The 288,358-nt window shown below is 40.3% G+C and overlaps 8 protein-coding genes across 14 annotated transcripts in view; 5 read left to right on the top strand and 3 right to left on the bottom strand.

Annotated features, from left to right (window-relative positions):
- The window catches only part of traf3ip1 (TNF receptor-associated factor 3 interacting protein 1), a 20,205-nt gene extending 12,059 nt beyond the window's left edge, over positions 1-8,146 (top strand). For all 4 annotated transcript variants that reach the window (XM_065962246.1, XM_065962248.1, XM_065962247.1 and 1 more), the window contains 2 exons: positions 5,012-5,229; positions 5,502-8,146. In XM_065962246.1, the coding sequence (XP_065818318.1) occupies positions 5,012-5,229; positions 5,502-5,667 (384 nt within the window). In that variant the 3' untranslated portion in view covers positions 5,668-8,146. The remainder of the gene's footprint in view (positions 1-5,011; positions 5,230-5,501) is intronic.
- A 1,566-nt stretch (positions 8,147-9,712) lies between these two features.
- On the top strand, positions 9,713-16,022 carry asb1 (ankyrin repeat and SOCS box containing 1). Its single transcript, XM_020644750.3, has 5 exons — positions 9,713-9,980; positions 10,757-10,895; positions 12,523-12,825; positions 13,725-14,107; positions 14,833-16,022. Exons 1-5 carry the CDS (start codon positions 9,884-9,886, stop codon positions 14,961-14,963), a joined length of 1,053 nt encoding a protein of 350 aa, XP_020500406.1. The 5' UTR covers positions 9,713-9,883; the 3' UTR covers positions 14,964-16,022.
- Positions 16,023-53,776: 37,754 nt separating this feature from the next.
- Positions 53,777-57,205, top strand: LOC109992237 (fer3-like protein). Its single transcript, XM_020644764.2, has 2 exons — positions 53,777-55,400; positions 56,337-57,205. The coding sequence occupies exons 1-2, from the start codon at positions 54,821-54,823 to the stop codon at positions 56,372-56,374; spliced, it is 618 nt and encodes a 205-aa protein (XP_020500420.1). The 5' UTR covers positions 53,777-54,820; the 3' UTR covers positions 56,375-57,205.
- A 10,715-nt stretch (positions 57,206-67,920) lies between these two features.
- Positions 67,921-71,332, top strand: twist2. Its single transcript, XM_020644771.3, has 2 exons — positions 67,921-68,662; positions 70,822-71,332. The coding sequence occupies exon 1, from the start codon at positions 68,135-68,137 to the stop codon at positions 68,627-68,629; it is 495 nt and encodes a 164-aa protein (XP_020500427.1). The 5' UTR covers positions 67,921-68,134; the 3' UTR covers positions 68,630-68,662; positions 70,822-71,332.
- An 8,829-nt stretch (positions 71,333-80,161) lies between these two features.
- hdac4 (histone deacetylase 4) lies at positions 80,162-210,527 on the bottom strand. Of its 3 annotated transcripts, XM_065961952.1 has the most exons (29): positions 210,440-210,527; positions 195,372-195,642; positions 161,147-161,209; positions 154,876-154,933; positions 136,327-136,518; positions 136,052-136,197; positions 135,781-135,931; positions 133,047-133,167; positions 131,478-131,596; positions 124,776-124,904; positions 124,335-124,441; positions 123,985-124,104; positions 123,422-123,635; positions 122,515-122,732; positions 116,250-116,522; positions 114,523-114,709; positions 113,881-114,014; positions 112,720-112,822; positions 110,815-110,861; positions 107,920-108,027; positions 105,940-105,995; positions 105,742-105,829; positions 104,223-104,342; positions 104,028-104,125; positions 96,502-96,620; positions 95,670-95,803; positions 87,708-87,792; positions 87,414-87,555; positions 80,162-85,536 (listed from the first exon to the last, which is right to left on the bottom strand). In XM_065961952.1, exons 4-29 carry the CDS (start codon positions 154,928-154,930, stop codon positions 85,497-85,499), a joined length of 3,306 nt encoding a protein of 1,101 aa, XP_065818024.1. In that variant the 5' UTR covers positions 154,931-154,933; positions 161,147-161,209; positions 195,372-195,642; positions 210,440-210,527; the 3' UTR covers positions 80,162-85,496. The 3 variants fall into 3 exon arrangements, with proteins under 3 accessions (XP_065818024.1, XP_065818023.1, XP_020500415.1); XM_065961951.1 differs by lacking the exon at positions 154,876-154,933; XM_020644759.3 differs by lacking the exons at positions 154,876-154,933; positions 161,147-161,209; positions 195,372-195,642; positions 210,440-210,527 and adding an exon at positions 143,982-144,792.
- Positions 210,528-233,710: 23,183 nt separating this feature from the next.
- On the bottom strand, positions 233,711-243,969 carry LOC109992216 (lactase/phlorizin hydrolase). Its single transcript, XM_020644742.3, has 17 exons — positions 243,342-243,969; positions 242,149-242,213; positions 241,940-242,023; positions 241,707-241,800; positions 241,417-241,495; positions 240,309-240,975; positions 239,570-240,218; positions 237,776-239,329; positions 237,343-237,611; positions 236,885-237,175; positions 236,459-236,657; positions 235,775-235,965; positions 235,497-235,603; positions 235,081-235,212; positions 234,697-234,920; positions 234,333-234,569; positions 233,711-234,114 (listed from the first exon to the last, which is right to left on the bottom strand). The coding sequence occupies exons 1-17, from the start codon at positions 243,952-243,954 to the stop codon at positions 233,873-233,875; spliced, it is 5,697 nt and encodes a 1,898-aa protein (XP_020500398.3). The 5' UTR covers positions 243,955-243,969; the 3' UTR covers positions 233,711-233,872.
- Positions 243,970-245,624: 1,655 nt separating this feature from the next.
- LOC109992233 (lactase/phlorizin hydrolase) lies at positions 245,625-258,265 on the top strand. Of its 2 annotated transcripts, XM_020644760.3 has the most exons (17): positions 245,628-246,249; positions 247,044-247,114; positions 248,658-248,735; positions 248,817-248,910; positions 249,743-249,824; positions 249,924-250,593; positions 250,684-251,299; positions 251,388-252,938; positions 253,036-253,304; positions 253,416-253,706; positions 253,790-253,988; positions 254,198-254,400; positions 254,558-254,664; positions 254,755-254,886; positions 255,024-255,247; positions 255,421-255,648; positions 257,635-258,265. In XM_020644760.3, the coding sequence occupies exons 1-17, from the start codon at positions 245,652-245,654 to the stop codon at positions 257,841-257,843; spliced, it is 5,622 nt and encodes a 1,873-aa protein (XP_020500416.1). In that variant the 5' UTR covers positions 245,628-245,651; the 3' UTR covers positions 257,844-258,265. The 2 variants fall into 2 exon arrangements, with proteins under 2 accessions (XP_065818126.1, XP_020500416.1); XM_065962054.1 differs by lacking the exon at positions 257,635-258,265 and having other exon boundaries at positions 245,625-246,249; positions 255,024-255,237.
- A 735-nt stretch (positions 258,266-259,000) lies between these two features.
- gjc4b (gap junction protein gamma 4b) lies at positions 259,001-267,732 on the bottom strand. The gene is made up of 3 exons (XM_020644762.3): positions 267,516-267,732; positions 261,144-262,320; positions 259,001-260,496 (listed from the first exon to the last, which is right to left on the bottom strand). The coding sequence occupies exons 2-3, from the start codon at positions 262,285-262,287 to the stop codon at positions 260,483-260,485; spliced, it is 1,158 nt and encodes a 385-aa protein (XP_020500418.1). The 5' UTR covers positions 262,288-262,320; positions 267,516-267,732; the 3' UTR covers positions 259,001-260,482.
- Positions 267,733-288,358: the final 20,626 nt, after the last annotated feature.

A 288,358-nucleotide genomic window follows, 5' to 3' on the forward strand; every position in this document is an offset into this window, starting at 1 on the left:
TCTTTCATTCTTCTATTGTTTTTTTTCAAGATTTAAGCTTTATTTAAGCCACAATAAGGCATCTTTTTCAAGGTGACTCATTGCTCATCTATTCCCTGTGGTCAGCTTATTTATCGGCCAGAGAGAGAGAGAGAGAGAGAGAGAGAGAGCCGTCTTTCATCATTTGTTGCAGTGTGAATCAGTGTGAAGCTTACAGTTTGGTCTGTACTCCTTGGTGTGAGGTAGCACACTGTCTGCTTTGGGTGGTCCTCTGCACTGAAGCATGCTCTCCCAGCATCCCTTCCTCGCTGACCACCCTGACTCTGATGGATGAACTGTTTTGGGCTGTCACTCGTGCAGAAAGGCCCCTGATCCATCCCCTCCTATACTGCAGCCTCAGTCATCATCCCTTGTAACGCACACCTGAAGTTCAGTCAGTGTAGCCACCAAAAAAAAAAGATTTTGCTTGACAGGGATTTAACGAAGTGTGTGTATAAAGTCATTTTTACTTACCTCTACTGATGTTGTCAAAACTTAACAAACTTAGTAATTTGTAATTTAAAGCAAGAATGACCAAATAGTGGGTGCCTCGGACTTGTGTGTTTTTTTTTATGTTATCGAAAAAAGGGTATCAACATCATGTGAATTTTACTAGAATCTTAACAAAGTTTAATCTAGTATAGTAACAACCCTAAAGTCTACTCATTAACCCTTTCCATAGAAATACACACCAGGCAAAACATCCAAAAGAGTTGAGCTCTTTCAGTAATGTGAGCACAGCCTTGTGGAGTCAATGGTAATTATCTTAACCCAGCCTTCTCAGTTATCAAGGGGTTCAAACCTTCATTTCAGGGTATCCTGTATGGTCTTCACAGGAAACTCAAATGCAGGTATGCCTGCACATAGGACCTGTTCCGTCCAGCCCCCCATCATTATTGGCCTTGCCTCGTCAGCTGTATAAAGAACTATAATGACTTCCTTCCAGACATGAAAGGGTGGAGAGGTCAGCTTAATGGACTCGTTTTTTTCTCCTTGTAATCACGGCAAAACACGCAGGGTCAAAAATGTAAATATTGAGCTTCCTCATTCTATGTGGTATGACAGGTTTGAAATTTCAGCTGCCGCGATTCATTTTCTAAAACACTAAAGTTTATCAAAACATTGTGTCTGAATGCGTCACACACGTCCCTGATATAAGACACAAAATCATGTTCAGTTCTAAAACACTGGCCTTTGTACAACTTTGTTTATTTTTATTAAAATACTGTTATCCATGATTTTAATTTATGTTCTTTAGCATTTCTAAATACATTTGTGCTATTGTTAATACCAGTGCTCAGCTTCCCCTCTGCTGCACTGATATAAATAAGAGCAATTCTCAAACTGTTCAATGATTGTATTTTGCCATGTCCCTCCACAGTGTGTGTGTCTGAAGAATTTGCCGTATATTTATGGGGATGACCTTCCTCATGACCCCTCGGCTGTATTGTATATTATTCCAAGATACTTCTCTTTTTATTTAGACAGGATCTGCCCCTTGCAGCAGCTGCGTTTTCATAAGATTTTTTGTGTACTCTTTTCCCCCCTTTTCTTTACCCCCATCAAATTAGCCTTGATGAAGGCTTGTAATGTATAAATAAACCCTGTGGCATACAAATGGATGGCTGTTGAGTGAGAGTCACGGAGGAGAAGGGCCAGAATACTCTCTGCAGAATTGTCAAGAAAATAAATACTCTTCTCTGCAGACCTCTGTGTCTTCATAAACATCCAGCGCTTTTTGTAGAAACACAAGGAAATGGCCCTGTGGCATTCCATTAGTCATATCACTTTTGTGGAGGTCATATTGACTTGTTGGAGGAATTTGGTCAGGCTTATAAAGAGTGCCCACCCAAAGCACCCACAATGTGTTATCAAACCCCACCCCAACCTTTTTTTTTTCAACAGTTTGACTTTAAGTCACATCAATTAACAGATTTGAGTTGCCTCTCTTTGAGAACCTTTGGATAATAACTATTTATTAAATGCTTTTTCCTTTCAGCTACTAAAGCAAAGCCAGTGGTCTTTTATGAAGTTTCCTTCCAGTTCCCCCTGTAGTACAAGGTCGTGATCTCACTTGTCTCCCAAAGGGGCAACAGAGACCTTAAAACAACATCCTGTAACCTCATCGGCCGTAGGCTTTTCTCTCCACCTCACTGACTCCGAGTTATTTTTATGATCTAGCTTTACTTTAAAATGGCCTTTTACGAAAAATGGCAATGGAAGTTCATGAACAATTTCCAGAGCCAATTCTCATCCTATGCTCCACTTCCTGGCTCACCTCTCAGATCTTCTGAAAGGGACACATTGTTAAAACCATCAGGAAGTGCACCAGTGTCCTCAAATGGACACCAGTAGCCGGTAGAAAGGCTTGTCAGAAATCTTATAACAGTTCTTCAATGATCTACACAGCCTCTGCCAAATCCTATTTCCTTTTTTTTGCATTTTTATGATGAAACCTCTGAAGCTCATACAGACTAAAGGTCTGTAGTTGCGGAAGGTTTGGCTTGCTGTGCAACAACCTGCGGTAACCACTTTAGCTTTAACTTGAATAGATTCATCTTGATTCTGGGTGAAGCAGTTTTAACAAAGTTTTGTATATTTGTCTCTCATCCTTCTATTTTGACCAAAGGAAATCTAATTATTGCACAGTAATGAGCAAATAAATGAATGAAGCTGAAGCAAATTTCTTGCCATCAACTAGTCAACTAGTTTCTAAATTAATATTTTCCCAGCTAATGATACCCTGGAGGTTTGTCCGCAGCTGACAGGTTCTCTGCATGCACCCCATTTTTCATGTCAGAGGATACTTTGAAGAATGTTTTCCTCTTGCCTCAGAAAATCCTAATAAACAGTCCATAAATCACATTTTGCACGCATTTCCTAATTAAGTTGATTAGGCAGGAGATGACTGGATGAATAAAACATTGTGGTGTGCCCTGCAGTGTCTGAAAAAAAGTCAATGAGAACTTCATCCTGTTGTCTCCTCATTGAAGGAATTGGCAGAAAATGTGTAGTCAAAATGAAAGATTTCAACTCTACTGTGGTTGCTATCCAACAAAAATAAAAAGCTGGTGCAAATAAGATTAAGGTCTTTATTAATGTAATTCTACCAGATCAAGACTTCTCAGTACAGCAGGGAACTGTAGGTCTTTTAGTCCACCTGCCCTTTCGATCACTAGCTTGAGGCTGTGTCTTCCCCATCACCCCAGTCTTTCATTATTGTTTGAGATAATAGGAAAACCTCCCTTTCTTTCTCCGCTCTCCCCTCCTCCTCCTCTTTGGTCACCACGTCTAAATATTGCTCTGTGATCTGGGTGAGAAAAAGGAAAACTAGGAGCACACGGGTCTCGTAGACCACGACAGAGACCTCCATAAAGCTGTGATTTATATCCTCCCGGCAGAGTGCACACGAACCAAGGGTCATGTTTTCACGCCAAGGTTTTTTTATTTTCCAACAGAGGAGGAGGGGGGCGGGGGCTGAGGTAGCAAAGTAGACGGCAAATAGACTGAAGCCATGGGTCCTGTCTGGGCTGTGCAGACCAAACCACAGCAAGGCAGGCCGAATGAGCCGTAGAGTGTTTGTCTAGCTGCAGGGTTCACAGCGCCCAGTGGAAAGCCACCCACCTTGTCAGGGGACCGCTGCTCCAAGGCATCTCCTGCCCTCACACTCCTAAATCACCACAAATAAGTAACAAAAAGGGAAGTTGTCAAAAATGTGTACTTGCTTCCTGTAAAGAAATGATGGCGGATAATGATATGTGTTGTCATTTCTGCTGTGGGGTCTTGTCTTGTCAAGCTTCCTTTTTTCAAATTGTAATTACTTCACTGTTTGGTTTGTTTTCAGAGATGTCTCGATAAGGCAAATGTTATATGCACCAGCTGTGCCAAGCATATGTGGCCGGCTACACAAGCAGGCTTTCTGACAGATTGTGTGTTTTGAAGAGGAAGCTGTCATTTGGTTTACACACCGTCACAAATATGATCCCCGCTGCCTCGTGAAGGCAGGTGCTCCCATCTGTGGAGCCAAACAGAATAAATTGGGCTAAGAGTTGAACTTGAAAGGAGGAATAAGTGTAGTAGTTGTTACTCAATACTGTAGAAAAATAACCCCACTGCCACAGCCTGTTACTAAAATAAACAAGAGCAAGAAGGCGGGTGGGGGCTGTGTGTGTCAACTGTATGCTTCTCTGAACCTCTGCTTAGCTCTTGTGTGTGTGTGTGTGTGTGTGTGTGTGTGTGTGTGTGTGTGTGTGTGTGTGTGTGTGTGTGTGTGTGTGTGTGTGTGTGTGTGTGTGTGTGTGTGTGTGTGTGTGTGTGTGTGTGTGTGTGTGTGTGTGTGTGTGTGTGTGTGTGTGTGTGTGTGTGTGTGTGTGTGTGTGTGTGTGTGTGTGTGTGTGTGTGTGTGTGTGGTGCTTTGCATTACACACACTCAGGGGCCTTGCGTGGCCCAGCTGAGCAAACATCCTTGGGTTTGCTCCCTGCCAAGGAAGGTCCTTCCCTGATACCTTCCCCTCCTTTTCACCATCACGAGTCTGAGTGTAATGTGGATATGCTAACCCCCCTCTAACCACACACTGGAGCCTTCATCAACCAGTCCCCCTACTTTGGCCAACACAATTCAGCCGCATGTTTGATCTTTATATATACAGCTAGGTCGGTAGAATTCCTGCCTAACATTTTTAGCCTTGAAATCCTAAACCGCTAAATGCAGCCTTGCTCTGGTTCTGGCCATTTGAGACTTTGCTGGCAAAGGTAGAATTCCTAAGGAGGGTTTATTATGGTTTGATCTCGGGACACACAAGTGATTGTTGTGTGTGTTCATACAGCTGTTTGACACCATGTGTAGTTTGAATCAAGCAAATTATATGAAAAGATGCAAGTCTATTTCCGTGCCAAATTCTCCAAATATATTTCTAAATATTTCTTTGTATTTTTTATAAAGTGGTGGCTAGAGCTTTTTTAACCCCCAAATCTCCCCTATTATTTTCTTCAGAACGTGGTGTCCGAAGCAGCACAGAAGAAGGAGCGGGACATGGTGACACGAGAGATAGAGCGGCTCCGCTCATCCATCCAGACGGTGTGTCGCAGCACCCTGCCTTTAGGTAAGATCATGGACTACATCCAGGAGGACATGGACGCCATGCAGGCTGAGCTGAACACCTGGCGGAAGGAGAACAAAGAACATGCACAGGCCTTGCTGCAGGAGCAGAGGTGGGTTTGGAACATGAACAAAATGTTTGAAGTTATATGTTGTTTAATATTTTTTATTGAAGGCACTAGTTCATATCCATATACGTTTGATATTCCTGGGCAACTGCGATGTGACTATGTGACTGTTTCATTTAAATATCTGTAAAGGTATTTGTATTGCAGGTCCCTGTGGACATTTTCTCATGTTTTCTTTTATTATGCTGTTGTATGGAATTGATCATCCCTTCTGTGGTTTTGTAAGTGTGTGCTTTGTACGTGTGTTTCTGCTGCAGAGCCACAGACAGGGCAGTGGAGCCTCTTAAGGTAGAACTAACAGAGCTCGAGCAGTTGATCAAGGACCAGCAGGACAAGATTTGTGCTTTAAGATCCAACATACTAAAGAATGAAGACAAGATTCAGAAAATGGTGACTGGAATCAACTTCGCCTCCAAATCCTGAAGTGAGGAACAAGGTCTCTGATATTAGATTTTTGTTTTGTTTTAAATGCACTGAAGGTTTAGGGGTGAACAATTTCTTGTTCATAAGGATGGAAAGACCATTTTTTTCTTGGAGCTAGTGGGACCAAAACACTGCACTTTTAGGGGTTTTGTAAAAGATGGACCCAAATGCATATCAAACATAATCAGTCAGGTAAAGTGAGTAAGTAAAAGCTTTTACTTTTCCCAATCTAACATCTGCCATGACTGAAAGTAAAAAAAAAACAAAAAAAAAAAAAACCTTCCTTCTCCGCACACTTACCTTACCCCGTCTTTCTCCCTCTTACTGTAACAGTGCCTTTGTGGAAGGAGCTGGTGCACAGCCTGCAACTTGAATGTTAGACTAGACTAGATAGAACTATTTAATACTGGGTCACTTCATAAAGTTCATATCATCCAAATATATACAGTAATAACATGACAGTCTGTTTTTGCTGTACACACAGCGATCACTGGACCACAATTTTAAAGCTAAATGTTTGTTTTATTAATGATCATTGTGGGAAAAGGTTATCTAATGTGTGGCACTTCTTTTAATTGCCTCACTTCTTATGTCGCCAGGTCGTACAGACTATGGAATAAGTCGTTACTGAACAAAAGGGTACAAAGCGGGCTTTACTGTTGGGGTGATCAATGCATGTGCTTTAATGCTATTGGACTAGCTACAACACCATTATTCAACTCTCGCACATGCTAACAATGTGATATTTAGCTGGTTGATTAGAGCAGGAAAGTGGCTTCATGGATGGAAATGTAAACTTTATAATTGGGGCTTGCATTCTTCCTGAAACCTTTTTCATTTCATCTTTTCTTTTTCTTCCAAAGGCGCTTACACATGATCAGCAGTCAAACAACTCTGTGCTTGCTGTTAAGTCATTTTCCTTTGGGGATACTAGTGACACCCAGGTAGATGGTTGTACTTGGTGTGGCAAAGCACTAGTGATAGTAACAGATGATATGTTTATGTCTTAAACCTCCTATCTTATTAAATAAAACACACATATATCATATGGTATGGTACTTTTAAGGAGAAGTAAGTGTATGTCCCCTCACTTACAGAACAGCCACCATTATGAAGATCTCCACACAATGTTTGTTCTGCAGGATATGCCACTCTGTTTTTGTTTTTGTTTGTTCATTTGGGTTGGGGGGATTAAGGAAACTTTCTGTCGGAAGATGACTCTTTGTGAGTAACCCCAACTCTTTATAGATGTAGACAAAAAAGAACATTATTATATTAGCTTATTTTTGGATTATAAGAATTTGCTTAACAGATGTAGCTTGTATGAAAATATGAAGCAATACTTGATGGATAACTTCAGTGAATGATTGGAGTTGGAAAAGTGAGTCTGAAAGTCACAGTTTTCTTCACAATCCCAATAACTCCATCATACTGTTGTGAATGAATTCTAAAGAACACAAGCGAAACTTGTCAGTGTCGTTGTGGCCCTTCTCACCTTCTTGAAAATGCAGTCCCCGTTGTTTAGTTGTTAGTCTAAAATCTACTTTAACGTCTGTGAGTACTTTAAAACTGCAGTTGCTACCTCTTTCAGTTCCTCTGCAGATTTGTGTCCCATGAGATGATGACTGCCGTTGTTTACAGGGAATTATTCACAAACACTTGCCATGACATCCAGGTTGGATTGATGAATGTAATCCAGGACTTTCCAAAATGTTTTTATTTTTAAATGTAATGGAAAGTTGTGACTAAAGTAGTTAAAATTCTCTGAATGTGATATTCAAAGTCACACATTTTGTACACAAATATGGTTTTCCACTTGCATGGCACTGTGTTTTTCTCCTTTTGATACATTTATTGGATGATTTATTTAAAACCATAGGCAGGAGCGTTAGATAACACAGGTTACAATATGTGAGGAAGCTGCATGGCTGGTGAATTTCATGAACACAATGTAGAATGAGGAAAAGTTCTGCACCCCAAAGTGTAAACACTTACACTACATTTTAAGAACAACTGGTAATGTAATCAAACAGACAACCAGTGGTTACCAGTAGGCAGACTTTTGTAGCGTCGGACTTTTTATTAAGAGGAGCTCTGTTATAGACTTGTTAAATAAAATGCTCTCAGTTTTGTTAGATATTTACTATCTCAGTTCAACAGTCAAACTGTACTCTTCTTTAGTCTGACTTTACTCCATTTTCACGTCAGTATTATATTTAGTCCATCAAATATAAACATGAACAGTTTCCAACCCTATATGTTCAATTTTGAGAATCTTAAAAGAAAACTCCTGGAAAGGTGAGAACTTGTATGTTTAATGTGTCTGATATAAAAGCACTATTTACACTGTAAACAATTTGTATCATATCCTCTGTTTGTCTTTAAAGTGTACATAATGTATATGTGAAGACTGTATCATAGCTAAATGATTCTATAATTTTGTAGTGGAGTGAAATAAATGGTTACATTTCAATAATCATCTGTCTCTTTTCTTTCTACAGTCTAAAGCCTCATAATGAAAACTTAACAAGAGGTCTGTGTTGCTGCCTTCATAATATTTGCAGGATGACGATTGTTCCTTTTGATATTCTTTTCTTTTTTAGGTTTTTATTCGAACTCCCTGTGACATCTGGCATGGTGAAGTCACACTCCCAAAGAGTTTCACTTCTTTTAAAGCCAATGTGACATGACAGAAGGTAAACATTTAACTGTATTCTTTAGACCCTCAAGTCATATTAGCAGAAACCTTTTCTCTGGCAAGCAGCTGAAAGCCACACAAAGTGTATTAGGAAGCAGCATCAACATTTGTCATGCAGGTTAGAGATTTAGCCGAAGGCTCCTTGCAGAAGGCACAGACACCTGCTTCAGCAAAGAACTGGCCCCAGACTCAACAGGTGGATTAAAAATCAGCACGGTCCATGGAAAGGACGGCTCCATTGACCCCTCTTTTCTCTTCAAACTCAGAGGTACTTCAAAGTGAAAGTGACTTAAACCATGATTGCCTCTTTAAAAAAGCCTATGTTGATTTTTTCCTTTTGATTTTAACAATTGATCATGCTGCTAATGAGAGACTGAACTTTTCCTCATGTTAGGCCAAATAAGAGGGCCAATGACTTCAATATTGAGCATTAACTACACGTGGGCTGACTTTTGATTGGTCAAAAATCCCTCTATAATCTCACTCGTTTACAATCAGCTCTAATACAGAACCTTTGTAATGGTTACTGAGTGTTGTTATTAGTTGGATGAGCTTCCTACCATGTTTCCAGGTCGATTAAAAGTTTGAATTTGAAGTTCACAAAATATGAGATATATATTCAGTACTGAAGAAGCAGAGGATTATCTGGCACAACTTTGCCAACTACCAAGGTGCATGAAGAGTGAAAGGCTTGAAGAGGTCAAAAAGATCCAGCAACACTTTTAGTACAAAGATCAACTTCAGTAACACATATATAGATATACTCAGTACAACATACATGCAACCAGCCGCTGAACAGAATCCATAATAGGACTACTTGTATAGATTACATGGAGATAGCCTAACCTACAGTCTGTTGGAGTTTATCATTTCTGAAGTTCAGTCTCTTTTACTTAGATTATGAGTAAGAATACACATCAGACATCATGATAAACCTCAGATTTAGATATAACTGACTTATCTTGAGTACATGTTCCTTTCTGTTTCTGAAGTATATAAAAACCATAAAAATACTTTTAAGGAAGTTAAAAATCGACAAATTGAAAAAAAAAAAGTAATTTATTGCAAAGCTGCAAAACAAATAATATCGAATCTAACAGTTTTAGTTAAAGTTTCTCCCAAACTTTATTTTGACTCTGACTTCAGAAGGACTTTGTCTATATTATGAAAATGTCTGTTTTAATATAAGAGAACAGTTTTTTTTTTTTTTTTTTTGGTCATGTTTTCATTTTATTTAAAATATCTGTAAGGTCATTTATTATTAGTCACAGTACACGGTGCTTCCGCTGTCTGACGCTCATGTTTAAAGGGACATTTCCCCTTTAAATCCCTCCAGCTGAGCGCAGACAGGAAGTAACGCAGAGGACTGTGCGGTAGCCGTCATCAACACAGTCACGTTTGTTTATGTTTATATCTCTGCCCTGAGTTAGATTGTACGAAGTGTCGTTCTTACATAAATCAGTGTCAATCTAATTTGAAAGCACTGTTTTCAGTCGGACGTCGTGACATTTCAAGACTATGGCGGACGGTCAAGAGGCTGATGTCGACGACCCGCCCAGTATCAATTTCCCACCGCTCATCACTGTGTCTGATCTGCCACATGCCACTGCTGCAGGTAACAATGATTCATCAAAGCTGTAAAGGGGAGCATGTAGCCTCCATGTGGAAGAGTGTCAGATCAGAGGACAGTGGGTACAAAAACACGCTGAGTTCATGAGCATGGCAACAATAGTAGATGTTGTGTTATTGAGGCTGATTCATGTAATAAGGTGTGGCTCATTATGGTTAATGTGAGTGTGTTAAAATATGTCTGGACTTGCAGAGGTATGCATACGAAGCAGTGGCCCACACTGCATCTGTATTATTATTATAGCTTATTAATGGTGTAGGTGTAATAGATTGATAATTAGAGCTTCTAAATAACATCAACTCCTGATCAATAACATTCAGCTACGCCACAGCCTGGCATTCATTACATTTTGGTGTGGTGTGTTAAATGCCTATGTCAGAGGGTCTCAGATAAGCTGTATGGTGTTCTTGTAACCATGGAACAACTCCAACTCATTTGTGGGTTTCATAAGCTCACCAGAAACAGAAGAATTTATTATATATTATATATACAGTTTCCTCCCACTATCAGTCACCCTTGTAGACCTGTAGCCTAATGTGAGGATATGAAGTGAGTGGAGCATCTCTCGAATGCAGGATTCTCATATTTCATATTAGAATATGAAAACACTCTGGCATCAGTGCTGGGGGAGCTGACAAAACAAATATGCATAAACGAGTTTATAGTATGCATCAGCTCTTTATAGATAAACTGTAATAATCATCTCTCAGTAGCACAGCAAGCCGTGGTCTGACAGTTAAGTTTCTGTGTGCCCTTATTAGGTCGTAATCTGAAAGAATGGCTCCAGGAGCAGTTTTGCGACAAACCTCTGGAGCAGGATGACATGCGGCTCCACAACGCAGCCTACGTCGGAGATCTGGACACCCTGAGGAACCTGCTGCAGGAAGACAGCTTCAGACGGTGGGAGGGAGTAAATGATGATCTTTTTGATAAGGTTTTATTTGTGTCACACTTATAATAAATGAAGCCTTCCAGATATATATATAGCCTGGCCTACATGATCTGCCTTTATGGATCTGTTTCGGTTTGTTAGAATAGAATAGAATTACTTTATTGATCCCAAACTGGGAAATTGTGGCGTTGTTATGCCCCAATATGAAAGTAGCAGCATGGTTTTCAATATCCTTACACTGTCTGAACCCCTTACATTAACAGCATTACAGCTGAGCAGATTGAAATATTCTTAATTTAAGTTATTTGTTTAAAACAGCCTTTTGAGTATCTCTACATAGTTATATGGTTGTAAATCTGCACAAAGTCAAAAAGGTCTATTTTCATTCCAGTGCAACAATTCACTAGCTTTCATATCTGTAATCGGCAGTTCCCCTGACTTATGTATTGGTGTCAAAAATCCCAATTCAGTCATATTCAGGTATATTAACAAAGAGTGTGTGTCAGACAATATGGGGGTTATAAAATTAGGTATTGTAATGCATTTCATGCAACTGTTTGTTTTGTTGTTGTAGAATTATAGCATATTCTTCGTACTTGGTTGGTCCACAGTGCTCTTGTGTGGCAGTAAGTGGTCTGTGGTTTCAGTGTCGAGTGGGTTTGTGCGGTGGGTTTGCTGAGTGACAGCCTGAGAGAGAGACATGCTGTGGAGAATGTGTCCTTCCACTTCTCTACCACTTAACAGTGTTGTACAACGTAACACACTCCACATGCTGGGTACTTTATCCTCTTGAACGTACAGTGCTATAACCACCATACTCCTATGCCGCTGGGGGCGCTGGTTCATTGTTAATTGAGACCGATGTGCACTGACATCTGGTTGTTTGCATACTGTCAATACAGGTACTGATCATTAGAGGTGGGGAAAATAGTTTTATGTGAAAATCGAGATTCTTATCTTCTGAGATTTGAAGTAGATTCATAACTTCCAATTTTTTTTTCATCAGCCACTCCCTGCTAAGTGCTAATGCTAGCTCTTTAACCCAGTAGAATGCCAAATAGAGCAACAAGAAATTCAGCCAGCCTCACGGATGACTGGAGTAGATCCTGAAGATCCAGAGTAGATGTACTAATTCAAAAATAGACTTTGAATCCATGAATCAATGAATCCAGAATCGTTTTGAATCGAAAATAGATTCTGAATCGAATCGTGACCCCAAGAATCAGAATCGAATCCCAAAGAAAGATTCCCAGCCCTACTGATAATGAACCCATGTGTCATAGCCTGACAGGAGCATGGAAGAGAAGTCAGCACTCTACAACTCCCATCCCTCAGTGGTTGTTCAGTATGCACCTCACAATCTCTACATCCAGCCAAACCATTATTACTGTCTTGGTCAATTCCACATAGTTATTCATATAAACTACTACTTCAATGAGTTTGCCCTGACCTGTGTATTCCAACTGGGCTTGGTCACTTGTGTTTAGAGCAGTATATTTTAGCAGGTATCTGTGTAAATATTTACCTGCTTTTACACAACACTTCTTAAAAAAACGTTCTAAAATTCAACCAAGACAATCCCACATCTTGTATTTTAGGTAACAATTAACAACCACTCCCTTCTCTCCCTTCCAGGCGTATCAATGAGAAGTCGGTGTGGTGTTGTGGCTGTCTGCCCTGTACCCCTCTGCGGATCGCCGCCACAGCGGGACACGCCGCCTCTGTGGCCTATCTGATCTCACAGGGAGCCGAAGTGGACCTGGTTGATGTGAAAGGTCAAACGGCCCTCTATGTAGCTGTGGTTAATGGTCACCTGGACTGCGTCAGGATCCTCCTCGAAGCTGGAGCTGATCCAAATGGAAGTCGCCACCACCGCAGCACCCCACTGTATCATGCAGCACGGGTGGGAGGGGTGGACATACTGCAGGAGCTCATCAGGTTAGGGCAGGAGAGGGTCACGCTGATGTCCCGGTCCTTCCACTTATCACACATTTAACCTACCGTAAAATGGCCCATATGCCTCAGGTCAGCACAGTCCATAGCAGAACAGATTCCTGTGTTGCCTTGAAGCAGACACTCACAGTTAAGGAAAGTTTAATGACTATTTCCTTCCTTCCTTCCATTCTTCTGACTGTTCCTCCTCTACTCTGCTGATCCAGTAGACACTGAACCAAAGGAACCGCATTTGTCAACAGAGCTGTCAATCAATGCATTAAACCCCTTTTAATAGCATCAAATAAATAGTTACAAGTAAACATCTCAATAAAATGAACACTCAGACATACATCAGCATCATGAGAACAATTTATAATAACAGCAACCGTGTTTGACCTGTATTTTCATTTTATAGTCTGACTCATGTTGCATCTGTAAACATCAAGGAGCCGGGTTTTATGTCATATACTGCAGTCAGTCAGTAGGGGGAGCTCCAAAGGTTGTGGCTTTGCTTTTGGGTCATGTCGTCTGTTGTTTAAACCGGTCTACACCTTGTTTTTTGGTTTTTGACAATTTTTGTTGTATTTATTTGTTTATACAGTGTGTTGTCCCCAGGTTAGCATTTTAAACTACTGATAGCTGTGTGATACAGTGTAACAGTACTAGTCTCTCCTAAGTTGCTCCCAGAAAACACAAAAACAAATGATTCCATTATATCAGCAACACATGATGAAGGATTTTGCAAGAAAAAAAAAAACATTTGGAAAGATGGAAAGTCAAAGTTTCTGACCTAGACACATATCATGTTTGTATACTTCTTTTTCTGTGAAATTAAAACAATGATGTATGTATTTTTAAGGTTTCATAAAAACTCAGCTGTACCTATGTTTCCTTCTGTCCAGGTTCCATGCTGATGTAGACATGGACCACCAGCTGGGACCCCGACTCCTCTTAAGCGCCCGCACACTCAACACCCTGGTGGTTTGTCCACTTTACATCAGTGCCGCGTACCACCACCTCTCCTGTTTCCGGCTGCTGTTGCAGGCTGGAGCTCAGCCTGATTTCAACTACACAGGGCCCGTCTGCCATGAGGCTCTGACCCGCGGCCTGGCTTCCTGCCTGCTCGATGCTGTGCTGAGACACGGATGTGAGGAGGCCTTCGTCCACCTGCTGCTGGACCACGGGGCCAACCCGGCCTTCGTGCCCTGGGACGAGGTGGAACTGGAGGCTCCTAATCGGAGGAAGGTGGATCAAAAGGCACTTAAGGTCTTCTTGGAGGCAAGGAGTAAGTACAATCTTTGAATATAGAGGCATTGATGAAAATTATCTTTTAAAAAAGGGTCTCTAAAGTAAAAAGTATGTTTAAAGTAGAAATTTAAGTAGGTGGACACCGGTAGCCTAGTGGTTAGCGCACACCTCATGTCGGAGGCTATAGTCCTCAAAACGGATGGCCCAGGTTTAAATCCAATCTGTGGCTCCTTTCCCATATGTCTTTCCTGACTCCCTCTCCCCCGTAATCTGACTCTACCCACTTTCCTGTCCCTTAAACAAAGGCATAAAAAGCCCCAAAATAAATCTTTAAAAATCATATTTTTAATAGGGATATTATTATGTATTTATTTACTTCACTGGCTTCATATATAGTTTTGGTTTGTTGTTATTTTCTCATGATTGCAACAGACTAATTCCTGTTTTCTTCCAAAAAGTAACATCTCAATTGGTCTGCCATCTTGGATTTCCCTTCAGAACTCTTCATAGTGAATTATTTTTTCTTAGGTTGAAACATAACTGAACGTACATCATTACAATAATATACATGTTAAAGGTCTGTTCATGCTTCTACATCATTTCTATGTTTAGACCATAAAAGTGAGGGACAAAACAAAACGAATTAAAAACTGTCAGGGAACAAAGATGCTTGGACTGTACCATGTTATTATCATGGGAAACCTGACACTCTAATAAACTTCTTCTTCTAATAGGATCAACTTTTGCTTTTTCCCTTCTCAGAAAGCCCGCGTAGGCTCACACACCTGTGTCGCATCAGGATCCGCAGAACGCTGGGCAAAAGTCGTTTTAACCAGATAACCTCATTACCACTACCACAGCCCATCAAGAACTTCCTTCTTCACCAGAACTGAAAACCATCCGCCTCCTTCTACAAAGCTCTCCAACCCAAACCTTCAAAAACACCCGAGGCTAGAGCATTTTTTATTATTTTCTGAAAGTTGATGATTATTTTGAAGAGTTTGAAGTTTGAACCAATTGGAGAAGCCTTAGAAAGTCCTTACTCATGGAAACTAGATGTACTTCTAAATGTTTGCCTTGTAACTTCCTAAATCACCAAGATGTGTTCTGCTCGTAGCACTTTTCAGCTAAAAAGCCATTTTGTGAACGACATTTATTTTGAAGCAAAACTTAAACAGGTCATGTATAAAATATCCTCTTCTAAAGCAGAGAAACAACAAGTCAAATCTGACTCAAATCTGATTTTAGGCCTTTTACCATCTCCCAAGTTGACTAAATGTGCAGCAACCAAATGTTAGATTAGATAAGGAAACTTTATTCATCCCTAACAGGGAAACTCATTTCCTCCTTTTTGCCAAATGTTCTCAAGTTCCCAGAAAAAGATAAGAGTCTCCGATAGATTTAATTTAATCTGTAATGTAATTTTGCTTCTTCTGATGCATCAAGCACTTTCAATTAATAGGAAGAAAAAAATGCTGAAACGTGGGTTAGCAAACACTGGCGGTCTGTGTTCACAGTTGTCCAAGGTGGTTGTAGATCTTTTTTTAGCCGTATGCCTTAACAGTGAGATTAGGAAAATGGCCTCATAGATTGGTCAAACCTGAAATTATTGATAAAGGTCTGAATGTATTGAAGCAGAAACGCTTCCAGTTTGAGAGAAGTTTACATGGTTGTACTAATGTACGTCGACCTATGAAGGAGACTTTGTAGAAAACATGTACCGCCTACTTGTATTTAAGACAACTTCCTGTTATTGAAACATATTTAAAATGATAATGCTACATGATGTATTTATGATCTATTTAGAGTATATTGCACCAAAGTCTTCTGTGCATGTCTGTTGCAGAGCTTTGCTACTTTGCCTACATTTTATAGGTCAACACGACATGTCAGTGTGTTTGGCCTTATATATCTCCTCTTCCTTTGCAAACAGTAAATGTGCAATAACTCTACATACTCTGCTGCCTTTTTTAAAAAATCTTCTCACACTACGCGGGAAAGCTTCCACACCACCAGAAAGCACAGTGACTCTTCAAAAGTGAGATCCCTGTCCACGCTTCCTGTTCTGTGAGTGACCACAAGAGGATGATATCTTTTCCTCTGCTTGCATCCTCTTCCAAGATTCTAGTCCAGATCATCTGAGCCAATATCTGACAGTCTCTGTAGTTTAGGTTTGGTTAAATTTCATGAAAGAAAATCAACACATTTCAATATCCAGGCCATGGGACCTACATAAGATGTGGGGATTTTGATCATACAAAGTGTCAGCTCATTATTACTAGAAAACCTTGGGGGAAATTCTAGTTTAATATGTATCCGTCGTACAAGTTCCAAGTCTGGGACAGTTAACAGATTTTCTTCCCCTACAGGTTATGGAGTCTTGGGTTATGGATTAAATCCCACTATAGCTTCTTTTCTGTTTCCAAAATGGGTTCTTAAATATCTTAATTAAACAGTGAAGAGGAGCAGGCTTCAATCAGGAGAGACTTAAGTAAGAGTTTACCAGGATTTATTTGACAATTTAGGAAAAAATAAATATGAAATGTCTGTGGCGATTAGACTCCGTCATGACGAGGGGTAGGATAGGATAGGATACCCCCCCTCTGGAGTCCTGGTGGTGGTGGTGGGTGATGGAGGTATGTGATGAGGAGTGGGTTTCTGAGGCTGGATCTGGACTCTACTGAGCTGGAGTGGAGGTAACTGAGGCGGAGGGAGGTCGCAGCGATCCCACTGAAATGACAAACTGACTGCGGAAGAGAGAGGACAGATTTTAAAATTTGACAGCAGCAGGATAATTGGTTGAGAGAGGTTGTGGCAGAATCTGGTTGGATTATTACTTATGATAATCAGCTGATCAGAACATTGTTTAAAGAGGACTACTGTCTGCTCAATGACAGAAAAAAATAATAATGTGGAAACTGAAGAGGCATGATTGTCCAATAGGTTTTTTTTTAAACCAGTTGATACACAAGCTTGTGCACAGTCATAATAACTGATCTCTGAAATTACTAATTTCTCTCTCTCTCTCTTGATGCTTTACTTTATTACTTTTCTCGATGTCTAGCTCTCCTTGTTGTCTTGTAAACGTGATGTCCTAGAAGAGAAAACATTACTGTTTAATACAATAGGGATAGAGCCTTTCTATAGGGTCATTTATTAATGTTAGGATGTTGATAAATGAGTCAAGATGTCATGAGATTGAAGAAAAGCCACAATTTGGTAAAAACCCAACTGGCCCCCGTGGATAAAGGAGGGCATGGGAACCCGAGTGGAAGCAGCAGGGAGCATGAGGGGCTGAGGGAGAGGAGGGCTCTGACTCCAAGAAGGTCTGTGCAAAGACTCCATAAAATCTACTAACAATGAATGTTGTTCATGGTAAAAATATTGGGTGTGTTTCCAGATTTCATGCAAACATACTGTATTTCAAAGAATTCTCTTTTAGGAATAGAAAAGCCTTTGAACATGATATAGGCTCTCATGGGGCAGTTTTATTCTAATGTATTGAAACCTTATTATTCGTTTGTTTAAGATGTTATTTAATAGCAACCTGTGCATGACAGTGACTAGTTTATGTGCATGCTTGAGTACAGCAATGCACAGCTGTCACACCAGGTCTCTAGATGGCACTGTCTTCCTTTCAAGCATAGCAGACACCTCAATGTCTTCCAATATCTCTCCATTCCTTCCTCTCTTTTTCTCTTCTTCTCCACAATCTCTGCCTTTGTCTCTCATTCATCCTTTTCCTTTATATTTCCTTTTTTCTTTTCTCCATGTCGCTACATTTCTCTTCGGTCGGCCTCTTCTAAGTTTACTACCGAGGTTTCAGCTGTAGGCCTCAGCATGTGTCCTCGGGAGCCTCATCCTTTCAGAACTCATTAAAGCGAGTCTTTCATTAACAGAACTCACACACAGTCGCAGAACGGGCCCATTTGCATCAGTGCAGAGTGAAGCAGGGCTTGGACAGCTCGGTAAACCACTATCTTCCTGTGGGGAGTTTCCATTGCAAAAGACTTGCTCTTTCAAGTCACACTTATTTTATTTGACAATTTATTCAAGAAGAAACCCCACTATGTTCTCCATGGGCAGATCCATTAAAGGGTTATAATAAATATCGCATTGAACAAGTTTTATTCATCAATGAGATACCACTGCTGAGAGGAGTCGTGATAATGAGGACACATTACACGCACTCCTCTTTTGAATGCTCAACAGGAAATTCTATTTTAATGGTCAAAGCTTTGTCCATTAAACTTCAAGTCATGATCAGCATTAGCAGAATTTAAATGTGTTTTTTCCTCCGCAACAAAAGAGAAACAGAGATGGTTAAAGGTTTATTTCTTCACTGAGAGTCTGGAAAAGCTGAATGGTGTTGTTCATTCCAGAGTTTTATTTGCACCACAAACTGCAATCAAATCTCAGCTGCCTTTGCTAATATTACCACAGTGTTCCGCTTCAATCGGGGACAAGCGTGCAAAGGGATGTAAAATGCAGTGCAGCTCTCTTCATGAGGCAACCGCAGCTTTCAGGCGAGGATTTAAAGGTTGTTTCCATGGATTTGGTGGTTTTTTTTTCTTCTTCTATAAAACACTGTGGGGAGTGTGCGTGCTTACGAATACGTTAGTAGACCCTGTTTGTGTAAAAGAGAGTCAAATTTATGTTTGTTTATGTGAAGAGTCACCTGTAAGTTGTTAAGTAGTTCACTTTGTGTCTGACTCTTTATCAGGCGGCCTGCTCTCCTGCACTTGCACCATTTGGTAATTGCCACGCACTTTAATTTGAATGAGCTCACTCCTCAGGCGTTCCGGAACTCTTCGTTTTCTCCAATGACCACATCACAGCGTGTTTACTGCCGCCACACACACACACACACACACACACACACACACACACACACTAACACAGCCCCATACACACACACACACAGAATCAGGTATTCTAACCAAGTGCAATTCCAGATTAATCACGCCTAAACTCCTTTTTTTTCTACCACACAGAACGAGCAAAGGATTCTTTTTAAACAGAATTACGTTTTATATGACTCACAGAAATTACATGAAACTTTGAGTTTTGGCATTTGGCCGTCCAAGAAAAGCAGCCTTTCCCATCAGAGCTCATGTCAGATCAGTTGAACAGGAAATCCATGGGTGTAGAAGAAGGTGTTTAAAGAATACTGATCATTTTTTATCTTTGTGTCACACTCTTAGCCGGCACATGTGGATCACTACTGCACGTCCGGAAGCACTTTGCCTCCATCAAGGTCCTCTTGCTCTATAAACCACTGAATCGGTATTCAGTGCAACACCCATGTAGGGACTTCCTTCAGCTTTATTCATATACTTAGGTGGTATATGGTTGGAAATATTTGAAGAATTCCACTTATAAACGTGTGTCTTAATTAAAAACCTCAGATGGGCTTAATGAGTCTTAATTTGGCTGTTTTCCAAAAGAGCCGGTAGTTGTGAAATGTGGCCAAGGAGCAGGAAGGATGTGAAGTGATTGCTTCTGTAATTACTGTCACAGTCTGTAACTTGGCTCCCACAACACGCTTAATTAGTTCCCTCTCATTTGAGATATGTTTCGCTATTGCGTGTGTTCAACTTTTGCTGCAAGGTCTGACTTTCTCGAACAAAGAGGCCTTTTGAAACCAGGAGGAGAATTTGTAGTCAGAAAAAAACACTTCACTCATAAGCATGATGATGGCAAATAGAGATCAGCCCTACTATGATTTTCTCTCTGCCCTGTTCTAATGATTGACTGAAGGTGCTAACTAGGCGTTCCTGAAGCATCATCAGCTGAGAAATATTCCCTGTAATAAGAAATGGATGAAAAATGTAGTTGTTCAGCACCTTATCATGCCACTTGCGTATTTGTAACATGACGCTAAAATATTTGCTGTTTGAAAAGACTCTGCGCTTCTATAGTTAAGCATATAGCTGTATGGCTCAGGGGAAGGCAAAGTTGGTCTGGTAATCAGTCATCTGCTACAATGAAGGTGCAGACTGACAGCTGTTGGCTTGAGTGCCATGAAAATATAAGCAGCTATCCTTGTTACCTTGGAATAACATATCATTTAAGTGATCCCTGACTTTTCATTAAGCTTTCTTAAAAATATCCCTCTTTTTAAAACTTTGCTTTGACATAAAAAACCTGCAAAAGTAATTACATTCTTATCAGCAATACTGCAATACTGCAATACTGGATTTAATGCTAGTTAGTAACAAGCGGTCAAACTAAAAGGGTCAACATTTAAAAAACCTTCACCTAGTAGACATTTGCTAATTACCATCAAAATGTTAACATGCTAGCATGCTGAAATTAGCTCTGCTGTTTAAGGTGCAGCCTCACAGACCTGCTAGAATGGTTGAAGACACTGACTGCAAAGTGTCAGTGCAGGTGTCTTTCCTTCATTCCACCTGACCCAGTTGTCATCTTCACCTGGTGTAAACGTGTAAAGCAATCAGGACTCTGAATTCTCTCCCTGTGCGAGATGCACCTGGTTCTTCAAGGGAATGAGATGTGACACAGGAAGTGGTTTGATTATTACACCCAAAGCACGCCTATGTATAAAAAAAGGGACTTGATCCAACCTCTCTGCACCTGCACCTAGCTTAATGCCCAGATTGTGTGCCGCTTAACTACAACAAAATGTGGTTGGACACGCCCCAAATCACCACATATTTATGGGCCTAGATTGTCAAAATAAAACAGGCAATACGTTAGTGTATGCTAGTCTTTACTATTTAACCTAGTCTTAAAACTGACAAGAACACCATGATCCTCCACAAGAAAAAATACACAGATGTAGTTAAACTGCTAACAAGCTCTGTGATTAGGTTAAATTAACACATTAATCTGACTGTTTTTTGCTCAACTGCTGGTCAAAAACAGACATTTATTAACAAGCAGTCTCATTTTCCTCATCAGTACTGACTTTTTGTTGTGTATCTGAGTTTGTGAGCCTGGGGATCAGTAAATGGCAGCATGACAATGTCCATTACACCAAACTACCCATGTTTAATTACTTCCTTAGAGCTGAACTGCTCATGGGAAGGATTTTCCGCCACAGAGAGGATCCCGTGGTTAGGAGTGGGAGGGGGTGTCTTGGATGGGGAACAAAGCTGTGGAGCTGTCGTGGACTTTGGGGTTGGAGGGATTGCGGGCCCCCCCCCCCCCCTCCTTCTCTTTCTTCTTCTCATACCCCTCACAGAACGGACCAGGAACCATCGGGCAGCTTCCCAAACCGCTGCCTGACAAACAACATGGGTAGAAAAGAAACCCCAGTCAAAGAGAAGAGGGGAGAAGAGGAAAAGAGCCATTCAGTGGCCACCACTGTGGGAATGTTGTAAACTGTGCTTTCTTGAGGCCTTGGGAATCCCACACCAGAGCTGGAACCTGCGGGCATGGAAAACGGGCCTGGCCTGCCTCCCCCAAGAGACAAGATGTCAGATGCAGAACAACATCACTTGATCACTTGGTGTGGGGGGAGCTGGCAGTGACGCACTTTCTCTTCTTTGCAACAGGGGGCCAGTCGGTCTGAAAAACGTCCACATATTACACAACAGAGGTTCGTTGCATGAGCTACAGACACCTGGAACAGAGGACGTCGTTTTTTAAATCAGTTAAATCTAGATAAACCATTTCATTGGAATACTGTCCTTTTCAAAGAATACATGCAACAAAGGAGAATCATTTTATTGACAGAAAAATGTCAGCTACAGTAGATGGTGATGTGCCTCCTCTCAGCTAGTTACTACTGGACCTTCTTCTGGTTGACCTTGCTATCGAGTTAGCAAGCTAACAAACAGCAAAGTGGTGGTTGTAGACTGAATGGTGAAACATCTTTACAGCCCTGTTCATTGCAACATACTCTATGTACTCTTGGTTCAAATGCGATAGACTATCCCTCTATCTTAGAGGTTGATAACTGAAAGAAGATGACGCGACTTCATTTCAACACCTGGTGTGTGGATTGTGGAGCGTTCGCAGAACTCTTACAGTTTGGGTCTGATTAAGGTGAATACATTCAAGAGTAAATCCCCATCTGCATTCAATGTCAATTCAACTTCAAGAAGTTCAAATTGGTACCGTTTCAGCCACTTACATGTTTATGTGCATTTTAAAAGTCCAGTTTTAGTCGGACAAATATATTAAATTGACTTTTTCTAACTGCATGTAGGCCTACTGGGTTTTTCAGAGGTTTTAATACAGTTGTAATGTTGGCATTGAACATGAAATTAAATTCTTACTACTCATAAAAAGTTTTGTGTTTTCCCCTAAATGAATGAATTGGAAAGCCTTGCTTCACAGCCACTTTGTGGCTCATTCCCACCGCCTACTCAACCTCCCTCCTAGAACGGTTTGTTCTCAGTGGATCTTTGTGATCTCAAGGTGATGAATCATACACTGATGATAATGGCAAGCACTCTCAGGCAGTCTTTCCTCAAAAGTATTCATGTTTCATGTGGTTGTGCACGTTAAAAGAGACAAACGTAGTTGTGTGAAGCCTAAAGGGGTCATGGAACAACAGTGGCCATAGTTTTATGAATGGGAAAATATGCATTATTATTATTATTATTATTATTCAAAGATATATACATACAAAATGTTTCACTGGATAGTATGATTTTGTCAGAGTTTTGAGATTTCAGTCCTTAGTTTTGGACACATTCAGAAGTATGTCTTTGCTCATAAATACTCCAAATTGACTGTGAGGGGTCCCTGTGGGATTTAGGGCTGTTGGACACTTTTCTCTCTTTCTTAGGTCTCTGACAGGAACAAGACAGTATCTATAAGAGAGGCTGTTACACCTTCAGGCCTGGTCAGTTTCTGTATATTTTTTCATAAAGTTTCATTACTTGTTGTGTTTGAGTCAGTCATAAAAGGGGGTTCCAGATACTGTTATAATAGCCTATGAATCTGGCTTTTACTTTGAAACATCAACAGGATCAAATCCCAGCGAGAACCTTCTTAGCACACATGCTGTCACATCTCTCTCTCTCTGTCTCTACCTCTCACGTCTTTTAAGATCTGCTGTCACCAGTTTTTCTTCAACCACAAACTCAAAATAATTTTCTACTGATTAAGCCCAATAATTAGCTGACATGAAGCGAGAAACCACAGTTTTGTTAAACACAACTCACCCTTTAGATGAACTCCTGTCACTTTATTTGATTCAATGAATTTCACTGCCCCTGGTGGAATCAATTAGTACTCACAGGAGCTGTATGTAGGTCTGGAAATAAATTGTTAAACCCCATTTTAAAAAAAAGAAAGAGTTCAATTTTTATGATCTGAAAATAATATTTGACATGTTGATGCCTGGAGAGAAGCCTTCTTAAATCAAAATATGTTCATGCTTGTTGACTGTTGATTTGGAACACCAAATCAAATCGACCATTTCCTCCGCAGATAAGCAGCTTCCCAGATCTGCCAGAGCGAGCAAGAGGAGTTAAAAAAGACATTCAGGGAAATGGTTTTGGCAACCGAAAAGCTGGGCTCTACACACTGCAGGAAAAAAACAACAACTTTGTTCTGTTGCTGAAACATGAAATCTGGTTTTACTCAAATGAGTGAAACATTCTTCATATGGTATGAGACGATCACTTGTTTCCAGCACATGCATCAGTGTTTTGCAAACTGTCCTCAGGCAACTGAAAGACTGTCAAGAAATCTCAGACATCTGACATCTCAGAGCACCTTCAACAACAATGTAAATGATTTTAAGGGGGTTTGTTTCTTTGTGAATTAACTAAAAGAGCCGTATGGTGTATATCTGCTTTGTTTGTGTATGTGCATGGGGGTGTGTGTGTGTGTGTGTGTGTGTGTGTGTGTGTGTGTGTGTGTGTGTGTGTGTGTGTGTGTGTGTGTGTGTGTGTGTGTGTGTGTGTGTGTGTGTGTGTGTGTGTGTGTGTGTGTGTGTGTGTGTGTGTGTGTGTGTGTGTGTGTGTGTGTGCGTGTGCGTGTGCGTGTGTGTGTGTAAATTGCAATCTGCAAAACAAAGAGTAGAACACAGGTCCAAACACACACAAATTTATTCAGCATCATACAACTCTCTAGAAACATTCATTAACGGTGTATTTTGCATATTTTTACTAACATTTTACCCAAATCTCTCTCTTGATATTGCAGAATAATATAGGACATCTCAGAGGCATCTCATTGCATTTACAAAGTACAATAAGATGTGAAATTGTTTCGACCGGACTACAATTCTGCAAATCTAACGATCTCGTCCTTTCTTATGATGCAGAGTGCAGTAATGAGGTCTTGATCCTTTGTGGCACTTGATAAATCTACATGCTGATATAATGTGCGGTGGGAATAAAGCGTGTATAGGCTGGGGTAAGAGCAGCAGCATTGCGTGACCGTGAAGCCAACATCCTGTCCTCACTGAATTCCATGGAGGAGTGTGTGCAGCTCCTTTGGTTTCCGATGCTTTTTCTAGAGTCCCAGTAAACGGGGGGAATGTGTGTGTGTGTGTGTGTGTGTGTGTGTGTAGAGAGGAGAGTGACTTGATTTACGTTTCTAAAAGTCATCTTTTGCACTGTGACATTCCACTGAGACTAAAGTGAGAGGATATGTTAAAGAGAATGCATAGGCAGCTTTTTTATTGATAAACAGATAAAAGTCTCCTCGCTGCATTTCAACCAGGATTTGTCTCCATTGATGTCTGATTGTTAACATATAGCAGTGTTGAAATCTGCCAGAGAAAAAAAAAAACCTGTCCCACATCAGATATTTCTAAATGTTTTCGTAGTGAAAAAGTGCAGGTGTAAGTAATAAAGTATCAAAGGCTCACTTCCATTTACCTGCTGCGGTTATTTTCACAGAAACATTCAACTTACCATCACATGACAAGTACAATACTGCCAACCATAAACGTTAATCAGGAAGGAAAATGGCGGAGGGTGACGGTGGAGGTGCAGCAGCACTAAGTAAATCTCGGATTAAACCAGAGATATACACGGCTACTGATGGTAAACATATAGTGGAAGATGAACTCTTGGACTCCCTCTTCCTCGTTGTTAAACTTAAGACTCTAAGCCCGGATGATATTGTTTTACTGGCTGTGAACCACTTTGGATCCGAGTGGATTGAGAGTTCCAAAAAAGTGCTGTTTGAACTCTGCCCCAGCTTGGCTCAACGATTCGCAGCACATAAAGGTCAACAGAAAGACATAAATAACATGAAGAGTTGTCTAAAACTGCTTAACGAGATGGGCGAAAACATCCCTCGTTTTGTGTCTCATCACTTAGATGAACTTCCGCCAGTGACTTTTAACAGCATTGAAATCGAGCGGCTGAGCACTGAGATATCTGCCATGAAACAGGCCATGTGTGCACAGACAAATATCTGTGAGGATCTATGAACAGTGACTTCGGATATAAACAAATGCTTGTGTGTGACTGAGCAGCCCGATCTGTGTAGACGAGGTGCGCCCTTTCCGACGGGCCAGCGTGGAGACCCTGAGCCAGGGAGCGGAGAGATCAACTCAGGCTTCCGGAGCCACAGATCACGAACAAACTGACTCAGACGGGGTTAAAGTGTCCATTCCCCGGTGCAGCGAAAAGAGAGCCGGGAAATGAAGAGTATTATGCCAGAGCGTGAACCCACTGTTCACTCTATATAACCCTTGTCACACATACAGAAATCTCCTAAAAAACTCTGGAGATTTGGCTACCCGGGGGTTCTTTAGGGTATGTGTGAACGCAAACAGCCGCATTTTTCGCGCGGACTTTACCCGGAGTTTATCCGGCCAGACCCCTAGTATTTTCTCCGCTGAAAGTCAGAGTGAGCTGATGTCTGAACGCGGCCGCATATACTCCAGAGATTTCAACTCGAGCCAATGGGAAGAGAATGACGGTTATATACAGTGACTGCCTAAAGTGTCTGCAGGCGACCACTATGATCTCTGTGCACATAATTGAACGGCTGCATTATGTTTTCTGTTGGTCAGTATGTTGTTCTCCACTCTTTTGTGGATGTTTTCATTCCATTGGACAACACATAGCATTGATATAAAGGCAAATATTCTCATTATAACGTCGTGTAGCGGACTCTGTTGCTTCGGCCGCTTCTTCCGCGTTTTTTATTTACGTCACGTCTTACCTCAGGAAATCCCCCGCGGTCCCTCCCCTCTGACAGAGATAGTCCCTCGCTGTGAGGAGCATATGTGAACGGCTAGTTTGGGAGAATCTCCGGAGCGGTCCTCCTGTAATTATCTAGATATTTTTCGGAGTGCACATGTGAAAACGGCTTATGTTAGTCCTGGGATTGACGGGCAGGTCAGGGTGTACCCTGCTTCGTGCCCAATGACAGCTGGGATCGGCTCCAGGCCCCACAACCCTGAACGGGTATAGTGGTATAGAAAATATATGGATGCATTTGCAGGTTGGGAGGCCTGCCCTGAAATTAAAAAGTCTGATTCATTGCATACTTTAAAGTCATTAATCTGAAAGAACCAAGCTGCCCGCCTTGTGTAAAGTTTTGATTCAGTCGGTTTTTAGGTTTTTAGCTCTTTAGCTCTGAGGGGAGAACAGATGGCAGAAGGAGAGGACATCTTTGTCCTAAATACCACTGTCAACGGCAGGCTTATGTGCACTCAGACTACTTTTGCTTTTGTTAGTTTTTATTGATCCAAAATAATCAGAAAGGAAATTACACAGTGACTAGGATGAATTTAGCTTGGCACGTTTTTTCAGTGTTTGCCTCTGTTTTGGGACTTTGGGAATAGCTACTATTTTACTAGTTCATAATTATTTAGACAAGAAATATATTCCTTATTTTATTACAATTGTGTGTGTTTTCTCTTTCTATCACTCCTGCTGCTCTGCAGGTTGGTGCTCTCCCTACTACAGCTGGTGATTGAGCTCCCCTGATACCAACCATAGACTGTAAAAATATACCAACTTGCAATCAGGAGAACAGGAGAGTGGATAGCAGTGGCCAGTGGGTCATTAAGTGATCATGTGGAAGCTGAGCTGATCTTACTTCTTCAGTGGAAGAAGGGGTTTTCTCATGGTTGCATTTATAATTAAATGCACATTGTAGTTAATGCTTAATTTGTAATAGAATATTTTTTAGTTTTTATTGACTGAACAGGAATCCATATCTGGTCTCAGTAGACTTAAAATATGTCTCCCGCTCTGCTCCGCTGCAGGCTGTCTTATCTGTTCTGTGTCCTCTCCTGCGGTCTGAAGCCAGGCAGTGATTAGCACAATCCATCTCTTTAATCAGGCCACCGTAGGAGGCACCGAAGGACGCTCTGTTGACCGCAGTATGCCTCCTCTCTTATTTTCTCACCCACCGGCACGCCCGCTCTGTGGGTGAGTCCTGAGGTTAGTTGAAGCCTCAGTGAGTCAGTGACAGGTGGACAGGTGGCCGTTCAAGAGCACAAGACAGAGCCTCTGGGCCTCATGGCGGCTGTGCAACTAAAAATATGAGGAGCCACCATCATACAGCAAACTAAAAAGCGTGCATTGAAGCTAACACTCAAAGGATAGAAATGTAAACGTGCTGCAACCATGGGACTAAACGACACTTGCAAACATGATCCAAACCGTGCAACATTTTCTTTCAACAGTATTTACTCTTTCTTTTTTCATATTCCTGGTGTCTATTTCTTTTTCAGATTATTTACTCTTGTTACAGACTAAAATATGATGCTCTACGGGAACAACAACAAATCTGACAAAAACACAAGAAAGAAAAATGCACAGCATCACAACCTTTCCATAATTACCCTGTGTCCCCACATAATGTTGGAGATGTTTTCATTGTTTCTCCAAACTACCCTGCAGCCTTAAATTAGAGACAAAAGTCTGTCTCAGAAGATACTTCTTCTAATCATATGTTAGCACATGTTTAGATGAAGAAAAGTATCTGCAAAGTAGTAAGAAACAAAACAGACTTTCCTCTGTTGTAGCTCTGTCCTTGAACAAACACAAACAGGAGAACACTGAGGTTATAATGACGACCCTTTGATAAGACATTTAATGCACCAACATATACTCCAACATGTCACTGCATTAACTTGATGTTTTAGTAGGAGATATGATGCACATGGAGATTACTATTCTAGTCTGATGGTTGTTTTTTTTTTGGTATAGACTGTTTTGTCAATTTGACACTTTTGGAATAAATTCAAGTAAATGTCATGTACCTGGTCTCAACTGGCAGTTTCATTTCATCTGAGAATATGTTTAGCTAGAACCGAAGGATGTAAAATCCATCCTGACTGCAGCATGTCAGCAAAGACAAAGCTTGAGTTCCATACATCATCTTTACATGAACATGGACTCATGGGGCCGTATTCATGAAGCCTCCTAAGCACTAAGAAAAAAAAGAATGTTTGTGAATACAGGCCCTGGTCTCAGGACCAAGACATTAGCTTTTCGGACCAAATGTATTTCTTGAACCAGGCTATAAACCTGTTTATGTCTGCTGTAAAATAGGGCATTTTTGAATGGATGTGTAAGTGACTTATGGGGCTCTTGGAGCCACCCTCAAATTCAAGGAACTGAAGGTTTTAACACATCAGTGATGGCTTCATTTGTCAACAGTGGATGTTGACGCTTGGTTCCATTACTAGACTTGATACTTAAAAAATGTTTGAAACCATGATTAACTTAAGTTCCACTGAAAGATAACAGTGATTTCTTTTTAAAATCAAAGCTGAGTTAAAAAGATTGCAGCACAGGCAATAGACCTACAAATGGAAATTAAGTTGTCCAAAAATAGTCCACAACTAAGCTATGTCAAAAAGAAAACAAAGTAAGGTGACCTGCTAACTACAGGGGATGCGTTTAAATCGCAGTGGTCGTCGGGCGCGGTTCAAGTCCAACTCTCCAACCTATGATTTTTTTAAAAGGTGCTCTTCATCTTTACTAGAAGGAAGTGTAGAAAACAAGAGCAGTACCTAGTTTACAGCTTAACTGATTTAGTTCAGACAAATGTATGAAACACTTTATAAGGGATTTATCCGCTCAGAACATTGAGATTTTTTCTCATTTATGGGTCTGCTGCAGGTGTTCAGATGTGTGTTTATGTGTGTGGGTCTGAGTGCGTGCATGTCCAATAATCAGCCTCACAAGTTGCTGCTTATTTTTGTGTATTTAATTTGGTCTTTGTTGGAAGAGGGAGGTAGGAAACAGGCCTGCTCTGGTTTCTCTTTATAACACCCCACATAAACATTTCAGATTGTGATCCTGTTTTATTTATCACAGCTCACTTCCACATCCTATGGTAATGGTCGCCACATTTCTGGGATGAAAGGGTACGATGTGTTTGCCTGTGCCAGGAAGTTGCTGATAGGCTGAATGTGTGTATGTAGCCCATATATACAAATGTAAATTTGAAGTGGTTCAGTTGGAGTGTGAGTGCAGTCCGCCTACATCAGTAGTGTAATGTGTGTCTTTGTCTGTGTGTGGGATGCAATGCAGTGACTTCTTTCCCTGACAGTGTTTGATGGACAGTAGCCCTGCCAAGCGTGTGTGTGTGTGTGTGTGTGTTTATGTGTACTTTTGTGTGTTTAATCTGTTTAATGTGTCCCACATGTGGGTGCAGGTTTAAATCCATATACACGTCCCTTTTCCTTCAATAATCCCTGCAACAACATCACTTGTGTGAACTAATGTTTCCCATATTCATTTTCAGATCATTGGAATTCACAGGTGCACAAGATACAATACGATATGATACGATACTTTTTGATATGATGCGATACGATACAATATTTTTTTTTTCCATATAATGTGACAACTACACCCAAGTAAAAGTGTGTTTGCAGTAATTACTTTTTTATACATATATTTTTTTTCATACGTGTATAAAATGAGATACAATTAAATACCATATGATAACACGACAAAACTCAACACAATAGGTTAAAAATTATAAGACAGGACAAGATAAGATAAAAAAAAGATTGGATTAGATATGATACAATAAATACAATACGACAAGATCCGACATATGGTACAAAACATGATCCTTTATTTGTCCCACAGTAGGGTCATTTGCAAAATTCTGCAGCAATATTACAATAAGTTATTTATTATGGCGTGTAGGGAAGCAAAGTGGGTTTTTTTCTGGATGCAGTGTTGATACTCTCTATTGGTTTGACTTCTTATTTCATTTCAAAAACTTAATTTAAAATAAAAAGAAGATCCATGAAATTTATATTCTGATTAGACAATTAAATTTGTTCTTTTTTATGCCTTTTTTTATCTTGATTGCATAGGAAGGCTTGTGAGAGCATATTCAAACATTTAGTATTGAAAATAATGATACTAATGGATGATATCTCAATGTTATACTCTGTTGTTTGAAGTTAAAACAAATGTCTTTTTATTGCGCTGTTACTATTGAGTTCTAAGCCTTCTTAAATTCTTCATGAAAATAATGTATCTTCTCTTGAAAAATGCTCTCTTTCAACAGACCCCAAACACCAACGAAGAACTTTGTGTGTCTTAGTTTTCCATTGCCAGTCTCCCAGAGTATAACTTGGGGTGCTGGATAGTTTTGTTGCGACTTCAGCCTTTTGCGTTATCAAAGGTCTCCCTGGCAGCCTTTGCCTTTTGTTTTGTGTTTTCTGGGTCTCCTGTACAGTTTTGGTTTTGAGTCGGCTGCTTGGCAGCCGAGGTTTAGTTAATGATTTTCGGTGCATTACTTAGTTTAGGAAGCTTGTTGTGGCTCTATACAGTTTTGCTATTTTATTCTATCTCTCCAATCTATCACTTGGTATTTTGTGGTTATCCTTTTGGGATAGCTTTGAGACACCCCTGGGTCCAAACCTGCGTCCCAATCCCCCCACCCCCACCCCAACACAATAGGTGTTTTCGGACCAAACAGTTCTGGGGATATTTTGAAGAGGAACTATAAACAAGGGAGTTCCCTGAGAAGTACACATTATAGGGACTTTTTTTCTGTCTGCATTCACACCGCCATGTTTAAAAAAAAAAAAGATTTTAAGAGCTTTTACCGACTTATGTTTACTGTTATTTGTTAATGTTTGCATTGGGATTTTAAAATGGCTGTTGGTGGTACTGGACTGGCGCTTGTGCTTGACCAATCATCTTACACTGACGTATGGACCAGTCACCATGCAGGTAAAGTCCCATTTGTGCTCAACAACAACTATGAAAAAGTTCCCTCTGTCCGGAAACGCTTATTGTTATCCCAAATGTTGTTCTTGTCAGAACACATTTTATTTATCTTTGAGTTTAAATATTATTTACATTTAATTCAGTTCAACAGTAATACGACTGTATCACTGAATTAGCATTTTTTTTTTTTATGAAGTTGAAGCTACTGTGATGAAGTTTCTATTTTTCTGTCAGTCTTGGCGACTCCTGTGGACAAAGTGCTGGTGCCCATCTTTTGCTGACTTATTCACGCTTAAATTATTTTTTGTACCCAAAGAGTCAAACATATCACTTACTGTGAATCATCTGGATGATGAAATTTCCTGACTAAATATAAATCACTGTGTCTGACATCCACCCGGTAGCAGCTGCAACAGGAAATACTTAAGAAGTTATGATGAAGAATAGTCACTCTTTTTGCTTATGGTGTGGTTTGCTTTTGACAGAAGCATCAGTGTTCATTTCATGCTGTTGAACCAAAGGAGTTGTACAAGAAACATAATTAAATATAATTTTATGGATCTGAACTTACAAGTACTGCCTTGAGTTTTAGGGAAATTAAATTGATATTAACTGAATAGAAAATGTGGTTAAACTTGATGAAATAATGACAGCTAACAAAAAGAGGCAGAACATTATTTGGACTGCTTGAGGTCAACTCACCTCATCTCCATTCCAGGTCATACAAGGACCATCAGGTCTCATCCCTAGGATTAAATGTGAGCATCACTTACCCCTTACCCCCCTACTTCCTCCCTATCCTCTCTTACCATCCCGTCCTCCAGTTTAATTCAAAGCATCTTGTGAGCTGACTTCAGCAAGAGAGAAGGATGTGGCTGAGGCAAAAGAAAGAATCATAACAACAGGATCAAAGCAGTCCAGCCAAATCTATTCCTTCTGGTTGTGGCGGCTTTTTGCATGAAACAAAGAACGTCAAAGACAAGACAGACAGCACAACGAGGAAAGAGAGGGATGGAAGGAGAGTAAAGGGAAGGGAAGGTAAGAGTCATGAAGTCTGTATCTCACGAAGATGGCCATCTTGATTGATGCCCTCCATTCTTTAGGTCTCTCACTCTTCCATTTGTTCACCACAAACACATCGTCTTTCAGCACTTATGATCAGAGAGTCAGGACTTATTGAGTACTCTGAATATTCATGCTGACTTTTAGAATCTGACCTCAAAGGTCAATTTACTGTTTTGTGGTAAATTAGTTGAAAATATGAGTGCTGAACAAATCATTTAGCTGGAATTGCCAGAAGATCTGTTCATCTACTATTTAGCATTAAATATCAGCGCTTATTTTCAAGTTTGTTTCACTAAAGCCGCATGAGTTTAGTTCCACTCATTAGCTTTCAAAATTTTACAGATATATCAGCTTTTGTCTGTTACTATATTTAGTTTAACTTGTCAGGAATGCCAAGTACAAAATATTTAGTCTCAATTAATGAGAGGAGATGCATTGCACCAGATTTAGCTGATTAGCTTGTTTCCATCTGCTGTCCCTGAGCATATTCTTTATACTTTCCTTATTTCCTGCACAAACCAAGCTACAAGTCTAATTGTACTTAATGTATATACTAAATAAAGAATAAAACTGCTAGACCGTAATCCTAAAAAGTTTTGCCAGTGTTTAGTGATAATCCATCGTCTTTCATATCAAACATTTCAAGGTTAAAATAAGTATTTTCAAATGAAAAGCAGATAAATGAAACAACTAAAACTATGATACATTAATTTATCTAGTCAAGTGATTTAAAAATGGAAGTCTTTTTCTATTGTTATTTCATGAGAGTTTTTAAGCATGTGCACGATGGTTTGGAAGATATTGCTTTGTTTTGACCATAAACATTTAACTGCTGTTAGTTATTCTTCAGATTTGATCACATAAAGCTAAAAAAAAAAATGTTTCCAGGACAGTCCTCAACAGCAGAATCAGAATAAATGAATATAAATAAGGTTTTTATTACTTCCCTGTGGTAATTATTTTTTTTGCACCTGTTGTACAAATGTAACACATTTAGCAAGACTATCCAGACCATGATAAGTAGAAAGAGGGTTCTTTTTCACCTTCTCTACTTATACTTTTAACATAATGTTCCTTTGGTAGTTGTTTTATTTTGAATGTCTTTGCTCTCTGCCGGTAGGAGCCTTTGGGCTTTCTGAAAAGCATCACTGCCAGGCCTTAAATAAGATTCATATTTAAGAACTCCCCCAGAAAAGTTCTGCATTTGATCATTCTATTAGTAAGAATCTCAAATGTTATGGTAAATGACCCCATCACAGCTATTCTTTCCCTGTGCTCCTCCCTTTTTCATCTCCTGCAAGCTGGAAGAAAAATGTCTGAATAAAACAACCAGAACAGACTCAATCTGCACTCTGCACGAACTGCATATTTAGATCATGATGCATTGAACCTCATGATTCACATGGTTCAGTCATTTTACACTCAATTTACAATATCTTACAGTTCGGGAATCCTCAGCACATTTTCTAGGACATAAAAAGAGTAACTCAATTATGAAAAGACAAAATCAAACCAGCGTAGCTATTCAGAGTGGGTACTGACACTTGGACTGTGCACTTAGTTTTCGAAACACATCAAAGAAAATCCGGATTTTGCCCAAAAAACCACAACATGACTCCCCCTGCCCTCCCGGCCTCTCAGTTCCCAGGAGGAAAGGAAAATGTGGATTCTCAGAAGCAATATTCCACAGAAATAAACACACTATGAACCAGAGTGAGAAATACATACTCCAGATCCACCAGTGAAACCCAAAAGTTTAGATCCAAGCCTTTTTGTTTGACCCTGATGAGATGCCAGGGGGTCCACAGGGATTGGCAGGTTTACAGTTGAGGGAGGTAAATGGGGCTGTTGGGAGATCGGGGTGTTTGCTTTGTTAAGAGCCACCTCCTGAAAGTCTTTCTGAAACAAAGAAGTCGCTGTGTGACAGTTTAGTGGAGGCTTCCCAGTCACTGTATGGGCCTTTGTAATCACCACAAAAGAACATACCAACAGAGTTAGTCCATAACTCATCCACACAAACAAGCTCTGATGTCGGTAAAGAGGGTGAGACTTGGCGTTTGCGGTGCAGTTTGATGAAGGCAAACAACGCAGCTGTTTGCTGACGAGAGGACTGAGCAGGAGACTGCGAAGTTGCAAAATGTTCAATCTGAGTTGAAGCTTACCATTAACTGTCCAAAGATGACAAATGTCTGCATGAATATGTTTTATAGTAAATGTTACTGTCATTACCCCTTTGTCCTTCAGGGCATTTGTACAGTCACTTTGGTGTAACTCAACAGTGATGGCACAAGTTTGGGATGACTGTTTTTTTATTTTATTTATTGGTATGCCTATATTATGGAGAAAGGACAGAGTCTGAAATCAGGGAGTGAGAGAGTGACATGCGATAAAGTAGCCATGGGTCGAATTAGACCTGGACTGCTCGCTTTTAGCCTCAGCCTGTACATGGGGCAAACAAACTAACCACTAAGCCACCGGCACCCATTGAGGTGACTGTTTGATCTACATTTCTAATTACTTTGCCTCATTATAAAAGGGCCATTGAAACAATTGAATTAAATTCAAAACTGGCATATGTTTACTTGCCAAACAAAAGTGAAAATAAAATAAAAAATTACATCATTATTAGCCATTGAAAGATTCATCTGGCCTCTGGAAATTTTGGCTTATATCGTTAAAATGCAAATATCAAAATTGAGTTGTTCTCACTTTGGAGCCTGGTGTTCAGTCGAGGGTGCAGAGGGTGTTTAGCTCAGCAATTACCGTGATGCTACAAAGCTAACATTTAGCATTAACAAACCTGAAGTTGCATCCGTATGCTAAGGCTACATATTTTATAAAACAAAGTTAGAAGGCCATCATAGTTTGGGATTTCCAGTGACTTTAACAACCACAGTCTTTAATCTCTGGAGAAAAATGATTAGGTATCCAAAAAATCAGAAAGTAAGTTATCAGTATGAGTTGTTGCACAATAATGAGTCTTAAACAGACTCGATCCATGTCTCTGTGTCACTTACGGACTTACGTTTTCTTAGTGACTCACCCCTAAGTTACTGGCAACAGCGCTTGGGTGGTCGACATCAGGCCTCAGATGAATCTTTATGCTGAAGTTGTGAAAATCCCTCAGTGGGGAGACCCCTGTTTTCGGTCTAAACTTATCAGTTGAGGGTTTGACGTCGCTGCCAGAGACCTCACAGACTGCACTTGTTACAACTGAGAAACACAGAGGTCTCAGGAAAAACCTCGGCCAAGGCCATCCATGACAGCTGGCACACCACACGGCTTAAAACAATACACAATGTGTCCCTCCTGACGGCCATCAGTACACACTCGTACAGTCACGGCATGGGGAAGAACACATGCTCGCCCTGACATCTCCAGACAGCGAAAAATAAACGGACAGATGGAAAGAAAGAAGATGCATAATGAAAACCAGTGGTCTGGGAGAAAGGAAAACTGATCTTCTTCTCCATCATAAAGAGCGATGTCTACACAACGGGTGTCACTGTGCAATAAAGATCTTTCAAGCCCCTTTTCACTCGAGACCCTTCCACATGCAGGCTCCCTAAGTGTCATTGGAGAGTAAACGCCGGGACCATGAAAGCACTAGCTGCAGGTCATTAAAATACCTTTGAGAATATGGGATGCTTATCAAATAATATGAACCACATTGCTCCACTTTCCCCCTGTCTAAACGGGGAACGGTTGTGAGTTTGGGGTAGATATCTCTACCTTTTCAAGTCCTCTTTGAAGTCTGGGCACTAAGAAAACAAGCGCCTGGGAAAGTTGAAAACTTACTACACAAGTACAGCAGAGAGCAAGCTTGTGTAAAGGTCATGACCTGGCTGTGACTTCACGTCTCTGGTCTTCAAATGCCAATGCGGATTCAACTTATGAGTATGTGTGTGTCTGTTAGAAATCAGATGTAAAAATATTTAGCTGTTTTATCCGAAACAACAGATAGTTTTAGGCCCAGATGATACCAATGAAATAAAAAACACCATCAGATGCCCTGTAAAAATACCAATCATCGCTTCTTCTGAAAATAAAGGAATGGGCAGTCAAAGGGAGGAGGATTTTCCATCAAGGTCGTTTTTTCCGAACATCAAATGTCCGGCTGATTTAACAAGAGGGGAATGCCAAAACAGTCCATCACTGTGGAATCTGTCAAATCGACTTAGTCTAACTCTTGCCGTGGCAGAGTCAAGCTAGATAAAACACACAACTGTAATTTGGATATTTTCCTTTTGTTACTTGATGTCAAAATATGTATCTTTCTATAGATTTATGACATATAGTCCTTTGAAACCTATGGAAAATAGAGACACAGCAGTTTGTTTGAAACATTTAGCAGCAGACCCAAATCTGCTGTCTGAATGTATCCAGCTGGGATAATAGTGGTGGCACAAAGTAGGGGGATATCTTTTTGTGGGGTTACACTTTTCATGGGTACCATACCTACGAAATGTGCATTTTCATACCCTTAGGGTGCTTGTTTTGTGAATAATGATAACTGCTTTTATTTCTCAAGTTTTACTTCAAGCATATCAGTGGCTGATGGCACTTGTTCCTTTATTCTCTCCTGGTATAGCTTAATTTATCAATGCTGTTAAAACACAAGTTTTTTAACCATCTATTGTCTTTCTGTAAGGGATGTTTCAAACCCTTCACCTAATGATGCCTCTGAATCTTCTTGATATCATAACCACATATAAAGTAAGGAATTAAGTTTTTTTTTGAATGAAAAATAAAATGGGTTGCAATTTAATGTAAATTGGATTTAACCCATCACTTTGAAAATTACTGGAAAAATAAAGCTACAATCATCATGTCTGTCACCCTTTCAAAGCTAAATGAACAAAGAAAAATTTAAATTTTCATGTGCCATGTAAATGTTATAACTGTATTTTAGGCTTTTTTCAACCAAAGTTTATCATTTAATCCCATCTCGTCCTCACTGGGTAAAATTGAGGTGATTGACCAGCTCACTCAGAAAAATCCTCAATAATACAATACGATCTGGTCAGAGCTAACTCTATGTTGTCTTGACGTCTTTTAAATTGTCAACTTCTTGTGAGAGGTTTCTGTCATTGACTACAGGATATCAGGGCAATGATAGATCTCTCAAACCGATGACCATTTCACCTTCTGGTTGTCGAGTTTTTTTTTTTTTTACATCCCTAGAAAGTGTTCCCTTGAAGAGCATTTATCATACCATGAATATAATTTACTGCAGTGGTCAAATAGAAAAAATGAAGGGTTTCTGTTACATCCCAAAAGGGCGTTTTAAAATTCCTCCACTTGACACTTCTGCACTGCTCATTAGTGACCTAACGCCTGCTGTCTGACTCATGCTCCACTCTGGATGTTCGATTCCTTCACAGTGCAGTTTGATCAGGTATCGAGTAAACAGGTCTGGGGTGGAGCAGCCTGACGCCGCTGTCTGTCTTTGACATTTCCCCTCTGACGCTCTCAGTCACCCCGCCTTGGAATTCTTCCTGCATGGCTCACACTCTTCAGCTTTGGGCCCAGCTGGATCCCCCGAGGCCCATCTCTGGGAGGAAATTATTTTTCATTGCCCACAAAACACTGCGACTCTCTTCCAGTTTGGCCGGGTCCCCGTCTTTCTAGTCTCCAGGTTGTAAGGCTGAGCTCCCTCCTGCCCATAAGGGGGCGGCTGTGAGGTCAAACCTTCAAGAAAAGCAGGTCACAACCCCGGTGCTTAAGTCCTCCGCCACCCTGTGGTTCCTGTGCCTTTGTTCTCTCCTTAGAACAAGTCCGGGTTGTATATTATCTTAAATGTACTAACCTGGCTTCTCTAAAACAGCAGGAGCATCTCATCCATCTTCTCTGGGTCCCTGTAGGAGCTCTTGTCAAGCGTCTTACTTTCGTTACATTTTAAGCAGGAGTCACAGTGGTTTTATTGTCAAACCAGGGTTTCATGTTGTATTATAAAACTTTGTGTTCCCAGTGTTTATCTTTAGGGACTGGGAAAGCCTTACCAAAAATATTTCACTTCAAATTGCCTGAAGTGACTGAAAATACATATTTTGTTCTTGAGGTTTCCCCTTTGAGCCACACAGAACACTAAAAACGTTTGTGTTTGACCATTTTTGCTGCAGCTGAATTATGATCTGTCTGATGTAAATCCAATAATTGGGAGGCTTGGGTAGCCACTTTAATTCACCGTGTGACATGTCATGACTTTTGCTTCAAGAATTCAGTGACTCACACGCTGGCTAGATGGCTCCAGTGTTTCAGGTGACTCAGCAGGATTTCCACTGACAGCATGATCACAGTGGCTTTTTTTTTATTCCAAAATGTTTTCTTCAATTCCAAAAGACACTCAGAACAACGTTTCTCCCACAAGACAGAAGCTCAGAGAAGATAAATAAATAAGGGGAGAGAAGGAGGAGACAAGGGGCTGAATGGAGCTTCTGTCACTGCTATAATACATGAAGCAGAATGGTATACTAGCAAGACACATTGCAGACTTTGAAAGATTGAGTCCCATCCCATATGGGTTGTTACAACACCAAAATCATAAACTTCAATCTTATACTGGTAACAAAATCAATACCTGTTTCAGTACCACAGCAACCAATTAGAAGTCTTATGGACCCAATATAGATAGATAGAATCTTTATTATCATTGTATACAAGGACAGAACAAAACTTCGTTAGCAGCAATCCTAAACAGCAGCGTTTACAAAAACAACAACAAAAATACATATATTTGTGGTGATATGACAGAGAAGTATGTAAAAAGTGGCCAGAGCAATTGCTGTTCAGTGAATCTACACTGAATATTGGGTGACTTCTTGTTTTTGATCACCAAAAAATTGCTCCTAGTAACAAAATTCTGAGAAAATTCTTAGAATCAGGACATTTTCTAAGAATTTCCCCTCAAAGTTAGGACTAGATCCTTGTAAAGATGAAAGTTATTCACAATGTGTCTTAGCCCTTTAGAGAGCTCATAAAGTGTAAAACAGGATGAAGAGTTTCTCAAGCTGAGGAGTAAAATGGGAAAATGTTCTCCAAACACTACATGGAGAGTATTTTTGACTCATAGTTGGTGAGAACAGAGAAAAATTATTTCTGCAGACATTTCAATCCATCTATGACTTTTTTCAGTAAGTGAGACATGCATGTTGAGTTTGTCTACATGTGGTTACCTCCACAGGTGTATCCAATCACTAATTAAGGCTCTTTTCCTGCTGATGTAATGATCAGCATGTTGCACAAGTGAGCATGTGATTTCAAACATCTTGTAGGCTATATACTAAAAGTGTGTCTTACAAATTATCACACAGATGCTGATTTCAAAGTGTTCATAATTTCACAATATCTGACTAGATTTGATGTTTGCCTTTTTTTCTCAATTTTTTTGGATTAACCAATCACAGCTTCTGAAAAAAATGTGAGCTAAGTTAGGAGCCCTCTGAGAGGATTCCCAGAATGTTTGTGAATACGGGCCCTGGTGTTTCAACACAAGATGAGGTGGAAAGCTTGACCTGTTGTGCTGGGATTGTGGTCGAGATGAAGCAGTGGTGGTAACTCAGAGAATGAAAAGAAAAAGATTATGTTGAGGCCAAGACAGAAGCTCCTGCAGTATCTGGCAGAGCAGAAACCTTGTGGTCTGGGATGTCTTTCATGATTGCTCTTTTTTAAATATATGTTTGGTTCCTTTTTGTGTCTTCTTGTCTCTCTCTTAACTTTATTTGTTCACTTCTTCATTCATTTTTTCCTCTTTCTTCCCACTCCTCTATTCCTCATCCAACTGTGGCAGGAGAAACACAATGAATCATTGATACTCATTTTTCTCTCATGGATGCATTTTCTAGCTCCTGGGAATCTAATTTCCTGTTTCTGCTCCTGTCAACTGATTGGTGTTTATGCTTAGCAATCTGTTTCTTATAACCTGTCTGTTTTCCAGTCTTTACTCCTTCTCCTCTACACCCTACCTCTCTCCGTGTCTTCTTTGCTGTTGTCTATGAAATGTTCCAAGATTAGGCCATTTCAAGGATAAGCAGTTTAAGTCCTTGGCAGCAGTTTAATCAATTTGACGATGGGAACACCTACAGCATGAGCCTTTTAATGCAATTCAAACAACATATTGAGGATAGGGTGTGCATGTGTCTGAGGTGGGGTTCTCTCAAAGGAAAGGGAACATTACTCCTGGATGAAGTCAACCACTTCTATCAATCCTCAAACTAGTAGATGGTAAGGTTAAGAAGATGACTTGGTGTTATTTCAGATTATGCAAAATCCCAGCTCAGTGTCAGCTCCACCTGAAACTGAAACAAAGGTGTCAAAACATGGAACAGGAATCTTCTTTGAAAACAACAATGAGGCACAAAACAGTCAAATCAAATCTTGACTCTTGGTGTTCTGCAGTTTAAAATATGAGCATCATGCAACAGGCAATAAAAGTTTAATTACGATTATGAAACATTCTCTTTGGGAGGTTTTTCCTTGTTCTGCTTAGTGAGATGAGGCTTTTAGTGTCAAAACCATAAATTCAGAAGAAATTTGGATCTGCACCATAGTCCAATTAAACCATGACAAGGGCAAAAATGTCATTACATTGATTAAGAGCAGATGTGTTGATAGACTGATTTTGCTCATTTTCAGTAATGCTTCATATTTTTAAACTTAAGATGTTCCCACCTGGGAGTTGTCCAGCACTACCACAGATTATTTCTGCTCCACTTGAGAAACTGTAGGTTCAGTAATTTGCTCAGATGACCCCTGATGTTGGTAGTTATGGAAAATATGATGTGAATTAATTCAATTATAACTAACAGATTTTAAATACACTGGGACAGAGCCAAGAAAATCTTCAAAACCTGAAGCCCACAAATATTAAACAACCTTTATATCTACTAAATGATGTAGATGTATAATTGGCAGCTTCAAACGCATCTTTTTAAAGCGATATCAAATTAAAACAATGGTTTGACATTTTGGGAAAGCCAAGAGGTGTTCAGCTGAACTCATTAGGGGGAAACAGCTAGGTTTGTTCCATCCAGTGTAAAATAATCAACTTATCACCACCCCATAAGCTCACTGATTCACTTACCAGCAGCCAGCTGTTGCTTCATATTTATCTTATGGACATTGAATTGGTAATGAGCTCTTCATCAGACTCAGCAATACATTAAATGTAAAACAACTCCATTGTACATGAACCAAAGAAAATAATGGACACTGCATTTCAGCATCAAAGTACAAGCATCTAGATTGTACCAGTTGTCAAAATGTCATTCTTATGTGTCATTTTGGAAAGGGGTCTTTGAGGGGGCAACATAGGGGAGGGAGCAGTCATAACTGCTTGCGTAGTGCCATTCACATCTGCGAATGGATTGTAACATGCTGTGTTGCTGTTTTTATGTTCAATGTTGTTTTCTCTGATTTTGTGATGCACAATGGTTCAGACCTCATTTCTAATGTGTGTTGTCTGGTAGGATGAGTCAGTACAGGCAGCAGGGCAACCCGGGTGGAGGGAGGAGGAGAGCTCCCCCCCTGCATCTGTCAACTTGCAAATCAGTCTCTCATGGAAACCAGACGTTTAATTGTTGTCAGATGTTGAAGCTTTTGGTGTGACTTTGCTCTGCTCTAAGGTTGGATTAATTCTCTGACGTTGATTAAAAATGCTTGCGTGCCTCAAAGGCTTGAAGTTTGAATGAATGAAGGGGCAGAGCGGGCCAAGGTCAAATATTCCAGAACAAAGATAGGAAAGAATTACTCAGGATTGTTTGTAACTATGAGAGGCAAACAGATGCGTTGGTCTCACTGTTTGATTATCTGTCAATCACACAAAAATAAACTTAATGGACTGTCCAATATTTGCATGCAATTGCGAGACAAATTCAAACTCATCTGCTCATCTGGATGAAAGAAACCTTCATCAGAACTTGGCAATGACTGCAGCCCATTCTCAGTTATATTTTGCCGGAGTGTCTGTGAAGAACAAGCAGCAAATTAAGAATTTCATTCCAATTTGTAAAATCACCAGTCTTAAAATAGCCAATATTTCAAAACGTCCAAACCTCTAGCTAGTTTTTCTTTTCTTAAGGTTTTCACACTGGATCCCCAATAGCAAGTTAGAAACACAAACCATAGGACAGCTGCATAGATGTTGCTGTTCAGTTTTTGTGTTACGGCTCTAGGGTTGGTCTCTCTACTTTTTTGTTATTCCCCTTCGCTGGCTTTGTTTTCCTTGCTGCAGGTAGATGGAGTCTGAGAGGACTCAGCACACCTGAGCAGGCTGGTTTCAGGAAGATATAAAGCAGACCTGCTCTATCTTCTCACTCTCTCTAACCTGTTTGTTTATTTTGTGTTGTAGACTCACAATCATTCATCTGCACTCACACAAAAAATGTGTATAAAAGCATTGGCTTTCTTTGTTGACTATTTGTGTTCTCCCTCTTGTTTCATACAGGTTGTGACATTGAGAAAAGGACACTTTTAACTTAATGATCGTTTGGTTTGTGTTGATTTTTGCGCTCCCCTTGGACAAAGTGGTACCTCTTATTTCTTTGCTGATTTCCATCACTCATTAAAAAAATCTGTGCTCATAAAATGTTAACAAAGGCTGTTTCTGCATTGGGCTATCAATCACTTCTGAAACCCAGCCTGTTTAAGGGATTTCAGGCATCAGAAATAACTAGATGGAAATAATGAATCTTTATGCCGATGGTCTCTTTTGCAGCTCATAAAGAGGAATCAATATTTCAGTCTTTCTTAAAAAAAACCTTACAAGATGCAGATGGCCTAGCGGTTGGAGTGTGCCCCATTTACAGATGTGTAGTCCTCCAAGTGGACAGTCTGGGTTAAGGTCCGACCTGCGGCTCCTTTCTCAGATGTCATTCCTCACTCCCAATTTCCTGCTCTGTCCACTGTCCTATCTAAAATAAAGACGAAAGCCTAAAAATAATCAATCTTGAAAGAAAAGAAAAACTAACAAGGGCTTTGACATCATTGTTTTACATTCATTTGCCAAGTTAAGGTGTGATTCTATGAAATACATCTCTATAAAATTCCCTCTCATATTGAAAGTCAATGCAGATTATGTGAGCTTTAGCTGTATGTAGCAACACTCTGAAATGATGGATGAGAATCATTCATGAGCATTATATCAGGAAACCCCATCAGCCCTCTTTCTTTCTAGCATTCGGTGGATGATTCAAAAAGTGAGTCAATCATTTCTTGATTGTTCCCAAGTCAGCTTCTAGTTTTACGTCCAAGCTCGTCCAATCAGATCAACCTGCTGCTGCTGCTTCTAATGTTTCAAGATCTGACAATTGAACAGCCAGTTTTAGTCTCCAGAGGTTCAGTTGTGATTCCTGTCTGTTTGCAGATATTGGAGGAATATTAGAGCCATCATTATTCTATCAGATGGGACCTGTTTGAAATAGCTCTCTATACGTTTAACAGCCTGACCTTCCTCCTGAACACACCCACTCTCTTCCTCTCTCCATATCCCTGACAAGTCCTCCTGGTTGAGATGTTTTTTTCATATGTCAGTAGAGTTATGCATAATCTAACCATATGCCTCTAAAGGTAATAAAACGACATCCCCTGCCTTTATATATCTCTTTGAAGTATTTCTGGATTGTTTGCCGTGATGTAAATATTAAATAGTAAACAACATGTTGCTGTCCAACACATGGTAGCATATTATGTTGGAGGAAAATTTACTCCCAAGCCTCAGTCATTTATCAGTTAATTCATTAGTTTTTTTTTATCACTTTTTCAATGGTCTTACATTAATTCTTACATGGTTTCAACTGGACATGCTGGTTTTGCTGCACACAAAGGCAACCCCAAAAGAATATAAATGGGTATACAATTCACAATTTATTTATTGTGTATACAATTTAGACAGCGACCTCGGGCTACATTTGAACTATGATCCTGTATGGAGCACTTCAAGGGCCCTATCTACCAATCTAACCCATCTGGGACCTCCATGACAACTGACAAATTTCCCTTGGCCTCAGTTGGGTATCCCATTTGGGCCCTACATGGATGATCTTTCATGGTTAATTTGGCATCACCACATTCTGCGATTATTGTGGTTTTGCAATCATACACTTTTGGTTGGATAATATCAACACTAAGGGTATAGGATCTGAATTGAAAGCTTGGCCTTCAGTCTTCACTCGTGTAGATTGTTAACCATTTGAATGTGGCTCTGCTTTAGTTCCTCAGTGCTGTCAGTGTAAGATGATTGATGGATGTATGTCATGATTTACTCTTGTTGTATATTTTGTATTTTCAGAGTTTAGATTTATTTCATCTTATTTTAGCAGTCCTGGGGCCTGTTTCTGAAAGAAGGTTTTGTGCAAACTCTGAGTCAGTTAACCCTGAAATGAGGGAAACTCTGGGTATTCTGTTTCAGAAGAGGAGGTCACTCAAACTCGAGCCAGAGGGGTAATTCCAGCCCGTTTCAGAGGGCGAGGTTACTTTACCTCTGAGTCAGTTACTATGGTAACTGAGTCTGTAAATCTAACCTGGTCGGGAGCAGGTTTTCTTCAATGAAACCCGAGTTTCTCTCGGTCTCCTCCCTCTTTCAGAGCCAGAAACGCTGTTTCATTTCTTAATTCTTTCATTCAGTCCATATCACACGCGTGTTAGTGAAGATTCACCGGTTGTTTTAATATGATATGTTAGGTATGATGGCAATAGCCTACTACAGCGTATACAGCAAACTATTTTATCGAACATGGCATGTCTTTAAGTCGGTACGAAGGGGCTGCATGAGGCTACTCCGCAGGGAATTAGAGCCTAGGCTGCATTAACGTCGGGAGATGTTAATTTAATTATTAAGCTAAACGGGATAAAGGTGAGAGATAATTTAGCCTATGTGTATGAATACAGCTTTATGTTCAGGATAAAGGTAATGCACATTCAAATAAACTCTGAATGAAGTTAACTTTAAATCTAGGCTATATGAGCCTACTATGTTCTTAGGCTAGGTTTCATTTTGAGCTGTTTTAAAGTCACTTTTCTTCTGCTTGATTACATTTTACTGAAAATGAATTGTATAGGTTTAATAGCCTACCATTCACTATTACCACCTGCAATATTATAATTCTGATTAAATATTAAATTAGGCCTAATAGACTTTACGCGCTGACGCGAACAGCTGTTTTCTCTTACACCACTTTTCTCTCCTTTGCTGCTGCACTGCAGTAGTGTCACTTTTTTTTTCCTTCTTAAAAACCTGTTTATATTCTCCGTAGCCTATGGCCACATAGAAGATATTGATGTATTCCGAGATGGTTAAAGTAGGAGGATCTCTTTTTTTTGTTACCTGTTGCCATGTACTAACGTAATGATGATGGTTTCGATACCATTAATGATGATGATGGTTGTCACGATTGTTTTTGTTTGATAATGACGACTTATAAGATGGTTTCTATACTGATTAGAGCTCTCAAGAACTGCCGTCAATGTTGTGCTTTGCCTCTGGTCACTTCCTGTCAGCACCTGTGTGTCCAATCAGACTCAAAGCTGATCGTTTGCTATTACTGACATTTTTCCTTTTTCTAGATCCTTGCTTGTATTGTACTTACTCTCTGATGTACGTCGCTTTGGATAAAAGCGTCTGCTAAGTGAATTGTAGAATTGTAGATGGTGAATCGTAGTATCGGGGCTCCATTCATGTTGGCTTTTTATCGTCATGGTGCACACGCTGAACACCGAGTGAACCTACTCAGAGTTGATTTAACTAATTCAAATCTGCTAATCTGGAACCAAAAACTCAGAGTTTCCCATCTGAGAGCAAATCAACTCAGAGCTCAGGGTTAGATTAAGGCTTGTTCTGGCAGGCAGTCAACCAACGATCTTGAGCTCAAGAGCTCTCAGGAAAGTAGGTGGTTAGTGACTGAAATTTACAGATAGATACATGCAGTAATATGATGTACTGTATATGCACAGAGAGAGAGCAAGAGAGAGAGGAGCTCAAGGTGCCAGTTCCCCCAGTAGTCTAAGCCTATAGCAGCATAACTAAGAGCTGGTCTACACCAGCACTAACTATAAGATTTATCAAAAAGGAAAGTTTTAAGTCTATTCTTAAAAATACAGACTGTGTCTGCCTCCTGGACCCCGGCTGGAAGGCGGTTCCAGAGGAGAGGAGCCTGATAACTGAAGGCTTTACACCCCATAGTACACTTAGAGACTGTAGGTACCACCAGCAGGCCTGCACTCCGGGACCGCAACGCTCTCGAGGGACAGTATGGCACTGGTAGCTCCTTAAGATAGGATGGTGCCTGGCCATTTAGAGCTTTGTAGGTGAGAAGAAGGATCTTGAATTCTATTCTAGACTGTATAGGGAGCCAGTGCAGAGAAGCCAGGACAGGAGTGATGTGGTCCCATTTCCTGGTTCTGGTCAGTACACAAGCTGCAGTGTTCTGGACCAGTTGAAGAGTCTTTAGAGACTTGCCAGAGCACCCTGACAAAAGAGAGTTACAATAATCCAGTCTGGAGGTAACAAATGCATGAACTAGTTTTTTTGCATCATTTTGCGACAGGATATTCCTGATCTTGGATATATTACGAAGGTGAAAATAAGCTGTTCTTGAAACTTGTCTGATGTGAGAACTAAAAGACATATCTTGATCAAATAGAACTCCTAGATTCCTAACAGTGGTGCTAGATGTCAGTCTGATGTCACTAAGGACAGTCAAATCACTAGAAAAAGTCTCTCTGAGGTTATTAGGGCCTAGCACAATAACTTCAGTCTTGTCTGAGTTAAGTAGCAAAAAATTTCTGGTCATCCAGGTCCTAACGTCCTTAAGGCACGTTTCTAGCTGACATAACTGACTGGTGCCATCGGGCTTCATTGATACATACAGCTGAGTATCATCTGCATAACAATGAAACTGTATGGAGTGTTTCCTCATAATATTTCCCAGAGGAAGCATATATAATGTAAAGAGAATTGGTCCAAGCACTGAACCTTGTGGGATTCCATGGCAAACTTAGTGTGCATAGAGGACTCATCATTAACATGTACAAACTGAGATCGGTCTGATAAGTAGGATTCAAACCAACTTAAAGCAGTCCCTGTAATTCCAAGCAAATGCTCCAGTCTGTACAACAGGATCCGATGGTCAATGGTGTCAAAGGCAGCACTAAGATCTAACAAGACGAGCACAGACAGAAGTCCCCTGTCTGAAGCTAGAAGTAGATCTGAAAGCAGTAGAGCTGAAAGCAGTCCTACATATAATTTCCTTTAAAACTACAATGAATTGTTCAATTGTATGGCATAAACAAATTAGTCAGTATGTATTATGTCTTAGAGCTTTAGAGGTGCTGGTTGGTAGATTGTTAGCTTTGGACGGAGCCAGACAAGCTTTTTGCCCTCATTTCAAGTCTCACTGTAATTTGTTAGAATACTTTCTCAAAACAGTTCATATATCTGACAAAATCTGATTGATATTTCAAAGTGAAATTAAAGTGCAGTAAAGATTAAAGAAAGGGGAATTCAAATTATTAGTTGTGTGGATAGAGAGTGTTCCAATACTCCATTTGGGTACCATTACCATTATTTTTGCATCAAAGCCTCATTTAGTACACATTCACATTTAAATATAAAGGCAAATAGTTAAGGAAGTTTTTACTTTTACTTTTTTTCTCTTCTTTAATGAGGGGAGGGATCAGTCCCTCCATACACATAAAGCATCTATCCCCAGAGGAAAACATTCATGTGAACAGAAGAAATAAAGACATAATTGGATTATCAGATAATCACCCAGTTCACTAAAGAGTGACATTAGAGATGCTCCCTGTTTGCATTCTTTGTTTTGTCTCTCTGGTCTCTAAGCATTCAACAGGATATTCACCCTCTTTGTCTGATGTGCTCTATCCCCAATTTAGCAATGGCTATTCTTTGCTTTGGACGCCATTTCCCATCCACCACTCAACCAGTGAAAACAGAGGATTGTCCCGAGTGTGAATGTCCTAAGAGTGGCACGTTTCTTTCCAGCTCTAATCAAAAATCCAGAGCCAGAGTCCGCTCAAACTCTGAACAGAATAAAAGCTTCTTTCATTTTGTCTAAATCAAAATGGGAAAACATGCGACACCTCGCTGACCTGGACAACAGAGTCAGGACAAAAGAGACGCTCGGACAAGTGAGGCACAACAAAGCTAGCAGCTGGTCTTTCGGGGCCGAGTGTCCACAGGCATGTCTCTGCAGTGACCTAAGACGCCCCCGTGCCTGTTAAGACTATCTCCTGAGTATCAGGCCTATGTGTGTGTGTGTGTGTGTGTGTGTGTGTGTGTGTGTGTGTGTGTGTGTGTGTGTGTGTGTGTGTGTCCGTCCCAATAGACCTGATAGTGTTTTGTTCCAAGGAAGTGGAGTTGCAGAAGGAGCGTTTTCACATCTGGTTTCAGCGAGAGTGTCCTGATAAATGATACCTTCACGTTACACAACCAAATCATCACAGCTAAACATCATCCATATGTCACTTTATTCCTGTCAGAGTTACATATTCATATATATATTCATTTTGTAAAGGTCAAGCAGCACAACGGGACAAATAACACAGCTGCAGGCGCATCTTTGGGATGGTGTGTTGCAGCATTGCCTTTAGTTTAGTTTAGTTTAGTTGAGTTTGTTATGTTCTTATTTTTGTTTTGAGTGATTCTAACTTACTTAGGTGATTCAGTTATTTAACAAGTTTGTTTTATGTAAGTCAATTTATTTTATTTCATGTTTGTATTCACCTTTGTTCAACCAGGAGAAAAAAAACTCACTGAGATCTCTTTTTCAAGAGCGTCCTGGCCAAGAGGCAGGAAGCAGCACAGCTAACAAAGTTTCCAATAACAACTGCCATATTTACAAAAATAATATAAGACACGTGAAAGATATGAAATAACGAGTAAAACAGCAAATGTTTGTTAAGCTGGACTACAATCATATACATATTTCTGCCTCCAAGTCGTTTAACATCCTCTTAAAGGGATCCAATAAAAGCAGCTTGTTAAGTTCAAGGTCATTAATTACTTGATGTTTAAAAAAAAAAATGGATCACACATAAAAACAGCTATGGAATGATTAAATGTATCCTAAGTTTGATGATATATATTTTTAAAAAATTTATTAAGCTCAGGCTCAGTGTGTGTTTTAATTAGTGTGTTTTGGGGGTTTTCTTGTAAGTTTTCTCGTCTTTTCTTGTTTATGTCAGAATGTTTACAGCAACAGTGTTCAATTGAGCCTGCCTCTGGCTCTTGATCAATAGTTTATCGCACGTTAATGGACTCTGCTCATGACCGGCCATCCATTTAACATCAACCAGGTCCGCTTACTCACAGGGCTGCTTTCAGCCAGAGCCAGCACAGGTATCCCTCCTCCCTATAACGACGTATCTCTTGAGTTACTTCGGGGAAATAAGAGAGTTTTACCTGTTTGACTGAATTTTCATTCTAAGTGTCTTCCTCCACTTACATGTTCAAAAGGGCACTCCTAATTTTTCACATGAAGTTGAGTCAACTTGTTCTAAGTGTCCGTATGTGAAAACAGATGTTTAATTTCTCCACTTTCTTTTGAGAAGCTTTCTTAGGCGATGATGCTTCAAGCATCTAACTATAGGTTTGAGGTTAAAGGACGTCACACTTACAACATTGTCTGTTGTAAGTGTAACGTTTAAAGTTACAAAGTTTATCTTCACCGCTCTACCACTTATCTGACATTTCTGCTATGTTAAGTGTTTACAATGTTGCTCTGCCAGTATCATTTATGGACCACATGTACCAAACATTATTGTCTCTCTTCCAATCAGACTATACCTCTAACTCAGTCATCAACCAGGGCTCTTCACAAACAGAAATCTGACAAACTTGAACCCTTTGACTTTCATAATCATCAACTGACTGATCTTCCTGGCTCTTGTTTGCTTCACATTGTACAACTTTCAGATGTAAAAGCATGGTGGTATGCATTTGTCAAACTATACTATGATGTGTTTACATATTTATCATTCTTTATTTTTATGTAAAATGCACTATGTATGATATTCATCATAAATGTTGACATTTGATGCATTTCACCAGCGTTAACCTAATGCACATGTTGATCAGCAGTGTCTTGGCAGATCAAAGTTAACAAAAGGAAACATATTAATCAAACAGCATTGATTAATATTTTTTATCTCATTGCACCTTAAAGTTAAAATTACCTTTTTATGGGCTGAATGAGTTTCAGTCCTTGAGCTTAGGAAATACATTAACAAGATTATGCTCTGTAGGTCCAACAAAATGAGAATCCTATCTGACATGAGCGCTGTATTTTTTGGTCAGGTGACATCTGGAATTGTGCAGGTGTCACCATTGATGATTGCAGTGCACACATCCCTACAGATCAGTCTTCTCTCAGAGGCTCTGTGGGCCTCAACACATCCCAAAGAGACACACCAAAAGTCTCAAAACAACTGCGCTAATTGGGATTCATGAATGAAATACTAGAGTAAAGGGGAGGCTTATGATATGTTGTGCACACGTGCACTCATATAAAGTCGTATTATCTAAATACCACCTGTTGTCATTTAGTATACACACCCATACTGCAAAACTGATGTGTTTTTTATCAAGCTAAGGGGCTTGTGTCCAGTTTCAGGCTCTTGCCGGTCCAGGGAGAGGGGTGGTGCCGCTGAGGGGTGTTTGCTTAAGGCCCATTTTACGACCATGATGCTTTTTCCAGACCAGAAGTGGGACTGAACTGCAGACGGAGTGGGCGCTGAGCCAGTACGCTGCTACTTAACTTTAAGGATCAGAATTAGATTCAATTCTGTGGCAAATGTTGTAGACCTGAGTTTGTCCGATACGTTGTTTTGGTGTCACACATCACTCAGATAACTGCAGATCACACATCCAGCATTTGCCCCAAAGTTGCAATATCAGTTTAGACGAAGTGAGTGTGAGCCCCAGGTCCACACATACTTCAAGTGCATGCACTCAGGCATTTCCTGCATTATTTTCATTCAGCTGACTGTCGTGCCCTTTGAAGCAGAGCACATATTACTGTAATGTTGATTGTACCCTACCGTTAAAGGTAAGGGCCTTAGGCTATCTGGATCCTTAATCTGCGGTCAAGGCTAAGTTCTGCTGTGAGCTATCTCTTCAATGTGCCGTGACACTCTAATGGCCCAGTCCCAGTGCGGATCAAAGAGCTGTTTGTGGCCAACGCTGAAGATTACACTTGGCTGCAATGCCATTCTCTCATAGCAGCCAAGACTGATCCCAGAGGCCCTCAGAACCGAGATGTTTATCAGAGCTATACCCAAACAAACAAGATGTGCGTCACTGTGCAGAACCCTGAGATGTTCATTGTTATGTTTCACTTTATTTGCTGTATTCATGGCTTTTAGACTGTCTCATGTCTGCTTATACTGTGTGGCTTTGTGTGTGTGTGTGTGTGTGTGTGTGTGTGTGTGTGTGTGTGTGTGAGAGAGAGGAAAAAAGAGGTGGGAGAAAAAGAGAAAGAAAGACAGGGAAGCTATAGAAAGTAGAGAAAGGGAAAGTTCAGAGTAGTAGAGAGAGAGAGAGAGAGAAAGTAAAAAAGAAACAAAGGAATATGAAAGAGGAAAGCTGCATTTGGCTCTGATTCTGAAGTTTTTAACCCAGCTTTATACTCTGAAGGAAATGACACAAGCCCTGTGTGAGCTAACATTGTCCACTCCAATCCCCTAAATATGTCCCTGATTAAAAATCACAATATTATGTCATGATATAAAGGACATGAAAGAGCAGGTGGGGATCAAATCTGATTTGATTTTGATTCGCAGCTTCATTAACTTCCCTGTTTTCCACGACCTAACACCCACATGCAGGTGGGGAACAGCTTCAAACTGCAGTCTTAATTATGAGCATGTGGCCGCGCAAAGCGTCCAAGGCGCACTTTACGCACGGTCCGGTCCCTATGGCTTGATTATACAGCACGCGCCTCTATTGAAAACAAATAAATCACCACACACAATGACTCAAGGTTTTAATTTGTGTGTAATAAAACCTCAAAATGACGATTTATGGAAAGCCCCACTCTCCCATGTTTAGCAACAAACGAAATGACTCAGTGGCGTTTGTCCTCGTTACTTTAAAAAAAATAATGTATTTCACATTTTCTGAACGGTTGCTATCGTTTGTTTATTTGAAGCACTTCAGTCCTCCTGAATTGTTGTAAAAACAATTAGGCGGCTTTGAATCGGACAGGCGCGTCTCTTGAGTCCTGCTCAAACCAAACCTGGACCGTCAGCTGGAGGAGAGATGGGGCTGACAGGCTGGCAGAAGGTCCTGGCAGGGAGGGTCCGCACCTCTCAACACAAGCTGTCTGCTCTTCCTCTGTCATTGAGAGGCCTAGGCCTATATAACAAACAGAGTGCGTAGCCTAGTGCTGATCCGATCAGAATTTGTTTCGTGATGAGTTGAAAACGTGTCTGAATTAACAAACTGATGGGTCTATAAAGAAGATCCCGAGTCTTAAAACTTGTGTTTACAAAATTAGATCTGTTCCTTAGCATGATGTGAAAATAATTTTAAAAATGAAATATTTTTACTCTTCCATGGCAGGTGTTTATGTCCCACAATTAGGACACGGTATGACTAAGAAGTCATTTATTTTACGCAGAGCTTTAACTTAGAAAGTGTGAGTTGAATATTAAAATGTAGGTTTTTGTCACACATTCATTTTAAAAAAGAGAACAATTTCAAAAGACGCCCTGAACTCGTTTTTAAAGTTGTCAATTATGTTCCCATCAATATAAAAACGCATCTAACTAATTGAGGACATGCTGGGTCAACTGAACTTGATGACGCGTTACTGCATACTTATTTTATCGTCCTGCCCGATACAATAAACTGTTCTGTTGGCTAAGAGTTGAAACAAGAATGACTCGTTAACAATGGACCTATTATTCAGGATTTTGTTCTTTAATATTTTTTCATTGTTTCTGTCACATGGGTTAATGGAACCGATGGCTGGTTGGCACTACAGTGTAAGTTCATTAGCCTAACTGTTTTCAAAAGAACAGCAGCATCTTTGATGTGTTTCCTCCAACTAATAAGATCCCTGCAGGGAAATCAAACTCACTGAAGAAGAAAGCAGACAGCTTTGTGGCCTTTTCGTATTTCACATTCAGAATATGCAAACAACTTGTCTTTGATCCAACTTCAGCTTTAAAAACCCCCAAAACGAATTCAATAGAAAATCACATCTGCAATAATTTAGGATGAATAATTTATTCAAATGCCTTTTTTGCATTTGTCCAGGAAAGGAGCATGCCTCGTGGGACTTTTTTAATTGCGATCCTTGTGATCTAAAATCAAGTACAATAATATCTTCTGAACTGAGCACAGAGAAATCTTTCGACGCTCTTCAGAATGAATTAAATACAGTAAGGTTATCCCAAACACCTGTGAGGCTTAGAGTTTTGTTTCTGCCTCTAACTGTTAGTCCCAAGCTTCACCTGTCTCAGTGTTAGTCCTCCGGATCATTCTGGTTAAATCAGCTGCTGCAGCGAAGGGCCTCCTACCAGCCTGTGTTTACTGCAACAAACAGATTCCCTTTAAATTAACATCCTGAAGGACTTTGACAAATCGAAAGCACGTGTTAGCAAACACACAGCCTTCTTGAATTAAAGTTCATCCCCGAGCTGCCCCCCATCCAACCTCCAAGAAAGAGAGCGCGCTTATTTGATTAACCCCAGAGTAATTACAACGTGCGTCCTCTCCATGGTTTTCCAGTTAGTCGGTCATATCATTTGCAAATTAGGATTGGTATTAATGTGGCTGCTATACCCAAATTTTGTGGGGATGCTGCTGGAATATTTTTGCATTTTGTAGGTCTATTTGGTATAGCATCAGTGCTTAGAAATACGTCTAGGCCAGAATAAACCCAAAGGCAAGACATAAAAAATGCCTCTTTTCTATTAACACCTCGTTACATTTTGTACTGACAAAGAGCTTTCATGTGTTTCTGACAGCGTTTGTTTTCAGTTGTGCTTTAACAGATAAAACAATCCCATTCAGAGGCCATCGGGTTTACACGGCCTGCTGCGCCATAATGCTGGGCGCGAGCCCTCCAATGATTGCTGAACATTGAGTGTTTTTTGTCAATATTAGCTCGACTACTTGTGGGGAAGTTTCTAATTGGACACGTGTTTCTGTCGCTTTTTGTCGTCTGGGATCAACTGATTTCTTTGTAATGCGTTTTTAAAGCATTGAGCCTTCCATAAGGAGAGTTAAAGTGTTCTTAAGAGCTCCCTTTCAGCCTTTAGAAAAGGCCGGGGCGACCCGTCGAGAAACATGGAGGCCCTGGAAGTATTTAATCCAGGAGATGTGCCTGTGAGGCTGTCACACAGCAGAGAGATTCAGAGATTCAGGCACATGTAGGTTGGCAGTTACAGGTTATTAACGGAAACCAGCCTTCCGTTATGCCCAAAGAACCCTTGGTTCATCTCATCTTAAATTTAAATCTTCCTGCCTGAAACCAAAGTAAAACTTTGTTTTCATTGCACCTGTAAAGATATATTTTAAAAAAAGAAAAAGGCAACAAACTCATTTTGCATTTTAAACTATGGAGGAAATGCTGTTTGACTTCGACCAGGATGGCACCACTGATTTTGCATTTTGGGGACAGATGGACCAAAACATCCAGTTTCAAACCCAGATGGACACCTTCCTCCTGGACTACAACGCGGCATCGGGCCAGCTCTCGCCCTGGTCCTCTTTCGGGAGCCAGTCCATGTTCTCGGACGCACAGCTGACCTTCACAGACCTGGACGAGGGCTCCCCGGGGTCGGGCATCTGCGCTGAGGGAGAGGGATCCTCTGTGGATGAACCCCTGGAGATGGCCAAGCGCAGGGCGCGGCGGCTGGCGACCCATCAGCCCTACAAGGTGCAGCGACACGCCGCCAACATCCGGGAGAGGAAGAGGATGCTGAGCATCAATTCTGCCTTCGAGGAGCTGCGCTGCCACGTGCCAACATTTCCCTACGAGAAGCGGCTTTCCAAGATAGACACACTGAGGCTGGCCATAGCGTACATCGCCCTGCTGAGAGAGATCCTCGTGTCAGGCTGCGACCCCAAATCCTACGTGGATGAGTGCATGAAGAGCGGTTACAAGAACCGGACCAACGCCATCTGGAACACAAGTGGTGAGCTAAACCTACAAGAAGTCCTTAATAAAACTGTTAAGCTGTGGTCAATTATATTTGACCTCTATTTCAATTAACCTCATCCAGGTTTTTGCAAATATTTCCGATATTTTTTTAAGAAATTGGATAGTTATACTTCATTCAGTAAATCATTGAAACTGGCATTTGTTTTCTCTTGTTCTCTATGAGAAAAAGTACCAAAAGAAAACCAAAATATGAAAAAATCTGATATTTAAAACTTAAATTTCTGATAAAACAAATAATCCATTTGATCACATTATGACAGAGAACATAATGACATCTGACACTGGCCTCTATTTATCTTTCCTTTATTTATTAACTCAGCAACAATTCACAACAAAAGTTATGTTATCTAACTAAGAGCAGTTCTAGACTCTTTGCAAGATTATTCAGAAAGACCCGGATTTAATCCAACATGAGCAAACTCTACATCAGTGGCGAGGAAAAACATCCTTTAACAGGCAGAAACCTCAGGCAGAACCGGACTCACAGGTGAACCGCCATCTGCTATGGGCAGAGTAAACCCTTGTACCATGAACACAGACTCCACTATTATTCTGCATCTTTGTTACATTGTGAAGACATAAAGAGAGGCTTTGAATGTTTCATTTAAATCAAATTAATAGACATAGAATTAATAAACAGCCTTCTGTGTGTTCCCTACACACTTTTATCCCAGGTGTGTTTTCCTTCTGAATATACTCTGAAATGAGCCTCATATTACCAAAACACAAGTGTTCTGCATCCTTGAATTCTGTGGGAATCTGCTGTGAAGCCTCTTTATGGGGCTTTTCAGCATTGACTATACCCCCATTCTGAAGCCCCCAGACTTAGAACTTGTTAAACAGTCATTAAAATGTATTAAAACTTATGAGTTTGTCCTGCTTTTGTCTCCTTCTGCGCCCCCCTCCCCAGATCTGACAGCTCGTCTCTCTTGGATAAAGTGGGATTAAGTGAGGATCATGGGGCACCTCAATTGTGGAGAATGGCTTGGCGAGGCAGCTCAGGCTTTTTCCTCCCTCTTCGCTCTCTCTCTCTAGATGTCTTTGACATCTAGAGAGGCTAGCGGGCATGTCAGAGCCGAGCGATCGACATCTGCAGACTTCTCACCGGGTCACACACCTCAGGCTTTCTCAATCCCTCCACTCCTGCATCCTCCGTGGCTTTTAATATTGTAATTTATTGTTGACTGGTAATGGAAAGCCATTGTTTTTAGGGCCAAGGAGGGAGAGAGGGTTGGCATTGTTTGCCCACATGGATAGCACTTGTCACAGAGAGAGAGGGGCACACTGGCACAGGACTGAATGGACTTCCTAAGGGCTCATACTTCTGCATGCAGCACTGAAGTGTTTTCTAGACTGGCGCTCATTAGCCTGCGAGTCGATGTGTTAAAAAGAACCTTAATCATGTAAATGAGACAGTGGGACAGTGTCTTTAAACATGTCAGCTGCTGCTGCTGCCAAACATGGGACTACAGCTTTAAGTGTAGGCTGCTGTTAGTTTCATGTGCAGTATAATTTATCTATTTATTCATTTATTTATTTTAAATATTTCTTATTTATGAAAACATGATTTCTTGGACATGTATTTGTACAAACTGATTATTTAATTTTCGAAAATTCTACTGTTACTGTTGTGTTTTATTTTTGATGGATTGCACATAAAAGCTGCTGACTCATCACCACAGAGAAGCTCGCACAGTAGATGTCTAATTTACTTTCATGAATTTGTTTACAATGTTCTCTACTCATGATGATAAAAAGACACCTTTCCTTCATCCTCCATACTGGTTTAGTGCTTGATTATTTCATGTCTGTTTGTACGTCTTTCATTTGGACCAATCCTCTGTAAGCTCTGCAGAGGACTCAAAGTCAGACTTTATTTGGCTGCTCAAGATCATTATTTAAAAAAATAAACATGAAATATTATTTAGAAGTGAATTTTAGTCAATTGTCCACATCTTTAGAAGAAGTGTTATAAGCCACTCGACTGTAAGTGGTAGCAAGCGTCTCATTTTTAGTGGACCTTCTGGCCCTCTGAGACTCGTTGACCCCTGGATCCCCCTAGTGGCAATGACTGGCTAGACCTCGTTTGAGATTTAATTGTATATTAGTTTGTTGTTTTGTGTCTGCATCAATAGTTTGAGTGATTGTGTAGCTACGAAAGAATATCATTTTCATTTTTTTTACTGTCTGTGGTCTGTGGTATTCTGATTTAGATTCAATCTAAAATTGTTACAGGAAAAAAAACTGAAAACTGATGCATAAAAAAAAGTAAAGTAAAATAACTAAAATGTAAATTATAAAGAAAATGAATCACTGATCCGTGGCTCACTGAGAAGTACTTTACTGTATCTTTAAAATGCAGCAACTGCTGGGGGCTTGTCAGTGTGACACATTTGAGCACAATATGAAATATACACCTGTAAGTATGAGTGCTTTGGTGTTGCTGAGTTAGAAAAATAGGTCGTTACTTATGTCAAAATGACCAAGATTGCAATGCTAATTCTGTAAGCCTGTTACTGGTTATTTCCTTTGTGTGTTAGCACGTGTTCAGTTGTTATGGATGCAGCAGTTAAGCTACCAGCACTATTAGTTTGATCAATGTTTACACTGTAATCTTGCTTTAAAATGCCTGTGTCACTTTGACACTTTTGTAGATTAATTTTCTGTGATATATTGATTTTTGTATTTTTGTATTTTTATTATTCAGCATCTTTAAAAAATAACCACCTTAATTTGTAAGACACCGTTTCTCATTTTTATTGAAGATTTATTCATTTATTTATCTTCTGCCAAACTTCAGGGATTCTTTTGATGTTGAAGGCCTATGTCTGAAAACGGCTGCAAAACCAATCTTTAATATGAAAGGCTTTTTTTCAACCAAAAATGGTTTTGAATTCATCATTCAGTTAATGATTAACAGAATCAAGTTGTGACACAATCATTAACTCAGTATGAAGTACATGGGGGCATCCCAGTAGAAATCAATGGCCATTAGTGTATTGATAAATGGATGCAGATTCATGTATTACTCACTATGTTAGTCATATAACTGATGATCAATACAGGACCTTCATGAGTCATACACTAACTCGTGGTTATCTGGGCATTAATTCAGCATTAATACATACAGATGAGCTACGTACCAATATTTCCCTATTTATCATGGAGCAGCATGGATACTCTTTATATGACCACCTACACGAGCTCAGGACCCATCAGCTCCATCCAAAGCAGCTCTGAATACCATTCAGATGACATATGGTTCAGCTGAGGGGAAATTTTGGGGCCAGAATGAGTAAGATCCTCCCGGTCTGTGGGCTGCATCAGGCTTCTTTTTTGTGTTGGGGTAGTTTATTGATTTAACATCCAACAGATTTACACTGACAAACACTATGAGGCTGTTTAGCCATCGGCCGGCAGGTGTGTTTATCATGTTAGGGTAACTCTGGAGTCTGGGCCATGCACTTGTAAATATCATTAGTGCATCACATCCTGTCGAAACAATGTAGCTGTACGGACAGAGGAGATCTGAAACAGCCCTGATTAAAGGGGGAAAATGACCAAGTCCAAAAAGATTTCAACTTTGCTAAATATTAGTCAGACAGTCAGTAGATCCTATGTCACTTAACTCTTTGATTAAAGGTTTATACTTACATGTATTTAATTAGTGTCAGTGTAATCAGTGTCTTGAGATAATCAATCATTTGTTATGAATTTGTTATGAACACAAATAAAGATGGTCTGACTGCCTGATTGATGATTTCCTCAAATCACAGCATTCAGCTGCCAGTGTCATACATACTGACTTACATGCACGAGACAAGACACATTCAAACTGTGTGTAAAATTCCCTATTATGTTTCTTTTAATTTAGTCAATGTTCATCCTTATCTCTGTAAAAAATCAAGTCAGTTAGTGTGGAAAACACAACCTACTGTTGTTGTCACTGTTTTTTGTTTATTTCAGGCGCAGTTGCAAATCTGCTTTTCTCTGGTAGCCACCATTTGATGTAGTTACTGTCCCAAAAGATTTGCGGTTGTTACAAGTCTTTTACAATTTGAGCTGATTCATGGTCCTTCAACCAGATTAACATGAATTTACATCTAATCTTTTGTTCACTTGAAAGAGAAAACCCCACAGAACAGTACTATAGGATTATCACTTTGCAGTTATATAATATGAGCACAGTACAGCCACATGTACCTGTCTGTATTAACATGCATTTGCAGAAGCTGCCTGTACCTGAGGTAGTTGTAGAAAACTGCTTGAAAAATGTGTTAATAAAAGCAGTGACAGTTTTGTTAATCCACAAAACAGACATACCAAAATGACTCGCATAAACAAACATCCACCACAAACAACAAAAATGCTGACTCCCCAGAAGCCTCACACCCTGCACTCATCACCATGGTAACCGGGTGTGTTGGCACTTTAATAGCTGTGAAAGTCTTGTTAAAAAGCTCACCTGTTTTTCTCATTACAGCTCCTCTTCAGAAGACAGCGCCGTTAGCCTCGGTGCTAATAACTCAGATCAGAGTGTTGTGTGAGGGAGAAATGCAGTGTCGTCTTTACAATGTGTCCCAGGGGGTCGCCCCTCGTAGGGTCCTGAACAGTGGGGGGAGGCCAAGCTTTTGAAGCCTTCTCAGATGAGCACAGGAACATTCAATGACTTCCTTCTTGGATTAGAGGTACAGCCCTCCTGGCGACCAGAGCAAACACCCTAAACAGAGTCATCTTTGTGACATTTGTTAATGTTATTTATTTGGATGCTATTATAAAGTTGCAACTGAAGATTGCGGTCGTGCATCGTGCAGGATATAAAAGTCATATAAGTGTCCCCCTTCACTTGCTTGAAGTAAATTTTCCTGAATATTTCCTGCTGCTTTCTCATATCCTGCTCACCCCAACTGAAAGTTTGCTTTCACACATGCATGTTTCCTGAGAGTAACGTTATAATTCTTCTAGAAACCAGAGAAAAGTCATCGTCCCTCAACTTGAGACTAAACTAACAGTCCAGTCTGTGGCAGGGCTCAGGGTGCTGTTAGTGACACAGGTGACATTGAGGGGAGTGACAGTGGACTGTAAATGCCACCCCTCTGTTGACATCCGTTGATCTTCACCCCACTGGTCTCTGTCCAATTAGCAGAACACACAGCAGCACTGTTTGCCCAGCCTTCCTGCACTGCCCCCTTCATTCTGCCTGAGCCGAGTCTAACCTCACTGTAGCCCCGCCTTCGTCGGGCCACCTGGGTGACATGACGCACCGTGAACCTGGGCTTGCCGTCATGCTAACCTTGGCACTAGGGTCGCAAGTGCAGCACTAATTACTCTTTGTTGTTTGTGCAGGAGGCTACCCTATCAGCACTCGAGTGCACAGTCTCTCTGTCATTTGTTCAGCAAATTTACTCTGACGCTATCAACAAGACCAGCACCCTCCCCTCCCCCTCTCCCTCCCCCTCCTCCTCTTGTTAGGACTGGTTAAAGTTCAGATTCTGGAAGTAGTACATGCATAATGAATGTAATTGTGGTATAGCCAACATAATTGATCTGGAAACACTGTTTTTTGTAACTGTCAAGTCAATGAAGTGCATTTGAGTTGAGCACAGGTTGGTTCGAGGTTTGTTACTCTATCTGAGAGACTGAAACGGATAAAATAAACATCACACCAATCTGCACCCTTCACAACTAATCAGTGTGTGTATACACGTGTAAATATGTAGCTCAGGTGGTAGTGCACGTCAGACATTAATCAAAGTGGTTCATGGTCTGATCCAAATAAACCATCCTGTATTTGGAAGTAACAAAGTAGGAATATTTAGTTTCTGTACCTAGGCAGATTTTTTGGTATCTTTTCATGTATTTAATGTTGTTTTATTTTAAAAAGTGATTATTTTTATTTTACATGACGGAGCACTGCCTTCCAAACATCAAGACAGGTTTCACCCTGAATACACACGGCAAAGGAAAAGCTTTTTTTCACATCCATCACACATTTCATGAAAGACTGAGATATCATATCATAAAAGAAACATTAAGAAATAAGAGTATGAAACTCAGCCACTAGTGACTGACAGTTAGAAGGTGTTGTCACATAATAGGGGGAAAAGGTGAACCAGCCAATGGGCAGATGCAGAGGAACAAGACATTCTCCATGTGACTGATTTGTGAATTTGAGTAGTTATCATTTTCAGATTAGCTTCATTTTTGTAATTTATTAAAGGGGACATATTAAGAAATTGTGTATAAAAACAGTGTTCTTGAACATATATTTGGGTAACCTGAGTGTCTACTGACCCCAAAAATGTGAAATAAACCCCCCTTTGTTTGTGGTCTGCATAAGTCTTACAACACAGAGAAAAATGCTCTGTTTCAAATTTGCTCAACTTGTGATGTCACAGTGGGATTCTGGTAAAAAAAAAAATCCTCTCCTTTGGTATCTCCACCCATGGACTCCACCCCCAGCCTAGAACAAATCTTTTGTGCAGGTCTGCCATTTTTATTGTCATTACAAAGGATTGATGTCTACCAGGAAAACTTGGGGGGGGGTTATTGCATTTAAAGAGACACACACACCAAAACAGAGCGTTCTGAGAGAGCTGGTTTATACAGGGTCACAAACCTCCTCTGGTGCTTGATTCATGTTATATTTTGACCAAAGCACAGCACAGATGTTTCACTTAGACCACATGGGACTGTTTGAGAAGGTGGAGAAGGGCTATAATATGTCTTCTTAAAGCAAAAATGATCAAAGTGTCCCTAATATTACATAGATGTAGTTAGAGAGAAACAGCTTGTAGAAATGTTGTTCAGAGGGCGTCAGTAAAGAGGACACATCAGTACTTTTACTTTCATACAGACTTTGACTTAAGTATATGAGGATACCACCTCCTCATACATGTCTAAGTGTCTAAGTGTCCAACAGTTGCAGACTGAACCTGAAATGATTTTAGTTTCAGAGTAAAGAGAAGAAAACGTGTAAGCCGCTTTCTTCAAAGGCTTTTTTAAAGTGCATATACAGTGATATATATCTTTTCAAATGATCTTGATATGTATTCATATTTTTCAGCTTTATTATGATGAAAAGTTAAGTGTTTTGGAACCAAGTCGCCTTACCTAACAGATACAGCATGTGTCTAAAAAGGACTGAGTACTGTATATCAAGATTTCTTTTCTCCAAGCACATCTCCCAAAGCCTCAGAGAGCTTCACTTCACTTCAAAGCCCGCCTGGTTCACTGCATGGCCATAACTCTACTGGACAGCAGCAGGGCTGAGGCAGCAGGTATGGAGCGTACAGGTTTGGGATGGGGATGGGTGTGTGTGTTTGGGGGGAGGGGGGGAGGGGGGCTTATTCTGCCCTATTTCCCCCTCCACCTCCACCTCCAGATATCAAAGCCGACTCTGACAGTGGGGATCTCTGGCATCCCGGGCCCCTTTCCACACAGGAGACAAAGCATGGAGCGGCGAGTCTGCATCGTATTAAACAAAACCTAAATGCTTCAAGCTGTTACACACTCCCCAATGAAACCTTTATGAAAGGGCCCCTAATGCGATTTCAGAAACACCTTGTCATCAGCCCTGAAGCTGCAGTATGGAGAAGTGTGGATGTATGAATGAATGGGCTCTTGGCGTTACTCATAGTTACTGAAGAATGACTCTATGAGTGGAGGTGCCTATGGTTTTATGGCCCAATATGTAGCTCTTACTGATATCGCCTGTTGTTTCATTCACTGTAGAGGCCTCTGCTGTTCACACTCTCATATTAGAAACACAGACCGATAATGAAAAGAGCTTGTTTTGCTAATGCATGAAACGACTTTAGAGAGACTGGAACAGCTGAAGAAGAACTCAAACAACATGAACTATTTTTAGAAAGAAAACAAAGTTTAATATGTTTTCATTGATTCCATTGTTCTTTTGAAGTCGTGAATCTGTGTCTTTTTACGCAAGGGGCTGTAATGTTTTTCATAAAATTATTTTATTAATTCAGAGCTAAATTCATGTCTCCATCGAGTCTGACGTGTAAATTCTTCTTCAAGACCGACATGTGAGTCACATTTTTTAACAACTTACTGGAAAAGAATGGCGCAATAAAACAGACATAGCTTTTGTTGTTCTCAAACAGGGAACAAACCTATTTTCTCAGAAAGAGACCAAGCGTTCAGAGTGACAAAACATTTTTTTTCCCTTCAGTTTTACACTTTTATAATACCAAGAAAGGATTAAAAGGTTAAAAAAAAAGAAAGAAGAAGAAGCAGTGGCTGAGCCGAATCGTTCATGTTGTGTTTGACATGGTGGAGTCACATCATCTTTGGATTTTATTCTTGTCTATTTTTTGCTCCTTTTTCTGCTTTTCAAAGGTAATGATGACTTTTTTAGGTTCACCTCAAAAGGAAACTATGCATCATTCTAGTCTAATTTTATTTGTAATATAACCTTCATGAACTCTCTAGATTTCCATTTAAAATGAGCTGAACATTCCTTTGCTGTTGTATTTTTAATGCAATCTGTTATGTACATGTCATCGGATGTTAATGTTGTCAGAATTTATGATACTTCATTAACACATTAAAAATACTACAGAACCTTTAAAAAAACAAACAGATCTTAAGTCAGTTTTTAAACATATGGATGGCAGGTGCCCCCTGTACTGCCTGTTTTACAGGCCGTCCCTGCCTGGGACTGGTATTGAAACAGGTATTGACACAGTTTGATTTCAACGTAATTATCACCATATTGAAGATTAAGACTGGTAACGTTACAACCCTATCAGGTGTTCCTTGGCAAAGTGTTTGCTGCAGAGCTAGTTAGCAGTGCAGATATGTAAATGGTTGCTCTAATGGAAACACTGGGTCTATAAGTGGCTTTGAAAGCGATGGCATTGCTGCTAACAGATACTGTGTACTGTACAATGAGAACCAGCCGGGTCTTTCCTCTGCAGAACTACTTAGGTTCATCTTGAATCACTTTTCCATACACACAGGCACACACACACACACACACAGGCACACACACACACACACACACACACACACAGGCACACACACATACAGGTGCATGGATAGAAGGGCAGATTTAGCTTCACTGATGCACGAGTGATCAGGTGACAACGCATACAGTGCATGAGTTGAAAGCATATACAGAAACACACATGCCCAAGCAGACACATGCATTATGCTCACACGCAGTCTGTTTCTTTAGATCCTCTTGCCAAGATCATTTGGGGTGAGCTTCACAAGTGTTTGGGGGGGTTCGAGTCAAAGGTAACCAATCCTGGCAGGCACATGGACAGTAAAATTCCACTCATCGCAGCCTCTAACAAATCATCTCTTCATAACTTCCCTCACACATCCACAGGCCTCTGTGTCAGATCAAAGACTAGTGAATCATCACACATCCATACATTTGGCCTCGCTCCTCTGTTTTTCTCTTTTTCTTCCTTTCCTTTTCTCTCTCATCTGTGTTTTCTCTCTCATCACCTTTCCATCTCACTTCTTTCCCCGCGATCGATTGTTTTATGCACTAGGTGGATGTAAAAGCAGAAGGACATGCACGTGACAAGGATGTTATTTCACTGGTGTGACAGCAAACAGGATCAGGGCTCAGGAAGGCCGCGCCCTCCGTCCATGTGGAGCTGGTTTTAAAGGTGTCAGACAAGACAGAGGTACGTCATTCTGCTCCGCTGAGTTACGACCCCAAGCTCATCTTTGATCTCAAATGCAGGTCATCCCTCTCTCCCTGCTCTGTCTCTCTGCTTTCACTTCATTTTGCTGTCATTGCCTCTCTTTTATTCTGTCTCAGGGGGTTCTTCAGTAAGCCACAGAGACCGAAATGGGTCTCCCTTCATGGGGAGGCTAGTTGTGATTTACATGCTGACATCCACCAGGGATTAAAGAGCAGATGAGCAAGTAACTTCTTCTCTTTTAGTATGAGGGTCTATATTTCCTGATCAAAACATTTCACAGACCTTGTTGAAGAACCTAATGATCCAATGCTCCAAATGAGAAACTTAAATTCTCACAGGTTTTATACCCCAAAACTTATATTTGATTAACAAGAAATAATGTCAATTTTCTGTAAAAATGTATGTTTAATGATCAGATTGTTTTCCTTACATTTCAAAATTCCTTTTGGGCATAATATGTAGTGGAATTAGAACAATATTTTATTTAAACCTTGCAGCTCTTTGGAAAGCTGTTATCCTCATTATTTGCTGCATGTTTGCAAATTTGAATATTTGCTGGCTTATCATTGCCCAGAGCGTACACAGAGGATGGAAAAGTGCCGGCCAGGGGCCTCTCTGTTCTTCTTTTTCTTCTTGTGAAGTGTGTATATGTGGAGCCTGCAGCTCACAGACACTGTGCAGGATCAGCCTCCCACTCTGCAAGTCAGAACCTTGTCCCCTGGGCGCAGAGGCCTCCTGCAGCTGAGCTGGGGAGCACGAGGTCAGAGGGCATAATCAGGGAAAGTGTGTGTGAGTTTGCCTGTGTGTGTGTGTGTGTGTGTGTGTGTGTGTGTGTGTGTGTTCCTGCAAGTGTGTGTTCTCTCTTTAATGCAATGCAATTTGAGCGTTACTTTCATATTTGCATGTGTGAAACATTACCTTCTTTATATTAGAGAGGGTGTATGAATGAGGCCAGTAAAATGTAACCACATTAGACCTGTGCTGAAGCCTGCCAGGGTCTCAGTTAAGAGCTCTGGCTAGGAGTAAAAGTAGTGTGACAGTCACTATTACTAAAGGAGCCCAAACACAAAGCAGAGCAGGGTTTCCTGTGGGCCAGGGGGGCTTTCAAGGGAAAACCAGGATATGTCCCAATACCAAGTAAGTGCCCTTGGGTTTAAACAATGTTGTGCAACTTTCAGGAGGTTCTGCCCCATTTACACCGACTAGTCTCCCAGGATGTGTAGAACACTGAAAACATGGGCATATGCACCAATGATTCTGCTGTGTGATTATTTTCTCAGTCAACTAAGGTGTACGCTATAGTGTAAATGGGCAAAATTGCCTCCTAATAAGAGGCAATTATTCAGTACAATTTGATTAATGGCAGGCTCACAAACAGTTGAAGCCTTGTTTCAGTAATAATTTAATTAAATGTTATGTCATTTGGTGGTAAGTTAGCCAACCAAAGGCCTCTTTCATGAAAATAAGCAAAAGTCATGCATTACATGATTATTTCAATATTGTTAGTTAAGCCTCATTTCCTTTAAATAAGACACAATTAAGAAGATCACTTATATATTGTCAGGAAATGTTTAATTATCAATAACCGAGGCAATAGGCTATTTTGTCTTTGGTTAAATAACTGTAAATGAAAACTACAATAATATGTGGAATATTATTTCTGCACTTAATGGGAGTAATTGAAACAACGCTGACTATTCTGCCAAAATCAGAGGTCAGTCAGCTGATTTTCTGCTTTATTTCCCTGTTAATTGTTTAGCACCAATACACCAAGTCAAATTCCTTGTATGTGTAAATGTACTTGGCAATAAACCCCGATTCTGATTCTGATTCTGATTCTGATTCGGACAAACTGTGCATTCTGGCAGAGGATAGATTCAGCTCTATAATGTGAGCCACCTGTGCGCCTCTCCATGCAGGAGAACATGACATGACAGATGAAGAGGTGGACCGCTGACAAAACGCATGGAGGGACCGTCCACTGTAGGTATCCGCAGAAACCGGAGAGCTCCTCGGTTAGTTTAAGCCTCCTTCCTGTTTGACTTCCACATTATAGGAGCTGTGAGAGTGTACACACTTGATTCGATTAAAGATCAAGAAGAAAGATTTCCTCAAGGCCGATGAATCTGTGCGTAAATCGGCCTCCTCTGAGCAGGAACTCTACATTGAAGTGTTCAACATTGTATTTATTGTTTATGGTTGGTTGACTAAAAAGGCCCTGCAGAAAGAGGCTGAGCCATGCTCTAATATTAATCCCAGAATAAATTAATATTTTTACAGCACTTTAAGTTTTTAAGTATTATTGAGCTGCGTGGCTCAGGCTCAGTTTTATTTAGATACAGAAATATATATATATATTTTTATTTATTATAAAGAAACAGCTATATGACATTGTATTTTAAAAAAATAAATTAGCCCATACTTAGAAGACAAAAAATGATAGATTACGATTATAGATTGTTTTCATTATTGTAAAATAAATTAAATAATCACGATAAAAGCTTAACAAACGTTTAATTAGGACTATTAGAATTATTTCAACCCTTATTCATAAACAGATTGATGTGGTTCAGTTCCAACATTTTGATGTCAGAAAAACAGAGATAATTCGTTGGTGCATAAAGAAGAAAAATCATCGAATTCCCATCGCTTTAGACACTCAAAATAAAAGTGCCTTGTGACAGTCATATTCCGACACATGAAACCATGACTGGTCCCTCCTGCTTATTAGCGGACCAGGGCGCACACTAGCTCCCCCTCCACTCTCCAAAACCCTCCCCTTCCACTCTCAAAACTATTTAGCATCTGCAACTGGGATAAAGTTTCCAAAAAAAGTTAAGCAAAAAACTTCCTGCGTGAGGAGAAGCGTGCCAACCTCTAGTTTTTAACCAGTTTGACTCGCAGAGAGCGAGACATCTTCAAATAGTTCTCCTCATCTTAAGGATATCTACACATTTTGGTAACCACGGCTTCAAAGGTGGACAACGTTTTCTCCGCTCTATCCCTGCATTTCTTCAAGAAAGAAATGGAAGAGGGCTCCAGTTCTCCAGTCTCCCCTGTGGATAGTCTGGTGACCAGCGAGGAGGAGCTGGACAGGCAGCAGAAGCGCTTCGTGAGGAAGAGGAGTCACAGTAAAAAGTCCTGCGATGACAGCAGCGGCAGCAGCCCGGGGACGGTGAAACGGGGGAAGAAACCGAGTCCGAGCAGCACTCAGTCTTACGAGGAGCTGCAGAACCAACGCGTCCTGGCTAACGTCCGGGAGAGGCAACGGACTCAGTCTCTGAACGAGGCCTTCTCGTCTTTGCGTAAAATTATCCCCACGCTGCCTTCGGACAAACTGAGTAAGATACAGACGCTGAAGCTGGCCTCCAGATACATTGACTTTCTCTATCAGGTGCTGCAGAGCGACGAGATGGACAACAAGATGTCCAGCTGCAGCTACGTCGCGCACGAAAGACTCAGTTACGCGTTCTCCGTGTGGAGGATGGAGGGTGCCTGGTCTATGTCAGCATCTCACTAGAACCCAGAGAGATTCACTTAAAATGCCAAAGCGGTGGGTATCACATTCTGAAGCTCACATATCTACAAGCTTAATGAGTAGGATTCAAAGTAGCAGAAAATAACGGGTTTGTTTATGATTGGATGAATTGGAAATAAATGCGTTCATTGAAAATAAACAAGTTTTAAGCCATTAAAAAAACAGTTATTAAATGCAAGCTGACACAGATTTTTAAATAAGGGTCATGATTTGCCTCCAGTGAATTTTCCTTCCAAATTCAGAATCCCTTTGCTGGCTTTTATTCTGCAGAATGTGAACAGTTGTTTGGTGGTGTTTTGGCCACATGTCTTTGACATGAAGGATGAAACTCATAGCCACATATTTAGACGCTCATAATGTACTGTACAGAACAAGTAATTACGCTTCGACCACACGAGGAAAAGTTTAACATAAAGTCCATGTGCTGAGCGCGCTTGTTACTGTTTGTGTGTCACATTTCACACCGAGGCCTCAGCATCTCTCCAACTCCGGACTGTGCGTCCGCATCTGGATACAACTATGCGCGAGGACTCGCTGGTCATCAGTTTAATTGTAAAAAAACATGCAAAAGTAGTGAATTATCCAGTCACATCCGAAGGCCTGAGTTCAGCTCAGGATGTGGAAAAAGAAACATTGTCTTTATTTTAAGAGAAAGGGATCAGGCGCAGGAAAGGAGGCGGATTAACACAATAATAGTTTTGGAACGTTTTCACACGCCAGGCCTTATAAGAATATGCCTCGTTAACCAAAACTCACAAGTCTGTTCTATTTTTGATCAAAAAAAACAGTTGTGACTCTCGCAGTTAGTTTTTTATTCAGTCCCTTTTAACAACACTTCTTAATGAGTGGGGTAAGAAATAAACCAGTACAGGGCCGCCACCAAAACGCAGCTGTAATGCCACCATGGGTAATTTATATCCACAATAGAGAGCTTTCCTGTGCGCAGACCGCAGGAATGGGCAGCTCGGCTGGACATGAAAAAGTTTAGGCAAGCCCATGACAATAAAATACAGAGGCCGGTATTAACGAGCGGGCAGGATTTGGTCACGTTATTTTGCAGATTCGTAGCTCATGGTTTGTTCGGGCTCGTGAAGAGGAAATCAAGTGAGAGATTCGCTATAAGAGAGGTTTTGGCCCCTGACAGCTGACAGAACACTTTTCTTAGAGCTGATGTTTTATTTCTTCCTGGGGCAGTTTTAGAGGGACAAAAATCACTATTTGGCAAAAGGTGATACAAAGCTTCCTTTTGACACCATGACCAAATCATTATTTTTGGAGTATTACACGTCATTTTAAGCCAGTTTGATTGGCTTTTGTGCATTTGGCACATTCTCGTATGTCTTATAATATTAAAACGCCATTATATATACAAAGTTGACCAGTTAAAGAACACAAATAAGCAGAACCAGGGGTTTTCAGCTCTCGTAGGCCTCACATGCTTCATTACAGTGACTTGTGTAAGCACTGTTAATTTGATGTTGTTGTTTTTTTCTTTCTTAATAATTCAGTCTACTTGACCGCCACAGAATGACAAGACTTACAAAGCATTAAAGTGTAGCTTTTTTAACACGCGTTTCCTTAGAACAAACATTAGTTTTTAGAATTAATTCAAATAATAGCAACGTAATGTGCTGTTATTCAACAGGGCTGTAACATTTTATTCATGAATTGAAACCTAAGTGACTCCATACTTTAATAATGAGTCTGGGTTTAATGCTGCTCTGAGGAATTAGATTTTTATTGTTTTAGGACCATACACTAATCCTCAGCCAAATGAAAACGCGGGAATTTACTCAGGTGCTCCAAAACGAAAGCTCAAGAAAAACTGGGATTTTTTCTCCTTCAGGATTTCACTGCAGCAGCTGCAGAATTACATTCACATACACACAACGTTCGTACATTTTCTCTCGCCATATGGTTTCACTCAGCTCAGTGGCTAATAATTGATTCATTAATGACTTCCCACATGCTAAGTGAGCCAGTGAATGTTTAAAAAACATCACATGTACCGACACAGAAGAAGCCATGATCTATATGCGTCATGCGTAAATCAATATGCGTCATGCGTAAAGCTAAAGCCACTTATCTGCTTGTGCCCACATTTTCTATAACGATGTTTATGTGCATCTCTCTCTCTCTCTCTCTCTCTCTCTCTCTCCATCTCTCCATTACAGACTGTTTACTTCTACAAAGTATGAAGACCAAAGGAATTATTGGAGAACCCATCGACCTCAAAGGCATGGCGAAGAGACGTAATGTGACCCACAGCTACAAACTCTGAGGAAGTATGTGTGTGGATGCAGATTCACTGCATCTGGCTGTCCGGGGCTGTCTGTGGCAGAGAGAGAGAGGGGGGGGGGGGGGGAGAGAGAGACAGACCTGTAAAGTACAAAGGTGAACAGCTCGGCCATAGCCTAACCTAAATAGAAGGAGATATATTTTGTTTGAGAAAATACTTTAAGCCAAAGTATAAATAAATATATATATAATGAATGCATATTGTACAGACCTGTGTAAGTGCGCCCATAGCCTGTAAAGGGACCAATGCAATTTACAGATATTTGCTGCATGGATCTATTTCACCGACTTTCTTTAGCAAGTCTCCAAACTCCGTCCTATGTACATTTTGGTTTTTGTTTATTTATTAAAGCACATATTTTTGAACGAAATTTTGTTGTTTGTTTTTTTTTCAATTTTACTAAGCAGTAGATGTCGAGCCATTAAAGCATGCACTTCAGCTGAGTTAATTTCAATCAGATCAGCCGGATTCATGCAAGTTCCCGGTGCATTCCAATCTAATAAGATGTTAATGAAAAGGCAATTATTCAGGCCAGTTTTAAAAAATGTGGTTCGCTTGTTCTGGTTCCCTAGGTGCCTTACAAGAAATACCCACAGCATTTCTTTTTCTTCTGGGTGTGAGAATGTGCCCCCCTTGTTTCCCCTACTCTTGTTATGTATAGAATACTTTAAAAAAAACGATCATAAAAAATTACAGCTTCATTAACAGTGCAGGAAATTCGAGCCAGTTTCAAGCTCAGCCATATAAAATTCGTGTCCACTTAAATAACGAGTAATCATTTCAAATGACGATGCCTTCAGGCTCTTTAACGAGCAGGGAGCCTCAACAGGCGCAGATAAGGACTTATATCCCTCCGCCTGCAGCTTTCTAAAAAAATCTAGACCACTGAAGAAAATCTTTTGAAGCTTTCCCTCTCGCTCTTTAAACATTAAAAATGTTTACATCTCGTTTTCCCAGACGTGGTTAGATGCAATCTAAACACTGAATGGAGCTCTTTGTTAACGAGGGGCTACTGACTCCCTCCCTGCAGGTCTGCTGTTTGAATCTGCATGCTCAAGCTACACTTATGAACAGCTTTATCATCTCACCATCAGAAAAAACAAACAGCACGCTTTTACTTTCTCTGCAACAAAAAAATGTGTGGGACATTTTCAGGTGGATGGAGGCCAGAAAATGTCACACTTTAAAGACATTAAGACATTCCAGAGAGGAACACTTTACAACAGAAAAACACACAGCATGAAATAAATGTGAGAAGGCATGTTAAACGGTAGAAATCTTGCAATTGTTTTCCCAGAGATAGAAGCTACATTTGAGAAGAAATGTTACAGTTTTTACCAGATTCATAGTGTTGCCGGGTTTTCTCAAGGTCAGCTTGGTTGGAAACACCTGCGACCGGGCTCTATTCTGCTGGGAAACACCAAACCCACACAATGCATTTATTATTAGAGTTAACACACACACGTTATGTGGCTTTAATGTCTTCATGGCAAAGAGAGCGTCCAGGCTGTGTCGATGCCTTAGTCATGTTGACATATTCTCATCTAGTTTTGAAATGAATCTAAGGGCAGGTCTTGGCTTTTTAACTTAATGTTATGATCTGGCTGCACTAGAAGAACCTAAAGGACAATTATATTTATACTTAGAATATTTAAATGGAGTGATTTATCTGCCACATACGACTGTGCAACACTATGATCTCTGTGACTGATTTTGATACAGCTGCTTAAGGACACATGAAGCCCAACAGGGACAAATCAGGACTCTTGAGTGAATTTACACCTGATCTGCAAACAGGCCTGGGACTATTCAGAAAATGAATAGACATAACATTTCTGTAATTAGACATAAAATCTTTCATAAAAACATGTGAGAGTGGAATAAGGCTTGACTTTTGCCATGGTGGTCTCAGATGCCGCTGGACACAACTTCCTCCCCACGCCGGCTTATCCAAAGGAGCCCGTTTGATACCTGCTCATTATCCCGGGCCCTCACAGCTGAGCAGAGCACAATCACCCGGGGGCCACTTCTCCAGCGTTGCGAGAGATCCAGATGTTTCCCGTAAAATCAGACGGAAAAAGCTACAAAACTTTAATTTGCAGTAAAAAGGGAATAAAGTAAAGGTTTACACTCTGTGCGCCTCAAACGGTATTCTGTGTTTGTCTGGTTCAGTAAATCTGAAGGTTAGCTTGTACCACTTTGGAGGCTGATGTCGGCATGTGTGTGTGTGCGTGCAAGCATGTGTGCATCTGTGTGTGTGAGAGAGAGAGAGAGATAGAGAGATTGTGTTGGCAAAGCTAAAAGTCAGCTGTGTCTCCTGCAATGATGACAATAGAGCAGAGCATTACTCAGGCTTCAAAAAGACACATCAAGAAGTGATTCCTCTCCGTTCTGGTGAAACACTTTGTGAAAACTCTTGCTTTCATGGTTCAAATTTTTCCTTTTTTACTCAGAAGTTGTTGACATTTCATGAAATATCAAATTCAAGCAGCGGACATCACATTTGTTTAATAAAACATGTAAAAAAAATAAATAAAGGAAATTACTTTCTTTATAAAACAAACTGCTGTAAGTTGTTTTGAAATTGGGCTAATAATCATCTTTTATCGACTAAACTGATTTTTTAAATTACTTAAAACAGTTCAAAGTTGCACCTTCTGGATGACAGAGTCATTTCAACTCTATGTTTTGGAATTATTTTATTGTATTTAGCAGAACTAGGAGCTAAATGCACAATGTACTTATTTAGAACGTAATAAAACATACACGTTACTCTGAAGCACCGCACAGTGCTTTAGTCCCCTCTTTACTTCATTATCTATTCAGCTTTTTCTGATGAATCAACGATGGAGTTTGGTTGTCCAGATGTTTTGGTATTGACAGCTGAACTATAAAACAACAATCTGCATGCATAACAAAACCAAACAGTGAAGAAAGAGTGCAATGACTTGTGTATTTGAGAGGAATCTGGCCTTCACAGAGGTTCTGATCTTTTTCTTCTGTCTCTTCATGCCTTTCCTTTATTCCATAATTTCATCAGAGTCCAATAGACTTTGATCCTGCAAAGGAGGCCATCAGCCACATTATCATCAGGCCTCAGGGCTCGTGCTTTTTTATCTCTGGAGAGGATGAAGACGTACATTTAGAGAGCATGAGTAGCTCAAAATAAATTAAACTGATCGGATGATTTAAATCAATCCATCCAAGTCACAAACATCTTTGCTCAGTCTGACACGATTTCTCCAAAAGATATTGGCAGATAAAACTATACAGCCTTTGAGAGGTATTTACATATAATGCAGACAATGTGATATTTTCTTTTGCTGAACACTGAGAGGCTGTCAAACTGAGAAGGAGGACAGCTTATCTTCCAAACACCTGTTCAACAATCCATATGAGAGCACAGCTTGACCGCTCTCTGCTAACACTGAGAAACTCTGTAGTGGGAAGATGTGATACCACGCTGTGGAGGGTCTGCCCACGGAAGGACAGAATCTGCTATTCTCTTATTCCTAACAGTCCTTTGATGTCTCTGACGACCCCTGCTTCATTAAATAACTGAATGCTACTGTAGAAGTAAAAATCCCCTCCTTCTCTAACGGCTCATCGGGGGTTTCTGCTGAAGCTGTGGGAGTAAAAACTGGACAGGAAAATAGTTGTAAAAGTAGTCCTGCTAGGATTATGTGGGATGCTGACATACCCTTCCCGAGTGATGCAGATAACTCATTCAGAAAAACAAACAAAAAAATACTTTGTTTTATTGTGTTATTTTATGTCTTCAATCGGGTGCTGTTGCCAAGTGAACAGTCATAGTTGTCATGTTGTTTTTGTAGGCCTATCTCTCTGTATGAGATCAGTGTTGTAAAACCATGAAGGACAATCATTCAAAACTGCTGGCATGCAGAGAGATTGAGGCAGTGAAAAATGTGCAGATCCTGTAAATCCTCTGCAGAAATATGGAATGTAAATTTGGTGCGTTTCACCGAATGTCAAAACATGAAAGTGTTTCTTTATGTTTCAACTGATGTTGGGTGTGTGTTCAAAAATGAAGCATTAAGGCAAATGAAAGCAATGAACCTAATAAGTGAAAATTGTAAATACAGAGCTTAATAAATACTGCAACGTGAACATACGGAGACACTAAATTAGCAGGTTCAGGAGAAATGCATAACATTGTGTCTGTGCTGTATAAATCTCAAAAAGTGTTTGTGTGGAGACTTGGCCCTTCGATCTGATTCTTATAGCATATCTTCTCTTCTGGCATTGTCTTATGTCCATCTGGTTTCATCTTACACACACACACACACACACACACACACACACACACACACACACACACACACACACACACACACACACACACACACACACACACACACACACACACACACACACACACACACACACACACACACACACACACACACACACACACAAAGTGCAGACCAACTGCTCTGGACAATAACAAAACTATATGAAATGCTTCATTCTCTGTTTCCTGAATAAATCAGCCTTCACCAGCTGATGGGTTTTCGCCCGCTGGCATTATTTGGGGGGTTTAAGAAGGACGTCGACTGGAAAGATGTTAGCAGCGATTATTACGTCTCAGTGTCCACAAAGCTGGAAAATATCTAACTTTAGCCTGGGTGATGTTCGCCAAACAATAATTACAGCTTTCCTTTGCTGGTTCAGTTGAAGGGCACGCTGGGAGATGTCATTGAACATGTTCAAGGCATCACTGTTTACCATATTTATACACAAACAAAATCCAGTCACAGTAATTATACGTTGTTTCATCTCTCAAATACATGCTTCATCTATTGCTTCCGAAAAACTAAAAGTGGGTCAGGCCAGATAAAAAAAATAAAAAAAACACATCTTTTTTTAATTTCTTCCCTTAACCACCGGGAGAGCACAGTTTCATTATAAAAATATAAAGTGACCTCACTCATGGCGGTGAGCCAATCATGGGGCAGGATTATGTGGCAACACCTAAACTTCCTTGACATGCTCTTCTATGTTTTTCTTATTTACATCCCAGAGTCAGAAAACAACCTCAGTGTCCTTCTCACCTTCAGCTGTGAAACCTGATCAGTCTGCAGTGAGCGGAGGAGACGGGTGGGGGGTGGCTCCTGGGTATGTTTGTGGGGTGACATGCCAGCCTTTCCCATCCTGCTTTGCTCTTCATTAGCAGCATTGATGACCGCCAGGGTCAGCAAAGATCAGGAGGTCACACTTGTTCAGGAGCCAACTCTTATTTACTCACCCTTGTTTTCACTCTTACTTGCACTTCTGAGAGGGGGAGAACTTGTTAGGATGAACGAGTACCTCAATGTTATTAATTAATCAATCAATCGATCAAACAGAATAAGATAACTTCTGTTACTTCATTTCACTGAGAAAACAACAAGATTGTTTTTTCATTTAAAAAAAAAAGTTTCTCCAATTAAGTTTGTCATGAAATCTTGATGAAAAAAACTTCTCCTCAAGATTGAATGAATCATGTAGTGGACATACACAGGTACAGCAGCAGACTCGATGTGTATTATTGTATCTGGACAGTTTGAGCGGACGTGCATTATTGAAACACAGTTTACATAATGTAGTTCCGGATGTTTGATGAATCCCTAGTGGCAGGTTTCCAAACAAACAAACAAACAAACAAACAAAAGTCATGTCCAAAAAACTGAAGAGATTTCATGCCAAATCTAAATGTCAACCTCATCTTTAGTCTGAAAACATTCTCTGGTGTTACAGCATTATGGATAGCAACAGAACAAACAAAAAGTTATATCAGTTCAATTCTATGTACTTCTTTGACTACTTTTTTAACCATTATAGTTCTTTGTAATGTGGCTCATTCCCCAACCTGCGGTGTAAAAGCCCTTTGAGTATTCAGAAGACTAGAAAAGCGCTATACAGGCTCAATTCCATGTACCATTTCTTTTTGGACCTACATTTTTTAACTTTTTTTTTTCTAGAGCTTATTGGAATTAAGCCTCATATCTGAGAAACCACATGTCCTGCTGACCGCATGATGGATTCATCTTTATACATGATGGGATGTGAAGACCAGGAAGAAAAACTTTTTGAGAAAAACTAAAAAAAAAAAAGAGATGCAAACATAGATTATACATTTAAATATATTTCTAAGCTCTACAAATAGACAATATATATTTGCTTTAGCAGAATGGCTTGGACTTTAAAGGAATCAGTGCCGGTGTCTTTCTTATCTTTAGGTCAAGCATCATTATGATAAAGGCAACTGTATACATTCAATAATCAATCAATCTGTATTTGTATAGCACCAATTTAACTAAAATGTTATCTTAAGGCACTTTACAAAAAGAGCAGGTCTAGACCATATTCCCAACATGAATCCACCATGAGCAAAACACTTAGCAAAGTAACAGTGGCAAGAAAAAAAACGTCCTATTTACAGGCAGAAACCTCGAACAGAACCAGACTCATGTTGAACAGCCATCTGCTGCGACTGTGCTGTTTGTCTTTCATTTTGAAGATAAAGCAAAAGATTTATGGTGGTTAGTGAATTGTACCGAGCTGACAGTGTCGTTATGTTTGCATCAGCTCTTCATAGCGTCCTCAACCTTTTACGGTGCCAACGCACTGAACACCAGACTAAACACATACAGTAGAAAGACAAGCAAACGCAGCACAGCTTTTCAAATACACAATGAAAATCCAAAATCCAAACTTGCCCTATGGAGCATCAGATGGAAAGAGCAGCAAAGGGTCACAGACTCTCTCCAGAGCTTGTCTATTGTTTCAAAGTCGGCAAAGAATAAAATAAATCAGAGCAAAGCAATGATTCAATACTGAATTTGTTTAACATTTTGTCACCTAGAACCAGCTCATGTTAAGAACTAGCCAAACAATTTCCAACAAGTGTCATAGATTTGACTTTTCAGAATCACCTCTATGACCCCCTCTACGTTTATGCCGCAGATATTTTACAAACCATGTTTCTATGCGTATGTAAGCTGATGATCTACAACTGATTCTAATGACTATCATCTGTAATTAGCTCCTGTTTGTCATCTCAGCAGCTGGCTAAAGCCTCATTGCCATTTCGAGTCAGTCAAACCTGCAATTAAAAAGTGTGGTGATGAGCACGCAGCTGGGAGGATGAGGCCTCTTTTCACGTATAGCGGTGGCCGGGTAATGACAGAGCAAACTGACAACGGCCGACTCTGCAAGAGGATGAGCACGACAAGAGAGCCGCCACACACCAGAATGTCACTGCGGGGAAACGAGAGGGGAAAATATGAAAGGGGTTTTCCCAGATTGCCATCCTTGCTGTCATTTCAGTCCTTTGTTGTGGAGAAGAGGCAGCCATCTTGTTGGCTGGGGGGGCGGGGGTGGGGGAAGTTCAACAAGCAGGGCTCCACCTCTCCTCTGACCCGACCTCACCGAGGGGTCACAGGGGTTGTGACGAGATGACGAACGCATTGACGCCTTCGGTAAGCTAAAGGTGAGACGGGCAGTCTGCGTGTCATGAGCGCGGTCGTTAGTGTCCCCAGCCACTGAGGAACCATGAAGAGGTCGCATTCCCAGCTTTTACGTCCTCCTTTTCTGCTCCTGGGAGCCTTCAGAGCTCTTTTCAGCATCTGCATGATGGTAAATATTGTCCCTTATGTCAGTGTTTAACTTTATACCAGGGATGTTCTCCTATGTTTGGCTTTGTCGCTTCATAGTGTCTCAAACCTCCATGATTTACAGAGATTGTGACGAGCCTACAAAGCCTTAGGCCAACGTCAGTATTTACACTGTTACTCTCTAAATTAAGAGTCTGACAGAAAAGCAAAGAAATGTGTGTTTATTTGAGGGGAGGTGAGGCAGGATTGGCTTTGTTTCCTCTGGTCTGTTGTCTTAGCGTTAGTTCCACCACCAACAGGGATTCACTGCTGTTTATTTGGACACTGGCTCAGACCTTTGACATCTCCAAATGGATGGCTAATCCCAGTCACAGCTACTGTGGGGCCCTCTGAGGCCATTCCAGCAATGCTGCCTCCCTCTGGACTTAAAGGAGAACTCCTTCAATTTTACACATCAAGTCTTAGGAAGTACTTCTGCACAGAGAGACTTTTTGTAGATCAAGAGGCTGCATCCCAATGTGTGAAAAACCTCTTCAAGTTAGGGCTTAAGACTCAACATCTTCTGTTAGAATGAAGTTAGTTCACCAGAACTTCAAAGCCGGCTCCTCATTTCTGACAGAAGCTTTTGGCTAGCATAGAAAAACAGCCTGTCAGCTGTTTCATTGGATGAAATAAGAGTCACAAAAACCTACGATGTGCATGTGCACAGACTTTTAATATGCATTTTTTACAGTGCTGTTTTTATTGCGTGTAAGTCAGATTATTTTTTAGTCCAATTGGATTTGGATGTTCAGTTTGAGTCTCCTGTTTCACATCGGTAAGTTTTCTATATGCACAAACCTCCTGAACAATTCAAATCATGCCACTATTATTTTTAACTGTTTGCACTCACTTATTTAAGTCAGTATTACGTTTGAAAACAGAGAACAAACTGAGCTAAACTAGAAGCTACATTAGCAGTCCAAGGAGCCGAGAATAGGGGATCTGAAAGAGTCTGATTTTTAATGTATAACTGCTTTAGTCAGTGTTTAAACCACTTTTAATAACCAGATATGTTAGGAGGAGACAGATCCATCAACAGTTATTTCGCTCCCAGTAAAACCCATTTGAATGGAACAAAAAAATAAAGCTTTACCTTAAACCATCCATCCATCCATCATCTATACCGCTTTTCCTGTCTGGGGTCGCAGAGGGGCTGGTGCCGATACCAGCTGTTATCGGGCGAGAGGCGGGGTTACACCCTGGACTGGTAGCCAGTCAATCACAGGGCTGACATATAGAGACAGACAACCATCCACACCATAGACTCACATTCACACCTACGGGAAATTTAGAATCAATAATTAATTTATCGAGCATGTCTTTGGACTGTGGGAAGAAGCCGGAGTACTTGGAGAGAGCCCACGCATGCATGGGGAGAGCATGTAAACTCTACACACAGAGAGGCTCAGATGGGGATTCAAACCAGGAATGTCCTTGCTGTGAGGCAACAGCGCTAACCACTGCACCACTGAGCAGCCCTACCTTAAACCAGTGGTTCTGCAGCCCCCAAATCAAAACCAGCAACTAACATTCTCAACATAATGAACAGACATTGCAGTTTTTCCAAAACAATACTTTATATTGTAGATGTCAAAGACAACATGTTAGAGCAAAGGTTCCCCAGAAAAATGAACTATTTCTGTAACAATGGTGGAACAAGTCAAAAACATAACCAATAATAAAAAAAAAAGAATATGCATTTTATACATATATGTAAACCTAGAACTGTTTGATTTGAACCACAGTGGTCATAGCATTAACTGGCTTATTTTTTTTCAAAAGTGGAATGGACAACTGTAGCAACGACCAGGCGTCTAGATGGAGCCCTTTGATAAGTCCAGATGTGACAGTGAAGAAAAAAAGTTTTCCAAACAGTCCACAAGGTCACATCTTGCCTGGTGTAAAGAGAAACGTTTGTCCATTCTGTTGTCGCAGTTTACGAAGCGTCCCCCGAAAACAACCTTTCGACATAAATACATAAAATATATTGTCTGTGTTACAAGCCCTAGATATGTATTTCACATCACTGTAAAAATTCAACCTCCAGGTTTGATGATGTCATATCCTACAGGTAGAAGAACAACATGAAAGCCCCCAGCAGAGACAAAAAAAAAAGCAGAAAAAGAGAGAAGACAGTTTGGATACAGTAAAAATAACTAACGTCCTTCAGTGCTTGATCCCTTGTGCTGTTTGTGGTATGGGACAGACAGACAGACAGGTAGGCAGTACATGCGGACACAGATCATGCAGAGAGAAAAGAGGAATGGAGTGGAGTCAGACCAGGCCACCTACATAAACAGACAGTTCTCGGACCTGGCTGGAACGAACTCTGAGAGCTCAAACAAAGAGATATGCCCTCTGCTAATAAATGGAAATTATAACTTAATGGAATATTTTTTTGTTGCTGGACATTGTGTTAAGACTAACAGTGAAGACAGACAGCCAGAGGAGTCAGACAGTGCTATTGTTGGCTGCTTTCGAGAAACCAAAGCAGTCAGAAGTTGAAGCCCCATGACTGGCACGGCTTTGCAAAGGGTTCTGGGAATGTTCTGGGCTCGGTTACTGAAAAGCATCTCATCAAGTGTGTTTACATGCACAGAAAATGTCAGCGTATCCAAGTAAAGGTAAGAGTCAGGATAGCCTGACTGTATACATGTTCATATTTCCAACCGCAAATACCTCTGTATGCCTGGAAACAGATCTTTTGAAAAGTACAGAACATACAGGAGAACGTGCCCACTTTGTAGGTGTGTGATGGAATGGGAATGAGAAAAATATCTAACTACATGGCTAAACCAAAGAGAGACCAAATAGATTATGCTAAACATTGCCCTTTTATCAAAGGTTAGACCTTCATTATCTCTCTAAAGTTTACTTTACGGCATATCATTTTACTGAAAGCACCAAATTCACATCCACACCTTCCATTCTTCCTGTGAATCTGCTACGTGGCAGGTGATCCAAGCATGAATTTGAACTCTGACCATGTGTAAAAGCCATGGAAAATAATGTAATGAATGATCCAGGGACATGTGACATTAGAAGAGCATCTGCAGTGTCACTCTGCAAGTGAAGGCCAGATACAATATAACTCCAGTTAGGAACTTTGGGCTTGTGTTGATCTTGACGCCCCCTGTGGACAAAGTGGCCCCTTTTATTTTTTGCTGATTTTCTCATGTACATGTGTAATGTTTTTTTTTTTTTTAACAAAAAGATATCCTCCTGCTTTCTTGTAACAGTCAGATAAATCCCATATCGACAATCTTTGCCGTGGAAAATGTAACATAAATTGTCTGTTTCAGCAGGTAGCTGTTACTGGTCTTGTCTGACACCTACAGCCATTAAAAAAACAAACAATTTTATAGATAATCAAAGTTGTTGCTGATTGAGAATGCATGTAAAGCTCATTAAGAGACCTCATTATTAACTTCAGTCTATTTCAAAACCACCTAAAAACTCCTCACAGGAGTTTTAAGTCAAAATGAAAAAAACGATGACTTTAAAAGTCTGATTAAGATTTTCAGCATATGACACTGTAATCTTTCTTTTCTTCTCACGTATGATTGATAAAGAATATGTCACCCATGCCAGATATGTATTAATGATATTGAGTGTTGATACCTGTCTCCTCCTGGATACAGGGCAGTCTTACTAAAAACAGGCCACCATGAAGCCCAGAGGCAGCTCTTAGTTGATGAAGGATATTACAAATGTGAGCTGGATTTATTGAAGGAATGTTGATTTTAATTAAAACTAAGAACATTTGGCTAGATGAGGAAATAAGTGATGATCCTGTGAAATCATGAGCAGCGCCAATATGAGTGATTTAATATAGGGCAATGTTTCTATTCAAATCTACCCCTCCCCTTTTTGTTGTTTTAGGAGAATGAACTTGCAAACCCTGTAAGGAAAAACAACGGATCTCCACTTTGGTTGTATTTGAGCCTTACATTTCTTACAATTTTAAATGTGTCTGCTTAAATGTGTGTTTTCCCTCAACAAAATCTAATAACTTGTCAAAAATAAAAAGTCTGGAATGTATAAATGCACACATGAATAAATGAGTCTGAGCGGAGAACAATGGCACACCTACAGTAACAGTGTTATGATAATGGGGATAAAATCCTAAAGCCAGCCATCAGTGTTGAAGAGAAAAAGACAGCCATTGAAATGCTACTGTACACGTAACTAACTCGAACCAAGAACAGCGCACGGTGCCTTCAGTGACACCCTAACAAGTGAAGACTGTATGTAAGACCCATGAAAAGTATCAATATCAACTTCAAAAACAAGATCATAATATCTCATTATGTATAGATATATATATAATATACTCATTTCTTTTCATATATAAATCTACTATGAACATACAGTAAATACACAAATGTCCATCAATATACAAAGTAAAAACATTGGCATCCCAACCCTCCCACACTAACCCTGAACCCAGAAAACAAAGGGATGTATTGTTCACTAAAAACTGAATTTGAGCCCTCACCTGTGGTGAAGTATGTCAGCTTTACAAAGTAACAGAAGAGGGCAATGTGGAGAAAAACAACACATTTCAAATGTACAAATAGAAGTCACCGGAGTCCACCGACACAGCGACAGAATGAGAGAAAAAGGAATGAAGAGAAGAGTAGTCATTGACAAAAGTGTGGCAGGAATACTCTGGAGACTGTCCTATATACAGTAAACAACAGTAAACATCCTGACACTCTGCTCGCTGTTTACTGAAAAAGACATGAAGTATGATACATCAATGCGGGAGAAGGTAGTTGCCCAGGGGACAATCTCAAATTGGAAGGATGGTATCAGAAAGGAGATTAAAATCAGCATTTTGTGACTGTTCTGTCATGTGTGCTCATATTTAAATTTACTTCTCAAGTCCTCTTAAATATTACTTTTATAACTGATTTGAAGAGGAATCAGACTCGTCATGTCGGTACAAAAGCTGAATCTGAGCTACATGTGCTATTAGAACTTCCAAGGATAACCAGACATGGGTTTATTCCAACGGCAGTATGACTTTGTCAGGAGCAAAGGATGATTAAAAATGAACAATAACTATAAAAATATGTGTATACTCTTGAATATTTATAAAGGGCAGCTTGTGCTCCACTGTTTGAGAGCAGATGTGCACACACCTGCCCCGCAGCACCTTACATTTGGGCAGCAGATGTGCTTAACAAGAGGCTAAAGATGTTAAAACAGCTGCGAGAGACTGTGCGGCCCTGGAACACTCCTCTGGAAAATCCCAGGTGGTATGGTCATCGTTACCACGGAGACACAATTGTCCTTAAGAGAGGGGCTGGTTCAACAAATTGGCCCACATGTGGTTCATTTCTGTCTATGCCTCGTTACTCTGCAAAACAAGATACCGATTCCCACAGAGACATTCAGTGGTCGGACTGAAACGTTTTACTGATTTAATTACAACATAAAGTGACAATATCACTTTATCAGAGGTCCTGTAGTTTTAGTAAAACGTGTGCTTCTTTACTCTGCACCTAAGGAAAGCTGCTGACTATTTAATCAGGCCTGTAGCCAAGGTGGGGCATGTGGATGCAATGTTTGCAACCCGAACCTCTGGCCCGAACCCTGTCAGCTGTGTTACCTTTTGTTTGAAATACTGAGGTGCGCTGGTTTACCATATGACTTTTAAAACAATATTTTGTCTCGTGTCCTGTAGTTATTTGTGTGGATCTGTAATGGCAGGAAGGTTTGGACCGGGTTCAAATGGACTCTCTAAAACAAACTGCAGCAATGCTTTAAAATGTGTGAGTTGACCCTTTGTTGTTAGTGCAGTTTGTAGTCAGTATGCTGATGAAAGCACATTATCTAAACCCTGCTGTTATGGTAAAGATATGTGTTTTACAACCAAATGTTCAAGTGTGCTGTAAAGACTTGATTCACAAAGTTGCAAGACTTTTTTTTTGCATAAAAATTGCAAAAATGTCCAACTTTTAACTTCCTTTTAAAACGAACCACCTCTTGTGTCAGGGCACTGCCTTCTAAAGTGAGAGAATTAAAAATGAGTGTGAAAAGGAAAGATGGAGGTACAGGGAGAGACAGAGAGTTATAGGTAAACATGCCAAGGTCCTCCAGTGTATGTGCCAACAACATGCAGGCATTGGATGTCTTGCCAGGGTAGAAATGTTTTAGGGGTTGGGGAGAAGAGGCTTCGTTCCCAAACCTGTTTTTTTTTTTTTTTAAGGCAAAAGCTCTTGAAAAAGAGTTCAACAGAATCCACCAGGTTTGAAAAAAAAAAAAGGCACACTCAGTCTTTCACTGTCAATCATTTTAGGATCAGAACACCCGATGATCTGTCTCTTCAGTTATCTTCAACAATGCTTGAAAACTGCAAGATATACAATCCCTTAGTCCCGTTCATCATGATGTCTCAAAAGAGCAGAAAAAAAGTAATCCGTAGTGCAGAGTCACAATCACATTAGCTCTGGTGCTTTTTGATGAACGTGAAAGCACAGACAGAACAGGCTAACAAGAAATAAAGGTGAATACAGATAGTCTGTGTATCATTCCCACTGGCTTTGAAAAACTACATATCGTCTATTGTTTGAAAAGCACTGGCACTCAAGGCTGTCACTGATGAATGGTCGAGTCCTCTTCTACGGGAGTTGTCAAAGAAACACAATGAACTTGATCAGTCTGTGCACCGCTGATCAGTGAGTGTCTCTTCAGTGTTCCATTTCCATTGTGCGTCACTTTAGCCAGCTTGAGCTGCCTGATCTCACCCCACAGCAAGATGCCAGCTTGGTTTGGCAGGGTGAGACTTTCTGCAGGGGTGTCATTGAAATTGACCCTAAGTGGATGAGGACACTGTCAGAATGAAGACGCGTCAGAGAGGTCAGAGGCTCGGGGGATGTTTCTTTTACATGGTAGCATCCTCTTCCATTGGTTCCTCTTCAGCCCTAGAGAAAAGATCATACCTATGTTGTTAGATTATTCATTTACAGTACCATAGCTGTAGGTACTGTGCATGCTTAGACAAAGAAAGAGATAACATACAAGTAGAGAAACCTAAGGGGAACTGTCAAAGCCAACTAGGCCTCGAGAGGGAGGACATTTTATTTCTAAAAAGTCTTATGATAAGTTCTTGTTTTTTCCAATTCATAGTTTGACAATCAACATATACACAAAATATTTCTGAGGAAATAAAGCCTTCTTTCATTTAGCCCCGAAGAGTTAAACGAAAGAAGCCTAATTGTCAACCTATCAGAATTTTTCCTCCATCTGCTGTTGCTAGGCAAAAAATAAAACTATAAATTAGAGACAGATAATTGTAATTCAACGAGAGTATAATTTCTAATGACAGTAAACTAGATCAATCCCATCTTCCCTCTAAATGGGTGTGGTTCTGTAAAATTGGGAATGTTCTGCTCAGGGGTCACACAGGTCACAAGCTTGATTACAGTTTGTCAGACTAGGGAGCCAGCGAGCCTTTTCCTATGATGAAAGCTGAATGTAACATTACAATCAGAGGGCCAACGTTTAAGAGTCACCTGCCTGCTCCTGACAGACACCATTGTTGGCCATGTGTACCAAATGATTGTTGATGTGTCATGGAACAAAATGTCTAGGCCATTTACGGCTGGATATTTAGCATGACTGATGATGCTAGGCAGGTGGCAGGGCTCCAGAGCCACCACATGGAGCTGATCAGACTGCAGTGCGCAACGCTGAAGGAGAAATTCAAGTCTGTTGGTTTGGAAACATTTTATAATGCCTACTACTAAAATACCAGAAGATGACTTCGGTCTTTGCATCAAAGACACTCTGTGTGTTTGTGACAACTTATTCATGTGAGCAGGTTTTATCTGTAATGAACCTTAACGAGTGCAAACTGTGCTGTGGCCTGACACACACAGATCTAAAGACTCTCTCTCTCTCTCTCTCTCTCTCTCTCTCTCTCTCTAGTAATGCACTGATCCCAAGGCTGGTAGAATAACCTGTGTCAAAGTTTCTATAACCTTGAACAGCAATATTAAAACATAATATAAACAAAAACAAAACATAATTGATGTTTTCTTCTGTAATGTGGTACATTTAAATATTTCCATGTGCCAACATGCAGTTTGCAATGACAGAGTTAAGCCCTCTGCTTAATGTACTTTAAGATTTTATACATTAACATGCAGTTTTCTATACAAGTACCTTTTTTTAATCATACATTAGCCTCTATATCCATGTGTTGAGTTATAGTGATGTCTGCAAAATTAGTCCGGCCCACTTGAGGTCTTATTTGAACAAATTCCGGCCCCCGACCCAATAGGACTTTGACACCCCTGCTCTACACCTTATTCTTGTTTAAAAATCATTCACATTATCTGAAAGTTATGGAGAGCGATAAAAAGGTGATCTTATGGTGCAATGAAAAATTTGGGTGTACCTAAATTTTGTGCTGGTGCACCTAAAAGAAAAAAGTTAGGCGCACCAGTGCAACCAATGCAAAAGTTAGTCTGGAGCCCTGGGTGGTGTAAGGTTTTTGTTTTTTTAATAATAAAACTTACTGCAAATGAAAGGTCTTTTTTCAGTGGGCTAATGACTGATGATTCTTTATTTTGTGTCATTTAACAAAAGAAAAAAAACGCCCCTTGAACTCCACGGTTAGATACCGTTAAAATAGCATGTGCACGGGGAAGCTGATCACTTCAAGGAGTCAAATAAGATTTGTCATGGTGACAAATCTTATTAGGGTTGTTCTCAGAGAGTTGAGCTATTCCTTTAATTGTTTTCTTCAAGTTTCGGCAATTCTTGAAAGATACCACAAACAGACAAAAGCCTGTACCTCTTTCCAATGTGCTTGTTGGCAACAGACAGTGACGCCATAGCGGAGACGGTCTCAGCTTCCTCTGCGTCACGCCGGAGGGCTTCACTCAACGAGCAACCAAGTGTGGAGGCGGAGCGTTGCAGTGAGCGCCAATATTTACCTACAAAAGGAAAGAAAAAAACAGAACTAAGTAGAGTCTTGATAGAAATGTTTCTATGCAAATTAGGCCATGGGCCATCAAAATATCATTGAGTTTTGTTCATCACATAGATGTGTATGCATGCTGTGTTTGAGTTTGTCTAAACTTTTTACCTTGGACTTCAATTACTTTCTCCATCGAGTGGACAGCGTTGGCATTGGGTCTCTGCTGCAGCACCTCATCAGGTATGGGGTCCAACTGGAACAAAGAGAAAATAACATCACAACACTTTTCCTGCTTCACTTTTCTACCCAAAAAGAAACACATGTAACACAATGCACTCCCACAAGCTGCATCTTTAAGATTATTTAAGACACTTGTGCTTAAATGTAACCGCTGTTTGGCGGGCATGGGGCACTGGCACAGAACCTATGCCTACTGGGAACAGCAGCTAAGTGCATTAACTGTTGCATGCCATATTTGAATAAAGTGGGTAGGAATGGATATGTATTTCTATGTGACTGACAGGTGTTCAAGAACGCAGCTTCAAAACATGGCAGAAAGACCACTTGAACTAATGCGGTTCCCTCCTGGTTTAAAGGATCACTTTTGAATGTGGACCACATCCCAGAGTTGAATCATTCCAAGAGGTGGGGAACAAGCTGGAGCTGCTGACACAAAAGAAAATAATTCTGCAGATGCAAACCTCCTCCCACTCACCGACAGCTTTGCTACTCTTTGACACAAAATACAATATGCGCTTTGTACTGGGAAACATAGTAGTATACACAGATGCACATGAAAACTGCTTGCTAACACAAACCCACATACACACACACTCCAAAACATACCCATACACACACACGCACACACCTTCCTCGGGGAGCTCAGCTAAGCCTATGAAACTGTCCAAGCCACAACTCAGAGGAAACAGGGCTATTCCCTGACGAGCCTTCCCAACCCGGAATGATTCAATTTCCCCCTTGGCCGACTGCACATAGGACAATTTCTCATCCCATTTTGTCAAACAGACTCATTCAGCTCTACATTCCTACACAGTACACATGCATCCCTTAGCTGCAAAATCTAAACCCCAGTGGAATAAAGGACCGACTGAGAAACATGTAAAGAGAAAAAAGAAAAAGGTTTGGCTGGAGATTTGAGAGGAGGATGCCAGAGCAAAGGGGGGAAAAAAATCATTGTCGGTCGGCCTTGCTTAGCCAAGGCTAGAAGTTTTCTTTTAATTAAAACAAATAGAGTGTGGGAGGGGTCCACGGGGGCCGAGGGAAGAGGCAGTCTAGGGAGAGGGATACTTTAATCCTGCTGTGGCACGACAGGCTACATCATGCACACTGTGATGGACAGAGGTGTGTTTGCAAAGACATTTATAAACAGAGAGTTTGTCCATGAATAATTAACATTGGGTTACTTTCTGTTTGGCTGACATTCTCATCCAGAGTTACTTACACAGGAGAGGAGGCTTACTTTCCTTACACTGCTGGAAATACTCGCCAGGCAACTTGAAGATTCTGTTATGTAACTTTGCTTCATTACCTCAAGAGTCCAAAAGACTATCCATGTAATCACTCAAAATAACCTTTTTGTATTCACAGTGCAACGGCTCAGAACACAACTGCTCTGCTTTTGACATCGAAGATATATGCTGCCCCAACAAAAAGGTCTGCCTTGCTAAAAACATTGGAATGTAACACAACAAGATGTCAGATCATTGAATGTAGAATGACATTCAAGCTGGTTTTCAGAAGACTCCCTCTGCTTTTGTCTTTTTCTGTTATTCTGAAGTCTGAAATATGACAAAGTACTTGCCTTGTATAGTGAAATCTGTTATTTGGTAAAAGTTTTAAAATTCTCAGAAGCCTCAGGCAAAAAGAGGCAGGGTCTGTGTTGGTTTGCAATCCAAAAGTGTTTCCTTTGAAACGTTTTCCTTGTTGCTGAGATGAAGGACGTAGGCGGGACATGTCCTTAAAGATCACAGAACTCTAAAGGCCAATTTCAATCAGAGTGAGTCAAGAGCAAATCTTGCAGAATGTCCGGATCGTCATTTATATTTAATTGCACTGTGGAAATTCTTTTTTTGGCCTATTCTGTGTGATTGCCTAATAAAGACACAAAAGTAACATCATACAACACACCCACACAAACACAGCCCCTTGAGTATTTTAATGCTAGACCTCAACTGAGGGGGAGACAGAAGTACTTATTTATCCCTCCCATCCCAAATATGTCACTCCGGGGACCCCAAACTATTAATTTTACTTCTCAATCCTTCTGGCTACAGCTGCCAACTCTTTCGCCATAACCATAGCCAATCCCTGCTCAGCGCTGCCCAGCCCTTTCTAACACAGCTCCCTGTCAGAGCAGGGTCAGGGGTTCTCTGGGGTTTCCTGGGGTTCACCTAAGAGCAGGATTGGACGGGGGCAGCCTGTCAACTTGACTGACAGCTGGGCCTCACGCTTATAAACTTTAATGGCTCTTGTCAGGGTGCTCCAGGGGGCCCCACCTGGCAGGTATGGCAAACACAGAAACACGCACACACACACACACACTCGCACGCAAGCTCGCACGCAAGCTCGCACGCACGCACACACAGGCAGGCTTGCAAGTGCACATCAACCATTGCGACGTCTCTGTTTATTTAAGTTTGCGGTCCTGGCTGCGCCTGAACTTCTGCGTTTTTGTACCATCAGATGTGCTTCAGTCTTAAAGAGAGAAAGTTTGTTAGGTAGGGATGGTCTGATGATTTCCTGTGACCATGTGGATGGATGTTTGATTCTCTATGTGACACAGCTGTCCAATTCACTAGGTCCCGGCCAAAAAAACTGACACACCATGGAAAGCTATGATCCGAGAGCGAGGAATGTGCCCCGGTAAAAACATTCCTGAGGGAGTCTGAAACCAAAACAGTGGAAAGACAAGGAAATGCACTTGTTCAGCAAAAAAAAAAAAAAAAAGTGCACAAGGCATCCATTGTTTACTGTTGTGTCCATGTGCAGATGCTGGCGGTCAATAAAACCGGCTGATTATGTTATGCTAACTGAACAAGGTAATGATGTTCACTGCGCAAAGCATTTAAACTTTTCAGAACAGGGTGTAAGTTTGCCTTGTAGTTGGAGGTGGTTGCAAACAGACAGACCCGAGGGGGGACAGGTGAAGTCGAGCGTCTTACTGTAACTGGAGTATAAACATACCAAATAACCTCATTTACAGCTGCTAACAATTAGCATATTAGCCTGTTGTTTATCATATAATTGCTAACAACCATGGTCTGTAGTGGGCCAACATCTGTTTGCGAGCAATCTTCAATTAGTCCCAAGTTCAGAGTTGACTAGTGTAGTCACAAATGCATCATTCATGAGCTATTTAACCAAAAAGACTTCACCATTACGTTCTACACTGGTGGGAGTGAATTAAAAGAACCAGCAAAGTCCATTCAGCTATCTTCCTCCCTCTCTTTTCCCCAGCTAATCATAGCTGCTTTCAAAAGAAATGTAATGCTCATTATTGCAAAGCTTGTCTTAACCAGTGGATAAAAACACAGATACATTTCTCACACTAGCGAGCAGTAAAATACTGGAAGTAAAAGCTTGACAGGAGCTGAAGAAGATAAAGGGAACATCTTTAGGATGGTTTGACTTCCAAAATCTGCCTTTTTAGACCAACACAAAAAAGAGTAGTAACACACCAAAGAAAAGCAGGTATGAGTGATTTCTTTAAAATGTATATTTATATTTACAGAATATAAGATCTGTAGGATTTTTTATAACTCTGTTGTTACAAACTTGTAGAATAAACTGTAAGACTTGTTTCCATATGCAATCATTGGACATGCACTGTCTTGTTACATTTACAGTGTACTATTGTTGGATGGTTTTGGTGACGTTTTGGGCTTTGGATACTTCCAGACAATACAAAGCTTCAGGCAGTTTGAAGCTTCGTAAACAAAAGCACAGCTGACCAGCTAATCCAGCTGTGGTCCCTCGTCTGAGCCTACTCACTCGCTCCATTCACATTCAGCCAAAACACATGCATAACCAAAATAATTCCTCCAGAAATAACCCACTCAGTGGTCAGGTTTTAACCAGTGCAACATTAATCTGACAATAGACTACTTTTTGTCCAGATTTTTTCCTTGCTGCCCAACCTAACCTGGGAAGTTACAGAGCATTTGATTTTAATTTTATTAAGTCTTCAACTTCTTTGTCTCCTTTCAAGCGATATACTGTAAGAAGCTGTTGCTGGACTTCTTGGGCCAAAGAAAAAAAACAAAGAACTGCAAAACGCCAGGCCTTTTATCTAGCTCTCAATCCCTCACTGACGTTCTCCAGCCACATTCCAGGTCCATTACAGAGTCCTTTGCTGAGATTCTGATAAAAACACTTGCTTCCTGACGTTTTGATCTGATCAGGGACATTTTTGCCTCTCTTTTTTTCTTTGCTATCAGTTATCAAAGCTCAACACAACTGAATGATCTCTCTTTGTTCAAACAGCTGACATCACTTGATGCCAAAAAGAAAATTGTTGGAAGTCATGAGAACTCTACGTCTATACTTAACAGTCAAGAGCATCTAAGTTTGTGTTGTTCATGGTTTTATCAAGGATATCTTTTGCTAATGAGGCCTCCTGTTCAACTCAGGCTCCTGTCATGTTGTCTTTTAATGTGTCTTTGCAGGGTTTTAAGAGGAAAAGCTTGAACTTTTCAAGTAACATTATAAGAGACTGATTTCTTGTAAAAAAAAAAAAAAAAAAGAAGAGAATCCTGCTTAGTTGCCTTTCGAGACTTTGGACTTAGTTATTGTACTAGCTAAAGCTCTTTTAAAACAACAGTTTATCCGCTCCACTTCAAATGATTTCTGCATTTCCTTTTATTATCTGATCCCTAGAAGAGCTGGAAGAGGTGTGAGGGTAACCATTCTCAGATGTCAGACAGCGATGGGGCCCCGAGCGAGAGGCTGTGAAGGGTCTCCTGCAGGGTTGAGGCAATTGACGCTACCTGCCTCCTGCCTATTTTCAAATTTTCAGCTCCCACTGGCACCCATCCACTGACCTCCTCCAAACCCCTGCTGAGGCCGGTGCTCTGAAGGCTGCTGAAACCTAAGAAGCAAACCCCCTGATCCAATTCAGTATTTTTGCAGCAGGGTGGTGTTGTTGTGAGTAACGAGAGCGTCCTTCAAACTCAGAGTCCTGGGTCCAAACTGTGTGATAGCCAAAAGCATCCGCCCTGCTGAAGTGTCCTTGAATTCCTGAATTCTTACCAGCTGTATCGGCAGCTACAGAAGACACCTTTGAGTCATGGGCACAGTGTATGCTAGCAAAGTTTTATTATTAAGTTAAGCCAGTAGTTTGTGTGTTTCCCACTTTTGAAGAACTTTCCTCCAAAGGATCTGTTGTTTCCTGATCTGTGGACACATAGAAGTGCTGTCCTCTGAAGACAACACATTAACTTGTTTCTCAGTGCTTCAACTACAGTATACATCTGTGTATTCATTATCATGTGCCTGTATGGATCATCCGTCTGCGTTGTTCAATGTCTACGCATTCCACGACGATGGGCTAGTTGGTTGCAGTTTTATTAATGTGATCCTGTGTTATTGTTCTGTTTGTTCTGCTCGGACTCCAACATCCACATGGAACAAAGCCATGTGGGTTGTTTTACGATTCCAAGAACTCATTTATGGTTCACGCTGTCTGCAGGGCTGGAATGAGAGGCTGCGGGATGAGCTGTTACCACTGTCAACAAAGCGCATACAGATTCAGAGATCAACAATGAAGCATCAACCTTTTCAGTAATTCTTTTCAAAACAAGATAAGCTAAGGACTGGATTATAATTATTATTTTTCACTGGATAAATGTGACTGATCATAAGAATTGTTTTATATGATCTCAATAACACTAACTTCTGAAGCTGTGTAACATGACCTATTTTGAACACTGATACTTGCCGTACTTAAATGAAAACAACGGCAACACAAAACTAACCTTCACATGTTTTATGTCAATCACAACAGTACATTGCTACACTTGGTTAAAATGATTTCATGCAGTCAGCAACTAGTCCCCCTACATGCTCTGTAAGGTTCTGTATCACATGCTAACAGTGGAGACATTTATTAAAATAACTGTCTGATGAGCCTGAAGATAATGGCTTTAGCAGGTGCAGTGGCCATTCCAATGGCAACCACCACCTACAGTAGGGCTTCCTTGTGGCTACTTCTGCAGTAACGCTTGAGGGTGGCAATCATTTCTTAAATAAACTAAGTGCATGACAGAGTGTCAGTCTGGATATTTATTCACAACGTGTGCTTACTTACTTGATGTATTTGGTTTTGTTAGTTCCGTTCCAGTTTTTATTTAGCTAGTAACGCTTGGATGAATCACAGTTGGTAGAACTCCTCCACAATGCTCAATCTTTGTCTGTTAAATTTGCATTTATCAATGCATTGAAACGAACTAACCGTACTGAATATACACATTGATCTTCCTCCCACGTTGTGTACACGTTTCTGGGACACAAAAAGGTATCTTGTGCAATCAGAAGTAGACAGCTCAGATATGTTAGTGAATGTGGACAAAGCACACTGAGGATACAAACATATCCAACAACTCAAGCTGCAGCAAGACGTCACAACATGTGAAACATAAAACCTTAAAGTGAGGAACCAAACAACATCAACAACAACCATCTCAGTTCACCCTGTCAAATAGGGTGTGAACGATTCAGCAACAGATTATGAGTTCACTTAAGAGACACACTCCAGACATGAACTCCAATCTGTTTGAGTTGGCTCGATACACAGCCCAGAGAAACAGGATCTGGATGAAACACTCCTGAGCAACGGTCACACAAGTTTGCTTTTGCTAATTTTCCGACAAAAACACAACAAGTCACACCCTGTTCTCTTCCCGTAAAGCTCTACAATCTCAGTTCTCTATCAAAATTCAGTAGTCCCTTAAAATACAAAAGCACTGCGATATCTTGGATGCATAATCTAGGAGGAGAAAATGAGACTGAGCAGCACGTCCAAAAAAGCACTCCATGCTCTCCATTAGTTGGAAGAAAAGAGTGGGCGGCCGTTGAGGAGTCGCTATTCTGCTGTGCACCATGAATCACAGAGCACCGATGTTTATTCAGTCCCACGACCCAACCTACTCACTCCCACAATTAACCTTCTGCCTGGAAATCCTCTGCCTCTGACGTGCTTGTGCGTGTGAGTGAGTGTGAAGTTGACCTCCTCTCTCTGAGCGGTAGAAAGCAATAAAAAAAAACAGTAGAAAGAGGGTTTTGCCACAGATAAAATAGTACTGTACAAGGTGAAAGATTGGCCTGTATTCTTAATATGATGTATCAATGTAACAGGGCTACAGACCTCATACTGTAGTTCTGCAGCTTTACTGTGTTTGTAAGCACTTACATTTAATGCTCCTTGCCAAAACAAATGGATATAATCATGGACCTGGAAGATGAAAAGGCCTGACATATAATCAAATAATCAGGGCAAAAGGTGTCCAGGCATCTAAGCTTCAGGAGACACAAAGTTGTTAAAATCTTGTGCTAAATTATTTTTAGAATGTAATTCAAATTAAGGAAAATTCCTGCATTTAACTGAGAAATACAAATGTCAGAGCAAGTCAAGTGCAACTGCATTCAGAACATTTCATGCTGACAAACTAAATAACTAAGACAGTCCTCATCTGCATAAAGTCTAAAATGTTCATGTCTACGCAATTAAGCATAAATTATGTTCTTACAAAGCTTTTAATAGATTAATTTAAAATAAACAGGCTTTTAAATCACATGGTCTTCGTACATCATATTGCTGACATAATGCATTAAATAAAGAAAGAATTCTGAAAAAAATTGAAACATCTATATACGAAACCGTAATATGACAGGTTTTACAGCTTGGATGAACTAGATTCAGTTTTCTAAATGGGGTATTTGTGGTATCTGCTATTACCCTCACTGCATATTTAATCCCACTCTAGCCATAGATTAAATCCATGATTCAAAATGTATCATTGAATCCTGGTGCCCTGCTCAAGGTAATTTGAAAAAGTCATTTACGAGGATATTTTGGCAGTAATTTATCCCTCCTCCTGCAGGCTCTCATCTTACCTCATTGCCGAGCAGAGCGGAGACGCAGGCTTCAGAGGCATCGCATATGGCAGTGAGGTCGTGACCCCCCTCCAGGGCAAGCACCAACCGACCGCCTGCCAGAGCCATCAGCTGCCGAGTCAGGTAGCCAAAGCCTGGACACACAGGAAATGACAGCAGAGAGAGGGCAGGGAGAAAAAGAATGAGATGGGAGGAAGTATGGTGTTCAAGCTCTAACTTCCTTTTTGGATATTGATCAAAGAAAAAGAGGCAGAAAAAGGGGGTTTGAGCATGCATTAGAGAAGGGATGACTGCATCAGAGAGAGAAAGAGAGGAAGAGAGTGCACTCTGGATTTACTTGGGGCTAAAAAATAAGCCCTAATATGAGCCAGGTTTAATTTCAATAAATGCAGCTTTGCATTTAAGCTTGGTCACAGTCTTTGATCTTTTTCTGTCAGAAGAGGGAAGTTTGAATGCGTTCAGCGTAATACTTTTTCTCCCCTAAATTCTAACCATATCTCCTCATCCTGCAATCCTCTCTAAACCACCCATAGCACCCCCTTTTACAAGCAGGACCCCTACTCTTATTTGAGATCAGCAGGCTGGTTTAAGAAAAGCTCTTTGCTGGCACGCCAAGTTCTTGATCTGAATACACAAGTCAGAGGCACAAAGTATACACAAAAAGTGTGTTTGGTGTGTCTGTGTGCCTGCCAGTCTTTCCTGCTCTCAAAAATGGTATTGTATTGCATAGGAGAAAAACACAAATGACTTGTGTGCGAGTGTGAAACGCATGCATTCTTTTTTTGATAAATTGTATCTCTGGTTTAAGTTGGTAGCTGTGGCCTTCACTTACATTTAGCTTTCAGTTTGTATCCTCCCAGAGGTGAAGCATGTCCGTCAACTGCATCAAAGCCTGAAGATACCAGAACAACGTCTGGGGCAAACTCATTGGCGATAGGCATGACCACCGTCCTAGAGTAACCAGAGGGAGAAAATAATGACAACAAAATAATGTATGAATGGTTAAGTTAAAAGTTAAAGAAGCAGCCTATCTCTGAAAAGAAGAACTGTGTCATTACACTGGAGGAAAGGTCAAAATTAAGATGTACGTAGATTCAGCAAATGTCCATGGCATGTTAAACAAAAATAATGTGAAATTCAAAACCATACAGTATATAGTGTGAAATAAAAGAGGTCCAAGAACTGAAGCACTTCGTTCACTATCGCATGTGTAGTTGACAAACTTTAGAATTTAAGTCCCATATTCAGATAAACAACAGGTAAGCTGGATTTATAATAACCAAGAAATTCTATGGTTTTCAACAGACAATCTAAACATATAATGAACTCTGTCACCTCAGAAAGCTAGAAGACAACTAATGAGGAGTTCATGGGACTGAACTAAATTAAAATATGTTTATGGCTAACAAATAAATAATTGTCCTGATTACAAAGTTCATTGTGAAGAAAAGGCAGTCTAAATTGAAAGTTTGAGGCACTCTGATGCAGCTTTACAATCCTTTGTAAAGTAAAGAAATAAGAAAAATGTCATCAGAGTGCCTCTGACTTTCAGATTGCCTTTTCTTCACAATGAACTTTGTTTGTAATAAGTTCAGGACTGTCATTTATTTATTAGCTATTTGACCTCAGTCCCCTATCCTTGTAGAGCACATGTTTCTTCTAAATTTTTGGACCCAGTGCAGCACTCGCTTCAACCTTTATGAACCTTCTATAAAATGTGTTTTTGCTTTAAGAGGACTTTGGTATTTGGTGTTACCAGCCTGAGATGCTGCCACACTTTTGGTTGTGTATGAGTTTCACTTCTTTCATGGCCTTGTTTTTTGTAATGAGTTAGTGTAAACATTCTGTGTGTGGCAGAGGAAATGTCCATATACTCCTTTGAAGTAAAGTAAAGGTTGAAAATTTGGAGGAAGCACCACACTATAACATCCTTAAAGGGATACTTCACCCATTTGCATTAAGCATTGTTTCAGTCGTAAACTGGTAGTATTTTTGAATGGTCCTGCATCCAGCCCTCATTTCCCCCTGAGACTGGAAAGTTCTGTATTTCTAAGTCTGAAAAGGAGCTTCCAGTGACGCAAATATCATCATATTGCGTCACTGGAAGCTGTTACAGTTAGCGGTGTGAAACTACAACGCTGGTTCCTCATATTTTGGACCACTGAAGCTACAGACCTATCACAGATCAGTGGGTGGGAACTCACTCCCAGAATCGAAACTTAACGTCCGCCACATTGCTTGGAAGCTATGCTAACAGGCTCTATGGAGAAAGCTGATAATGGCGAAAAAATATAAATATAGTGACGAGATGGCTGCTGCCGACAGGCTGGTCTTGTGTCTTGGCTGCTGCAGCCGCATAGACTGGCACGACACAAGACCGGCCTGTCGGCAGCAGCCATCAACCGTCTGGCGGCTATATCGCTGGACGCCGCCGGCCACTGCCAGCTCAGCAGCTGTGACATAAGGCCTGCCTGTCGGCGGCGGTGAGGACGAGGAGCCCAGTCCGGCTCGAGCTGGGGCGGACTGGTAGTCTCGGTGCTCTCACTGTTTGCCTATGGACACAGACATAGAGTCTGTTTTCTGCCAGGAATTTCCAAGATCAATTCTGGAAGAAATCTCGGAATCTGTTGAGGAAATGTCCCTCAAAGTAAATATGTCTGTAAATGTTTTTATTACTATATTTCTACTGCTATATTATATATTTTGGAGAAACTATAACGATCGAATTTCCCTCTGGGATTAATAAAGTATTTCTGATTCTGATTCTGAAATCGAGGACCTTAGTGGGAGTGGCCTGCGGTGCTGTGCATTCTGGGATTTGGTGTCTTTCATCCACATGAGCCAAAAAGACACTTTCTGCCTTTTCTCAGCCAAAAAGGCACCAACTTCAAAATGTATTTCACATTTCTACTACATATATGACCCAATGTCAATAAAGAGTCATGTTTCAACGGGTGAAGTATCCCTTTAAGTAAAAAGGAGAAATTAAAAGACAACTTAAGATTGCATGTGTGTATGTTTTTGAAATAGGCAGGATCATTTGAACACTGAATGGGTGTGGTGAATGAGGGCTGTTTGTTTACAACCTCCATCTAACACACAGCTGGCAGGGAGGGAGTTCTTGTGCGCATTGTGTCATACATCCATAAATCTAATCAACAGCAGGGTACTGTGCTATGATTCACAGAAAGTTGTGGCTGGAAAATCCAGTCCGGTTTTATATGGTGACCCGTTTGATAAAAACAACATGAAGTGTATGCATGTAGCACCTACAGAGTTTGGCACAAGAACATTGGACCACATAAAACTGGACTATTCTGAATTTATAAGCTTCACTTATTTGTTCAAGTACTGAACCCAACTTTTTATTTGAAAAAAATATTCAAGTCATAAACAATGGAATTTATATTTTGCTTAAAAACACAATAATTCAGCAGTTAATTTACTAACTTCTCTGTCTTTTTAAGGATAGCTGCAAATAAGGCATCAGTTATACAGAATACGGACTATTCTTTTATACTGGGGTTGGCACACTAGAGGGCTCAGCTGTATAAAAGTATGTGTCAAAGTTTTCTGGTTAATATGATTTAGGATGGGACTTCCCAGAGTCAAAACAATGGTTTCCTCTGGCTAGCTCAGTTTCTGTAGGGGGGTCTTGGATATATGGGCAAGCAGTTTTTTGTGAGGGCTGCAAGTGACGAAGTACCACAGGGTTCTGTCATAGGTTCTCTGTACTTTGCTGACCTCAGGAACACAGTGCTGGTTTGCTGGCTGCGGGCAAGCAGCGTGCCCTGAACTCCGGAGGCCAACAGTTTTTCCATCTCATGCTCACCACCAAATTATAACCCTTAACTGTGCACACCACACCCCCCACCACAACACAACACTCATACGTACACACAGCTGTCTGAGGGAGAGGCGGGAGGTAGTATTAGAAACTTTTGGGAGTCCCAGACAGCAAGGATGCACTGATTGTGTGCGTCACTGTGTGCTAGCATGCATCTGGCAACATTTCAGAGGAAAACGTCATGTAAGAAGACTATGGAGAAGGATGGAAAAACAAGCTTAAGTAAGAGAGATAAAGACACAGGGATACATTTAAGAGGGCAAGGCCTTCACAAGAGGCTTTGGTGAGAAAAAATTAAATGCTTTTTATCAAATGGCATTCAACAAAAGAAGCAACATTTTTGGAAACCAATAAGGATTTTGTAAAAATATGGTAAATGTATCAAGTTTGTCATTTCTTTGTATTTTTCAGGCTTTGTTTACAACTTTTCCTACCGAACAAAAACTAACATTCAGCCACAGGTTTGGTTCATCAACATTTTGGACATACTGTATACTGTAAGACCCCACACTAAAGGGTGTAGGCCAGAGGCCTGCGTATGGGCTGACACAGTACATTGAGAAACATTTACTGCAGAGGAACCTACTGAGGGGTCCCATGCCCCCCCTCCTCAAGCCCTGAACGCAGACCGCTTCAGCTCTCGTCATTATGATAAAAAATGCTCATGTCGACAGTTCCAGCCCCCATCCCCTTCAATTTTATCCAGAGATTTAAGGGATAAAACCCCTTAGCAATCAATTAGCAGACTGGCACAAAGGGAAACCAGTGGTTTGGGGATGACCAATTATCCCTGAATCAGAGGCTTCGTATGTGGAGATGAAAAAGCCTTTCTGTTAATTGATGGAGGGGAGAGTTTAAGACGCTGTGAGCTACAGGACATCCTGCATGAAGACGTTGCAATCCTAACCACTGCTGCCTGTCTCACGGCTACATTAAAGGGTGAGGGGAATCATTGGGGTAAGCACCAGTTGAAAAGTTGTTTAGCAATGTTTGATTTACCTAGCAACAGGTGCACATGTAAAAAGTTAAGTATCAGCCGAGGAACGCTGGGTGTGGGCTTGTGATTGTTTGACTGAAAAAGTGGGACTCGAGTGTGATTGTTAAAATCCATTCATTTAGTTCTGTGGAATTTTACAACTTATTTGTTTTTATTATATTAAGCCTCAGAGTTATTCCTGGGTTTGCATAATAAGGGGAATGGCTGAGTTGACCGATAGGTGAGTGAGTTGTACCTGTTTGCCAACAGGCTTAAGGCCTGCCTCAAATACACCTTTGTGCTTGTAACTAGATTGATCGACAATAAGGTTGAGACAGGATTTCCCACATGGTGACCGCCATTTTTGGGCTTCAGAATGCCTCTTCAGAAACCAATGGATGATGTCACAGAAACTACGTCCATGTTTTATACAGTGTATGGACACGGCACATGAATAATTGATCTCCCTGATGAATCACAACACCATATCCTCCAATGCCCATCAAACCCTCCACACATAGACTGTATTCTATAGACTTCTATCCTCACTTAGCTAAGCCTCACAAAAAAGGCCCTGTTTCCCTTTTTTTTTTTTTACTCGGACTAATTACCCCCCTTTAATCCTGATGAGCACATTGTGTTTTTGGCAATTATCTTCCAACATGATTTCAAGAGTACACAAATGTACTCAGGTTAATTCAGTAGTAGATCTTGGCATGGCTGTGATTTTCTGAGCCAAGGAAAACTTCCTCTCTGGGGACTACTCATCTTTGTGTAATTACTCTGGCCCATAATTTCGGCTTTTCCACATCTTGATTATGCCTTCTAATCCAGTGTACTCAAGGTTTCAAACATGGAGGGAAGAAATGTGGCATTGGGTGGTGGACCACAGGCTGTATATATGGGATTTACTGGTAATATTTCAAAGTAAATATCAGATTTAAAATTTAAGTTCCAAAAGTTTGTTTTGTGTATATGCAATACAATAAACTAGGGATCTTTGCAAAACAGTTTATTTTTCTGACACAGATATAACCTGATAAGGTCTTTGAAGGGTTTATAGAAATAAACACGATTACATCTGCCAATATCTAGCAAAAATAACTTAAAATAGCAGATTATTCCTGCGCTTTTATTTATAATTCTTGATAGGCAAGGGAATCTATGAGCCAGGAGTAATTACCGTTCAGCATCACCAGTGCATTTTGGTGCAGGTGACTAAGGTAAGGCCCCTTTAAGAAGAAAACGCAAACTCTGTCCTTAGCAGGGAGCAGTGTTTATCAAACCAGTCAACAAATGGTTAAACTGCCGAGCTCAAGGCTTTCCTCCTCCGTTCATAAAAAAAGAAGGGGAGAGCTGGAGAGGAGAGAGAGAATAAGAGCGAAAAACTCACACACGCACACTTACACTTCAAAGCCCTGTCATCTGGCGCTGCGGAAAGCTGGTTTGAATTAACTTTAATTCTCCTCCTCTCTCGTCTTTCCAAGTTCATGGCAGAAGAGGGAGTGAAAGAAGGAGGGGAGAGAGAGAGCTAGAGAAAGAGAGAGAGAGACGGTGCCTCTGGTTTTCATTAGGGCCAATTTTCTTATCTTTTTTCTGTGTGCTTTCTAGAGACTTAGATTTGATCCCCTGCAAATGCAACGTGGCACAGGCCAGCAGAGGAATGGGAAGGTGCCGACTGCAAGGCACGCATCCCTTCCCGAAGACTGAGCAGAAAGGACCACAACACACAGATAATCAATGATGCTGAAAGCCAGAGAGAGAGAGAGAGAGAGAGAGAGAGAGGGACTGTGTGTATCAGGTGTCTATGAACATGTATCTGGAGGTGGTTGTTAATGGTAGGCAAGCTGATGTAAAAAATGCAGGTGTAAGCTATTTTTTGGTCTGCTTCTCCCTGTTTTTGTGGATATTCATGCACCATCATGTATGTTACGGCCAAAGCATGTTGCACCTCTGTGTGTATATGTGTGGTAAATGCTTATGTGTGTGTGTAGTTAATCTATGAGCTGTGAGACAGGTCTGCTGTTGTCCTGTGGGACCTATGAATTTTGCAATGCTGCTACAGCCTCAGGGGATTAATGGCGCCAAGGTCTGAGGTGATACCCACCCAAACCTCTGGTTCGCCTTCACTTTTTATCTTTAGATCTGTTCCATAATGCCAAGAACTCTGATTTAATAGCCTACAATTACATAAACAGAACACACAAACACACTACAACCCTCTCCACATGCATGTTCACTCATATGGATGCATGCTCTCCTGAACAAACATACACGCACCCAAATGACTGTATAATAAAGTGGTTTCTTCTTTTTGCACAGTGCAATTTGAATTTGTATTTGCTGGTTTAACTGTAGCATGGTGCAATACTGATTAGATTAAATGTGTACCGATCAGCTCGATTACAGTGGAAATATCTTCATCGATGTCTTAAAAAGAATAAAAGGGGAACTTAACCAGGTTCAACATGTCAACTTTATGAATGTTACATTTTTAAATGCTGGAGTAATGCCCAAAGAAGATAGACTGAGTTTGTTTTTATACCAGATAACTGCAAACTAATGGAAACTTGGGAAGGCCAATCTTCAACACCGACCTAAGTCTATATCACTTGAATAAATTGTTGAAAAAATTGCGGGGAAATAATCCAAATTGTAAAAATATATATTTTTTGTCTGTGTTTTGGGCTTTTCTTGTATCCTTCAGTCATACCTTAACAGAAAACCCTGAATTACAGCATGTAAGAGCTTGACCAGAAATGTATTTTAACAGGGGAAAAAGTGAGAGAGTTTGGACCTCTCGCTTTTTCATGGTTAATACTCTGGTTGATACAATCAGTGTATCCTTGTTGTTTCTATTCTTATGTTACTATAATCAGAAAAAGGTAGTTTTACAAATGTGTGTGAGGCTTACTGTGTTATAATAGTGATGCATCACAAAAACTGTCTGTAGGATGATATCCATAGACTGTCAACAGTGTATAAGCATACAAGCATAGAAAGAGGAGGATAAGATGGGAAAAACAAACTCCAGAGAAGTATAGTTAAAACGCAGGGGTCTGGGGTGCATTAATGGGAAAAGGTGTGCTTCCGGGGGTTTGCGTGCCAGAAGCTGCCAAAGGACAGTGGCCTGTCAGTTTGATGGGTTTGGCCCAGGCCAGATGGACACACGGACTCAAATGTGAGTTCATCTTCAAAGAGCACTGGAACCAATCCAGCCCTGCTCCTCACCAGCTGTGTGATCCAAATATGTGTGTGAGACATGCTCATGTCCGTGGTGAGTCCATGCCTATACACTTGTAGGTCTTTCAAGCTGTGTGTGTCTGGGCAACAGGTTAAAAATAGCCAGATAAAGTGCACCTAATTGGAATCAGGCATGGCATGAGGAGTAGCTCCCTACCTAGTGAACAGCCCCCTATAGATCATTGTCGAACTCTGCACTGCTTTTCCTCCAAGACACTTTCCAATGAAACCTACAGTACAACCATTCAAACATAAATGAACTATAAAGAAGCAGGTGTTATCACTGTCTTACCTGAATGCAGCCAGGTACTCTGCATCACCCATGGGTGGCTCCAGTCCTCCAGTAAAGGCCATGTTCACATTGAATCCTACACCTGCTCCAGTGCCCACCTACAACACACACAAAGACACACACCTAGGTTACTTTATCTGCAGACATTAAGATGAATAGATAAGCATGTAGGAAGAGAGATCAACTACTGCCAACCTCATCAGGAGCTCCACTGCCAGGAAAGAAGTTCCCATCGTCATAGCGATGCAGTGACAGGTAGAGGACACTGGGGTCGCTGTAGAAGGCCTGCTGGGTGCCATTTCCGTGGTGAACATCCTAGAAACATGACAAAGGAGAGGTTAGGGAGACTGAACATTACACACACAGTGTAACACAAGTCGAGTCTAGTCAACCAAAAGACATCAGATGATTTTGGATGAAAGACAAGCTGAATGATGCTGAGAAACTGTAATACTTCCAGACACTCAAATCTGTCTCTCAGCTGTACTCTGCTTTGATGACAAAAAGGGATGGTCAGCAGGATTCAATAAAGCATTGAACTTCAATTGTTGCTCACATTTGTCAACAACACGACATCAATTAAATGACCTCATTGTCTGTGTCCCAAGAATGCTTTAATACACTCATCCTAAAAATGTCCCTGTCGGCTGGAGGCTGAGTGGCATGACAATGAGCTCGCTGGCTGCACTAAATGTCCCCCTGTGACAGACAGAGAGGAAATGAAAAGGCCCTTCAAAGGCTTTAAGGAATGGCCATGACCAGTCCAGTGCTCCTAGACATGGACCAGGCTTTGTCATACCTTCTTATAGATTACTCTGTCTCGCTTTTGAAAAAAGGACAGTGTCTGACCTGAATAGCCAATATTTGAAGCCCTATTATTCATCTCAAAACCAGAGCAGTGTACAGGTCCAGTCTGTTGCTCTGTTTTTAATAGTCTGAACTTGTGTGACCTTACAGAAACATACATGTATTCTTGGGTTTGAATATGCTTTCTTTTACACATTATCCTGCCTACCCTGTTCTTCACTCCTCACATTGCAAAAACAGAGAGCAGAAGGGACAACACACGGTTGATTTTAAATTCTCATAGCGCCTGATTGTCTTTTATCCTTACAATCAGAAAATGTAAAGGCCCTAAAGGTCATGAGATGCCTTGTGCACAGTGTTACTTAAAGATATATTGGTATGGAAGTCACCAAGTCCAGCTGTTATTTTTTGTAGGAACAAAGTTTGTATGTGATTTATTATTCGTTGGAGTTATTTCCATAGCTGAAGAGACAATGACATTCCCCATGGGGGATCTTTATTCATTTGTTCTTTGCATTACTTCCTATTTATATTCTGGATCTTTTAAATTAAAAACATGTGCAAAAAGATTTATCAATAGTCAATGTAATCCCTCCCTTTAGTTGTAAGCAGAAGAAGATATTTTACATCTGATAGTGTGACAGCAGCTGTCCTCTCTTCAGATTCTTCTGTTAAAATCTATTCTTTGAGGTGATCAAAAGGATCCCTCTTCAATGTTGCATCAATACCTCAAGTCCATGTTTTCAAGGCTTTTATGCTAGGTTGTAATCTATCTTTATTTGTATCAAGCCAATTCAAAACAAATTCTACCTCAAGACTCTTTTCATGAAGAGCAGGTCAAGACCACAGTTTTTGTTTTGTTATTTACAAAGGTGTGAATTTAAGCACGGGTGTCAGAGGAACTCACCCAGTCCACGATGAGGATTTTGCTGACATTGAGCCTCTGCTGCAGCAGCTTGACAGCTATGGCGACGGAGTTGAAGTAACAGAACCCCCTGAAAATGGTCAGAGAGCGGTAAAATAAGACAATGTATGAAACGAGGAAAAACTGCATAAGAAAATAAAGACATTGAGAAACTTCTGATAAATTTGCTTTTATACTTACATGGGCGTGCTCTCCTCTGCATGGTGTCCTGGTGGTCGAACTACAGCAAAACCATTCTGACAGGAAAAAAACATTTGATACACAGCATGATTCAAACAGTGGTTAATAAACAGACCTAAACCCTCTACTGATAATATGTTTCCCTTATCTAAGACTGAGGTATTGGATAATGCTGATACATCTCCCTTGCTTTTTCTTATCATCCGGTCCTCTTAGTGTCAGGATGGTGTTGATGCACAAAGCAAAACAACATAACTACATCATTTAAAGGAGAAATAATTCACCAGCAAACCTGTTTCCCTCATAACTATTTTCCTAAAAATGTCACAACCTAAGTTAAATATCTGTTTCTCAGTGGAGGAGTAATGCCGAAGTGTGCATGTACACACACAGAAACAGATGCTAACATCGGGTCAGCTAAGGGGAGCTTTCTTAAGGCAGAGACCAGCGGGACTCCCAGCAACTGCTTTTTGGGTCTCCGGCTACTACGTGGGGACTTTAGATAGATGTTCAGGCTGATGTAGAGCGAAGCAGGCTGGGCTAATGATGTTGAGTCAGCTGCTGTGGATTAGCAGCCGGCCGGGAGTTTATTGTAGAGACAACTGCCTCAGCTGGTTTGAAGACGCTCCGTTAAGGCTGGCTGCATGTTACAGTGTGTAAGAAGGTGTATGAGAGACAAAGAGAAGGTGCAGTTCTTTCTCTATGCAGAGGAAAAATAACAATGGATCAAAATAGACGTGTGGAGGGAGGGAGAGAGAGAGAGAGAGAGAGAGAGAGAGAGAGAGAGAGAGAGAGAGAGAGAGAGAGAGAGAGAGAGAGAGAAGCAGATGGAGTAACAGACGTGTGAGTGTGAGTGTGGAGTAGATTTATGGCATTCTGTGGAGTTCAGAGAGTTGCTGGTGCAGGTGGAATTTGGTCATTTTGCTGTGGAGGATCCTCAAAGGACCATCTGTATGTGTAAGCATGTGCAGGAGCATGTGTGTGTGTGTCTGCAAGAGTGTGTGTACGAATGTGTAGATAGAGTGAGTAAGTGTTAAGATCTGGTTAAGCTGAGGGCAAGTCAATACCTGTGAACTTTGACCTACAGTAAGTTTCAGAGTGTTTTCCCTCCTGTGTGTTTGATCCATTATGTTTTCCCATTAAGCTCAGATATTCCTAATCAAACGTTCTGTATCAAACAAAAGATGACACCATTTTAACTTCATAGTAACAATTCAAACATGTAGAAGAGGTTATAAACACTGGAACACAAATCTAAAATCCATGTGTGTTTTTCCGATTTATGTGGTACTGTCACGCAGAGTACCGTCATTAGTCTGTGGTGTGCTGGTGCTAAGCTAACGCAAAGTGCGACTGCTGCTCTGCAGGTGGTTGTGGTGTAATGCCAATAAAGCAGGCCTGTTAGCGGGGTCTGTTGGCGTTTGCGGTGCCCGTGCGCCGGGCCTCCCTGCTGGGTTCAAACAGTAAGCTGCTTTTGCCACAGACACAGGAAGGCTGGCTGGTGGGCAAGGCATGACGGGGGAGGGGACTTGTGTCTGGAAGGTGCTAACGAGACTTTGGTATGGATGTTTCTGGAAGGAAAGTAACTTTACTTTTTTCTTGAGATTTTTTGGGGGAGAGGATGGATAGTTCAGCACTTTAGGATATTGCTTCCATTTACTAGTGATATATAGTTAATGCATTTTGAATATTTGGATTAACACAACAAGAAAAAGGTATATAATAGTGCATGTTCAAAGAGCGTTAACTTTGTGTTGAAATTTATCAGAAGACAGTAAAAAGAAACTCAAAAGATCTAGTTGCAGATTTCTTTTGAATGGATCTGAGCTTTTTTCATGTTGGCTCCTTCTTAAAGGTTGTTAAACACATAAATGGCAAATAATAGGTTGAAACAAACAACATCCTTTTGTAATCTCAATACCAAACAAACAGCTGGGACTTTTGCTGCTCAAATGGTCTCCACACAGTATCCCAGCTTACCTTCAGTTCTCCAGATGCTACTTTGAAGACCAGCTCCACCACGGAGCCGACGGCCAGTCGAGCTGCACTGGATGAATGGACCTCATTCCAAATAGTGTCACTGTCCACCTGCAAGACACAAACACACACATATTGTTAATGTCATATTTAAAAAAAAAAAGGCAGATAAAGTCTGTTACCTTGTTCTGTTTTCCATTTATTTAAGGATGTTTGATGGTTTGGTTTATGTGAGTGTGACAGCAACTGTAAAACTTTGAGAACGTTTGCTATTATTTGGCTTGTGTCATTTCTCTGAGTCAAAGTCTTTGAAAGTGGCAATTTAGAGACTGCTGGAACATGTTTCCACTGACATGAACAGAAAACAATAGAAAGAGAATCTGTGAGGCAGTAACACATATTTAGAAGCTTACTCATACAGGCAAATGGTCAAAACATCATCCACTAAGGGTGACTAAAATAGAATAACGACGTATCGATCGAGTAAATTAGTAAAAAAAATGGATGATGGCAATTTAAGATTATCATTGTTTGTCATGAATAAGGTTTTAGAACTGACTGAATGTATTTGAGTTTGTTTCGAGTAAGCCCTACATTTACTGGTCAAGCCTGATTAATGCTGAGTCATGCTTGGCCCTCTGCCCCAAACACAACAGTACATACACATGCATGCATTACAAACCCAAGGAACCAAAAAATTCTATGGGATTGATTTTAAGCAGGGGCATGCACAGGATAATATACACACCCTCTGTCAGGCATGTCAGTTACTGCAGGCAGATGGAAGATATGATAAACACTGAGAGAAGACGCTGGCAGAGGAAAAGAAGAAAAGGAAGGTCCGTGTGTCAGTGTGTTTGAACTGTACACACATGTGTGGAGGGGCTGATTCCAGAGATGTAGAGAAAACACTGGACTTCTTCAAGTTTGAATATATTCACTTTAACCTGCCAGTCAGCCTGCTCTGTCAGGCAGCCGGCCTTTACATCCACACCGACCGCCTTTTGGACCGTTAACTGGCCATGCTGTGCACTAACCAAGTCCCATTCCTTCAACCTAGTAAGCTTGTTAAGTGACTTAACAGCTTTTCAGACATCCAGCCTCTTGTCTCCAGTGACGGGAGTGATCAAGGCTGGAGGAGTCCTCCATAATAACATCCACACGGAAGAAAAAAGTCTCTTTTTAAGCTGAGCCAAGAAGGACTTTGTCATGAAATAAAACTGTGCCGAATTTGCCAGAGACTTAAAGCTAAAAAGGGGGTAGAGAGTGTGCTTGTTGAGTGATAGATGGTGCTGAGTGTAGCGAGAGAAACCGAGGATAGGAAGACACTACGTAGAAGTCCAGTCAGTGATTGAGTGAGGAAACAAATAAAGAGCCAAGTGAGTGAAATGGGAAACTGAATCATACATACAAGTCAGGTAAATGAGCACAAACTGATGCTGTTCTAAAGCAGCATGAGGAGACTGAGTGGTTTATTATTTCCCATGTTAATGCATTTTGCCTTAAGCCAGGAGTGGCACAAAAGCAAGTCAGGAAAAAGTGAAAGGGAAGAATTGTTTGTCTTTGTTTGTGCGCATGAGTGTGTGTGTCAGAGGTAAGAAAAAGAGCGGGAACGTGCTGGTATGAGGGAATGACGGCTCTCCGCAGGCTGACAGCCTAATTTCAGCCCCCTTCCTCTGTAAATGTGTGTGTGGGTGACTTGTGAGTGTGTGTATGACAGGAAGACAACAATTTAGACCTATTTGCTGTTAGAGCAGAACAGAGCGGCAAGGAGCCCCAGAGTCGTCTTGTTCCCACCAAGGCAGCAGCAGTGTGGGAGGGAAACGAAGGGAAAAGAAAGAAAAAGAGGGCTGGGAGGAATGGATGGCATGTAATAAAGTTAGAGATGCAGAAAGAGCAAGTAAAAGGTGAAGAAGGTGAAGGTGGGTGGGAGGCTTGGAGCTGCACTAGTTCTTTGGGGGGGGAGGGGGAGGCAACAACAAAACCCAAACAACGATGCAGAAACAGACACATACAGACAGGTGTGAGACATATCCGTTTCAAAAGGCATCGCTTCCAACTCTGACTAACCATCTAAATGATTGCATTAGCACACAAACACCCTAAAACACAGTGCTTTGCACACAAACAAAAACATACCCCCCACCAAATCAATGCACACACACACGCACACACACACACACACACACATACACAGCTCGTATGCCTGAAAACATCTGGATATAATTACAAACGCGGAGGAAAGGCAAGCAACCGCTTTTGTTGCCTCTGGTCCTCGAAGGGCGGTGTTTGTGTGTGCGCGAGCTTGTATGTGTATGCGAGTGTGTTACATCTGTGTGTGCGTGTTTTCTAGAGTGTTACATCTGTGTGTGAGTGTTTGTGTGTGTATGCGAGTGTGTTACATCTGTGTGTGCGTGTTTGTGTGTGTGTATGCGAGTGTGTTACATCTGTGTGTGCGTGTTTGTGTGTGTGTATGCGAGTGTGTTACATCTGTGTGTGCGTGTTTGTGTGTGTGTATGCGAGTGTGTTACATCTGTGTGTGCGTGTTTGTTTGGTGAAACAGGAAAAAATGGGATCATTATTTCGGCAGGGGGCAAAGAGCGAGTGAGCAAAGGGACACACAGATATTGTACCAGTACTTGATGATTCTGAAACTATGCCTGTTTGTTTTGCAGAGTTAGAGGGAGCAATGCCAGCTGGGTATTGATTAGATTAGCACAATGCTGTAAAAACCTAATAGTCTATTACAACAATTTTCCACTGAATAAACAATCTTGAGTAACACAGACGATTTCCAAGTAATGTATCAGAAACACAAATTACCAATACCTCATTACAGAGAGAATATTTGTGAGATGACTAGAGCATGATTTTGTGAATGGAAAACAAGCAACTCACCCCAATTCCTCCGCATGGTAACCTCACAAACATGGGATTCACTGAACCTGGGACAGAAAGAACATTGAGAATTAGAAAGTCTGATCGGGAAATAGAGACAGAAAGAAAGAGCAAAAGTTAACCAGGTGAAGAGGTAACCTTCTGAACTCACAGCCACAATCAGGGGCATGACCCCCAAAAATGCACATTTGACTTTCTGACCTAATTGAACAGCACTAGTACACAGGGGCACGCTTTAATTGGGCGAGGTGAAGAAGAAGAAAAGTATCATATTTCCCTGATAATCAAATCCTCTCCTCTCTTATTCAAGGTTTCAGGTCGACAGGATCTGTTTCTTTAAAAGAAACTGGAAAACGGATGGACTTGACTTTTCTTACAGGTGAGCAAATAAATCCAGCTCATCTGGAAATAAAAATCAACTCTGTGTTACATGGCTGACAGCATGAGACCTCACTCCTTTTTGATTTGTTCTTCTGTAGTTAATCACCTGATCAACCTCACCGGCTTTACCCAGCAACTGAATGATCAGCACCTGAGATCTGGTTAAGTTTTGTTGAGTTTCTTTGTTTGGCACATCCACTTTGTCCAATCCTCACCCCCACCTTGTTCACTAAATTCATTGGTTGTCTCTGCTGTTACCAGGGACGTAAAATCTGCATGACTTCACCTTTATTTTTATTGTTTGTTTTAGCAGCAAACAAAACTTTTATGTCAAACAGTTTTTATCTGCGCAGATGTTGGAATCTGAAGCTTTACCCATTCAATGCGTTTTCTAAGAAATGTTTTTAAGCAGAAACTGCCCCCAGAAAAGTTCAGAACATCAAACTAATGTCTATCCAGTGTTGACAAGTGGATTAGTGTAAAGTTTCATGAGCACAACAGCAGAGTCTAAAGTAAACAGGACAGAGCATGATGCTCTTAATGCAAAGGTTAGAGGTCCAAGTCTCATTCAGCCACCTGCTGCAGAAAAAGAAACAAACCCTAACCACACATTTAATACCGTGTCTATGATTATGTTAATCCTTGACTAGTTGCCACCTTACTGGGTTTCATGTTTTCATTTCACCTGCTTTCTCCCACCACCTGTACACTCAACATTACACAGGAGTATCTGGTAATCCTCTGGTGGAAGCAGTAAAAATAAGAGGAATTTATGTCTCCACTGGAATGAAAGCTAAGATGACCACTGGGGTTTGCCCTCTCAGATTTTTGCACATGCGCTGAAGCACACACACACACACACACACACACACACACACACACACACACACACACACACACACACACACACACACACACACACACACACACACACACACACACACACACACACACACACACACACACACACACACACACACACACACACACACACACAGGGAGAGAGAGAGAGACTGTGTTGGCTACACCTGCACTTTAAGCCACAAAGCTCAAAGCTAAGTGACTAAGCAGCCTGTGTGACTTCAAGTTAACAAGCGTCAACAGGTCCTCACCTTAACGTTACACCTCCAGGGCTTTATTAGATTGGACCTTTTGTTGCGACGCGGTTTAAGCATTAAAACAGATTCTTTAAACAGACGCTCCTCACTCTGTTTGCAATGCTGTCGGCTCATTACTTTATAAATACATGTATGCAAGTCAATTGAAATGTCAAGTGTCATATCCTTTATGAAGTAATACTGTGTGCTAATCTTTAGCTCTTTGTTTAAGTACCGTGAGAAATCTGTTGTATCATTTATCTCAACACACCTGCTAAAATGTGACTTTAAAGGAATAAGATGAGCCAGGTATACAACCACATGACTTGCAGGAAGCCTCCGCATCAAAACTGTGGCTGCTATGTTGGATAAAATATAAGAGGCTTTGTTTGTGAATTGGTGTGCGTCTCCATCAATGGATGCTTACAATCTAGTTTTTGCCTCAGAGGGTTGGTTCCATACAGCAGGACATGGGCTTCGGAGTGGACCATCTGCAGTTCTTCCAGCGAGGCCTTCCTCCCTCGGATACACTGGTCACAGAGCAGGACGAAGGAGAAGACATGGATGGAAAAGGAGAAGACGGTGTGAGACAAATTATGTATTTTGGTTAAATCTTCATTTTCACCATTCAGCTGTCAGAGACACACAACAAGATGACAATGTTTGGCATAGAAGGTGAAATAAAGAGAGGAAAATTGCATAGAAAATATACATTTAGAAGTTTAACCTCCAATAAATGTTTTTTAAATGGTAAAACCAGGTCTTAGACAAATGGCCACACACTGCCCCCCTCTGGTCATCAATAAAAATACACTTCAGAGTTTTACAATTTGGCTCTTGAACTGTATTTTATTTTTAACAGAGAGACACAAACAATAGCTTTACATGTTAAATATTTAAATACAGCTTCTGCTTTTCAAACTTGTCTCAAACATATCTTTACAGACATGCCTTTTGCCTCACAGCTTTTTGCTTGTTTCCATATATTTGATATTAATTTCCTTTTTTTTGTTTATAAGGTGGTTGAAGTGAGTGATTTGTTTGCTTAATGATTGTTTTTATGCTTTCTTTGAAAGCATTTTGTGCTCTTAACTTGAAAAAGATGACTGTTCAAGTAAATGAAAAAAACAATAATGTCAATGTGTTAGAAACCAAATAATTTTCTTTTATGGCATTGACATGAACACCATTAAATATAATAAGTATGCTGTGTGTTTTTCAATCAATCACTCAGCAGATCTTTATTTGTAAAGTGCCTATCGATAAAAAATGTTATCTCAAGACACTTTACAAACAGAGCATGTCTAGAACGTACCCTTTATTATTTCTTTTTACAAAGACCAAACATGAATCCATCTTGAGCACCAAACAACATTTAGCAAAGTTACAGTGGGGAGAAAACAACATGCATTCAAAGAAGGTAAAGTAATGTAAATTTCATTTTTTTTTATCTCGCAGTTTTATCCGTCTGAGGACTTTTTTTTATACTATTCATGGGACATTCTTTAATCTTTCCAACACACTGTTCAGCTCCATTTTTAAAGTCATGGGTCCATTAATCTGTGTTCAGGTGTAGCTGTGGCCTTACCTCACAGTGAGCCCTGAGGCCTGTTTCCTGCAGTCTGGACCAGATACTCTGGATACGTCCAGCATGTTCTGGGTGGCTGGTGGTGTTACCGCACATACACTGGTGCTTCTGCATCAATGAGTCATACACCAGACCTGAAAAATACACACGGCAATCACACATAGTGATTAGTTTGAGAGTAATTGTGTACTTTTGACAACAAGAGAATAAACACTTGTCAAAACAAGATTCCTATAATCCCAAAGGAATCTCATGGTGTGATTGTTGGTTATGATATGGATCTGTCTCATTATGAACTAAAGGTCATATAAGGAGCTTCTAAAGAGATGAGGTGATTCTGTGCAGTAAATTACACTTGTAGCGTTCTATATTGTCAGGGGGCACAGAATACCTAGCAACAGCCCCGTGGATACACACAACCTCTGTATGCTGGCTCATCATGCTGTGCAGTTCTAGGAAATGGTTTCCTCTAACCTGCAATCAGCAGGATGAAAGTGTTTGTCTAGATTGTTGTTTACAACTCTACTTTATGACAGATCTCTGTGGGAGAGCAGTGCAAACACCAATAAAGAGTACCATATTCAACAGTGTGTATGCAGGAGGCCTATCTTTTTTTTTTTTTTTTTTTATTTCTTTGCAAACCTGTGGTGAAGCGAGGCTTGGCAGGCGGATCCTGAACTACCAGAGGGAAGGAGGCGGAGGCTGGAGACGACTGAGCCCGGGAGAGGGGGCGGTGTCCTGCAAAGCTCACTGACAACCCGGCTGCTTCCATAGACGCTTGGTAGTTCCTCAACTGGTGGATCCGTTGCTGCTCTAACAGCAGGGCCTGCTTCTCACACACAAACACAAACAGAGTGGAATTAACTATGCTGGACTGCAGTTACAATCTCCGGCCAGTAGATGGCATTAGATTCTTGCAAATACATAGCAGCTGAAATTACGCACATTCTTTTGTTGAGTTGATATTGTGTTACACAGTCAGTCACCACTTTTCTGTACCCCAGTGTTCACATGACAACTGTAGATAATTAAAGCAGTAAGGTAAGGGGATCTGTCTGATATTCATATGACAGATTACTAACTTAGAGGTGAATTTTTTTGCAAGTCTTCCATTGAGAAAACTAAAACATAAGCTGTCTTTTGACAAGGATAATGGATGCTATTAATTTAAAACTACTGCGTGACTTCACAAGATGATTACTCTTTTCTGTTTTAAAGGAGAAGCCTAAAACACCTGACAAATAAAAATCTATCGAAATGATTTCATATAGCAAGTTAAGAGAAAAATCATTTTTTTAAGTGTGATTCATTATTTTAATTGAAAGTATCTTCCACAGGCAATTAGAAACTTCACCCTTTCATCTTTAAGTACTTGAGTAAAAAGATTAAGGGTCATCTTTCCGAGTTTAACAGAGAAATCCTGTTCAATTCCGATGGGCGTGTCTGCTTACACTACGGGCACCATGGCGACAGTGAGAGGAGCGCCTGATTGAATTTGGCTGAGCGGACAGAAGGGATGGGCTTGACAGATGAGGACATGGTGTCCTGACTCTTTACTGTTTTTTTGTATGAGTGTGTGTTTGTGGCCACAGAACGAGTGCGAGCAATATGCAGATACAGAATGTAGGTTTTATGTGTCCATGGACTAGTTGCATAACTGGGTACTGAGTGTGCAACAGAGGGTTTTTGTGTGGGTGTACAGTGATTTTTTTTAAAAGCAGGAGGATGTGATGGTCCATATGGAGTTGTGCTAGGTAGTAGTGTGGAGGAGGAACACATGCCCCAAGCCATTCATAGAAAACTCACCACTCTGCTTTAGTAGAACATGTGTAACGTGTGTTTATACCTTTTGCGTGACTCAAGGAAAACATGTAAATACATCTTTATGTTATTCTGGAGAGTGGGCTGCACAGATAAGTCTGGAAGAAAGGCAGATCGAATGTGGAGTGTAGTATTACAGTCACTCACTACAAGCTCCATCTGTCACTGCTGTCGGATATTTCTCATCCTTTTTCATTTGAAAAGATTCGACAGAACTATGAGGTGATCATTCACTGGCTCCTCCATAGTGTCTTGTTGTAGCCACTATGAACCCAATAGCATTTAGATGATGAAATAATGATGAAGAAATGGGAATTGTATCCAATGGATACTTTCAAGCAAATCACTTTAATCTTTTTATCTTTGCATTATTTTTCTCTGAAAAGCAGATTGATTGTGTGGATTCTGCATTTTAACTGACTCCAATTTCATGCCCAGTAAATCTGGAGTTGTCCTCCTAACCTTTATCTTGATACGGCTGTTCCTGTTCCTTGATTTTATCTCCAAGTATAACCATCATTCATATCTTACTAAGACCGCCTGCTTACCTGTCTGAACAGGAAGTCCTGCTCAGCCTGTCTCTCCCTCTGCTCCCTGTCTTCATGCTCTTGGGGGTCTGGGGGCTCCTGCTTGATGACCAGCCCCCGCAGAGGACCAGTCTCAGGCACGGACGTAGAGGACGACGACGAAGGCGAGGTGGAGAGCCCCTGGTGCTCCCTGAGTTCCTCTTCTGTCTCCTCAGGGTGACTCTGGTGCTGCCGGGCGGGTCCTGAGGGGCCGGAGGATGCGACTGAGACCTGATCACCAGGCTTGGACATAATCTAGGAGGGAATAGGGAAGTTCAGGGGAAATGGTCTACAGAGAATTGCTCCCATTTTTTACTGATTCTGGTACTGTGCATGCTTAAAATGAACCGTAGGACTGTATCAACCAGGGGGAAAAATAACAATAAGGTAATGAGATATTACAGCCCAGAGTTTTGTCTGCAGCCATCACATGAGTCTGCATACAACCACAACAACCTTAATCAATAACATGAGCAAATGAAGTTTTTCCCGAAACAGTATCATCTATTCCATCCCTACTGCACTGTGATTGGCTAAAAGCAAGGTACTGTCATTGGGTGGGAAAGCCAAGAGGTCAAACAGCACTTTACGTAAAGGCGACACCTACACATGAAACCAACTATCATCCACTGACTTAATATTTTAAACATAACAATGAGTGCTTCCTAATTAAAAACACATTCAGGTCATCACTTGGTACGTGGTTAGAATTGTGAAACTCTGGCACTTTTGTGTGGTTGAGGTCCAACACTACTGGAAAGAAATCTGTGTTTTGGGCTTAAACTTCACTTTACTTGAACAGAAGGCACTTGCTGTACCGGGTGGAAAAAAAGGCTTCAAGGGTAGAAAGCTGACAGGTAAACATTGAGGCAACACATTCCAGTCAATCTCTGCATAGTAGGATGGGATGAGTCAAGGTATTGAAGGGAAAACATCAAGGTAGGGTAGCTGCACCTAATTTTTGCATTCAGGTTATTATGATTATATACATTAGATACGTTTTGGAAAAAGTCATAAAACAAGGAGTCAGAATCCATCAGGACAAAAAGGGAAACATTTGTTTGAACAACATGAGAAAAGGGGGTTGAGAAGACGGAGAGAGGATCGAGGCGAACATCAGGGACAAAAATGTTTTAGAAAACGGGCTCAACATAAACAAGTGGTAGTCTGGTGCATATCTGATTGAGTCCAAAAACAGCTGACTGATCTGCTCAGCACAATGTAGAAGAGCCAAAGTTTAAGCAAACGAAAGCTAACATTAGCCATGCACCTGTACCTTTTGTACACACAGAGATAAACTGAACCTGTAATCTGAACTCTAATAGCGTATTTGTTTATTTAAGATACTTGTCATTGAATCCCAGTAACTATCTTTTAAATAAAGGCAGGCAATTTTTTTTTTTTTTTTTGGCCCGGGCATGAACAAGGGGAGAAAACCATTTAAAAAGACCTGAGAGAGAAAGAGAGGAAGAATTGCAGAGGGGCGATTGTGGGAATCTTGTTGTGGCAGCTGTCCCTGTCGTCAAAGACCTCAACCTTGATGTGTAGGTCACGATTGGAGTGGACCACTGTTTGTGTACGGAACACACACACACACACACACACACACACACACACACACACACACACACACACACACACACACACACACACACACACACACACACACACACACACACACACACACACACACACACACACACACACACACACACACACACACACACGGCTGGCAAATTGCCCAGGGAACAGTCCATTGACGTCAGAGACGAGCTCTTGCCTCATCCCTGTCCCTCTTCTCCAAACAAACTCAAAACATTCATCCACTCCTGCTGCACTGACTCTCACTCTTCCTTTCTCTTGTGTTGTTTCTCTCCTTTTCTCCCTCCTTCCAGCCCTCCTCTTTAACAGAGGAAATAGTTGCTGGGATATGAACCATGAGGAAGGGGGGGGGGGGGAGGGGGGACACACACACGCTACATAAGCCTGTTGAATCAGTTGAGAGACAGAGAGCAGGAGGTGGAGACGAGAGGGTGATAGTATACATATACACTTGACAATAATTGACTCTCGTCACTATTTGTCTTTACTTTGTACTCCCTTTAACAAAAATAAGGACGTGTATGACCTTATTGTCTAAGCTGTCTCAGGTAACTAATAGTGGAGCTACGCTTGGAACTGTTTCAAGATTCTGTCATTCCTTTCTTTGCTGCCAACATTTCCAACTGTTGAAGCCAACGTGTAAGGTAGCAGGAAGGCCCCTTTATAGTGCCGACTTATCTAAGAATATGCAAATGTCAACCAGGAAAGAAGGGATGTGGATGATTCATTTATGACAAAGTGATGGATGTCCTTTGGTGAATAAATTAAAAGAAAACACCACGGGTACATTTGTAAAGATTGGTTTGTGGTTTTTTTTTTTTTACTTATCCGTATTTACCTTTATTAAAGCTCCTGTGAGGAGTTTATTTCGCTGGTTAGTAAACAGACTGGAAGTGATACCGATGTCCTTGATGAGCTACAAAAGCAAACAAGAACATCAGTGAGAGTACAGTGTTTCCCCTACCATTATATTAGGGGGGCGGCCCGCCCCCCCCAACGGCCCACCCCCGCCACCCTTGACGGTCAAGTAAAAAAAATGTTTTTTGTTTTTTTTTAAGATTTATTTTTGGGCCTTTATTGTAGAGATAGGATAGTGGATAGAGTCAGAAATCGGGGAAAGAAGTCATTTAAGGATATCTTTCCGATAGAAATGGACAGCTGTCATTAAAAGTAACGCATGAACACCAAGATTCCTTCAGGTGTTTGTGTCCGCGTGTCCGTGTGTTCCCCCCCCATCCAATGCTGTAAACCTAGGGGAAACACTGGAGTATTGATTATTTCTATGAAGTTATTTTGAATACCTTTAACTGGAGCTGCGAGGTAGTTGGCAGGCAGAAACAGCATTTGTTTACATTTTTCACAGTGAGTGCATCACTGTTTTACTGGTAAAAGGAAGCAGGATGAGATTGTTGTTAGATAACAATAAAGAGTTAAGACATACTCATTTACTCCACAGGGGGTGCAAAAACACACCCAAAAAACCTCACAGGAGTTTTAAAATAGGACTGACTCTTATACCTGGGCAAGAATTGCAAAAACAAATACTTACAACAATAATCAGTAAAAACCACATACTGTCGGTAAAAGTAACATTATTGTTTAAGATAAAACATTTACACACAGAGATCCTGGGCTCAAAACCTTTCACCAAATACTCAAATTCCTTCAGGGAATCTAAGTTTTGAAGTCTTAACATTTTATGTCATTTAAGTGCAACTCTGATTTTACTGATGTTGCCATTAAAAAACTGGAATTCAGGGGTTCTGGTGGCGCAGTGGTTAGTGCGCACGCCCCATTTATGGAGGCTGTAGTCCTTCAAGCGGGCAGCCCCGGTTCAAATCTGACCTGAGGCTCCTTTCCCGCAAGTCTCTCCCTAATTTCTAACTCTATCCACTGTCCTATATCTCCAATAAAGGCACAAAACGCTCAAAAATTCATCTAGAAAAGAAAAATGCATTGCCTCATGTTAAATAGAAAATGAACTTTCAATGTTTTCCTCCTGAGAACCTGACTTTTTTCAGCAATCAAACATATTTCTGGTTGTTACTTCCTCATTTCCCATCATGCTTTGTTGTTCAAAAAAGAATTAAAGAGTTAAATCAAAGCAACATGGACATGTAATTTAATCACAGTTATTGTATGTAAGAAATTGGACTTATGTAAATCATCCTTCATGACTGAGGAGCAGAATAATAATTTTAGAAAGACACACAATACATGTCAAAGAAAGTCAATTGGATTTCGCTACAGGGGAGGATAAACTGACATGTATTTGAGACAGCTGCATTTGGGCGACTGTCAGAACCCGTTTAGCAGCTGTTGCTCTTTTTACTGTAAGTGCACGCCACAAATAGCTGCATTAATTGGAGATTGGCAAGTTACGGTGCAAATACTTTGGCTGTGCATCATCTGTGCTGCTATGATGCAACACAACCATGCCAGCTTATACTTGAGTAATCACATTTTTGTGCTTTAACACAGGAACACAAAAGTGCTGGATTAGTGCTCTCAAACTGCATAGTACAAGATTACACTGCCAAAATGATCTCTTAAATGAGTTCTTTGGGTATTCTGGGTGGAATATAAAGCAGGTATATTGAGAGTGATACTCCTATATTAAAAGACAAGTTACAGCACTGTTTAATGATGCTGCTCATTGAATCCAAATGACCTTTTGAAGCTCGACAGAAATGTGCAACAACCACAATCCGTTCTGTCTCTTCACAGCTACAGCTTTTTTAGTGATGTTAAGTGAACATTTACAAATTGTTAAAAGCAGGATTGCTGCCTTTAATTAAAAAAGGGAGACGTGGGGATAATGACACGAACTGACGCATCAACGTAAAAGCTTTAAATGCAACTTAAAGTAGTTACAAAAGTATTAAACAAAAAATAGGGCACAGGCAGAGGAAGAGCCTTGTAAACTCATTGTGTAGGGAAAAAAAAAGTATTCCCACCTATAGGCATTCTGAGAGGAATCAAAGCAGGAGCAGGAGGAAACCATACTAACAGAGAGAGAGAGTCCTCAGCTGGTCGACAGACTCAAACCTGGTTCATTTATGTAAAGACAAAGGGCTTCCCATTGATGCCACTATATGCCACACAGCAGATATCCTCAATGATTTATAACAATATTAAACAACACCTTCGATTCAGAGTCGTGATGCAACTTGTGAACCTTGCATATTTTAAGTGTAATGTTTAAATGAGGATGATCCAGTCTTTTATTTTAGCAACCTCTGATGCATTCCAGTTGATATTTTATTACTAATTGTTTGAGGGAAGTGCCAAAGTTTTGCCCCTTGTTATCTGTGAACACGTCTTTTGCCCGTGAAATATTGGCCTTGCTGTCACTGTCTGTAAGCCACTCTTCTCTGTGCCCAGATTTTATTGGATGATTTTCTAAATTGAAGAGGAATACAATTCAAGCAGGCAGCAGGCAAACATTACTTGTAATTTATAAGCCAATATTACATTTGTGGAATCTCTGCATTTCATTTCTCCAGATTTGCGTCGAGCATTTATGTATTAAGTGGCTGATATCCAAGTAGAATGTCCGCCAGAAAATAATGAATTAACATGGATTCATCATGAGTGGTCTACAGTATGATTATGGTACACTGAATTGAATGAGGATTCCTGTTTTACATACACATTGAATTTAAAAAAAAAGAGGCCATATCATGCACACAATAATTGGAGGTATTCCTTAACGGTTAACAGGGTTTACTGCATTTTCACTTAAGATACAGGATGTTTGTTTTATGTGCATCCAAAAACTAAAGCAATGAAAAGTACTGAAGTAAGCTTCCTTTCTTAAATATTAGAATATAAAAATACTAATAGTTTTGGTTACAGCACAGATTCTTATTTCAATTCACAATGCAAACACATTATTGTGACATTGAGCAGCCTGCTTAAGACCCTTAACACAAATGAATGTAACACTTTAATAACCTGGTATTACACCAAAGCTTGACTTAATCAGTTGAAGTCACAACAGCCTGAAGTGTCAAAGAACAAGCAGTCACTTACAACCCGACAGCACAAAGTAATGGAGCTAAATCCAACAGGAATTTCAACGACACACACATACAGGGATGAACAACACACAGACAACACAAACAACCATCTCCCTCTCTGCAATGACCTTATAATGCTGCAAATCCCCTCATCACCTTGTACACGCGCACGCACACACACTTTCACACACACTCGTAACGATGCAGTGAGTCACATTTCCTGTGTGGCCATATATGGAGGCAGCTTCCTCTTGAGCACAGTTGCCAGGGTGACCGAGAGAAGTAGGGAACACACACAAGAAAGACTTGCTAGAAGACTTGCTGATTGCAGGCTGATTCATCCAGCTTTTGGTGCAAAGACAGGATTCACAGACATTAAGCAAATCAGTGTCGTGTCGATGGACAAATACTCCTACACACACACACACACACACACACACACACACACGCTGCTGAATACATTTGCATGCATGCATACAGTAAAGTCAGCTCCTCTAGCTCACTAAATGATGATGATTAGATCCTATTCTTGTCACATGCACACAAACACACCTGTACTTATGGCTCCAACACACACACACACACACACACACACACACACACACACACACACTTTGAGCTACCTTGTTGATGATGTGTTGCTGTTGCTGCTGTTGGAACTGTTGTTTGTGTTTCTCCAGGAACTGCTGGTGCTGCTGCTGAACCACCAGCTGCTGCAGGGCCTGGGCTTGCCCACACTGCTGCTGGGGCAGGGGGGCTGACTGGGTTCTTCCCAGGGGACGGTGGCCCCGCACAAGTTTGGAGACAGCAGGTGACGGTATCGGAAGGCCACCCAGGCCAACTATGGTAAAAGCAGAGAGTACAAAGGGGAGCAATTTTAAATAAGTTAGGCATTGATTCTTTAGTTTTGAAACAAGGAGGCCAATGCAAACTTTCACCTTTTGGTACTCTTCACCACCTAAATCATATCAACAAATGCGTCTTCATCACAACAAGGTTCTTCAAAAACCTACAGATTTCAAAAGTTTTGCAGATGCTTTTTTAGCACTTTTACACAGTAAGCCATTCAAGCTAAATTACACTGCCATCTTACCAAGGTTAATTTATGAACATGCATTCATTATGTCAAATTAGGGAAATGTGGATTTCCAATGGTCCCGCTGAGAGCAAAAACACAAAGTACTCGATAATAAAATGGCATGAAATTGTTTTTGTGATCCGCATGTCCACAAGCATTTAATCAGACACCAGCTAATAACAGCGGTAAGTAAATGGTAAATGGACTTGAGCTTGTAAAGCACTTTTCTAATACTCTGAGAACTTACATTCACACACTCATGACAAAGGCTGCTATGTAAAGTGTCCATCAGTAATAGCCAACCACACATGCTACCGACTGGAGCAACTTTGGTTTAAGTGTCTTGGACATGTGGCTGCAGGAGCTGGGGATCAAACCCCCGACCTTCCGGTCGAGAGACGACTAAGCTACAGCCGCCTGTACAGAAAATAAATGTTGCAGTGCATACTGACCCATTGCATTGTGGCCCTGCTCCAGCAGCACCATGTGTTGGAGAAGTGGGTTGTGACCAGCCGTGCCCCCTCCTGCCCCCTCCCTATCCAGAGCTGTCGTTGTCAAGTAAGGTGGCAGGTGGGCAGTGGGCAGGAACGGAGCAGTCAGAGAAATGCCCTGCTGTAATGCAGGCAACTGCAGGCGACCCTCGCCATCTTGGTGCCCTGAGACCAACTAGGAGAAGAGAACGAGATATTAAGACACAAAGAAAGAGACGAAATGAAACAGAATGAAAGCGAGATGGAGCGAGACCGAAACACAGAGAAAAATGACATGTCAAAAGGATTCACAACTTTTTTTTGTTTGTTTTATACCTGGCTCTTAAAAACTCTGAAATTGCAGTACATAAAAGTCTGCAGTAAACAAACCAATCAGTAAAAATACTGATAGCGTATGTCTTTAGAATTTCACTACTTTAAAAGATTCAAGGGAACATTTAGTGTTTCTCATACAGAACATTTTTTGCTGTGATTATTGATGCTATGCCATACAAATTAGAATAAAATCTATTGAGTGTACTCACAGTGCTAGCAGGGCCTGTGGCTGGCAGTCCCAGGGTGATGTTGGGCAGAGAAGGGGAGGTGTAGAGCGAGAGATGGCTGAGGGAGCCTTCCCTTGCAGCCAACCTGTGAAGCAGCGACGCCTGAAATCACGAACCAGAACAGTATTACAGTAAATACCCGCTGAGTTCAGACACAAAGTAAAAACAGTGACACACACAAAAATACATGACAGAGGTTGAGCCTTTCAATTAAAATACAGTAGAGAGACATTGCCAATGTCCTTCTGAGGTCCCCTGGTAATCTGCCTAATACACACATGCAATGGTACACCAGCCATACACATGCTGACACTAGCTGCAATGCTGGTTACCTCTCCTGGGCTGCTGGAGATGGTGATTCCATTCTCACTGGGGATGTTAGTGGAGCTGTTGTTTGGGGAGCTGGGACCTGAGCCCGGAGCACTGTTGCATGCTGACTCTATAACACGCACAACACAGAAATAAGATTTTAATTAGAACACAGTGTCCCGGGTCAATCAACCTTCTGAAATGAAATATAACTCTGTAAGCCTTGTCCTTGTTTCGTTATAATCCTTCTACAGTTTAGGAACACAGCAGTAAATGGATGTGACTCTGTTTTGCATTCAAACCCTTCCTTAAGTCGATGATGATAGCATTTATGTAGTTATTTGACTTAAATATTTTAGAAACCAAAAATAATGTAGCTGGACTAAATTAATTCTTTAGTATTTAAAATATTGTGAACAACAGATATATCAAACCACAAGAAATCCAGAGACAAGGGTGCTCACCAGCCACGTCTAAGGAACGCTTCTTGGCAGTAGTGATGGGACTGTCTTTTCTTCGGAGCAGAGGGCTGCTGCGGCGCTCTGTCACCTTTTGCTTTAGGCGGGAACGAAGCTTCAAGTTGGGCTCAGAGGCTGAAGAGGCAGAAGAGAGAAACAGGGAAAAGATGGAAGATTAACTAGAAAGTTGATGAAGTTTCACACATGAGCTAAACAGCATTGAAAGTTAAAAAACAAAAACGGTTGTCAGCCTTTTTTTGTTTTTTTTTACTTCAAATGGAGCTTATCTGAACCCATTTGACAAATATGTAGCAGATATAGCAAAACATATGGCAGGGTTAATACATGTGATTTTCCAACTGGGCCACCCTTTCTAAAAATGTGTATGTGTTATACTCCAAATTAGCCCCATTCATTTGAAAATTACAGATTCTATCTGATCTGTCACTCTGGTACTTAGCATTATAGTAGATTGCTGAGCCGCACAAGTGGGAGCTTGTTCACGGACATGTAGTGGGGCTAATGAGCTTGTCCCTATAGGCTACACTGTATGTGTTGGCTGACAGATCAGGGAGCTGAGGTTTGCCATCACTGTGTGACAGTGGGAAGCGCTGCAGTGAATGCTGAAGCGGCCAACTGGCAGCTTTCTTGACCTTGTGCTTAATGATGCTGCCTCCACCATGCTCTGCTAATGAACACTGTTTATTATCAGACACTTTCATTTACAATAAAAAAGCCAGCTGCTGTCATGTGCATTTGAAATGGATATATGTTTGTCTTGTTTCTCATCGTAGGGCTCTAAACACATGCCCCCTTAATGGATTTGACGCAGAGCTGTATAAGCTCTCGACAGTGCAGGGAGGAGAAGAGGCGAGCATTCAATGTGTTCTAGGAATCTCATCAGGTCAGGGATAGGACCTGACCTTCTCTGGCCAATCACGCTTCAGTGTCTCACTGCCAGACACAGGCAGCTTTATTCTCTCCTCCACTGGCTTCCTTCCGTTCAATTATTTGAAGCTGGATGGTTGACCAATGGTTGACCCTTTGCTCATTCCACGACCTTTTATAAAACAGACCAACGCTAGCTTCATAAGCCTCATTAACTAATTCCACTTTGTGTACTGAATAGATTTATTGTTAGAAGATGTATTCATAAAATGAGAATACACATAGAATATAATGAACATATTCATAAGAAATGGCAACCTGACATTTCCTTTTTTGTTTTACCTTCTGAATGAGAAAACAAGGTGGTTACTATTCATATAGCTAGTCTGCTGTCTTCTTATATGTCCCACTTATATGGATATTGTGACAGGAAGATGGCTGAACTATAAATGTTCACTGAGCTGATTATCAAGCCTTCACAGGTGGATTTTAATTGGTTTATAGGTTATATCTTGTTTCTTTTGAGGCTCCTTTTTTAACTTGTTTTGTGTAATTTGGAGGAAAAAATGGAAATACTTGATCTTTTAATCTTGTATGCGACACTATAAACTTAAATAAAGAACACATAAAAAAGATTTCTTTAATGTCATTACAAAGCCACAGGCCCTTGCTTCCTTTAGCCTTGACTGCAAATCAAGGTGATAAAGATACACAAAGATATAGTGTACTTCAGAAAGCATCAAGGAGGAACTATACTGTACATACCTTCTGGTCATCTATCTATCTATAATGTCTGAGTACTTTCAATGCTATTTCAAAAATAATAATAATAAGGGAAATATGCTGCTGATCTTATGAAAACTCAATTATTTAAAAAGGAGCTTCCTCTAAATGGAGGGCACTGTTTCAAAGACTATGTTAAGAAGATGGGATGGATGGGTCAGGATAAGAAATGCATTAGCTGAATATGAGAAGACAGGAAGACAATGAAGGCCTTTTTGAGAAGGAACAAAAGCCATTCAAGTTCTATTTTAGTCCATTGAACTGGGAATTATAGTAGATCTTTTGAGGCAATCAGTGACATAAAGCTATCATTAAATCAAAGACTTCACTGTCTCTCTCTTTAGGGTTATTTAAGTCAAAGACATCACATGAATGTTGGAAATGCTGATAAGGTTTAAAGAAAGTGCACACAAGTATTCAGTTTGCCTCTCAGGAAGCAGGACAAGACGTAAAAAGGCGACAAAGAAATGGCGGAAATAGCAAAAGAGGTTGAACATAAAATTTCACTTTCAGGCTGGCAACAATAATTCTGGCTGGAGTTGGTGTGAAAAATATGAACAATTTTGGGATATTTTCAGGAGTTTTGTGCGTGTGTAAAAACACCTGATTGATTGTGCCTTAATCCTCCTTAAGGTAAACCAATCATTTTGTTTGTGTTAAGAACAGTTAACAAAGCTAAGAACTGAGAACTGGCTGAAATTAGATTAAATACCACCATGTTTTTTTTTGTTTTTGTTTAACAAAACACTTCAATAATGGTCAATGATGTTAAAATAGCTATCGTCAAGTTTGAAAAGACAGATTTCCTGCCATGCATGTTTTGTTAAGCTTTCAAAACATTTCCGAGGTGTCACAGGAAACACTTTTTGGCTCCACTGTGATGATGTATTGAGAGTGGGCTGCAGCCTTTGGACTAATCTGATGGGCTGCATGTGGAGGAGAGACAAGGCACACAATGGTGGAATGAAGGAGGGGGTGGTCAAGGTTGTTTTGCTGCATCCTGAGTCATTACGAAATGGACAGATCAACAGATCAAAGGAGAAGTGAGAGAGAAGCGCGATGGAAGGATGAACGGAAGGTTACATCGAGGCGAGGAGGAGAGGAAAGGAGACAGAGGAGGCGGCTGGAGTAGGAGGGTGTGTTTGTGGGCACAGGCCGCCACGGGGGTGTTCACCTCCGGACGCAGTGACTTTGAAGGGTGTTAATGCCGACTGGGCAAAAGCACACCAGTGTGCACACGTGCGAACACACTCACTGCAGAGGGCCCAGACTGGTTTAACTGCTGAGGCTGGCATTTTACTGAAACCCTCTCTCCCTGCTTCACCTCCAACCATCCCCTCCGCTCTCTCTCTCCCTCAACTCCAACATTAGTGCCTCTCTCCTTCACTGTTGAGCTTTTCTCTGTATTTTGTTTAATTATTGAACATTCTGTCTTGTTAAACCAAACATCAATGTCCTCCTTCCGCATGGCACAAAAAAGAAAAAATCACTTTTATTCAGACTTTGTGATCGATTCTGAGCTTAATTCATTGCAGAGGAAGAAAATTACCTGGGTCTTTACAGGCCACAGTCCTGTCATCATAAAAGCAACATTAAAAAAGATATTTCCACATAAACCCCGAGTGGCTGGAAAGGCTTTTGAGGCGAGGAAGTGAAAACCCCCAACAGGACTCCTGAATCAACTTGTCGTGATCCTCGCACACACTTCAAAGAAGCCACTAGAACCGTAGAAATGTCCTCACCCATGTTCTGATATATCAATATCATATTAAACGTCTCTATAAGTGGGGCTTAATCTTTCAATAGGTGGTGCAAGAGGAAACTGGCTCTCTGATACAAAACATATTGATCAGTTGCTCATCTGTTTTGTCTGATGGGAGTCCTGAGCTCTCTGCTGGGGGATGCCGGGCCGTTCTTCTGAGTAAGCGCAAAGACGGGGGGGGGGAAGATTTACGGAAATGGACAGAGTAGTTTTCTGAAACTCATCAGGGGAGCTTCCCAGAAATATCATATATGACAGTACATTAGAGCGGCAAGTTGGAAGGACACGCTGCAGAGAAGGAGAAGGTAAGTAACACAGAAGAAGAGACAGACCTGTCTCATTAACATATTCAGATGTGAGTGCAAATAAAACAAATCCTTTTGATTAATTTGTCACTCTCTTTTCTGCAAGGTTATTGATCAAGCATGGTGTTTTCAAGTATATATATTTCCTAATAGCCCTTTTCCAAATATAAATAAATAAATAAATATGTTAGTAAAATCGTGATGACCATCAATACACCTGAGTAGGATGCAAACATATTTTTCTATGTAAAATTAAGATTCTACAAAAATCCTATAGTGGAAAGGCATATAAGCCAGGCTGCCACAGCTTTCTTGCTCCCTCTCTCTCCCTCTGGACAGCCAAGACTGACAAACTTCTGCCATGGTCTTTTTGGTTTTGTATGAAATAAAATATACTTTGAATGCAAGTTTACTGTGTGGACATCCATTGTCTGTTATAGCCTAGACGAGCTGGTCATAACAGTGCCTTGGATTGTGACTTTTTAAGACAGTTGTTTGCATTTTTTGCAATGACCCCCTCACAAGATGAAGAATAAAATCATTTCGATGTACTGACTATCATTTCCCCATTAATTGACTTTAAGCTTTCCTCACACAGGTGATTTAGAATTGGAACAAACTGAAGTATTCAATACAGCTGTGCTGTGAATGGCAATATCATCATTATGGAGATATGAACATTCAATATACACATCATATATATATATATATATATACCAATATGTTCTAGTGTCTTTGAAAGAGACATTAATCTATAATCTCAGACACTGTCCTCTGAGCTGAATAGGAGTGCTAAAATGTAATGCAAGAACAAAGAAGTGCTATGCTGTATGTGGAAATCCTGCAGGATTTCAATGTTCAGTGCACAGTGTAGAATGACAAAGTATGTGTATGTGCTAGTTATTGAAAGAGGGGTCAGCATGACAAGTCTGCGTCTGTCATGAAGGCCTGACAGACTTCCTGCCGCAGCATTCAAAGTGACCCTCTGTGTTCTAAGAGTCATTATCACAGAGTTTCTCAGACGTGGACAATGAGCCCCTGTTCTTATAAACTGTGAGCTTGGCCTGGGTAGACAGAAAAAGAATTATTTAGGCACATCTATAATTTACACGCATACATTACTGAAATGGGTCATCACAGGCAAAAAACGTCAGTATGACGCCCTCCAGTCGTCAGAGCCACACACAACTGAGGTGACTACTGTCACTCACTTCCCTCTGAGAACAGTTCATCTCCCTGTCTGACAGTCTGATTTGATCTCTGCCTGCTCACTGTTGACACAAGAGCTCCTCAGCAGGCTTGCCTTTTGTGTGCACACATCAGTGTTTCCTCTGGCTCCCCCTCGATAGCAGGCAGAAAAAAACTCTGCCCTCAATGTCAAACTCCATTGTTCTTGAAATTGGAAATTTTCTTTAAATATGTGCGAGGATTTGTCCGTGCTATAGTGCCAGTTGTACTTTGTGGGAGTATGAAATGTGAAGCTGTATGTTGCAAATATTTCTCAGCACAACTGGCACCCCAAGAAATGTCTGAATTACATTTGAGTGTCTGTGAAAGTTGAAACTGGTTGTCTCAGGTTGTTTGCCAGGATAAATCGTTCCTGCCTCCAGGTCACTGCAGGTGGGCAGGAGTGCAGAGTACACAGAGCTCGGTCTCCAGCTGTGAAAGCAGGCAGCGATACTGCCAAAGCAGCTGCTGACACTAAGTGAACAATCACAGCTTGGATGGACTAGACATGGACAGAAGGATGGAAAAACAGCAGTCTAACGCCGCCAAAAGACAGGAACTGTGATTTTTCTGAGCTTTCTAGGTTGCTTCTCAGAGCAGACGAGGGTTGTTTGCATCAACTGCATAATCTATGACGTCTATAAAGGACTATTACTGCATGGATTGGTTAAGGTCTGAGAGAATTAGTCGGCTAAAGGAGAACAGGCAACTTATTTTTATTCAAATGTAAATCATGATAGTGATGCAAAAGGGTGAAATGAAGTAAGTAATTTCAGGCTCCAGACAATGCTAACACCACTGACTGTTACACCTCGAAACCAGGAGAAATTAACTTTCTACACTAGCCTCACATTAAACTCATTTAAAGCTATTTCACTAAAGCAGACACATTCCGCATTTCATCAATGATGGCTGATGTTGGAGTTTAGGCAAGCTCCAATCCTCTTAATCCATTGGTTTAAGAGTCTACTTTGAATCTTTCACCTCTCAATGGGTCAATAAAATCAAAGACGTTTCATTTCATTGGATGCTTAATGTCTCGGTATGTAAATAATGACACACAAGACCAGCAGTAGAGAGCCCTTCCAACAGCAAACAGAAGGTATAAAAGTGAGTAGAAAGTTAGCATTAAGAGGACTCAGGGGCGTGAAGAAATCGTGTTCTTGTAAAGATTTAAAAAACAAGATCAAAAATGTAATTACGAAGCTCAAAAATTCCTGTTTTTAGGATTTAAGACAAAAAACATGCTAGCTGTTGTCTTCTATTTCTGGTCTTTAAGCTAAGCTAAGCTAACAGACTGATGGTGAAGCTATGTTTACCACACAGACGTGACAGTTCTAAATACTGTATGACTGACTAACTAACACACATATTTCCCTAAATGTGAAACTGTTCCTTTCCAGTTTGATTCAGAGTTTTTGGTTTTTAATTGAGAGTGGTTCCACTCTCCATCCATCTGCAACCATTTGCATAATTACAGTTTAAAAAAAAGACAGCTTTAAATAACCTTTGATATTTCTCCTTTTAAATATATTTTAGGGGCTCCTTTTAATCCTCCAGTGGCTGACTCTTGGTTCATGTGCCAGATTTGGAAACCCCATAAGCCATTTCAGTTGCTAATGCAGGGAAAAGGAAGATTAGGGCTCCCTTCAAGACATGAAAGGGTTGATTTATTTAAAAAAAAAAAGGTGGAAGGACGCGGACATTAGAAAGTAACAGTTCCTCAGCAAAAAATCTTTTTACCTGTTTTCCGAAGAGGAAAGTCGTCTTTTGAGTCGTATGTGCCCAGCATCGGATGGTTGTACGCTGACAAAGCTGTTTGAGGAGGAGAGCTCTGGTCCAATGAACTGTGCTGGGTTTTTCTACAAAGAAAAATGATCAATAGTTACTGAAAATATTCATCTCAAATCAGCTTTGGCTCAGCGATGCTAACCAAGCTTTTTTCCCTATACATTCAATAGACAGAAAAGGTTTAGAGACAAAAGAAAACTTCCATCGACCATCCCAAGGTCATATTTGAAAGACAGAGAAAATGTACAACAGTGTGGCTAGAATGGAGAAAGAGATTTCGGATAGAGAGACAATAACTGACAGCCTCCTCTGCTTGTCTTTAATACATCATGACAGCAAAGAAGCTGAGGTCTGTTTCCTCCTAAACGTGGGTGAAAAAGGCACAGACAGAGATGGAGAAGCTGTGAGACACAGAATCAATGGAGGAATGAGACCAAAGGAGGGGAAAGATGTATTGAAGATCTGAGGAGAAAGCAAACAGGTAGAAGAGGTTTTTTTTTTTTTCTTGTTAATGGAAGAGTGATGGTTATGACGCTGATAGAGAGACATTTTTTCCTCTCTGTTTGGATTCTTCTTTCATCTCCTGCCTTGGCAGAAATGCTTGGCTGCTTAAAGCCTCTTCAAATATTTAAAGCGCAGGAGTGATGCCATTGTTTTTTCTTCCTCCTCTGCCCACTTCAAACACATCACACACACAAACACACACACACAAACCTCAAAGACAACCAGCTGTCAATCAAGGACTACAAACATTGACTGAAAATGCTTCATTCCTTCAACATTTTCTCTTTAGTTTCCCTCAAAGGCAACTGGTGAGGACTCTCACAGAGGCTGACGTCTTAACTCTTACAGAGACAACCAAAGCACAGGAGTTGAAGATACCATAGTTAGTCATGTTTTTAAAGTCCTGGTAAAAAGGGACCTTGGTGTCACCTAACCTTTGAGAATAACATGTTCCAAGTTTGACAACATTTTAGTTCAACATAAAGGTTGATGAATATAACAAAAAACAAAAGCTAATATGTGACTGTTAAGAAATTATCTAAAAGAAATACTTTCTAAACTCTCTAGTTGTCCCCCTATGCAAATTAATGGAAACATTTGAGGTTACTTAAAGGTTAGGGTACAAAACGCAGGATGTTGTCTGCTTTATTTCTAAGGCAGCTTTTTTTAAGATTGTATAGAAATGTAAATGTACTGTATGCGTTCTATTTTTCTTAAATGTACCATGAAAAATTCATGCTTTTTTTTACCTTGTAATAGATATTAATAATTTGAAGCAGTTAAGGTTGAACAATAAGTGAGTTGCACGTGTAGTGCAGGAAAGCCCACCTCTCATTGGGCTCATTCTTTCACATCACATACACCATATTTTAATTTAAACACAATTCTACACAAAGGATATGCACGTTTATGTGCTTTCTTTTTTTAATATAAGATGGTAGAAAAACCCTTATTGGTGTTCAAGCGGTCACATCTCAAGCAGTACGTTGTTCTGAAGGGGTGGGCTGTGACACTCACCCATACCAGTAGCGTGGGTCGCTGGGCAGACAGTGGTTTAGATTTCGATGAGCCAGCGCTTTCTTCTTGTTCAGGACAAACTCCTGCAGTCGCATCTTAACCTCTGTGCTGGCGACTGCACCTGACAGAAACAGAGACACAGAGACACACAGGGAGGTCAGAAACAAAATGTTTGTATACTATTCCATGTACTGCTCACCTGTTTCAAACCCTTCACATAAAAATACTTTCTTTTCTTGTATTCATGAAAATGTTACAGCTTCAGTTTCTCTACTGCACTACCTGACAAATTGGCCCTAACCTGATGATTATATCGTCATCCATTCATTCTTTGTTAGACAATGATTTTCTTTTCCCTAAAGGCAGAGCGCACATTTTGCCTCAGAGTTGCACTAGATTTCCCCAGAGATAACAGTCGAGCTATTTAACTCTAATCTTTAGCGAATGTTCCTCTCATACCAGTGTCTTCTGAATCACCGCCTTTATTTTGTGACTACAAACTGATCATCCAGGGAGAGAGACGGGGATGTGTGGCAGTGTGTGAGGGGGAAAAAAAAATGTTTTAAAGATGCAGAGGAAAAAAAACAAAACATTCCAGGTGTGTTTTTCTAAAAATATGACTAACAGGTGATGTGTCAAGTATGAGAAACGAAGTGATGAGTACAGTATGAGAAAGTCACACGAGCTAATATGTGCTCTCTAAATCATGCTGCAACTGGAAGTGCTGACATCCCAATATGTCTGCTTTGCCACTGGAGCAAATTGGCTTTTTATGAGACTGCCTTTCACGCAATTTATAGCAGTGCTTTAACAAAGCTTCCTCTGTTTACGACTCAATGGACTTTCCATGGACGTCAAACTGTAAGCTCATGTTGCCCAGCAGACCACGTTTTAGGAACGAGACATTACTAGCATAAAATCATGATTTCCAATTGGTGTCCATCATTAACAACATTAAATAGAATGTGTGATGAAAAACCACGTCACAGATAGTTGTGTTTTCTGATGAAAAGTCTCATTCTACTTACTTTTAACAGTCGAATGCATCACTCACAGTGAATCTTTGCCATGAAATAATTTCACAAAAGCTGCTTCTGCAATATGCTGTAACTTAAGTTGCCTGGCACCTATGACACGGCAATGGTTACACGTCTTGAAACATTTGTAAACAGAAATCGAGATTTTTAAACGCAGTCTTAAAACTCATTTATTCAGTCTGGCTTTTATATAGTGTTTTATATCAATTCAAATCTTAACATTACTGTATTGTCTTTTTATCCTACTACAATTTTAAATATTTTCCTCTTATGTATTTATTTTAATATTTTGTTGCTTTTATGTGTCGTATTTTATCATATTGTATGTTTAATTCTTATTGGTGTGCATTGGTCTCTCAATGATTTTATAAACTACTTTTCTTCAATAACTTTTCTGCACTCTTGTTAAGCACTTTGAACTGCAATTTAATTTGTCTGAAAGGTGCTATATAAATAAAGTTTTATTGATTGATTGAAATGATCTATCTTGTTGCTCATGGTCTGGTTTGCTTTAGTAGGTTATATAGAGGCATCACTATGATTTTCAGTCTGTTCCATAACCAGCTAAAAACTCCTCACAGGACCTTTAAAAAGGAAAAAATAAATATATTTAGGAGGTAGGAGAAGGTTGAATTCATTGCTGCCATTTTGCTTCTCCAACAAAATGACACCACGAATCCAGAAGTCGTTGGGAAAAAGGGTCATGTTTTCCAATAGAACCTCTTTCCCCCCCTCTCATAGTCTTTAAGTCCTTGAGGTAGAGGTGTGAGGTCAGGCCGTTCTGACTGATGGGTCACAACGATTGGTGCTGTGACAGAGGGTCTGCAGGGGGCCACGTCTCTCTGACACCTGCTGATATAATGAGGCTCAGCAGATTGTTGGGGACAAGTTGTATGACTGATGTTGGCAGCACTGACGGGGATGTGAGGTGAAGCGATATGAGGTCAAACCTGACAGCTTACTTAGAGCCAGTTTACGTCACTACTACTAAACCCCTGAAATGCTGACCCAATCCTGTTCAGAGATCATAAACGATCACTCACTTTTATTCAGTTAAAATTACTCCGGGCATACTAATGTGCTTTTGTAAATCACCATGATTTCATTGACTCACAAAATTGTTAGATGCGATTTAAAATGATGCCATTACATTATTGCCAGGTATTGAATTGTATTCTTTAACCCTTATAAAACAAACATCCTGTCAGGTTTTTATTTCACATAACACTTTCAATGGTCACACACAAAAAGCTGAGCCTTGATGATGTCATTTGATTCCCATATGTACCATTAGCCTAGGAGATTGTTGTGTGCATAATCTTGTTTAAATTGATGGAAATTAAAAACCACAGTACCCGGAGCATTCAGCAATCCCTTACCAACAGAAAACTAAAGCTTCTATCTTTTACATCATCTAGTTTGAATTATACTATTTTTGCATTTTTGTTAACAATAGAATTCTGAATTGTTTTAGATCGATATGTTCTGTTTTTCTCGTGACATAAACTTGACAGGTTCTAGTACTCTGAGTGATAAAGGGGCATTTCATGATACCCCAAGAATTGACATAATAAAGAATGAATGTAAGCACTTGATGGAGTTTTTTTTTACCTACAGCTTCACATCATCGTCCCAGTACTACAGGGTTTGGTTACTTTCTCAAAAGACAATAATGCACAGTAGCAATGTCTACTTACTTTCCTGTCCCCTGTCCTTGTTTTTCAGCTGTTGCAGTTTGAATTCCCGCTGCTGCTTCTCCAGCTCCTGCTCATGATGCTGCTGCTCCATCTTCCTCTGGTGCTCCAACAGCTCCTGTTGGTGCTTGAGCGCCAGTAAATCCTGTTGGTGCTGGTTGAGGGAGAGAGAAGCAATACATTCTTTTGAAATAGTGCAGAAATAGCTTACTCTTAAGTACGGGGGAGCTGAAAGTGAGGAGAGGCGAGGAGAGGAGAGGAGAGGAGAGCTCACCTGGATATGTTCCTTCAGCTGGACTTCATGTTGTCTGGACAGCTGTTCATGCTGCCTCTGAAACTCAGCGATCAGTATCTGCCTCTGGAGTTGCTGCTTGTGTTTGAGAACCACCAGCTCCTGCTGCAGCTTCTGTTGCTGGTGGTCTGAACGACATTTTCATGACTTTATCATAAAGAGTGACCCAAATTTACATTTATGTTATATATGGTAAGGATTCTGGCTTCTAATCCCAAGGCATGATAATTTCATTTCATGACGATCTGATAACTTACTTATGACTGGCCCGCGGCCTGGCTCCGCATTACAAGGTGTGGAGGTGGGCGGTGTAGGATGGGGTTGGGGAACCAGGCCGAAGGGGGGCTGCTGGTGGTGGTGATGGTGGTCCACTACGCGCAGGTCCATGGGAAGGATGGCTGTGGTTGTTGGGGGCACCTGCATGGGCAGTGCTGCCGAGCTCACGTCCACTGGAGGAGGACAGGGCCAGAAAGGGAGCGAGAGGGAGAGAGAGAGGAGAGATAGAATGGAAGAGAGGAGGAAACAAAAACATAAAGAGTTCGTTTAGGACGTGCAGCAATAAAGTATTTACAGCGGAGACTTCAAGAACCAAATATGTTGTAAGAAGTTTCAAATAACAGGCTAAACTTTCACTGCAAAAGGAATCACAAACATACTCCACCAGCTGAAACCATGACCAATCACAACATGCAAATCTTATTTATTATGCAAATCATTTTGTATAATAAATATTTGAGCAAAAATATGCAAACTTCTGCTCTGTCAAACACGGTACAAACTGTGCCTCTATGAATAACAAGTTTCTATGATCCAAACAGTTCTCTCTTAAGGTTTTGAAAAGGGAAATTTGATGGGAAAATTTGGAATTCTAACTCCAGCGTTGAGCTGAAGATCCTTAGACCTGCTAAAAGACATTTAGGGGTTTTATGAAAAAAATGATAATAATAATAATCATGAACTCATTCATTCCACCAAGATTTTTTTTTTTTTTTTTTTTATAGTTGAACCCTGTAAGGGCAATGGCAACACACTTAAAATAAAAAAATGAATGTGTGTATGATTTTTAGAAGATCATATATATCAGAGATCAACGGTGACATTTTCTGACTGATGTCTTCAGGGTACTGTTTACACACATCTATAGAAATACCTTCTACATAGTACTTTACACAGTTTCTGGACACAAATGACAAGATAGGAAAGCACGCACACATAAACTCACGCAAGCACACACAAGTACACATGCACGTACACACGCGAGTAGAATGATGAAACATGGCAGTGGAGAGCAAAAACAATCCCCTGAAACATGAGTTTTTCAGCAGGGATTTGCTGACACGCATAAAGGCTTACTGTGTGTGTGTGTGTGTGTGTGTGTGTGTGTGTGTGTGTGTGTGTGTGTGTGTGTGTGTGTGCTTTCACTGTGACTGTATATAGAAGAACAGTGACCACGTTTTGCATATAGTGTATTGCTTGAAGTGTAGCCTACTGTACACCACGGTCAAGTTGTCTCTCATGTCGGACAGGATGGATTTCCAAATGTGAGAAAAACATGACGAAATATGACAAAATCCACACTACAGTGGTCAAAAATAAATCTACAGACAATGCACAAAAGCACATGGTTACACCCAACAATGAAACACAAGAAAGGTAACAAATATGAGCACTGAAATGTCAAAACATTTCAGCAGGAGAGGCACACTTGCATGAAGTATCAAAGAGACAACAAATATGTATACATTATGGTGTATGGAAGAATACTTCTTATATATTCTGTATAATGTATTCTGCTTCATCTGATAATCCGGAGAAGTAGAGGCCTGTAGTGCTGCTGTAAGATGGACACTAAGTGCAAACACAGGAAAAGTAATATCCTGACCTCAGCATGGTTGACATGCAAAAACCAGAGTATTAGTGAAATCAGATTATTTCTCCAAAACAAGCAAACAACACAGAGGCTTATCCGCAAACTGTAGTAGAACACAACTTCACAACACTGAAACGGGAAGAAAAAAAGAAAGCAAACTAAATATTTGCCAACTTGAAGGCAGTGATGTAACTGGAAAATTGCATGCTGGGATCAAACATCTTGTTTGTTTTTTTTTTCAAATACTGACAGGCTTACATTTTGAGTTTCGAACGGGGTGGTGTAATACGAGCTGGTATGCAGCATGAGCTTAAATAGTTTAATTTGAGCTATTTTAAGATAAACCAGATCGAATCAAATTCATGCAACCAGATAATATTTCAATTTGTGCTTGTGATCTAAACCTCCAGTGCATCTTTCAGTCTATCTGGTCGATTTCTGTTCCGTAGAGACCCACCTTGCACCATGCCAAGCCCTCTGCCAGTTACCAATACCCCTCAAACCAGTGGAGAGCCTACTCTGACCTATCAGGGCTGTCCTGTCGCTCTCCAGTGACCAATGAGGTTTGTGATGGAGTTGGAGTTGCTTGCTGAGATAGCCAATGACATCTTTGGTACCAGGCAGGTTTTCAGTGCAGGAGGAAACTTAACACCACCCAATGGGACAGCAGGGAGGAGAGAAAGGGTGTGGTCGGACCAGACATGCTGGTGCTTTACTGATGCTTGTGTGTGTGTGTGCACGTGTGTTACGTGTATCACCACACTTGTGAGGACCGGTCTGACAGCTGGACAATAAGAAATTACTACTTTTTCTTTGATGGCTTCGTTTTGAGAAGATGAAATGTATCTATTTATTTATCTGTTTAGCTTTAATTATGTGGTTTAATCAATGTAATATTTTATACTCAGGCATGTACAGATGAGGTCTCTGTGTGTACATGTGCGTGTTTAAACGACTCCTGGACCTCTGACCAACAAACTTGTTTGTTTGTTTGTCACTTCCACATAAACAAGCATATAGAAAGACGGTCACATTAGAGGATGTCAAAGTTTGCCATTCTCACTCTGAACCGTGTGCCAATCATCCCCCGTTATCCAAACAAAGCCACTGAACCATGGTAAACTCTCCCAACACCAGTCTCTCACATTCGCTGTACATATACATACACATGCCTGTCAACTGTTTACTCACATATTTAATGGCCAGTTAACATCAAGGTCACACAAACAAAACCTTTTGTTCGGTAGGGCCCCGGCCCCAGCTATTCCAGCACCACGATGCCAAAACATGCATGAAGTATCCCTTCAATTAACGCCTTTTTTCCACTGCACCCATGTGGGCGGGTCCACAGACCCGCCATCCCAGTTTGTTCTTAATAGGGCTCCGGCTGGCCTCTGTGCTAGCCTATAGAACCCACTCTCACACTATTTATATAAGCATGCCACAGGCTGCACAAAGGCTGTTTGTTTGCACAGACATATGGGGCTTCAACCCACACATATACAAAATAAAAAAATGCTTTCCCAATCAGCTGCAAGATCCATACAGCACTTCTGGGAAAACTAGTAACAAATGTCATAAGAATCCTATAGCATCTCACAAATTTATCTGCAATCTATTTTTGGTCCTTTTTTGGGGGTAAGAAGAGATCAGTGCGCTAGTTCAAAGAAATATATCAAACACAGACATTACACCGTATTCTTATGCATGAGACAAAAAGGTTGAAAACACTCGATACACTATCGTGTCTGTGACAGGTTGCGCCCTGAACCAATGGAAATGAGGGACAGAACCCCAAAGCCAAAATGCTCACCAAAACTGTGTCGCCCTAATCTGAATAATGTTTCAACAACTGCTCCAAGCTGTTCGACTGGAGCCACGAATTAACAGTACAACCGTCAAACACGACAACAAGCACAGGAAGAATGCTTGCACAAACAATCAGCATCTTTGTTTAAACAATGTTGTGTACTTTTGTATCGTGTCATTTTTTGTTTCAACGTGCAGCATGTGTGTACACTCTGTATTGTGTTTTATTATGTAATCTGGGTGTAAGAATGTTGTAAGTGTATGGAGGTTATAGCAACCGGGCCAAACAAAGTTTCTCCTTGAACAACAATAAAGTTAAATCAAGTTTTATTTTCCTGCAAACACTGCCGGTCCCTCACAGACCGGTGATCAATGGCCACACTGCCGGGCTAAAGCAGGGTGACTAATTACAGCCACTTATCCTCAAGCTGAGGGGCTGCAAGTACAGGTGGCACAGAGGGAGAGAGATGGAGAGGAAGAGGGAGGTGGTGTAATCACTCTCCAGACCAGCTACTCACAGGCTAACCACACATGCTGCCACTTTAACATTTATGTCCATAAGCATCTGCAGGTTGAGATGTTGGCTAAACTCAAAGGTCTTTAGGAACCTTTTTGATAAATCGACGTGTTTATTTGTGAACACTGAAGCCTTCATGCTTTTCTTCAAAGTCATTTCAGTGCCTACAGAGTCAAATATTTTACTTCTACTTAGTAAAGTTTTAAAATGATACGATGAAGAAGAAGCCCTTGGATCAAACCTTCTTGGATGTAGAGATGTTTCAGAACACTGATTCTTTAAACTCAACATTAAACCATTGTTGAGATTTGATTATGTGTTCTTTGTGATTCTAAATGTGGCTGTTGTATTATTCTCCAGAGAGAGGCAACATTAAATGCGGAATTATCATTAATGAGCTTACAGAATTTACATCATAATCGCAGTAATCTAACTTAAGACACCATCCATTTAACTTTACAATAATACGTACAATGGATTGTTTCTTAAGTCAGTGTTGAACTATTTTAAAGACACAGTTCTGTCATTTGTAAAAACAAAAAAAAGTGGTTGGACTATGCGCTGAAATAATTATCCCAAAAGATCTGCAAACCATGACACCTGTCACCAGGAACATGATGCTACAGGTGTGCTGTAAAATATTTCCTGTTTTTCTTTAGCTATTAGGTTTGGTTTCTTCTCCAGGTTCCACCAATATTTCTAAAATAATTAATACAAGTTTATTAATAATTAATAAGAAAGGGATGAGAGCTTACTGCTTGCCCATTCATATCAGCTGTTCCTGTGTAAGTGTATTCGATTGTAAACAGCACAAGACTGTTTTCAATGAGTAAGATTCTGCTCTGGATAGTTTTTAAAGATTTATAAATTGCAGTTTAATGCTTTAATAGCAAATAGGAAACAAATCTGTTTCAAGTCCCACTGACAGTTCCACAGAACAATATACCGTTTCATTTGAACCATGTCAGAAGCTCTCTGCATAACATCCCCTCTGAAGCATGTTTACAGTAAACAAAGCTTTGTGAACGTCAGCAGGTAAACAGGGCGACATGCAGCACCCAGCAGGGTGAAGGAAACCTGTGAAGTAATGAGCACAGCTTACAAGGATAGAATGCTTTAAAATGTGGTGTGAGATAATGATGCTGAGCCAACCGGAGGAGATGTGGATTTCCAAAGCTGACTGTAAATGACAACATAATGATTGCTGCTGCATGTATGTGCCAGCAGGTGAGAATTCAGGCTGAATTTAAAGTTATACAATTGATTTCTGCTCAAGCACAACTTCTAAAGAGTCATCAAAATTGGTTAAAAACACGTCATTTCATATTTAAACTGATAAGTAATAAACAATGACCAATTCAAGTCTAAAATGTCTGTTTAAAATCATGTTGTGTTTCATTAATGTATACAGTATGAGTCATAAATCTGCAGCTCTGTAAGGACAATGGTGCTACAGTTTTTCTGTTGAACTGTTGATTTTCAAAAGGAAATTGTGTTTACTTTGCGAAAACCCCTTTAGTTGCAGTGGGAGGTTTCCTATAGCGGCCAGGATGCAGTGAAATCTGGCTGAACTAATTAAAAACTAACACAAATGCAGCTGGTGAAATGTCTCCTCTCCTGTCCCTCATCTATTCATCCATCATCCTCTCACTCGGCCCCTCCCTCGCTCGCTCCCTCCTCTCATCCCCCCCCCCCTCTGCCCCCTGCTCAGCCTAAGATCATGGATCAGAGGGGAGAGGCAGTTATTTATAGAACAGGATTCCCAAGGGAGCTCCTGGCCCCTCCGGGCATCTATGCACTCAGCCAAAAACCCCTGTGCATGTTTAAATCACAGTTAAAGAGGATCAGAGGGAGCGCGCTCGTTTAACATTCACAAATAATCAGCAAATGTCAACTCAGTGTGATAAAAACAAAGCTAAGCACAGAAAACAGTGACAGCAGCGTAATGCTAAGAGATTAAGAATAAATTGTATTCGCAACACACACACACACACACACACACACACACAGACACAGACACAGACACACACAGACAGGCACAAACACAGACACACAGACATTCCAGGTGCTGCAAGAGAAGGGAGGCAAACGCCATGGCGACCGGTGGGATAGTGGCCAGCGGTTCGTCGGACAGGGGAGTAGGGGCGGGGCTACACATGAAGGATGGACCAATCATGTTATGGGGCTAATTCAACACATGGCCTGCATGTGCACTGAGCTCAAGGCTTCACTGTCAGGTCTGGGATGGGTGTGTTCGCATGTTGATGTATGCCACCGCTTGTCCCTGGAGCATGGTAGCTGGTTGTTTTGTGTGTCACCACCTCTTTGTTTTCTTCATCTCTCTTTCTTATTTATCTCTTCCTCTGAGGGCAGCTTGTCAAGACTCACAGACTGAACTCACCGGGTTGAATCACTCTAAAAGCAACTTACCATCTCATTGAAAACATTTATGGGCGATGTGTTCTAAGGAGTGTATATGGAGATAAAAATCAGCATAACTGGCATTTTTTTAGATTTGCTTCTCTACTGGATTCATTTTTTTTTGATTTTTTTTTTTTAAAGCTTTACTGACAGTGCTGAAGAAAACTGAGATGCACAGATACAGCTCAGACATAAACCAAGGCAGAGAGCCATGCATGGAGCCACATGGTCACACTGCATGCCCTGGACACCAACCAGAATAAGAACAAAAACCTAGTTATTTAATTATGCAAAAGTATCAAATGTAATCAAACCAAAAAACAATGAAGACAAAGTAAGAGAGCTCAGATTTCTTCTATTAGGGTCAATGGCTTGCAACTGATGATTATTTGTAGTTATGGATTCATCATGCCCAATATTTTTCAAAGTTAATGGATTGATCATTGAGTCCATAAAATGACAGATGACTCATTCACATTCTTCCTGAGCTCTTATAGGCGTCTTTAAATTTAGTTTTTGGGTTCAGGAAAGAAGGACGAAAAATCATCGTTTAGAAAAGAGGATTCTGCAAACAGACAGTTTAAATCAATTACCAGAATATTGGAGCTACCACTTCCGTTCTGTTAATTACTTGATCATTTGCTGCTTCATATACAGGTTTTTCATGTCTTCTTCTACAGTGAAGGCTTTTTTCAGCTTTTTATGAGATCTATCACTGTGTGTAAACTTCTAACTTCTATACTGGACATGTACACTCTCTCTCTCTCACACACACACACACACACACACACACACACGCACAGAGGGAAAAAAACACACTCAACACACATGTACACAAAAGGCTGTGGGGAGGAACAGACGCAGCCAACTGCCATCTGCTCCATTCAGTTAAAGGCTGCTGAGCAGTGCTGAGCAAGAGTCTCCATACATCAGTACCATTCAATAAACACTGCCACTACTCAAAGCTGCACACCCACACAGCACCGACACACACACACACACACACACACACACACACACACACACACACACACACACACACACACACACACACACACACACACACACACTCTCTCTCTCTCTCTCTTCTCCAGTGGACGCACACACAGGGAAAGGTAACCATAGGCAATACGAGTTTATATAAACACATGCATGCGTCGAGATCACACATAAACATGGAACAACATAGTTAGTCAGCACACAGAGAAGCACTACATTTACTGAAACACAGAATAAACACATCAAACTGATTGACAACAAATGGTGAACCGTGAGAGAACAACAAGAGCTCTTACCCATCAGTTGTGCCGAGTTGACCGCTCGTAGTGCGTTTGTTTATGTGTGTGTGTGTCCACGTCTCTTTGTAATGTACAGTATCTGAGAGAAAGTGTGTGTGCCTGTAGCCAAAAGTGCTGCTCAAGTGGAACTGAGCTGTAAAGTCCACTGCGGTGCGAAAAACACAGCAGACCAACCTGGTTGTTTCCGTGCTGAGCAACGATCTGTGTCCCTCCCTGCCTTTCACACTCTCCGTCTCTCACTCTATGTACGGCTTCTCTCTGTTTCTCTCACTGACGTGCTTCGCTCTGCCCTCCGGCTGCCACTCTCTCTCCCTCCCTCTGTTCTTCTGGTCCCCTCCCACTCTCTCCCTCTCTCTCTCTCTCTCTCTGTGACATCAGAGGGCAGTCTCAGGCATGTTGAGCATTTTATGGGAGTCTCTCTCTCTCTCTCTCTCTCTCTCGCTCTCTCTCTCTCTCTCTCTCTCTCTCTCTCCCTGCAAACACGCCGACCAGCAGAGAGGCGGAGGGCGTCAGATTGTGACCAGCTGATTCTCATTTGACTAGACTGTGTTTTTATGAGACACCTCTGCATTTTTTTTATGCGTTTTTACTTGTTGCACACACATACACACACAGATTTGTGGATCCACTCCAATCTCAATCTTCCTACAAACCAACAGAGCACCCAGTTGTTATGGACTGGTCTGGATTTTTATTACTACATGCTTTGTCTTTCAACTGTAAAACTTCATACAAAAGGGATAATTACAGCTTTGTATCCAACTTGTTTTTACTGGTTCATGTGAGCAAATTCTGCTTGGATGCTTTATCAACTCTTGTGTACACTTATAAAATATATATATATATATATATATATATATATATATATATATTAAGCTTTAATTTTGAAATTCTGCTTCTTGATACAACACCTGAAACATCTGAAGAGCAATATGAAGAAAATAGAGAAAAGTTAAAACAATCACACAGAGACTGGGACTGAACCAGTCCAGAGATGCAGATTAACATATGGAGGCTGAAAAATGACTTGCAAATAAGTGATGAGGTTTTAATTGAACGATTAAGAGGAGCAATCAGTGCGTTTGAAGGACTCGTCTATCGAGGGGCATCAGAGTCCACTAATGAAGAGTGCGTCTCTGAAAAATGACATCTGACATATTTCTGTCATTTCAATGTGCAGTCTGATTCACAGCCAGTAGGAGAGAGTGGAGTAGACAGGATGTTAATGGGATTAGGTTGTAATGTTATGAGGATGGTTAATATTGAGGCCAGCCCTCACTTTCAAAAGTAACTACCCCGTTTCAAAGACAGGAAGAGTTCTGACTGTGACGACAACAAAGATTCAAAAGAAGATTCCACAGCTGGTATTGTAAATGACATACATGATACAAGATACCATACCATATGGTATCTGACTCAACTGTAAAATCAGTTATTGGAAGGATATACTGTACAGTCCAAACTGTTTGGAAAAATGTAATTGTAATGCCTAAGATGGAAAACAATAAACAGCTACAGATAGTACAGCTGCGCTTCTCTAAGTCAATGGTTTAAGAGTCATTGGTTGTGAAGACACACATTTGAATTAGTCAAATCTTTGCACTTTTCAGTATCTTATTCCTAACAAAGAACACAGAGCAATGCAGGGGAAAACATGGCAGGGTGTAAACCTTGAGAATCCAGCTTTAAGTTGAATCGTCCACGTCCATCACTGACAAGATTTTATGGACATATGGAGCCGCGGGCTGAGATGCAGCTAACTTTAGCTCAGTTGTTTTTTTTTAAAGATTTATTTTTGGGCTTTTTGTGCCTTTAATGGAGAGATAGAACAGTGGATAGATTCAGAAATCAGGGAGAGAGAGAGAGTGGGAAATGGCATGCGAGAAAAGTGCCACAGGCTGGATTTGAACCTGGGCCGCCCGCTTTGAGGACTATTGCCTCCATACATGAGGCGCGCGGACTAACCACTGTGCCACCAGCGCCCCAGCTCAGTTGTTTTTCTGGGAACTTGAGATCCTAAAGCCCACTGACTCATATCCTTCAGTTATATATATTTTAAAAACAACACTGTCATAACTTAACAATCTGAGATATAAAACATCTGGAAATGTTTTAATTTCCAAACGACCGCAAGTAATTGTTGGAAACGCTGGACATGAGTGCATCGTACATGAGTCTCATAAATGCTGGTATAGTAGTTTTGTGTGGCGTCGGAGTGAAAACAAAACTGACAAACCTTTAGTTGGGTATGCAGAGAAGCTTTTAAAAAAATTATGTATTGAAAAAGGTGAGACCAGCTTTGGGCACAGCAACATGAAGGGGACATCCATTGACAAATTAACTTCCACAGTACACCGATCAACACCCTGAAATGATTGTCATTCACAAGCAGTTTCCTCTTTGACTTATCCTGACTAATTACACCCATGCAGCTGGGTGTATTACATGTAATTATGCAATGTCAACAACAGAAAGAGAAAGAATAAGGTGTAATTTAACTGACCCGCCCTACCAGGTAGAACAAAACTAACCAGAGAGTGAGAGAGACACCAATAAAGTCAGTACACACCTACACAGTCGAGAAGTTAAATCAGTGACGACACATGAGAACACCTGTGGGTGTGTGCGAGTCTGAAAGGTGAGCAAAATGACTATTTATACCTTCTTAAACCAGTTGGAGTTAGACTTGTGTTGCAGCCTGATCCCACACGTCTCTGTGACGCATTCACTTACTTTGTTTATTGTAACAGTGTATAAATATCAGACCTTAGTTAGTAGTTTAAGAAATCAGCAAACAAACAGAAGTCACACCATCTGAGTTCATGTACGAGCACTGATTTTTTGCACACATCTCTTTATCTACTTGATGCGTTTTTTTTTTTCTTTTCTGGAGCGTATGGGGTCGTCTCTATCTGTGTGTGTTTGCCAGAGCTATTTTTGAAGTTCACCGTACAATCCAGGAAGCCAAGTTTTGTTTGATCAGACAGCACACCCACACACCTGGCTGCGATAACGGGCTGCGTTATCAGCTGGCTCTATGGTGTTGACGTCAAAGGTTTAGTGGAGCTTCATACAGCCATGACACTGATAACAATGAATGCTACTGAGCAAAGAAAAAAAAAACACGATTACAAACAAACATGTACACAAACACCTTTTTTTCCTTTTTTCGACACAGAGTAGCACCGATCAGATAGCTGAGTCCAGACTCGTGATTCTGAGCATGAAGAGAACCCCATGAACTTTGAGGTCAAAGTCAATGTGTGTACATCAGGTTAGTTGGTTAGTCAAAGGGTCAAAGATCAGAAGGCGGGGAGAAGAAAGACGAGTACACAAAAAGAACCAGAAAGACTCTGGTGGACAGGCGGTGAAAAAAATGTGTTTCTGGTTACAACACAGCATTTTTTTTTTTTTTTTTTTTACTGTCTTAAAACTTGTCCAACTCTGACTCTATCAACAGATGTAACACACTAGGACTACTGACCATGAAATCAGGAATACACATCTGCATGAAAGAGCCATCAAAGAAAGTCAGTGTGTTCACATGCTATTAAAAAAATGTGGATTTGTTGAGTAGGTCCGTCCAAAACTGGACTTTTTAAAATGCATGTAAACCTGTTAGTCCAAATGAAATCATACTAAATTGAACTTATACTCCAGCAGCATGTACAGTATGTACATCTACAAACCGGCCTACAGGGGTATCGACTCCTGGCTTTAAAGTCAACAACAGCATATATGCTTTGAAGAAAGACAGCGAGGAAAACAAGACGAAGGTATCAACATGTCGAGTGCTATGGTGAGAACCATGCATTTTTGAACAGACAAGGACATAACTTATTTTGTGTCAGCTGTTCAGAGTTAAACACAGTAGAGTTCATGGAAGAAAAACAACAAAACCAATGTAGTTAGGTGTTTTTAGCGCTCTCAGTTAAAAACGATTCAACCTTTGGAACAGCGCCACGATCGTCAATAAAGTCATCTGATTCGTTTTTTTAAAGCACTCACTGAAACAGAAAAAAAATGATGATATGAAGTCATTAGATGCACATCAAATAGACACAAACAGCAAAAAAGGTCATTTAAGTGAAGCATCTGTGACAAATGAAAAGAAGAAGGTCTATGGAGAAGCCAGTTGTTAGAATGTGTTTTTATAGGTAGCCTACAGGAGCCCTTTTAGAATAAGTAAGTGTTAAATCATAGTTGATTTGTGTGATGAATTGCCTGAACGTGATCTGATGCATTGCATGTTGTAAATGGCGACACATCGTGAATCATTAAAGCACTTTTTTTTGATGGCGTTGTGGTTGTTTTTGTGCATTAGCATCCAGGTCTTCACACTCGTGACTGACTGCCGACATGCACTGGACCTGAGAAGTGATGTTGTATTGACATGTCGCTTTGTTGGATGAAAGTGAGGGTGCTAGAGGGAGCAGGGTTGTAAATATGCCAAAGATAAGACAGTGAACTTCCATTGTGGCAGAGGGCCCGTGCAGTTATTTGCTACAACCAATGAGAGAGCCAGACGAGGCGATAAGTGAGCATCTCCGAGATAAATAGCTCATGTAGCTATCTGCATCAGACTCAGCGTGCACTTGTGCCTTAAATAATGCATGTGGCATAATGATTGCAAGGCATGCTGAAATACAGAGTGTGGCAGCCAGGCAGACAGGCCTGATGAATAAGTAATGGACGGCATCCGCCTCCCGATGTACACACATGTGCACACACAGACACACACACACACACACACACAGAGCATCCATGCAAACCATAACCACAGGCTGGTTCACGCTCAGGAGGGGGGGGGGGGGGAGAGAGAGAAAGATAGCAAGTCTTATTTTTGTACCTTCTTATGCTCTTGTCCCCCCCTCCTCCCCCTCCTCCCAGTGACAGGGGGAGTGGAAGGGGGGAGGGGGGGGATGCTTTTTTCATCTGGCTCCCCTGGGGACCCCAGACCTGACTCCAAATATGTGAGGTACTGTGTCATTTATTATTGATTTGGGTTATTTATAATACACACACTCTCTGCAACCCCTCTCTACATCTCTGAATCCCCCCCCCCCCCCCTCTCTCTCGCTCTCTCTCATTGAGTATACTATCTCTGGAAATTATTATTCCAAGCAATCATTAGACTTTTTATAATGATTTTATAATGATACTTTTTTTCTGTTGAAATAAAAACAGATTCAGGCAATGTTTGGAGTTTCTAATACAAATCACAACATGCTCAGTTCATGCAGAATATGACAACCCGACGGTACAATACACTTATGTCTTCATTCAATACTGCTATAACAACACAGCTGAAGTGTAGAGGAAGTATTGTTTTGTGCCAAAATCTTGTACTTTCTCCCTTGCATATTCAGCCAGTTCTATTACTTAACAAATACAAGGCAGAAGGATCGTAGTCATTAAAACATATTTTATCCGTTTTTGTTTTACAGATCAGCACAAGAAGAGGACCACAGCAAATTGCAGTGTTATAGGTCAGTGTTTTCAGCTGTCACAGGTTTGCTCTCAAATTCTTTCAATATGTCAGCAATTTTTAAAAAGTAAGAAAAAGTGCACTCCTTCTTAAAGAAGAAGAATAGTTAAAATCGTATGTGACTTACAGGATAAACACTGTTTTTATAAATCATTCACTTTCATAGATTCAGTAAGATGGCTTAAGGACTCAAAGCAGAAGAGTGTTTGAATTACAGTAAGTTGCTCCATTCAAAAGAAGAAGAAGGTGTTTATAGTAATTAGTGTTTTGTTGTGTTTGTTGTGCGTCTGCTCTGCATTGTGCGTCATGTTTCTATGAAAAAGAGGATAGGAATCAATGTCGCAGCCACGAAGACAAAGACGTTTGGCTGAGTGACAAATAAACTTTATTGTTGTGAAGCAGCGACAGTAAAACATCTTTGGAAACGAGCGCCTCTCCCACAGGGCTGAGGACTGTTTGTTTACGATGAGTTAAAGAATACATGGATATAAACAGTGGATTGATCTGCCAACCTCAAGAGGTCAAACCGTTTAGTTATAAAATATGAGGAAATGAGAGTCAAAAGGAAGGCAGATTTAAATAAGGAACATTTGTTTTTATGCTTTTACTGTCACATGAAACTTCCAGACTGTCAATGTTTGAAATTACTGTTTTCAGAATTCCATTGATTTTGCTCGGCTAATAATATGAAACATGTCTATTTTTTTTTGTAAAGGGTAGTTTGCATTTTTATTTTTAGAGATTAAACTACACAGCAATGTGTTTAATATATAATGCAGTGCAAGAAGATAAATAAAATTCCCAAACAGGAAAAAGCAAGAAGCGAAGTCCAATGTTGGAAAATGAAGACGGTGCTGAAGTTTTCAAAAATGCAGTTCCTTGAGTGACCACTTGAGGCTGGCTTGAAAAACCAAGGAGTCCAGATAAAACCTATATTAAAATGCTTATTTTTACAGCAGAAATTAACATGTTAACAGCCAAACTGGGGGTTACATTAAAAAAAAAAAAAAAATGTTACAATATTTGTTTATCTAAACATGAAGCGTTAGTTAAGAGTTTACATAGTAAGGAGCATTTCCAAGATGGGACATCGCTGAGACTACTTAGATGTTTAACACAGTCTATTAGGAAAAGCTAATGCATCTCAGACCAGCAGACACTAACACGGTTAAAGCTGTTTTTCTTCTTCTGCGATCAAAGCAAAATCAACTGAAATCAACTCTTTTAGAAGCTCAGTGGAAAATGTCTGACTTGACTTCTTGGGATTTGGGCAGATAGCGTCGCCGGTCCCCAAAACGATAAAACTTCTTACATGGTTTTTAGTGATGCTTTTTGGTTTGCTAAAATGATTTATTTGTAACAAGAAAGAAACCCACTGAACTCATCCACAGATTGAGACAAGACAGGTTTGAAATGTTATCCTTCTATAGCTCGTAAAAAAAAGGCTATATTATTATAACTATGATTTAGCTAAATGTACGCTCACCATTTAAACATTTTCATACACAAGAATTATCTGTTTGCAAAATTCTGCCTAAAAAAAAGGTACATGTGCACACTTATACCCACAAAAAAATGGACACATTTCTCGTCTCCTCACCTCGGACTGTTGAGGTAAAACAAGCTCTGCAAAAATAGCCAAAACAAGAATCTACTCCAGACTGTTCTAGGAAAAACCTCAAAGCATCAAAGCTTAGAAACCAGCTTCCTAAAAACCCAGACGAGGTAAGACAAAGAGTTGTTTTGAGCGAGCATGCTTCTGTGGGGAGCTCCGTTCATTCATATTTTACGCCCTCTCCTTCCGTCTCAATGGTAATGCTTTTCCAGTCTGCTCTGAGTTTGCAGCAGACAGAGAGCCATTAGCTGTCGGCGATGCTAAACTGAAGTTATGAGAGATGTCAGCTAACCACAGCGATCCAAATGCACTTTAAATCACATGGGTCACGGGAATGCCCCTGTGCGCCGAAGCTAGACTCAACACATTCTTATGTACAGTGAGGATTACACCGGGCTAAAATGGGCTCGACCAATATATCCTAAAGATGTACACAAATATAGAAGAAAAAAAGGATATAAATGGAAACCACAACATAATAAAGAAAGAAGAGTTCAACTTTAAACTGAAAGGAAAGCGTTAAAGGAGTCATGGAGCGAGTGGAAACAGCTAATCTGAGAAAAGATTTCTACATTACTTTAGATATTTGCAGAATTTTCTTCCATTTGAACAGATCTCTTCAGTTGAAAAATGTTCAGTGCACTGGTGAGGCCTGTTCAATCTGTCATTCAGTAATTAAAGAGGAGCTGACGTCTCAGCTTTGTTAAAGACAAAGTGTTTTCTCGATGACTTCTTGCAACACCACTCGACTTTGAAAACTGGTATTAATGACTGAAGACAGATATGTATATAGTCTATGTCTTCTCTTAAAGGAGTGTGTGGGTAAATGCAGTCTATTACTGCTGTCCATCTCGTAGCTATTACGGCTGTGGGCTTGGCTCTAATGAACTCCTCTTCCCGGACAAGGGGAAGGCCTGCCTCTGGTCATGGTGGCGTTGTTGGCCAGGAGCAAGCAGAGCCCCTTTGTGAGCGCAAAGCAAAGGTCTGAACCCTGGAGTGGTCATACATAATAGATAGCTTCTAGAGAACTCCTCTGGAATCATATGGTCCTGCCTTGGCTTTTTAAAAAGCCTTTACAAAACACACCTCTGCATTAACAAGTGAGTGTAAGAGGAAGTGAACAGCCAGAGTGACATATACATCATATCTGGCTGTTTATCCTCACATCAGCACATAACCAATTTTTTTACACAGGTAAAAATCATAGTTTGATATGTTAGCGATACCTTGCTTCATCTAATCGTTATCACCAATGAGACATCTGCCTTGACTTGTAGAGGGAGCAGCCAATGGAAACCACAGATACAGGATGTCAAAATCCAGCAATAATGATCTGCAGCTCTCACTTTCTAAAACAAAGTTCATCCAAGAAGATATTCCCCTTAGATCTCACAATTTCAGCCCCTTTCAAACATAAATTTAGAACCATTTACAGACAATTTTCAGATTTTTAGGTCCTGACATTTTCCACAACCTCTGTTTCACACATGACCGACAGAATGGGAGATTTCCAGAGTTGAACGTGTCTGGAAAAAGTCTATTTGGTTTAAGTGCACCCACAGTAATGGTTAATGTTTCTGGTTATTATCACGGCAACATGTGAAAGGACGTTTAAAAAATGAAAACTCGCGAGTTGATAGCAATATACAAGAAACAGAGGCAAGCAGTAATGAGTGAAAAGAAGAGGAACTGCTCAATGTGAAGAATGTCATCACCCTGCTCTCTTGCTGCCTGGCGATGAATAATCCAGACTTTCACCTGCTGCCGACCCGTCACACATTCATCCATTCAGACTTTGTGAGAAGAGTGCTTGCAGGAAAAAAAACATGTTTAAAGTGCAGGTCAACTGATTCTGACATTTGGGTTGACAAGTGCAGCCAAGCTGGACATTGTCGAGACATTTTCAGGAGTGCAAAAGAGGCTTTAGACTCATTAAAAGAGCTAAAGCTGTGACACAACCCAGATATAAAAGAAGTAAGAACACAGAGTAAAATGTAACTCCAAAACACTTTTCATGTTGATTCATTTGAAAACAGTACACAGACAACATATTGAATGTGCAAACTGAAACTATGCACTCATTGTCAATTTGATTCATATTTTAACACAGCATCCAAACCCAATCAGAGCTTTGTTTTCAAGTGTTTAGGTATACACTTGTGGTCATTGTTCTGTAACTCGACGTCAATCTGTACTGAGCACAATTTACAATCATTTCCGAATCTTAAGAGTGTGTATTCATGCAAAACATAATGACAAACATCACCCCACACTCCAGACATCTAGGTCTGAGCCAGCCAGCCAGCCCGGCAAAACCCACCAGGCCATATATAAAATTCATGACAGGGTAACATGGTAAAACCATTTTCCCTCTACCACCACACAAGCTCAAACTCTTTCTACCACACACAGTCTGGGTGCTGTGGCTGTCAGGATAATGGCACTGAGGCAGACAAAGTAGGTTAAGGCATTGCCTGTTCTGCTGGAAGACAAAAACAAGTCTGGCTCTCGTGCCATACTTTCTTAAGATACCAAATGGGAAAAGTGTGCGTGTGAGTGTGTATGTGTGTGTGTGTGTGTGTGTGTGTGTGGTGTTGACATGATGGCCACAACCTTAGGCTATGTCTGTAGATATAATTAGGCACTGGTACACTTTCTTGTATTCCCTTTATAACTCAATTCTGTCTCTAAGGATCGACCCTGATTTCACCCCTGCTCTCTGATACCTTTAGGTTTGCTTTATCATACTGCCTTGAAAAAAAAAAGGTCGGTGCATGAATTAACTGATTGATTGTCTTTTTGGACCTAACTTATTTGGATTCTCAGTCTTTTTATGACGACTCAAAGCATGTTAAGACCGCTTGTCATATTCACCCTTTCACACACACATTCATACATCTTGGAGGTCAGTGTCCTGCCTGAGCACATTTCATCATGCAGACAGTAGAACCGTTTGACTGAGAGACGACCCACTCTACTGAGTCACAGCAAGCCCCTGAAATATTCTGCAGTGTCTTCATAGCTTTGCAAATACAATCTGATTCCCTAAAGTCGTCAACTTGCTGATTTTAAGCTTCATTTGTTGTTGCAATTGAAATAAATGATCTAAAATGATTAGGTGCAAGATAATTACAAATTAGATTCAGGAAGCTCTGAAAGATTAAGGTGAACGTGATTTCATTTCAGTTCATCAGAAGTTCAGGACAGACGTTTGGAATCAATCCTTGGGTAATGACTTTGATAGGGTCTTTACTCTGTGTGTGTGTGTGTGTGTGTGTGTGTGTGTGTGTGTGTGTGTGTGTGTGTGTGTGTGTGTGTGTGTGTGTGTGTGTGTGTGTGTGTTTGTCTTAAGTGTGCCTTAGCCTGATGGTGGCAAAGAAGAAAAGAAGCAGCTGCCCACTGACTCCTGCCTGCACCAAACTGGCACCAGTCTGCGGCACACATGCCAGGTCAGGGAGTGTGTGTGTGGGGGGGGGGGGGGGCGGTAGGGGGCTTTGGGTTCCCATCTGGGGAACTGGCACCAGGGCCTGAGGGGCATGTGCGCTCCCTGGTGAGCGTGTGTGTACAAAACAGGTAATCTTCAATTAGGAAAAAGTGACAAGTCAAGCTGGTGTTGATTACTTCTGTCAGTGTTGGGGTTTAGGAAGAAAAAAAGAAATCACTACAATCTATTGGTGGGTAATGGTGACAGTGCATGCTGAAAAGTAAAATGTGTTAGCATATCAGCATTGCTCAGGATGTTGGTCATTTCTTTCTTCTATGATTAAAAGTAAAATGTTTTGACTCACCATAGATACTACTTGTCCTCAGGGAAGTCTCTCTTCCACTTGAGATTTTAAACATCAACTGCAGCAAAGGCAAACAAAAAAAAAAAAGAAAGTGGGGTTGAGAGAACGGTACAGAAGCGGACCCAATGTTTTGACTGCCAATTTCCCCAAATCTCTGCTCTGTACATGTAAAGGGACATGTCCTACACAGCCACAAACACACATATTTGCAGTGTCAGGATTAAGGTCAAGCATTCAGTCACGCACGCACGCACGCACGCACGCACGCACGCACGCACGCACGCACGCACGCACGCACGCACGCACGCACGCACGCACTCACTCACTCACTCACTCACTCACTCACTCACTCACTCACTCACTCACTCACTCACTCACTCACTCACTCACTCACTCACTCACTCACTCACTCACTCACTCTCACACTCACACACACACACACACACACACACACACACACACACACACACACACACACACACACACACACACACACACACACACACACACACACACACACACACACACACACACACACACACACACTCCAATGAGTGGGGAGGGAGGCAGCAGGGGTCTGGCTGTCGCACAAGTGTGTACGCGCGGTCAAAGTGACCTACAGACAGTGTCCTCTGGAACACACCTCGCTCTTCATCTCTGGCATCTCAACACTAATATTTTCCACTTTAAACTGATTTTCCAATCTCTTCTCTTCATGTGGTGCGTCTGTTATCAACAATATAGCGCACAGCATAGCGTTCACCAGAAAGATTCAAAGCCAGGAGGAAATATAAGTGATCAAACAGAGGGTGTAATTCCAGATCTTCTCAAAAGATGTTGACTTTCTTAATAATTGCAAAATGGAGATTTGGAGATGTCAATATTTGAACTTGTGGGAAAACAAGATCATAGTATGAAATGGTGAAAATTCAGATTGAGACCAAAGAACATTTAGATTCTGGTCTGAAAAAGTGTTAATACATTATGACCCTTTGCCTTTATTCTGGGCCAGAATTTGTCCAATTTCATAGAAACATAATTTCTAAAACATTTAGAATTGGTCAAAATGTTTATCAGACCACCACACAACACATTACATTGATGTAAGTGACTTTGACAATGCAATGACAGTTGGGAAGTATGTCATAAAACCACAGATCTCCTGAGATTGACAAATGGAAAAGTTTCTATAATTTACAGCATCTTTAAACTTTCAGTAAACGTCCAAAAAGCCATGTGAGTGAAAGGGGTCAGAAAAGGATTGTTGGATCGGTTCACGCTGAGAGGAATGCAACAGTGACTAAAATCACCACAAGTTACAACCTAAGGATGCAGAAGAGCTGACTGCATTACAAGTCCAATCTCAAGTGGGATTGTCTTCATCAGCTATGAAGTCAATCAGTTTTTGAAGCTAGCTAACCAAGACTGAAAAGCAGGAGTTCCAATAAACAAATGTGTGACCTGATAAGTCTTGAATTCTTTATTGACATGCAGATAAATAATAGGGACGGGATTTGTTATGAACAACGTGATTTAGCCTACTTTCACACCAGGTTTTGAATACAGCGACTCTGCCACGCCTGTTTGGTTTTGTACTAACTCAGAATTTCTTACACAGTTGGATAATGTTCAGAAAAAAAATTAACGGTTGAGTATTGTAAAAACATAAATTGGTGGTGCACAATCATCACCATTGCCAGGCGTCACCAGCAACGACTTAGCCAGCCTCGGCAAACCAATTTGAAATTGTTGTTGTTGTTTAATTGTTGACATTTGTGATCCTGTTCTAAAATGGTATCACATTTCATCATGACAATTATTGCACAAGACATTTTTCTTCTCAACTTCATTAAATTGTGCTCAATTTTCACTGTTTTCTGAATGTTTTCTTTACTTTGGACAAGTCAACTATAGTCTCAATTTAAACGTCCATTTAACCAACTGGGGATTAGTCGTTAAACATCCCCAGTTAATAGAACTGGTGATTGAGTTTTGGTTAACATCAAACCCCTGTCTAATAGGTAAAAGTCCTGCGCTGATTTTTCATGGCCATTCAACCAAAGCAGACTTCAACAATCACTAACCGCAGCTGCTCTGTGAATGTAATATTGGAGCTGATGGACGAGACGTCCAGAGCCATGATGAAGCGTTTGTATTGGCCATCTTGGGGATGAGAATACATTAATGCATGAATACATGAATATATCCAGCCGTTCCAGTGATTAAAACTGGAGGTATGGGTGTAACGAGTGGGGAAAATCTTCTGGATACATAACCATACATTATCACTAACACTGAAATGGCTTCGCTGTACTGTACTGGCGACCTTATCAAGAGGCTATTGTGGAGAAAAAAGAAGATTCCTACCCTGTATTTAAAAGTTTTACCTTATAACGCAGCCACCCAGTATATCAGCTAAATGTGCAGATCGAGCATGTAAAATAAGAGGCCAAGTGAGGACAGAAATAGCATCTCATGCTGAGAAATACAAGTGGAGTTGAGTGCAAAAGCAAGCGGGAGGGCTGGTAATGTGTGAGTGAGAGAGTGAGTGAGTGAGTGAGTGAGTGAGTGAGAGAGAAGATTTAAGAGAAATAAAGAGAGAGCGAGAATGAATTTGGCATAACCCAAAAGTACGCTTCTCTCCACTTTTCGTAATTTCCTTCCCAGAGTTTTGAAATGGTAATGAGCCTGCTGATATTTGCATAATGTGCCTTTCCTCGTCCCTCTTTTTCTACTCATCCACCTCTGCTCCTGCTCTCCTCCCATGTCTCTGTCTTTCAAATTCTAATTCAAACAGGCTTGACCGCATCAAAATGCAGAACTGCCAAAGCCCATTTTACAAGGCAGTGACAAATGTGTCTCATTGTTTTCACACTTTCCTTCCATTCATTGCACTAATTTTACCTTTTGCTCACTCCCTCTCCTTCTATCTTGGCTGCTCTGATATAATTAACAAGCTTTAATAAGGATGAGCAGTTCATTCAGAAAAAAACCAGAAGCTGGCTAACAGGGTCTGCCTCTTTACAGCTCTTCATCCTCCTCTCCCAGCTTGCCCCCTGCCTCATTTTTCTGCTAAGCTTTAATATCAGCGCAGTGCAGACTGAAAACGGACATGTGCACAAAGCTTTAAAAAAAAAAAAAAAAAAAAAAGACAACTGTCACGTTTCTTGACGATCACCAACCTAGCACACCAGGCTGCGATGAAAGAAGCCAGAATGAAAATTCCCCCCCTTCTTCCTCATCACTTCTCTCACCTTCTCCTCACTCCTCCTCACTCCCTACAGTGTCTGTGCTTTGACAGTCATGTGTGAGTGGAGCGTGGGCTGCTGCTAATTTGTGCAGAGTGGGAGAAAGCTGTTTTGGCTTGGGGAGAAAAGAGCTTAGTTTAGGCTATATGGTGGCGGGATGGATGCAGAGATGTGCTTAGCAAACACACACACACACACACACACACACACACACACACACACACACACACACACACACACACACACACACACACACACACACACACACACACACACACACACACACACACACACACACACACACACACACACACACACACACACACACAGAGAGAACATCAAAACATGTTTATCTGCTCTTTACATTGCGCTCCTTTTCCTCGTGTCACATCGACATTAACGAATACAAGCAGATGCTCAAACCCACATTCCCGTCTATGTGTGGAAGTGATTCTGAGAGGTGCTGACTTCTGTTCCTCTTACAGTACCTCCTCCTGTGCGTCATTTAGTCATCCTGCTTAATATGCAACCAAATCTGTCTCCATCACCCGGTCGTCCTCGTCATCATCATCCTTCACCTCACTCTTCCTCTTTATTCATTTTATTCTAAATCGCTGCTCGCTCTGATTGACACTTATTCTACTTTTGACGCCAAACTTCTCTGCGAAAATGCAGAAAAACACACAAACAAAAACAAGGATTTTTAAGGTCACCAGCGTCGGCTGCAGCTGTTGCCTTCTTATTCAGTCCTGTTCTGTAATAGACTCCACCAATAAAGGACAAACACACACACACACGCACAGGAAGTGTTACTGAGGCTTTTGGCACCCACTTAATTAACTCTAACACGTCCCATGATTGTGTTAACACAGCATTGTAGTGCACATTATTCCAATAAAATGCTGTTGTCTTTTTTTGGCAGGCATTTAAACATTTTGTTATTATTAGGGCTGAAACAAAATTCTGAATTTGTAAGTGTCCTTTGATTGACAGGCTGGATCTGATGGTTTGGCTATAGAGGAACACAAGAACAGTTCTCATCTAGATGCCTTTGCTTTGGCTTTACTTTGTAGTTGAGTTGATGGAGAACGTTTCCCACCCCCTGCATGGGCAGCTCCTTCAGCGGCAGGCTTTATATTTAAATTGTACTGTGTTCACTTTTTGTTTGCAATCTTTGCTCTTTGCTGCTGTAACACTGTAAATTTCCCCGTTGTGGGATAAACAAAGGATTGTCTTATCTTATATTATCTTATCTTAGTTATAAGTCTGCAGTTTCTACATTTATGAGCAAGTTGTCTCTGAAAAACTTGGATCCATTCATTCTAACATTCACTCTATAACCTTGGAATTAAAACTCTTAAAAGTTAGCAAAAGTACAGAAAATATATTTGAAAACTAAACAAAGGTAGCATTTCTACCCTCCAACACCTACTTGTCAAAATGAGTAATAAAGAGAAGGGAGATGCTTTTACAAAACTAATCATACTTTAAACACAATGCATCACAGTTAAAGGCTCGTATGTCTCTGTATCAAAGCTTTTGGGAGAAATTTCAGGCAAGGCAAGGACTTTGCTTTTCACATCCAAGTTCAAGAAATTATACTTTAAATTATAAGCACTTATGTTCAAGCAATCATTCTTTTTACAATATTTCTGAAACGCTGTCTTCAACTTCAAAAGACGCCCAACAAGGATGAAGCAGCTTTAAAAGGAGAGTGAATGTGTGCATGTCTTGTCTGTGTGTTTATGCATGTGTACGTGTCACTGCTGCGAGCACAGAAACATGCTATTAACAGACGAAGGCTTCAGGTCTTGGCAACCATATCTGTGACATCACTGCTGCATCAGCATTTCCTCCTGCCACACGGGACAAACATACCGCTTGTGGGTTGATGACATGCTGATGTGGCGCGATCATCCCACGTTCCTGTCAACAAGAGCGCGAAGTTCCAACAAACTGTCTCTTTTCACTTGTACTTAGGCCCATGTGCAGTGTGAATTCTAAAAGCAGACTTTCACTGAATAATACATTGCCATTTACTAAAAACAAAGTGCAGCGTCAGCGGGTGGAAATGATTACATACTCGAGAGTAAATGATAAGTTTCCTCGTACTGACGGAGTGTGTTTTCTGAGCCGTGCATTAGCCAGCTAAGGCAAACCACGTTATCACCAAATCACAAACCACACTGATGTTCTGCATCACCTGTGGTGCATTACACATCAGTTAACCAGAGGACATGATGCATCCATCACTCAGCTCGGAGTGAGTGTATCCCTGAAGGCTGAGAGCGGGGAAGCACCACGGTTAGTACTGCTATAAATAAATGAATATCTGGTGATTCTTGCGCTCTGGGTTTTCCAAAGGTCACTTCTTAATAAGTATCAGAATGGCCAGCATGGCTATGGATATTAGGGATATGACTGTGATATTATATGGTACTGATAACCATGTACACTATGCTGAGCCATTGCAGCCTCACTAACATGCTAGAGACTTTTCTCCCTAGAGAGGGAGAATTGGGCGAACATGTTGAGCTTTATTTCATATTAAATCAACCCAGTCAAAGTCTAGTTGGATAAGAAAAGACAATGTGTGTTTTAGTTTTTTTTTGTTAATGTTGTTACAGTAAAACCTCCGATTAAATAAAGGCATTTGAACTACTGTATATCCTTTACTCTAGCGAGAGTGCCTGAACATAGCCCTGTGGCTTTCCTCCTTCCTCCCCTTCCTTTCTTTATGTAGACCAGGAGTTCACAACCCAGCCCCCCCCCCCCGAGAACACCTAGTATCCTTTCCTTACTGATTGTGTTTTCTTGAATTTATCGACCACAATATATCCTATCCTACAGTCAGCATCCACTGCTCTGCAATCAAGGTGTTTCACATTTGAGTCATTGATTTTTCAGGGTGATGGAAGGAAATCATTTCTGCCATGACTTCCAACAATCTCAACTCCATCCATCAATTGTTTAGCTCACAAACAGTTAACATGCAGACATATATTATGTAAATGTTAACATACCGAAATGGTTGTTTGCAGGTGGTTTAAGAAATTCCAACAGTTGTTCCTTGCTGGTCAAGCTACCTGTTTGAGGCAAGAAAAAAAAAAAACAGCTTTAATGTGGTGTTCAGTATCAAAATCAGCAGCTGGATATATGCAAATCAACAACATGTGTGTTCAGCGCACAAGGAAAAGGAGGTTTGGAGGAACAGAGCAGGATATGGAGAAACCAAAAGGGTGAAAAAAGGGTTTGAAAAGAGAAATGCATGTATTTTAAAGTGAAAAGAAAAACTGAAGTTGATGACAGCTTTACTGAAAAGTTGGAGACAGAGAAAGGTGATATTCAAACTTGGTATAGAAACAACCCACTGCCTACATTCTTAAACAAGATCCCTATGAATTGCCATTTAAGAAATGCACACAGACAAATCATCTATTCTCCCGACTCCCTATTACTGTATCTCCAAAAACCGCTGCAGCAATTTAAGTCCCATTTACTGCAAATCTTCACAATTGAGTTGAACGGACTGAACTTGTCTGAAGCTGGAGGAAAGACAATTTTCCCCTTGAACGACTACAAGGTGTCAAAAAAATAATACAGAGGCCTGAATGACATGTTGAGATGTAACCAGGATTTGGCTCCATATAGGAACACTTTCTGTTTTGAAATAAAACCATGAAACATATTGAAATATATTCATTTACATGTATAAGTCTCACATTCAAGGTACAATTCTTCTTTGAGATACAGCAGTAGACGCTCTGTGTTCTGCATACAACATCGGTTTATCCTGAAGATTGGCAGCTCGTTTGGATGGTGGGGTCAGTAATCCTGCATATAGCTTGCCTGTACTCGGTGGATGTCAGGCAGTGCAGACACAGTGGGATGTTTTCAGAGTGCATTTAAGAATCTCGTACTAGTAAGTAAGTTTAAAACAGATAAACAACTTTTTCAAAGACAGCAACACCACAAAAACTGGCAGAATCTCTCAGGCAAACATCAAGTCTGTCTCCATCACCACCAGCGTGTAAATAGTGGACACAGACAGACGTGGAGAAAGGAAACTAAGTGTGTAGGAAAAGGAAAATGTGAGCCGAGGCCATGTGCTGTGTCACACATGAACGAGCAACAGCACACGACATACCCACCACTACTATGGATTTTTATTTTTCTGGGTTGCTAGGCGCTATTTTCAGCCTTAGCAGACTGCTCCATGATTAATACATGATGGAGGGAGGGGCTGAATTAAATATTCATATCTAACGCACTAACACACACACGCACACAGACACACACACGCACACACCAAATGCATACGCTTCAATAATAAACTCTGGGCAAAGCTTCCTTTGTTTCTTTCACAAAAGTACAAAAACAAAAATCTAGTGCAGGACAGCAGACAAACTTAACAAAATCACATCCTTGTCTGCAGTAAGAGAAGGAGATATCTTCCTGAGACTTTCCCTAGAAGAGGACAAAAAGACAAAAAATAGAGGAAACAAGTGTTGTGTGAGTTTTACAGTAAATGAAGGCTGGATGTGTGTGTGCATGTCTCTGTGTGTGTGTGTGTGTGTGTGTGTGTGTGTGTGTGTGTGTGTGTGTGTGTGTGTGTGTGTGTGTGTGTGTGCGCGCATGTCAGTAGGGTGGCAGTGGCAGATGGCAGAAAGATGACACCAGAGTTTGATAGGCGAGAGACAGGCCAAGCAATCGCACACACACAGACACTAACAAACATACAAGTGAGTGTTTTGCATCTTCCCTCAGTTGCACATAGTAATCGCCACCTTTCTTTTTCCTTTTAAACCCTTTGCACGTACTTACATCCAGTTAAATACACATGGCTTCCTGTCGGCACCGAGCGTATATAAAAACAGAGGGAAGAATGTATGGATGTGTGTCTTTATCTCTGTGTGTACAGGAAACGTTTCTCATGGAAAGCAGGCAGGTTTATTGGGCGGTCCAGCCATGACCGAGCAGCAGATTATGACCTCCAGCCCCTGGAGAGGAAGACAGGTCAAGTGCTTTCTGCCTTAGCACACAGTGATGAGAGAATATTGCCATGGTTACCACAACAAACAAATATGCAGAGTTAGGGAGAGGACACACTTGTATGAGGAAGGAACCATGTTCTTGTAAATGGAGATGCATTACGGGGAAAAAGTCTGGATTTGTTTTAATCTATTAAAAGCACTCTTTCAAAAAGTCTTCAGGGTATTGAGGTAAGAAACCTTTTAAATGCAAAATGTTCATATAAATCTGTTTGCTCTAGGAGGTCACTTTTATGATAACATTATAATGGAGTTGGGGGGAAAGCAGGAGGAGCAACCAGTTAGTTCCATTCGTCCTCCCTCTCCATGCATGTTTTTGCATCTTGTGATGATATCCTTACTTCCAAAATACCCGCTCCATTCAAAACTTTATTTGAATTTAGAAATTAAGGATGTCACATTCTCTAAGAGCTGTGAGTATAATCTTAAATGCTCTCTTATTAACATTAAAGCATCACATTTTTCAGAGGTTAGAAATGGAAGAATAGGAGGCGCTAGATGGTCTAGTGGTTAGAAAAAGAAAAAAATTCATGTACCGGGTATGCAGTCCTCCATACAGGAGGCCCGGGCCTCTATCCATTGTCCTATCAAATAAAAAAGTAAAAAGCCCAAAAATAAATCTTAAAAAAATGACACTTTTCTTTGTTATTTGAATTCATGTAAACTGAGCATTGGGTTTGGTTTCTTCTCCCCATTATTTCATAAACGTAACAGTGAAAAAATAGTAAGAAACACACAATTAACCATTTTTTAAAAATGTCCAATAAATCAGCTCTTTGTATGACACACATTGATTGCATAGATCAATAAATGAATTTAATTAATTTAATCATAAATCTGTAGGTTTGATATTTGTTTTCAAGTTTGAAGTCATTTAATTATCCAAAGAATCTCCTCCTCCAACCTTTACCTCATTGGGGCTGGTGCAAGCAGAAAAGTGTTGGATCTTCAAAATCGTTCGGGTTCATCATCTGGGAACCAAGAATATTAGTCCAAACTCATCTTATTTGGATCTGTATTTTGATTCGATATTTCAGTTTGGGCTGAAAACACTGCTAAGGGATGCTGCTAGCACGTCTCAAAACCTTTTAAATGTGATTAATCAATGGTATAAATGTGTAATCCTACATAATTCCAAACTACTGCTCATATTTACATCATCAAGCTCCTGGTTTACTATACTCTGAGTCATAATGGTTAGTAAGCCCTATGATCGGTGCACTCTAGTTGATACTGTGTGTACAGCCACTCATTTCCCTACAAAGCACCCTTGTCCGCTCTAAACAAGGTACTCATCTATCCTGTCCAAACTGCGTCACTGTCTCAGAGTCTGATTGAATCCTTTTCCTCTCTACAGTACAACTATTATCTTCTGTAAAAGCGGTGACAGCTAGAAAGTTCAAGAGAGAGGAGACAGAGAGGGTCACTACCTCTCATAGCTCACTCGGCTGTGTGAGTTTTTGGCTCTGCTTGTTCTGTTGTAGACTGTTTCTATGGAAATACATGCAAGGACATATGCCTGGGCATCTTGATATATGTCTGAATAGGTTATTATGTTAGTAATGTCCTTCTGGGTGTTATTGCTGTGCGGAGTTACAATGATGGCCCCGGTTCTCTGAGAGACTCTGGACACTGATGGATACTCTAATGTGTTGACCTTTGTGACCCTGACCATATGCATACACCCGTCAGCAACAGTTATTCCATCTCCCCAGTGACATGAAGGAATATGGCCTGTAGAAAATACATACACACCAAGAAAAGTACATGCATAGCTCAAAGTGTTTGCTATTTTTAAATGTGTCATCATTAGGGTTGCAATGATACCCCAATTCTAATCTTTAATACGATAGTAGAAAAACTCTACTGATTTTTAAACCTGTTTCAATACCATGGCAACAGAAAAAGAAGTCCTTAGGTACCCAATAATGGTCCAATATTTCTTGTTCTTCATCAAGAAAACTCCTGCACACTATCTGAATTAGTACCGGTACTGATGTCAATGTATTAGTGCAATTAAGACAGTGCTCTGTGTCTTTCTCTCAAAATTGAACATTTTGACAGCGCAAGTCATCGTATCCTTCTTGCAACGGCCTAAGTGTGTTGACAGACTTTCTTGTGGACGGACATACGTGATCACCGCATGGAAAAGGAAGAGACAGTGGGCCAAGTTACCGACGTCTGGCAAAAGGACAATTTGGCTCAGAGGCAAGCAGGAAGCAGGAGTGCCTGCTTCAGTGGGTACACACCCGGTGTAGGATGGTGAGGAGAACCCTTCCATGATGCAAGAGAAGATAGCAGACATGAGCATTCATAAAGAGGTACAGAAAGAGACAAAGTTGTATGTATACATCATTCCTCCTGCTGCTTGAGATGATAAAAGTGCCAAGTCACCATGTTCTGGTAGACCTTTTCCTCTACCTGACATCCAATTACTGCACCAGAGCCAGAAATGCCAACCTGTCTCGTCCACTACATCTCAGTCTGGTGTATTCTCAGCCCTCCATATCGGCCCCAGAGTTCTGCCATGCTCCGCTCTGCCAACTATGCCATCCTGTCTGCCGAGGCTCCACCAAAATTGCCCTTCTGCTGCAACCAAACTCAGAGCCAGTCTGAGAGTGTGCCAGCTACTCCAACCTGTCACTACCACTCCAAACCAGAAGATAACCTGCTGGGAAGCCTATATACGAGAAGATTCAGTCCAAAATGAGATCTCTATCCTGTGATTGGAAACCAAATTAACTACATCTAACAAGTCAAGTCACACACTGCCACTCCTCAGTTACCAAAGGACTGGATGGTGTAGCTCTTCACTACAGATTCTTAACTGGAATCTTAGTTTAATTTGCTCTGTATTTTAGAATAAACTGATTGGCACAGTGCTGGTCATTGAAAAGCCCTTTATGACTCATGAGCCTTTGAGGAAGTAACTCTAACCTGGCTCTAGTGGAGGTAGAATCTCTGTGTGCCCTTGAACCTACAAACCACACATGTAGGTGCCAGGCTGTAAAGCATGTCCTGCTGCCCTGTTAATAGCTGCAAAAAAAAAAAAGCTGCCACAAGCACGGCCAAATCTCCACACCAAGAATCAGCAATGGAACTTAAGAAAAAGTTCACCTTCAGTTTCAAACATCAATATATCAAGTCTATGTCTTGTGTCTCAAAACATTGAACGGTTGGATGCATATTTATGCATATCCAATCACAGACCATCATCAGAAGCAAGAGCAAAGGAGGATGAGCAGTTATCACCACACTGGTATCCAAGACAATGTTTTGCTTCAAGAGTGAGTCTGACATTGTTTTCATTTAGTGGACAAATATGTCTTCCCAAATTCAGATTACAGGATTACCAGATGTTTTATCTTTGTATATATTTGGCAATAAGTATAAAGATGTTGCAAAAAAGTAGATGATGGAGATAAGGCTGCTGAAAGTCTCACTATCTTGGTCTTGATTGTTTTAGCATATACAGGATCTGAAATCAAATTGATTGTTTCTAGAAATAGAAAGTTATATATTAGTTTCTAAAATCATTAAGGGCAACAAAAATCCAAAACTAGTTAGGTTGGTTAATATATGATAACATCTTTCATAAAAATAGCAATGGTAACAAAACCTGCAAAACTGATAATGAAGTGGGAGCCATTTGTGTTTTTACTTTTCTATCTTATTCAACTTGTCACACTATACTGCCTGTGAGGATGTTAATTTCCACATTCGTAATATTAATAAAAATATGAGCAGTAAATAAGTTCTGCTGACTTTTTTCAGTGTTCAGAAGTATTTGTTCTGAGCCTGTGTGCAGGATTTAACCCATGCAACCACTGCACCACCACTTCCTTGTTAAAATTCCCTTGTTGGTATTGTGGTCATGTTGACCATGCACAGCACTTCCTCTGGACATTTTGAACCCACAGGAGCAAATAAAGCCTTTCATTTAAATTTGACTCTGCATCGTTTTGCAAGTTTGTGCAGATCATCATGTTTAATCTATGCTTCATCTACTTAAGCACGTTTAAACATAGATATTACTGTTTGTATCCAAAATGTTGAATCTGACAATAATGACTGACACATAATCTATTCAATCCATTCACAGTTCAGCCCAGGACACAATAGTTTGTATCTTCAATTAACCAGAAATAGAAGACGTATTTTACTGATTTACACACAGAAGTAAAATATAGATTATATGTCAGTCTCTCAGGCCTTCAATCCATCACTCTCACTGTACCCCACGCACAATAACGGCTACAGAGAGGCCATGTGGTCCGGCAGCAGGCAGGCAACACGAGGTATGTCCATGGGGAGACAGGAGATCCCTGTGATACCTTATACCGACCCGCTGTGTGTTTGTGTGTGTGTGTGTGTGTGTGTGTGCATTTCACTATTAAAGGCTGACTATGTACCAAGAGGAACAGAGACATCGGTGGAGGAGTGGAGAGGTCACTGGGTGGAGTGAAGGCCCTTTCTGTTTGTAAAATCATCGCATGTGAGGACATCATAGTGATATTCCTCTCACTGGTAATGCAATAGGTTACAAATATTGAAGAAGTTCTGCAGTGCATAATGACATCAGTCAGAAAGCCCCTATGCATGATCAAGGGCACTTCCCGTAGCAGCCTCCACTTTCAGTGTGTGAATGTCTGTGTGAAAGGGTGAATGTGACATGCAGTGTAAAGTCCTTTGAGCGATCACAAGAAAATAAAAGTACACTATGAGTGCAATCCATATGTTTCTACGAAAACCTTTCTTTGAACCTTGTTGAGTATGTGTAGAGATACATCTGCAAGCTTTCAAACCTGGAAGATTCCAAGCACCTTTGTTTGTTGTCACCATCACTGTAGACGGCAGAGCAGCAGTGATTACATGTTGCAGCTATGTTTCACACAATTTTTTCTTTTTGTCATTTGTTGCTTTGTTGAATGAAAGAGAGGACAAACCTGAACACAAACTCAATGCCACAGTTCTCAAAGTTCTTCACTGCCCTACACTGATATGATGTGCACATTTCAATTTCCTTTGTACAACTTCACAGTGACAAAAGGAGACTGGCAGGAAAAGTAAACACAAATTCCACGATACAGCTCAACTCAGAATACCAACTCATGATACCTAGGGTACAGAGGTTGGCTTTTGGCCCCAGAGAAAGCAAACAACCTTAAAAATAGGAACTTTTCTCGGATCATTGCAAAGGAGAGAGACCATTGGTTACAACATAAGGTTAAAACAAATAGCCAACAATTTCTGAGAGTGTCATAATCTCCCCTTTACCTTCCGGCTCTGACAAGCTGATTTTGTTGTCCTAAAAATCTCCAAACATACTCATACGCAATACTCTCTCAAAGTTTAACTAAAGAGAGAGTGAGACAAATAGAAAACTGGACACAACAGGCTGTAAACCACTGGAGGTAATTACACCTTTTGTGTGTGTTTTGACAAGAACCGCGCTCACTGTGTGTTGATGCCTGGAATATGGGTGTGATTCTCAACAGGTCCAGTCATGTTGAATCATGTTCGATGTGCGTTGCAGCCACCAGCTTCCCTCGAGGTCTGTGATTACTTTGTGACTCCCTGTAGCTTGAGTGTGTACATACATGTCGAGGCTGGACTAACAGGGTTAAAGCTATATATAGGAGTTCAATGTTTGTTGGAATTCATTTTCAATCCAGAAGTTTCCAATTTCCCTGCATGCAATTAAAGCTTTTTAACTGTTGCCTGGTCGACCACAGAGAAACATTCGGTTTACTAGAGAGTTCCCCAATTATCTGCAGCCACAAGCCTTTGACATTATAGGAATTTTGATTGATTTTGTAAAGCTTAATAAAGCAGCACTCTTAAAAAAGTGTCACCAGACCTCCTAACAGCATACACTGTCAAGGTTTACATGCACGGAGACTCAAGACACTAAAAGCAGACATGGTCAACTGAACTTCATTTAAGGAGGCAGTCCATAATAAAGTCATCAGAACATGAACACTGATATATTTCTAGGCGGTATTTCTCTGGAGAGAAATAATCCCACCAGTGGCTCCTTTCCCGCATGTTATTCCCTACTCTCTCTCCCTGATTTCCATCTCTATTCACTGTCCTATCTCTCCATTAAAAGGCACAAAAAGCCCAAAAATAAATCGCAAAAAAAAAAGAATGGTAAATGGACTTGAGTTTATATAGCACTGTTCTAGTCATCTGAGTCTGACTACTCAAAGCGCTTTAACACCAACACATTCTGATGGCAGACTCTGCTATGTAAAGTGACCATCAGAAGTAACTAACCCCATTCATACACATTCATACATCGCAAAAGCAGCAGGAGGGTTAACCCTAACCCTAACCCACATCGGACATGTGGCTGCAGGAGCTGGGGGTCGAACTGTATTGCCCACTGTGAGATGCATGTGTGAACAAGCAAGTCATAAAAAACTTCAGGGGCAGCCTGAATGAAATTCTCAACAAATTTTCAGGAGTGCATACTGTATGTGAAAACGTCTAGAGAGAGGGAGAGCACCTTCAAAAGCATTCCTCCAGGAATCTCAAGGTTCCCTCCTGCCTCAATTTTAGCACAAATACTTCCTGTGTGTGTGAAGCTGCAGAACACCTCACTATCACACTCCTTTCTCCTAAATTGACTTTACACTCAGCTCAGCCATTCCTCCTTTCTTGTAACCTACACTAAAGTATTAAATCTTCAAATACTAACATATATTTCAGAAACCTTGTTCTAATTTAAGAACTGCCTGGCTCGGTCTCTAACGAAGCCTGTGTTGCTAGACCAGTGTCAAAGCAAGAGGGGTCGCCAGGGGTCGCTAGAGAGGTCGCAGGGGGTAAATAGAATCAATACGTTAAGTTATTTGTAAAAATAACATTTTAATATACTATTTTTATAGTCATTCATCACTCCATAACTAAATATGCGTGTTCTGTTTCAATGGCAATATTTCAATAAAAAAACAAAGAACATCCACCGCTCTGGCTAATCAGAATCAAGCATCCGCTATGAGTGACACTGATATATCAGAAAGGTAGACCTCCTTTGAAATGGGAACATTTCTACTACATCGCTAACCCTAACCACCTAGTCACTTTGTGAGACAATAAAGTTCATCTTGAATCTTGAACTACATAACTACCATTACTACTCCTGATAAGTATTGTAAAGTGGGATAACAAAAACTGTGTATGATGAAAGAAAAAACATAAATGTAATGAAAGGGTAACTAGAGAGAATATTTTAAAAAGTTAACTGTTGATTATAGTTAAGTCAGAAATTAGAAAAGACTGTTTACAGGAAAGAAAAATAAAGGATATGAATGATTAACACAATAAGGAAATATATTAAGAAGTTGTAGTTTTCATTTAGGATACTTTCTATTGTAATCAACTGGAATTAAATGCATTTTGCATAAGGGGGTCCATGAGGTTTACAGTATGCTAAATGGGGCTCCTTGGTATTGCAAAGTTTGTCAGAGTATGAGGTATTATCAGAGAAGAGGTGCTAACAAACACCAAACTTTTAACCATGCCACTTCGGTTTCATCCCCATATAAATAAACATTGGCTTCTTTCACGTCACAATAAAAACATCACTTACACGACTGATGCAACTTATTTTTTTATCAAAGCTCAACCTTTTTCCTAAATCTCTGCATTTTTGTAAAACCTAACCAAGATATTTTTGATTCCTTGTTTAAACAAAACTGCAACATTTTTACAACACCAAACAATTTGATATATCAGACTGAAAATATGACTCAAACTTGAGGAATTACCTTTTCTAAAAACATCAACATGCTTTAAACATCTTTCTCCTTCTAGTAACTTCAGCATTAGAAAGCTTGCATAAATGCTATCTAGCCCCCGACTCACTGTCCCCGAGTCCTATAACTGTAGGCAAACTTTTTACTACCTTCTCTATAAAATAAACCATTCATTTTATTATTACTTTGCTTTTATGTCAAATTTTAAGATCCTGTGCACACATAAACATGTCCACAGTTCATAAAGAAGAATCTCCCACATGCAGTACTGTTTCATTAAACATAACAGATGGCGTGGTTATAATATGTTAATGCTACATAGGACTCAGATATTGTTTGAGGGCAAGTTGAACCCAAAACATTAAAGAGTATGTCTAACGAGTGTGAGTCCAGTTTAAAAGTGGTGTGAACACAAGGCCATCAGCTCCACTGAGGAAGTGCGTTTGCATTCCTGGGAGGAGAAATAACAGGTGCAGCTGCAAGACCAGTTGGTCAGCAGAAATAATCCAAACACATCTGCCTCACTGCACACAAGAAATAACTCCTGCAGAAGAGGGCGTAGGTGCTAAGACGTCCTGTCAGTTGGAGTGGACGAGAGAGGAAAAGGGGAAGCAGAGACGGAGGAAAAGTGAGGCTTGATGAAGAGGAGAAAGTGAAGGATGAAGAAACTGTTCAGGGACATGGAGAAATTAGGAGTTAAAAAAGCAGGAGGTGGAATAATAGGGCTGGTTTTAGGTGAAAGAGCAGAGAGAATTACAAGTCTGAAAGGTTGCACAGGCTACAAAACAAAGACCCACCTTTAAAGAGATGAATATGAACCAGAACTTTATTATACAATAAGCCAGTGCATTCGCAGTAATTAGGAAGGAATTTCTTACATGTGGCTCTCTCTGACGTCAATCCTGTACCTTCCCAGAGTTTGCTTTCTCTTCCCGGCGCTGTGAATGTTTAGCGTTAGACTGCTTTTGGCAAAGCTCCTGGACTTGGGTGCTAGGGGAGGTTTGGGGGGGGGGGGGGGGGGGGGGGTTTCTCTGCTTGTTTAAAAAGCAAGCAAGGATGAGCATGGTAACCTCAGTTCAAGTATTTGGCTCTCCTGTGATTCAGCTGTGTGTTTATGTGTGTGTTGGTTATATTGCCACATCAGTGGAGCTGAGAGGTTTAAAAAAAAAGTTTGGGAGATTTCGAGCCAAGTGCTGAAAAGTCAGGGAACTACAGAGACACCTTCACAGACAGGTTCTGTACTGTACTGGGCTACCATGTAAGGGATCATTACACAGAATTACTATTTGTACAGTTTGTGGTTGCTGCGATGTCTAGAGACTTGTACTGAATTCCTAATTAATTCCTAGTAGTTTTTTCTTCCTTCCACTAGATGTGGTTATACAAATAACACTTAACTTTATTTGAGGTAGGAAGACAAAGTGCTTTATTAGAGTTAAATTTAAAACCCAAAGGAAAATCCTCTCCCCATCGAATCCTTGCTGCATGTTTCTCTGCTAATCTACAATATTTGTTAAGTCCAAGTTGGGCTCCTAACAATCGTATCTGGGTCACTGGGCTCAATTCTTTGACTTAACATCTGATTATGAGCTTGAAAAACTTCCAGGAAAGCAACAATCTTCTAGGAATACATCCAAGAAACTATTCCTTCAGGTCCTGTTAAGACGATTTCCATAGGCATGCAGTTGAAATGAAATATAAAAAACTTTAAGTAGTGCATATGTTGAAAAACACGTAACATTTTCTATCTGTAAGGAGGTGAGAGTACAGGTCCATCTTTGATTAAAAAACCAAACCAATGCTGGCCTTACACCTCATGATTTTTAAGAGATTTGTAAAGCCCTATTCAGGCTGTGTTTTGTCTCAGAAACCATCGACACACAATGTGAATTCACAGACTGGGACAAGAATATTACTCTGTAGAAGAATCAATATGAATGTACAAAGACGTGACGAAGGCTGAGCTAAGTTACTACGCTCTGCGGAAATGCATTCTGACAAGGGCTACAGTCACAGACAAAGTTCCAAAGTTGGAAACTTCACAAGAAGTACATTTCTCGACCGTGCTCTAAATCGTTGAAGAACTCAGAATAGATAGTCAGAAAGATTAAACCCCAAGAGTAGCACAAGTGATGTCAGTTTATGACCCTTGCAGAGCCTGTGCCACATGCTAGCTCATATGAAACTCACTAACACTTCTTTCACACTGCTGCAGCCCTCAACATGGCCAGACTTTCACTGATTTCAAAGCGTTTCACCTGTTCTACTAGAAGAAGTTGCTATGTTGCAAGGTAACACCCTGTTGGTGTTAGTGATGTGAGATCTAGTTCACTGAGCAGTTTCACACAGACGTGAATGGCACTTAAGTAATTTGTTTCCCTTGGTTTATTTTGCTTCCATGTAAATTGACAATACAATACAAAGCTCATACAAAGAAAGTGCAGTGGGGTCAACCACAAATGTACGATATCTGTTGTCGTCATACAACAAATGATGTCACAGGATTTATTTTTTTCTGCACATCTGTCTGAAATAAACTCTAGAAACATTAATGGATGTTAAGATTATTATGTTCAGACCAAAATAAGAGACCAGCCATGCATCTGACAATGCAACAGAGTCCGTCTTACATAACATACTGTAACAGTGATCTGACAACCTGATGTAGTGTACAACCCTGGGTCATACTGTACATTAGGATGATTATTATCCCGTGACAGAGTTCACGCAGCTCAGCATCAATAAGCTAAAACAGGTTCTTAGTGACATTATATGCAGCCACCATCTGCTTTGTACTGTGATCTGTGTGGATATGAAACTGAGACAAATGCAGAAATATATCAGCATGATAAGAGAGTAGCCAGTGAGCGTTTGTGTATACGTGTGTGTGTGTGTGTGTGTGTGTGTGTGTGTGTGTGTGTGTGTGTGTGTGTGTGTGTGTGTGTGTGTAGGCCTGAGTTCACCAGCTTGTCACATAAACCAGACCAGAGGATTATCTGTAATAATACTGATTCACTCATGTATTAGTGAGAGTTTACTGTAGGATTACCAACAATCTGATGCTGGGTGGATTGCACAGTCATTGTCATTACTGGTATTATTATTGGTATTCATATTTTTCATGATAGGCTCTGGGATATACACTTTGTTTGTTTTTTCGGAGTGTCCTGTTTACACAATCTCATCCATTGTCACATTGGGCTTAAACTGCCAGCTTGGATAAAAAAATTAAGATATTATTGCATCGCTATAATTAATATTCTTTTAAACCAAACACTGAGACACCTCTAAGTCATTTTTCCTGATAACCAGAGCGTTCATCCTCCCTCTCGTCCAAATGTCTATGGGAACACGCCAAGTGTGGGGATACTTGCTTTGGGCTTAGTTTATTTGTTTTTCCCCCTCTCTACGTGCCTGCTGCAGGTTTGCATGAGCTCCTTAGCTGAGCCTTGTGTGTGGATTCGTATTTCCCATGCCATCTGATGTCAACAAGCTCCTTCAGTAACACTAATCCACTCCAAAAACTCCCCTATATCAGTCAGCAGCAGCAGCAATCTGAAGCAGAGCCAAGTCGCACACAAGTGTTGTTTAAAGCTTAAGAAAGCACCTCATAAATAAATGCTAACATAGAACCAACAGTCATGACTGTTCATCATTTTTTTAGAGATGGAAACTTAAATGAGTTTAAATCGTGGTCAAATAGTGAAACTACAAATGAAATGTGTCGAATATGGTGCAGAAAAGAGAATCAACGCTGCCATGTAAAGACAGCTACAGCCATGTGATGTTTAACATTTAATGTCAAGGCTATTTATACTTTTAGCTAGTGATGCAACAGATCGCAGTTGATCTGTGATCCATTCAGATTCACTGCATGTGGTCCACAGATAGATGGGAAATGTATCATCATTGTTTTAACTAAACATAATGCGGCTTACTCCCTGTGAAGAGTGTTTTTTTTATTGACTTTCAAACTGCAGAACCTGGTCATAAAGTGTTGTACTTTGTATTAGGGGTGTACACACGTAACCGGTTAGTAAATCATAACCGTTTAGGAAAAACCAGTAAACGAAAACAGTTTTTTATTTTTTAATTATAATTTTTTTAAATTATTTTAAAATGTTTTAGAGACACTATTTATTTAGAGATGAATAAAGCTACAAATGTTCCACTTTGACAACGTTACTGTGCTCACAAATGCACGTGATAAATGTTGGATTGCACGGTGCAGAGGGTCAGGCCCATTCGACTACGACCTCAGATCAGACGAGACAACCCGCTGAATTTAAGCATATTACTAAGCGGAGTGTTAACCTTCCTGCTTCGCGTTCCAACCGTGGTCAGGGCGCACCGGGGAGACTCTTTTATCTGCTTCATGGCCCCGTCACCTCACTGGGGTGCAGCAAGGCGTAAACAGACACGGAGAGTCCGGCTTGTAATTTTGAGGTACCGGGCCGTTTATTACGCTCGCAGAGCTTGAACTGTACACTTAACATCCTGACTCTGATTTCTCCTGCTTATTCTGCTCCGGTCCCCGGCATCATAACGTTGCCTCTCGCACACACCTGCCGAACACACACACACACACACTCGCCTCGTTCTCTCTCTCTCTCCTCACTCATTCCCCCCCACACACACATGCGCACTGAGCCATTCACAGACAGACATACCCTGCTCGTATAACTTCTATGGCAAGTTTTCTGTGTTATAGCCTACTTTATAAAGCACAGTTGTATCTGTCTGACAAATTTGAGTGGTGTCAGTGATGCGGAGGAATCTTTCTGAAAAAAAAAAACGGTTAACCGTGTACACGAAAAAAATGACATCGTGTAACCATTTACAATTTTTTGTAACCGTTCACACCCCTACTTTGTATGACTCGTGGCTTCAACTTTTTCTCCTTTCAATCTCACCATGTTAGCGTTTATCATGCAGGTATCAGCCAATGGTTGTGTTTGACCACACACAGTAACTTAACATAAGTAATGTTATCTCACAGCCCGCTGCAGCCTGTAGCTTAGTAAAACAAACTCCATGACAAAGCCACATGTTCAGCCCCGAAATGCACACTCCCTGTTTGTTAAGTCTAAAGTAACACACGCCGCAGGAGCAGCCGGTGCAAAGACACACACATCTGCTAAAGTAACAGTCAGCTTATGTTACAGGATTGACATTGTCAAAGCTCAAACAGAAAAAATAAACTTGGTTTTAAAGCAAATTTGTTATTCACAGATATATTTCGATTTTGAGTTAGTAATGTTAAAGGCAGAGTTGGTAATTTTCTCCAGACACACGTGTTAAGATCTTTGTTGAAATAGTCTTAGGTCCTGACAGAAATCAATAACTCATGTTCTCTGAAAAAGGAACAAAGAAAATCTGTCATCCGTAGCAGTTGTAAGCCTGTAAAAACATCAACCAATGTCTGCCACGAGGTACAAATCTGATGAACCAATCACGCCTCTCTGTCTCCCTGCTCGTTCTCTACCCCATGCATGCACAAGCCCACACTCAAAGCATGAGCTGAGGTCCGCTTCTGGACCAATGGCGCTCGTGCATGTAAGTGAGGGGCGTGGCTTTTGAGGGGGCACAGAGGGAAGGGGGAGGGGGTGGGTGCAGACGGAGCACTGAGGGAATGCTAATTTCAAAATCATGCTAGTTTTTTTTCTTCCGAAAATTACCAACCCTGCATTTAATGTTCTTAGTGGTGGTGTAACAGATACTATTATTGAAATGAAGCAGATTTTAAAGACACATACCAAATATAAAGGGATATCAGGTTTATCTGACTTTTTGTTTTCTTATTATTGTAAATAGGGAAAGAAATTGAGGATGTGATTCAGTATTAAGATGCGGAGTAAGAGGAGTAGCTGGTTTACATTTTTTTTTTCCCCAGACCCCCCCCCCCAAAAAAAAATATCTAATTTGTGATAAAAATCTGTGATCGAATCTGGACTGTAAGATTTGTGATCTGTTGCACCCCTACCTCCACTGATATTATTTTTAATCCCACAGTTTTGTCTTATGTCTTCTTAAGTGACAACGGGTAACATTTCTCTTTATGCCTTCCAAATGTAGACTCAAAATCACTTTTTGGAGCATGCATACTTCCATTTAGACTTCAGATTAGTCATGAGACTGTTTATTTAATTATAATAGAGCATTTTATGTAAAAACTTTGAACATGCCGATTGGTTTGAAGTCATTCAGACCATACTTCATCTCTGAGTGTAGATCTAGTGGATGCTTTCTCTGATCAGGTAACTCAACTTAAAAAAAGAAAACCTTCAAGGTCAATCTCTTCAGTCATGTTCACGAGTGAGCAGGCCATTAAGCAGCTCATCTTTCCTTAAACTGCAGGGATATTTGGAAAGGCAGCGATGGGGAGGGCCGCGCTGAGATGACAGAACTATCAACATGGGTCTCTGACAAGGCAGAGCACTGCCATTACTTTCATGTGAGAGGATGGGTTAATTATAAGATTTGGTTTCTAATATGGAGCCTGTCAGAGGAAGTGCAGAGCTTATAACCGGTAATTAGACATAAATCGTTTGACTGAAGCAAATGTAGGGATATGGGGAAGGGGGTGGGGTTGAGTAAGATCAGGCTTTGTCTGTGGTAGATGGGGGAATCTATCATCCTTTGGAAAAACAAACTGTAGGCTTTGGAGGTCTCATGTTCATTCCAGGGATAGGAAGTATGTCCTCAAATGGATATTATGTGGTATTTAAAACCTTGAGCTGTAAAAACAATTAAATAGAATTTACCATACTATTTTTGGCTTGGTTAGATTGATATTTGTAATGTCTAATAATTACAATTTAAAGTTTAGTTTAGTTTCATTGAATCAGGGACAGTGTACAAAAAAAAAAACATTCGTCTCAGAAGAGAAGAGATGCTTTGTACCAGATTTAGCTAACTAGCTTATTTCCATCTGTTGTCCAAGAATTGTGACTATAAACGAAGGAAACATATTCAACTTAAACATATCAACTTCATGGACCGTGTCTTGCAAATGAATTATGGCACCAAAACAACTTGCGTCACCCTCTCTGTTGCCATTTTCCAACCACTTTTTTCTTGCCATGCAATCTGCTGGCACACAGGCCTCATGTCTTTTTGAGTGATGTTACTTCAACTCAATTCAAACCTTTATTTACTGTATTCTCGAAAGGACATTGAGGTTTTTCTGTCATTTCCAAAATTGAGATTACAAGCATATTAAAAACAAGCAGAAATGGATGGTTCTAGACATTAAGGTTGTGAAGATTTTGGAACGAGCCCTCTCACAAAATGTGCCGTGCTTTGCTAACAGTGGAAAATGATGCGCATTGTTTTTTGTTAAGCCATCCCAGGCCTTCCCTGTCAAAATTCTAAGCCCACCGAGGGATCCCATGCCCCACTTTGGGGATCACTGGAATAATTAGAGGCGTGGTTGATACGATAGATGGTGGTGGGGGGGGGGGCTTGCCAGGCGGCTTAAGGTCCACCCTAAATCCAACTTGTTGCCTGTTAGTATAATGATCAAAAGTTAGGTAGAGATAGAAACTTCAATATGGTGACGGCCGTCATTTGGCTGCAAAATGCTTCTTCAGAAAACATGTCACTGACACTACGTTCATGATTCATACAGTCTATAGGCTGAGCCTTTTCACAGATCTGCTTGCATGGCTTGTAGTTCCTATCTACAACAATGCCTCCATTATAACCTGTGTATGTAATGTAAAACTGAAGATCCATTTAGGTACAATGCAAACAGTATGAGCTAGGTTAGCTCACCATGATAAAGTCAGAGTCTATCAATATGTCATTTTTACTAATTGTATAGCCACCTTAGTTAGCAGGGAGAAAAATATTCAGTTTTTTAGTCTTCAAAGAAATCCATCACAGTGGCCGTGTCCAGCCTTTCATTAAGTGTTCATAGACTGGCCTTATGAAACATCGGTGAGAACGCCGCTGAAAGCTTCACTGAGCAGCCGAGAGAGCTGCAGATTTTAAGTGGCTGAGATGACAGTGAGATGACACACAGGCATTGAAATGTCAGGATGTGAGTCATGCTAATGAAGCAGCCACTGAATAAAGGTAGAACAAACCCCTCTGGAACACTCTCACACTAACCAATATATTAACAGTATGACTAAACATGCTACAATTACGCCCTTTGACTGCGGCTTTTTAAAGCGCCATTTCATGAAGTGTCAGTCATGACAGCTCCACTATTCACATGAAAGGGAGAAATGAAAGAGCCTGTGACTGTGCTTGCCCCCGACAACTATACAAGGAGTATATCAGCATACACTAACAGATACACACAAACCCGCTCTCACACACACATACACACACACACACACACACAGTTAATCACTCCCTTTGATTGGCTCAGCCTTTACACCAATTTTCTCCCTCTAATTACAATTAAAATAGTCACGCTTGTTTTCATGCAGCATAAGCACCGCAGAGCTGAGAATGGCTCGCTTGTTTATTGTCGTCAGGTTGACAAAAGGGCCTTCAATAACGGAGGCCTATGTTCAGCCTGACCTTCTCTCTGGCCAGAATATTAGCAGACTGCTTCCAAATCTTTGAGCTCAAAGGTTTTAGGTTCAAACGCCAGTAAAATGCCTTTAATTGCCCATGAACAGGGATCATTAAGACATGTGCATGTACCAGCGGATGCATATTGCAGACCTGCTATGAGTATGTTTAAAAAAAAAGTCATGTCAAACTGACCCAGCTCTGACATTTGTTTTGAGAAACCACTGAGCTTAAGATACGAAAATCACAGCAACCTTCGTGCCATCAGGCTCCTCAGTAAAGAGTCCTCATTTAACTCTTGATATCCTTCGAATGATTGTGACCAATGTTTTTACTTTTGCTTCAAATAAACTATTTTATAATTCTGTTTCAGACCTTGTGTTTGTTTTGTTAGTATATCGTGCAGTCATTTACTTTTGATCGTGTATGCAAAGAAGGTTTTTTTCTTTAGTGGATCTGTAAGGCAGACATGGCAACATGCTCAGTGACAAAGTTAAGATGTGGATGTTTAGCTAATTTAATTAATCTGAGTTAATCAGCTAAGAATATAAACAGTGTTTTCAGGTGCTTAAACCATAACCCACTTTTTTTGGAATAAAAAATAAGAACTATTGGACATTACTTCAGTTTTTACAATTCATGGAGCTTGGACATTTAAAAGCATTTTATTCACAACTTTGAGATATTTCACAACACAGCAAAATTGTCAGCGTGCTGATGGTGGTAGAATAAAGGTCAGGGGACAACAACAGTCATAGAGATGCACTGATGCATGCATCAATGTCAGTAGCCAATATGTATCTTTTGTCTCAATTCAATTAAAAGCTTTCATGCTGCACTACCTAACTGATGATTTAGAGAAGATTTTGTTTATTGGGCATCTGTTGGACAATTATAGATTATTTTTGCCTGATGTGATAATGTGAAAAAAAAATAACACTGTTATTGTAATCAGCAGTCGTCTGAAAGAATGGTTGTTTTAAAAAACGATATCCTGCCTGATTCTCACAATTGATGCATTTCTGATAAAGACATGTAACATGGCAATAATAAATCTGTCATATATTTTAACCTTCCTAAAAGCGACACTGGAAAAGATGCAAAAGTGAAGTGGGAAACATGCAAACATCATTTAGTTTCTGTTTTTCCCAGTGAAAATAGCTTATGTCAGCAAACAGACACAGCTTCTCGTTTGAAAAGAAAAAAAAACCTCACACTTGTTCTATTTCTGGAATGTTTGGCAAACTTGAAATTCATTTTGCAGAGAAAGAAATCACATGCTACAACAAAAAACAATCTCATCTCTTTCTCATGTGAAAACTTCACTCAAACAGAACAACTCTTCATGCTGGGTACACACTACCAGTTCATCAGGACGATTTGGAGCCTGATCCCCCCCCTTTCCCTTACTGTCCAAAAGATATTTATACAGCTTTGCCTTTTCATTTAAATAAAAACACTTACTTGAATAATTTAATTTTACATCACAGTAAGAGCTAACTTTTTCATGGGAACTTTGTGAGGTTTTTGGGGTTTTTAAGATAACCAATTTTTAATAAAGTCAAACTTTACCAACGTGAGCTTCAACTAAAAGACGTTTAAAGGACATAATCAATGACATACGAAAGCACAATTAGAGTTTGTGTTTTAAAAGTGCAAATGTATTTTTCAAATAAATTCATGTAAAATAAATGTCTTACAAAGAAGCAACTGTCTTTACTTATTATTATTGCTAATTGATTAAGTGCAGGAACAGCTGGTATAAATAGACCCTCCACTTCTTTTACAATAAAGATGAGAAAAATATCTTTTAAATCACTTAAAACAGATTTTTAGTCTATTGTTTTTTCACCTCTGACACAACTGTAGCATTGCATTGAGATGCTAGTTGTGTTAGACCGCAAACAACACATCCCCTGAAGCTTAAAGGGTCCCCGCTGGATCCCGCTGTGCGCCCCAGTGTGATCCTGATTCCGTGACTGTCACAAGGCCCAGTGTTCAATAAGTGTGGAAATGGAAAGGTGTTGACTACTCTGATGACAACAACACCACTTGAAACATCACCAGTCGATTTACTGTGAAAGTTCACAGCTTGTGATCAGCTTTCAGCCTTTTAGAAGAGATAATGACCTCCTCAGGGAAATTCTCTGTTTACTGGCCTCCGCCCTGCTGACAGTCATTCCACCATCAAAAACAGCAACAACACTGTGTATTAGCAGCACATTAAAGGACATTACATTGGCCACTAAGGTCAGTGTGATTACATCATTGGGGCTGTGTAATCTCGGGCTGCTTTTAGATCAGTGTTGACATTATTACAGGGTCTTTACTTCATTGGGTAATGTAACAGGCTGCCTTGATCCTCTGTGGACGTAATACCTAGGACAAAACATCACTCGGCAAACCTACAGTGACACAGACACTCCATGGGGAGGTTAAAGCACTCATTGAGGTTTATGAAATACGTTCACAAATCATGAGCTTTTTTGTTGCTACTGTACGCACGCAGGCAGTGGTCAAACACCTGAGAACTAGTTATGCTTATTTGGGTCATAAAATTATGACCGACTTGAACAACATCTTTAACGCAAGTATTATGCAAATAAATATCCTCCATGACAGAAAGCCATCATCACAAATCAAGCTGTAAATTTCCCTGCTGACTTTGAACTCTGTTGTGGTTTGTTTACTCGTGTTTTGGCATGAGGCTGCTGTGTGTCTGGTGGAGACAAAAGGGGGGATAGGGGCCCCATTAGATCCGTGCTTGCAACAAAACGTCCTCTGTTCGCTCAATGAATGTGTGAATACATTTGTGAGAGGAAAACACTTGAGGGGGTGGAAGACTTGTGTCAATTGATAGTGTCTATAAATAGATCAGAAACATAATTATTTTCCGCTTCTCTTTGTTCATTCACTAATACCATAAACTGCTTTAAGTGTCATTTAAAAAAAAAGTTTTTCGTTCTGGGTGAACCGTGATAGTTTGGCATAAAAGAAGAGAGATACTTCATTGGGGGTGCAGATGGAATAGCGGTTATGTCACGCCCCATGTGCGGAAGCTATAGCCTGGGTTGGAGTCCGGCCTGTGGCTCTTTATCCGCATGTCTTTACCAACACTCTCTCCCCTGTTTCCAACACTCTCCACTGTCCTATCAAATAAAGGCAAAACGCCTAAAAACACATCTTGGATAAAGAAGTACTTCATTAGTTTCCACAGGTCTAAAATTAAACGTGAAAATGTTGAGATTCAAATTAAGCATTTATTTTACCTTAAACCCAATATCAGTACAACTAATGTTCATGTATGTCCTTAGTACCATCCATGCAACATTATCATGAACAAACTGTTGTGAAGTTGCAATATTTTCCTGCTTATGTGTTTATATAATAAGTTTGACAGTGGTTGATGTATAAGCTGATTCATAACTAACAGACAGATCAAGTCAATATGCAAGTTTTGTGTGTTTTTGTTTGAATTGGGAATTGTATAAATATACCTGGTGATGGAGGGGGTAAAGGTGCACTGTGTAGATTTGGTAGTGATATATAAAAGTTGGAGAAGGGAAACAATACTATGAATTAAGTTTGTGTATTCACTTAAAAAAATATTGCAAAGGAAAAAATAGGTCCATGGAACACCTTTTGGAGCTAAAAATCTCCCAGGAGAGTTCCCCCCAGAAGCCTAGAAGCACATCAGAGAGGTGTCTAAAAAATCAGTCCAAAGATGTTCACTAGAAAGTGAAAATGACTGGTGAAGTTCAACAGTAAGAGTATCCCAACAGTGCTAAATCAATGAACTGCTGGGAGGTGAAACACAAGCCCAAAGAGTAGACTCATGTCTAATGTCATGTACAGTGTTACGGCTGTGTGTTTCAATAAAGTATTATCCTATCCTTTCCCTGTACTGTTTGTCCCCTTCTCCCCTTCTGTTCTCCAGCCCAGGTGAAGCTACTAATTGCGCAACGAGGCACACCTGGCCTCAGAGCTCAAAAGGCCAGTGCTGACTGCAGATAGATAGATAGATAGATAGATAGATAGATAGATAGATAGATAGATAGATAGATAGATAGAGGAGGCATTTGGAGTTGGGACTGCTGTGCCTCTCAGTCAGGGATTGTCTGTTGTCTTTTGTTTCTTATTTGATCTTTGTTATCATTTAGTGTGTCATATTGTAATAAATACCTTTGTTTTCACTTTTGTTAAGGTGTTTAGTGTATTTTAATGGGTCAATGGGTTTTAATGTGTGGACTGTTGTTAGCCCCATAGTGCTGCCTCATGGTGGGGCGTAACATAAGAAACACAACCTGTTTATCTCAAGATGGAGAAGCATCAAATGTTATATTTCTCCTTCTTCATGTGTTGAGATAACCTTCATTAAATGCTCCGGCAACATCCAGTGCCCAAAGTGTCGCTTTCTGCACCCACTGTGCTTGTTACAAACTCTGCGATTGTTCCACGCGCCCCTCTGAGGGTGCATCTTCTTTGTCAGGTCAAATAAACGTTCCCACGGAAGGGACCGGCGTTTGCGTGTATTACACGATGTGTCAGCATCTTCCACTGCATTTCCATGCGAGTGAAATACTTGCTGTGTGGCTTGTCATTGCACGGATGCTCATTAGAGTCCAATCGTGTGCAATTGACAGTGAGCCTGATAGGCGCTGACACAAAGACAAAATCAGAGTCAGGGTGGCAAGGAGGAGATGGTTAAGCATGAAATAGCCGTCGCTGAGGTTTTCAGAGAGTTACAAAGGAATGATGAGAGAAATGTGCAAAAAGGTTTTCTAAATCAACCCTCCGAGCAAACTCTGCCTGAAAGATCTACAAAGTTTTAACATTTCAACTTAGCATTGCCCACACAGTCCATGCAACTTCTCCGCTGCTTGCTAACAATGAACCAAGTAACACAGTCAGACAAGAACAAAACCATTAAGGTAGTCACCATTTTGACAATCTGACAGGTCACACAGAGCAATATAATTATTCAGCGTGTTCACACCAGCTCGTTTATCCAGCCAACAGCAAATCTGAATCTACAGCATACCCTTGTTGTTTCATTCATCTCAAAGGCTAATGCTTCTGAAAGGTAAGTAATGAGCTTGCTATGATATGCAAATGGATGAAGGAAAAGTCTGGTAAATTACAAATGTGGGAGGACAACAAAACCTCGGTTTCATGCAATTTGACTGATGAGGAGTGCTGCTGAACTCGATGATCCTGCACAGGTTTCTTCAGCAGGGTTCCTAGGTGCAACACTTTAAACTCATGTAGGCTGCTGGGAACACTTAGCTGGATAATTATGTGCAACGGAGGATTTATTGCATATTCGTTTGATTTTATGTTGGCATATTTTTATGAAAATTAAGCCCATAGGCCTTAAGCTTATCTAGTTTGATAATAGTATGAAGAGCAGTTGAGGTTGCGAATGGAGAGTGTCAAAGCTTATATGTACACCTATACGCACTAATCTATATGATGAGGTAGGTACATGATGTCATATATGTGTGACAGCACCAGTCAAAACTGTCTTCAGCAATCTATGAACACATTTTTGTGCTGGCTTGTTACCTAAGAAAATGAAATCATCTTGGTTTTATCAAACATCCTTCATGTAAAACACTTAACCAGTATCATTCTTATAAGTGACTTCAATCCTCACAGTCTGTAACGCTTCTGCTTTGTCTCTGGTTAAGTCAGCGGCCTGTGGGTTGAATGAATTCAGCCCAAATAATCTGCAAATGAAAAGGGCTGAAAGAGTATGCTACTTGTGCTTGGGCTGTTAAAAAAAAGCCCATCAAGATGTTTTAGGTGTTTTAATTGAAACTACTATGTTCAGTTACTACTCTAGGTTCCAACAAAATTTAGAAAATCTGTTTTAAGTCAGTTGATGAATAATTTTCGCACTAAGAAAAACAGTTGCTTCTTTGTTGCATTTCATATAATGAACTCTAATTGTGCTTTTGCATGTTATTTGTTCTTTCTCTTTTTGTCTTTTAGCTGAACCTTGAGTCTGTCATGAGGTTTGAAATGAATTGAAAATGTGTTATCTTCAAACCAATTTAGCAGAAAAGAATGACATTCCCTTATTGAAGTATACTCCTTAAGTGTAAGTAAAACTAAATTGTCAAGTAAGTGTGTTTTTTTTTTTTTTTTTAAGTGAGCTATATGAATATCAATAGAAAACTGGGAAAGGTACAGTAGTTTTATGCTGTCCTGTGGTCAGCTTCTGGGATTAAACCTAATAAACTACAGCTGATACAGACTCAGAGTGCATTCCATATTTTCCAGTTCTTAAATAACAGTCTAACTAATAATGTAAAACTTCAAATACAATACTTAATTTCATTATATATCAATGAACCACTGTGGACAAAAGAGCATAAAGGTGGTGTGTTTTCTCCTCTAATGTCAAACTCCATTATAGCTCACATCCTCATTCCTCTTCTGGAGAAGGCAATAGCTGGTTATAGTGACTTGAATGTGTCAACACTTCACTGTTTAAAAGTTCTGAGGTTTTTGCTGTTCGCTCATCGCGTCTAAATATACCTGAAACATAAACTTGACATTTTGCAAAACAACCACGCTGTCATTGGTCCCTCCAAGTCCAAAATATCAAGCATGTTTAGTCAAAACATTGTGACCACCACATCCCAGTAATGTGACTTTGTATACTGCAGGTCATAGTTATCCTCCACTATTGCTTTACCTGATAAAGGGATATGTTTGTTTTCACATTTTTAAATGAACCTTGAGTACCCATATGCACCCAGGACTAAAAAGAATCAAATGTGCACAGACCACATTTCAAGTAGAAAGTATACAGAGTGAAACAAACTTAAAGTTGGATTTTCTTGCAATGTTTGCAACTTAGAGGATCAAGGCCATTTTTTAAAGCTACTCAATAGAAACACTATTAGAAGGGACCTTAACCGTCATTTATTTAAGGGATGTTTACTAAGCAGGCATGCTTTAAAAAAAGAAATTGACTTTCAAATTACACACATTCACACATGCAAGCTGCCAAGTACAACCACAAGAGTCTAGCGTTGGCAGCTGAGCAACTCCAGTGGAGCAGTAGGGGTTCAAAGCCTTGCTGAGTAGAAGGCTCTTAGTGAGGAACATAATACGCTCACTTTAACAAGCCTGATTTCCCCCGCTGAATCAGAGTTATAAATCCAGAAAAACTCCTGGTTTGAAGCCCTCTTCCTCTATCTCAGGCACACCAGTCGTTCGCCGCTTGGGGCTGATTAGCACTGGTCTCCTGCTACTGACTGAATTTCATCAGTTATTTGGAGACCTGGTGCATAAAAAGGGGGGGATACAGGGGTCAGGGTCAGGGGAAAGAGAGGGTCCAATTAAGGGTCTTTGAGTGGCCTGGAAGCAAAGAGACCAATTTAAAGAGGTGCAGCCAATGCGTAGCAACCTATGCTGTCTGTGTGCCGTGACACAGATGTTGGTTTCTTCAGAAAATGGGGATGCAATGTGGTCAATGAGATAACCTTTACTTAATGTTGCAAATCCTGATATCAGCCAAACTTTACGAAAATGTTTGGGTTATTGGATGTTACTATGAGCCTTAAATGATGCTGACTCTTTTCTTGAAAATTTAAGTAATAAAGGTGTCACATATTCATAACTATCAAGACTTCAAAATGTATGAAAAGATATCAACTGTGTTTTGTACACAAGACTGAACTCTGTGATGTAATAGTGTTCAAACTGAGATTAAAGTGCTGAACAGTTCAATCCGATGGGGGTGCACTGCAATGTGTATGGCAACCCACTACTCTACTTCAAAAACCTCCTTAAAACACACACTATGGAAATTGGTTGCAATCAGGCGCACAATCACGCTGTCAAAAACAATCATCTACAATCAGTTAAACACCGTCTGAAAAAATATTTTCTCTGGTTCTGATTGAGAGAGGCACTTCAGCCTAATAAACTAGGTATTCAGAAAGTAAACAAAGTCATTGTTTGACTCCCAAAGAATTTATTGAACGATGAAAAGGTGCTTAGTGTCAGCTAATGTTGCACCTCTTAAACAGATATCGTGGTGTAATCATCTTAATTAAGTATGCACTCCCTTGCTGATCCACTGGATGTGCTTCAACAGAGTTATAAAATACAAAGAGACGCTGTTTTATATCCCTATATATGTGTTTATTAATCCATTTACTTCTCTTGATGAGTTGGTTAGACCGTTGAATTTAATTTAACCTTTAACGGCATTGAATTAATTACCATCCCTAATGGAAATGCTTGTCCATGAAGGACCCGGGCAGTATTCCACCTGCATAAAACCAAGCTAGGAGAGTCTGAGCTGGGAAGAGTTTTTCCTTTCTCTTTTCTTAGACTAGATTGTGTATCCTGGCATGTCTTGGTCTGGAAGAGAGTCCAGACCAAGAGATTGTAATTTGAGTCACTCTAAAAAGTGAACAACTGCAGCGAGCACAACATCTCCATGGGGCTTTTCAAGCATTTTCAGTCCGCCGCAGCACAGAGCCGAGTTTGCCGGCCTCTGTTTCAGGGCTTATCCTCGGATTAGTGCCTGGAAAAGTTCATTCTGCCCTTGGAGACCTAGGGTGCACTGAGCCCTCCGTAAAAGGGATTGTGTAACTTCTGGGAACTTTTGATTTTGTTTTCTTCATAGAAGCAGGAGGATTACCACCTCGGAGACCCACCTGACCCACGCCTCGCTCTTCTCCGCTGTCCCCTGTTGAACCTGTGCAGCGGTTTTCAAACACAGAAGTACTCTCTGTCTTACTGTACTGAGGATTGTCTGACGCACAGAGGACTCATAGTCGACGAGCGAGTGAACGTGACCACTTGCATTTCACCCTGCATCTCTAAGCTGAGAAGCAGATGTGGATCCTCACGGGTTAATCTTCAAGGTTTTGCATGTTCTTAATCTCCATATCTGTTACTGGCTGGACATCTGGACTATCTTGCTGTGCAGCATACTGTCAACAGCCAAGCGCTGTATCAGTGTCTGGTTTCAGCTCAGATACAAATATTTCTGTTTGTTTAAAACAATTCTTAGTTTTAATCATACAATTGTAGCTTTGCACCAACTGGAGTGACATACAACTCAATGGTTAACAATCCCATCATGCAAAGCAAAAAGGATAACTTGTTCCACACAGTCAGATGTTTTGTTATTAAACAAACATGCCGGTTATAAAGGAACCTATCCGTTCAATCTATGAGCAGTCGATTATCAGACAGGCACGGAAAATAGTGTCTGATACGACTCACATTCTTCACCCAGAGTTTCAGCTGTTATCCTCTGGGAGAAGATTCAGCGTCCCTCTGCTCAGAGTTAACACATTAACTTCTCCTGGTGGCCATTCAGATTCTGAATACGAAGTAATGAACGATGTGTCAAGGGGTAGCACGATCTGTCAATACTGTATAGTCGCTGCTGTCACAGGTATCAATATGTGAAAACTGTTACAGGGAGTTTCTACAGCTGTGTGATGTGTATTTTTTTTTATTCTCTATGCAACTACAGGACAAAGTCCAAAACAAATTCTCCTACAGGTACATATTGCTGGATCTTATCTTATAACAATACATAGCAACAATTTATAGATAAACCATTATTTTAAAAGTTCAATGGCATTGCTTTGTCATATTTTCCATCCAAAAGCATTTCATTACCAAAATAGATACCTCATATATATATTAAAGAAAAGATTCATAATTTCATTGAAAAGCCTAGAAGTCGGTAATTGTGTAAAACCATATTACGCTGCTTTAATTAAGTTTATGATAATGTATTGATTGTGTTAATAATAATAATAATAATTTATCCTGCGAGGGGAAATTCAGTTTTTTTACATTCTGTGATTGAACATGCTACACAAACACAGGACGAAATACACACACATGCACAAACAGGATTCTGGACATGCACTAATGGAGAGGTCTCAGAGTGAGGGGGCTGCCCACAGCGAGCGCTCCAGAGTAGTTTTTGGGGTTGGGTGCCTTGCTCAGGGGCACCTCAGCAGTGCTCAGGATGTGGTCTGGCACCTCTCCAGCTACCAGACCAATTTCCGGACCTGGTCCGTGCCGGGAATTGAACCGGTGACCCTCCGATTCCATACCCACGTCCCTACAGACTGAGCTACTGCCGCCCCATTGAAGCTCATAGCAGTTACTGGACCTAGATTTAATCTAACCTAAATTGCATACTGGCAGACATGTTGACATCATTAAATATCATGTTTATTTACTTAGAATAAGTGTAATATCACATTGGCCTAACACCCGCTGAGTTCCACTGTTCCCTGCAGAGTAGCAGGACATTAAGCTTCAAGACAACGCTACTCACTGATCAGTCTGCCAAAAGCCACCCAGAGGAAAAAAGCATAAAGATAAGAAACACAATAAGTAAGTCGTACTTTTGGCATTCAATTTGAAAAAACCCAATGCCACATTACCTCGGCAAGATTCAACATCAATCAAAAACACCAGTGAATAATTAATAGTGAAAGTACAAAAAGAAGACTGGTGAATCCTCGTGGATTTGAAACAACAGACCCAGCAGTACAAAACGATAATTCAATTGTGAACTTCCGTTCCTGCAGAAGCAAAGCTTTGAATGCTAAATAATAAGGCTAAATTGCACACTTGTTTCATCTGGCAATGAGATTACTTGAGTGGAATATTCTGGAGAAAAAAAAAACTGTGGAGAGGAAGACAATAATGAGGCAGTAATCGTATTTCTCCTCAGCAGCTTCCATTGTTCTGTTAAAAAAAAAAGGGCTTCTGTTTAGTCTGCTTCAACTCTCATTCCCATCCATCGTTCCATTGAGGAAGATTTTTGCAGAGCCAAGGATAAATGAGAACAATAACATTTGTGCAGCACTCAAATGCATCAAACAGAGATAGGAGAAGAGTGCTATTGTGTCCCTCTGGCTCTCTCTCTCTGGACAATCACTAGATAGCAGCAGTAGCTGTGAGTGCAGCTGCACGCATTCAGAAGCACAGCATCACTCTCCCTCCAAACTTCCTGAATAACTCACAGCTAAACTTCATTTTGCATTTTACTTTGAATGAGTGAAGACAACTTTCTAAAAGTGAAGACTAACATATCAATTAACAGCCTGAGCCTTTTTCCCCCCATTTCGATGGCCCCTGTAAATGAGGAATCCTCAGCGTGGGCCAGCAGGGGTTAAGCTCCCTTTTTGAAGATTATTCTTCCCTTTCCAGTGGACTGGCCCAGACACTAGCCACTCTCTTTTAATCCACCACTGCAGGGCTTTTGATAGCTCCCACTGCGAGTCCTTATTACAGCTCCTGATTAAAACTGAGACACAGAGTGAAAAGAAGACAGATAGGAAATGAGAGTGACAGAAGAGAAGGAAGGGCATGTGCGAGAATTAGAAGCTATTTCAGAAGCAGGAGGCCACATTATACAGCAGCTTTGATTACCTCTAAATCTAACGCTTCAGATTACGTTCGGTTACTCAATATACACTTTTACTCTGCTTGAGCGCAGGCAGAAATAATAAGCTTAAAATTTGCTCAAAGGGGACCCAAAGACCCAAACCTGCAAAATATTTCACTCAAATCTGACGAGAGGGGGGCGCTGGTAGCCTAGTGGTTAGTGGGCGCCCACCATGTATGGAGGCTATAGTCCTCCAAGCGGACAGCCCAGGTTCAAATCCGACCTGTGGCTCCTTTCCTGCATGTCATTCCCTACTCTCTCTCAGCTTTCTGACTCGTCTGCACAGGACGGAGCGGACGATCAGAAGGAAACAAACAACCTTTTCAAAATCGTTAATGTGTGACTATGAACTTGATGGTAACTTTATTTTATTGTTTTACTGACCTATCTATAAATAAAAGCATAAAAAGCCTGAAATTAAACCTTTGATGGGAAAAGTGCTGATAAAAAAATCAAATAAAAAAATTCTTATAAGTCTCATAAGGTTTTCATCCTCAAAGCACTAAAAGCTAAATGTCAGAACAAGACATGGTCCTAAAGTTGATGACAAAACAAGCAAACACAGATTGTCACATTTGCAATAAAAAAGAAACTTAAATCCTACGTAAAGACATCCCAGCGCTCCATTGATCACAACAGGGGGAAAACAATAATAACAGTGTTATCTGGCATTAGCTGCTTACACTCCACCATCTTTTGTATAGCACTTATTGTGCCGTCAAGCCCTCTCAATCACAGCTCCCCTCCGCTCCGATTGTGAAAAGTCTCTGGGATAAAAAAATCTACACATGGCCGTGCTCGCCCCAAAAAAACTTGACATGAATAATTCACAGCCATCTGCCGAGGATCAGCAGCCTGAACGAGACTCAGAAAAAGTGAGGAGGTGCGATTCTCGTGTTTATTTTAAAAACCAAGTCCTTCGCAGAAGCTACCAGCCTGCACCTCAACACTGCAGCAATGACTGACAGAAAGAAAAAGTAACACCCCTCATAATGACCCACTCTAAAAACATGCACGTTAAAGTAAAATGTTTCCTTTTGCCTACACTCTAGGAGGCTCTTCTCTTTTACTTTTGTTCAATGCCTGTGTTGAAAGTTGTGAATTAATGTGAGGATGAAGGGAAAGATAGAAGGAAACACACATGCAAACAAAGAAAAAAATCTATAATCTTAATAAATCGATACTGAGTGATGTGGCATTATTTTTTAAATATTGTAATGTTTGCTTGTTTTGTAATTCAATCAATCAATCGATCTTTATTTTTTTAAAGCGTGAATGCATGACGTCTGTTATCTCAAGACACTTAATAAACAGATCATGGTCTAGATTAGTTATATTATACACAGACACCCAACATGAATCCACCATGAGCAAAGGGCTAAACAACATCTAGCAATGTAACAATGGTATGGAAAAATATTTTTATTTTAACAGGCAGAAACCTCGGGCAGAACCGGACTCATATTGAACAGCCATCTGCTGCAACTGGGATGGGTTTTGAAAGTGGGATGAATGGTAAATGGACTTGAGCTTGTATAGAGCACTTTTCTAGTCTTAAAGCGCTTCTACACCGCATGTCACACCTACACATTCACACACTGATGGCAGAGGTTGCTATGTTGCTGCAGGAGCTGGGGAATGAACCCCCGATCGACTCTACCAACTGAGCCGCCGATAAGAGGGAGAGGCAGAAAGAGGTGACAACCTAACAGGGGCGTTAGTACTGGCGGTGTGTCAGAGCCATGAGTCGTACTAAATACATCGGGGAACAGTGAGCCCTAACCTGAAAACATACCTGCATACGAGCAGACACTAAAACATTGCAGACTCCCAACAGTCTTCTTGCTTCAAGCACGACTTTCAGCTAACAACAACTAGAACACCATGAAAAGGTAGGGATAACTCCAACAAATAAAGTACCAACTCAGACTTGTAAACAATACCAACATCTACTAAACCCAGCATGCGCTTTCTTCCTGGTCGGACTGTTCAGGCCTCAGAGGGTTTTAACAAGCTATACAAGGCCTCCAGCAGCAGACGGCCCCTCACTGTGTTTGTGTTCCAGGCAGGGGAGTCGCTCTGCATGACGATTTATTGACGCAAGATCCCCCCTCAGCCAGGACCTGCCACCGATTACTGCCGCTAGAGAGGCGGGATGGGGGGGGGGGGGGGGTTCCTCGTTGGGATGAGGGAGTTTGTCTGTGTGTGTGTTCTCGCTCCGGCTCCAAGGCCATAAACCCAGTTCCAAAATGCCAAGTAGCATGTCAACATGCCAGCCTTTGCCACCCAAGTTTAAGTCGGACAAAAGGCCTCTTCAGTGCTCTAAAATGGTGGTTCGAGAATGGGAAATGATGATCTGTCATATAAGGGGGGAAAAAAAGACTTAGAAACACTGCACAGACAGGAGGGCGACAAGGGGAAAATGAACTGCTAACAGGACGGCAAATTGAGTAGTGAAAGCTTCATTCTTAATTTCAGAGCTCCTCAAGGGGAAGGAAAGTCTGGTAGCAGAAATGTATTGGCTTGATACCAAATGTCAACAGATCTTTCCAATACCTATTTTCAATGTTGGGAGTTATGTTTGGAAAATTTGGCTTCATTATGAATCATGAGAAACGTATTTTCCAAAAATCGTATTATATTTCTGCCTCAACTGACATAATTTGAACAGTTCAAAGAGGATTTACAGAGCTGAAGTGTGTTATAAAAGCACTGACGATTTGGGATCCAGGTTTTGGATGTTTTTTCCATTATTTCAAAGGTTTATTGGGTATTAGGGAAGGATTATTATCATAGAAGCACAAAAAAAGTCAGATGACGTTGAGGAAATAATCCGGAAAATGACAAGCATACCTCGGGACTGACGGCAGTTCAATTGTCATCCAATAACTTGAGGTTATTTCAAAAATTTCAAATGCTTTGGAGGAAAAAAAATGCACATGGGATCTGAGAATAGACAGAGCAATAAAATTGCTTGAAAATGAGGACAAAAGGAAATCCAAGGTTCCACTTACATAACACAATGTACTACAGAAAAAAAGGAAAGAAGAAGAAAATAAAAGCGCTCGGGATGACCTAAAACATCCTTTCTGACGCACAACATTTGGCTGCAACAACACCATGTCCTTACTCACAGTTCAAGAGAAAAGAAAGTGATGTCAGTAACCCAAATTGTGCCACGCAGGACCACAACATTTAATCAATGGCAGTGACATCATTGGGTTTTAATACGACCAAGACTAAGCTAAAGCATGATGGGTAAGGGAGGAAACAATTGTCCCTTTGTCCACTGTGGTCTGCAGTTGCCAAAGAGGAAAAAGAAGATCTGCATCATGGTTGTGATTTTAGCAAAGAGGGTTGTTGAGTCCAATCAGCCACATGGGGAGCTCTTATTGGTTAAGGTTAAGCACAGCAGGGAATTCATTTTTGAGCATGCAAAAAGAAACCAACTGTGAAATATGATTTATGACCAGAAAACAATACCACATGTGGGAAAGTTGCTTAACAGTGATTAGAACTCGGTCTGAATTTTCTCTGGTCTGTTAGCAACCGCTTCTAGAAACATCATTCTGTTTATCATTTAATGTCCTTTGGCGCCATATTCTGGGAGATACAACAATCTGTTTAACAGTTATCTCAATCAAATTAAACTCTATATAAAGACTGCCTCCCGGTGAATTTGTACAATTTAATATCAATTCTGCAAAAATAGAATCTATATGTTAAACTGACAGTGACCGCTTTTCTCAGATTTAACATCAGGACGGATCTCTGAAATGTGTTTGATACCTACAATGACGCTTTACTGCATCAAGTGTTTTCTTGGGTGCAAATGTAACCACAAATGATATCTGTGACTTCCGTTTGGGATATATGCGCCATGCTTGATTTGGTACTAAATTTCTAAAATGTCAACTCTAACCCTTTCACTCACTCGCCAGAAGCCTTCGTATAAAATGACGAAATAAACAGAGCAAGTTTGGTGTGTTTTCTGAGGAGAAACCAATTTATCAACCATGTCGAAAAAGAATGAGGGATCGGCTTGTCTTCTTTTTTTTTTTTTTTTTTATCTGCTGACATTAAACTTATCTCGTGTTAACTAGGCATGGATGACAGTTCAAAGAAGAGGCGTGCAAATTTGTAAGGAAACTTGTCATTTTGGAGGATTGTGAAGAATACTGCATGCATAAATAAAGCCGATATAATAGCACGGCCATGAAAATAATCATGCACAAGTGAGTGAATGATTATTCACTGGACAATCTACAAATTCTTCTTCACTTAAAAATAAAAAATATGCTCAATACAGTGCAGATTATCTTAGTCAAAATTCCTTCAAACTACTACTACTACTTTTTAACTCAACTGTAGGAGAATTTTAACATGCTGAAGCAACTACACAAGCGTGGAAAGAGTCTTCTTTTTAAATACTTCATTTCTTTTTTTTCCATCTTACCTGTTCGTGTGTGAGAGCTCATTGTTATGGTTGTTGTTGCCAGGCAGATTTGACGAAGGAGCTGAGGTGAGCAGTGAGGGTGTCAGTGCACCTCCTTGGCGGCTGGAGAGACCACCATGTGCCTCCCAGCCAAGTCTCTGCTGCCAGGTGGAAGCGTCAGGCCGAGGAGGGACAGAGGTGGAGTTGTTTCTTAAGGCTTCATCACTCTGAGCCACAGGTGGAAACCTCAGCGGTGTGTTGTGGCAGGATTTCTTCCAATAAAACGGTGGGGCTGTGTGAGGGTGAGGCAGGAAAAAAATGTTCCATGTAGAGGGTTATACTGTACATTAATAAACAGACATTTTAACTTTCATACTTAAAGACACATGAAACATAAAATAAAATATTTTCAATCAGAGGTCATCATGGGATGTTATTGCACACAAACTCCTGTTTTTACCTCAGGCAAGAGAGGAACAATACTAAACACGATCACATTTTAAATGAATATTAATCCCATCTGTTGACCGGACGATAACATCATGTTTTTATTTCGCTGTAAATGTTTTTCACAATAGTGAAGTATGTTGTACTATCATGAATCATATCGTTTTACGTTAATATTATGGGATACAAACAACATCAGAAAAAAGGGGCTTTTGATGAAAACTAGCTTTTCAGCTTCCTTGAGTGCATTTACATCTTTTAGCTCTTGATATTGTCCCTCTTACAAAAAATATGTTCAATTAAGCGACTTGCTGCCTGAGTTAAGTGTTTAATGTGTAGGCTCAGCTGTCAGCTTGAGTGTGGCTGCCAAGGTGAGGCTACCAGTCACAGCCGAAGTCATCAATTGAGAAAACCTGAAATGAAGTTACAAGAAAACCTGTCAGGTTGTGCTGTGCTTCGACTATGGATGCATTATAGCTGCCACTGGCAATTTTCAAATCATTAGAGGCAAAGGAGAGAGGATTTAAGGTAATGAACTCATGATATAAAAAAAAAAAAAGGACAGAGCAGTGCTTAAAGAGATCATAACTATAATCAGTGATCGGAAATAGTCAGCAGTTTTATCAATATTTTACAGAATATCCTACCTGTAAAACAATTTCACCAGTACCCGAGGTTTCAGGATTAAGGGGTAACATTTCAGTTGAAAAACAGGTTCAATAGTGTCGGTCATCAGGCGTTAAACAATATGCATGTTTTTAAAAAGCACTTGATAACATACTTAAAGATGCACAAGTAAAGAAATCAGAATCAGTATGGGGATGGAACACAGTATGTTATCAGACCCTCTCTATCATACAGCAGAAAATTACTCTTTAGACAAATATAAGGCTCTTTTTTGTCTTTTTAGAGATTTATTTTTGGGCTTTTATAGGAGGGACAGGACAGTGGATAGAGTCTGAAATAGGGGAAAGAGAGAGCGGGGAATGACATGTGGGACAGGAGACACAGGTCAGACTTGAACTCGGGCCGCTCGCTTCAACGACTACAGCCTCTGTACACGGTGCGCGCGCCCTAACCACTTGGCCAACCGCGCTCCTGAATATCTCTTTTTTGATGCTGAAAAACAATCATTAGAAGAGTACATTTGTTGGTTTAAATTGTGGTCTAGAAAAAGTTATCATGCAACACTGCTCCCTCCAAAGGTTTGTTTCACATTTCTGTTTGTTTATTGAATGAATATGGTTTCACTTGAAGCATCTGGATTAAGTAAAATCCCAGCATGTTTACATAATGGCAATGCCACAGCTAACAGTGCAAGTCTCCATCAACATTGTAACCACACCCAGTCAGGCAAAAATTGTCAATGTGGTCTGAATCAAAACACAGAAAAACATACAAATCGATTTAAAGCTTTGAATAACACTAACCCTGTCTTGACTTCCACAGCTTGCACGGTTATCTGCTGCAGTCAGTGTGTTAATAAAAGGCTCTTCACTGTAGCAGGGTCTGTAGTGAAATGCAAACAGAGACTTCCTGGAGGCTTAAGACTGACATCAGAGTCCATAACAGACAAGACAGACAAAGAAAATGTTTCATAGTGTCTGGTGTGATATGCAATCAAAACTGCAAGGAGTATGTAAACACACACACACAGACACACACACATGCAGGGAAGCCTCTGGCAATTCAACCCTAACCAACAGAAGCTCAAACTCACCTCTGTCACAGAACAGGTGTCAACAGACCTGAACACAAACAAGAGGTAATGAGAGCTGCAATCAATCACTGGAAAATACCACAGAGGCCACAACAATATGTATGTGCTGCCTTCAAGTCTCACTCTAAAAACAAATACACACAGCACACATTCTCTTTGTTGTTGCTCGTACTTTTAAAGCTGCTGAACTGAATTACTGTCAAATGAATGAGTTCAAGGGAAAGAAGGTGCAAGCATTGCGTGGCCAAAGAAAATCTGATGGAAACAATCCCATGAGTAAATGTGGTTAAGCTCATTCCTTTTCCTGGTCCGTGCAGAAATAAGGAATGTTAAGATATTTGAAGTTTTTTTTTTAATCCACCAAAGAATTCGCTTCAGTTTTGCCCTCAAACAATGACGTGAAAGTAGAGTTTATTTGGATACTTATTTTTGTCCAGACCGATACTGACTTCAGACACGAGTGCATTTACAAGTTATAAAAAAAAAAAACTGGTGGACACACCCAGATTGCCGGCATTTTTTCATTTTGAATATCATTACAGTCACTCCTAGCACCACATGACTTCGTCTGTAATGGTAATACTCTAATTCACCTGATTCTGTGAAGCTTTTCTATTGGTCGGTGCAGTCCTCAAACTTTTTCCTTCATCCTCCCCTTTGGAGGGGGAAATTTGTTCACGCCCACCCATACTAAGAAATTGAAAAGCTGAAATGTATTAAGACATTAACATTGTGAACATTCATTTCCCCATTAAGTATGTGTGTGCAAACACAGAAATTAATATTATATAATTACCTCATACCAACTCATCATATCTACTACAAATTCAGATGGCAGCTGTAGTGATGAGTGTGTGCATCCTCATCATCTGTCATTTCCTCTATAATGTCCCTCCTTTTAGGCCAGGGGCAAAATGAACTGAGTGTAGGTTTAAATGTTTGGTTGACTGTGTTTCAATCATAGCTGTCTGTTAAAGTGTTGCATGTTTCATACAATACTTTGATGACCAGAAGAGTTGATGGCTGAGGTATGAGGTGTCAGAGAATCTGTCAGTGTGTGTCGACTGGAGGGCAGCAGTGCTATTTGCAGGTCCGGCCGACTATTTTTGTTAAAGGAGTCGTCTGTCACCCAAGAATTCCGACTGTGCTTTTACAGCTTGTCACACTATGTCAGCAATGACCACAGGCATTTAGTCCTCTCACTTTCTCCCTTTGCCACACACATACAAACACAAGGAACAGACCATGTGCAGCTCAGAGTGAAGCCGAGTTTGCCCTTTTTCTGACACCATCAACCTGTATATTTTGGTACCAGGCAGAAGTCAGCTATGCTTGCGCAGCTTTTGAATGTCCCTTTAATACAATAAATATTTCCTGCAATTAAAACTTCTCATCAGGGATCCTATGAAAACAAATCTTTGTAACACTGCAGGTGTAAGTGTGCGTCTCAGGACCGTTAAATTGATACCTGCATATCTTCATACCTCACGTTTAATTTCCTGACAATCGAGATTGGATTAGATTTATTCTTGTCGTGCAGCAAAGTTAGAACTTGGAGACGTTGCTTGCCACTCAACAGGAAAACAACTCTCAGGACCCTTTAATGGACTTCATTTCCCAAGCACTCCAAGCGGTGCCGGGAGTAATCACGAAGGCATAAAAATAACATTTGGTCGGGCAGCGAGCAGTAAACAACAATTAAGAGACCCCTTGCATAGCTCATAAAATGAATCATTGAAAATGCACTTGTGCCATGGAGACAGCTTCAGCCTCTCAGCCCTAATTGTCTATGAATTATTAAGATAGAGAGTGGGATTACTCCATGCCAATATGCTGCTGATTGACATGTTCCTGATTTTCTTTGTTGTCTGCAGAAATAGTTGAGTATTTACAGAGAGCAATTATAGAGGGGAAAGCCCCAAAGGAAAATGATTGTATCTCCTTGCTTCCATGCAGAGATAGAATACCGTGATGGGTCTAGACTCTGATTGGTTCAACTGAGGGCATCCACATCTAAATGGAGGGAGACTTAAAGGGCCCATATTATGCTTTTTCTGATTTTATATGCTCTTTAGTGTGTTTTCCAAGTGTCCTGTGCATGTTTAGTCACATCTATTTGCAAAAATTGAAAGTCCGCGGAAACGCGGCTTCTCCTACGTCCTCCTGTTAGCTGTAGCATTAGCCGCATGTAACGCTCGGTTCTAGCCCCCCTTGAAAAAAATGTGCCAGTCCGACGTCATTGTCAGTGTGAGATCACTGATCTAAGCCCATTGGCTCGTTGTGGCAAGCCCTGCAGCTCATGTTGCACGCCCGTTAACTTCTGTAGCGACGCCCACGATATGCCGTAGTCTGCGGTAGCACAGTAGTGCTAAGGTGCTCATGTTTTTGCTCCCCAACCCTCGGAGCCAGAGTGGCTGAGCGACTGATCAATTACGGCAGAGCCGAGAGGCCGACCAATCAGATCAGACTTGGCACACGTGGGGACTCTGAACGTGGGCACTTCAGAGCCTTAGAGAGAGAGTCAGAAGCGAGCCGGTGCATGGAGCGGCAGTACATGAAAACAGATACTTTTTTCAAACTTTAGTTATTGTGAACGTACTTTAGTAAGTACATAGATTAAATATACGAACCCCAAAAAGGGCATAATATGGGCTCTTTAAACTCAGTGTGACACAGGTGACATGATAAGGGTAAAAGAAGGTGAGCTGGAGATGCAGGGTACAGGGGAGTGAGAGAGCTCTGTGTAGCATGAAAGAACCTGCTGTAACATGATACTATGCTGCTTGTTCATGTCTGTCAGTGAACAACGCTAGTTATGACCACAGGACATCACATCAACCAGCTTTGTGCTGAACGGGGACAAGACGACGAGCACAGACATTGAGTGGGACAGGGGGATCAATTTTCTTGTCACAGAGCCGTGACAGCATGGGTACACTTCAGCCTTTTTCTCATTTTTTTCCTTAATTCATTTTCTCATCTCCTCACCTTGGTCCCTCCCAGCTGAGATGCCAGCAAAGGAGGGAAAGAAAGGACATGAGAGCCCCTTTTACACATGAAATCCTGACATTTTTCTTCATAATTTCAGGACATTCAGAACCTGACATTCCCAGAATTGGCTTTTGCAAATGCATCTCACAATGGGAGATTATTATAGTCAGTCACACTCTCACAACTCAAAATACTAGTTTAGGGGGGGCACCTGGGTAGAGAGAGTATGGCTGCAAGACCACCACTCTAAGGTCGCTTCTGGCAGCCTGCAAAGGAAGTGGCCTGAGAGGTGAGGACTGCAGCCAGACTTTCTTGCATGGGTACAGCTGGCAGGAGGAGGAGGAGGAGGAAACTTCTGAAATGGTGATTGTTTCCGTGTTAACAACACCACAACGCACAAAAGTGCATTTTTGCAATACATGCAATAGTAAGACAAATGAAGCAAGCCGTAAAGACCATCAAGCAGAGAAACTCTGCTCAACATGAAGGATGTCATCACCCCAACCTCTTGCTCGCAGACATTTCATTACCTGCTGTGTTCACACATCAGCTCATCCAGACTTCTTGCAGTCTTATATACAAAAAGCCTGGCAGGTAAAAAGTCCACAAGAATAGATTTGGCAGTTTGTGTTCATGCATGCACCACTATCAGACAATGTCTGCAAAAATTTCAGAGTACAGTGAATGTTTGAAAGACGACAAAATAAGACGGCAGCGTTTCACACTTCTGTTATTTTAATATGTCGATTAAATATATGCGTCGCAAAGCGGCATTATCCGTCATTACACTGTTGTATCTTGTGATTTTTAAAACAACGGTCGTAAAAAATGTTTTGCGTACTTATGTCTGGTTTTTATAGTCCAGCTCAGTAAGTTGTCATATCCTCCTCTTTTCACATTACTCCCTCCTCTGCACTTTGAGAATTGAGATATCCTTCAATTTGGATTAAAGAGACTGATTTATGGATCACAGGCAGGAGGAAGAAATGGAGAGAGAAGATGAGGAGGAGTATGGCTGTGTGACACGCCAGCCTCCACCTGTAAGCCCTCACTGTTTCTCTTGGGGAAGGTATCTGCTGTCGTGATTTCCCTTACTGCAGGGAGTGATGATGTCAGAGCCATCGTGTAAAAACATGAACTATTCTGCTGTGCTGTATCCCCATGCAAACACACTTTAATTCATAAGCCTAGTAGTGAACTGAATATTTCAAAGTGGAAAGCAAACATATGACACACAAAATTATACTACTGTGCTTGAAACCTGTCGCTTCATTAAAGTTGTGCATGAATGCTAATGTAGCTAACACATTGTTCCAAATTAAGTCACATTAAAACACACCTGTAATGAAGTGCAAGGCTAAGTGCTTGTTTGGATTGTAAAGCTTTAGAACAAATTGATGAACAGTCAAAGCTGACTGAAGAGATAGAGGACACAGTAGAACATTGCAGGCTTGTTTCATAAATGTAAAACCTCAGTGATGTTTTTTTTTTAGCTTTGCATCACACTGTTTACACAGCTGTTCAGTTCAATATCAATAAAGCACTGCAGATGTGTTCAATGGAAAATGGCTTTAAGTGCACACAAAAAGCATGCCTGAAAATCTCCCTTAAGAAATTTTAAATTGGACTTAAAAGATGTCAACATCTTTACTTTTACTTTACTTTTTGGCAATGAAATGCAAAGACGTTTCACAAGGCCATGCAGGAAAACACTCAAGTATTACTCTACAACTTAGTTGACTTGCGTTATTTTTTATTTGTGAAGTGCTGTGTTCACTGTTTCTCAAGACTGAAGTAGAATAAAAGGGCTCTGTGTGATATACATTTAGAATTCTGTTTATGTTAATAGACAAACACTTTTGTGTTTCCCTGTCAACAGAAGACCATTTATTCTTGGACAAATAAAAGGCAGGAAGGAGCATCTTTCCGCGTAGGATACCAAGTTCTATTAATTACAAAAGCCAACTCAACTTCCCTTTCCCCCCCCTACTCACATTCTTTTAATGTCACTGTCACTCTTTACCCACATAGCATTTCCACTCTCTAGCTGTAATACTCATTATCCATTTCACAGTTTCATAAATTTCATTTCTTTCCTATAATTATTGTTTCCTACTGAGAGCCCCTATTTTTAGTTATGGTGTTAAGTTATTTATCACACAAAAGAAAGCAAATGTATGATTTGCTTTTACTTAAAAATATATATATATATATATTGGTGATAAGGTGAACAAACAAAACAAGAATATATAGACATGATGATGATGATTTGCTTGTAAATCAGTGTAAATCTTTTATTTATTTATGGAGGAAGCGCTGACTCTTTGTGTTCTTGGAACTTAATAGTTCAACACATTTGGGCCTCAAAACCTTTAGCATGTAATACAAACAGTGCTCTATTTTTGATGTGGCACTTCATTAAAATCAGATGTTTGGATATATAAAGGTATATTTATAAGTATAAATAATTATTATATATAGGAATTTTGATTTATGAAAAATAAAATTTGGTGAAAAAATGCTGAATGAATAAAAATAATTGCAACCTTTCTAATGTTATGTTTTTTTGGGTCTTGCACCAAAACCCCAAGATAAATTCCTTGTTTGTGTAAATGTACTTTGCAAAAACACATGTTCCTGATTGTTATTCTGAGATTATGAACAAGCTCCCATTGTCACTTTTGTCTTCGAGTGATTTCATTAAAAAAAATCAAATGAAATCCATTATAATACATGAAGTTACAAAGTTTCAGCAGATGGCTGTTCATCATGAGTCTGGTTCTGCCCGAGGTTTCTGCCTCTTACAAGAAACTTCTCCCTTGCCACTGTAACTTTGCTAAATGTTGCTCAGTGCTCATGATGGATTCATGTTGGGTCTTTGTAGATAATATAACAAAGAGTAAGGTCTTATACCTGCTTTTTGTGTATTGAGATAACACTTGTAATGAATATGTGCTATACAAATAAAGATTGATTGATTGATTGTTTCATGTTTCCTCTGTGCATGTAAAATAATTTTCTTTTTTTCTCCTTATTTGGTGTAAGGCAAACAGATCCTGAAGAGGAAGTCATCAAGGGAATGGTAAATGGAATCCTACCAGTCGTGGAAGATGTTAACAAACCCATTCAGGCTTCCTATAACGATTTTGCTGTTGTAAAAGGTTGCCATATGGTTCCTGTGCAATCTACCCAACACTTTGTGAACCTGATGGGATTAGTGTTATGCTGAACCCTGACTATCCAAGAGACTTGAAATACACCTTTGAGGTGATTCAGCACCTGTTCATGGGAATAGGGATAATAAGTTGCTCAGATAAGAGGGATGTCTTTTAATGTTTTTTAAACTGTTGCACTAGTAGGTAGTAAGAGCAAAGAAAAGTCTGACCCTTCGATGTGTTGCACAGATTATTTTATGTTGTCAGGCTGATCTCTGTTGCAATATTTGTAGCTTGTACATCAATAGACGGAGTGGACATTTGATTCATATGAATGTCTGTTTTTCATTTCTGATTGTTTTGCTCAGTTGTAAGGAGGTGTGTCAGTAATGACACTAATTTCTCTTGTTATGTTGTTGAGCAACCATGGACACTGAAGAATGTCATGCTGTCTGACATATGAGCAAGTTTCTCAGTTAAATTATTGTTTCTGTGTTTTACTGCAGCTACCCTGAACTCTTACTCTCTTGTGGACTCTGTTGAACAAGTCCGTTAGTTGTTTTTCATGTCAAACACTGTTTAATTTAGTTTAGTTTAGTAGCACATTTTTTTGAAAGAAGAATCAGACAGAAAATAAATAAAATAAATAAATAAAACACATGTGCAGGTGAGGTAGAAACCCATAAGGGCTTATCAGCTTATCAGTGCTAATTCAGTTTATGAGCAACGCTAAACAAGAGTAACAGTTTGTCTGAGCATGAAGCTGTTTTTGTCACGTTTAACCTGTCAACATGCAGTGACACACTTTTTTTTATTTTAAAGTAAAACTGAACACTCGAGTGTGGGTTATAGTTGAAAATTAAACCTTCTGGAGGATTAAATAAAATCCCAGTTTTGTAGTAAGAGAAATAGAAAAACAGCCAATGAGAGTATTTTATATCTTTTTCGAAAACTTCACTTGCCAAGGGGCAATTGAGGCCAGTGATCTGAAATGATGAAATGGTAAGTGTGGGGTAGGGAGGCAGGACAGTTTGCACAATCCTGCTGGTTGAGTGTGCCTGTGCACCACAGGGTCCTGTCACCAAGCTCGTACCCAACACAGCAGTGCCATTAATAGACTCAATTAGTGACCATTAGCGTGACATCCACAACATGTCCACAAACAAGGATGTCTTTCCCAATTGCTAACTCTTCCAACACTTGCTCACTGAGCTCTGGGACCTAGGATGGGTTCAAAGTCAGGACAAGGTCCGGCAAATCACAAAGGAGCTAAAACGGGTTTATTATCGGAGTTGTGAGTTATGAGGGGTGAATCTGGGAGACTGATTCGCAGTCATCAACTCATTGGGCGACCACAAGGATCAACACAAGGATTCATCAAGCCTCAAATCACATCAGTTGAGGCTGAGAGCCTCTGTATAGCTGCCCATTAAATGCTCTGTGCACTGCTTTGAATCTTCCTCTTGTCTACTTTTACTGTGTCTCTGTTCCCGGGCCAATATCCAGCTTCCTGTCTGTTATTAAGTTGCACAAGGGTAAACCCAATGAGAAAGACAAAATGAATAATGATTTATCTCAATGGCCATTGTGTTCTATGTTTATTTAATCCAACAAAAAAAAAAACAGGCAATGGCCCAGGTCTAAATATTTGGTTGGTAGATGATTGGCATTTGGCAATGAAACAGATTCCCCAAAGTCTTCAAACTGTATCTGTGGACCCTCAAACATTGCGTGTAATAACGAGGCAATCAAATGAACCTGGACTGAGAACAAGGATGCAATAATATGCTGATTACACTGTGTTAAAGGGAAGACTCTGCCAAGAAGCGTACAAATTTCTGCTGTGTGAACGCGTCTATGCGTTAAAGCATCCCGTCACCTTATTTGTCCCTGAGCACAACAGTGCCATTAATAGACCCCATTAGTATCCATTAGCGTGACAACATCCACTAAATGTCCACAAACAAGCAAGCTCTCCCAATGCCAGCCTGTGCTAAATGGTGGGATGAAGTTGGAATGTCAGGCCTGGACCCTACAAATCACGATGCAACTGAGCTAAATAAGCTTATTAATGTGATTACAAGAGGCAAACTTAAGGACAAGTAAAGAACAAGAGTTAGGTGTTACACAACTTTGGTGAAGTTTTAGCCTTACACTCTTAAGGGCTCCATTTGATCCAGAGAGCATCAGTTTGATGACGAATGTGTTTAAAAAAAAGGAACAAGCCCATGAGAGCCCGTATTAATCAGGAATTTTCCAAAGACAGACTCTCTTTAACTCTTTCATGTCTCATTAATCAGCTCTTAATAATTTGAGACTGTCTGATACTGCTCTTCGTTACAATAAACCTTTTGTATGTCAAACACTCAAATTATTGAAAAAAATCAGTCAGTAAGTTCTCAGTGTGCTGTAATTGTGGTATAAGACGCAATGAATGTGACCTCAATATGAAGCTGTATTCTATGCACTCGGGAACACTTGAGAACAGGATTCCCCTGAAATCTTCCTTTGAGTTACTTCTTAACATATGTCCCTCACAGCATGAAGTTTTCCCTGTCAGGCGAGATCTCAGGAGGCAAGACATGACTTTAAAAAGATGCTGCCCGAAAGATAAGATTGAAGACAAAGCAACAGAGTGCCAACCCTATAATGTCAGTTTTTTTTTTTCCTTCACAGAAGATCATACCTGTTGTGCACTGGCCACGTGATATGAACACCATTCCTCTGTCCACTCACTCGTGGTGACGTTTCCTAAATATCCTGACGCTTTCACACATTAGCTCAGATTTAATTCTGAAATTTTACAAGGGGGCAGGCAGGGTTAAGTCACGGACAGGGGCTAAGTCCCTTTGCATTCATGCAAGCAGCTCACCCCAAATATTTCGGACAATTTTCACAAGTTTGTGAAAGTGAGAAAACAGCTTCAGTAGTTCAATAACAGGTGGGTACTTCACACACATTTGGTGTCTGTCTTGTGACACAAACGGGTAAAGGTGCAAGAACATGAAGGCCAGCACTTTTACATTGGTTTAATTTGCCATCTAGATATTGCTGCTCAGTGTCACAATACATTTCTGGCTGACAATGCGGGTAGTAAAAAAAAAAAGTGTGTCAGTGTGTGTGTGCCATCCAAAGTTACAGATGAAATTAAAAAGTTTATCTTAAAAGAACTAATTTTATTGCGTAGTGAATATCAGGCTGCATTGACGTCTACAACAAGAAAAGCAAAGGATGGAGAGCTGAAATGAAATGAGGCGTCGCACAAGAGAATTTAAATTGCTCAATCATAATAAGTGAAAGGTGATAGCAGCAGCACTGATTTTACTGTGTGACTCTGAAGTGTTGCAATGCAGTTATGGGATAATAGTTTCTGTTAGACATGGAATTTAATTAGTTTGAATAATGACCTATGTGTCATTATAAATCCTATAAAACACAAAATGCTTTAAAATATCCCCATATTATTCTGACTATTGTGCTTATATGCATATAAATCTGACAAGATATTATCAGTAGACACTTTAGTGCCACAAAGTGAACACACATGCAAACCTAAACAGAAGGTTGTTCCTTTAATTTACTGCAGAAGTTTTTTCTAAATGAGATAACTGGCTTTGACTGCATTAATCTCATCACATCTCTTAAAGGAGCAATATGTAGGTTATCTAATGAATCCAATTATAAAATGGCCTTAATGTATCATCAGACATTAAGGAAACATACTATGATGACATGCTGGTTTCTCTGACAACAACGCAGCAGCCAGTATGTCCTCCTTCTAGATTCCGGTCCTGAATGGTCTGTGACTAGAGAAGGGAGGCAGTTTTAAGGCACCCCCAAATGGCTGTTTGGACGCCCCTTGGTTCTCAAATATGAGACCACTAGAACGGCAAACCAACAGGTGTTGCAGCGATGGAAGCGGGGTAGCGAACTGCTGGTTCAGATAATAAATGATTCCGACTGACCTAAAAAGCCTCTGCATGTTTATAATAGGCTCTAAAACCACACATGGTTAAATACTGGAGATGCTTGTGAAAAATGGAGAGAGGTTAGAAAACTGATGCAGAAGTGGCTAAACGCTGAAGCTCCTGTGTCAGTGACCTGGCAACCCACGTGCGCATTGACTCATGGAGGAGGATGCTGGGGGAGACAGCTCTCTCCAATGTTTTGAATTTGGACTGCAGTACCCATTTTAAACACTAGGTGTCAGAGTTACATATTGCTCCTTTAATGTAGGCCTGATCTCTGATGGCCAAATGCATTTTGTGATTTAACTGCGTCATAACACCTTCATTTAGGTGCATGCATGTAATTTCAAACTTTCTAACAAATGAAATTGAAATATCTCTGGTTACGGCCTGTTGCTAAGAATTTGGAGCGGAGGAGCTTCTTTCTATGGACTTGATTATTTTTTTTTATGTCAGCCTCAAAGACCACAATGAAAGTGCAGCTGCAAGACATGCTGCACATTCCACTAATAGCATATCCATAAGTCAGTGAACAGAGACGGATCGACAACATATTAATGTCAAAATAACTCCTGGACTGAACATTACAAACCACCAAGTAGTGGTGCAGTCTGCAGTGCCAGAAATATTATAGGCAACATTTGAGGAACAAAGACACACACACACACATCAATAATACTGCTATACCTGCGAAAACAAGCATGTTATTACAGGAACTGAGTCATTTAATCAAATACTGTATAAGGACAATAAAAAAAGGCATTTTTACTTTCATTTATGAACTGCTTCTTGAACTGTATTCAGTATTCTTCTATGATGGATTTCTTAATGTGTACCATATAATAGTGTGCCCTGTGAGTCTCTAAATAGGTTCTTGCATTTAGTCTTTGATCACAAAATCTACTGTACGACATTCTTTGTTAAGATCATCAGTTTTTTTTAAATATGAAACTCCAATGTTAATATCCTAACATGATGCTGTGTCATCGGTGACAAACAAGTAAATGTGGCTAAATTCAACAACATACAGCAAGAACGTAGAACTTCTAAGCAAATCATGTTGATCTGATTGAACCATAGAGACACATATTACATTTCTCATGGATTAACACTGAATCACTGATCGTTCCACTATCTCCATTATGATAATTAAAACGTCAGCAGATAAACAGATACAAATGTGTCCCATTGGCAAGTTACAGACTGCCAGTGAAGGACAAAATGCCAAGTTGAAAAGAAGACCATATCAGACGCAATGTCAACAAAGACGCTTTGCCTCTGCTCCAATCAGAGTGCTGCTCTCAGAACAGTCATTCTTCAAGAGGAGAACCTTGAGTCATTTTTTTTAGAGGTCTGCAATGACCTTGTTCCTGTGGGGCCTGCAGTTTATGAGCGTGCAGCAGCAGTCCTCCAGAGCTGGTATTGCTGAGGAAATAGTTTCCGCTACTGAAAGGTTTAAAGGAGTCTGAGCAGAGCACAGGCAGAGTCCTGCTACTACTCCCCTGAAGTCAGATTCTCACTACACAGTTAAGGGGAAAGTAAGGGAAACTCTAATGACAATATCGAGGGAAATATTGTACTTGTGTGTGCACCACTTGAAAAAAAATTGTTTTCGTTCAGTGTAGGAGCTAAAGCTACACCAAAGTCATAACCTGTAGGATTTTTCCAATCGAGACCAAATGGGTTTAAACAACGTTGGACTTGACAAATATGGACCATACACATACTGACAATTATATTTATAAATCTGAAAGTCCTAACGGTATGATTTCACTTCTTTAAAAATATGTTTGAAGATAGTTCACTAAAGGAATCTACAAATTAAGTCAAGATTTAATCAGTAAATCCAGGCCTATAGGTCAAGCATGCTTTACCTACTTTATTCCTATTTTGGTGGGGAAACCCTATTAGCCTTTACATGGGGAGTGGGGACCTCCCCCCCCCCCCCCATAGCCTACAACAAGAACTGCTGCAATATCTAAGAATCGTTAATACTAGAGTAAGGGTCCCTCATCCTACCCTCTTCTGTGTACAAATGCCTTCTTCAACCTCGTCTTGTGTTTACGCTTCATGAAGACACACACACACGCACGCACGCACGCGCGCAAACACACACACACACACACACACACACACACACACACACAAACAACAACAACTTTCCCTGTAATTTAAAGAAATGTGCGTGTGTAGCTTGGTGGAGCGCTTACGTTGTGCTACTAAAGGACAACTTTCTCTGCACCGATACAGTTCCTCTTAACGTGTGACGTAAGTTACAAGGAAACAAACATCGGTTACTGGGCGACGAAATTCCCTGGAAAACATCTGGTAACTCTTTACACCGACTGTAAAGGAAAAATACATGACAACGGACGGTCGCTGTGCAGCTGTGCCATCTTATCAGAAAAGTGTAAAGTTTTGAAGAAATACAAGTATGTCGACATGACAGCTTCTGTCAGTCAGCTTTCAAACGACGTGAGCTAACAACGAGAATTGAAAGTCCAACTTAAAAACGAGCAGCCACAAAAAAAACAAGTTGACAGTCTTTTAACTCCACTCCAAACTGAATAACGCTAAACAACATTATTGCGCAACACTTAACAGCTTTTTTTTTTTTTGCTTTTTTTTTTACACGGAATATAACGAAACAAACTCTCAGAAAAAGTCAAGTGTTGTAGCCACTGAGTTTGACTTCGAGGAGAACAGCGCAGAAACTTGCTTCAAGGTAAACAAAGTTATAGAGGTGGGGTGGGGGGGTTTCTACACGTTCAAGCCAAAAGAGGAAGACAGACAAATAAATAGTAGTACCTGAATTTAGCTCCCAAGCAGATGGCTTTCTCACAGTCTTCTCGAGCATCCAAACAGCAGGGTTTTAGGACCCGTCGGTACAGTAAAAAAAAAAAAAAAAAATCATTCAGCCTACAGCTTCGCCATACTGACTTAATCACGTGTCAGGCGACCTCCTGTATTTCCGTGGGAGGCGGGGTCCGCCTGCAGGACAGAGTGACTGACAGATGAGCCAGAAATCAGATCATGTCAGTGAGAGTTGGACGCGTAAAGAAAGCCCGATTTCCATGTTTATGCAGACGATAAGCCACAGATGTGCAGGCTGTCTCATGCTGTCTGTGTCCTCCGCCCAAAGATCGCCTTTAGGCTAATATAGGATAAAACCTATAACATATAACAGGCTACATTGAGCGTTACATTTTTTTTCAATTGACATGTTTTTGGTTCATGAAATCCATCCTTTACTGATTTCCCCTGATGCTTCTAAGGACTAGCCTATATTAAACTTGTAGGCTACTATAAAGTACTAGCCTGCTACTGAAATATTATCCTCATGTGTTAAAAAGGAAATAAGAAAAGTGTCTGTGATACTTTATTTATGTTCCAATAAAATATCAACATGATTTCACTGGAACTCAACCAAAAAAAAAAAAAAAACAGTTTTAATACCTTTGAAACCTTCAAATTTGTATTTTTTTCTCTTCAAGATGGCCTATCTGTTAAAAAGCACTTCGCTCGATCAGATTTGATTGACAGTTTGGTCTCTCTGGCAACAGAATGAAACGTTTGCATCATAATAATCAGACCATAATCACAAGCAGCCGTGCCAGAAATACAATTTCACTTTAGTCACAAGTGGTTTTCAAAGCCGGAGAGTTATACGTTTTGACAAGTAATTATCTCCTCCATGGCGACTAGTTGCTGCATTGCAACATGACTGCAGAGTCTCTATAATGCTTTAAGTTGATCAAAGTTAATCCAAATAAAATCCAAAATGAGTGCAACACAACAGAATACATTCAGACACTTACATAATGTGACAACAATACTGACAGTGTGGTAAGTCAGCAACAATGTTTGTTGGTATGTGTAGATAAAAAAAAATGATTTCACAAGAGGTTTTCTTTTTTTCCAACTGAGAATAAACGTAAACTGAAACCTCGATAAGAAGCAGATGTTTCTCTATTCTTATTGGTGCCCATTAGAACGTTATGTCTATTTATTTCCCAAATAAGCTCCACACACGTCAAACCAGTGGGAAGTAAAGAAAGATTGATAAAAAGCTTATAGACATCTTGTGTGAAAAATAACTGAAAGCTGTTGCAATTCTGGAAGACATGTATTTGATAAAACTTTTGTTACTCCCACTAATGCAGGAGTTATGATTAGAATGAATTAGAGGATTAATGTGGGGTAAAATGAATGGACATTATAAAACTTTACATGCATGCCACCTAGAATAGGACCTTTATGCATGCAGTCCCCTCATGTAGTTCAATGCACTCCTTGTAAGTTCATTTTATCATTGACTTCCTTGAGTGACCTGAGCCTGCCTCACCTTCTTCTCTTCCCCTTGGTGATTCCCGGCAACCTTTAAAAGAATGACTTAACACAACCCCACAGAGCGTGTGTCAACTTGTCATATTCAACTTGTTTGTTTAATACTTAGACAGAGAGACATCGACCAACAGTCGATTTTCCAGTTGAGGACAGCGAGACTAGAAAAAAGACTAGACTTTTTTTTAGACGTGAAACTGTCTTGCTGGAGGTTTAGCTTAATCTACCCCCTGGGAAAGAGCTTACCATCAAATCTATAATGATACCATTATGATTTACATAGTTTATTATTCTATCAAGGCAATGATTCGATTTTTTAAAAATAAAATCACTATGAAATGCATTACTGATAACCAGCTTGGCCTGTCTTTGATTTTTAAAAGTAGTTCCTTGTTCTTTCAGGAGTTGTTGTCATCTTCTCCCAGTTTGGTCGCAAAATATATATTCCAGGTTGACTTGATGAGAGAAGCTTTTCCCACATGTCCCATTATTCAATGTCTCAGGCTCATTATCTGATGCTCAATGAAACAAATACAGCCTGTGGATATTTTTTTCTGTATGCACTATGCATCTCTGAAACCATTTCACAGAGATTGTATAGTATATACATAATCTAAAGACAGTGACTGAAGAAAGTCTGTAATTACCAAGCCACCGCCACCTCCTATAGTTGGAATGATCAGTTGGCAACAGAGGAATAAACACATCTGAAAGCTTAAACACGTAGGAAGGACGTAATTTCACTGACAGGCGATGACATAAAAACAGAAGTGACTCAATATGAATGTAAACAAAACAGAAACAGCATTGAGAAAAACAGTTTTAATTACGTGGAAAAACAGAGTTATGAATCTCTGTTGTTCCTTTGAAATGCGTCTTATGTTGTTATTAAACAAACACTCTCTCTGAGTTTGGAGAGGACATGGTGAAGATAGACTTTTTTTCATTATTAAAGCCAAACTTGTGAAGTTATTGACAAAACATAAAATTATGTATACACTACAAAACTTGGGAAAGTGAGAGTTAACGAGTAAAGACAAGTAGAGAAATAGTACAAAGATGGGGAATTAATTGTAGTTGTATGGAAACTTTGTCCATTCATCCAGCACAACAGGTGATGGTCAATGAATGATCTAAAGCACTACTGCACAACAGGAATCTGTTAATGTCAGACTTTAGTTGACACCTGATGCTGCCACAAATGAAGCAGAAATAAAGTCTGGATTATGTAAACACAACAGGCTAGCTTCAAGAGTGTGGGCTCGTTTGAAAAGAAAAGGAACAACCCAACCCCAGTGCAGCTCCTCTCCAAAGAAAACACTGACAGCATAATGAGCAAGTGCTCAAGTGAGCTTGTCCACATTAGCAAGTAAAGAAAGCTGATGTAGATGGGACATCCAACCCCACCACAGTCTCCTCTCAAAGGACACCACTGACAACATAATAAGTATTCTCTGAAGCTGTCAGTGGCAGTGTGAAATGGGATGCATGCAGAGTTGATCTCTATGCTGTAATGGAATCAGATATGGCTCACATATGGTGCTATACCATGAAATGTGATATACAACAAGCACTTAGAGCAGCTAATCTCATTAGGTCTCTTATCCATACCAAGTAGCAGTGAACATACCATTCATGTATTCCATACAAGCATGGAAGTGTGACAATGTTTTCTCTCCAAAAAAAAAAAAGAGTAGTGCAAAACTTGTAAATTCTACATCAAGCAAATCATCACCAAAGGTAAGGTGTGCACCAGTGGAACAAATTTGTACAATTCACCTCTTTACCTCATTGACCGATTGTTTGCTGATCATACTGTAATACCACAGTGCATTTTGTGTATAGTCTGAATTAGTTTAACATGACTTTTCCCATAAACCGTCTTTGCAGGTGGACTGTCTCTGTAATGTCGTTGTCGAGGCTAAAGAGTTTGAAAAATTCTGCCAAGAGACTAAGTGGGCTTGTTTCTGTAACTCGTTCATTTTCTAATTTAAAACAAAGTCCTGACAAGTTTTGAAAGTTTATTATGAGCTCAATTTTTGGAGGGCATTTTTGCCTCAACTGGAAAGGACAGCTGAAGAGAGACAGGAGATGCTGAGAGAAGAAAGTGGGTGGTGGCATGCAGAACAGGGCGGAGGCTGGACCCAAACCCAATTTTTCGTTGTATGTTTCTGCAACCGACCTGCACCTGAGAACGTAGGTTGGCTGTGCACGGGGTATCCTGTTGGTCATTTATACCTATCACAAGTATCTTAACCTTGAAAAAACATGTGATGATGAACATGTCATCAAGCCGGCAAGTGGGGCACCAAATTCTTTCCATACTTTCTGAGTTGTTGTTCTGACTTGAGCAGGCGTTCACATGCAGTTTCCAACTCAGAAACTCATTATTCCCATGTGTTTGACACCTCATAAATGCAGGGAGGGACAAGGGTGAGTGTACAAAGAAACAGGAAGTGAAAAATGAAAACACAAGAAACAGAAAACATGACCTTTGTATTTTAGACGGAGTGTCACAGTCAAGGAACTTCAATTTGCAGACAAACATCTTTACCAGACTGTTACCTGCAGTCATAATATTCTCATGTAGAGATAAATCAAAAGCTCATGTGTCATCCCATGATAGCTGATTGATTCTGGGGCTTAATGCTGTCCAATACTTTCCTCTTGGACACACACTTTTTCCTGCATACATACAAAGCCTGCTCACTTGTGATTGGTCAATGCAATCCACACAACAAAAGTAATCAGGAACACATCTTACAAACTTTTTTTTTTGGAACACCGTCTCTTTTTTGACACTTAAACAGATTCTGATTCCTGAGCAGATATCTGTTTATCGAGCTAAAAACAAACAGTGTAATCTACAGGGAGAGCATTTAGAAATCTTCTGCAGACGAACAAGATTTCTTCAAACTCCAATAAATCCACAGATTTTGTCCAGTAGCTGTCAATAAAAAAAAAAAAAAAAAGAAAAGCATTCAGTCTTCATTGTGCCAGATACTGATAAGCAGCAACTAATTCCTGTCTGCTAACAGAAGCAGCTTTTACACCCAAACACAACAACAACCTTTTAGAATTGCCAATACAGGCCTTTTCAAAACACCTGCTTCATCAAATCTCGCTGCTTTTCCTCCAAACATGACTGATAATTCTATTTGAGCTCCTGAGTCCTCCAAGATCTGCAGGAAACACATACTATGCCTTCATTGTAATATTGCTTTGACAGCAGTGGATGGATTTCCTGCACGTTATGACGGGAAGATCAATTTCGACCAAACCCCTGATAGCTGAGTGTTCTCCAGAGAGCACAGCATTATCTTTTAGGAGATAAGCTAACGTTGGCGCATTCACACGCTGTGGGTTAATGTAATTTAAAGTGGGACAGAGGAGTGAAGAGTAGATGCCAGGGCATGTAAATGTGGCACCCATGATAAACAGGAGAAAGTGCTGCCACTGCGATAAGCTGCTGCGCCAGAACAGGGGGTGTTCTTGTAACCCTTTAGGAATAATCTAATAAAGTTCCTCTTTTTCCATTATCTTATTTAATTTGAAGATTTCTGCTGCCCACAGAAGAAAGGAAAAGGCTAACAGGGCGTGTGTTTGTGCATCCTGATAAATTGATTAAGGCCTGAGTTGTAGTCCTTTCTGTCGTGAATGCTCAGCTCATTATTACATCCCAGAGGTTCATCAGTAAGACAACTTTCATGCACACTCAAGTGACTTTTATTCAAGATGGTGAAAAGCACAAACTCTCACTAAAGATAGGGGCCACAGTATCTGCAAGATTAGCATGAATTTATACAGATTTCTATAGGTCAGTTGTTACCGTGGGCAACGGAGACATGCATCCTGCTTACTTCTACTTTATAAGGGCCATACTATGAAAAGCATATCGAGATCATAATTCATGTTCAACAACTTCCTCACTTACTATCAAACAGCAGAAAACTCTTAGTAACAGACCTGTTAGCTATAGACATGGTCATGTAGAATAAGGTAGCCTACTAATAAGCAGCCAGTATGCTACTATTTAGCACTCTAATAAGCAACTCACTAATGTTGAATATTGTGACCTTCATTTAAAGCATTACAAAAATATCTTTTTTTTTTTTTTTTTAATTGTTTATGTCATCTTATTCTTATTAGGCTATCCCTTTTTGTTGTTTGTACTCTCTCTTTATTCATGCTTTTATTTCCTGTAACTCTTTGATTTCCTGGATTCACTCTTATGGCTCTTCATGTTAGGCTCTAATTTATTCATGCTTTATTTTATACCTTTACCTCTTTTATTATTTTCCTATATTACTATTGCTCTCATCTCTTTGTACCTTCCTATTGCCGTTATTGGATTGAGAGAGAACAAACACAAAAACCTAGCTTGTTGTATGGGTTCTTTGCTGTTATTTTTAATGTTCTTTTGTGTTTGGATTCTTCTGCTTTGTTCTATCTATACTTTTGTGAACCTGTCTTTTTTAAGGTGACAAGTGAGTTATAAGGTATGCTTCTGTACATAGAACAGATTTAGTACAATGAAATATATTACAAATGTCAACAAGCACCTGACTGCATGACACTAAGCAATCAAACAACTTTGTACATTTCCAATACACATGTTTAAAAGACTGCATTCAAACTTTTAGAAGAACACACATTAGTGGTTTAAAATGTATAACGAAGCGTTTCCTCTCCTGCAGGTTTAAAGTGTGCATAACCAATATGAGACGGCAGCAGCTCACTATATATCCTTCCTCCACAGTTTAAGGTGTGTAAGTGGATAAGAAGGATTAATGGTATCCAAGCCACGACACACCAGCCAATCCTGTCAAGCCAAGCCAGGCACAGTGGCAGAGGTTCAGGTGTGTATGGCTTAGGTGATCCCTGGAGGGTCTAGTGACACTATAGACCCCTCTGATGACTGTTATCACTTATCCATGTGTATTTAAAAAAAAAAATGTAAATACTTCATTAATCCCTAAGGGAAATTCTGGTTTACACTCGATGATTGAGAGACATGCTTCTCACACACATAGGCCTGAATCACACACACATGCACAAACAGGACCTGTGGACATGTGGCACTAGTTGAGAGAAGTCAGAGTGGGACTGCTACGCAGGGAGCGCACCAGAGCGGTGGGGGTTCAGTGACTTGTTCAAGGGCAGCTCTGCAGTACTCGGGAAGTGTCCTGGCACATCTTCAGCTGCCAGAACAACTTCTGTATTTTGGTCCACACCGGGACTTCCCAACCCAAGTCCCTATACGGTCTGAGCTATTGCCGCCCCATCTACTGTACCATCTATATGTTGTATGAGATTCTCATTTGTCTCTTTATTCCAAGTTTTTTTTCAACTTTTCTGTGCAGTCTTTAAGACTCCATAATCCTACACATTTTTCTTTGTTTTTGTGTCCAACTTGGTTCCTAAGTGTTGTCATAGCTGACTTAAACTACTCCTTCTCTCTCTCTCTTTATTTTTTTTATTTATTTTTCACAAAATTGTATTTCATAATTTATTTGGTAACTACAACAATAGGATACCTGAGTTATGTATGTTTTATAATAAAGTTATATTGATACTTTAATGTCTTACATAAAGGTCAGAGTTTTTCTTTCGGGCCCATGAAAAATTAATTCTATGCTTTTTATATTCATGCATGCAACTTCACTGTAAATGTGATTTTTAGCGTACCATGCCACAGTGGGTTTTATCTCTGGTATGGAAAACATGGCCAGGACTTTCTAGTAAAATACATTTTATAGAGATTATTCTTGGTTAAATATTTCCATGGGGGTAAAAATAACTAAAGTAGAATAGTTTAATTACAAGCTCTTTCAACAAAATTTAAAACAAACAATTTAAAAATAGATTTTTATTTTAACGGGTAATAAAAAATGCTGGAAAAAATAATTATGCCTCTATTAATAACTTAAAAAAACAAGCTTGGCCACAGCATAAAGGATGGCTATCATTTTTCTTACATTTTCATGGCAAAGATTGTTGAAGGAGAGCAGGATAAGATTTTTGTTGTTGTTAAAAAAAAAACATTACTTACACTTTTACAGGACAAAACCAGCAAAGAGATAAGAGGCAACACTTTGTCAACAGGGGGCGCCAAAATTGTCACAAGACAAAAGTTTCTCACATTAGCTTTAAACTTTAAAAAAACTCAACAAACTAGTCTATCCAATAATCCCACGCCAAAGACCACCAATGCTGACCCCTTTATAACCAGACATCAATGAGCAGACTGTTACATCTGTGGCTGCACAGATGCTCAATTTATAGCACATCCATATAATCCTTCCTAGATTTACAGCAACAGCCGGAACAGGTTTGCCTCTCACTTTTCACTCACTTCTTCTTCTTCTTCTTCTTCTTTTCATTAGATTTGGATTAAGAGTTTGACACAAGAAGATGAAACATGTTTTTTTTTCCTGAGGATTAAGTGTGTGCTTGTTTCTGGAGCACAATAATCCCTTGTTTTGTAAAAGAAAATGTTGGTCCCCAGGTTCACAATAATACCTATAAACAACCAAAAACAAGAAATACAATACATGTTGTTTGTCCAAGAAGAGTATGTAACAGATACTTTGCAGAGCTTGCTCACAAACCTGCGAAAAAATGATGCTCAGAGACATCTCAAAGGGAATACCAGGTGTTGAGATCCCTTGCAGCAGAGTCAGAGTCCTGTGACAGTGTGACAAACAGAAAGCGGCTCTCATCCAGCAGCAACACTTACACATTAGTGCACAGAAACAGAGCTCAAGGAAGGAAAGCGAGGTGGGGAAAAGCACTTACTTTCACTACAGTGCAATCTCCATGCCAGTTGTCAGCAGCATTACTATGGTAACAGCGGATTATCATCTATTACATAACTGAGGCTGTGCACTTAAACCCCATCGCATAAAGACTCACACTGTGCAGGTTTTTGTTGCTGGCTTGTACAGTAAAAGCAGTACAGATTACACTGCAAGTTCCCTGAGCATTATTACAGTAATAAGGACAGAAACAAGTTTTAGACACACATATGACGCCGTAAAGGATTTCACTTTTGCAGTGTTTGATAAATATTCCTTCAAAGAAAATAAAAAAATAGAATACATTAAAACTGCAGTGATCCTACAACCTTGAGGCTCTGATAGCACCTGTTCATTTCATTCATAGTATTCTATCTCTAAAGAGATGAAATGATAGACTGTAGGAAAACATTGTAATCTTGTTGTGGTACACAATAAGTGCATGAGTCCTCAAGTATTCCTTTAGAGTATATACACACTCTCTCCACAGCAGTGCTTTAAAAGTTTTTGGATTCTTGGAATGTTTGTTTTGAAGCACTTGACTCCTGTAGACAATAATAGCATTTCTTGCATTTTCCTGGATGATACACAGAAGTAGAAGTCAGTTTTATGTATGCTTTCTATGTTGTCATAACAAGTTAAAAAATGCCGGATATGATGGAATTGGATTGATTTCTCATTCTGACTTTAAAACCTTTCATAGACGTCAAAATAATCTCCTGCAGACATGAACAAAAACCGGCAACCTTTCACTCTGCTGCGACTGTAAATCAGTGTCTGACTGTGTTCTTGGTTGACCTTTATGAAGAAGAGCCACTCATGTAATCTAAACCATGGCCTGCTTGATTCTCCACCAAAGCTAATCAGGTAAAGAGGGTTACTAAGAAACGAGGGTATACACTTACACACTTGTGATTTGTACCACATCTCATTAGAACAAAATTGTAGGTATTTTATTCTCTCCTACACAGAAATACATTTACAGAAAAGACAAGCTTTCTTTAGGAGGGCCACTCGACAAGCTCCTCTGGGTTTATTTGGCTCCTCCAGCACATTTCTTTCAAAATGTATAGTTTGTTAATTAACTAATCATTATGTACCGTCTGTTTTTCCATCAATCTATTATGTTTATGGGTTTTTTTTTTGTGCAATAAAAATAGTAAGGCCAACAAAGATAAATGGTGGATAGAATTTAAGGTACTGATACTCACATTTAAAATAAATCTTAGAGCTGAATGGTGGTTTAGTGCTTAGGGCTATCACCTCACTGCAAGAAGGTTTCTGGTTCGAACCCCATCAAACAGGAGCCTTTCTGTGCAGAGTCTACATGGTCTCCCTGTGCATGCGTGTGTTACCCTCCTGGTACCCCAGCTTCCTCCCACAGTCCAAAGTCATGCTCGTTATAGTTAATTGTTGGAAGGTGTGCTTGTGGAAGTGAGGGTGACTGGCTGTCTGTGTGTGTGTTTGTCAGCCCTGTGATTGGCTGGGACAAGTCCAGAGTGTACCCAGGCCTATCACACAATGACAGCTGAGATGTGCCCCCCTCTACCCTGAACAGAAAGTCAATGGACAAAGATATTAAATAAATTAAATAAAAAGTAAATTTTACCCGAATCATATATGGGTTTCTGAAGACCACAATGAGTCATGCATGACATGCAAGTTTAAAGTTTTTATACATGCAACCTTTAAAGACTTATAAAGCTTTTACTCAATCTATAGACCAATTTGTGCTCACCTCCGTACAGAGAGTCAAACTGTGAACATCTGTTTTCATTAATTCAAGACAATAAATCCATTCAAGACCAGATCTTTTCTTTCAAACATCTGAAAGTCAAAGACATCCAGCTGATCTAGTTAACCTCTGTAACCATGAGCATGACTGAGGAGTTAGTTAAGTCTGGCTCCCAGTACATCACATGTTCATGTTTGTGCTGCTCATGATGCAATGTGGCATCACAACATTTCCCATAATGCAACAGTCGACACAATTATAGGTTATAGCAACTCAATAAGCTGTACCATGGATTACTTATTAATTAATGTATCCACAGTGACATCTCCCTCTAATGTGAAACCTTGAGTTTGGCATTAATACCACAGCCACCTTGGGTTTTGTACGTATTTCCCACTTCCCACCTTATCATCCATTTAGCTCTAAATGATATTGTATTATACAAAACGAATATCACACTGTAATAAAGACATCTTGAGACCAGGGATTGAGACCATGAACTCAGCAGGAAAAGGTTAACTGAGGTGTTAAATTACTGCAGTCTACTTTCATACAATCAACCGTCTTTTAGCAGCCAGTGTATTCATTCCCAGCTGGGATTTTTGCAGAACTCAGTAAGGTAGGGCATATAAGCTTCACTTTTGGTGATGCCATAGCCTTATCATACAAAAACATACCATTTATTCGCCAAATTCAATAGCAAACAACAAGAAGGGTGAAAGAAAAGCTCCCTGGGGTATGATCACTGGGAAACATTTCTTTTCTAATCCAGGAAGTGGGGCATCAACATTACCACAGGGAGCACAAAGCACATGCTTTAGACATTAGACACCAAAGTCCCCTGTGGTTTAGGCACCTTTCATCCTGTCTCGTGCTAGAATGCACATTATTAAAACAGTTAAACTACAGCTAACTCTGTGTCAGTCGTGTGCACAGTGGAGGCAGAGAATGCCATATGAGTCAGTCAGTGATTCATTTTGATTCAACTAGCAGCCCCAAACTAAAAACTCATTAAAACTACTTTATATGTTTTTTTTATTTTGATTGCTTCGTGAAAGATAAAGTGAAGAGACAGAGATTACATTTGACAGAGGTCACCAGCTTTGGATGTTGTGCAATATTTCTTAGACTTTTTTAAAAAACTGATCAACAAATGCAAAGCTGAATCTGCTTTATTTTCACAGATGGCTGATAAATCAGAGAGCGGCACTTTGGAGATTGTGCAGTTTTTCCACTTCCATAAGATGCTGACTCAGAAATTAAGCGTGAAGGTGTTTCAGGATTTCTCTGGAGATAGAGAAGTTTATACTCGAGGAACGGCAAACTTTTTGAGTTCGAGGTTGAGCAGGTGGGAGAGCGTAGTTCCCAGCATGCCAAGAAACTAATTGATCACAACAAACCATCTGAATCAGGTAAACAAGGCAGTGACAGAAGTGTGTACTTCAGGATCTCCTCATTTCTAAGGACATATGGACCTCAGGGGGGTTGTCAAGTTGCACAATTGCACTTTATCACTGGAGGGAAATTTTATGATTTAATCAAAATGATCAGCCTTTAATTTAAAGACCATTTATTAGTATTTCATAACAAATAATGCATCCAATACGAACTTAAAATGATTACAAGAAATGGTGGGAATTTAAAAATAGTTAGCTGGTGTCAGCAACAAAACAAAAAAAGCAGCTCATTAGTTTTGCATTATTTTTGTATTTATTGTTTCATGACTGTGAAGCAAGATTCTAGTAGACACAATATGTATTATTTTTTATTTTTTATTTTTTTTGGGGGGCTTTTTGGGCCTTTATCTGAGAGATAGGACAGTGGTTAGAGTCGGAAATCAGGGAGAGAGAGAGTGGGGAATGACATGCGGCAAAGTAGCCACAGATCGGATTTGAACCCTGGCAGCCCGCTTGAAGGATTATAGCCTCCATACATGGGGCGCGCACACTAACCAATGCACCACCAGCACCCCAGACACAATATGTATTTGACCTCAGTTAATTATTGATTATGTTTTGCTCTTTCTATGGGTTTGATATTGTTTCCTCTAATTTGCAAATGTGTGGGGTCTCACCCTTTTTTTACCTGTTCAGTTGTGTGGCTTCTCCGTGTAGACCATGTAATATTTACAGTCTATGGTGTAGACGAAGAGGGTGAGTGGATTTCAATATTTTCTGTCGACAGCCATCTTCTTCACCTGTTACATCAGGTGGCAGGGCAGGGAAACTGGCGGCTTCTTGAATAGGCTGCTTTTTCCAAACCTGACCCCCTAAGACTGAAACCTTGACTGGGGGTTCATCTGGTTGGGTATCAGGAGGAGGTAGTTGCGACCACATCCCAGCAGCACAGTATGGTTCCTTGCCTGGTAAAGGATCTTGAAGTTTTGCCTCAGCAATTACGCAGAGTTCATCAATATCATCTACAATAAGCACTGGAGCTTGCACCACAGCAGGTTCTTGATCTTGGCTGGGCTGCTTATCATCAACCTCACACCCCAGGACTGTAATCATAACTGGAGGATGAGTGTGCAGGGTATCAGGAGGTAGTGGCAACAGTGTCTCAGCAGAGTTTGACTCCTGGCCTAGTCAAGGCTCTTCTTCAAAGGCCTGACTGAAGAGAGATGGTTCATCTGCTTTGGCTGAAGGAAGTGGTAGAGAATCAGAGAAGAGAGTCATATTCGGTTCTGGCTCTTGTTTGGGCTGCTCATCAACAACCTCACTACCCAGGACTGAAGCATTAACAAATACTTCAGGGGGCATGGTAACATTAAGTGATTGAGGTTGCACCTTTGCAGGCTCTGGTTCAGGACAAGGCATTGTCTGTTGAGCTTGTTCATCCATGCTGATGATGCCAGGAAGTTCAGCATTGCTCAGAGGGAAAGCAGTTTTATCCAGAGGAGTCAAAAAAGAGGATGGAAGGGAAATGTTTGCAGAGTCTAGTTCTCTGAGAAGTTTCACATCCATTACCTTACCCTCCAAGACTGAAGCTGTGACATTAGCTACAGAAAGCAGGGTTACAGGCAGAGCTGGGCTTTGTGTAGCCTGGCTTCTATTCAATGACCCCTGGACAGCAGTGATGACTGTAAGTTCGTCAGCAGGTATGTCAGAGTGAGTCTGAGGCTCAAATAGCACACAGATGTGTTCCACTGCAACACTTGTGATGCCTTTCAACACCTCTGCTTCAAAGCTGTTCAACTTCCCCCTCAGAGTATCTGGAGGATACATTTTCCTGACCTTTCCCTCAATACAGAGGTGCATATCGTCTCTTTCTGTTGGGGAATAGGTGACCTGATGGTGTGTGGTAGACATTAAGGTGGTGGAGACTCCATCCAGAACAGCTTTGGTGACGCTTACAGCCATTTCAGAGAGCTTTTGGGAGGGCATGTCGCTGGATGTGGTTTTTTTTAGGCACCCAGAGGCCCTGCAGGACTCTTGGAACCAAATCCAGTACCACCTCCTGTGGGCTCAACAGTTTGGAGATGGGAGGATCCTGTTGCTGCTCCACCAGGATCCTGGCGTATTCTTGTGCCTGGCTGAGGATCTTCTGATGTTTATAGGAGGGAGGAATGTCCTCTGGAGAGTCAAGCAGTCTTTTTGCTTGAAACCCGACATCTCTCCTCTGCATGCTGGTGTTAACCTCCCACACCAGCTTGAGAAGAGGCTTCACCTCCTCTTCGTCAAAATCATCCATCTCAAACTCCCAGAGCTGCACCCTCAGGGACTTTTTAACTCTCTTCCAGCAGCAGGTCAGTCATGTCTTCAACAGTAAGCTCAGATGGAAACTGCTTCTTCTGTTGAAGGTTTAATAGTTCAGCCACCACTGCAACCTTCACTTTAAAGGATTGAATGTGCCAACAGATCTGTTTGGCACGTTCATAAATCGGTGTGTCAAACAGCACCCTGATCGACCTGTAGACTCCTCTACTTCCCTCCATGAACTCCATGGTAAACCTGTTTCTGTATTAAAATACAGAAATGGATAACACAGAACAACACGGACAAACCAACAAACAAGACCAAATAACTTTTGAACGCTTTGAATATAACAATTTCTCTAACCACTCTCTTTCACAACTATCTCTCACACCTATCTCAAACCCACAAACCCCAAAGCAGACCAAAAGAGTTGAAGCTCCAGTCATCAGAACAGATTTTATGAGATGCTGTGATGTCACGATCAACAACATTCTACAACTCAACAACATAGAACTCATCATTTAGAACTCTTATCGCCATGGTAACACAACACATAAGATTAACAACAGCTTGAGATATTTCCAAGGGTCTACAATTACACCTTTTTTAATCCTCATCTATTCCTTCCTTATAATAGAGCAATGCAAAAATAAAAGGGCAGTTTTTTGTTGACATCATCCTCCAAGGCAAAGTTGTATCATCATTAATATCAGTCTATGCACCAAAACAAAACATGCTAAGTAGAAATGATGAAAAAGTCAGATGAGGTTGTTATGTGATTGAAAGTGCTGAGACCACGTTGATATTGTTCTGTTTGACACTTAATCAATTACATAAGTCATCAGAAACTTTGTCCTGCAAGTAATTGGATTTATTTAGCTGAATCTTTGTTTTCAATTCTTTTATCGGGTAATCAATTGAAGTCAGGTTTGGTTGCTTGTTATGCTTGATTCATGTGTTACAATTAAAGTGAATTCATCAGCTACTTGTCTTCCTGCTTATCAGTAACATCCCATAATATTCATCGGGGTATGTGTCCTCAGTATGATACTTTGACTCCCCAAAACGTTAACAATGTTTGCAGCAGGGGTAACCTCGATGATCCTTCTCCACTCTTTCTTGTTTTTAGGTCCTTTACTAAGATCAATGTTAATGTATGAGTTCATTTAAAGGAAAAATGTGAGACACTCACCATCCGTCTCCACTCCTGTTCGCACGAAGGAGTTATCAGTTAGAACGCACCATAATGAAGCACCATGAAGTGCAAGCTGCAGACAATATTGTCCTTGGCTCGAGGTGCAGTTGCCTGTGTCCTGCGTTGTTGAGTTCGCAGGCTAATGTTAGCGCTCTTTAGTTAACTCGTAGCCGTGATCTAAACACACCAACATGACATCCAAATAAGCAGTGAGTATGTTATGCCTCTTTTCTCTAGTGTTTGAGTAAAAGAGCTTTATACACAAGGCCATCCCATCCATGTAAACATGATGTAAACACGACTCTGACAACAGAGTCACACTTCTCACTCATTGTAGACAGTCATGATCCAGAGAGACATTTACACAGGATACTTGATTTCTGTTATATATATGTGTTAAATGCAGTACATTCTACCTGTTAGGGAGATCAGATTAGTCTTCAACTATTTGCTATTAACGCCATGATTTTGTCTGACTGAGATAATAAATGGGGGCACAATTATTGTTCACATACCCGTCACAGAAATGATGAAACAAAGCACCGACGTGCAGAAAACCAAAAAAATATGAATTTAATTAAAAACTAAATCAAAACTCCCAAATGCAAACAAACCAAAAAACCCAAACACAAGGAACAACAAAAAATCCACACTAGGAAGTGACAGATGATGGGTTTAGGTTAGTCGGGAGGGAACACTGAGGCTCTTTCTGAATAGTCACAGTTCAGTATGCAGTGCAGACTTTCAGTAGAGGGTTTTAGTAAACTGAACCCTCGTGGTCATTCAATGATAATTTTTTGGGTTCACCTCAGTAGACTGAACATTTCAGCATGGATACTACCTTCCGGGTTTTGTGCAGTATGGTTTGGATGTATCCTTTCAGGAAATGAATTGTATTTCAACACCCACAATGCTGTGCGAAAATAAATGTAAAACGTCACTTCACGTGCGCCTAATCAAAATAAATGAGGGTGAAAAAAATTAATAAAGGACGACGACGGATGCGGCTGGTTTGAGTAAAACGCCTTTTAAATTTTTAGTTGTTAAATTGTTTACATGCAATGTGAAGTTTGATATTATTTACTGAGCCATCCAGCATTCCACATCTGAGTTGGAGTGTCATTAACATAAGGCGAGCTAATGAAGCCACTTCCACACTGAATGAATCAGACGAAGTAGGATCAAATATCTGCCTACTCACCTACTGAACAGTAGATACTAACAGTATACAGCACGGATCGAAGGGACTGTCTACTGTCACATTGTGTAGGCACATTGCAATTCGGAGGCACCTAAATTCAAAGGTGAATTAAACACATGAGGAGAGAAGAATAGAGGAGGGAAACACAAGGAAGGAAGTGAACTGGTTGTGATACAAAGGGGGGCAAAAACTACAAAATGGAATATTCAATGAAGAAAAAGGAACACAGGAACACAACGAGGTTGAAATGCATAAAACTGAATGAAATCAATAAAAATAAACATGTACTATTCTATGCCAGAAACACTCAAACGCAAACTACAGACTGTGACATTATCTCAGGTGTGATATGACATTTATGAACCAAACCAAGACTTTAAAACACATCCAAAGTCCCCTTTATATGAGATGCACCATTTTACCTGTTTTGACCCTGATGACATTAAATTCATATCGCCCACAACACTTCAGCAGGCTTTGGCTGTAGGCAACAATTAAGCTTTCGTGTCTGTCTTCAAACAGACATCTGATCACACAAGTGGCTAATCATATGCTCTAAAATATCTTTTCTTTACATGAACTCCATTCATGATTCACAAGTTGCTAGATGGGTTGAAAACAAAAGCAACTCAAGGAAAAGGAAGTTTTATGCGAAAGTTAGCTCAAAGTTAGTTACAACAAAAGCCTAAAAAATTTGCCATCGCTTCCAGATGCATATTTCCTCCTGAAACCATAGCTAATGGGATCTCAATGTAATAATAATTATATCGACAAACGATTTTCCTCCTTAATGCAACAAAAAACACACAGGATTTGCTAATTTGTATATGTTTAAAGCGCTTCTCTTAGAAAACTAATCCAATCAATCTTCTTTCTTAGATCCTAAATAAAGTTTTCAGCTATTTTTTTGTCTTCAAATGTGCAAAAACAGGTTCATCTCAGAAGTGTGTGAGCCCATCAGAAAAATGGCGGACGACTTCCTGTCATGGTGGGGATGTTGCTAATTGTTTCCTGGAGACCAGTGGTTCACCAGACAGCCAGACCTAATTAAGAATTTGTAACAATCCAACCTGCCAGCCTCCTTGTGTGAGCGGAGGTAAACGATGACTTTGCAATTATCTTGTTAGACATTTACGGTCACACACTTAAATGAATGCGACAATCATTACATTACATAATGGCCTGGCATTCAGTTTGTTCTTTCATTTTTGTGAAACATAGATAATAATAATAATAATAATAATAATAATAATAATAATAATAATTAATATATAATAATAATAACATTCATTTTATATAGCGCTTTTCTAAATACTCAAAGACGCTTTTACAAAAACAACCAAAAACAAAAACAAAACAAGAATGACGAGCACAGTACAAAGAAGGAGTAATGTATGGGGGGAGGGGAGTTAGTGGCTGTGTTGAAAAGGTGAGTTTTTAAGGATTTTAAGGAATGAAGTGAGTGTGGGGGAGCCTCAAATGTTTTTTTTTTTTTTTTTTTATGCTTCTGAAACCAAAACTTTGTTATCTCACAGCTGGGGTTTTTAAATAAGAAGTTTTTGAGATTCAAATGACGCCAAACAAACTTCATTTTTCATTTTTCAAAAGTGGATTATTAACGTAACTTCTTTGTATCTGGTCTGTTCCTGCTTCAATCTCCATCTCATATTATGTCTGTGTCGCTCTTTGTATTAAATATGGACGATCATAAAAATTAACAACAAAAAAAAAACAACAAGTTAGAAACAAAAAAAGGACTTCAGTCACAAAAACAGCCTGAGCTAATTCATATTTCCCTTTTCACCTCTGAAAAGTCTTGTTTTAATATGTGTCGACTATAAACTGGCTCTGGCACTCAGTAAACATTGGTGAGCAGCCTGTGAGCCACAGAGGCACACCAAGCTGTACGCCAGCTGTTGTGTGCCATCCTGCCACATGTCCTTTGAAGTGCTACAGCCCACCAGGCTGCATGAAGAATGAGCCAACGCCGACTGAGGATGCCAAATGGCATATTATTGCTGTGCCAGTGCCCTAACAGAAACAATTAATCTATCTTTGAAACAGCTACAGTGTTATGGATAATGTTGCATTACAAGTCTGACCAGAATGTTTCCCTGAAGGACCGTGAGGATTATTAGACTGGGCACATGTGCATCTGGTGAGAGAACGAGACTGGCATGTTCAGAGGAAATAGCAGCAGACACAGCGGTCTCCACGACACAACAGGACCCCTCTTTTCAATTTCCTGCTCCAGTTTCCATTCCTGCTTTATTTCTGTAAAGTAGGAATCGCAAAGGAGGAATGCAGCATTTAGCCGATATGGCACCACAGAGCACAAAACAAGGAAATTGAATCTGTCAAAGGCAATATTTGCGATAATGATCTCAATAAAAACATAGGGTGATTTCAAACATGGGTTAGTGGGATTCCCTCAGGAGATTTTACCTCTTACACAGCAGTGGTCTCGAACTGGCTTTAAAACAAGTGCTGCACACTTCACATTTAATACCAGCATGTTATCTGATGCACATTTTATTTCCTTGTTTGACATCAGGGCCATGATAGTGTTGTTGTGCTTTCTTTTTCCAGTTGGATTCAGGAGGCACAATCTTTGCATCCCAAGTCGACGGTGTTTTCTGAGGCAGTATCCGAAGAATTCTAAATGTACTGTTGGTGCGCCACTCATCCAAATTCCCATACAACACAGGTTTAAACAATTCAATGCTACATAATGTATCGCTCCTTTATCTCCACTTTTTCCCTATTTTTTTCAGAGACTTTGATTCATAGTTTTCTTTTTGACAGTTAAAACAAATGTCTAAAAATATCACACAAATATTCCCTGCATATATTGCCTACCTTAGTTTTAAATTTGACAGATATTCATCACCGCTGCTCTCAAAGGATGAACACATTTTAGTTAAAAATCTCTTATTGTGGAATATGATACAACTCTCTTCCAGGTCTACTTTAAACATGTATTGTAGAATTGTTGATGTTCATCGGCTCACATACAAGCTGGTACAGATACAACTCAGTTTTCTTGTGACGTCACACAATAATGTTTTTCTGTGGTTGTCAGGTGATGTAGACATGCAGCGTTTTTTGAAGAGATGAACAAGCCACAGAGTGTTCAATTATGGCCGCCACTTTCCTAGAAGCTCTTTTTGCCCTCCAGGCCGCCGCGTCATGTGACTGAAAGAATATTTTCAAGAGAGAGAGAGAGAGAGAGCACAGCACGTGCGTCACTAATTAGACTCGTAAAAGTAACACACATCAACATGTTCACCAACCTCGATTTCCACATCTAAGGTTGCCACGGGAAGCAGACACAACAACACCTAACAACTATTTATTACTTTAATTTATTACAGTATTTTATCTCAGTGCGTCTGTTCAAACTGATATTTTCCAATGCAACATTAGGAATCATATTCATAATGTGCATATATATGGTACAACAGTGTAATAACAGCACAACGAGAACCGCTGAAGCACCCAATGACAGGCTCTGTTTTTGTTTTGATTCACAGAATTGAAGGTCAAAATGACTGACAGAGCTTGCTGTGCAACACACAGCAGTTGAAGGTGAGTCTGAAGTCTTTTGTTTTTGTTCAGATTGTGTTGTATCATAGTGAGCCTGAGCAGTAAGTGTAAACTTCAGATGTGGTGTTGCACAAAGGTGCTGGCTCCAACAGTTCAGCTGGAAACATTCTTGAAGTATCACATTGCTATTATTGGAATGAAAATATTCCGCCTCCTTTTTGGGAGGCTCCAATTGCAGCTTCCCATCCCACGCGATTCTTCAACTTTATTGTTTATTTGATCTAGTATTTCAACGAGGAAGATCTCAGCCGCTTTCTTTCCAGGAAAGTGAGAAAGAGTGAGAAACACACCCACTTGAGAAACCGTTTTTTACGTTTTGTCAAGTGTTATATAAGCACAGATTGTTTTCCAGGATTTAAACACCAAAGAAGGATTCAAATGTAAATGAGAAATGTAAGTACATATCGCACACAGTCAGAAGTATAATAATAAAAACTGAGACTTTAGGGCAAAGTTCTTACTGTTTTCTTTGCTTTGAAAAACTCTCGACATGAACAACTGTTCCATCTTGTGCTCATAAAAGCAGAGGGCCTACCAGGGAGCAGAGATAGCATGCAGCAGTTTGCAATCACCATCACTCTGCCTCCATGACACAAAGGGGAGACTTCCACCCAGCAAGCATTTGATTGAAGCAGCAGCAGAACATCAGGGTTTGTCTTTATGCCGATGCCACACACTGCATAGAGATGTTGTGCATGGCAGCAGGAGTGTGTGTGTGGGGGGGGGGACTTTGCGGGACTCTATGGTGCACTGGGGTTCCTCAGCATTATCCTTCCCCCCCAATGCTACATATATTGAATGTCTTACTGTCTACTGTCTCTTGACTGTTTAGTCCAAAATATCTCACCATGAGCCAACACTTGGTGACAGCAGAAAGAAATAAAAACTCTTTAAACAAGCAGACTGCAAACTCTAGGTGGAGGAACATCTGCCCTTGTTAGGTTTGTGTGAGGGATACAAAGAAAGAAAATAAGAGAGAGAAAGAAGAAATTAAAAAGCAAGAGAGATTAATTGGGATCCCTAATTGTAAGGAATTAATGTACAAACAGGAAAATACTCACATGCTAATGATGTGCCGCTGCTGCTGCTGCTACTGTCAATGTACTTAAATCATTGATTTAAAAAGTTGAAGTTTATTCCCTGCATGCAGTCTGTCATATTTTATTGACTGCATATACTGTATGCGCTTATTTCAATTAATAATAACAGGTATGCTACCTGCACACTTCCTCAGTCTTTATACACGGATTGGCAGGCACTCATACATGTGCAAGTCATCAAACTTTGATGCAAGCTAATCAAGCTGACCTAAAAACATTTCATGAGACTATAAGCAAACTTGTTTTTCTTCCAACTTGACTCATACCCCATCCTGATAGGCTCTTGGGTTGAAGACATCGAACAGACCCCTTGTTGATCTGAGCTGTTGAGCAGCATGCAGGCGAGAGCACGCAGAACAGACACCCACCGCGCGCTAATGTGTACATCCTGTTGAGAAGACGGGTCGCCCTGGAGACCAGGCGCAGGTATCCTAGCAGGAGTGCAGAGGAGATGCTTATATGCCCTGTGAGCCCCTCGTTAGGGAGAACTGTTTGTGTGCTCCTCCAGTCTGGGATTGTTTTCTACCCAGAGGTCGTTGCTGGATCAGTTGCGATCAAAAGCCTACAGCTGTAGGATTGTATTCCTGAGAGTTTAAGGAGTAAATTTCCAGACCATGGAGGACAAAAGTGGGAAAAGTACAGGTACCTTTAACCCCTTTGAAGAACTGTTACTGAGGTGCCCTCAAGCAAGGTACTTCAATACAATGATAGTTGGCCCAAATGAGGCACTGGCTTATGCAGGGTTGTTTAATTTATGCAGTTAACAGTTATACAGTGTAACATAAATCTTTTAATGAATAAAGAACAGTATTGGAAAAAAAAGGCGATGGGGACAAAAAATGTAATAAAGGGGGTCAGGGACATAACCACTCGGCTCAATGTAAAATGAAGGTTTCTACATTGGATTCATTTACATATTTCATACTGGCTCACTTATGTATTCTACAATGTATACTAAATATACTTATATATGCACCTCTCATATTTATGCATACACACATATACACACATGTAAATATTCGTTCTATAATTTAAAATATTTATAACATCAGACGTTATACATGTGCACATTTTTAAAAACACACATATATATATATATTACATTGACACAGTATATACAGGCATATGCTCTTTTACACTCCCACAGGAACACAAGAGTCCACCTTCGTAATCATTCAACTAATGATTTTATCTATTTGAAACCAGGGGGCGGTCCGGTGTTAAATGATATCTGTGTTTGGAAAAGGAGAAGACAGGCCTCTAACTTCTAATATGCTTAATGCTGTCGTTAGAATTTTCCTTCAGTTTAAGTCCATCTCTTTATCTCTTTTCAAACAGTTCTTCCATATTCCTTATTCTGTGAGTTGATTTTTCCATTAATGTGGCTTCTTGAATCAGTTTTTTCCATTTTATAATGTCTGGGCGTTTAGTTCCCCCACGCCCCCCCCAGCTTCAGTGCTGTAATTCTGAGTATTTAAAATAAATAGTGTTCATCTTTTCCAAGCCCAGTTGGAGGTATTCCAACTATGATGTGCTCTGCTTCCTTTAAATGAAGTGGTTTGTTGTAAGTGTTTCCTCAATGGACTTGAAAACTTCAAACCAAAACTTAGGGAATAAAAAGGAAGAGTCATATCCAAAGTCCCAATTTAAGCTGCATGCTTACTTGTTTGCAAGGTCAACTGGAAGAAGGTCCAGTAGTAATTAGCTTTAAGCGAGTTTATCGCCTATCATAGTGGAGTTGAAGTTGTGTCACCCCCACCCGGGTGCCTGTATACTGTGACAAGGACAGTAGTTCAATTTAATGGCCTAATACTTTTAAGTAGCTCGACTTAACTGTGCTTGTAAACGTACTGATTGTTAAGGATTTTTGGAGTGGCCCCATCGGTGGTCAATCAATGGTCAATGGTACACCTCAGGGGTGGTCATGGCCATTGCTGGCCAACCCTTGGATCAAGCCCTGCTTATACAAACAAAATGACCTCAGTGGAGCTTCTTCTTCCAATTAGTGGAGCCCAGCATTTAACGGATAAAACCAGAAGCTTCCAAATACAATAAAGATTTTTTGATTTAATTGGAAAGTTCTTTGAGTACTGCATCAGCATGAAGCAGGTCATAATACTCACCCTCCAAATTAACTGTATTTCTTATCAGGGTCTAGAATATAGTTTTATATAACAAAATAGATGTATAAAAGTGAAGGTGATGAAAGGGAATTGACACACTGTTGACCTTCTCTGTGATTGATTTACCTTCTTCAAGTGTTAGCTTTCATTTCAGTGAAATTTTGATATTGAACAAATGTAAAACAGCACCGTCATCTGGCAACATGCAGCATCACATTCACTGTGAACATAGAAAATGATTAACTGGCGCCATCAAGAGGACATTCATTGACAGTGACACAAGTATCTGTCAACCACAGAGGTAAAGACTTTATTTCTCAGAAAATATCAAAAATATCTAAAACAGTAATGATCACAACAACCAATGTGCCCGCCACTAAACACACCCCTGAATCAAGGATTACAAATATGGCAAGAAATGGAGGCCCACACTCTCAAACGGTCCTCACATTTTCTCCATCTGTAAAGATGCTACTGCGGTTTTCTTTAACTTTCTTCTTGTTTTCATGAGCCCATATACAACAAAGATGACACCAAGTACACTTACAAGGAGAACTGCAAAGAGGACATAAAGAGCAACTCCAGCATCATCAGATGAAAGCTCCAGACCTAAAAAGTTCACCATGTTCACAGGTGGAATGGGGGTAGTTGTAAGCAAAGTGGTATCTGGTGTCTGCGCAGTTGTAGCTGTTAAACGAGAGAGACAGAAAACAAGGCAAATTCAGATATATTTAGAAATATTTTGTTTTTTGCCAAAAATTCAAGAATCTTTTTGACATTGTGTATCTGGATGTTAGTATGTGAGTTTTTCCACACCCTAAAATTAAATTAGTAGTATTAGTAGTAGTCCTAAATCTCACCATAAACACATAATTTTGGAATTACATGACAAAGCATTATTTTACCTTCAGGTTCAGGGTTCAGACACTCATGGGGCCCGAGGGCTGGGTCTGGGAAGCCGTTGCATGAGATGATGGAGGCGTAGCGAGAAGCTGAGTTTTTAGGGATGCGAGGAAGGTTTGGGTCAGAGCGGTTCACGAAGAAAAGTCCAAATCGCTCGGAGTAGCCAGCAGCCCACTCAAAGTTGTCCATTAATGACCAGGCAGTGTATCCTCTCAGATCAACTCCATCCAGAACTTGAGCTTAAATATTAAGAGGAATGGTTACATTTAATTTTTGTATATACCTGAAAAAACCTGGCTACATTAGTCCCCTTATGAAACCGTACAGAATGTCATGTCAAAAATAGCAATACAATCGATGTGGTACCTTTCAGGGCCTGGTTAATGTACTTTTCATAGTAATGCTTTCTGTGGATGTCATTCAGGTCGACTGCTCCACGTTCTGAGATGCCGTTCTCTGTGACATACACAGGGGGGTTTCCATACTCATCCTTGATAAACTTGAGGATTTTCCTAAATCCAAATGGAGTGATCTTAAGCCAGAAGGAGCCAGATTCGATCCAGGTGCGATCATGGGTGGTTCCAGTACCCCTGCACAGATAATAAATCAGACATTAAACAGGGAGGAACAAAGTATGGCATTAAATTGTTGATTTGCATTCCCTCTTGTCACAGATTTACTGCTCAGCTGCTGTATGACTTGAAAAGCAGTCATATCATTTGGGGGTTATTTCTTTAAATTCAGACCTACCTGTCACCTTCATAATCCTGCTGCTTTCCCAAATCAACTGGGTATGACAGAACTGTGGTGTAGTGGTTGAAGCCAAAGTAATCATGAGTCCCTTTGATCCTCTGGATTTCTTCAGGGGTAAATTCAGGTAGCCTGTTCAAGAAAGCAGAGCTGTTTTCAAAATCCAATGACGGCTTTCTCTTTCAATCTTACAGACTTAAATATTGACCTAGCACTTACAGTGCCTAGCACTGCAGTGTAAAAAGTAGTTATTGCACTAAAACCTATCATTAAAGAAAGTGGTGGGGTAGGTTTTTGGAGAGCATGGACAAAATGTTTTATCAAGGCCTTTAAACCAAGGTGTGTTTGACATTATAATACTATACGCCAAACAATATGAACGCTGTTCTTGTGAAGGTGAAAACTATTTCAATTACCGTGATTTAGGGAGACCTGCAGCAAGACTTCTTTCATCAATTGTTTTTTTCATCACTTCAGGGTAATCACCATTGAAAATGGGATGGGCAAACCAGCCAATGAAAAACTGTTGAAAAAAGCGTAGGTTGCATGAATCTAATAATTTTGATACAAGATATTTGGGGCACTGTCATACATATATATAGCCTCTACTTCACAGGCTTTAGATACATTTTGCTCTCTGAAAAATTCCTGAACAATGCTGCCACAAGTACAAACGTTAATGTAATTTGTCTACCTGTAAGTAGCGTTTGGCTGCATCCACGTCCTCCTGTTTATAGGGGTTCCTTGGCTCCGCCCAATCAGAATTAATGGTGATGGAGATGATGCCACCCTGTTTTGCTCTGTACTTTCTATTGTAGAGGTGCCAGGCCTCTGCATGGGCTTTGATCAGGTTATGAGCTGCAATATACTGCTTGCCTATGATGCCTATAAGGAAATCCAGAGATAATTGACATTGCTGTTACTCATTATCATACATTGTAAAATTTTAAACAAAAGGTCATATACCTAACTAACAGAGCTACTCTTCAACAATGTCCTCCTTCAAGTAACAATGAGTGAAACACTAGTTAGATATAACTACTACAATTTTTCTCAGACTTTTAGCTTTAACTACCTGAAAAAATGTACATTCACTAATTAATATTTAAAAGACTTGACTCAAAACATGGGATTCCTTTTACATTACACAACGTTTTACATTACGTTTACAATTATCTGTCAAACTATTTTTGTGTGTAACACCTGTTTTCATCGCAGATACATTTCCAAGAAGAAGAAGGGAAAGGAGAAAAAGAAGAACAACTTTTTCACATATAGTATTCAATTCTGACCAATAAAAAAATAAATTTCTCAACAATCTAGTATTTATTATTTGACAAACAAAAAAAGGTAACTCAAAGAAAATATATTTGATTACCTGGAGCAAAGGTACCATATCCATAACCAAGGTTGGCTACAATGTAAGGTTCATTTAGAGTGATCCAGAACTTCACTTTCTGTCCTAATCTGCTGAATAAAACATCTGCATACTCATAGAATCTCCGAACCATGATTTCATTCTCCCAGCCCCCAATTTTCTGCAGAGCCAGGGGAAGGTCCCAGTGGTACAGAGTCACCTTAGAAACAGAGAAGAGGACATTTTAAATGCTGTTCCACACTTTTCTGGTGGGTGAGGTTTTCCTTATTTGGCATTGCATTTCCTTTAGATGGAATAGTAGAGGTTTTTGGCAGCACAGACTGCTGAGGCCCTTGAGACTTTGCAGAGGAGCAATAAAAGTTATACATTTTAATATACAGCACTACATAGGAACCATTTGTGGTCATAATCAAAATGAAAACCTACTTGAGGCTCAATATTAGCAGCTTTCAAGGCATCCAGTAACCTATGGTAGTAGTCCAGTCCAGCTTCATTGATAAAGTTGTATGTGCCATCAGGGAGCACTCTGGACCAGGATACAGAGAAGCGATAGTGGGTCACCTTCAATTTCTTTAGCACTGCCACATCCTCGTCAACCTTATTGTAGCTATCACAGGCAATATCGCCATTGTAACTGTTGTCCACTCTCAATGGTGTATGAGCAAACTTATCCCAGATACTCAATCCTTTTCCATCTGTTCTCCAGCTTCCCTCAATCTGAAATGAGAGAAAAGTTATATTACAAAACAAGCCATTGTAAATACTTCCAATAAGTATTCCAAGTGTTTATTAAAGATTCCTTCAAATTAACTTACATGCCACTATGGTAGTATACCACAAGTGCACTTTAATTGAAGAGGATTACATTTTTCAACATTGCTCACCTGGTAAGAGGCACTGGCAGTACTCCAGTTAAAAGCCATGGGAAACTCTTCATAAAGTGTCCTCTCGTCATCTGGTAAGGGAAAGCCATTGTCCTTCATGACTTTGTAATAATAGTGAGCAGAGCGTTTTGGTGTCCTTGGCCGGTGTGGGTTAGTGAAGTCAACATGGTGCAGCCCAAATCCAACTTTGTATCCATTGAGCCATTCAAAGGAATCCATAAGGGATGTTGCTATGTATCCTTTCACCCTCACGCCATCAAGATTATGGGCTGTGGATGAAACATAAGGAAAGCAATAATATAATCAGCAACATAAAAATGTTGCCATTTGTGGTGTTAGATGGTCATCACACATATTTTTTGTCTTCAAAATGCTAGATTAAAAGAAAAAAATGTATGTTGGAAGGTTTTAGGGGCTAATGTGAAACACTCACCCTTTAGAGCCTCATCAACATAAGTTTTGTAGTAAAATACTCTGTCAATGTCATCGACTGTGGTCTTAGTGTCTGTAGCAACTCCATTCTCTGTAATGTAAATCTCTGGATCACCATACTCTTCCTTGATCCAGATGAGGAGTCTTCTTAAGCCCCATGCTACAGCTTTTTGCTTGCTTATTGCAGTACTGGGTGAATCACTTTCCTCTGCTTCTGACAAGTCTTTGTCATATTCATAAGACGGAGGGGAAAGCCGGGCTGTCAAATGGCCTACAATTTTTGTGGTGTAGTGATTAACACAGAACATGTCAGCAGTTCCCTTGATGAAGCGCTTTTCTTCTTCAGTGAAGGCAGGTAGTCTTGTCTCTGAGAGACCTTGAAGTTCACTTTTGTTTCCAACTTGCCACTTCATTGCATCAGGATAATCACCGTTCTTGAAAATAGGATGTGCAAACCAACCCAATTGGAACTGCAGAGCACGATCAGCAGCCACCACTTCACGTGGAGCATTAACATCTTTAGGTTCAACCCAATCAGCGTTAAGGGCAATGGATACTTGACCACCTTGGGATTTGCGATACTTATCATCATATGTGTGGTAAGCCTTGGCGTGGGCTTTGATAAGGTTGTGTGCAACTCTGTAGGGAGCAGTTCCTGGATTCTTAACATTTGGTGGGATCTGTCCGAGTCCATATCCTGACCATGCAATTGTGTGAGGCTGGTTAAAGGTCATCCAAAACTTCACTCTGTCACCAAAGGTGGCAAAGCAAAAGTCACAAAACTCATTAAAAATGTTAATCATGTCTTCATTCTCCCAGCCACTGAGGTTTTGAAGAGCTTGAGGAAGGTCCCAGTGATAGAGTGTCACCATTGGAGTGATGTTATATGCTAAAAGCTCATCTATCAGTCTATTGTAGTAGTCAACACCTTTCTGGTTCAGGGAGGTACGACGACCATCAGGAAAGATCCTGGACCAGGACAAAGAGAATCTGTATGACTTCACCCTCAGAGCTCGTAACATGTAGAGGTCTTCGTCAAGTCTGTTGTAGCTGTCACAGGCCACATCTCCATCGGCATTACCAGGAATACTGCTGGTTTCATTGGTAAACGTATCCCAGACACTGGGCCCTTTCCCATCAGCATTCCATGCACCTTCAATCTGGTAAGCCGAAGATGACACTCCCCAACTGAAGCCATCAGGAAAAGTGCCATAGTGATAGAGTTTTCTTTGAAAGTTGGTTTGGCTGGAGAATCTACTCCAAACATTTTTGGTTTGGGATGGGACAGTGGAAGGTGGAAGAGAAGAAACTTTATTTGGCTCTATATTTTTAGTTTCTTGTGCATTAAACAACTTTTCCCTGGAAGCAAAACCATTGTTCTCAATAATTTTGGAGTAAAAATAGGCAGACTGCTTTGGAGTTCTTGGCCTGTCAGGCAGGTCAAAGTCAACATGATGCAATCCAAAACGTTCACTGTGGCCTTGTGGACCTTCAAAGCTATCCATGAGTGACTGCACAGTAAACCGCTGCACGTTAACACCATCCAAATGTATAGCTGTGGGGAGAATAAGGACAAACAATTCTTATATAATCCCTTTAAACATGGTGACCAGTTTGAAAATATAGGAATCAGATCTGTACAAGAGTAATTTCAAGGAGGAAGCCACAGTGACAAAACACATGCTATGGTTGGCTTAAACCAAAAAAATACTAATTTTTTTAGGTTATCTTAAGTGTTCCTCATAAAGGCTTTGCCAAGTGTGTTTATTTGCATAAAGAGTTACATTTTACTTACCTTTGAGGGCCTCATTGATGTAACTCTTCAAATAATCTACTCGATGGGTGTCATCAAGAGTGTCCCCGCTGTACTCAGTCGGCATACCATTCCCAGTTATGTGAATAGGCACTTTGGTAACATTTAAGTACTCCTTGGAAATGTAGTTCAAAAGCCTTCTAAGTCCCCATGGTGTAGAATAGATCCAATCAGAAACTGTTGAGGACCATGATGGGTCCACATGTGCCTGGAAGTCACCCACCCCATGAGGACCAGGGATACAGCCACCATCAGTGCTGTTGATCAACCATGACGTATAGTGATTCAATCCCAAAAAGTCAGCTGTTCCATGAATCCTCTTGCTCTCTTCAGCTGTGAAAACTGGAAGCCTTGCAGGCTCAGAAAGAGGGCACTTGTTTCTTTTCTGCTCAATCTGAGTCTTGAGTGTTTCAGGATAATCTCCATTCACAAATATGGGATGTGCAAACCAGCCAAGCATGAACTGCAGGTAGCGATCTGCAGCTGCTGTATCTTCAGGCCTGGAAGGGTCCTTGGGCTCAGCCCAGTCAGAGTTCAATGCAATGCCTACTTCACCTCCTTGTGCTTTCCTGTATCTGTCATTGTAGACATGCCAGGCCTCTGCATGGGACTTGAGTATATTGTGTGTGACCTGCGAGTCAAAGTAAATTGTTAGGTAAATGTTTACAAATGACCATAAAACAGTATATTTGTAATAAAATGGTAAGGCACTTCCTCTTACCTTATAGGAGGCAACCACATAGTCTTTCACTCCAGGAGGATGTTCACCAGTGCCATACCCAGCATGGCTCACTACCCAAGGGCTACTGAATGTATTCCATGTCTTGACCCTGTCTCCAAACCTGGAGAAACAGAAGTCAGCGTAGTCCTTGAAGGCTTCAACAATGGATGCATTTGTCCATCCACCATAGTCCTGGAGTGCTTGGGGCAGATCCCAGTGGTAGAGAGTAACAACAGGTTGGATCCCAGACTCAATCAGAGCATTTATCAGCTTGTCATAGTAAAGAACCCCTTTCTCTGATTGGCTTCCCCGTTGGCCTGATGGGAAAATACGGGCCCAGGAGATGGAAAACTGGTAGGTGTTGACATTAAGACCTCGCAGGAGGTAGACATCATAGTCAACCTTATTATAACTGTCACAGGCTAGATCAGCTGTATGATTATCAAAAAAATGGTTTTCATGACCCCAGCGGTCCCAGATGGTCTCTCCTTTCCCATCTTCAGACCAGCCACCTTCAACTTTGAATGACTCACTGGAGGTCGCCCACTGGAAGCCATCAGGAAAAGATTCATTCAGCAAAGCATCTGGCTCGGATAAGGTCTTGGTGGCAAAATCGCTCCAAACCTTGCAATAAGTCATGGAACATGATGACGTTGGAAGTGTGTTTCTGATATAAGGAACAAGATGTTGAAAATTAAATTGAATTACATACTTAAGTAAAAATCCAACAAACATTTTTTCTGCAAATGTTTGAAATGGCAAAATAGAACTGGCAGAACTTCTTATGGCAATAAAGTACACCCTGTAGTTTTAAACGTAGTTTGTCCTATGCATACACAAAAATACACATATTTACGAAAGACATCTCTTTCAATCCTTCACTATATCCCTTATTTGGAATTTTTGTCTAAAAAATGACCTCTTGTTTTTCCACTGTCTGCACCTTCCACCTTTTACAGTGATTGGATTTTTCTCACTTTATATTTAAAATTGCTTCTAAAATAAATCAATACAATAACATTTTAAACTGAGCCGTCCCCAATACTTTCTGTGGCATGTTTCGTACAATTACAACGTCTTACATCAGTGTCCATGTTCGCTGTAATACCTTGGTTGGATATCGTCAGCTGGACGTAGCATGTCAACAACGTCAAGTCCAAAAACATTTTGGGGTCCATTGGTCAGCACTGTAAATGTACGACATGTGTTATTTTTTGATATAATGCATGTATCCTGCATTGTTATCAAACTACATTATAACCGCTGTTCAAGTTTCATTTGTAGTTTAGGTGTTTTTTTACAGAATGGCAAACAAAAGTGTTGTGATCAACTATGAGAATACTTGATGATACTATGATTCAAAGAAAGCAAGCTAAAACCTTTTACTTCCAACATTACCTTTCAAAATGTTTGTATCTGACAGGAACTGATAGGGAGAGCAGTGTTTGATGTTAACCTCATAAAAGAGAATGGGTTTTTCTTCACACTTTGCCTGCAAGAAAGAATAACTGTCATGTTCAATGCAAGTGCATGACAGAGCATACCAAGACAAACGTGGTAAATTTTTCTTCATTTTGTTATCCATGCAGATGAGGACTGTTAACTATGTTTTGTAATACATTTCTACATACCAAAACATTCTGAAGTTCCTCAGCCAGCTCTCGCCCAATGGTGCAATCATAATGAATCTTAATGGAGATGAAATCTGAATATCTCTGGAATAGACACACATGTGAGTGAATGTGAATATGGATCCCATATTATTCCGCAGCAGAAATTAAATTATTACAAATTCAATCTGCCTTATCTTTCAGAGAAACCATCCTAATATTCATCTTACCAGTAGTTGTGTATTAGAGATGATTGATACTTCGTCTGCCTTTACTCCAACAGATATTCCTCCATCTGAAACACAAGTGGTGTTAAAATAAACAATTACATGCACTTTTTCTTTACTAATTACACAGATAAAGGACATTGTCCTTTCCCCTGCTTCTCTCCAGTCCCTTATCATGACCTTTGGAACATGTGATGAACAGCTTTGGAGCCCATAATCATGCACAGCCTTATTTACTGCACATCTTATAATGCAGCAACAAAAAAAATACAACTCCAGAAGGTAAAATTACAGTAAAGGATAAGAAAGAACAGGTTCATAATAAAAAAAAAATCAGCCAAAGAAAAAATGTGTTGCTCTTATCATATAACAGTGATGCAGATAATATGTTAATGTACAAATGCAAAACAGAATGACAGGACCGTTTTTTTTTCATGATTTAAAGATCTTCTCTAATTGAACAATCCACAAATCCTTAAAAGGAACATATTAACATACATACAAGAACTATTTAAAAACTTTTCCCACTACATAAGACAGTAGCAACTGAAAAAGATAACTAGTCTCTTTAATCCTGCTGGACCCTGACTCAACATTATAAACAGATTTGGGGAAGTTGCAAGTATTAAAGTATTTTGACATATTAATTATAATTTATAATGAACAAGTTTTCAGAGGATTATCTAAGAAAATGTTGAGTAAAGGTGCAATGCATCTCCATTGATATTGGGGTGCAGCCTATGTATAGCATGCATTAACAATTATAAGACCTGTTGTTAGGAAAACTTTAGTATTAGTTTTTCATGCCTCACTTTTAAAATGCTAGTTGAAGAGATATTTTTTAAATTTGCAAATATGGATTAAAAGTTTCCCATTCTGTAAAAGCTACATAACATTATTCTATCAGGGAAACTTGTACATAATGTTTTAATATCTATATATTGTTCTATGCCTTTCTTCTCTCTTATGAAATGTGTTTGTTTTTCTTACCGGTTGATTTGTATTTTACTCTTGTCGTCATCTGCCCAGGGACAACAGATGGAAATGAGCTAGTTAGCTAAATCTGGTACAAAGCATCTCTTGTCTTCCCTTCTGAGACTAATGTTTTTTTATGTACACTGTCCCTGATTCAAATAAACTAATAAACTAAACTATCAAATCTCTGCACGTGATGTCATAAAACATTGATCTCCTACCTCTACCAGGAAACAGTTGGTGGTAGCGCTGGTAAACACTGATATGTGCATCAAGAGCATTTTGCAGCTCAGCATCCCTCAGCTCATCCAGGCAGCTCAAAGTCAACCAGGAGTCTGTCAGCTCTCCAAACAGTCCAAACACAAACTCTGCATACTGCTGAAACATCTCCACCAGCTCCTGGCTCTCCCAGCCTCCATATTTTGATCTCAGAGCTTCTGGCACTGCGGATCCATGAAGGATGACCAGAGGCTGCAGGCCCACGTCCAGCAGCTGTTTCATCAGAGTCTGGTAACAGGAGACCGCTGCTTGCTGAGGCTGACTGGACAGGCCTGTGGGTAGGAGCTGAGTCCATGATAGCGGCACTTTGTAGTGGGTCACACCTGTAGTCTGGAGGAACTTGAAGTACTGTTGAAATTCAGGAGGAAGTGCATAACCACAGTCAAATGTGTCCAGTAGAGCCCAATCAGAGGGGTTTCCACTCAGACCTTCCACCTGTTCACTGGTCATAGGACCGGCAAGAAACACTGCCTGGCGTGGATCCTCATGTTTCTGGCACATGCACCCAAACACAGTGATCAAACAGAGAGAGAAAAGTTTCCCCGGTAACAACATATTGTCTGAGTGTGGGGAACTGAATGAGTTATCAGACGGCTGACCTTTTATAGTAACACCGTTTACAAGCCTGAACTTTCAGACCGATGGAAGTTTCATGATTGACATTACTGTACTCAGAAGTCACCTCTGCTGTGATACTTTATGATGTTTTCTTAAAAGCCTCTCACAGCCTTGGATGTGTCTGATAAAATGCAGAAGGTCAAACAAGAGGCCAAGATTTATGATGCGAGGCAAAAGAAAAAATGTGTGTACAACGTTCAAGAAGGAGAAAAACTATTGGTGGGATTTTACGACTTTATGTCTAATTGGTGAGCCTAATCTCTCTGTTTAGTTCAAATCTAAGCTTGCTCGTCTGGTGCAGACTGCCATGAGGGTGATGGGGAGGAATGAAAACTTCTCCCTACAGCCAATATACGAGCAGTGTGTTCTCAGACAGGCACAGGGAGTGTTGTCCGACCCGTCTCACTTCCTCCACTGAGTACGAGCTCACCCGATGTAAACTGAACTGCTTCAAAAACTCTTTTGTTCCCACGTCAATCAAATTTCTGAATAATGTTTCGTAACGGTGTGTTTGTTGTGCGTCATGGTGTCCCTGTATGCTTTTTATTTTTTCTTACCTTTGTTATTTTATCTCTCATGCTTACTCATAATAAAGAGTAAGCATTACATCTTGTGCAATATGGGTATGTGCAATATATGTTGTGTTGTTCTGTTTTGGTATGTGCAAAGGGGACAATGTGCAAAGGGGACAATAAAGTGTATCGTATCATATTGTAAATGTTTATTAGCTCTTGGTCCCTGCTTTCTCTGCCTCACAGAACCGTGCTAGTGAAACAGGACGGTAGGGCGGGGGAATTGTGGAGACAGGAGGGGAGGGGGGAGCTAAGGGATGAAGGAGCTGTGTCTGAAGAGAGCTTTATTTTGATCTGAAGCTCTGCTCTGAAAGTCTCCTGCACGATGTCTTAGAGTCAATCCACCTCACTCACTCATTTAAAGTCTGTAAAGATTATACATTTATTTAATGCAAACTGTAAATTAACATTCACTTCATCATGTCTGATGTAGTCAAGGAATCTAATTAGAGCTCCACTATGGACCATTTTGGTGAGGCAAAACTTTGAACCCCCCCCCTTATAATAATCCCAACAATGTTTGTTGACCTTTGAACCACTTAGTTCTCAAGATTTTTCAACTATTGTAATCAAAATTAAAAACGAAAAATGTAAAAAAAGAAAAATGAAACGTCTTGTTAGAGATACTCCTCTGTGATTAAATTTCACACATTTCTCTTCTTCAGTTTGTTGAAGTCACTATTTTGAACTTATTTCCCTGTTGAGGAGTATTTCTTACACTTCTGGGTTCAAATTCAGGTCGTTTCATTGGACAGCTGCTCTTCTGCACCTCATACTTGGCCCTGCATGCTTTTAAGAATTTACATTTTCAGAACCATGTTGTAACCATGTAATTCATTGTTTTTAAACGTGACTAAAGGAGGGACGAGGTTATTTCCTGACATGTGAGAGTCCAGAGTCTTTCTGACCGTATCACGAAGCTGTAATAAAACCCTTTAGCTAACACTGCCTTGATATGATATCCATCTTAATTGTGTAATGATGCAATAAGACAGAAAACAGAATTGCTTAAAACAGCTTGACTATCTCTTGATAATATCAGTCCATCCTTTTCAAGCCACAATGAAGTACCTGTTGTGGTTAGCATTTCTGTATGTTTTCTGTCTGTACGGTTGCTGGAGCGGGGAGGTAAATGGACAGGAGGACTTCATGCTGGTTGGAGGGCCTCTGAGGGTCTCAGACATAGCTGTGAATAATGCCTTTGATTGCAGTAATCCCATTCCTCTAGGCTCTAAAGAGTACTTTGAGTACCTCCAGAGCAGAGGTGTGACCCACTTCAAAGTGCCTCTGTCATGGACTCAGCTCCTACCCACAGGCCTGTCCAGTCAGCCTCAGCAGGCTGTGGTCACCTGCTACCGGACTCTGCTCAAACAGCTGCTGGACGTGGGCCTGCAGCCTCTGGTCATCCTTCATGGATCCGCAGTGCCAGAAGCTCTGAGATCAAAGTATGGAGGCTGGGAGAGCCAGGAGCTGGTGGAGATGTTTCAGCAGTATGCAGAGTTCGCCTTCCAGGAATTTGGAGCTCTGGCAAACTCATGGGTGACTCTGGGTGATGTACATACTGATGGACCGGGTGAAGATGTTCAAGGTTCTCTGCAAAATATCCTCCAACTCAACAAGAACATTTACCAGCTCTTCCACCAAATGTTCCCTGAAATAGGTAAATTAGACAGCTGGTGAAGAATGACTGTCTTCTTTCTGGTTCTCAGGATTGTTAATTGATATAATATTTTTCATAGTTAAATAGATAATAAATCATTTGTCGTCACATGGTTGTTTCATATTCTACATCATCCTTCTTACACCGAGAATTGTGTTTTTTATTCACTGAGTCCAAAGAAGTAACTCATAAAAATGATGACTTTATGACCAGCTTCACCCAATGATTTATGGCCCAGATTAAACGTGTAGATAATCCCGCCTATATCAATAAACAATCCTCGACACGTCAAGAAAATGAGACCAATCATTCTTGTATATAATGTGCTAATAAAGACTTTTTATTTGTCTTAAAAGGGTGATATAAATAGATGAGCTTCATGTGGAATAGTATGGAAGCGGACTTACATTAATTCATTTTTTTTAACTCTTTTTTGGTGATGGATATAGTTCAGTTTTTTTGTTGAGATATCCTTGTTATTTATCTCATTGTCTCAGGATATCATTGCTGGTCTCCTGTGAAAAAAAGTTCAATTTAAACTGTTTTCTCAAGATCTTGAGAAATTGACTGTTATCACGTGATGGCTTTAAAATAAAATGTATGGATGTATGTCCACTTAGGGCTTCCGTAGCATGGAAGACATTGTTATTTTTTATTAATAACACGTCTGTTTTGTCATAAAATCATCAGTGACAGGGGTTAAAACAACCTGAAGACGGTCACAAATTCCTCAGCTGGTTGAGATTCAATACACAAATGACAGATTCAAGTGCCTCTTTGCTTCCATCACACAGGGAGGCGTCTGTCACTCGGGTTGAGAGCAAGTGAAGTTTCTATTCTATCGCAGATTGAAGGTTCAACTACAGTAAGCAGCATATTTTTTTCCTTCATTGAAATGTGACTCCAAATGAAAGTAATTTAAATCAACCAAAAAATAATAATAATTAACAATTAAATCCAAGGAAATTTTTCAATATTTAATTGGTGGAATGTGAATCTAATATTCCTCCCTAGCCAATTTAAAATCAGTGATTAAACAAAACACTATTAATGACATCAGCATGTTTGTGGCTAGAATCAAAATGAGCTCATCTGGATTAAAATTATTCTTTTACTGAAGATTTTTGACAATCAAATTGCCGTATGAGCTATGATAACCTTTCTGCACTGATTTCTAGTTCTGAATGCAGCGACCAAACCAAACACTAATTCTTAAGATTTATTTATTTTGGTCTCTCTCATTCTCCATCTTTATCTTCACAAAATGTGCCTTAAAGAATAAAAATCCCTTTTGGCTTGGTCTCAGCTGATTTTACAAAAATTAAGGGAACCAAAACAACAAAGCGTGTGAAATGATTATATCCTCTGTTGTGTATTATAATGGGGACAAACAGCACCAACATTATTTTTTTAAAGGTTTTGACCTCTTGGTAGTTTCCCTACCAAGCTATAGCAGATTTCTACTCTGAAGTTATTATCATTCATTTGCACAGTCCTGGTGGGGCCTTCAATGTGTTAGCATTGTCAGAAGTTAATCATCAGCCACTGAAATCTTTTATACCTCTCCTTATCTTACTCTAATCATTGCGCATTGTGGCTTTCATAAGTTTTCAACTTATTATTAAATAGTTGTGTTTAGTAGCAGGGATGGGATATTTATAATTCCAGACCCATGTTCCAAAAGATCTAGCCCCATAAATAAGAGGCTAGATCTTGGGAATGGGTTATATATGATGGAAAGGTTTATGTTTATATACAGCAAGACTGGATATCCAGAAACCATACTGGGCCCAAATTCAATCGTAGATCTGAAAAATTATCATATTGAAAAGAGGGCAGTACAGTCACTTTTCATGTCACACTTGCGCAAAACAGCTAGGTGGTTTGAATACATAGGTTAACTAACCTTAAAGCTTTAAATAATTATTTTCGGATTCGTGTACACATTCACAAATGTTGGTAAAAATGTGTAGATGTTTGTACACTTTTGCTAATGGATCCCTAATAAATTAAATGATTTTGCTTGAACAGACTGACATACCATAACCCAGCCCCCATAGATTTTAGATTTTAACGTCATAATGACGACGGCTGTGGGTCAGATGGTAGAGTTGTTGCCTCTCAACTGGAAGGTCAAGGGTTCAATCCCCAGCTGAGCAACATGTCCAATGTGTCCTTGGGCAAGACACTTAACCCTGCATTGCTCCCCCTGCTTTGGTGGTGGTGTATGAATGGATTAGTGTTGTACTTACTCTATGATGTACGTCGCTTTGGAAGTGTCTGCTAAGTGAATTGTAACAGTGTAACATAATGAAAAATGCTTTGCCTAGTAATAAAAAAATAATGCAGTTTCAAATGTGTGAGGAAACATGAGCCTGATCACGTATATGCTTTATCATCATATACAGATGGATTTCTTGTCAGTTCATATTGAATACAACTGTGCTTCTGCATCAAACTTTGCAAAGGAGCTGAGCAACTTACAGGTACAGTAAATGTTAAAGAGTAATACTTTATGCATTTTACAATTTTTGTTACACCACAGCTATTTGCATGTTGTCTTGCAGATGTCCAGTGGGGGTTTGCCTATCCTGATACTCAAGATGACTGTTGATGGTTGTTCCCTCGATCAGTTCCAGCTTCTTGGCGACTTTTTAAACGGTACATGTCATTGAAACTGTCTTGTTATCACTTTTTGTTGGATAGTATTTTCTGCAAAGTCATACTAAACTGATTGTTTTGCCTTGTTATCTAATAACCCTCATTTGGCATACTCATATTTAAAAACAGACCATTTGTTTTTAATGAACTTCCTGACTATAACTAGGTATCAAGGCTAGCCTGTTGTAAATTACAATATCAAAAACTTTAACACTATAATAGTGATTGAAGTTTTTTTTCCAGTGTTTTCAAGGCACTGATATGGCAATAACATTTCAAATGGATTATTATGATGGTGATCTACCCCAGACTTAGGTCTTGTTTCTCTATTAATGGATAAAACACAACTTAATGAGTTTGGCACTCATTTTATTGTTAAATGTTAACAACAAAAGTCCACTTCACTGTGGTAAGAAAAGTCTATGGGTTAGATGAAAGAAGTTAGGTTTAAAGATGAAACCTAAATTACGTATTTGTCGCAGATATTATTAAAAATTCAGCAAAAACATTGACAGATATCTTCAATCAAGCTAGCAGCAGTCTCCAAGAATGACATGCTGGTCGGTTGGCCAGTGCACCAATTTGGCTTACAAAGACCTTTGTTTCTGTAGTCTGTTGTCTTTCCAAATTTAATTGAAATATATCAACAACTATAGGCTGCGTTTGCCCTTAACAAAAATGCATGTCAAGTTTTGTAATCCTTTTATTGTAATTGATCTTTCTGTTGAAATGTAATCTCATCAATTCTTGGCATGTAGGCCCTATAATTGTCATTATAGTAGCATAAGTTTGGATCAAAGAACTGTCAGTAACTTTCGTTGACTCATCACAGCCTTGAACACAGACATGAACATTATGGGATGTGACATAATGGATATGTTGGGTGGGCTGGACCTGTTGGACTTCCCAACCAGGTATAGTTTAACTTGTACAATTAAACAGATTCACATGAAGAGACAATGTATTTTTCACTTACACTTGCATTGTTTTGCTACCTTCTGTTTCTTTAACAGTCCCCATATTTCCAACTACAGTGGAATTACAAAGACATATCAGAGTGTATGGAACAAGTTTAAGGCCCAGACTCCAGCAGAGCGAGATCTTTTCCTCAATGAATCATTCCCTTCTGGCTTTCAGTGGGCGGTCTCCACTGAGTCTTTCAAAGTTGAAGGTGGCTGGTCTGAAGATGGGAAAGGAGAGACCATCTGGGACCGCTGGGGTCATGAAAACAAAGTTTCTTATAATCATACAGCTGATCTAGCCTGTGACAGTTATAATAAGGTTGACTATGATGTCTACCTCCTGCGAGGTCTTAATGTCAACACCTACCAGTTTTCCATCTCCTGGGCCCGTATTTTCCCATCAGGCCAACGGGGAAGCCAGTCAGAGAAAGGGGCTCTTTACTATAACAAGCTGATAAATGCTCTGATTGAGTCTGGGATCCAACCTGTTGTTACTCTCTACCACTGGGATCTGCCCCAAGCACTCCAGGACTATGGTGGATGGACAAATGCATCCATTGTTGAAGCCTTCAAGGACTACGCTGACTTCTGTTTCTCCAGGTTTGGAGACAGGGTCAAGACATGGAATACATTCAGTAGCCCTTGGGTAGTGAGCAATGCTGGGTATGGCACTGGTGAACATCCTCCTGGAGTGAAAGACTATGTGGTTGCCTCCTATCAGGTTAGAGAATGTGCCTTACCATTTTATTACAAATATACTGTTTTATGGTCATTTGTAAACATTTACCTAACAATTTACTTTGACTTGCAGGTCACACACAATATACTCAAGTCCCATGCAGAGGCCTGGCATGTCTACAATGACAGATACAGGAAAGCACAAGGGGGGGAAGTAGGGATTGCATTAATCTCTGACTGGGCTGAGCCCAAGGACCCTTCCAGGTCTGAAGACATAGCAGCTGCAGAGCGCTACCTGCAGTTCATGCTGGGTTGGTTTGCACATCCCATATTTGTGAATGGAGATTATCCTGAAACACTCAAGACTCAGATTGAGCAGAAAAGAAACAAGTGCCCTCTTTCTGAGCCTGCAAGGCTTCCAGTTTTCACAGCTGAAGACAGCAAGAGGATTCATGGAACAGCTGACTTTTTTGGATTAAACCACTATAAGTCCTTCTTCATCAGCAACACTGATGGTGGCTGTACCCCTGGTCCTCATGGAGTGGGTGACTTCCAGCAATCTATGGACCCGTGGGATTCAGCAGCCTTAAGGAAGCTTCTAAACTATATTTCCACAGAGTACTTAAATGTCAGTAAAGTGCCTATTTACATAACTGGGTATGGAGTTCTGACTGAGTACAATTGGCAAACTCTCATTGACACTGATCGAGTAGAGGAAATGAAGAGTCACATCAACGAGGCCCTGAAAGGTAAATTTTTGAAATTTCACTAATTGTTGACCATTGCTACACAGTGTGAGAATGATTAGAATTGGCTCATGCGTTTCCTATTTTCTAGCAATACTCTTGGATGGAGTGGATGTGCAACGGTTCACAATACAGTCCCTAATGGATGGATTTGAGGATACCCTAGGCTACACCTTAAGATCTGGACTACACTATGTAAACTTTGATGATGCTGACAGACCAAGAACCCCAAAGCAGTCTGCATATTTCTATTCCCAGGTTATCAAGCAAAATGGATTTGGTTCACATAATAGTGACAGTTTCAAAGAGGCATTGATACAGTATACTCGCAAACCAACTGTTTTATCAACCTCAGAAGTTCCATCTAAATCGAAGGTTGTCTGGGAGAAATTCTCCAGCCAGACAAGATTTAAGACAAAAATGTACCGCTACGGCACTTTTCCTGATGGCTTCAGTTGGGGAGTGTCATCTTCAGCTTACCAGATTGAAGGTGCATGGAATGCTGATGGGAAAGGGCCCAGTATCTGGGATACGTTTACCAATGAGACCAGCAGTATTCCTGGTAATGCCGATGGAGATGTGGCCTGTGACAGCTACAACAGACTTGACGAAGACCTCTACATGCTTCGAGCTCTGAGGGTGAAGTCATACAGATTCTCTTTGTCCTGGTCCAGGATCTTTCCTGATGGTCGTCGTACCTCCCTGAACCAGAAAGGTGTTGACTACTACAATAGACTGATAGATGAGCTTTTAGCATATAACATCACTCCAATGGTGACACTCTATCACTGGGATCTTCCTCAAGCTCTTCAAAACCTCAGTGGCTGGGAGAATGAAGACATGATTAACATTTTTAATGAGTTTTGTGACTTTTGCTTTGCCACCTTTGGTGACAGAGTGAAGTTTTGGATGACCTTTAACCAGCCTCACACAATTGCATGGTCAGGATATGGACTCGGACAGATCCCACCAAATGTTAAGAATCCAGGAACTGCTCCCTACAGAGTTGCACACAACCTTATCAAAGCCCACGCCAAGGCTTACCACACATATGATGATAAGTATCGCAAATCCCAAGGTGGTCAAGTATCCATTGCCCTTAACGCTGATTGGGTTGAACCTAAAGATGTTAATGCTCCACGTGAAGTGGTGGCTGCTGATCGTGCTCTGCAGTTCCAATTGGGTTGGTTTGCACATCCTATTTTCAAGAACGGTGATTATCCTGATGCAATGAAGTGGCAAGTTGGAAACAAAAGTGAACTTCAAGGTCTCTCAGAGACAAGACTACCTGCCTTCACTGAAGAAGAAAAGCGCTTCATCAAGGGAACTGCTGACATGTTCTGTGTTAATCACTACACCACAAAAATTGTAGGCCATGCTACATTGAGGCTTAGCCCTGAATCTTATGAATATGATCGAGATTTGACAGAAGAAGAGGAAGGTGAATCACCCACCACTGCCATTAGTAAACAGAGAGCTGTAGCATGGGGCTTGAGAAGACTTCTAAACTGGGTCAAAGAAGAATACGGACATCCAGAGATTTACATCACTGAGAATGGAGTTGCTACAGAAACAAAGATAACTTGGGATGACACTGCCAGGGTATTTTTTTACAAGACCTACATTGATGAGGCTTTGAAAGGTGCTCTGACTTATAATACATTTTACAATATTAATGAATTTCATGACTTAATTTTATTTCCATGTTGATTTATTTGTGTGTGGATCTTTTATAACAGCCTATGACCTTGATGGTGTTAAGGTGAAAGGATATATAGCAACCTCTCTCATGGATTCCTTTGAGTGGCTCAATGGATACAAAGTTGGATTTGGTTTACATCATGTGGATTTCACTAACCCACACCGACCAAGAACCCCCAAGTACTCGGCTCATTTCTACCACCAAGTCATAAAGAACAACGGTTTCCCCAAACCTGATGACGAGAAGACACTTTATGGACATTTCCGTGAAGGTTTTATATGGAGTACTGCGACAGCATCATATCAGGTAACTGCTGAGATGAAATGCTTCAAGTCATGTTTTTTTGAGAAATTGTACATTATTCTTTGGTCATTTTTTTTCCCATTGAAATATGCCCATTATATTTACTGTTTCCAGATAGAAGGGGGATGGAGAGCAGATGGAAAAGGTCTCAGCATCTGGGACAAGTTTGCTCACACTCCTCTGCGAGTGTTCAATGATGACAATGGGGACATTGCTTGTGACAGTTACCATAAAGTAGAAGAGGATGTTGCAATGTTGAAGCAGCTTAAGGTGACCCATTATCGTTTCTCCATATCCTGGCCAAGGGTTCTCCCTGATGGCACCACCAAACACATCAATGAGGCTGGACTAAACTATTACCACAGACTGGTGGATGCACTGCTCGCTGCAAACATCCAACCACATGTAAGTGTAATTCCCTCCAGAATACTTGCAATGGAAAGTTGGTAAAGTTGGTAAACCCTAACTGTTTTTTTCTTTTCTGTCAGATCACCCTTTACCACTGGGACCTTCCTCAAGCTCTGCAGGACATTAAGGGCTGGGAGAATGACGATATTGTTTTCAAATTCAGGGATTATGCTGACCTCATCTTTAGCCGTCTTGGCCACAAAGTAAAGTTTTGGATCACCATTAATGAGCCGTACAATATAGCCAATGTAGGCCATGGCTATGGAGCAGCTGCCCCAGGTATGCTAAAATAAATGGCACCAAATTTTCAGCAGCCAACAGTGCTTTTGTCAGGTGGGGTTGAACCTGACCATGGTAAACAATGTTATTTGAACTAATCCTTCAACTTTTAACCAAAACAAAAAGCATATACGGTAGTTGAAACAACATAGCGAGGAAAACTAATAACTAATTAACTAATGTGACTAATATTGTCAATGTGTGTCCAGGGATTAGTTTTCGACCAGGTATGTTGCCCTATATTGTGGGACACAACCTGCTCAAAGCTCATGCTGAGGCCTGGCACCTCTACAATGACAAGTACCGGGCCACACAGAAAGGAATTATCTCGATCACAATTAACTCTGATTGGTCAGAGCCCAGGAATCCCTATAAACAGGAGGACATTGATGCAGCAAGACGTGTGGTGCAGGTAAAATTAAAAAAGAAAATACTTTCTAAAGTCTTACGTTTGTAAATTTGAACGAGTCTTCTTTAATGCATGCAATTTTTTTTCATGTTTAACTATAGACTTCAGTGGCAATATGTGAACTAGATGGTCTATTTCAACTGTTGGTTGTCTCCTGCAGTTTTACATTGGTTGGTTTGCTCATCCGGTGTTTAATGGAGACTACAGCGACATGATGAAAACAATCATTCGAGACAGAAGCTTGGCTGCTGGTCTGCCAAAATCTCGGTATGGCAAAAGAAAAAATCAAAGAGAAAATGACAGAATTTCTTTTACATGTATTTAGTGAATCTTATTAGTTTAACACAATTTTTCCAGGCTACCTGAGTTCACTCCTGAGGAGATAAAGAGGATAAAGGGTACCTATGATTATTTTGGGTTCAACCATTACACCACTGTGCTGGCATTCCCTGTGGCCTATGGTAACCTTCAACACTATGACGCTGATAGGTAAGAAGTACCAACACTCAAGTAGTACCAAAGTGATTGGAAAAAAAAAAGTCAGACATTGTGATTAGTTAAAAATAAAATACATTTGTTTTTAACCATGTGTTTAAGGAACACTTTTACTCATTTGATCTTATCAGGGGTGCAGGAACAATTGCAGATCGTACATGGCTGGATTCAGGTTCATCTTGGCTGAAGGTCTCACCTTTTGGTTTCCGAAAGATATTAAACTTCATTAAGGAGGAGTATGGAAATCCTCCTATTATCATCACAGAAAACGGCATGTCAGAGCGTGGACCTATTGACCTAGATGATTTTCATAGGAGCTACTACTATGAAGAGTACATCAACCAGGTACTAAAAGGTATCGAACAACAACTTCATATATCTAAAAGTTTAACAAAAGGTTGACAATATCTTATGTAAATAATGTCAAAATAATGTTCATGTTGAACCAAAAGACAGAAAGTTTCTATTACATAAAAACAAGAATGATATCTATTTAAATTTCTATTGGTGTTCTTTTTGTTCTTTCAGCGTACCAAATAGATAATGTGGATATCCGTGGATACACAGCTTGGTCCTTGATGGACAACCTTGAGTGGGCCACTGGCTTTTCCGAAAGATTTGGCCTTTTCTACGTCAATCATTCAGACCCTAATCTGCCTCGAGTGGCCAAGAAGTCTGTTGCACGCTACGCCACCATCATAAAATGCAATGGATTCCCGATGGGACCCCATGAGTGTTTGAACCCAGACCCTGAAGGTATATTAACCTAGAAAAAGTACTCATTTCTTAGCCTGTCTTAATTGATTATAACATACTGTACAAAATATACAATTCCTAAAGTGTTCTGTTTTGTAACAAAGTAAATAGGTCCGTTGTAGAGGCTGTTGTAGTGCTTATTTTTTCAAGATTTACAGGAGGAGTCAGACATTTTAAAGTTAGAGAAGATACCACTTTGTTATTTTGTTCCTGTAGTATTGAGCAGAAGTCAGCTAATTGTTAGCATTGTCACGGTTTGCGGAAAAAACAAAGGAGGTGGATCCACGTGCAGAATTAAACTAAAAATATTTATTAAACAAAAAGGCCAAAGGGACAAAAAAATTAAATTCAAAACCCAAAAACTAGAAGTCAAAAACACTGGAGCACAGAAAGACATCCAACAAAGACTAAAATCCAACACTGACAACTTACAACAATGATCTGACACAGAAAGGAAGGAACACTGAGACTAAATAGACATGGTAATCAAACACAGGTGAGGACAATCAGGGCAATCAAGACTGGAGGGAAACACACAGAGGCAGGAGAAAATACAAGACAAGAAACACTGAAGGCAACTGCAAAATAAATCAAGACACAGAAACAAAATACTAAACTAGATCAAATCATGACAAGCATACCATAATATATCTATAATATATCACTCTCAACAGCTAGTCTGGCTCTTTTCAAGGGTAAATAGTCGACACTGGTTATTAAACTGAGACTAAAACTTACATTAATGCTTTTTTTAAGAGCTGCAAAAGTTATTGTTAATTCCTGAAACTTCTAAGCGTCAGACAAGGGGACTTACATCAAGCAGACTAAACAGCCGTCTACATTTACATTCTAAATGTAAGTTGTACTACCTCGTCCACAGGGGCACCAAAATTGAGTCAGACCAAAAGTTTGTCACAGCTGTTGTATTCTTTCAATTTGTAAAAAACCCAAGTGAAATAAAAAGTTACTGGGGCGCGCTGGTGGCGCAATGGTTAGGGCGCGCGTCCCATGTATTGAGACTCTCGTCTCGAGCGGTAGGCTACTGCTTCCACCCGTGGCCCCTTTCTGCATGTCATTCCCTGTTCTCTCTCCCTGATTTCCAACTCTATCCACTGTCCTCTCTCTCTGCATTAAAGGCACGAAAAGCCCAAAATAAATATTTAAAAAAAATGAAAAAAAAAAGTTACTGGGGTCAAGGTTGTTGTTTGATTACTTAGAATATAATAGAATAGAATTACTTTATTGATCCCGAACTGGGAAACTCTTAGTCAAGAGTGGCAACATACCTGAATCCTACTACCAGCGTATTCATCAATAGATGTAGGCTTTTAATGAGGAAGCTACCAACCCAGATAAAAAGACACTCATTGAAAGCATGTCAAATCAACGTGCCACTGTCGATAATGTCTTCTTCAGAATCTGATGTTTCTTCTTTTAACTGACATTCAACCTCAGTTGACGACTAGTCTAGCTTAAAAATGCCTTCATGTGTCTCTATGCTTGGATAAAGCTAGCTGGGTTCAGTGGCGTTTTCTAGAGTCTGGTGGGGCCCTAAGCAACAATTAACAGGGGGCCCCTCCAACCAGCGTTCATCTCTCTGATGTTATAAGTAATCATATTATTCCTTTTCATTTTGCCTCAGTAACTTTCATTGACAAACATTTTCATTGTGATAATGTCCTTGATGTTTGGTAGTGCAACAAGATGCCGTCAGATGGGACGCCCTCAGGGAGGTTTCCTACTTTTATTGCAAACTTTGCAGATTTTTTTCCGCTGCTGTCATTTAAAGCTTGTCAGCCCTTGGGGGCCCCCTACTGACCAAAGCAGTTGTCGGCCTTGCTAAGTTGAAAAGCAGCGGTTCTCGCTGGGTTTTTGTCTGTTCCTGCAGTTTCAAAACGTTGTTTTCTGGTAATATTCTTCATAAACAGACAGTCACCCTCAATGTTCTGTATAACTGAGTATAATCAGTTCTCTGTCTTTTTACAGCAACAATTGCACCGGTCACACCTCAACCCAACAACGGCACAGTGAGCTTCCTGGGACTGAGGCTCTCTGTCAGTGATGCTGAAGCAGGACTTAACACCACATTTGCTCTCCTGGTAGTTGCCACATTGGGAGCTATTTGTTCAACCTTTTGCTTCTTTAAGGCAAAAAAACAGTCTAAAAGAAGACAGTCTGTACAGAAAAGATTCTAATCGCAAAAGAATGTTAAATTGTGAAGGAAGTTGCTGCAAAATCTATAATCCTGTGCTAAGAGCATTCAACAATGTCTTCTATTCATTGATTCAGAAACCTGTCTGATATGTTACTGCTTTTCACATGTGGCCTGTTGTCTTCATGACTGCTGAACCTGATGCTGTAGCTGAAAGAGTTTACTTTAAAGGTGGTGGCACTGATCCATGAATAAAGATGTAAAACACAGTATGTGAATTAAAAAAGGCTTATTACTGAATATCTTTGAAGAATTGCATGCCATAACCTTTAACTACAATCATAGCGGACACCCTGTTTAAAAACACCTGTGCATTGTTTGTCTTGTACAACAAACCTGATGAAGCCATGCAGGTTAAACGCGTTGTCTGTTTGAGAATGTAATTAAATAAAAAGAAGTAATTCAGCCGCCTTGCATGCAGTGAATCTTCTCATTTGTCTTGATAATAAATATGTTGTGATTTTCCATCAAATGCCGGCTTAGACGACATTCGTTAGTTATGAAACTGTTTTCTTTATCTCTAAGTAGCTGATAGGCACTTTCTGCGCTCTCATGATGACACACAAGACATTACACCATACAGGATATCCTTTATTGCAACTTGCAGAAGTCGTCTGCCCTGTCATGTATGTTTTGACTTTACATCAGTTTTTTCATGAGGTGAAAAATGTCAATTCTGTTTAATATAAGAAAAATCTTTAAAGTCATTTTGAGGCTGCAGCTCTGATATTGATTATGCTGGGGTTTCAATATAAAGATTTTTTTTTTCTTTTTCAGTTAAGCAGAATAGTCTTTATAAAGAGTGAATGCCACTGTAGGACACTGTAGTCGGCTGCCTTCTAACACCTCTTCAGTTCTCAAGCCCAGAGGCAGCTACAAAAGCCTATTAAGTTTCTGACAAAAAAAAAGTCCCTATACAAGAAAATATACAGTATGACTTTGGCCTTAATTTTACCTCAATAACAAGGGCATCTCATAATGTCTGATAACATTACTCAGCGGTTTCGTCGATCTTCCTAGTACATGAAGGGATGTCAACATCTGCCAATGTAATAAAACATTGGCATATTTTACAACAAGTATAGAATATCAGAATGTGAGACGAGGAATAAAACCAGACAAAGCCTCTTGAAACGGATATTTGTTGAAAAAATTTATTGTAAAAACTAACCACAAAGTACTATCAATACAAAAAGTATAAAAAGTACAAAAAAGCATCGTTGAAAAATAACTTGAGATGAAGATATTTGAGTTTGTACTAATGGCACTGTGGGTATGACTCAGAAATACAAAAAGATGGCGGCTTAGAAGAGCGCATTCAAGGCATTGAATTCACATTGAAATGATTGGATCATTTACAACTCTTTAAGAGATTCAGGAGCAGTGATGACACCGATCCACAAATCAGCACTTTAAGACATAGAAGATGACAAACAGCACTGTCCCTCGATTAACAAACAGATTCACTTTAACAGTACAATGGAACATAACCTGTAAAGTATGTGAATGATAAATAAATCTGAATATTTATAGAAAAAAAAAAGTGTTGCAGTTGACCTACAAATTGTACCGAATCTTTTCCAGAGTTGACCAGGCTGTGGATTGAATCTAAACTAAGACAGCAGTGAAAGTCGTTCTTTTAGAAATAAAGAAAAAGCCACAATGACGAGAGCCTCTTTTCAATAGCACAAAACTAATACAAAAATAAAGAACATTATCAAATACACGTTGAAACAATACAATATCAATACCAAGAGTTACATGTTTTTCAAGCATTACCCAGGTTTTGTTTATTCCTTTGGACAAAGGCACCCCAAGTGTGTTCCAGTTACCGTCGAGGCACCAGGCTTGGGAATGTTGACTGGTGCGGTGCCAACATTTTAAGAACTATAACCCAAAAAATAAAAAAAAATCATGTCGCATATTTGAAAGAAGCCTTTGTATGAAAATCAACACCTCAAGAAGTCTTCAACATGACCACTCCTCCAGTACCTTTCTTATGAATGGTGCCTTGTCCATTAACCATTCGTTTGCATTTCACTCACTGATACACTTTCTCACAAGATTCTTTACAGTTTAAACACGTTTTGCTCTACAACTGGCTTGGCCGTACCTTGAGATAGAATGCCATTAAAAAATAACAAAAAAACTTCCAGTTTAGGTCTAAGGCAAACTTGAGATGCTCTCACTGCAAACTTCCACAAGAGGAAAACCTTGTAAAAACAACTAATAGTTCTACGTCTCGTAATAAAAAAATATTTGTACAAAAAAAAAAAAAAAAAAAGTATAGCTGCCCTGAGGGAGAAGCACAGGTGAACCTTAACCGCTCCTGCTGCATGACGGTAGTTTGTTAAGCACTTTGGATCTTCAGACAGCCTGGGGTCTCAAGTATTGCTCAGATGAGACGACCACTCTTCTCTTCCTCCTCCTCCTTCTCCTCCTCCTCATTTGATTCTTTGCTCGACCTCGGCTGATCGTAACACTGGACGGCTTGGGCTGACTTCATCCACCTCAAGCAAGTTCAAATCACACGCAGACACACTCACTTTGATTCCCTTTTTGTCCACTCACTGCTCCTGGTGTACATTAACATTGATAGGGTCATTTTGGCTGGATTGTGGCCTATGCACGGAGACCTGGGGAAAGAGAGAGAATTTGTCAGGTTAGTGAGGATGTTACATTGATCTCAACTGACGAGGAGGGCTGCATGATATTGGAAAAAACTGACATTGCAATCTCTTGTCTTTTTCCGATATGATAATTAAATACAGGAAGTTGTTCCAAATACATGCAGAGTGAGTGTGGGCCTAGATGCATACAGCCAACAGTTGAATCACACTTTTTATTCCAGTCTCTTTTTCTGCTTTGGCCTTTTATGATATGAAAAAAATACACCATGTACATTTCATTGTTCAATATTGGGAAAATGATATTGAGTGTGTTAAATAAACAAAAATTAAAGAATCAAAATGAACTACAACTCAGTCTTTATATGTATTGGATGTTCTTTACACAGTTCCTTTGTTTGACACATCTCAGACTGGAATGTAAAATACAGAATTGGCCCCAATCAATCTGAGTGTAGCTGATGGTTGCTAAAGCGTCATCTGACTGCATAAAAAGGTGGGAAAACATTTTTCTCAAAGCCTTTATCCTACAGGTGAAATTTAAACATGCTTCTTGAAAAAGTATGCTTAATGGTATATGTGCGCTGTATATTGTGCGGCCCTTTTGAAGAGTAAAAGCATCTGGTTATGAATGGATGTAATGTTTCCAGTCTCACCTTTCTCACATGTACTGCTCTGCTTCTCCTGAGCAAAGTTTAGTCTGTTCTGCTCTGCTGCAGTACCGTTGGACTCTGGGCTGCTGCTGCGTGACGGGCTGCTCTCCTCATTCTGATAAGCCAGGTCCAGGTGCTGCTGGGCCAGTTTTAGGTGTCTCCTCAGCCTCTCTAGCTCCCGAGACGACGCCTCGTCACCGAAAGACTCGCGGCCCGAGTCTCCCAGGTTGTCCCTGAAGCTGATTTTCCCCGACGGGTCCTTCTTCACTGCTGTGTGGTAGCCGGGAGGAGCAGAGGGCTGGCGGCAGATGGAGGACCTCTGGCTGGCCGGAGCTGCGTGACGGGGGGTTTGTGGTCTGGGTCGTGGCGCACAAAAGCAGTCCCGAATACCGCTGAAGCCGAGGTGAAGGATCTCCAACATGGTGAAGAGAAGACACAGGGCGCTGACGCCGTACATGATGAGAAGGAAGATGGTTTTCTCGGTAGGACGGGAAACAAAGCAATCAACTGTGTGCGGGCAGGGAGAGCGTGTGCACACATATGATGGCACCACTTCAAGCCCGTACAGGACATACTGTCCAAACAGGAACGAGGCCTCGAAGATGGCTCGAGAAAACAGCTGAAACACATAAACCTTCATAAGGCCGTCGCGCTTGATCCGACGGCGTCCATCGTGCTTTTTGCTGGGCTTCGCCGCAACTTCCTTTTCTTTGTCTGGCTCAATCTCCTCCAGGATCATGGGGTCCTCCTCCCCGTTATCCTCCGCTTCTTCGTAATCCCGGTTAGTTCCGCGGCTAACTATGGGCATCCTCTTCCTTTGAGGTCGGTAGTCATCGTCGTCCATGCGGGCAATTTTATGCATAGCGAAGCCGAGGTACATGATGGTAGGGGTGGTGATCATAATCACCTGAAACACCCAGAAGCGAATGTGTGATAGCGGCGCAAAAGCATCGTAGCACACATTCTCACAACCAGGTTGATTCGTGTTGCACACAAATTTACTCTGTTCATCGTAGTAGATGGATTCGCCCCCGACGGCTGTCAGTACGATGCGGAAGACGATGAGGAGAGTGAGCCAGATTTTGCCCACAAAGGTGGAGTGGTTGGAAATCTCATCCAGAAGACGTGTGAGGAAGCTCCAGCTCATTTTGCCTCTGGGTGTGGAGGGAGCCTCTCAAACCTGTGAGGAAAAAGAAAACACATTTTGTATTCAGATGTCCCTTACAGCAAAGTCCCCAACAATGCATGCCAGCTTGAATAGTGAGGTATTCATTCACTTCATTGACTACATGAAGTCAAATAAAAGACACTGAATAATAAATTGGCTGAGGAAATTTGATTTATGTTCAGATACGTTAAGTTAATAAATAAATTTGTTTTGGAATGTCACATGCTGACATGGCCCATCTTAATTCTGAGTGCTGTTGCACTGGATATCCACAAGATGGCGTTACAGTGATACTGCTACAATGCTCAGACATCCTAACTAACCCTCAGTGGTATGACAAGGCATGCTAAGGTCAAGAGCCTCATTTTCCTTAGCCTGTACAGAGAGGCCTTAGTATCAGTAGTTTAAAAAATACCACAACAAAAACACTGATTAAAGACAGAAGTTACATCATGTTCCTTGAAGAGAATGGACAGGGTGCATGAAAAGTACACTTTAACGTAAAAAAAAAAAAAATCTGTTTAAAAGGCAATCTGTTTGTTTTATTTAAAAATACAAATTTCAGAAAGCACCAGCAACCATCCAAACACATGACCTAATCCAAAGACCTAAAACATGAGTAACTAACAGTCCCCTCCCTTTCAGAAAACTGCAATATCCACTTTCCATTGCCTTTTTGTTTCTGTGACTGTCAATGGTCGACTTAATGTAACCATAATTATAAAATGTATGTAATAACTCCACTGTCACCTGAGCATACCACATTCATTTTTAATTATCTGTCTAAGAATGCCACAAACAGGGAGAAAAGTAATAAAGACCCAGGGCCAATGAAGAGCTCGTGTGGTTTCACACCATCAGTGACCGACCTCATAACTACTTCTGCTGAGTAATTAAGCACTACAATAAAATACCAGACTTGGAGTAGTAGACAGAGGATTGGTTGGAAAGTTTTATCCCTCAATTTAATGCTAGAGTACTGAGTCTTCTAGGTGTTTGAATTTAAAACCAGTAAGGTTTCACTGACAGTCACACAAGAAGCTTTAAAAGGAGTTTAACTATCCCGCTTTGTACCAGTGTTAAAGGTAATCCTAGGTGGGTGACAAATCCGTTAATCAAATGACAGTTGTTCTGATGAGACATGTAGCTGCAGACAATCATCAGACTGAGCATGTATAAGCAGGTATCAAGATGCCATTGGGTATATTCAGGAATTCTCCTGTGGGAAAGTGTTCCCAACAGTAAGTTCTGTTAATAAGCAGTACGGTTTAATCTCTTTCCAATCCAGTCTGACCAGTCTGACTTAAGGAAGCAAGCAGGGGGATCTCTGAGGTAAAGCTGTAATTCCCCATCATCAACCACTCTTTGGAAATGTAACACATTAGATTTTCTACAAAAATATTCAAACATTATGAAGTCAATATCATATAAACACCTTTTAAAAATGAAGTTCACAAAACTTTGGATCTTAATCAGAGTTCCTGACACATTTAATGACGTGTCAATGATAGACCCAAACATAGTCAACTCAAATAAACCAATAAAACGTTGAGCATCAAGAAAATTTAGAAATCAGGTGTTCAGCCCGAAAGGCAACTCCCAAGCCAGAGTGCAAAAAACTGCAGTCTTCAAGTGTCCACTCGAGGGCGGCTCCATGAGTCCCGAAAGTCACATACACACCATAATCAAAAAAAAAAAGCAGTTTTTACAGCAGAAATTAACACGTTTACAGCCTGGTACAAACCACAGTATTGGTCTGATTAGTTACTGTCAACATGGGCACAGACTGTATGATTTTATGAACTGAGAGTTTAACAGTTAGGCTTTGGCATAGTTAGTATTAACCACATTTAGAAACCAAAGATCTGCTGGATGGTTGCATTCATTGTCTCTATAATGTAAAGAACGGTAACATTTTTGTTGTTCTGTTTTAAGATGGCTGCTTTAAAATATGTTTTTCAAAAAAAAAGGTCTTTTTTACAGCAATATAGTTTACGTTATAAACTGAATGAAGTTACAGGTTCAAGCTTTCAGCATTAACATGCCCAGAGAACAGATTACCAGAGTTTAACTTTCCACTGTAGAACCAATAAAATCAAAACGGGGACATTGATCAAGTCCAACTTTCACATGAAAATCAAACTACCAATGAGAAGGTTTTACTTCTGAAAGTCTCCCTCCTGCAGCGGGGATCCTTTATAAAAGAGGTGTTTGTATCGGGATACTCCCAAGGTGTGAATGGGAGTGCTGTATGAATGAGTGTGGTCATAACTATCCTTAGATCAATAAAGTAAGAAGGAAGCACACTAGTTTCAATTGTTCTGCAGCAACTCACGCAGCGAGAAATACGAGATGAAGATTGAGTTTTCAGGGACTCATCGATCAACAGATCAATAGGACTGTTTGAAAACATTATCGGATTCTTGTCTGTGGTGATTAATTATTCAAATTGTATTTCTATGAGTTTGTGTCAATGAAAATGAACCCAATCAGAAGACGAGAGAGAAAATTAAGCCGCCCTTTTTTTTCCCTCATTTTGTGTCCACAAGTTGTCAAAACTACTGGCATTTCATACATGATAGCCTCTGCAGTGCTGCATCCCAAAGTTGCACCTGAATGACAGCGTGATTAGTTTAGAGCCGGGTTTCAGCGTCAAGAAAAATGAGAAAAGCTTTTAGTAAGTGGAGGAATCTGGTTTCAAATACAATCCGCATACAGTAGGATTGTACCAAATCCAATGAGGGAGGTGTTAAATCAAAATGTGTTCCCAACATCCAAGCGCAATATTACCAGCGTTGTTGCGTCCATCACAGAGGTACCTTATATATCCACCACATTCCTCTTTGTCAGGCTGCACACGACGTGTCAGGAGACGAAGTCAACAGCACACTTTGCTGCTTGTAATCTGGGTTAAAGGTTGGATTTTGCCTCGAGCTACACTGTCAGAGCTCAAATTTATGTCTGACTGTATGCCAGCCCCCAAAGCAAGGAGACAGTTATTCAAACAATGATTTAAATCAGAAAAATGTCAACTGTCAATATTATTTTTGAAGTTTTTATGCACGTCATATGTGTGTGTGCAGCTGGTATGATTTTGCTAACACCAGAAAACCAGAATGCTTTCCCATTTTCACCCCTGAAGATTCCTGACAATTTCAGGTAGACCTGCCCCTGTCGCTTGTTCACACATGTCCCTCGCAGCGGGGGACTAGCCCTGTTGGGAGGAAGGGGGGGGGGGGGGGGTTAGGAGACTAGAAATGCCTGTAGTTCAACAGAACAGAGAAAAACAGGTGAACAGAAAATAAAAAATAAAACAAGGAGGGCTGGCGGGACAAATTCTGGGTCAATTTGAGCGCAATAGAATTTGAAAACATTCAGTTTTCAGGAGTTGTGTGAAAGCATTTAAGGTCTGTGAAAACCTGATCAGTTACAGAAACACTGCTTCAAAGCAATTACTGTACTTTGACAAAGTAGTATTTAAATTGGGAAAACATTAGTCGGCACAAACATTAGGCCAGCTAATCTTTCATCCATGCCTGGCTCAAATCATGGACAAGAGTTGTGTTGTAACTTAATTAGGTTTCACAACTACATAAACGTGGACAGCCAAAGACTCCGGGCCTCAAAAGTCACTCAAATGATATTTCATTAGCATGTTCAATGCTTCTGAGGTCTGAGGGTGGAAAAGGCTGCATTGTTCTGCTTTGACATAAAAGCTGTAGCAAACATGACCTCTTATTCATGAGATTTCCCAAACGAGAGCTCAAGAATCTGGGAATTTTTAGTGGACGAGCAAATACTGAAATTGGATCATTTGAGAACAGACTTTAAATATTGATATTTAGTTCTCGTACAACATGGTAGACCGCTGCACTGATACATTGAATACATTTACTGTGGTGTCTTACCACTTAGTTTAGAATAACGTGTCCCTGGTCAATGCATTTAGATCACTGAAGTCTCCATTAAAAAAGGGTTTAAAACTTGCTGTCTGGGCCCTTTATGAAGCACTTCACAGACAACAGCCTGCCTTGTAGTAAGCCATGGAAAGCAAAGTTAAGCAGCAGAGTTTCACCACTGACCGAGGCCTGTTCAACACAGGGGCTTTTGTGGCCCTCACATCTGGAAGGCTACTTGTGGTTATGCCTCCTTTAGCCCAAATACCTACAGCTTTTACAGCAAGAGACCTCGAGCGCCTGCAGAGGAAAATGTGACAAATAGGCCTATGAGAATACAAAACACACAGAGGAGTCACTTAAACTGAACTGTGGTGGAGGAACACAAAACCCCGCCTTTAGTTTATTGTACCAAAAGCCTCTTTAAGACTGAATATACTTCTTGAAATGAGTTCTTTAAGTGAAGGATTAAAAATAAGGGACACGTTAGTTATGGTGTGAGCCCATCTCCACTAAAAAAACGATATTATTTTGACCGTATTGCGGAAAAACTTAAATGTAATCCCCTTAATCCACTTGTGCACGAAGCATTAAGAAATTCCTCCTCGTGCTTAACGGGACACGACGTCACCACGACGCGTCGCATGCGTCCACAGCCACGACTCCAGTCTGTTACGTTAACGGGTGTAAAAAAAACAAAAACAAAAAACACACAAAGTATCCTCCGTGGTGTCTACAAATTAACTGTAGGCTGTACGTTTCGAAGAACTACGAATGATACAGCCAGCCTACTCTCAGAAATGTGGTTTCTATAGACGTGTGTGAGGGGAGACGAGGAAAAATAAAGACACAGGATCCCTGCGCTTTCCTCCATCATTAAACATCCAGTTCAAGCCTCAAAACGCCCAATAAAAGTACCCAAATAATGTTCATACAATCGGAAAATAGTGGTATGTAGTACTACTTGAAGCATATTTGCGCCAATGTGTTTTAAATCACACATTGTTACGCGAAATTGGGACTAATTCGCAGGTTTAATTAGCGCTTGACTCTTTCCAGCCTGTGTGCGTAAACTCTCAAGTTAGCCTGTGGACAAACACATTACCGACACCAGTTTTTGTTAAAACAGGTCATTTAAACATTGGAAATACGTTTGTCACTGTAAATTCCACCCAGAGAAAAAGGGGGGTAACCTTAAATATGTAACTTCAACCAAAAAACACCTTTTGTTAGCAGAAAGCTAAAACGCTGTGTGTTGATGCTGCACAGTCCACGTTCACGTTAGCGCGATGCGTTTGCGTGCTCTCTTACCTTCAGCTGTGATTCTTTTTTTTTTTTTTTTTTAGCTCCTCTTTTTTTCCTCTCACAGCGGCTCCCCTAAAGTTGCCGGGTGTTTTTTTCCTTCGTGTTCTCCTGATATACAGAAAGCTCTCCCGCTCTTATATCAAGCCATCCAGGTTGTCCTCTTTCCAACGAGGAAGCCTCTTTCCTTCTCCAGTTGTGCGGTTGTACTGCGGGATGAGGACAAAGAATGGTTCCCAAATCCCCCCCTCCTCCTCCTTTTTTTTCTCCTCCCCGTTTCAGGGCACCCCACCCCCTTGTCTGCGCAAGAGTGGTGGAGAACCATCAACCGGCAGTTTTGGCATACTGATGCAATCCTTGCTTCGCCTTTCTGCTCCAACTTTACCCTGGATTCAGACAGTGGGAAGAAATTGAGAGTCTCTGTAATCTGTCACCCTTAAATGAGTGAAAATCGAATATGCTAATAAGATAAGATATCTTTACTGTCACTGTACAAGTACAAATAAATACTTGACTACAACTACTTGTAGTGTTCTCCTGTAATCCACTAACTTCAAATTACCACTTCTGGTAAGGGGGGCATCATGTTACAACCTGCATGTGACTCATGTCCCTGCATTGCTTGAAGCTGCAGGTGGAGATTAGAACAGTCAAACAAGGCTTTGTGTGGTCTTCAGGCAGCCGTCTTATCACCATCTAACCTTTTGTTTCTGCTGGAGAAGTGCAACAACACACATAAAGTCTACCGCTACCGTGTGCCCCTTCTTCCTGCCGATGCAGATGTTCGGAAGTTGTTGCCATCATGGGGGGGGGGGCCCTTTTCCTCCATGTCACATTTTTCTTTGGCAAAAGGTCACATGTGCTTGTCCTCACACAGCCCTTAGAAACTCTTTGAAGCCACATCCGACACTTAATATTATTCATTACGATAGGATGAAGTGGGGTCAGCTTCACTGTTCGCTGGGATTTATGCCCCACATAAGGACTTGAAGGGTGCTGGAGCAGTGGCGTCGTGAATCACAAAGTTAGGCTTCTTTGCTCAGCACTATATGTGGGATGAAAAAAAGGTGGCATCTCTACCTCCTGCAGATATCAGCGCTACACTCAATCAAACGTGATTCAAGCAGTTGAATTCCAGTAACATTACATTGCACTTTCCTTAAAGAAATGAGTTACTCAGATTCAATATTGCAGGAATCCAGTCAGCATCTGTCTCCCGAGTTAGTCACTCACACTGAATGATTGCATTGTTTTGCACAGATCTCCTGAATGGCATTCCCTCCAAACGAAAACACAAAAAAGCAAATCCACCCTGCGTTCATATACCTTGTTTTTGAGAAGCCTACAAGGATCAGGGGCTATTTGGCATTTGTCCCATCCTTTTGATAACAGCATGCAGCCAGAAAGAGCACAATGCAGGCAGCAGTTATTGTTTAATATCTACAGAAAACAGGAGGTCAGTAGAGGAATGCAAAGCCCTTCCCCCTTCCTCAGGGAGCAGCGGAGCTCTATTGTGAACCACAAGCATGCTTTTATTCATAGGGAGAAATGTGGGGTGCTCTGGTAAACCACAGTCCAAATGACAGAGGAATAAAAGAGCCAAGCCTCATGGTTCCTTCAGACCATGAGCGGAAGTTAGCTGTCCTGTTGCTAAAAGTGGACGAGCAGTCAATCTTGAAACTCACATTTGTATTGAAAAGCATGCATTTAAAAATTATAACAGAAGGATAAAGAAAAAAAGTGTCCCCCCCCCCCCCGAGATGTATGTAGATACCGGATGTCAAACAACATTGTTTCTGTAAGCCTCTTGAACCCAGGGTTGTTTTTCACTTCCTTTCACTTTAAGGCACATTGTGTAATCAATACCACATGATGTTATTTTCAGAACATGATACACACATAAAGTAAATGAGTATGTTACTGTACTTAAGTGGCATCTCTGTACTGTATATGCCTTTTGTTTTTCTAACAACTATTATTCCTTTGACCATTTTTATCTGTGGGTATATATTTTTAAAATGTTCTTTCTGTTTCTTGCATTTCGAAACAGAGTTGTTAGTGTCACATTAATGCTTTTGCGCAAAATTATAAATGATTCTTTCTTGCATCATTGTGCAACGCTGATAGCAGTGATGTGACTGTTGAGATGAGCTGGCTGTTTTATGTGAGCGATGGGAGCTGTTTCCTGTTTGACAGCCCCCCCCCCTTTTTTTTGTTATTTAATACAGGACAGAATAAAGGCATTATCTTTTCTGCACAACACTAGCCAGCAGGCACACCTATTGATCAGTGTTGTAAAATAGTGGTTTTCTGTATATTATAGGGTTTAGTCGAATTATAATGAATAACTTCAGTAATATCGAGTACACCTTTCAATTGGACAAAATATTGCTAAATTTGCCTCAGTTGAACTTTACCCCAAAATAAAACTGATGAAGAAACATATGACTTGTTTTTTAGACAAGTTTCGGGACAAACTGATTTCACAAAGGTCTATGTCACAATATAACAGTTTAAAAAAATACTACCAGTCCAAGCTTGTTCAGAGGCACTTTTTGATCACCCCTCATATGTATTGAAACAATACCTTCGGTTGTTTGTGCTTGACAAGGAATAAATGTTGTGAAAGCACCACAGGTTTCCTCCTGGTTTAATAAAAACAATACGGTACCAAATGAAGAGCCATCTAGAAGAAGCCGTAAGTACCAGCTCATATTACTGAGCTGAGCATAACGATCCGGTTCACTAAAAAGAGCCGGGATTTCCATCACTAACAGGCAGCCGATTCACACATGACCAAAACCTAGAAAGTTCAGAAAATGTTAGACACCAGTCGCATGTGTGAATGCAAACAGACTATTTTTAAACCCCAACGTTATTCCAATTTTTTCAGCCAGTCCCCAAGTAAAAACACCTTGTGTAGGTGGGTTGAGCCAATGTGTGAATGCAGTGGGGCGTATTCTCCACAACTAAGCGGGTTCTTGTGACCACTGGTTCGATCTTTTGGCACATAATGAAGCTACTTTATGCTCTTTTCTGATTGCCAGCACATTTTTAATCTCTTTCATTGATATTGAATTCATCCAATTACAAACACAGCATTGATATAAAGACAATCATGGACTCTGTTGCTTCAGTCGTGATCTTGTGTTGTAAACATTACACTGTGGCATCCTTTTTACATACCTAAGACCTGAGCGCAATCTAGGAGAGTCCAGGAGCCGGCTAGAAAAAAGAGCTTGATTTATTCCTAACTGTATTGGATTATAATATAGGGAAACAATTCATTGCATTATCCTTCAGTAAATTTCATAAAGGACATATGTAAGATGATAAAAATTACATAAAAGACAAATGAAGCTATACAGACAAGATTACAAATTGACTGCGGTAAAGGAGTGTCATAACCAACATGGGAATTCAGTCAATCAGGTTCAGGTTACTTTATTTGTTACTGTAGGTCGATTCATTTGCAGCAAGACTGACATTCATCATGACAGATTACAAAACAGATGTCACAAGGGTCAACACATTTGAGAGAAGGTAAACTATTAAAACCTACTAAAACTTGATTAAAGTGCTCGAGGTTCCACCAATCAGGACATAAGGTCGGCCGAATCAGTCATCTCTTTTAAGTCGCTTCTTAAGACACACTTTTTCCGGCGAGCCTTTCCTGATTTTTGTAGATTTTAATTTGTTACTTGAATTTCACTTTTTAGAACTCCTTTAAAAGTATTTTACAATTATTTTAAAAGGGATTTTATATCTTAAAGTGATTGTTATGTCTTAATCTTGCCTTTTGTATTATTCTATGACCTGTTATTACATTTGCTGTCCTTGTAAAACACTTTGTAACTTGTTTTTGAAAAGTGCTCTGTAAATGAAGATTATTATTATTATAGATTATAAATAAATGTGTACGGTGTATATGGCTACAGCTTGTTCAGTTCAGGGCTAGCAGCAGGAACAAAGTTGTTTTTGTTTCGCTTTGTTCTACCTTGGGACTAAAAACCTTCGTCCAGAGGGTAGAAGCTGAAAATCACTGTGCAAAAGTTGGGAATCATCGTTGAAAAATCCACTTGGCTATCCGCTGTAACTGTCTTGTAAACAGCGACGCCGGGTAAAGCTGTGACTTGCCAATCAGTCGACTCCATCATTTAACAATTTGGTTTAGGAAATTTTGGTCTTTTAAAGAAGTGTGACCGAGCCATGACACCAAAGACTGCTTCAGTTAAAGTGAAAGTGAAAGTGAAATTCAACGTCTAAGTACGACAGTTTCCTTACACAACACAGACGCTGATGAGCCTTTTTACACACTGTTAGCTTCAAAGTTCAATACGGAATCAATGATAGTCCCAAGGTTTTTATAAGATTGCACATACTCGATGTGTGTGATTACTGTGGCATCGTTCCCGTGAGTTTTCTTTCTAAAATCAATGATGATATCTTTAGTTTTAGATATGTTTATCTGGAGGTAGGACTCCTCACACGACTGAACAAACTGATCAATAAATCAGGTTGTGGCTAGTCTCATTCTCTTGAAGCAGCCTTACAACAACAGAGTCAGCTACATCTTTTATAATGGTTCTGTTGTGAAATCTGCTCTGATGCAAATTTGTGTAAAAAATGAACAATAACGGTGACAACACACTGGCCATCCGTACCGTGCCCAAGCACGCTTCAACCCTAAAGTCCAGTTCATTTGACCAGTGTGACCGCTTCATGCCATTCTCAGGCACGGTACACTTCCTTAGCTTTGGCACACTTCGGAGAGGTGTGCTTCGGCAGGTACACTTCATGCACGAGCACAAGCCCACAGGTACACAACGCTGACAGCCGTCATTAAGGAGAAATCCAGAGTTTCATGTCTGTATGTGATTAAAATCACTCAATATAAGCCACAAAGTAGCTGTCATGTTCTCTGTGTTGTTCTCCGATGTGCGGCCGCGGACTTGGCCGTGGACTCCCGCGGAGTTGGCCGCGCGTCTATTTCATTTTTAATTTATTTATGGCTGTGTCTGATAAAAATGGCTTAAATTAAGCCGCAGTTAGTAGAGTAGCTGTCACGCTCTCTGTGTTGTTCTCCGATGTGCAGACGCGGACTCAACTGCGCGTCCATTTTTCTCTCTCTCTGAAGTCCGCCTGTTTGTCAACTGAGCACGCTTCATAATGACATAAAGCATTCATGCGTTGTATTACGACGTTATGTACAAGAGGTAATCCTGTTTAAACACGGATAGTCCTTTGTAGTGTGACCACGGGCCGTGCTGGCCAGCTTGGGAATGGAGCAGCGGGGGGCCAATCGTGCTTGAGTACGGCACGGTATAGATGGCCAGTGTGACTGCGCCCTAAGTGCATGTTTAGGTCAGACAGTGTCCCTTTTACCCTGACTCTCCAGCCCACCGGATGACCAACATTAACTAGATACAGTATAGTAACAATGGGTGATAGTGAACCAGCCAATTTTGACACGTCTGTCCTCCTTTTTACTTTTAGGAGTACTTTTTACTTTCAAAGTATTTGATGAGCATTTCTTCTTTTACCAGGGACTCTTTACTTAAGTATCTGGACTTGAATAAAGACTGATAAGAAGATTTACATTACTATTGGAAATGGTGCTTTACATGTAAGCATATATTTTACACCAACAATAGACGTATGAAACAGTTTGCGTCCAACGGGTCAGAGTGGTTAAATTACATCATTTCCCACACAATCTTAATCTTCCATCGAGTCTTAATCCAGGTCCCTTCCAAAACACCTTAAAAAGTGGATTAATGTAGGATTTAAGATGTAAAAGCTTTTCAGTGTTGAAGTGTTTTGAGTGTAACTGCTGATGTATGACATTCAGTCCGTCTTAAATCTGCTTGCTCAAGTGGCCAGTGATTACCCAACGGAAGAAACACCTTTTTCTTTGGTCGTCGTGTTTCTGTGTGGGTGTTTTAAAATCATAAATACCGTTTATGATTTATCAACATTGGTGTGGATGTGGTCATGAAGAACATGTTTGTAACTTCTTTGACTCTTCTACATCGCTCTATTCTCTATTCTAGCATAAAACAAATATCTGGACTTGCTGTTCTTTATGTTTTTTTTATTAAAAAAAACAAGTTTTTCACTGTAGTCACAGCTCCTTGGATCTGATGGCGCAGCTTTTTTCAAAGGGGTAAAAGGGCTTTGTTCAAGAGTTGCCCTCATGTTTGCTTCAGAACCTGACCCACTGTGAATCATCATCGTGTGATGTTTGCTTTCCTGCCTCACACACACACACACACACACACACACACACACACATGCTTTGATGAAAAATCAGCCTACAACTGGTTTTGTGCTTGAAAGCTTGTGCAAGTTCCCTAAGAAAAGTCATAACATTCTTTTGTCAGCAGAAGGAGCTGAAACGCTTGAGAGGGCCATGAAGATAGAAAAAAAATGGCTTACTCTACAGAACACTGCCTCTGACTGATGTGATTGTGTCTCCTCAACTGTCCTATTTTGGGGATGATGGGTGTTTTTTCCATTGCCTGTTACTGTGAAGGCCTTTCCTTTCTCTCTCTATTTGAAACACACATGCACACAAATGCAGAGATGTGCCTTTGAGTTGGCAGAAATGCTCGCTGCTTTTAATCCTGTAACTTGCATTCTTGAGGCAGTCCCCCTGCCAACACACTCAGAAACATGCACAAGGGTGCAACTCATTTTATTAAATGGCATTAGTGCAATGCTGACATGGCAACCGTCCAAGATGACTTTAGAAAAATGACCGGCCGCATTCTTGCTGCATGCCAGAGAGGAATTCCTCCTCTTGTAGCCTGGCTGTCGGTTGCTTTTTTTTCCCTGGAATCGCTGTGTCCACTCTATTTTGCATTTCTTTATTCCTTAGCATCCCTCCTTCATAGATTCATACTTCTCTAAACGCAGCCTTTCATCCCAAGGAGAAAGTTCAGGAATCCAATCTATCTGCACCTGTAAGGTTTTTGAAAATTATGAAAAAGGCACTGAGTAATTTAGTTCAGCAGTGAACCTAGCCCACATTGTAACATTTTAATTCACAGTACAACTGGGATACTGAGTTTCCTGCCAGCAGGACTAATGCTTCCCATCTGTGTTGTTTAGAAGTCTGTGTATCCCAAATAGGGCCTAATAAGGTCCTGCTTCAGATGAGAATGCCTCAGTTTAACTTTACCCCAAAATAAAACAGATGAAGAAAGATTAGACTCGTTGTTGAAGACAGTCAAGTTTCAGGACAGAATGGTTTCACAAAGGTCTATGTCATAATATAACTAAACAGTTTGGACAATAACACACACTAACAGGCCAAACTTTATCACACCAACAGCCCATATGTATGACACAATACCTACAGGTGTTTGCGCTCAACATGCCAAGGAATAAATGTTTTGAAAGCATTAAAGAATTCTTTAAGGATGAAACCAAAAAACTACTTTAGAAGTCTCTACTGATGCATAGTTTTTTCTTCAATATTCCCCGGGGAGGAATTAGGATTTACACACATAGGCCAGATATACACACATACTGCAATAAACAATGCCTATGCGTTAATGGGGAGAAGTCAGAGTGAGCTCACATTGGGTTCCCCTGACCTGTTGGGTGTTTGTACTTGGTAGTACTCGAGAAGTGTATGGGCAACCCTCCAGAAACCCGACCAATTTCCATTCTTTGGTCCGTACCGGCAACCCTCCAGTTCCCAACCCAGGTCCCTATATGGACTAAGCTACTGTCACCCCAAGACAACTAGCAGAGGATGGGTTTGATCCATCGACCTCTTGGTTATGGGCTTAGCGTGCTTCAGCTGTGCCAATCTGCTAATGGCAACCCTGGCACGCAATCTTTATCTTTAAATGTGTTTCACAGCTTTAATCCAAGGCAAGGTTCGATAAATAATACATCTTAAAATTCAAGTTGATTAATTTGACGCAGCAATAGATAATGAATATGAACTATAGAAAGGCTTATGTGTATTCAAGTCTAAAAGTTGTGCAGTTTGAAAATGGTCTTTCTTGTAGTTATTATCACTTTCAAAAAGTGGATAAAAACCTTCTTCTGTGCTGCCTCTGGATTTTTTCTGTCACGGTTTACTGCTCCTTCCTTGCTAATTTACTGCTGGCTCTTTACTACCAACTTTGGTTCCGGGTCAGTCGGCAGAGGGGGACAGCGTGACGAGGCAAAGGGGTAAAAAAGGGGGGTTGGTGGACTTAATTTGCAAGGTCACCTTGTTAGCATGGGGGATGGGGGCTGATGACAGTGAGGCTCCTTGTTTTTCTTTTTTAGAATATGTACTTTGCTGAGTTTTTCCAATACTGCAAATCAAGCTTAAATTTAATACAGCCAAACAGTTTTCTCTGGCAATGGACAAATAGGAGCCCTCTGAGTGCAGAGACTATCACCTTACTCAGTGTGTCAGTCATGCAGTCAACACAAGAATACAGTTAGAGCAGACTGCACGTGGGACACACAAAAGAAACCTCCATGCTTATAGGGAGGAGGGGTACAGAGTTACCATGGAAACAGACAGCCCTACCCCCGTAGCAGATGGTGGTGGTGAGGATATCGGGGGCTGGGTGCAGTGATGGCGGGACCCAGAGATGATTATCTGTCCCAGGTTTCCCTCCTGAAACAACAGCTTCTGTGTGTCGTCTTCTTAACAAAACAGGTGGCAGACTTGTGTTTGTGTTTAACTGTTTGTTAATGGTGGATGAAGGTTTTTGTTTTACAGGGAAAAAAAGCACTTAGATCGAATTACAGGATTTGTGTAACTGCATTTTAATGAACTGTAACATAATTCTTCTTTGAGGTATTAAGAGGTTGTTTGAATTCTAATGTTTTGGACCTGATGTTGGTCAGGTTTTTGTTTGGGTTCTTTTACTGTTGGGGTTTCGTTGTTGTTGGTTGGATGTCTCCTCCGTGGGTTGCGGTTTTGGGCTCTTATTTGTTGTTTTTATGTTTGCTTCTTCACATGTCAAAGCCCTTTGTAAACGCTTGTTTCTTTAAAGTGCTATACAAATAAATGTATTATTATAATTCTTTTGTTTGTATTTAGCGAGCAAAAATCTGCTGGCTCATCATATCTTACACAGACACCCTTCAAATTTTAACAAAAGAGCAATGACAGGGTGAAGTTTGAAGACTTTGTAAACAGTTTAACACTCTACATAGAGCTGATGATTTCTTCCATATTTATTTAGTTTTTTTTTAGAAAAGGCCTCATGGTCATTGTAATTGGGGCGGCAGTAGCTCAGTCTGTAGGGACTTGGGTTGGGAATTGGAGGGTCACTGGTTCAAGTCCCAGCACAGACCAAGTCCAGAAATTGGTCTGGTAGCTGGAGAGGTGCCAGTCCACTTCCAAGGGCACTGCCGAGGTGCCCTTGAGCAAGGCACCGAACCCCAAAAACTGCTCTGGAGCACTCGCTGTGGGCAGCCCCCTCACTCTGAGACCTCTCCAATAATGCATGTCCATAGGATCCAGTTTGTGCATGTGTGTGTATTTCAGCCTATGTTTGTGTAGCTTATGTTCAATTATTATAATGTGATCACAAAGTCTGTAACCATTCAACTTATTTACATTTTGCTTTTAGCCACAAAACAACTATTTTTATGAGCTCATAGTGTTACAAACTATAGAACACCCACTGAACTGGACTTCAAATATCTTTGGTCCAAACCAGGACTTGAAAGTGTCCTTTTTTTGCAAGCAGATTTAGACAAAAACAAACAAACAAACAAACAAAACCAAAGGAAGGTGTAAATAAAATGAATGAATTAGAAAGAGGGACAAAATAAGTAAATGAGCAAAAAGGACAAAGAAAAACATGGGGACAGTATAGTAACAAAATTATGTAAAATAAAACTTTTGGGATATAGGTTGTACACATGGTGACGATTTTTGTTGTTGTTTGTTTTTGTTTTGTTTTTCACTTTGTATGGGTGCTAACACGATTCCTGCCAAATACAGACTGTTTGTAAATTATATTAAAATTGTTGTGCTAATTTCCTCTCTCAATGGACAATCTCCTAACACTATTTAACATTATTTATGTCACTCCTGAAATGTGATTTTGAATGCAGCTTATGCTGTTTTTATGTTTCTCTTTTGAGTGTGATTTGATTGTGATGAGAGGATCTCTCAGCTTGTAATGCAAGACCAATTTCTGTGCAAACAGACAATAAAGTGTTATCTTATCTTATCTTATCTTGAGCTACTGCCACCCAAAAGAGATTGTTTATACATAAAGTCCATAATTCCACCCCCTTTGGTGGCTCTCACCACCTTGGAGGAGACTTTTTCCAAAAGGTTTGAGTATGCAAGTTGAGATGGGAAACGAGATCTTTTTGCTTGGTCATTATGTCTTTGGATTTTGAGCGAAGGTTATTGGTTTGCCAGCTTGCCAAATAGTTATCAAGAGCTGCAAATGAAACATCAATTTACAGTGTTGTTTAAAAGAAGCTCATTTAACAATGCCAGTTCAAGACATGATATTTATGCCCTTTCAATGTCTCATCCTAAATCTAAATGTCACAGAGGCTAAATGCTGGGACCAAGTTGTTGCTGTGCCACCACTGGAGGTTGCTACTTGTTACAGTAGCTGTTTTCACATATGCCCTCCAGAAATATCTAGATCATTTCAGGAGGACTGAAACACAACAAACAAGTGCAGACTCAATAACTTTGTGATCCTTTGTCCAGCCTTCAGTGTAAACATCACAGAGTTACATAAGAACTTTACAGCAGTCTCACACCAGTTCAAAAGGAGCCATGTTGATGCCTCAGAGCAAACATGCCTGAGGCTGAAGAGCAAAGGAAGGCAAGTTGTTCAAAAAGAGAAAAGGGACAGGAAATGAGTTCCTGAGGATGACCTCTGTGCCCATGCTGCTAACTGCATATCTCTGGTTGGCAGGCGTTTCCTTACTTTGGCAGTGTTAGAAAACTCCCAATGTAAATGCAGATTCTGAAAATTAGGACAATGAGTTATGAGTTGATATGCGGTTTATTTAGTCACATGGAAAAACTGTATTTCAGCTTTTTTACAGGCACTCATAAAACACAAAACCTGTGTACAGTTCATGATAAACGTCTTACTTGCTTAAACATGCAGATAACTGTGTGTATGTGTGTGTGAGTGTGTGTGCGTGTGAATACTCTCCCTTAACAGACTCCACATGTAATTCAACCCTCCAGCTGCCAGCATCTGGTTTGGAGGTTTTGTAACTCTTTACTCACCCCGAGCTTGTTTTCGTCTTCCCAGTTTCAATGACACCAAGTGTTGTTTCTCAACACAACAAAAAAAGACTGCCTGTGTTTCCTTCTCTATAAAGCTTTATCTGTCTCCCGGAAATGTAGTCTTACTCACAATTGAAGAACAAAGTATTGAGCAAAAGCCAGACTCTCAATGTTTGTCTTTGATACAGACTAAAAACCCTTCTGCCTTTTTTTGTCAAAAACAGGCTATTCCTGTAATGTCATCATGACTGTACCAAAGAGTCATAAATGTGTAAAGGACTTGGCAGTCAAGTCACCAAGCCTTGGCGTCAAGTTGGAGAGTTATGGGCTGAGTAAAACTGCTAAGATCACCACTGATTCAGGATGTACAGCATTTATCCTCCCAATGACAGGAAAATGAGACCGCAGCAGTAAGAGGCTGCAGAGGAAGAGATGATTTGTGTGTTTGGAGTCATGGAGTGAATTAAATACTTAAGTTTAAGAGTGAAGAAACCTCAATTATGATCACAATTTAGTTAATGTGCTGCTTGTTTGTTATTTATTTCAGGGCAAGGCGTGACTTGTGTTGATCCATCAGTCATTTTTAATGTACGTAAAAGTTCATCTTTCTTGCTCACATGTTTTCCTGAAAATTCCTTGAAAATTTCAGGACAGACTGCCCCTTTAAATCTCCCCAGTGCCATTCAGAGTGTGAATGAGTGAGTGTGTCTCTGGAGGAAGACATGATGAAGTATAAGAAATCCAAAATGGCGCACAAAGCGACAGAGTTTAACTGCTTGCAAACGGCAGTTCGGCGACGGCTATCTGTACGCCCTTGTACTTATACATTGCTTACCAGTGTTAATTCATACTGCATAAAGGTGTTGATGAACACCTACGGCACGAGGCACACAGCATGAGCTCCACATACAAACACTCAGGCATGCACACATACAACACAGTGCTGTTCCATTGTGCTGGCTCTGACGCTACTTAATGACAGCTTGTTCCCCCCCGTTACACTTCTGTCGCTACATCCGATGGCGGATCAGGGTTGGAAGGACTTTGCCCCAACATTCTGCAACCATTCATTTCACGCTGCAGGCGAGACGCAACAGCTGCTTTTTTTTGTGCACCCGAGCGCAACAGTCGTATGATAAAAAATATCATAGCCTTCTGGCTCGTGGAGAATTTCTCCTAAATATTACCTGCTGTGTTCTCAAATTCACACACTGATTTCCCTGGCAGCAAAAAATCCTGGTAAAGTAAGATTGAAAAGTGGGTTTGCGGTCAGAAATGCATACAAACATATTTCAGGACATTTCCAGGAGTCTTGTGCATGTATTGTGTTCAAACCCATCTTAAATAAAGAGATTCAATGTCAAGTGGTGTTGTCTATCATCAGTTTTGCTTTACACTTGTGAGGGTAGCTTGGACATGGTTCTTGTCTTGCACATGTGTTTATTCCATCTGGCCCCGCTCTCTCATGTTTGAGTGGTGATGTCATGAAATAAGAGGTTCAAGCTCTGGGTCAAAGTTAATCTTCTGGGAGACTTTAGATAATGGTTGAGTGTGTCGGCTGGATGGGAGAAATTACACATAAACACCTCATGGTCAAAATTACTCTCCTAACAACATGACTAATATCAGACCACAGACTGGTCTTGACGTTTGTTCTGAAAGTGAGATGTACTAAATAAACACCCAACGTTTATGATCTCTGTGGAAACAATGAGAGCAACCGTTGGGTGGGTGGATAGACATGTAGATTCAGTGGCTTCTGAATCTACATGTTTAAATGTGAATCCAAAGGCTGATCAGCTACGATACAACATCACACAAAACTTAACAAAGACATTGAATTGTAGGTTTTCAACATACTAAAAGGCGTTCAAATAGGACCAGTTATAGGTCTGGTAGCACCCAATTGCTGTCCCATTGTGGCTTGATAGATGGAAATGAAAAGAACAGGGTTCACATAGCAATCATATGTAAATGCCCTCATCTCATTGAAATGATAATCCTACAGGTAAAGCCATAAAGAAGGGCATTGAAATGTATTTGTGAGTGAATAGTCGTTAACTTGACAGCCTGAGTTAAGACTTTTTTTTAAAGCTTTTCAAAATAAAATAAAAACAACCCAAACTCAGATACAAACCTGTAATGACTCTTAAAATTGTAGATTGTAAAAAGTACAAAATAAAGCTTGTAAGGAGACAATGAGGCACGCTAATTTTGTTGAGCAGATATACTCTTGACACAAAAATGTGACACGAGCAAGGTCAATGTGACATTGACTTCAGATGGTGTTTCAAGAGTTACTTGACCCAGCCTGCCTGTGAGTTCATTCTTTTAAATCCATGTATAAAAAGCTCCTTTAAAGGCCTTCTGGCTTTGCTCTTTAAGACCCGCAGATATATTAACGCTCTGACTGGAGGAAACATGTTGAATGTGGTGTTAGTTTAAAGTCTTGAAATTCTCTTGTCATCAGCTGCTCAGATTGTTCCTTCGAGCAATCCATGTGGCAGAGACAAAAAGACATTACTCCCAAAGTCAGACGAGGAAAATAGATATACAACACCCCAAACTGCTGTAGCGTAAACATGACTGCTGAGGAAACGGTTTTGTCCTTAAATGCAATTGTCAGCAGATTGAAGTTGCTGGTGATGACATGACTGCAAAGGACATTCTTAAAATAAATTTTAAGTCCCAAATCTGCAGTAAATGTGATGAACACTGGAGCTCAGCATGGGCTTCAGCTTCATTCTCATTTAGAATTTAACAAATTTAGAGACTCTAAATGCATCTGTAGGCAACCACAGAGCATTTTCAAACAGTTGCTTTTATAAGCTGAAACACATAGAACGATGGACTCAAAGTAGCAGGCTCACACAAGGGCCGGGTTCGATCAAAGGCTGCGTTTATGGTTCGTTCCATTTACCATGGGAACTCGGATCTCGCAGCTGAGACGGACGTCACACCTGACTTAAGGGTGTTCCAGTTGCAAGTTGTCAACAAGGCTGACAAGCAAAATGGACGCCTCCAGGAGTAGCTTTGCTTTGCTGGTTAATACCAGGTTAACATGTCCTCAGATAGAACTTGTTTGATACTTTTTGGTGTAATTGATTTTAAGTTGCAAATAAACCCAATGCTTATGGCGTAAACGTTACTGTTGATGCATGTAGCAGCCATGTTGGAGTTTAGCTTACTGAAGGTTCTCAGAGTTTCAAAATCTGAATTCCGACTTCAGGAGGGTAATCCTGACGTATAAGAACAGCAACCAGGAACGCTTGAAGTCAGTTTCAGTTAATTTCAAGTAATTCTATTTGATGACGTCATACTATTTGTTGCGCAAAAGCCTGTTTTATTAAGAATTCTAATGTTCAGTATCATAAATACTTCCAGTAACAGCTGTAAATTTCCAGGAGCACAAAGTTCATGTGAACAGCTAACCGATAACATGATGAAATTCATTTTTGACAAGAAAATTTAACCATTACTCAACAATGCATCATATTTGATTTGAGGCTGTGACTTATTGCAGGAATCAGATCACTTATTCCTCTGTGTGATTCAAAAAGAATATCTCTCAATGAGATACACACATTATAAAAAAATCTGAAACGTCTTACGTCACTGCTGGTCCTGGACCAAGGGAGGGTCTCTGTCTGGTGGTTTGGATATGGGTTTGGACCGAAGAACAAAACATGAAAGAAAACCCTGCTGCTGTGGTCAGACAGGAGTTTAGACTGTCTCAGAAACATGAGCAAACTGTTTCTCTTCAGCTGACTTACACAGCATCTTCTTAATATTTGGAATAATGTACCCCTTTAACCATGTGTTAGTTTTCACATGTGTTTAGTAATTCCCAATATTTGTCCATAAAAACATAAAGAAAGATTTATAGTAACAGCTGGGTTCTCTGACGTAGGGATTTATGAACTCACTGCCCCCCCTTTTTAGTTCAGGCGACAAAATAGCTGAAGGGTTTTAAGGGTTGAATGAGCCATGAAAGAAACACACAATGACTATCCACTGCTTGACAAATAGTCTGAGGATGTTTGGTTTTTATGACCAAACATCCTCAGACTCTTCTCAATGAATAGATCAGCTTGGAAACTTAATTTGGAAATCAACATGAGAAAAACAGGATGTGATTTTGTGTTTTCATTTACAGTTCTACACATGGGCTTCCTGTTCTAAAGGCATGAAGGATGCGCAGAGATCTACGTGGCAGATGGCTGCTTGAGGTTTCTGCCTGATTAAGGGAAGTTTTTTCTTGACTGTTGCCAAATGGTTACTCATTGTGAATTAATGTTTGGTTTCTCTGTAATAAAAAGTATGTATAGCCCTGTTCTTGTTATCTATTTGGAATTTTTCAGTATAAAGAACTTAAACCACATGTTGCCTATGTGACACACATACCTTCCCTTTACTTTTACTACATGACACACTTTGTAAACGCAGCTCCAGCTAGCAAAAATAATTTAAAACAATCATATATGTAAGTGAGTAGCAACAGGTAAGCGTTATCATTATGCTATTTCTGTAAGATGATCTGTGCATGTAACCTGTAGAATAGATAAATCATAATGATAGCATTTACATAAAATAGCAAGCCAAATGTGCTAATCCCGTCCTTCTCTCTTTTTGGAGTGTAAGACAATTTGCAAATACGCTCATGTAACAAAGGAAAAAATCACTCATTGTCTCAAGCACTTTTAAGCTAGCATGGTGAGCTTGGACGTTACAGCACTTGGACCACAAAAACATACAAGTTACGAGGATTAATTCTTCACATGATGCCTTACAAACAAGTAGCCATCCAAGTAAACTACAAAATATGTGTTTTTTAAATAATGGTCAAAGTTCAAATAAATATTGGTAGTATTTAATCTCCTCTCAGACATCAGCCAAACACAGCTAGGGCAATGCTCAGGAAGTGATCTGGCACCTCTCCAGCTACCAGACCAACTTCAAGATTTGGTCCGCCTTGAACCGGCGACCCTCCGGTTCCCAGCACAAGTCCCTACAGACTGAGCTACTGAAACAAAAACTTGTATATTCTTAGTATGTGATCAGGCATGTATACCTTTAAAGCTCATATTTTAATCCATGAAGATCATGAACTGCATATGAAAATCATGAAGCTTTTACAAAGGCAAAAGGTTTTTTGGTATCAATGTTAAAGACCTTCTGTGTGCATACTGTTTGAGTGTGTGCGTGTGAAGGAGTGTGAGAGAGAAAGGCAGGCTTGTGCGCAAAACTCAAGTGAAACTATTATAGAGAAACAAAGATGTTAATGTTATATGCAACACCACTGGCAAGATTACGCTAACAATAGAGAGGTGACAATAAACTGAAGACATCTCACCAACAGCCTCCTGTTAAACTTGTATTTAATGCTAAGTCATGCAGCACATGAGGTTTCAGGACAAATGCTGTTTGTGAATTAAAAGGACAAAAGAAGGACATCCATTCTCTGAAAGCATTCAGTCAGAGCTCATAATAGCTGAATGGTTATTACAAATTATATTTGATGTGTTTATTAATGTCTCTGACTTGCTATGCTGTTGTCCCTACACCCAGTCAGTGTGTAAAATGTAAACATTAAATCATACTTTTTTTTTTCCATTGTGTAAATTGGGATGTTAATTGTTCTTGTAAGATGTTAGTATGTGTTCATTCTAAGATGGGGGTTGTACTGGTTCCACTGAATGAAGAAAAATAAAGTTTCCAGGTCACTGAGCCAATCTTGGTCTTAGTCGGATGAGCCTTTTCTTTCCATGTGTGCTCTGACAAATTGGACTCTTTCCTTATCATAATTTATTACTGTATATTTGTCATATCCATGATTGATACCCTGTGAAACAAAAAAGCTAGCCCCCTGGCTAACAGTACTCTATCAACATTCCACTCCCTGTTGAACAAAATGCTCTTGACCACAGGCACACAGCATATTTTCAGCTCATTGAGAACACAAGAATTTCTTGAGATGTGTCAAAGACGTGAACTCCAGTCCCTTTCACACGTTGCCCCACCCGAACTCATCATCTCTAGCTGCATCATTGCTTTGATTGGGGTCCTTAGGGCAAACTGCACATTTTAAATCTGTGCTCCTTAAATCTAAAGACCAAACCTCATTCACACACTGACACTCCTTCCATTACTCAAATCCCAACCTGCTCCTTTTTGAGTTTGCCAAGGGGCGTGCAGTTGTTATTCTGTCACCCGACACTTGAAGTACACCATTTGGTAAATTATTATAAGAGGGAAACCCGTATACCACTGTTAATAGAACCTGATATTTAGTTGTTTTCAGTCTATCACCGTTTCCCCATTTTTCATAGGGTCCAAATGCAGAGCTCAAGAAAAAGAAACTGAAAAGATAAATATAAAGATTTAGACACTTAGGTCAACAGATTAGGAAGGTTTGAAACTAAATGTTTATGGATATCTTTCCAACTATTGGACAGGTCTCAAATAAGCTAAATTTTGTTTTTCTCTATTGTTGAATACCATAGTTTGCTAAAAGCGTGTTAGCAGTAAAAACGACAAGTTGTGCATCATGATGACGATATCACAACAGCACCAACACAGTCTTATACATTTTGATAAAGATAGTTATTGTCAAAACAGAAGACATTTTGAATAAGATGTTGGACTAATGAATGGTGTATTTACAGACAAAGTTAGCTATTAGTAGTATTACCATATTGAGTCGTTTGTGCAAAAAGAGGTCAACGGACAGTGGATGTTGGACTTACATATTTGTATTTTGGAATTGTGAGTGGTATTTCTGCATCACCACCACATAGGCCAAAGCAAGTGATGCTATAGCAAAGTTTCAGTATCAGGACCACACCTAAACCAGTGTTTTAAAACCCCGCCTCTTCCAGCATGCCCATTAATTGAACCAACCCTCTCCTCTCCTTTCCTTCTGTGCATTCTGCAACCCTTCCACCCTACTTTATATTTTATTTATTTCTTTCCTCTTAGATCTGCAGGGGCCTACGGGGAAAGTTCTGTCGGGGAGCTACGGTGGATGCCCTAAAAATTAAGGTTCTCCTAACTGATGACAGCAAGACGTTAAGCATCACCTAATTTGGAATGATCATTACAATATATTCAATTAGCATCGCGTTTATGGTGTGGTCCTTGATAGTGCCGCAGCACCAAGATCGTAAAGTGGCAAGCCTTCAGGAGTATATGCATGCCGGTGTTTTTTGTGGCATGTCGATTTTACAGCAAAACGGGTGCTTGGTTTAACAACATGGTACCTACATGGCATCGTAAAGCAAGACCACTGGTATTCATTTACACATTCAACATGGTGGTGGATGATGGGTGATTCTGGTGTGAGAGACAAGTGGCACATGGCGCTGGCCCCCTGGTGGCATGCCATCAGCTACGTCCGATACCGCTGTAGTTATGGTGCCATGTCGTCAAACCAAATGCACATGTTGCTGTAAAACTGGCATGCCAGGAACAACACCAACTTGCAGGTGCCCCGAAAGTAGCATACTTTACGATGTCCACGTCAATCTGACAGTGAATGTTGTGTTTGAAGCTGGCTTTGTTTGTAATCTAATGACTGGATTAAATTGAATACACAAAAACATTCTGTATGCAAACATTGAATGGTTTTTGTTTCCTGAAAACCAAAGACCAACAACAATCTTCTATGGAATAGCTTTGGACTATTTGTTATTGACCTATATTGGTTTTGCACTGGGCGTTAACGTGGGGTAACCTGAAACTGGTCCGTCTGTGAACAAGACTCATACAGAGCTAGAGTCTCCAGAGGAGGTACCACTCAGGAAAAGGGGACCTTTTATCAGAGAAAACCAGATAAGCCTTTCAGACAAACATATAGACTTCCCTCTGTTTCAGAAAAAAAAAAAAAAACACACCACCAGTGTGTGGGTTGGAATAACATTTCCATTTCTCTGTGAGAGAACAGACAAGCTATTTTAAGGATTGACATTAAAGGCTCCAAAATATCCTCAAAGGCAATGCGGTTGATCTGAATAAAGACTTGGTTTTGGAATATATATGCTGTGGTTCTGGTTGTTGTGAATCATACTGAGTGTAATACAAACCATGCAGGACATCCCAACCCCAAGCCTCTGGCTACTTGGCACGCCTTCCATTGAATGAAAAAGAGCTTAGCTTTAGAAATAACACCAACCTACATCATCATAAAAAAAAAAACATGGCCACAAAGTTTGTTCTTCTGTTGTCCCATCACTGATATGAAAAGCCTATAGTACAATTTTAGAGTCATCCAAGGAACAGTCTAAGTAAATAATTACACTATATTTAAGAAAATAATTCAAATGATAATATGTTAACTTCCTTAAAAAGACCTGCACTATACTGTCTCAAAACTCGAGTGAAGAAGTGTCAAAATACATCTATAATGATTGAAAGAAGAAAAAAAACGACAATAAATATTTTTAAGCCAATGAAAACAATAAAATAGTAAACTCAGAGGGCTGAAAAAAAATAGTGGATCCCTGCTATTTGAGCATAGTTTTCTGAAACTAGTTGCTGACTCATTGTGAGTGTGCCTTTCTCTTTACAGTGAGTCAGATTCCAAGCTCAGGTGAACTTGGTCAATAGAGTTTAATTCTTAGGCAGGGCTGGGGATCACTAAAGGATCTGATTAAGACTTCAAACAACAGCAGTATGCTGGTTGGGATCATATTGGGATCATTACATGTATATTTTATCTTATATGTTTTCAGTGAAGTAAATTTCATATCCCTTAGCAATAGCAGGTATTATGCACGATGCAATCTTGACAAAGAAATGTTGCAGGCCCTTCAGCAAGTGGATGTATATAATCTATGGTCGTGTACCAATCTCAGGGAATAAACGTCATCACCCCCTCCCTCTCCCTCAAGGTAAATTCTCCTGCTTATATACTGCTGCGTTTTAAAATCAGATCATTTACTTTGACTGTTTGCATTCACACATTCAGCTCAGCCTAAACACTTCAGGGGTTTTTCTGGAGTTTTGTGATAGTGTGAAAGTGCTAACTGAAATATTTATTCGACCATTAAGAGAAAGCAGGGTGAGAAATTGGTTTAAGATGCATGTTCAAGACAAAATAAGCCAAAGGAGAAGGGTAAGACAATTTAAAGCCAATTGACCCTAGAGATCACCAAAATGCTTAAGCATAGCTGCCTTTGCGTACAAATATCATGAACTCTCATAAGTCTTGTGGTGGTTTGCAATATCTGCTTCTAATAAATATTAAATATGTGCCACTTGCTTTTCCAAGGGACCTTTACCACCAAACTTACTTCCTTTTATTTTGAGCTAGAAGCAAATGCACTGGAACTCGTAAAAACAAAATTAAAATCGGTAGGTACATTTCCAAAGACAAGTTACATAATTATAATTATTGAAGGGCATAATTTGTTACAGAGAACACCAACGCATACAACTACAGCAATTACAATGCACTCAAGGCTAAGGCACCATAAAAACAGTCTATCAAAGTTCCTCTGTGGTTGCTGCTCAATTTTAAAGTAGAGCCAGAGGGATATGACTGACTGTAGAACAGCAGGGACATTTACAAAAGTGCTGAGTCAGAGTCTTTTTACTTCCAACCAGCGAGAGATAATTT

This window comes from Labrus bergylta, chromosome 13 (assembly GCF_963930695.1).
Source record: "Labrus bergylta chromosome 13, fLabBer1.1, whole genome shotgun sequence".
Classification (NCBI taxonomy): Eukaryota; Metazoa; Chordata; class Actinopteri; order Labriformes; family Labridae; genus Labrus; species Labrus bergylta.

Coding starts and splice junctions, on each gene's coding strand:
- gjc4b (XM_020644762.3), bottom strand. CDS start 262,287: ATGAGCTGGAGCTTCCTCACACGTCTTCTGGATGAGATTTCCAACCAC.
- hdac4 (XM_065961951.1), bottom strand. CDS start 195,393: ATGAGCTCTCACACACGAACAG. Junction 124,105..124,334: donor TCTCCAGCAGCCCAGGAGAG/GTAACCAGCATT, acceptor TCGTGATTTCAG/GCGTCGCTGCTTCACAGGTT. Junction 96,621..104,027: donor GAGTACCTGGCTGCATTCAG/GTAAGACAGTGA, acceptor TGGTTACTCTAG/GACGGTGGTCATGCCTATCG.
- LOC109992237 (XM_020644764.2), top strand. CDS start 54,821: ATGGAGGAAATGCTGTTTGACTTCGACCAGGATGGCACCACTGATTTT. Junction 55,401..56,336: donor CGCCATCTGGAACACAAGTG/GTGAGCTAAACC, acceptor CCCCCTCCCCAG/ATCTGACAGCTCGTCTCTCT.
- asb1 (XM_020644750.3), top strand. CDS start 9,884: ATGGCGGACGGTCAAGAGGCTGATGTCGACGACCCGCCCAGTATCAAT. Junction 9,981..10,756: donor GCCACATGCCACTGCTGCAG/GTAACAATGATT, acceptor TGCCCTTATTAG/GTCGTAATCTGAAAGAATGG. Junction 14,108..14,832: donor GGTCTTCTTGGAGGCAAGGA/GTAAGTACAATC, acceptor TTCCCTTCTCAG/AAAGCCCGCGTAGGCTCACA.
- LOC109992216 (XM_020644742.3), bottom strand. CDS start 243,954: ATGTTGTTACCGGGGAAACTTTTCTCTCTCTGTTTGATCACTGTGTTT. Junction 237,612..237,775: donor TGTTGATGAGGCTCTAAAGG/GTGAGTGTTTCA, acceptor TTTCATCCACAG/CCCATAATCTTGATGGCGTG. Junction 236,658..236,884: donor CTGCTAATATTGAGCCTCAA/GTAGGTTTTCAT, acceptor TCTGTTTCTAAG/GTGACTCTGTACCACTGGGA.
- LOC109992233 (XM_020644760.3), top strand. CDS start 245,652: ATGAAGTACCTGTTGTGGTTAGCATTTCTGTATGTTTTCTGTCTGTAC. Junction 246,250..247,043: donor CCAAATGTTCCCTGAAATAG/GTAAATTAGACA, acceptor TCCATCACACAG/GGAGGCGTCTGTCACTCGGG. Junction 254,887..255,023: donor CAACACTATGACGCTGATAG/GTAAGAAGTACC, acceptor TGATCTTATCAG/GGGTGCAGGAACAATTGCAG.
- twist2 (XM_020644771.3), top strand. CDS start 68,135: ATGGAAGAGGGCTCCAGTTCTCCAGTCTCCCCTGTGGATAGTCTGGTG.